This window comes from Lynx rufus, unplaced genomic scaffold (genome assembly GCF_022079265.1).
Source record: "Lynx rufus isolate CCGP_SWC_20201006 ecotype Redwood Valley unplaced genomic scaffold, mLynRuf1.p SCAF_4, whole genome shotgun sequence".
Classification (NCBI taxonomy): domain Eukaryota; kingdom Metazoa; phylum Chordata; class Mammalia; order Carnivora; family Felidae; genus Lynx; species Lynx rufus.
Window position 1 is genome coordinate 31,433,632 of NW_025814856.1, and position 288,358 is coordinate 31,721,989.

General features: G+C 44.2%; 1 protein-coding gene across 2 annotated transcripts; it reads right to left on the reverse strand.

The window, feature by feature from the left end:
* Nucleotides 1–57,100: 57,100 nt before the first annotated feature.
* ADAMTS9 (ADAM metallopeptidase with thrombospondin type 1 motif 9) lies at nt 57,101–217,887 on the reverse strand. 2 transcript variants are annotated; one of them, XM_047096972.1, is made up of 39 exons: nt 217,773–217,887; nt 216,747–217,159; nt 211,443–211,605; nt 189,771–190,060; nt 187,203–187,286; nt 186,989–187,101; nt 186,244–186,284; nt 186,013–186,118; nt 180,769–180,915; nt 179,395–179,536; nt 178,091–178,195; nt 172,121–172,266; nt 163,476–163,657; nt 163,238–163,374; nt 161,576–161,693; nt 161,240–161,335; nt 152,315–152,481; nt 152,093–152,222; nt 151,332–151,458; nt 145,339–145,549; nt 144,676–144,840; nt 142,238–142,402; nt 138,844–138,963; nt 135,617–135,721; nt 135,312–135,479; nt 133,229–133,498; nt 127,815–127,976; nt 125,531–125,707; nt 99,556–99,723; nt 92,220–92,393; nt 79,859–80,032; nt 75,702–75,896; nt 74,506–74,638; nt 73,869–73,963; nt 73,659–73,753; nt 73,433–73,566; nt 71,545–71,636; nt 66,585–66,689; nt 57,101–57,190 (listed from the first exon to the last, which is right to left on the reverse strand). In XM_047096972.1, exons 1-39 carry the CDS (start codon nt 217,885–217,887, stop codon nt 57,101–57,103), a joined length of 5,820 nt encoding a protein of 1,939 aa, XP_046952928.1. The 2 variants fall into 2 exon arrangements, with proteins under 2 accessions (XP_046952928.1, XP_046952929.1); XM_047096973.1 differs by lacking the exon at nt 187,203–187,286.
* Between the last annotated feature and the right edge of the window lie 70,471 nt (nt 217,888–288,358).

Sequence of the window (288,358 nt, forward strand, 5' to 3'; positions counted from 1 at the left end):
GATGAGCAAAGCCTTCTTAATGTGCCCAGTTTTAGCCCTCCCCCACCATATCGGAAACAGGGATTTTTGTCTTTGTTATCAGCTTCTCCTTTTTCCAGTTCCTAGCTTTTTTTTTTTTTTTTTTTTTTTTTTTAATGCAAAATCAGGACATTGAGAAATACAGAAACAGACCCAGGTGGAATGGAAAAAAAGGGAGATAGATTTTTGTAAGGCATTTCCTGTGCTCTCCTTTGTTGTGGGAAGGCTGGGTAGTGAACAAAATAGAGAAAGGGCAGCTAGAGAGGAAAACAGCCAGAGAGATAAACTATACAGTATATTGCTTAGAAATAACAGAGGTAGAAAAGCTCCCCGAAAGCGCATGTGGTCTGCTCGCACAGAGACTTGGGTTTGGGGTGGCGAATGAGAAGCTCTGATATAACAGAGAGGTTTAAGAGTTAAGAAGGGAAGGGGAGACACCTAGATAGCTCAGTTGGTTAAGCGTTCGACTATGGATTTTGGCTTAGGTCATGATCTCGTAGTTCGTGAGTTCGAGCCCTGCGTGGAGCTCTTTGCTGATGGCATAAAGCCTGCTTGGTATCTTCTCTCTCCCTCTCTGCTTCTCCCCCGTTTGTGTTCTCTGTCTCTCAAAATAAATAAATAAAAACTTAAAAAAATACTTTTTAAATAAGGGAAATACTAGAGCTTTAAAAAAAATTTTTTTTAATTTTTTTATGTTTATTTTTTTATTTTTGAGAGAGAGACAGAGCGTGAGCGGGTGAGGAGCAGAGAGACAGAGAGAGAGAGAGAGAGAGAGAGACAGAATCTGAAGTGGACTCCAGGATCTGAGCTGTCAGCACAGAGCCCGACGCGGGGCTCAAACCCATGAACCGTGAGATCATGACCTGAGCTGAAGTCGGACGCTCAACTGACAGACCCACCCAGGCACCCCTAAAAATTTTTTAATGTTTATTTATTTTTAAGAGACAGAGACAGAGCCTGAGCAGAGGAGGTGCAGAGAGAGAGGGAGACACGGAATCCATAGCAGGAGCCCAAAATGGGTCTGGAACTCACACACTGCAAGATCATGACCTGAGCGGAAGTCAGACTCTTAACCAACTGAGCTACCCAGGTGCCCCAAAATGCTAGGTTTTTGAGAAATGCTACCATGAGTTATGAACTGGACCCCTTAGAATATTCTTTGAGTGAATAGTGAAAGCCTTGTTACCACTATAATTATTCCTGCTTTTGAAGATAAGACTCTACACAAAGATTGGGCCACATGGGACCTTGGGATTTTTATTGGGTTACGTGAGCAAAGTGACTCCATTTTTAACCTCTGAACTGGTCAGAGGAATCCAAGTTCTATGCAAAAAAGAATTACAGTAGGCATAGCTCACAAGATAGAAAATTCTACCCTGGAAGTGTTCCTGTAGCCATTTGTAGTGATGTTGCGGGAAGAAACTGATGAGCCATGTAGAGAAAGGGTTCTCCACCTTGGCTGAACATCTCCAACATGGAGCTCGCCCAATCCAAAGTCCCACACTACTTCCATTCCTGTAATGGTGTGGGGGCCTGACCCTTTTCAAAATCTCTCCAGGGGACTGAGAGGTCTGGGAACCAATAATGTCAAGAATTGAGCACGGTGACCAATAACTGACTTCTAAGTATGACATGAGAGCAACATCCCCCACAGACCTCTCTTTCATAAAAGAACACCCTTAGGGATACTTAGCCAATGAGAGCACATTCTATTGAAAAGGAAGTGTCCAGGGGCGCCTGGGTGGCGCAGTCGGTTAAGCGTCCGACTTCAGCCAGGTCACGATCTCGCGGTCCGTGAGTTCGAGCCCCGCGTCGGGCTCTAGGCTGATGGCTCAGAGCCTGGAGCCTGTTTCCGATTCTGTGTCTCCCTCTCTTTCTGCCCCTCCCCCGTTCATGCTCTGTCTCTCTCTGTCCCAAAAATAAATAAACGTTGAAAAGGAAGTGTCCAAAGCATCTCTCAAATAAATAAAGAGAAACAGAATGAACAAAGTCACTATGAAGTTATATCCTGCTTCTTTTTGGGTCTGCTCAGATGATACTTCAGACACATTAAGCTAGCCCACTTACTTATTTTAGTGCCTTTTATCCTTTTTAGTGCCTATGGGGAACCACCCTTTCTCTGAATTTATGCCAAAAGGATTTTTTTTTAATTTTTAAAAATATTTGTTTTTAGTTTTTTATTTTATTTTTCATTTTTTAAAATTTCTATCCAAATTAGTTAGCATATAGTGAAACAACGATTTCAGGAGGAGATTCCTTAATGCCTCTTACCCATGTAGCCCATCCCCTTCCCACAACCCCTCCAGTAACCTTCAGTTTGTTCTCCATATTTATGAATCTCTTCTGTTTTGTCCCCCTCCCTGTTGTTATATTATTTTTGTTTCCCTTCCCTTATGTTCATCTGTTTTGTCTCTTAAAGTCCTCGTATGAGTGAAGTCATAGGATTTTTGTCTTTCTCTGACTAATTTCACTTAGCATAATACCCTTCAGTTCCATCCACGTAGTTGCAAATGGCAAGATTTCCTTCTTTTTGATTGCCGAGTAATACTCCATTGTATATATATACCACATTTTCTTTATTGATTCATCCATCGATGGACATTTGGGCTCTTTCCATACTTTGGCTTTTGTTGATAGCGCTGCTATAAACATGGGGGTGCATGTGTCCCTTCGAAACAGCACACCTGTATCCTCTGGATAAATGCCTACTAGTGCAATTGGTGGGTTGTAGGATAGTTCTACTTTTAGTTTTTTGAGGAATCTCCATACTGTTTTCCAGAGTAGCTGCACCAGCTTGAATTCCCAATATTTATTTATTTTTAAGAGAGAGAGAGAGAGTGCACTAGTGGGGGAAGGTCAGAGAGAGACACACAGAATCTGAAGCAGGCTCCAGGATCTGAGCTGTCAGCCCAGAGCCCAGTGCGGGGCTCAGACTCACGAACCACAAGATCATGACCTGAGCCGAAGTCAGATGCTCAACTGATTGAACCACCCAGGCACCCCCCAAAAATATTTTTCACAGGAAAACAGAGTCAGACAAAAAAGAGAGAAGAGGTTCTCAGCCCTGTCACAAAAATTCTTCTAGAATCCAGATAATTGTGGCTGAAAGATATATCTAGAAAATAGCAAATAAAGTACATTTTTTTATAAATGCAATCCCATGTGAAAAGCTGTACGGGAGATCCTTAGGAAAAAGGCTAAGTTAGGATGGTTTTTCTGTAAACTGAGTGTGTATATTTTTAAAGGGATTATATATTTTTAAAGTTTTCCCTTGCTTGCAAAAATAATATTTATTATCGCAGAAGACATGAAACATTTAGAAAAACAGAAGAAAAAATTTAAATATGTATAATTCTATCACTGAGAGAGAGCTATTTTAAGTATTTTGGAGCATACCTTTCCAGATGAACACACGCACGCACACACACACACACGCGCACACACACACACACACTCATATACACACATATGAACATATATGTACATACAATAATCTGTTTCCAAAAAATTGGAATCAAACTGTGCATAGTCCTGGTAACCATTTTTTTTTTCACTTCATCTATCATGAGAATCTTCTACGTCGCAAACATTTTTGCACGAAATACTTTCCAAAGGCTGCAAAGGATCCTATTAAAACTTTACTGTTGGCCACTGAGGTTGTTTCCAGTGTTTGATGTGATGATGAGTGATGCTATTTGTCCAAATCAATATTATTTTAAATCAAGACACGAAGATACAAGCAGCAATGTCAGGGAAAACAGTGACATTGGTAAACACCTCATGTTTTATTTATTCTCAGACACTGAAGATGTGTCTTGGGAATGGGTTAACTGGTTCAAGTGTACGAAGCTATTCCTCCCACGTCTGGACGGCGGCTGATGAACCGCTGTGTCAGGTGTCTCAGGTTGTAAGAGAAGCGTATCCCCTCAGGTGCCCCAGTGCCCTACCCTGTGCTCTGGTTCCTAGGCTCAGGAAACCTCTTTGTCCCTCCAATATTAATAATACTAAAGAGGCAGAAGAAAATATAATGGATGGCTTCTGTGATGGGCTGAATTGCATCTGCCCCAAATCCATATATTAAAGCTCTAACCCCCAGTACTTCAGAATGTGGCTGTATTTGGAGACAGAATCTTTAAAGAAGCGAGGAAGGTAAAATGAGGTCGTGGGGGGGGGGCACGCTAATCCAACGTGTCTGTGTCCTGATCTCCTTTTCTTACGAGGACACAGTTATATAGGACACACACGAAGACCATATGAAGATGGGGGGGAGAAGACGGTCATCTACAAGCCAGGAAGAAAGACTTCAGAACAAACTGAGCCTGCTGACGCTCTGATCTTGGACTTCTAGCTTCCAGAATCAGGAGAGAATAAATTTCTGTTCTTTGAAGCCACCCAGTTAGTGGTACTTTCTTAGGGCAGTTCTAGCAAAGAAATACAGCTTCCTAACACTTCTACAGAGGAATTCTGTTCAAAGACAGCTATTTTTTCCTAAACAAAAAACAAAAAAACAAAAAAGATACCCCAAAATAAAAAAAGCCCTTTCCCCTTTTATTCCAGGGGAGTCCAGCCCCTCGGAGCAAGGTTTAGTGTCAGAGAGATGGGACTGGAACTCGGGCTCTAGGGCTCAGACTTTGATGCGTGTGAACGTCAGTAGCCTCATCTTTGAAACAGGGATCGTGATTCCTGTGACAAATAAGTCCCACCCCTCGGGAGGATTCTGAGGCACAGCAGATGGGAGGAGCCCCCAGCACAGTATGGAGGAAGCACTGGATGAACCCTTTTAGCTGGTGGCCTGTCCAAGCTCATCGACCTCCCTTCAGATAAAGTGAGTTGTGAGAAGCCATGTCGTTTTTAAAAAGACAACCACATGTTCAGAACTTCTGCTTTAAGGCAGACTTGCTTTTGTGTAGCCCACACAGTATCTTCTAAAACTTGGAATTAGCCGTCAATATTTTAAAAATAGGAGATTCTGCACACAGATGCTGAGTTTCTGGCTTTTTGAAAAACCAGAAGATCTGGCATCACTAGACCCCACACTCCTAGAGCTGTCCTCAGCTGGATCCGCCCAGCAGCTGCCCAGCCTTCTGGCTCACATGGCTTCTGGGCACAGAACTCATCCATGTTGCCTGCCAGGCCCTGTAGCATTGAATTTGTAACCCAAGCCTCAGTGCATAAACTAATTTTTATAAATGAGAAATGCACACACAGGGGTGCTTGGGTGACTCAGTCACCTGACCATCGGACTCCTGATTTTGGCTGAGGTCATGATCCCGGGGTCATGGGGTCGGGCCCCACGTCGGGGTCGGCGCTGAGCCTGGAGCCTGCTTAAGAGTCTCTCCCTTCCTCTCCCTCTTCCCCTGTCCCCAGCTTGTGTGCTCTCTCTCTCTCTAAAATAAAATTTAAAAAATTACACACACACATATATATATATACACATACAGAAATATACATATATATGTATATGTATGGATATGTGTGGGTGTCCCTTAAGTCACATGCCTCTTGACATCATTATTGCAACATCTTTTTCTTTTTAAAAATCTGCTTTGGGGCGCCTGGGTGGCGCAGTCGGTTAAGCGTCCAACTTCAGCCAGGTCACGATCTCGCGGTCCGTGAGTTCGAGCCCCGCGTCGGGCTCTGGGCTGATGGCTCGGAGCCTGGAGCCTGTTTCCGATTCTGTGTCTCCCTCTCTCTCTGCCCCTCCCCCGTTCATGCTCTGTCTCTCTCTGTCCCAAAAATAAATAAACGTTGAAAAAAAAAAAATCTGCTTTGACTCTGAAGCACACCTTTGACTGAATAAAACAGAACTCTAAAAACCCTATCACCACATACATCCTAGCAATGTGGATGAAACTTTACAATTCCCCTAATCTAACCCCTTATTTTACACATGTGGTCAAGCAGCTGGTTTACAGCCAAAAATATAGCTTCGGAAGGGGCCCTCGAAATTATCGAGTCTTTGTAAGTCCTCACTGTTGCCGGGAACCCCCGAGATTGAGGAAAGGTTTTTAGGATCTGATTCAATTTTTATCAGGAAACAAAAAGAAAGAAAGAAACTCACATTTCATTAGTGCCATTAATTTTCTTTCTTTGCCGCCCCACAATCCCCCAGGTATCGTGGAAATGATCCCAGGTATTCCTAAAACAGGCTTACCTCCACCCAGCCTGTGAACCTCTGCGTTGTCTTGTATTAGTTGCTAGGTAACTGAAGAAGATTTATGCACATCTATTGTTAATTTCGAAGACAGTTTCCAGTTCTGCCATAAACAGCACTAGAAGCAGACACCACACTTGCTCAAGAGAGGCTCTTCTCACCCTCCCTGAGATGAGGCATTTCAGGGCACATCTACAAGGTCTAAAATAACCTGGTTAAGAAAAAGAAAAAAAAAAAAAAAGATAATGCTGGTAAATTCCCAGCTGTCTGCAAAACAGTTGAGCAAATGTGAGACATTTGGGCCCATCTCCAGTGCCCTCTTGTGCCAAATCCATTAGAAGTTGTATTCAAAGAGCATCATCTGTCCTCTTAGTTTGCCGGCACGAAATCTAATCTTGTACTTCTCCTTCCCAAGCCTTCCCAGCAGCACCAAAATCCAGTCTTTGAATGGAAAACTCTATATCCCAGAAGCATCTGCAAAATTATTTCTCAGGCCAGTAGCATCATTACCTTTTTAAACGCTCTCGTTAAGCACAAGTACCATTTATACTGGTTTGGACCACATGCACAAATTTTATTGCCACCACCTGGGTAAGCGATGAGGAGACCCAATTTATACGATGGTCCCCCAAACCAAAGTTTTAAAGAGTGATCATAATTATCATGACCCATCGCATTTCGGGAGCAGTTCCTGTTTTACTAGGACCTGCCCTGAGCATCTCACCATCGGATTCTCAGTACAACTTCCTTTTTTTTTTTTTTAATTTTTTTTTTAACGTTTTATTTATTTTTGAGACAGAGAGAGACAGAGCATGAACGGGGGAGGGGCAGAGAGAGAGGGAGACACAGAATCGGAAGCAGGCTCCAGGCTCCGAGCCATCAGCCCAGAGCCCGACGCGGGGCTCGAACTCACGGACCGCGAGATTGTGACCTGAGCTGAAGTCAGACGCTTAACCGACTGAGCCACCCAGGCGCCCCCTCAGTACAACTTCCCAAGAGGCCTGGTCTGTGGTATCACACATTGCTTCTGGCCCGCACGAATTCCTGACTTCCACAGTCTTCCAGATGGTGGTGGTCCAGCTTTGCCTCTTCCTAATTCGTCCTCCACACAGGCTCCAGAGAGTTCGCTTTCACATCGAGACCTGAGCGTGCCAGGCAAATGTTTACATCAGCCACCGCATTTCCTGATTCACAGGACGCACGTTCACGTTCCTTAGCCCGGAAGACGAGGATCTCCATCACCTGGCCTCTGCCTTCTCCGTCTCATCCCCCTCACTGCCCCCTCACATTCTGCACCCCCACCCCCAGCACTGCCCCTGGTGGGGTTCCCTGCACATGTGCTGTTTCTTGCCCTGGGTCTTTGATCGTACCGCTTACCCTGCTCCCACAGCATATATTCCCACCATCCGATTGATGCATCACCTCCTCAAGGCTCCCAGGGTGCTCTCAGTGCGTCTGCGGAATTGCTTTATAATGTTCTGTTCATCTGTCTCCCTCGCTACATGTCTGAGTCTTTTCCAAGGCAGCATCTACATCCATCTCCTTCCTTGAGGTGTCCCCAGAGCCTAGCACAGTGCCTGGCCCCTCGTGAGCGTCACTTTTTTGGCGAGAAGGAGTAGAGGGGAAAGGGAGAGAGACCCTATGAGGGAAGCCATGAACACCAATGCCTGATGGATGAGGCAACCCAGGCTCCGACAGAGGTAGAGTGAGCTGAGGCAACCCACTTAGCAAATGGAAGGGCCAGATACATAGAGGGAGAAAGATGGCTAGAAATAATCTAACCTATCCTTTCATAGAATGGAAAGCGCTTCTGCTTGCTCTCTCCCAGGAATGGGGCACTCACTGCCTCTCCAGGCAGCCATGCCCACTGTCGGTCAGTCACCCCCCACGACAGCTCTTTCTTGATTGGTGCTGAAACCAGTTTCCCTGATTCACATCAGTCTGGTTCTACTTTTGTCTTCTGCTGCGAGACGTTTCCTCTTGTCAGAGCAGAAGTCTCAGACTTCCCCTTCTGTGGATAAATCACCCTCAAGTTGCCCACCCCCTCAATCATCATCAAAAATGCAAAAATAACCAGATTCTCAGCCTGAACAGAAGTGTTTTCCATGCACTATCTAATCCAAACCTCCCTGAAGCACAAGTTAAAAAACACGCCCAAGATCACACAGCGAGAAAGTCACAGATCAGGCTAGACCCCAAGGGGTCTAACTCCAAGTTCATGGATTTAACCACCTCACAATACTCTTGCCTGTCTGAGCCCTTCAGCTATTCGACAGTGAAAAGCTAAGCAGATTAAAGGCACATAATTCGCTCTTTTTTTTTTCTTTCCTCTAAAACCAGCTTTATGGAGACCTAGCAGATTTCTCTCCTCTGAGGATTATTTTAAAAAGTGAGTTTCTTTCTCCTCCCTCCTCCTTCCCCCCAGCCCCATCTGAGGAAGAAAGATGGCTGACTGCAAATACCATGTTATTCAAGGGGTGCCGCACCAGGATGAGCCAACTCATTAGTTTCAAAGCCTCAAATTAATCTTACATTACTGTTCTCAAAGGTTAAAGGTCATTTTTTATCTTCTTAGCTTTATCCACCACCCGGGAAGAAATTGGATCTTTATGCAGGCAGAGACCCCTCTCCCTATGGTACCAGCTGTTCATGCTTCTGTCCTTCCTCGTGAGCAGAAACTGTGCAGAGTGCTGGGATTGTTTTAGAAACCCAGAAGTGGTTGTTTTTTAGGCAGGAGAATCTTGTAAATCATGCAACACAGAAATGATTAAGAGGCCAGTCCTAAAATTGTTGAAAAAAGCTAGAGACTTAAACACACTGCTATGCCAGAAAGAAGCTGGAAGAAGCTGGAAAGAAAAAGTCCCTTCTCTGTCCTCCAGCTTTGCAACTTCCCTCTGGTGCCTCCTAGTGGCAGAACCTAACATGGCACCGGCTGGCTGGGAGAAATGGCAGTCCCAGTCGCAGCATCACAAAATAGGGGCGGCTTCGAGAGGCTGAAAGACAACAGCTTAATACACGGCACCTGCAGTCATACCTATACCAGGGTTATGTGCTGAAAATGTAAGTATTTAATTATGCTGGTGTGTGGAGGCACTGGTGGGGTGCTAGTGATCCACATTCATGGAATGTTCTAAGCTTGGTCCTGATAGCCTTCCCAAATCATCAAAGGAGCCACCCCCACAGAGGGAGGCATGGTTCCCAGATTGGGCTGCCCCAGTTAGACTGAAATTCCTCCTGGGTAGCCCTGGCTGGATCAAAGCTGCATTGAGGAAGGGAAGAAAGCTGCATTGAACCTTGCCTGCTTGCGTTCACAGTAGCTATTGTCTCGCCCGTAACGGTGTAATCAGAGCGAATACATTGAATGGTGTTTGCTTTCCTGACCTGGGCCTTCTCCTACCTTTCCTCCCAGTTCCATAAGGAGGGCTGGCGTATAAAAGAGGGTTGGGGGTGGAGTGTGGCAAGAGTGATGGGTCGCCCCTGGAATAGAGAAAATACAGCCTGCTCTTTACATCTCTAAGTGCTTCTAGAAAATAGGAGCCCTGGAGAAAGCACAGGTTGCCGTGCGGTGTCGGGACACGATACTGTCAAACTGAGAGAGAAATGTGCCCTTTTCCAGGGCACTGTCCATCAAAACCGCTCCGGCTCGATATCCCGGAGCCAAATGGCATTCCTGAAAGATTGCAGCTGCTAAACAGAGCATGGAAAAGGTCAAGGTAGAAAGGTTGGATTTGGCAGAAGAAAGCAAAATACAGCCATCACAGCCTCTAATTCAACTTAATTTTAAATTGTGTTCAGCAGGAAGTTTAATGACCCCATGAAACAGGGCAAAGGTGTTACACGTATTACATACCACGCTTCCAGTTCAGGTCAACTCTGTCTCGAAGACAGAGAGGCAGCGGGGCACGAACCCCACTGGGGATTAAAGCCCCATGAGCACAATTGAGGATGGGAGCTGGTGAGAAAGGACTGTTATAAATCAGGGGCAGGTGGGGACCCAGCAATAATCCCAGTCACTCGTTTTTACTTCCGTGTTGAGCTGGCACTGTGGGGGTAAGGGAGGGCAAGTTGCCAGTTGGCTGAAGCCACCTCACCCACTGTGGCCTAGAAAGAGAGAGGCTAGGGGCTAGGGCTTCTCAGTGTCAGGAGTATGGAAAACACTGTGCACTGGGTCTCCCTGGTGACTGGTCTTAGCTCCCACTGAGTTCCACCCTACCTACACTGTCAGGTGTAGACATGAGCAAGGTTGGTTCCTGACTCTTATGGAGCCATGGGACACAGATGTAATGGGAATCATTCATTCTGCATGCTTGGCATCCCTTCCACTTTCTTCTGGTAAAAGCACCACGATCTTCCTGTAGAGAATGACCTGTCTTTCAGCACCTAATACCTTGGTTCCAGATGCCCCCCCTTTCCCCTGCATCCCAGTACTGGGAGTAGACCTAAGCCTGGCCACTTGAAACCAGTCTTAAAATTTTTGTTGCAATGGTAAGGAAGGAAAAGCTCTCTCTTTGTGCAGGCTATTGGGGAAATGGTTTGTGTATCACTCAATTATGGCCACAATAAGTCTACACAGTGGACCCGCCCCTCACCTCAGTGGCGCACAATAGTAAGCATTGATCATACCGATGGGTCTGCATGTTAGCATCTGTGTTCAGTGGGCAGTTCTGCTCTAAAAGTCTTTTGCTTCTCTGGGACCGGTGGCAGGCTACCTGTAGCGTATTCTCATGGAGATTCCCGAAGCACTACAGAAAGGCAAATGAAGCAGGTAATTCTGAAGGGCTAGGCTTAGAACGGACATACTGTCATTTCCAAACACATTCCTCTGGCCAAAATAGGCCTCACGGCCATGCCCAACATCAATGGGGTGGCAAACGTATTCCCCCTCTGGTGGGAAAAACTACCCCATTACTGGAAACGAGTATGCACGCATGCATATAAGAGAGGTAAAGAATTGGAGACATTCATGTAGTCAATCACGTGGTACAAGCCGCCTTTGCCACCTGATGGGACAAGTCTTCCCGATTAAAGCCAACAAAGAGGAGAGCAAAGGCAAGAGAGGAAGACTGACACATGATAACATTGTGGAAGCCCCTGAATCCTGCTGTGTCCTGACTTTTCAATTATATAATTGTTTAAGGCTGTTTCAATTGGGTTTCTGTCCTTTGCAACAAAGACTCCTGACCTACGGTATCAGTCAGGAAACTCGCAAAGTCTACAGAGTCAAGTCTAAATGAGAAGTGGCAAGATTCAAAGAGCAAACAAGATAGAGTGAGTGAGTTCTGGAGGCTGAGCCTCGATTGGCTGCCAGAGGCCATCACACCTGAGTTATAGAGCCTTTTTCAAGGTGCCCTTAGAAAGCCAATCAGTATAAAGGGAGTATTGAAGGACACTGCCATTGCACTACTCTGGACCAAAGAAATATAAGGGCTCTTGTTTCTCCAGTACTGACAGAAACAGACAAAGGATACCAGAGCGGGCCATGCTGATGTTAGCCACAATGGCCCCCTCCGATGTTAGAACAATGTAAGTTCTGGAAAAGTGCCACAGGGCTTCTGGGATCTTAGGTAGTATAAAAAGTCCTTGATCTTGTGATCCTAAAAAAGAAACCAAAGATCTCACAGGGGGAAAGGAGAATTTTGGCCTCAGAGGGTCCCAAGGACGCTAATATTTGAAGAGCCTTAGCAACAACATTAACTATAGCCATTACCATTTATTGAGAACGAACCACACGCCAAGCACCAGGGTAGGGAATCACCGTATGTTAGAACATCTAATCTTATCAGGAAACCTGGGAGGTCAGTATTTTATCACCATTTTACAAATGAGAAAGACATTAGAGAGTTTCCATCCCCCATCTAGGGTCCTTGGGCTGAACATCTGCCCTGCCCCAGAGCCCTGGTAGTTAACAACAGCTGCGAGCCTCCCTAACTAGAATTCTTTGTTCTTTCTGACCCCGGAGCCCACAAGGACCTTTTAATTAGTACTTCCTTCCTTTCCCCTTTTTATAGCCTCCTGTTCTTTGAAATTGGGGCCCAACATCAGATTGGAGAGAAAAATATCCTCTCTGTAAAAACTTTTCTACAGTCTCGTTGTCGAGGACAGTTGTTTCCCCTGACTGGCACCCAATCTCCCTTCTCCTGGGTAAGAGCACCCAGGGTTTCTTTGAGGAATCAGCTTCCTTTGGGGAATGAGATGCCCTCATTCCAGGCAGCTGAGGTGGAACTGGCCCTGCATGCTTTCTTCCCACTCCAGAGTCTTGGTTGCCAATCCCTATAGTCCGTGACCTTAGTCAGAGAGCCACTTAGTGTGGTGGGGCCAGAGACTACTAGGGTTTGACCTTAAGCCACTTACCTTATCATTTCTGTGCCTCAGTCTTCCCTCCTATAAAATGGAATGATAACAATAGCCCCAACTCTAGAAGGCTGTGATGAGAAAGAGTTAAAGTTATGCATATAAAGAACACTGATTCAGCCGTGACCATCACCAACCAAGGCTTGGGTGTGTGACATATGCAAACCAATGGGCATCTTTCCTAGGATTTTGTTGGAAGTACTAAAAAAAGCAGTACCTTCCTCTCTTTTCTCTCTCTTCACTTAATCCTTTCCTCTCTCTCTGGTGGGGATGTTAGGCTATGGGATATGGGCCCATATCTGATCTGAGTGGTCCATAGACAGGTTTTTATAAGCATTGTTTGAGAACCCGAGTCTGGCTGTGCCTGTAGTTACCCCTTCCCTGGACTTTTCAGTAGTGTGCGCCAATGATTACCTTTCATGGGAAAAATCAGGTTTAGATGGAGTCAGAAGAGGGGATGGGGCAGGCAGAGTGAGTAGGATAAGAATTGTTGGAGTATCTTCAGACTTAAGCATCTTCTGACTTTTCTCTTCTCTCTTAACACACAAGCCACACAGAGGAGATAACTAGGACAGGGGAAGAGAAAAGCAAGTTTTATGCTATTTATTTCCTTCCTCCCTCCTCAGCGAAAGAGCACAGCCACTTTGGAACTATACATTCTGGGTGGGAATCTCAGCTTAGCCGTTCCCCAGTTATAAAAACACACACAATTTTTGTAAACCCACTGATTCAACCGTATGAAATGATCACTTTTATTGGTCAAAAAATGGTTGAATATTAACAATTTCACATTGTTCAAACTAACAGTTCCCACCTTATGGGGTATGGTTAGGATTAAATGAGGTGATGCACGTGTACATCTTATCATAATGCCTGGCACCAAGATAATGGCTGTCAACTGCTGCTACTACTATGATGGTGGTGGAAGTGATGAAGATGGTGATGGTGGTGCTGTTGGAAGTGGTGATGAAGATGGTGGTGATGCTCATGGTGGTGGTGGTAATGAAGGTGATGATGGTGGTGGTGAAGATGGTGATGGTGGTGGTGATGGAGATGGTGATGGAGGTGGTGATGGAGATGATAGTGGTGGTGGTGATGAAGATGGTGATGGTGGTGCTGTTGAAAGTGGTGATGAAGATGGTGGTGATGCTGATGGTGGTGGTGGTGATGAAGATGGTGATGATGGTGTTGATGGAGATGGTGATGGTGGTGCTAATGGAGGTGGTGATGAAGATGGTGATGGTGGTGGTGATGATAGTGGTGGTAGTGATTAAGACAGTGATGGTGGTGCTACTGATGGTGGTGGTGAGGAAGATGGTGGTGGTCGTGATGAAGATGGTGATGGTGGTGCTGATGGAGGTGGTGATGAGATGGTGGTGATGCTGAGGGTGGTGGTGACGAAGATGGTGATAGTGCTGATGGTGGTAGTGGTGATGAAGATGGTGATGATGGTGATGAAGATGGTGATGATGAAGGTGATGATGGTGGTGATGAAGATGGTGATGGTGGTGGTACTGATGAAGATGGTGATGGTGATGGTGGTGGTGATGGAGATGGTGATGCTGATGGAGGTGGTGATGAAGATGGTGATGGAGATGATAGTGGTGGTGGTGATTAAGATGGTGATGGTGGTGCTGTTGGAAGTGGTGATGAAGATGGTGGTGATGCTGATGGAGATGATAGTGGTGGTGGTGATTAAGATGGTGATGGTGGTGCTGTTGGAAGTGGTGATGAAGATGGTGGTGATGCTGATGGTGGTGATGGTGATGAAGATGGTGATGGTGGTGCTGAGGGTGGTGGTGATGAAGGTGATGATGGTGGTGATGAAGATGGTGATGGTGGTGCTGATGGAGGTGGTGATGAAGATGGTGGTGGTGGTGGTGACGATAGTGGTGGTGAGGAAGATGGTGGTGCTCATGATGAAGATGGTGATGGTAGTGCTGATGGAGGTGGTGATGAGATGGTGGTGATGCTGAGGGTGGTGGTGATGAAGATGGTGATGGTGGTGCTGACAGTGGTGGGATTAAGATAAGATGGTGATGGTGGTGGTGATGAAGAAGGTGGTGATAGTGATGATGACGATAGTGATGATGATAATGATGGTGGTCATGGGAATGGTGAAGAAACAGTCACAAATCAAAGGGAATAGAAAGAGCAGCAGTTTTCAGGCTTGACTGACATTTCTGCTTATTTCCCCCTAAATCTTATACGTTGGGGTCTTGGCTGCTTTTGTCTCCACCAACTCAGGGAGGCCAATGGTTCACAAAAGTAAACCAGGAATCTTCAGGCCTCAGTGGCTCCTCTGTGTTGAAAAACTCCTCTGGGGTCCCAGGTTGTACAAAGTTCTGCTCTCCAGAGAGGGAGAGGAGGAGAGGGACGCAGGGTGTGACAGTCCCAGAATTGCTGCTCGTATTTTTAAACATCTTGACGTCAGTAAAACAGTTTCTAATTCAACCGAGGCATTTGTATAGATCATGGTTTCTCCACCCATCAGCCAGTTATTTTGGTTAAAACAGAGCATTTGTTCTCTGAAAGGTGACAAATTGATGCCACCAACTTATTCAGTCTATTCCTCCCTGCCTGGAGCTTCGGGATGCGTTCTTTCCTGAATCCAAACGCTCTCACTTCCTTCCCTACCTGATTTACTCCTACAGAGCTCTCAGCCTCAGTGTGACCTTGTGACATCTTTTAGACACCCAAATCCATCACCCGTTCTATTGTGTGACCTCAGATGACTTGGCACTTTTCTTTCACACCACATATGGCAATGTCACTTGTCCTGTCATCTGTGTAACTCTCTGTTGAACACTGTCTTCCCCATTGGATTCCAAGATCAAGGTAACAGGTACTGACTGGATCTACTTTATTTCCACTATTCCCAAGACCTAGCCTGAGGGAGGGCAAGTGGTTGGTAATGAAAAATACATGTTAAATTAAGAATTGATCACTCGTATGGAAACCAATTTGACAATAAATTTCATATACTTAAATGAAATTAAATGATTGAGCAAAAAAAAAAAAGAATTGATCATTCAATAATTCATAATACTCAATTGAATACATTTATGAATTAGTGACAGAGGCTTGGACCTTTGCCATGGGAAATACTATGAGTTTCAAATTGGGGGGCATAAAGGGATCACAGCCATGATGCAAACCTAGTCCACCAGATGAGGGGACACCAAGACGAAGGACACACCCTTTGACTTTGAGAATATTCTAACTCGTTGTGAAACCTGGGACAGGTGGTCCTCCACATGCTAAGAGAGGCTATAGGAACCAGTCTTGATTTTAGGCGTGACTAGCAGGCTGGAATGAACAATGAAAATGCAGAATGGAAGGAATTCTACGTTAGAATTGGGGTAAGGGACACTTATCCATCACCCTGAGATTGCACACTCAATCACAGGTCCTTGGGTTGGCCGTGGCTAGCGGGAGGGCTGGGGTTCACATCTGAGTTTGCACGAGTGACCAAAGACCACAGCAGTTACAGACAGGGAACATCTCAATTAGTTTTCACTAACCAATCAAACAGCAATTCATCTGCTGGCCATGGCATCTCCCCAGCTCGACAGAGAGGCTTCTAATGTCAGAACCTGAACCTTATTTCACCTTTCAATTTCTGTTACATAGAACAAATGTCTTTGGATGAACAAACGCATGATGTCCATTATTGCCACGTGGCCTCTCTCCCTCAAGAAAACGAAGTACCATCCAAATCCGCCAATCGAGAAAATTTCCACTCCATGAAATCTCCATGATCACGAAACAAATACTTGTTGAGTACTTACAATGTACTAGACGGCATCTCACACTTTGAGAGGCATATAGGGACAATGGCCTCAAAGAGCTTAATTACCCGATTAGGAAGTATCCTAGTAAAAGCTCGTCTAGACCCACATAACAAAAACCTCACTCAATTTAACTCAAGTAAGAAAAAGAAAGAAAGAAAGAAAGAAAGAAAGAAAGAAAGAAAGAAAGAAAAGAAAAGAAAAGAAAAGAAAAGAAAAGAAAGAAAACAAAAGGAAAATAGGTTGTGGAATGAAGAATGGGAGACGGAGTTTAGTGAGGTGTCATGGGCACAGAACTGGAGACACAGGAACAGAGGCCACCACACTGTCCCACTTAGGCTTTTTCATCTGCTTCCTTATCTTGCACGTGACCCAAGCTGGTGGCCAGTCTCAATGTGACATGATGACCTATCTTATCCTAACTGATTCATCATGTCTGGGGAAGGTAAAGGATAGATCACATGATTTGATGCCTACTTGGGTTACATGCAGGTTGCCCAAGAAGGTGTGGCAATGACTGACCTTTCAAATCCAGATTAAAGGGATCCACAGACACAAAAGGGTAACAGAGCAAAGGACAAGCAGCAGAAGGCACAGAAGTCCAGGAAGAAAGTAATAATGGTGGCTGTGCTCTGTAGAAAAGGAAACAAAATAGGGGGGAAGGTCCCGAACTCTAAACCTTAGTAATACTAAAGGATTCCAAACCTTCTCTTCAAAGAGCCAAGGCTCTGCTTGTTCCCACTGCCAGAATGTCCCAGATGGTTTTGTTAGCAAGCCCAAGCCCTCCAGCTTCTTGGAGGTGGTATTTCAGGGAATTTGCTTCAATTTTGTTATTTAATGTTTATTTAATTTTGAGAGAGAGAGTGTGTGTGTGTGAGAGGGAGAGCAGGGGAAAGGCAGAGAGAGAGGGAGACACAGAATCCGAAGCAGGCTCCAGGCTCTGAGCCGCCCGCACAGAGCCTGATGCGGGGCTCAAACTCACGAACCGAGAGATCATGACCTGAGCCGAAGTTGTTCACTTAAGCAACTGAGCCACCCAGGTGCCCCTCAGGGCAGTTGCTTTAGATCGTCTCCGTAGCATCATCGGCCCCCATGACATTGGGCTCCAGACAAGAGATGCCTGGCCTTTGAGGCATCCGCAGAGGCATGAACACAGACACAGCCCCAGAAATTAACAATAACATCTAATACTCATCTTGAACTTGGTAGGTTCCAGATAAACTTCTAGGTCCTTACACATATTAATTGTCTTCAGACCATTTCATTTGAGCTTCAAACATTGAGCTCCTACCACTTACGAGGCAGTTTGCTAGAACTTGTTAAGAGCCACCTACATGTTCTGCCCATTCTACCCTAAATGTTTCTTCTTGCTTATTTCAAAAAGTAACTGAACATGTCTAGGGTTGGATTAAGAGTGTGAGCTTCAGAGTTAAGGAGCAAGTAAAGTTGGATCCTAGTCCTGGCACTTACTGCTGAGAGACTTGGGCTGGGGTTCCTATGCTCTCTGAGCCTTAGTTTTTCTCATCTGTAAAATGGAGCAATAACAGTACCAACTTCATATAGTGTTCGGAGAGGAAAAATTAGAAAACATATGGTGAGCTCTCCATTCGATCCCTTGCAGAATAAGCATAATCAACATTGGCAATTAGCTCTGCTATTAAGAAATTCATGGCGGAAAGTTACTGAATACCGAGATGGATTCAGGAAAGAGAGTGCAACTGAGACGGGTGCCTGACAGGAGCAGGGCAGTATAGAGACAGGGAATGAACATGGGAAATCATTTTTCATTATTATCTGCAGGTGAATACAGGGTAGGGTCAGATACCTTTTATCTTCTGTTGCTTACTTTAAAAGACAAAAGGTGAGTCTTGTGTTCACTGAATATTTAATACACTGCATTATTCCTTCGAGGAGCTTTTTCCTTGGGTATTTGTGACATGCTCCCCACCAACCAAGTTCTAGGACTATGTGAGCGTGGGGTAGGGAAGAGCGTATTGACCAGCACACAGAAGACAGGGGTCCAGTCCTTTCCCTAAGCCTCATGTCCCCTCTTGAGTTTGGACGTAGAAAATGGATGCAATCTAAGATCTTTCTAGCATGAATTCTATGAACATAGCATCCTAGGGAAATTGTTTTCCCTTAATTTTCTCAAGATCAACAAATTACAATGAAAACTTACAGTCCGTAAGTTGAAATGAAATAAATTAGCCTCTACTATATTGAGAAGTAATTTTCAATCATTTATCCTGCAAGGATATCAGTTAATTTCCTACTCCCCAGTAGGAATGAAAGATGAACTATGTCCATTGAGCTATTCAGTTAGTCTTTGTCATCAAGAGCAGGGGGCCCGGAAAAACAGAACTGTGAGGAACCAAGGAGAAAAACACTCAACAATGCTACCTCTTTTTCATGTGTACCTATGTACTCAGAAAAACACAAACGGGAAAGTTCTAGACAGATACCCCCCAAACTTGTAACCTCCAGTAAGGAGGGTCAGGATCATGATGAGGAGTAATGGTCCAAGGGAACCGTAGCTTTGTCTGTGACACGTGAAGTTTTTTAAAGGAGACTCTATTCATATCTGATTTAGGTAATTAAAGTTTAATTGTTTAAATAGGAAACCTGCCTTAGAGCCTGTTTCTCCAGGGAACTGCAAGACAGAACAGGTTTGCAGGCTGATTTCCCTGAGACCAGGCCAGGGTTCAGCACTACCGGCCACTTTGCCCCTATCCCCACCCCGTGATCCCAGAATTTAAGAGGTGGCTGGGTCAATTTAATTAGTAACTGAACTGAAAAGGTAATTTTCTGGAGACTGACTACTGATTTTGACATTGATGTCAATATGTAGATTTCTTTTCTTTCTTTCTTTCTTTTTTTTTTTTTTAAAGAAAGCTTCTGGTTGTGTTTTCCCCAGTATTGTTAAAGCAAAATTCGATGGGAAGACACATGTGCATAACTGCTATTCTGGGGGACTCTTGAGAAAATAAAAGTATGAAATAAACAGAGCATCAAGAAAATGTGTTCGGCAGTGGAGGTGCTATAACTGCATCCTCGACTCTTTCTCTGTGAATTACACACACACACACACACACACACACACACACACACACCCCTCTTAGCTAATCTCTTTCCTCCAATTCTCAGGAGAGTAGAGGTGAAAAATCACATAATCAACACCTAAAAATTGTCAATGGATCAGAAATGTCACGGAGAATGTATAGCCTAAGTCTCGGAGCTAACCGCTGGTCTCCACTGCTTTCTCTACAATCCTGATCAAATCCACTGCAAAACCACAGACACTTACAGAGCCTTCCCGTGTAAAGCGCTTTGTACTTTTCTGTTCTGCCAGCCTCTTAGAACTTGTATCAAATTCTCCCTCCTGCTGGGCCCATCTCCTCTGTAAGAAAAGATTCCCGGCCTCTATGCCTCCCTCTGAGGCACTCTGAATATCCAAGACTTCACAGAAGCTACTAAAAATAATAATACGATTTCAGGCACCTTTTTGCTATTCTTTGCCAGTAACCGTGGGGAAGAAGCAAACTATAAATAAGAATTAGGTAACAATTTGTTCTCAGACCAAACTGGGCCCGTGGAAAGGAAGGATTTCTATAAAGACCAGGAATCAAAAGGTCACCTCAGGATCATGGGTAGTGATGGGGGAGCAGGGACTGACTTATCTGCCATCTGGAAGGGCAAGGAAGAGGGTCTTTAGAAACCTGAGAAACTGGAGGTTATAGGGTGGCCTGGGCATTATAATAGTCACAGTCAGTAGATACAGAGGAGACTCAGACTGCACAGATCTTGTTCTTAAGATTTTGCTTAATTCTGTGACAACTCAACCATTATCCTCATTATACAGAGGAGAAAATGGAGGGTTAGAAAGGTAAAGTCACATAATTGGTAAGTACAGGAGGTGTGATTTTAATCAAGGCAGTTTGACTTCTAGTGTTTACAATCACAGGAAGGAAGGAAGGAAGGAAGGAAGGAAGGAATAGAGAGAAGGAGAACAGACGGATGGTCAGTCTGAAAGAGACTAGAATTGAGAAATTGTGGTTTGGGAACAATTAGCAAACATCTTGAACCCAAGCAATGTTTGGAGGAGGTGGTAAATATCAGTAGTGAGTTTCATGGAGCAACCAGAAATATAAATATAGCAAAGCTAGAATGCCTAAACAGGCCAAAGGAAGGTATGCCAACAGGGACTCAACACACTCAAGTAAGGACAAGTGGAAGAAGGTTTATTTAGAAAGGGGCTATTTTGAGCAGGGCAGGTGCAGAGGAACGGAAGGACTAGTGCAATAACCTAGAGCAAGGAGAAGCTAAGGGTCACATCCCTAGATCTGAAGGGATGAGGGAAGGGACACAGTCTGGCTGAGGTGACCTTGAAAGGAAGGACCCAGGAAATCCCTCCCCCTCCTTCTCTTCCCCCCTCTCTCCAATGTCCTGCAGGGCTCTGCATTGGCAGACCCCCACTGAACGCCAAAAGGCAAAGACACTGTGTGACAGATGGTCAGCCACCAGGCACAGAGGAGTGGGTCTAATGGGGAACCCAGATGCCAAGCCCAGAAGATGGACGCAGCACTTTTACCTAGAGACAGGTGCAGAGAAGTGAGCAGATAAGGGCTGAAGGAGGGGCAGGAGAGAGCCAAGGTTGCAGATTGGCTCTGGGGTGAAGGAGCATTAATGGAGCATGAAAACCCACACTTGGCCACTGCTAAGAACTGCCATCCCCACAGGGGATTGGGTAAGACCTCGGTGAAGCCCTTCATGGCTGCTGCAGGTTGTCTGAGCCCTGCAGATGTTTAACCTAATTGATATAATCTAGCACCGCATCTTGCTTTGGGTTTGCGAATAGTCACTTGGGTTGCTGGAATGTTGAAAATAGCTATTTCAGTAAAGGACACCCAACCATTTGGGGACCTACAAGGACACACAGAGGTGATAAGTGGTGGGTAAGGAGGCACACCCACAGACCCCACCTCCCTTCACTCAAAGGCACAATCAAGGAGGAAGTCTCTCTCTCTTTTTTTAATGTTTCTTTACTTTTGAGAGAGAGGGAGAGTGAGAGAAAGAGAGCAAGAGAGTGTATAGGGGAGGGGCAGAGAGAGAGAGAGGGAGAGAGAGAAAGAATCCCAAGCAGGCTCCAGGCTGTCAGCGCAGAGCCCCACACAGGGCATGAGCTCACAGACTGTGAGGTCATGACCTGAGCCGTGATCTGACCAAGAGTCAGATGCTTAACCAACTCAGCCACCCAGATGCCCTGCCTCTTTATTCATTCTGGACCACATTCCCAGGGGACCAAGGGGCTTTGGTGACGGAGCCGGAACAAGCTATATTCAGAAATAAAAAGTAAAGACAGAAGAAAATAGACACAAGGAAAGAAACCATTGTAAGTGGGACACTCTTACTTACCGTGGTGATCATTTCACAGTGTATACAAATATCGAATCATTATGTTTGTGCACCTTAAACGAATATAATGTTATATGTATATGTCACTCAATTTTTTTAAAAGTTTAAAAAAGGAGGAATATGTTATGTTGGCAAAGAATCCTCTCTGTCCCTTGGGAGCTTTGATGTGTCGTGAAAGGAAATGGTAGGAAAGAAACCTCTTTACACGGGCCACTTGCTGCTAGAACCACAGGTCCTCGAGGGGCTGGGTTATCAAGTTAGAGCGCCCAGAGAGTACCCGTCAGGATGCTAAGAAAGGAGGACAGGACCTGCCAGGCAGCTGAGTACGGCAAGACCAGCCCTGGGAGCAGACAGGGTACCCTGGATGACAGGGGCTTCATATTCTATGAGGTCACAGCCAGCAGCCCAGAGCGCCGGTCCACGCGGAAACACTACATATCTCAGGAATAAGCTGACAACAGGGTACCCATGAATTCTGGTTGACTGGCTACGATGCAAATTGGTCCTAATACTGTCAGAGTAGAAGTCACCCTTGGGCGGAAATAAACGACAGTGTCCACCGACGGGACCTATCTCTGGAAGGAACTAGCCTGGATGGGCTGCGAGTCACCACCACTGAATCTTGGCATTTGCCAATTAACCGCTGCTTAAAGGCACAGGCCACACAGATGAAATTTCAGAGCTGAGAAATGCGTGACACAGTACGGTTTCCCAAGGACCAGGTATTTTAGTTACATTTCGTGCTTTTAAAAAAAAAAAAAACTTTCTAAGAAGTGGTCTGGTTTGTAATATCGCAAAGAAAAATTGAAGAGGGGGCCCAGAAAAGGAAAAAGTATTTTTCTTTAGTCAGGGAATGAAAGAAGGCAGTTTGTTTTGAATGTACACAGTATTAACCAGAACCTAGGTGTTTTCCTTTATCCCCACTAAATACGTCTCGAAGAAATGTTTCAAGAGTTCTGGCTTGACTGGGAGATTTTCCCTGAGGAAGTCTGAGAGTTCAGTCCCCCAGCTGAACAAAATTTGTTCAATGCAGAACACGGCTTTGCTTGCTGATGTCCCTTTCCCTCTTCTCTCATTCTGACAAACTCAAATTCATGGAGCACTTGCTCTTTGCCAGGTTCTAAATGTCGAACATGGCTTATTTTACCTAACGCCCAAGGGGATACACAGACCTTGAGCTTAGATATGTGTTAGACCCGCACTATCCAATACAGTGGCCACCAACCACAAGCGTTTGTTCAGATGCATTGTAATTAAGTAACATTTAAAAGTCAGTTCTTGAATTTTAAGTTAGCAGCCCTATTAATCGCTCAGGAGCACATGTGGCTAGAGACCACCCTGTGTTTCCATCGTAACAGAAAATATTGCTGGACAGCGCCACTCTCGGACCTTCCAGAGCTGTTTCCACCTCCTGTGAAGTCACTGTGGGCAGAAGAGCTGTCATTAACTGACCATCTCCTCTGGGCATCAAGGTCTGAGTCTGCTAGATAACATCACCTCACCCTATTTTAAAGATGAAGAAGGTCCAGCACCGAGAGGCTGAGTACCTTTCCCACCATCACATAGCAAGTGAGTTTCAGAACCATGGAAGTCTGATTTCAAAGGCTTTGCTCATTCAGGTGATGTCACCTTCTTCCAAGGGCATTTCCCCAAGACTCTCAGTAAAAGCGCCACCAGAACTAAGAAAGAGCTGCTGGGGATTCTGGCCCTTCTGACAGAGAAGTGTTCATGTGCCTTTGGGGTCAGACAGGCTAGAAGACGAAGCCCAGTTTCGCCATCGTCTAGCTGTGTGAGACCGGCCAAGTCACATATTCACTGAATGTACATAAAGTGGGGATGTTTACAGGACCCATCTTGCAGAGCTACAAGGAATAAGTGAGACCGTACACGTAAAGCATTTGCACAGTATTAGGTGCATACTAGCTGTTTAGAAATGTAGATATGATTGTTATTTCCAGAGTGGATCCCTTTCTCCCAGTTAAGTTGGAAACCGAGATTCAGCTCACGCCCCGCAAAGCACATTTCCGAGTCTGGCGCGCCCCCTGCTGGTCACTCCTGACTACGTCACTCAGCCGGGCGTTCCCTGCAGCTGCCCATTCACGTGTTCTGGAGCAACTTGGTTATAAAACAGAAACGTCCCACCAGAACATTCAGGAAAAAAGGCGAAGGTTCTTTCACAGTGCACACGTTGCAGCTCCTCTTATCTATCATTCGGGAGAAACTCAGGGCTTGCTAACTTGGCTGTGATCTTTGCCGCCTTAACTGCCAAGCAGATAGAGAAGGTGTCCCTCTTCAGGTGCCTGTTCTCAATGTCCAGCCCGTGTTCCCAGGCTCTTCTAGCTGCAGGCCACCTACCAGCACAGGGTTTTCACTATCATACTGGTGTCACCTAGACTCTGATGCTGAGTTAATTCCCACCCTCTGTCTCCACATCCCACCTGTCTGAAAATCTTATTGGCTTTGTCTCTTACAAATATTAAAATCCTCCTCCTTCTCTCTTACCGGCATATCCTGGGGGCTTTAATGAACTACCCATGCATAGGAGCCAACCCCAGACTAATAAGTCAAAATCTTGGAGCTGGGGTCTCTCAACATTCATAGCTCATTAAAGCTCCTTGATGATGATGATCATTTATTTTAAGTTTATTTATTTTTTGATAGAGAGAGAGCATGAGTGGGGCAGAGGAAGAGGGAGAGGAGACACAGAATCCCAAGCAGACTCCTGGCTGTCGGCACAGAGCCAGATGCGGGGCTCGAACTCACGAGCTGTGAGATCACGACCTGAGCCGAAGTCAAGAGTCGGACACATAACCCATTGAGCCACCTGGGGGCCCCAGCTCCTGGATGATTCTTTTGTGAAGCCAGGACTGAGAACCACTGAGTGTCCAGTCCAGACAGGAAGTATCAGCATCACCTGGAGGGTTTGTTGGAACACAGACTGTTGGGCCTCACCCTGGAGTTTCTGTCCAATAGGTCTGGGGGGGCCCTGAGAATTTCCATTTCTCCCAAGTTCCAAGGTGATGCAGAGACTGCTGGCCTGGGGACCACACTTAGAGAACCAGTACTGTAAAAAATATAACTTGGAGCACAAGCTCCTTTTTCAAATGGCTTCTCATTACACTTACATACATGTTTCAAAATTCCCCTTCCATACCATGGCCTGCCAGGCAGGATGTGGCCCTCAGCTCTCAGGGTCCCCCCACCCCATCTGCTCACACTGGCCTCCTGTCTGCCTCTTGAACACTTATAGACCTTTATACCAGCTGTTCTCTCTGCCCGGAGGGTTCCTCCTTTATTTCATCTTATCTGGTTGCCTCTTAGTCTTTGAGGTTAATAGAAATGCCACCTTCTCACACTAGCCTTCCCTCACTGCCCCAGTCAACATGGACCTCATCTTTTCCTTCCTTCTTTTTTCTTTTATTAATTTTTTTTTAATGTTGATTTATTTTTGAGAGAGAGAGAAAGAAAGAGCACAGGCACGTGAGCGGGAGAGGGGCAGACAACAAGGGAGACACAGAATCCGAAGTGGGCTCCAGGCTCTGAGCTGTCCGCACAGAGCCCAACATGGCACTCGAACCCATGAACCGGGAGATCATGACCTGAGCCGAGGTCGGACGCTCAACCGACCGAGCCACCCAAGCGCCACCCCCCTTCTTCCTTCCTTCTTATTGTCTTTCTCAGCGACCTGTTCATGTCCTTTACAGCCCTTGTTACAATTTGCAATTATCCCATGTGTCTGCTCACTTCTAGTAGATCTACCTCTCTGCCAGGATGCAATGTATGTGAGCAGACTCGGTCATTTTGTTCACTACCTGTTACATAGCAGGTGCTCGATAAACGGTCACTGAGTCAAGGATTGAAGAGAAACACAGATTTAGAGAATGTAAGGTTTAGAAGTAGTAGTCATAATACAAGCAGGAGCCATTTTCCCCCCTGAGGCTGGTCTTTTAACATTGTTATCGCTAATCCACCCAAGGACCGGGCAAGGCGGTGGCATTATCTTCAATTTACAGATGTGGAGATGGAAAACCCCCGGGGAGGTTAGAGAAACTGGGCTGAGGTCCTAGGGCTAAAGGGTGGAGCCAGCTGGGATCCCAGGCTGCCTCCTTCCACAGTCCCCCTACAGGAGAGAGAGAGGGAGGGAGGGAAGGAGGGGCAGGCAGCAAAGGGAGAGCTTGAAGAACTCTTCCCTCTGGGAATTTTTAACTCCAAACTCCCAGCCAAGGCAAAAATAAAAAACTGAGCTGAAATCAAAGAACCCTTGCCCTACTTTCCAGCTCTCTGATTCTCCCAGAATCTCTTTAGAAGAGAATGATCAAGCAATGATGGATATCTCAACTTGAAAGTTTTTTTTTTTGTTTTTTTTTTTTAGTCGCTTGCTCAGAGCTTTTGGAAGAAAAGCATAGGTAGGATGTGGGAAAGGCAGAATCTGAACCCTGCCCCACTTCCTGCATACACAATAAGGGGAGGGGCAGCTGATCAACTTCCTTTTGTGACCATCTGCCTCGTGACCGTATTACTTAAGGTAATACTAGATGCTGTAACAGATAACCACCTCCCTCCCCAAACTCCACGGCTGAACATAATAGAAATTCATCTCTTCGGTAAAGTCCAAAATCAATGCTCTTGATGAGGGGGTGCCCATGGGGGCGGGAGGGGTGGGGGGCTCCCCTCATGACTGGGGAAGAGGACAGTACATGCGAAGTCTGATGGGCCAGGGCTGGAAGTGGGGCACAGCACTGGCCGGAACTCAGTCACAAGTGGTCACGCTCGGCTGCAAGGGAAGCTGGGAAATAGAGCCTAGATGTGGAGGTTAGGGACTAGCCAGCCGGTCTCTCCCTCATTCCCTGAGCTCTGTGAGGAGCTCTCTGCCCAGGCCCGCCTCCTCTTTCTGACGGGAGAGTTTCCATAATCGCAGACTGTGAATATGACCACCTCTGGGAAGAGGGCCACCTTGATACTAAATTCACATCACTAAGGAAATGGTAGGTCTCCAGTGTTCCCCTGAGAGAAGGCTGGAGGTTTGGGGAGAGAGAAGGGAAGGAAGGTGAGGCTGGATGCCCAAACACTTACATTCAATCTTAGCTAAGAGAGGACTACAACTTTGTCCATTTTCGTGTATACCTCGACTTCATTTCAACATTTTTCAAAATTTTACTAATGGAAAAAACATTTATTGAGTACCTACCATTTTGCAAACGCAGTCCTAAGCTTTGGGGATACCAATAAAGAAATAAAGAATATGATATAAACCCTATTCTTCATCTGGTTGAGGATTTGATAACATCTGTCACAAAAGTTGGACACGGGCTCCTGGGGGGGGCTCAGTCGGTTGAGCGTCCGACTCTTGATTTCCACTCAGGTTATGATCTCACAGTTTGTGAGTTTGAGCCCCGCATCAGGCTCTGCTGACAGTGTGGAGTCCGCTTGGGATTCTCTCTCTTTCCCCGCCTCTTCCTGCCTCTCCCCTGCTTGCACTCTCTCTCCCTGTCTCAAAATAATTAAACAAACTTTTTATAAAGTTGGACACAAATAGTATTCAACATTGTATTCGACACATGACACAAAGGGTCTCATTGAATCTGTAAAGATTAAATATAAATTATATCTATAAAGACGTAATAATCCTATAAGGTCAGTATTATTATCCCCATTTTACAGAGGAAGAAACTGAGACCCAAAGAGATGAAATCGTTATCCCCAATCCCCTCCTCTTAAGAGGCAGGAATGAGTGGTTACTCCATTATGCTCTTGCTACTGCAGCATTACTGTTCTGGAAACACACGGACATAAGCACCAGCACCAGGCAGCAGGCTCCCGAGAACAGAAGGTTTGGAGTTCTCAGCAGTTACCAAATCCAAGAACCAGTCAAAACTGAGCTCAAGTAGCTCCTGAGGGCCTTGAGGCCAAGCGAGCTATGTGTCCTGGGGGAAGACATTTTGCCTCCCTGTTTGTCAGTTTCCCCTGGCCTAGAGGATTCCTAAATTTCCTTGTTCCAGTAACAGCACCACTGCTAGGGGCAGGCACAGAGGCTGTCACGGCTAGGTACGGGCTCTTCCCGCCAGTCTGAGACTTTGTTTTCCCACCTGTGACATTGGAATGGGGTCTGACTTGCGAATTTTTCTTTCCCTGGTATGTGGCACAGGGAATATAATAGGAGCTCAATAAATCCTGGCCGTCCCCTTCATCTCGCACCTGACTGCAGAGGGCAGGAACTGTGTGAGCAGGAGGCAGACTTCTAAGCGTTGAGCCGCTTCTGAGAGCACAGTATTTGAATTTCCATCCGGTGGGGGGGAAACAGGGCGTTCTGCGGAGCAGCTGGGGGTCGAGTGTAACGTTACACCAAGTGTTGCCCTGCCCTGTCTTCCCCATACCCCATGCCCTGTCCATCAACAACCAATCCCAGGGAATCTGGATTCCCACCATTCTCTCAGAATCCTCGACAGGCAAGTTCAAGACTCTGGAGTACGGGGTTCGAAGAGATGAATACGAAATATCCCTGCAGGCCTCCCCAGTCAGCCTTATTTCTTAAGGATGACTTTCTGTATGCTCCCAGGAGCCATGCCTGCCTGGCAGGTATTGAACAAGGCAGAAAGAGCGTGGAGGAAAAGCAGCATCTTGGAACGGTTGCCTAGTTACATGGTGATCTGGACCACGTGGTCTCCTCCCCTCAGAGGGCCCAGGGGGAACCGAGGAGGGGAGGAACACGTGTCCCTGCACAGGAGGGGGGCAGAGGCAGCTAAGCCAGTTCCTAGACACTGGGCCTTCCTCCTCCCGCCCCACCACCTGCAAGTCAGGGCAGGACAGGTGGATGAGCTGCCTGGGGGGGGGGGGGGAGCTCGCCTCACCTGCCGGATTTAGGAACTAAGCTTACATTTCCTATTCGCACCTCCCCTTCCCCACCTTTAAAATGAGTCTACTGTGTATTATCGGGTCCGACGTGTGCTAATAGGACATTCCTCACTGGGTTCTCGCAAGCCTTCGGGACAGATAATACACAAAAAGTGCTGAGCACAGGGCCTGGAGCATAGTATCTTGACTATTAAAAAGCTAGCGCTGCCCAGTCAGAGCTGGAGGCCGACGGGAGCAGGGGTCCCGAGTCAGGACCTGTCACCTTATGTCAGGTTCCAGAGCCAAGCGAAACGCGGAGCCCTTGTTCAGAAAGTAGGAAAGACGTGTTGTTAACGGTACTAAAATATAAGCCTTTGGTTCTTTTGCAGACTCCCTCAACAACCACCAAGCGCATGGGGTGATAGGGAAGTAGAGCGAGGCGTCCTCCTTTCCCATAGGCCCTTTACCCCAACCCACAATGCACAGGTGACCCCAAAACTTGCATCCTCCATATCAGGATGCGCTAGCTTCCCGAATCAGGGCGAGGGGAGAGGCTCAGCCCTGCTGGGCTGCCCACTGAAGGCACCTGCCAACCTCAGGCAGAAATCGCTGCGGTTATGCCCTTCCCTGAGACGCTGTAGGGCGTGTGGGCCAGCCCTCCTCATCCACAGGCCCCTGAGGGTGGCCGAGGTAGGGATGGGGCTGGGAGAGTAGGGAGGGGCCGAGGGAGCCAGGCATGGGCCACTGGGGGGCTGAGAACCCACCTGGGGAGGCAGAGAGAGAGAGGCAGGACTTCACACAAATCCAGGCTCCCAGCCCTCAGTGCTTGCTCTGTTGTGCCGCAGACAACACTTAACAAACACAGATTTAGGATAAAATGAGAATTTCAGACACGGGAGCAGAGCATTAAGTCCTAAGGCCAGGTACAGTGGCAACTCTGTCCTGCGTTCTCATCCCAGCTGTCACTACCTCCCCAATTTGGGCCTTGGTTTCCCCTTCTTTAAATGAGGGGGGAGGGCCACATGGTTTTTACACCCTCTTCCAGCTTCTACTTTTTAAGAATCCTGTCCTACTGACACACTATGTGGCCATGGGCAAGTCTCTGCCCTTTCTGGGCATCAGTTTCTCCTTCTGTAAAGTGGGGATTCGATGACCCTGAAGGGCCCTTCCAAGGTTAATACCTAAAGAGTTGCCTCTTCCTCTCCTGTCCCTTGTGTGAGGGGACTTTTTCCTTCCGTGGAAGGCCAGGTAAAATCTTCAACAGGTGCTGGGGGCATAGGGTTGGGCTGGGACATTCCTGGTCTCTTCCTCCTGCCCACACTAGTGAACTTGGGGATCGGGAGGGGAGAAAGGAGGAAAGTACAGTCGGCATGTATTATGGAACCAATGTTTGTGCGCCCTGTGAGGTAATAGAAAATATATATGGGACTCTTCACCCGGCTCCTGGCACAGAGCTCCTGAGACCTTTGCAGCAACTTCCTGGGTGACAGAAGCATCTTTCAATCTAATGAGGTGATTCTAGGTGGACGCCCAGAAGGGGGCTGGTCCCCAGGAAGACCAAGCCATGATAAGAAACGTGGAATTTTCAGCCCTGCGCCCCATTCTTTGGAGAAGGCAGACAGGCTGTAAATGTAGTTACTGATCTAGAATGCCCAGGCGGGGAAGCCGCTATACAAAGCCCCGGAGTACAGCGGTCAGAAAACTTCCAGGTTGGTGAGCACATCCATGTACCAGGAAGGTGACACATCCCAGTTCCATAAGGACAGAAGCTCCCGTGCCTGGGACACACCCAGAGCTCGCCCTATGAACCCTTTCACCTGGCAGTTCATCTCTGCTCCCTACCATGTCCCTTCCTAAATGGGAAAACGTAAGCAAGTATTTTTCTGAGCTCTGTGGGCTTCTCTAGCAACATGATTTAACCCAAGGAGGGGGTTGTGAAAATCTCCAATTTGTAGCCAAGGTGGACAGAAGGCGTGAGTACCTGGGGACCTGCTACTTCAACTAACATCTGAAGGGGGCGGAAGCAGATGGGCTGAACCCTTCGTCTGTGGGATCGACCCTATCTCCAGGTAGACAGTGTCAGAATTGAGTGAAATTATAAGATACTCAGCTGATGTTGCCGAATTGCTTGCTGCAGGGAACACACAAACCCCACCATTTGGTGACCAGAAGTGTCAGAGAAGTTGTCGTAAAGCAAAAATTCAACGCCTCTCCCCATAATTCATATGTTAAAGCCCTAACACCCAATGTATTTGGAGGTGGGGCCTTGAGAGGTAGTTAGGTTTAGATGAGGTTATGAGGTGGGGGCCCCCATGATGAGATGAGGGCCCTTTTAAGAAGAGGAAGAGGGGAGCCCGGGTGGCTCAGTCAATTAGCCATCTGACTTTGGCTCAGGTCATGATCTCGTGGTTCACGAGTTTGAGCCCCGTGTCGGGCTCTGTGCTGACAGCTCGGAGCCTGGAGCCTGCTTCAGATTTTGTGTCTCCCTCTCTCTCTGCCCCTCCCCCACTCGTACCCTATCTCTCTCTATCCTTCTCTCTCAAAAATAAACCTAAAAATCAATCAATCAATCAATCAGTCAAAGAAGAGGAAGAGACATCAGAGCTCACGCTCTCTGCCACGGAGGAACAGGGTATGCACGAAGAATGGAAACTACAGGCACCTTGATCGTAGACTTGTGAGTTTCCAGAACTGTGAGAAATAAATGTTTAAGTCATCCGGTCCGTGGTGTTTAGTTACAGCAGCCCGAGCAGCCTTGATGGAAGGCTGGCTCACTAACTAATGGAGCAGAAAGGCAAAGAGGAACAAATCGTCAGAGAAGGTGAGAAAGCAGGCAGCACTAGGCCATCCATTCATTCATTCATTCATTCATTTATCCATTCATTCATGTGCCTGCCTGAACAGGTACGGCAGACTCTACCCTATCTCCCTGCTTCCAGGCTCTTACTCCTTTTTAGTCCATTCTCCAAACAGTGTCCTAAGGAAGCTCCTTGCATGAGAAACAGAACCATGTCCTTCCCCTCTGAAAACCTCCCTCAGTTAGTGTTAGATTCAGTTGTGACAGACAACGCACACTAACCGTGTCCTAAATAAGGCGGACATTTCCCTTTCCCATAGAAGCATCTGGCGCTAGGCTACCCAAGACTGGTGTGGCCGCTCCATGATGTCAGAATCCGGGCTCCGTCTAGCTCATGGCACCTCCGTCTCTAGCTTCCATTTTTAAGGCTGCTTCCAAGTCCCCGATGGCGTTGGAGCTCCAGCCATTGAGTCTACATTCCACAGAGCAGCGAGGAAGGGGCCATTCCTTTCACAGCTACACCTCAGCCTCCATTGTAGTGACCAGCCTGAGTCACATGACCACATCTGCAAAAGGAGGCTGGCAAAGTTGTGCTTATCCCACGGAGCTGTGTGTTGTATCAGTGAAGGGGAAGGGGAGGGTGGACACGCGGAGACAACTGTGGGTCTTTACCACCCAATCCTTCCATGGCTCCCTCCTCCCTTGGAATAAAACCCATACTCTTTCCTATGCCTCACAAGGCCTGGCCCATTTTCCTACCTTCCTGCCTCTCAGCCTCGCTTCCCTCATCCTGCTTCAGGCCCTCCTTTGGGTCTGTCAAAGGCCAAGGCTCTTTCCACACAGGAATATCCACCCATGCTGTTCCCTGGGCCTGGAACAGCCCATGCTCACTCTCAGTTGGTTAACTGCCTCAGGTCATGGTTCATGAGTTCAAGCCCCACATCCGGGCTCTGTGCTGACAGCCCAGAGCCTGGAGCCCGCTTCGGATTCTGTGTCTCCCTCTCTCTCCGCCCCTCCCCCACTCTCGCTCTGTCTCTCTCTCTCTCTCAACAATGAATAAACATTAAAAAAATTAAAAAAAAAACAAAAAACCCCAAACCAACCATGAACGCCCACACCAAATGCCTGCCTTGGGGTTGATGTCTCCCTTAGAAAGGCAGCCTCCTGAGGGGAAGGTCTGTATCTCGTTCACAACTGGGTCCCCAGAGATACTCTGAGCAACTATTTTTGCTTTCCCACTATGTACCAGGAACTTAAAAGATGGTAAGAATATCCAGTTTTCTTCTGAACCACAGAGAGGCCAAGAGATGAGACGAAGGGTCTATCCGCTGGAGAGAGGCAATATTCAGCCATGGAGGTCAGCAGAGACAGGATGCACCAGTCCGGTCAAATCCCTACCACGACCCTGCAGTGGCCAGAAGGACGGCTCGGTGCCTCTAGACTTTGTTTCTGGCCCCACCCTCCGTCTCCACCCTGGTGTTCAAGCCTTCTTGGTCCCACTTTTCACTTGTATGGCCTATTGTTCATTCCTTATCCTCTTAAGAAGCTTTACATCCTTTCTGGAAGAGGGTGGGGTAGAAACACACAAGATAAAATGTATCAGGTATCTAGGTATGTCCAGTTGCCGGGAAGAGAAACCTCCTTCAACCAATGCCAGATCCCAGCAGGCAGCCAGTCATTTATTCGTCATCTGCTCCTGGGTGTTTTGTTGTTTTTTGTTTTTTTAACAAGAAACACTTATTTCTCACCGTTCTGGGGGCTGAGAAGTCCAAGTTCAAGGTGCCAGTAGATTTACTATGTAGCGAAAGCCTTCCTCCTGGTTCATACACAGTCATCCTCCTGCTGTGTACCTCACAGGGTCCCATCTTGGGCGTCTGTAGGGACTTCAAATGGATGCATCCAGAAAGCAACCCACAGTTCCCCTCAAATTGGTCTTCTCCTGGTCTTGGTAAATGAGTTGTCTAAGGTGTAACCCAGGCAGTACCCACAAGAGGTGGAGGAACACAGTGGTCAGGGCTGGAGCTTCAGACCCTGGCTTCTGTCCTGGGGGTAGCAGCAATCCATTAGCGGCAACCTTGGCTTCCTTCTGTTCTTTAGATGACAATAGCATCCCCCTACCCCGGTGGCGACAGCCATAAATGCCCCCAGATATTGCCAAACGGCCCCTGGGGCAAAATCATCCCCAGGTAAGGACCAATGGCTTATAGCAAGGACAGAAAACTCAGACTCTCAGGCTTGAAATCCCAACTCTGCTGTGGGACGTAGGGCAAGTTATTTAATCTTTCCACACTTCAAGTTCCTCTTCTCTAAAAGGAGACAAAGAATAGTGCCTCCTCCACAGATTAAATCAACATATCAAAGTGTTATGTCAGCTATGATTCTTACCTTTGAAATTACCCCGCATTCCTCAACCCAATCCATTACCATTTCTGGGCAATTTTACTTTATAAATATCTCTAAAATCTGGGGCACCTGCGTGGCTCAGTCGGTTACACTTCCAACTTCGGCTCAGGTCATGATCTCACGAGGGGTGAGTTCAACCCCCGCATCGGGCTCTGTGCTGACAGTTCAGAGCCGGGAGCCTGCTTCGGATTCTGTGTCTCCCTCTCTCTCTGCCCTTCCCCACTCATGCTCTGTCTGTCTCTCCTTCAAAAATAAATAAACATTAAAAAAATTTTTTTAATAAAGAAATAAATAAATATCTCTAAAATCCATTCCTCTTTCTCCAACATCAGCCTTGCCCAAGCCACCAGCATCCCTTGACCCTGATTAAGGCTTCCTACAATTTAGTCTCTACAGAGAAGCTGGATCTGTTTAAATCATTCAATGCTTAAAACAGGTGAGGGGGGAAAAGCCCCTCACCAATGGCCTAGAAATTAAAGAATGACCCCTATCCATCTCTAGAATCTTGTCTCCTAATTTTGTCTCCCTTGTTTGCTAATGTCAGCTGCAACGGTTTTTCTCTCTGTTCCTCAAAAATGTCATTCTCTCTCCTAATCCAAGGCCCTCAAATATTCTAGGCCCTCTGCCTGCAGTCCCAAACGGAAGTATCTCCAAAGCAGTGATCATGGGCTTTTTAAAAACAAAGATAGGTCACTTTTTCAGAGGAGTAGAAAGAGTTTAAGTGATTGAGCCAAGAAGGACTGCCTTGTTCAGTGGGGCAGTGTGTGCACTGCACAATAGCCAAGGCCATGAGTAGAGACTGCAGTGCGTCCCAAGATGCAGTTGCCCAACCATACCCTGATGCAGAGCTACCTGGTCACCAGGCTGTCTGTGGGAACGTGCTCTCTGAAAGAGGGTGCCTTTGGCTAATTTGTAATGAAGATGCCATGCACAGTGACCGCCCTACCATGAGAGCATACTGTAGGTAGATAATAGTGGAGCTGTATATAAAAATGTGTATTTCTTGTCTGTTGCACAGGCATTAATTTGCCAAAGGCCAAGAAAGAGACCAACTCTGCGAAATGACCGGCACTCTCTTTCCTTCCATGGCTAGAAAGTAAGCTATTCTGTATCTCTGGTACGTGTTTAGAAGTGAGGCTGACTTAAGAAAAGCTGTCCCTTACTTTGTGCATGAAGCAGTTGGACAACTTTCAAATCTTGGAGTGATACAATTAGCACTTTCCATAATTAAATTCACAGTAAAATGCCTTGTGGGAATCCAGTATTTTTTTTTTTAATTATCTATTCTTATTAACCTCATTCATCTGTCTCATAAAAGATGTAAACTAAGCCTGGCCATACAGAACACGTATCCTAACAAATATAATTAGCACTAAATATTTAGCCTTGCCGTTACAACCTTTCAGAGGCAGAACAAACCCCAAAGATCACCTCAGTACAAACATTCTCACCGGGGGCTTAGAAGCAAGTGGTTAGAAGCAACGTGCCCGGGATCACTCGGCTCAGGGGTCGCGTTGCGAGAGGGTATCCCCGTCTCCTGTCGGCCACACGACTGCCTCCATAAGCCACAGTCGAAAAAGAAAAGAATTCCCCCTGTCTCACCAAGTAGTAAGTATAAAGGAAAGCCACATTGCTTACTACGTCAGAGTACCACTCTCTCTGTATTGCATTTAATTATAATCAATTACTGGGACTGTTGTTTTTCAGATGCCCACGTGTGGAGGGTTATCACTCTCTATCCAGACACAGAGCCTGGGTTGCCGAGGCTCAGATGTATTTTGTCATTCTCGTGCTCTTTAACAGTCTGAGGGTTCGGAGATGACCAGACCTTAAGGAAACCCAGTGTAATGGAAATGGAAATGCAAATGGAAACACTAATAGTTATTTCCCAGAATTGGTTGGATTAAATGATATAATGTACGTGAGCATACCATGAATTGTCTTAGTGGAGCTGAGTTTTTTGGTTTTTTTGCTGTTTTCTTTTCGTTTATTTTTTGTATCCTGGGTCTCTTACAAGGCCGTGAGGTCTCTGTAAGGTCTTAGCCTATTATCTTGACCTCCGTGTCTGCAAAGACTGGTCTTACAATATACACAGGGCCTTGTCTTATAATCTGCTCAGTAAATATTTGTTGAATTTATGAATCGGTGTTTGAGTGTGTGAAGAGGTTACATCTTTTCCTTTATCCGCAATACTAGAGGAATTTAGTGGATTGACTGATACCCTGACCAAAGTTATGTCCACATCCCAATCCCCAGGAACTGTGAATGTGACCTTATTCGGAAAAAGGGTCTTGGCAGATGGAACTAATTTCAGGACGCCCAGATGAGATCTTCCTGGATTATCTGGATGGAACCCTGTTTTAAAAAAAATTTTTTTTTCAACATTTATTTATTTTTTGGGACAGAGAGAGACAGAGCATGAACGGGGGAGGGGCAGAGAGAGAGGGAGACACAGAATCGGAAACAGGCTCCAGGCTCTGAGCCATCAGCCCAGAGCCCGACGCGGGGCTCAAACTCACGGACCGCGAGATCGTGACCTGGCTGAAGTCGGACGCTTAACCGACTGCGTCACCCAGGCGCCCCGATGGAACCCTGTTTTAATCTATTCGAGTTACTATAGCAAAAACAGCATAAAGGGCACCTGGCTGGCTCAGTCTGTAGAACATGTGACTCGATCATACACATTGTGGGTTCGAGCCCTGCATTGGGTATAGAGATTACTTAAAAATAAAACCTTTAAAAAAAATCACAAAACACCAAAAATTGGGTGACTTATAAACAACGAATATTTGCTTCTGTCAGTTCTGGGGGCTGGGAAGTCCCAGATCAAGGTGCAGCAGATTTGATGTCTGGTGAGAGGCTGCTTCCTGATTCACAGACAGCCATCTCACCACTGTGTCTGCCCTCACATGGTGGAGGGGATAAGGGATCTGTCTGTGGTCCCTTTTATAAGGGCACTCATCCCATGCACTCTCGTGGCCTAATCACCCCTCAAGGGCCCCACCTCCTAATACTGTCATGTTGGGGATTAGGTTCCAACAGGAGTTTCGGGGGGGGGGACATGAGCCCTCAGTCTGTAGCATACCTAAATCCAGTAACAAGGGTCCATATGAGGCCCAGAAAAGAAGTCACAGAAACAGAGGAGGTCATGTGAAGACAGAGGCAGAGAGACTGGGCTGATAAGAGCCAAAGGAAGGCCAGCAGCTATCGGAAGCTAGAATTAAAAAGGAATAGTTGTCCCCTAGAGCATCCAGAGGGAGCATGGCCCTGCTCCCAACTGGATTTCCGACTTCCGGCTTGCAGAACCATGAGAGAATAGATTTCTGGTGTGTGTGTGTGTGTGTGTGTGTGTGTGTGTGTGTGTGTGTGTGTTTTAATATTTACTTATTTTTGAGAGAGAGAAAGCATGAACAGGAAAGGGACAGAGAGAGAGGGGGACAGAGGATCTGAAGCAGGCTCTTTTGCTGACAGCAGAGGGCCCGACGCGGGGCTCGAACTCACCAACTGCAAGATCAGGACCTGAACCAAGACTTAACTGACCAAGCCACCCAGGAGCCCCTGGATTTCTGCTATTTTAAGCCACCCAGTGTGTGGCCATCTGTCACGGCAGCTCTAGGGAACTAACAGGCCTGCGTGCGGGAGGCATCGGGAAGCCCTGGAAGACGTAGTCAAGGGACAGCGACCCGTGTTTTGGCGTCTAACTCTACATACATCCAAACATTTTACCCAGGTTGGATCAGCCCGGAGCTGGAATTTTGGCGGGGGTACATTAGCCTCTGAAGTTGCACTGCAAACGGGACAAGAAATTCTGAAAAGGCACCCAGATTACTTCCTTTTCCTAGGAGAATATACACCGTGTATCTCCTCTTCCCTCCATCGGCCAGACACCCAGGACAGCCAGTACTTACAGATAATAACCATTTTTTGCTGAGAGGCAGAGAGGCCCCTTAGACATCCCGGGAGGAACCAAAGAGCAGGGGGACATTCAGTCTGGAGTTTGGGGGCGGAGATCAGAGGTGACAGCCAGGATGAAACCAGCCGCCGCCTTGCGCTCCGGGTTTATGCGCCCAGTTGGGCCTTGACTTGCCCTCCACTGAGCTGACCGCTGTCACTCTACCTGCTACTTGGCCCATCTCTGAAACCAGCCACTTCATTCTTCCCGTTCCTCCGCTGCTCTCCCAGCCCTCGGCCAATCGTGTGGGCCCTGCCTCGAAAATGGAATCCAGTCACTTGGCCCAATGTCCATTGGTACTACAGGCCGCCATGCTTTCTGGATGGGACTATTTTGCGTGTCTCCCCCGAGCGGGGGTCGCGCTCATCTTCTTCGTACGGCACCAAATTTCAGTAGTCAGTGTGGCTGAAGCCAGCCCTGGGCGGGACCGGTTTAAGAGCTTCTTCCTAACTGGTTTATTTGCTTTAATCCCTGTCGGATTACATTGTGTTTTCCAACTGGTAGCAGCCAGAGAAAGTTTTGGAAACCTTAAGCTAGGTCAAATGACTTCCTCGCTGATTGGAAAGAGAATTGAGGAGCCTTACTCTGTGGATAACGTATAGACTGTCCCCATATCATCCTGCCCCTTCTCCGATTTCATCTCGTCCCACTCCTCCTGCCCCAAGTATATAGCCCAAACCTGGATTCCCTGCTGCTCATTTATTTATTTGTTTATTTATTTAATATTTTTAAAGTTTATTCATTGAGAGAGAGAATGAGAGAGAGAGAGAGAGAGAGAGAGAGAGAGAGAGAGAATCCCAAGCAGGTCTGCACTGTCAGTGTGGAGCCCAATATGGGGCTTGAACTCAGGAACTGAGAGATCATGACCTGAGCCGAAATCGAGTCGCCTGCTTAACCGCCAGAGCTAACCCAAGGGCTCCACTGCTGTTCTTTTAAAATGCCAAGCACACGCCTACCTCAGGGCCTTTGCCTCTACTCTTTTCTCTACCTGAAACACTACCCTGCCAGATACCTTCGTGGCCTTGTCCCTTCCATCATTCAGTCTCTGATCCTGTGTCACCTCCTCCCAGAGACCATCTCAAACCACCCTATAAAACAGCACTCAGTCCTTACTTTCTAACCCTCCTTTTTCTAACCGCTGCCTTACTTTTCTTCCCTTCATAGTGCACTCCATGTCAAAAGAATGGCCTTGGACACTGTGCTTAAAAATTCCTCACCCTTGAGGGCTCCTGGGTGGCTCAGTCGGTTCAGCCTCCGACTTCAGCTCAGGTCATGATCTCGTGGTTTGTGGGTTCGAGCCCCGCATCAGGCACTGGGTTGACAATACAGAGCTTGCTGGGATTCTTTCTCTCGCCTTCTCTCTGCCCCTGCCCTGCTTGCCCGTGCTCTCTTTCTCTCAAAATAAATAAACTTCCAAAAAAATTCCACATCCCTCTGAGAGATATTCACAACATAATTAGAAAGCTGTAAATGTTGTGTGGCTTTAGGACTATGAAGGGAGAAGAAAAAAAATATTCTGGTCAGGTTCACAAGTCTTTTAGATCTAGGAATAGATGTACCTATCTGTAAAGTAAATGAAATATAACACCAAGAATGTGGCCATCTGGGTGAAGAGTCATGAATTACATGGGACTCTAAGAGGAGTGAAGCCACCACTTTCTTCTTTAGACAATGCTTAAAAAGGGGTTGAGGTATCACATGACACTTCAATTACCTAGCAATAGCCTCATGATACTCAATGAACCTGGAAGGCACCCCCCCCACCCCTAACCTGGAGGGGTTGACATCATTGTTCCTTAAAGGTTAAGCATATTACTACCCTTAGGAAAAGTACAATTAATTATAAAACGGTTTAAGATAATTAAATCCATAGATTAATATTTTATTTTATTTTTAAATTCTTTTTTAATGTTTATTTATTCTTGAGATAGAGACAGAGACAGAGTGTGAGTGGGGGACGGGTGGAGAGAGAGGGAGACACAGAATCTGACGCAGGCTCCAGGCTCTGAGCTGTCAGCACAGAGCCCGATGCGGGGCTCGAACCCACAAACCGTGAGACCATGACCTGAGCCGAAGTCGGACGCTCAACCGACTGAGCCACCCAGGCTCCCCTGTATTTTAAATATTTCAATATCAAAATGTAAATTTTATATGCTTAAAAAAAATTTTTTTTAATGATTTATTTTTGAGATAGAGAGAGACAGAGCATGAGCAGGGGAGGGGAAGAGAGACAGGGAGACACAGAATCTGAAGCAGGCTCCAGGCTCTGAGCTGTCAGCACAGAGCCTGACGCAGAGCTTGAACTCAGGAACCGCGGTATCATGACCTGAGCCGAAGTCGGACCTTAACCGACTGAGCAACCCAGGCACCCTTTATGTGCTTATTTTGTTTACAGTAATTTGATCTATTAGAATGAACAGATCAGCCTAGTAGCAGCCATTTAAAATATGTAATTGAGTAAGAATGGATCCTGACTTAGGATTTTAATTTGAAATCTTATGAAGTTTACATATAACGTTAGAACATTAAGATGCTTTAAGGATCACCATATTTATTAGCTTAATTTAATAGCTTTATAAAAATTACTTAAGCACCTGGGAAGATTTGTCAATAACACAAATGAGCTACTAAAAAAATGAAACTGAATACACAAAATTTATAAATGTAGCTTAATTAAGTTTGCAAATGCAATCAGACATTTTCCAAATGGCCTTTAGAAATGATGGCTCACGTGTTTCAGGCTTAAAAGTAAATGTATAAGCTGAGCTTAAACCCTTGCTTTTTTAACAATTTTTTTAAATTGTTAATTTCTTTTTTTTTAATGTTCATTTAATTTATTTTTGAGAGAGAAAGAGAGAGAGCGTGCACATGTGTGAGCAGGGGGTGGGGGCAGAGAGAGAGAGAGAGAGAGAGAGAGAGAGAGAGAATCCCAAGCAGATTCCATGCTGTCAGGGCAGACCCTGATTCAGGGCTTGAACTCATGAACCGTGAAATCATGACCTGAGCAGAAAAGAAAAGTTGGACACTTAACCAACTGAGCCACACAGGCACCCAGATGAATTGTTAATTTCTAAAACCAAGATACACGTCACAATAGTCTTTTCTGTACCCCCAAGCCATCAAGCACTTTAGACATTATTTACCTCTTTTATCTCCCATTAGAACGTAAGCCCAAGAGTGGTAATGTGATGTTAATTTCCTAGGGTGCTTTCCCTCCTCGGGCCCTGTGCTGCATTTAGCAAATGCTCAGGAAAATGTTGAGTGGAGGTGAACACTCTTTGACCCGAGGTCCTGTATGATTCCTGGGCTCTTACTATATCCTAAAAGACAGAAGTTCAGTGACGCTGTGGAACACAGCCAAGATGCTGAACAAAGTCGGACGGAAGGGTTCAGGGACGGCCCTCGGACCCAGACTTCCTGGGTGTTCTGCTCTTCAAGGACCTCTGCCTCCTTCCCAAGGTCTCCAATGCACTCAAAGCACGTGTTACACCTTTTACAGGGCTCACCCTTGTGGGGTTACTTATGTACTCATTTCACGTTCTTCTGAAGGGCCAAAAGGCTCCAACATCCTCACATGCCTTTCAAAAGAAGGAACGACCGAAGAAAAGCCTGGACAAAGAGCACTTTGGTAAAGCACACTCTGTGGACACCCCTGCTGCAGAGGTTAACAGCCCAGGCTTTGCGACGAGGCCGCTGGGATCCGGTCCGAATTCCGTGGCGGGGGCGGTATGCGACTTCAACCCGCCTTTAAGAAACACGGCGAGGGGCGCCTGGGTGGCGCAGTCGGTTAAGCGTCCGACTTCAGCCAGGTCACGATCTCGCGGTCCGGGAGTTCGAGCCCCGCGTCAGGCTCTGGGCTGATGGCTCGGAGCCTGGAGCCTGTTTCCGATTCTGTGTCTCCCTCTCTCTCTGCCCCTCCCCCGTTCATGCTCTGTCTCTCTCTGTCCCAAAAATAAATAAACGTTGAAAAAAAAAATTAAAAAAAAAAAAAAAGAAACACGGCGAAAGCTTCATGCTTTAAAAACACACGCTAGCCTCCATCTGCTTACCAGGCAAGATGAAAGGAAAAACCAAACCCAAGACACGAGCGAAAACATTTAAAACTGTTTGCCTAAGATAGGTCAAGAGATAGCGGCAAATGTAAAAAAGTCTTACCGGGACGGCAGGCCTTTGGGAGAAGGATTTCAACCTGGTTTACATTTCAGCTTCCATATTTATAAACAGAATGAAATCTGGCGGGAAGGAGCACGGGAAGGTAAGCCTTTCGGTAAATAGTTCAGGAGGCACCAGAAGCTGCTTCCGGGGATGGGCCATCAAGGTGTAATTGGGTATAGCTGGAAGGTAGGGTGGGGAGGAGAAACGAACAGACCAGGGCTTCTCAGATTTTAAAATGCACTCACCAGCTGGGCATCTGGTTAAATACTGCTTCTGATTGAGTAGGTTTGCGCTGGGGCTGAAAGATTCTGACTTTTTAACGGGGTTGCAGGTAACGCCAAGACTTCTGGTCTGTGCCGCGCGCGTTGAAGAGCAGCAATGGTCTGTGGTGGGAAAGCATTATACGCCCCAAAACCAAACCCCTGAGCTGCAGAAGTACAGATAGGGACGGGGCTATTTTTACTCTCAGCAGAGCTGTGTCTTAGAGGTTATGTATCTTAACACAAACCGCCTGGTAAGATTGATCTATTTGCTCAGTTGATGGGGCATTGACTAGGTGCTTGGCACTGTGCCAAGGGGTGGGGGTGCGGTAGTAAGTAACCAGGACTCCGTCTCTGACCAGGAGGTGTTTCTATTCCAGTATGGGAAGTCAGACAATAAACTCAGAAACACATACAGAAATAACGCAAGCAAAAAAAAAAAAAAAAAAAAAAAGGTGAAATTGTGATAAATAGCAAAAGAAAATAAAGCAGGGCTATGGATTAGAGAGTGGTTTGGGAAGGAGGGCTGTTGAGAAGGGGTGAGAAGTAACCAGCATGCAAAGCTCTAGGGGAAGAGTGTCCCAAGCAGGTAGTGCAAAGGTCCTAAATTGAGAAACATCTTGGCAAGTGTGAGGTAAGGGAACTCACTGCAGTGGAGGTATAGTGACAAACAGGGGAAGAAGAATTAGCCCAGAGCCAGGTTACGGTAGGGGGCCTGGATTTATCTTGAGCGTAATGAATGGGTTGCCCTTCCAGGGCTTTAGGCAAAGGAGTGACAAAAACATGTTAAAAACACCACTCTGATTAATCCTAAAATCATTAGTAGTGGCAGAAGCAGCCATTGCGTGCCTCCTAGTAAAATAGAAATTGGATGGCATTCTGTCACTGATGAAATAGTTTGCTGAATATAATTCTTTAAATCTAACATCTAGTGGGGCGCCTGGGTGGCGCAGTCGGTTAAGCGTCCGACTTCAGCCAGGTCACGATCTCGCGGTCCGTGAGTTCGAGCCCCGCGTCGGGCTCTGGGCTGATGGCCCAGAGCCTGGAGCCTGTTTCCGATTCTGTGTCTCCCTCTCTTTCTGCCCCTCCCCCGTTCATGCTCTGTCTCTCTCTGTCCCAAAAATAAATAAACATTGAAAAAAAAATTAAAAAAAAAATCTAACATCTAGTTTATAGGAACATAAACATACAGCAGATAAACGAACAAGTTCAAGGACATCACAAGGAAGCACTCAGATAAATCCAGCTGGTGGAACCATTGGCCTCCCTTCTTTGCAACCAATCGATGGCACGAAAAAGGGGAGGAGGGTGTTGGAGATTGAAAGAGAGTTAAAAGATACCACAAATTTATGCAGTGGGTGGATGTTAATGGATCGTCGTTCCAATAAACTATCCAATGTCCCCCATAAGGGACATTGCAGGGATAACTGAAAACATTTTAAGATAGAAACAGGAACTTAGGTGATATAAGGAATTATTTTAGGGGCACCTGGGGGGCTCAGTCGGTCAAGCACCTGACTCTTGATTTCGGCTCAGGTCACGATCTCGCGGTTTGTGAGTGTCAGCCCCGGGTCGGATTCTGTGCTGACGGTGTGGAGCCTGCATAGGTCTCTCTCTCTCTCTCTCTCTCTCTCTCTCTCTCTCTCTCTCTGTCCCTCCCATGCTCCCGCCCTCACTTGTTCTCTCTCACTCTCTCTCAAAATAAACAAATAAATAAACTTTAAAAATACAATAAATAAAGGAATTATTTTAATTAGTTTAGAGGTCATAAGGCATTGTGGTTAAAGAGGAGAATGTCTCTTTTTTAGAAGAATCTAGGAGTAAAAGCTCATGATGTTTGAAATTACCTAAGGATTTGCTTCTTGTGAATAGAATACAGCAAAAGGGATAGGGTCCCTCCTCCTAGATTAGGTTATAAGGACTATGACATCCACCTTGCTGGCACTCTCTTTCTGGCTCTTTCTGCTTGTTCACTCCGATCAGAGATCCACTCTGGATCTACGGAGAGATCCACTGGCAAGAACTGAGGGTAGCATCTGGTCACCAGCCTCCTGGGAACTGAATCCTGCCAACAACCGTGGGCATGAACTTGGAAGCGGATGCCCCCTAGTCAACCTAGAACTGACTTTAGCCCCTGCCAACGTCTTGAGTGGAGCCTGTAGGACACTCGGAAGGGGTCTCAGACCCAGCTAAGTCCTACCTGGGTCACTGATCCGCAGACGCTACTGTGAGATAAACGTGTGCATCGTTTTATGTTGCAAAGTTTTGGGGTGATGTGTTGGATGTGCCACATTGGCATGAGATCAATGCCATGATTGCCCCGACTTACAAACGACGTACAAACCAGGAAGCGGAGGTCTAGAAAAATATGCGAGTTGTCCAGATTTGAGAGACTGTACTCTTCACCGCCACACGCTCGCCAAGACGGTTTTGACGCCCTTCCTCTGGGACCTCGCGCCAACGCAGAGCACTTTGGTCTCTGTGACCGCGGAGCCAAGTCTATTTCTTAGGCGCTGGCGATGACTAGAAGGCATGTTCATTACCAGGGAAACCTTTTATTCCATAGAAAAATGGAGCCATAAATGATTTAGCACACACGAGGAGGCAGAGGTGGAAATTGCTGCTGAAAACCTGCTCCTATCTGGGCACCAGATCGGGACTGGAACAGAAGCTTGCCCTTTCAGAACGGCTCACATCCTATACCAATTAAGTGTTTGGGGAAGCCGACAATGGCTTCCTGATGTGGAAATCGCTTTGAAACATGTAGGCTGGTAGTTAAAGCCATTAGTCCCACTTGGGCTTCAAAGACAACTACAAAGAAAATATTTTGTAAATTGTGCAAGAAGCATGGATTTGCGAACCCCGGGGTTAGCCCAAACTGGCCAAGCAATTGCTTTTAACACTTGAGCTCCTAACTGGTCTAATACCTGGGCAGAGATGGAAAATAAACCTCACTTCAGACAACGCTGGGCCTCTTAAAAGCCACAGGTCTCTGCACCAGACAGCTGTCGAGGGAAGAGCTTGGCTCTTGCCCCAGACAAAGAGGTTTTATTTCAGACACTGTGTCACTGTGTCGAGGGAATGCAAATGAGCCCAGCGTTTCTCTCCCAACCTTTCCCTGTTGGAACCGGGCTGCTGGTCAGGCAGCAAGCTGGATAGGACGCTGAGGCCGCCATCTTTAAGGGCTTCTCAGTCGTATGAAAAGGTGAGCCACAAAGAGAAATGGAAGAGGAGGAAAGTCTTACTAATTAACTGGAAACTGACTTCATCCTGACTTCTCAGGGGCCCTGTGGCTCTTAACTGTTGCTGGTGTCTTGTTCAGGACATAGTCGAACACTCACAGGAAGTGTTCCGGGGGGGGGGGGGGGACCATTTTCTTTCTTTCTCTGCTTGCTCATATGCAGCAAAGTTCGAAATTTCCTCTTCCTTGTGTGGAAACTCAGTGGTTCAGGAGGGAGGAGATGTTGGCTTTGGATCTCGCCTGCCCCAAGTGCTTCAGACCCTGGGAGTCAGGCTGTCAGACTCAACCTTCCATGTCCTCAGCTTTAAAATGGGAATAAAAACAGTGGTTCCCCCAGAGGGCAGTCGTGAGTTTTCCATGAAAGGACACATGCAAAGCACAGGGCTCAGGGTGAACGGGACCCTCTGAAGTTGGGCAACAGAGCAGCTCCGGCCTGTCATACAGTATAATGGTCTCCAGAAAAAAGAGAACCAATAGGAGATATCAACCAGATATAGATATCTGTACAGAATATACAGAGGGGCACCTGGGTGCCTCAGTCCATTAACCATCTGACTTTGATTTCGGCTCAGGTCATGATCACAGGGTGGTGGGATCGAGCCGCACATCAGGCTCTGTGCTGAGCATGAAGCCTGCTTGGGATTCTCTCTCTCTCTCTCTCTCTCTCTCTCTCTCCCTCTGACCCTCCTCCACTAGCGTGCTTCTCTCTCTCTCTCTCAAAATAAATATATACACATTTTAAAAAACAAAAACAAAACTATATATAGAGATAGACAATATATGCTATTATACTATCTAAAGAGAGATTTGTCTTTTTTTTTTTTAATTTTTTTTTTTCAGCGTTTATTTATTTTTGGGACAGAGAGAGACAGAGCATGAACGGGGGAGGGGCAGAGAGAGAGGGAGACACAGAATCGGAAACAGGCTCCAGGCTCTGAGCCATCAGCCCAGAGCCTGACGCGGGGCTTGAACTCCCGGACCGCGAGATCGTGACCTGGCTGAAGTCGGACGCTTAACCGACTGCGCCACCCAGGCGCCCCGAGAGATTTGTCTTGATGGCTTACGCGATTATGTAGGCTGGCAAGTCCAAAATTTGGCAAGCAGACTGGCAGGCTGGAGACCCAGGAAGGAGCTGATGTTGCAGTGTGAAGGCAGTCTAGAGTCTAGAATTCCTTCTTCCTACATTTTGGAAAAGGAAGCAAAGAACTGTAGGATTTTGTGAGCAAATGGAATACACAAGGGGACATACACAAAAACCTAGTTTTCTAACCTATAGGACATGGAGTTGAGTCAATACCTTTGTACCTTCTCCACAGTAGCCCTTCCCAAATTAACGTATAGATTGTACATAGCCTTTATTAATGTTTTACATATATTTTCTAATAGCTAAGAGACACCGAACAGTTACTCCATGCCAGGTAATGTTCTAAATGCTTTAAATGTATTAGCACATTGAATCCTCTCGGCAACCAAATAACACACGAGCCACTATTATCCCTCACGACATGAAGAGGAAAGTGAGGCTGGGTAGTGGAGGCAACATGTCCAAGGTTACCCAGCCGGGAGTGGAGGAACCAAGCAAGCCATCCCACTTGTTCTAGGGCCTGTAGGTACTGACCGTAGACGACAATAGGCAGAGGTTAAGTGCTGGAGTTGGGGGAGTGTGGGAAACGGATGCTGCCCGGAGAGGCTCAGGCTGTGTGGGAAGAAGGAAACTCCAAAAGAGGGTCCCCCTCCTGGGCAGAGAGAGAGAGAGAGAGAGAGACAGGGGCAGGTGGATCAAGGCACACTAACTGAATGTCAGCTTTGGAGTCATTCTGTGGTTTTCTTTTCTTTTTCTTTTTTGAAGTTTATTTATTTATTTATTTATTTAGAGCGAGTGAGAGGGAGAGAGAGAGAGAGCATGCAAGCAGGAGAGGGGCAGAGAGGGATGGAGAGAGAGAATCCCCAGCAGGCTTGGCACTGTTAGTGTGGAGCCCAACACGGGGCTGGATCCCACAAACCATGAGATCATGACGTGAGCCAAAACTGAGCCAGACACTTAAATGACTAAGCCACCCAGGCGCCCCTAGATTTCTGTACATATCATTGTATGTCCTAAAAAGCCATCATAAGGTGGGGGGACCTTTGATTCTCTAGGGCGGTTCAGAGATATCCAAGTATAAGAGAAACCAGAAGTCAGTATGCTATCACCTCTGTATCATAGGAATTCTGTGTCCCAGGAAGTACATGTGAAAACACAGAATTCCTGTCGAGTTCAAAAGCCTTTGGACCAAGACAGAAAGGTATCTGTATATAAGAGCTGTGTGCAAAATCCAACCAAGCCATTTGTTGCAGACTTTGGAATGTGAGTGGAAAAAATTAGGCAGAACATGGAGAATTCAAATCCAGGAACATGGGCTATGGGAACAGTCCTGTCTTTAAGTTAAGGGTCATTGACACAAAGGCCAGTGTGGCCCATTTGGGATTTGGACGATCCAGTCAACATTGGACCAAAACCTCTGGTCCTGAAATGCATGAAGAAGGTATAACAGACAGAACCATGACCCCCAATGATGACCACGTCCCAATCTCCAAACATCTCACGGGGGATTACCTTACACATCACATGGGCTTTGCAGATACGATTAAGTTAAGGATCTCAAGATAAGGAAAATACTCTGGCTTATCTGGTGGGCCCAATGCCATCAAGAAGGAAGCAAGAGAGTCAAAGTCAGAAAAAGCTGTTGTAATGATGGAAGCAGAGATCATAGGGAGAAATTTGGAAATGCTACTTTTCATTTTTTTTTTAAGTTTATTTATTTTGAGGGGGGAGGGGCAGAGAGAGAGAGAATCCTAATCAGGCTCTGCACTGTCAGTGCAGAGCCCAATGTGGGGTTCGATCTCATGACCCTGGGATCATGACCTGAGCTAAAATCAAGAGTCAGACACTTAACTGACTGAGCCACCCAGGCGCCCTGAAGATGCTACTTTTCATGCTACCACTGCTGGGTTCAGAGATGGAGGGAGGGGCCAGGAGCCAAGGAACATAGGTGGCCTCTGGAAGCTGGAAAAGCAAGGAAATGGATGCTCCCCTAGAACCTCCAGAAGGAACACAGCCCTACTGACCCATTTTAGATGTCTTACCTCCAGAGCTCCGGATAATAAATGTGTATTGTTCTAAACCTGGCCTGAGGAAATCTGTTACAGCAGCAACAGGAAATAACTAGATACAGAAGGTTTCCCTAGGTGGAGTGAGAAGAACCATCCCGATTGTCTCCTGCTCCTGATCTGCCAATGGGAATCCCAGGGTCTATAACACGGTGTAGGAGGCACAGCTTTTATTCACGCTAACAGTCGGACTTAAGATATAAAAATGCTTAAGGGAATCAGAACCATTGTGTTAAGATTTTTGTGTTAGGAATTTGTAAACATTTAATAGCTTCTATAATTGCCATGATTTTACACATTTGAACCACGAGCATGGTAGCTTATAATGCCAATTTAAAACATGCCATTGAGTACTTGATTTAAATTAGTAATTTTACATTACAGCCATCCTGGATTAATTTTCTATTTGGGGATATTTAAAAGAACGTTATAAAAATTTTTTTTATTAATGTTTATTTATTTCTGAGAGAGAGAGACACAGAATCCGAAACAGGCTCCAGGCTCTGAGCTGTCAGCACAGAGCCCGACACGGGGATCGAACTCACCTGTGAGATCACGACCTGAGCTGAAGTTGGCACTTGATCGACTGAGCCTCCAGACAACCCTAAAAGAACTCAATGCCACTGATTTATGTAATATTTATATTATATGTTTGCATTTATAAAAAAATATTTAAGTACTCAGAAAGGTTTGCTTTAGTCAGATAATGGAAGGACTTAAGACAAATTTCATGAAACGTATAAATACCATAGAAAGTATTTGAAGGCTTTTAATTGACTGAAGATGAAGCCAACACTATTTAACAGTTTTTAAAAAGTAATTGCTAAAAACTAGACGGATACGTAAAATAATAGGATTTCTAGGCTGAACTCCAAAGCTTAAGAACCAGGTTTTTGCACTTGTAAATGTAATAAATTGACTCTTAGTTGTCTTTTCTACACATAAACGCCATGTTCGACTACTCTGTGATACGTGTACCAACAATGTGTAAGGCATATTTGTTCCTAAGTCCTACCAAAGTGCCATAGTACCAGCCACATAGTGATGTGGATATGTCTATGCAAAGTTGAATTTTATCTTCTTCCCCACTGTAGCTGGATGCCTCTCTTATAAGCGCTTTGAATATTTGCTCCTTTGTCCTGATAGAATATCATTGTGACTAATAATGCTGTAAAACTAGCTGGGTCACCTACTGACCACAAAACACGTACTTAGGGCTACAGAAAAACTGGTCTTCAAATTTCTTAGGAAAAAAAAATCATTATTTGGTTTTTTTAAAAGATAGCCTTCATGAGAAAAACTAAATTGATGGTCCGAGTTATCTTTAATTTTGAGGTACCTATTTTTTTTTTCAACGTTAATTTATTTTTGGGACAGAGAGAGACAGAGCATGAACGGGGGAGGGGCAGAGAGAGAGGGAGACACAGAATCGGAAACAGGCTCCAGGCTCTGAGCCATCAGCCCAGAGCCTGACGCGGGGCTCGAACTCCCGGACCGCGAGATCGTGACCTGGCTGAAGTCGGACGCTTAACCGACTGCGCCACCCAGGCGCCCCTTGAGGTACCTATTTGAGGGGAGTAGCAAAATCTTTGCAGGGTTAGGGGCTCTGCGGGTCTTATGCCCTTCCAGCAAAATCACCTCTAAACTCAGCAGAAAACATTGAAGGCTTCCCAGCGCAATGACCTAGCCTGGAGACCTCTCCCGCCATCTGTTGGTGACAGGTAGAGTTGCCCCGTACCTGCTGGGTCGGTCGGCTGTGGTACCCACAGCTTTGTTTGTAGCTGCAGAAGTTAATCAAGAAGGAATTTCTGACCACTTTATTTAAAACAGCAACACACTCAGGCACCCGGGTGGCTTAGTCAGTTAAGCCTCTGACTTTGGCTTAGGACATGAGCTCAAGGCTCATGGGTCCGAGCCCCGTGCTGTGCTCTGTGCTGACAGCTCAGCGCCTTTAGCCCGTGAAGCCTCCTTTGGATTCTGTGTCCCTGCCCCTCTCCTGCGTGTGCTCTCTCTCTCTCTCTCTCAAAAATAAATACATAAATAAATAAAGTAAATGTAAAATAGCAACACCCTCCCCTCAGGACACAGGGCAGTGCCTGTTCATCTTCTTAGCTTTATTTCTCCCTTTGTTCCCTCTCACCATCCCACACACTAGGTTTCACTTGCTATTTATTACTTTTGTATCAGAAGAGACAGAAAACTGGATGCACAAAGGCAAAGGGGACGGCAGCAGGTGTGAAAGCTCTGGCTACGAGGCTCGCGATGCCGAGGGAGTGATGTGGTGTGGCACGACAATATCTGGATGGCCATTGGGGAAAACAGGGTCAGATTTACTACCGGAAAACGACTGTGGAGTGCTTTGGTCGTGTCTTTGCTTATTTTCTTCTCCATCTGTCCCCACTATAATGCAAGCTCCGAAGGGCAGGTTTTTTTTCACTGCGGCTGGCAGAAGCTGCCATTTTGCCCATCAGCCACCCTTCCCTTCATCCTTTTAGTGACAGAACCCCCACCTCCACGTGGCATTTGCTGGGTGTGCGGTTGACCCACTAGAGAGCACGTTTCTCAGCCTCCCTTGCAGCTAGACAAGGCAATGCATCGAAGCAATTGCCAGTAGGTGGTGAATTAAAGTCCTTTAACTTCCAGATCTTGCCTGGAAATGACTGCCCCCTTCCTGCAGGCTAAACTCAGATGCGGTGAGGACAAGTCACTTCAGAACAACACCTGCGAGAATGGCTAAGATGCAAAACAGAAGGCGCCCAAGTCCTCCGATGACATACAGAACAGACTCCCCAACCGGATCTGACCTCTGCATGGTGAGGAGAGAGCAATAAATATCTGTCTTAACTTGCGATCTCTTCCTTATAGCCTCTGTTAGGAACTGATACGTGTCTCCCCAAAATTCATAGGTTGAAGTCCGAATGCGGCTGTGTTTGGAGACATGATCTGTAAGGGGGTAATCAAAGATGAATGAGGTCATAAGGGTGGGGACCTATCCAATCGGACTGATGTCCTCATCAGGAGAAACAGAGACCCCAAAGATCGCGATCTCTCTTTCTCTCAGTCCTCACACCAAGGAAAACCCATGTGAGGACACAGTAAGAAAAGGGATGTCTATGAGCTAGGAAGAGAGGTCTCACCCAGGTGAGACATCTGGAGCTTGGCCTTCTAGCCTCCAGAACGGTGAGAATAATTTCCATTGGATAAGCCACACGCTCTGCGGTATTGTGTTATGGCTCCCCCTAGTGGACCAATACAGCCTCTAGCCTGTACCCTAGAGCCTAGAACATGCCTGGAAATTCGCATGTGCACCCCTAGAGCCCAGAACACGCCTGGAAATTCGCATGTATGCAATAAATATTACTTAGATAAATAAACGAAAGAATAGAAAGACAATATTTAATTTGTATAGTGCTATAAAAATGTAAAAGATTAACAGACTCTAAAAGATCGTATCTGTCCATTCAGCCATCTACACATTCAGCCTTGTATCACCCTGGGTGTATTTGCAACCTCACCTCTGAACCCTTACCAGTGCCTTCTCTCCCACAGTCCACCCTCAGTCTATCCACTGTCAGCTCCTGTCAATCTCAACACCTAGATCACGCTGTAATTTTCTACTATTATGATGATCGCAGCTTTAGCCCAGATCCTATCATCTCTTGCTTCCTTGGTGATAATTGATTCTAAACCACTCCCTCGAACCCCTCTACTTGAACCTGTCACAGACTTTTAGTTGCGTCTCTCAGACTCATCTTGCGCTCTTTTGGAGGAACAGATCCCTCCTTTTATTCAGTTTGGCAATGTGCTCTGAGAAGCAACCCTTTTCCCCCACTGCTCCTGCAGCCTGGCTGCAGCCACGTGACTAATTTCTGGCTGAGGAGCTAAAAGGGAATTTGTTAAATGCGGTTTCTGGAACACCTTTTTTTAATTTTTCTTTTTTTTTAAACTTTATTTTTGAGACAGAGAGACAGAGCATGAACAGGGGAGGGGCAGAGAGAGGGAGACACAGAATCTGAAACAGGCTCCAGGCTCTGAGCTGTCAGCACAGAGCCTGACGTGGGGCTCGAACTCATGGACTGCGAGATCACGACCTGAGCCGAAGTCGGACGCTTAACCGACAGAGCCACCCCGGCGCCCCTGAAATACACTCTGTAATGTTGTAAGCCATTGCCGTCAGGGCTCTGAAATTAGCAGCGGAACGCAGTTCCTAACTGAAACAGCTCATGTCTCACTGTTGTAAATCAGTTTAAGCTTGCTGATGCAGAGTCTGAGGGCAGCTAGTTTGCCACCATTGATGCAGGGCTGAAAGGGTCTTCAGAAAACCATCTCACAAGTAAGTGGTAGGACTAACAATAGCCTCATTGTACAAATGAAGAAACTAAGGCTCAGGATCAGACAGTTAATATATGTCAGAGAAAGGCCTAGAACCCAAGTCTTAGATGATGCTTAGGGATGATAAGGGGTGGGACTGTGGCTGGTATGAGCTATGGGATTTGAGTTTGCCCGTGCATGCAAACACACACACACACACACACACACACACACACACACACACACACGGACTCTGGAGTGGATTCCTTTGGCTTTTGTCTGTCTTTATTCTATCTACCTTTTTCTGAAAACAAACCTTCCCCTCCAGGAACCATCCCTTCCAGCTGAAGCTGTCAATCACCCGGCCCTAGGTGGTACAGGATGTCAGCTCCCTCAACAATATGACTGGTCCAGAAGTGGATGTGTAACCCCATCAAAGCCAAACAGGGTTCTTTTGGGGATGGCTACTTATTTGCTGTACGTGAACATCTACTGGTGGTTGTCAGGATGAGCTCAACCAATTACATAGAGGGGCTGGCGACCTACTATTTGCTGTTTATTAGACTTCTTTGGAAAGCTCTCATATCCCTGGACACCATTAAGTCCATAGAGTAGAAAATACTGCTATATAAAATCAACAATCAAGCCCCTAAACCCACTGAAATCTCCTGTTTTGTTTGTTCATCTGTTCCCCATCATACAGACTCTTTCAGAAGAGACGAGTGATTTGAAGGGTGAAAACGCAGACCTGAGGGACAGACCCTGTCCCTTATCGACCTCTGGAATGGCAACTGTAATGGATGGGATTAAGAAAATGTGCATTTCTTCTCAATCCGGCAACCTTAAAAAAAAAAAAACAGATATATTTTCATTCCCAGTTGAATCAAGAGTCCAGAAACCAACACAAATGTTTGGATGTGGTCATGGTATTTATTCATAGTATATTTTCACAATGTATTAATAAAGGAGAATAACATTTATTCATACACTGAGTATAACTTCTTATGGAGCACTCTGGAGTTTGGGGTTGGAGGATACTCCCAGGTTCTTTCTAATCTCTTTGGGTTTTGGACGCGGGCAGGATTTCAAACAGTGAAGGTCTGCCACGGGTCATTGGCAATGACTCCCCTTCAATCAGGTTGGAAGGGCTGAGAGACACTGACTTCAGGACTTCCATTTTGGACATAAGTAACAAAGAGTGGGTTAATGGAAGATGGGAAAGACTCAGGTGTCTTCCACTCCACGGTTTACGTCTTCTCACAAATGCTAATTACTGAAGCAGCCATGAACTGGCAGGGTCTCAGGCTCATGGCCTGAAGAAAAGTCATGTCACCAGTCAATGCGTTTAGGCAGAAGGCAGTCCTGATGATGAGGAACTGGTTTTGAACTTCTCCGGGTGTGCTGGGGGTGCTGAAGGTCACCCCATCCTCAGCATCCTCTGTCTTGCAGCTGATAAACGGGGACACCATTATAGAACATCTTGGCAAAATGTCAAGAGGATCTCACTTTCTCAATATCACTCTGTAATGCAGTGGCTTTGGGGTCTCCTCCATTTAACTTCAGAGAGATCTAGGCACCATGAACTGAAGCAAAGTATTAATAACAGTAACAAAAAGAACAGAGTACAATCCTCTTCCAAAACAAGCGTGTCCAAAAATAAGAACAAGTGGTCTTGCTTTTCCAAGTGATTCTGTCCGTCGCATTCTGTCCTTCTATGCCTCCCTTTTATTAAACGTGTTTACATTTCTGAGTCTGGTGATCACTTAAATATATACATTATATAGCACCAAGGCAGCAATTTTTTTTTCCCAGAGATCACATGAAACTGAATAGTTAACATAACTAATGGCTGGTACAATCTGTGACATCGCTAAATTACTTGTTGGCGGATACTTTCCTAGAAATGCCAAAATACACTCACACGACTCTGTAGCACCTTGATGGCAGCTAGGTTGTTTTAAAAAGACAAATTACAATTTCGTAAAGGTCACAATAAAATATTTACAGATAGAAAGTAAACAATAGTGTACCGTGATAATGAAGGATCACTTTTGTCATAGTACTACATATAATGTAGAGTACGTAAAATGCAGTGATTTGACTGCAGGGGACAACATAATGCAAAAAGCAGTCATAATAGAATCATTTTACGTACAAAAATATTACATCACAATAAATAATTTCAAACATAAATATTAAACTTTACATCATTAGGATATTCCACATATATATACACACACACACATATATACAGATATATATGTGTGTGTGTGTATATATATGTATATATGTGCATATGTACACACACACACACACACTCATACAAGTCCTCACACGCCCACACGCACACAAATTTAAGGTGGAGGTATTGCATTACTATCCTTCATCCATCCCATAATGGCTTCCTTTTCAGAGCACCTGGAAATAAACCAAATAAGAAAAGTAAATCTCCTGTATCAACTGTGGTAAGTCAAGAGTAGATAAGTCAAAGATTTTTACGTACAGAATTTAAAAAATGACACTTGTTAACGTCTCTGGATTTTTAAAGTGATGTATGTCTGCTATAGGAACATGGACGTTTCAGGGGAGTATATAGAATAAAATAAACTCCTAGCCTGAAATCCCCCACGTGAGATAATGCTTTTCAAATATTGGCACCGTTCCTTCTAGTCTTTTTCCTAGACATACATGTAAATATTATGTATACACTCACTCAAATTTTACTACACATAAACACACACAATACTATTTTACTAGATATCAAATATGTAAAATACATTTAAAATGGGAATCTCTAGTGGCACCTGCTGACTTTGCCTGTCTCCATCCCATCTCATCTTTCCTGATAACAAACGCCTCTTTCCTCTTCTAAAGGAAGCTGTCAATCACCCAACTCCAGGTGGGTACATGAGTTCAGGACACTGTCCCCTGGACGTGGCGATTGGTTCAGAAGTGCCCATGTGGCAAACAAGAGCCTGCGTTCTTGTGCAGAATGAATGCTGGATGTGAGCGTTTATTTGGGGGCAGCTCATGCTGTTAGGGAAATGGTCTGCCTGAGAATGAAGCAAGCCTTGTTGGCTGATGGGAGAACAAATGAGTCCTGATGACTCCGTTTGAGCCTCTGGATGCAGCTATGCCTGCAGCTAGCCCACTGCCTGGATTTCTCAGTTCTTTAAGATGATAAGTTCCTTTTTTTTCCTGTTGCCTCTTGCAATAAAAACAATCCTAACTGAAGACCATAGTTTTGACTACGGATTTCAATTAAACACTGAAACACTGATACACAAATGTCAAGTAGGTACTCCTGTGTCAGGATCTTGAAGAGCCCTCCAGGAGAATGGACTGCTGAAAGCTTGAAATAAGTTGCAGAAGGGTCACATGAGTTGGCTGAACTCATACCTTGTAGCTGAAGGCGCGGGGACCAGAAAATGAGTGACCCATTCATTCCTCTGCCCAGCAGAGGGAGCACTTGCCAGCATAATGCAGTGAGACCAGGAATTCTCAAACCTTCACACGCATGACTCTCTTGTGGATTTGTTAAACTACAGATTCTGGTTTTGTAAGTCCAGGGGAAGGCCTGAGATTTTGCATTCCAACAAGTTCCCAGGTGATGCTGATCATTCCAGTCCTTGGATGACACGCCGAGTCACAAGCGTGTGGAACAGAGCATTAATTGAGAGCACTGGCTTTGGTGTAGGACACTGATGGGTTCCGCCGAAGGAATCTATTGTGATCGTAAGCAAGCTACTTAATTATGTGGGCCTGAGCTTCTATCTGTGCAATGAGGGTAAGTGGCCCCTCTTGTGGCTTTACTATGAGGTTCAATGAAATAATGCCAGCAAAGTGTTCAGCCTGGTGCCTGGCACAGTCACAGCTCAATGAATGTCATGAATATTATTAACGCAGTACCCTCGGGCAGTATCTCAAAAGTTAATCCGTAAGTCACTTGAATCAGAATTCCCTGTATCAAAAATACAGATTCTTAGATGCGCCAGAGACCTCAGGACCTCTAGAGATGGAGCCTGGCTAAGTTTTTAAAGAAAAACTGCAGAGGAATCTGACGCAGAAAGCCTAGGGACCTCCTATCCAAGGGCGGAGAACAGATGAACAGGGAAGATGAACAGGAAAGAAAAAGTTAGAACAGCCAGTCAGTTTCAAGATGCTTAACAGTAACCTTTCCGGGGGCAAATGACTTGGCTACATTTGCTAATCGTGAGTTTACAAAATAAGAGAGAGAGAGAGAGAGAGAGAAACGTGGGACCTACTTACCTTAACTATAAAATTCGAACCTCCAGGCCAGTGCCAGAGGACGGAGTACATTTCCCACAGTAGCCACCGCATTTTCCCATGACTCGGGTACCGTCCTGCAAGAAAACGCATGCTCTCAGACTCCCTGCCCGACTAGTGTTTCCAAGGCTTGCGCTGGCTTTTTGGACATCTTTCTTGCATGCACGGGAGGTAGGCCTTCTGAATAGAAGCAGACCCCAACGTCCCCACACGGTCTAAAGCAGAGGCTGACAAACTATGGTCTGTGGGTCCAATCCAGCTTGTTTCTGTGTGGCTCGTCAATCATCGATCAGGAATAGTGCTGACATTTTTTCAACGGCGAGAAGCAGCAAACCAAGAACCGAATCTCCTGACATTTGAAAATTATACGAAATTCAAGGCTCAGTATCCATAATAAAGTTTTATTGGAACACAGCCATGTTCATTCATTCATTCACTTAATGTCTGTGCCTGCTTCCGGGCTGTAAGAGCAGGATGGACGGTGGTGACAGCTCTCATTGCTTTGCACTGCGACTCAGCATACTGCAAACCACAGGGACACAGGGGTGACTTAACAGCGTTTGCAATGCTGTGCGTGTTGCCATATCCTAACATTGTATTTTGTTTCATTACCAGCGCATACCATCGTGTCAGAACAAGAAACGGAAAGGGACTGTGTATGTTCCTCTTTTAAGGCACTGTTGTATGTGAGCTATTCTGTTATCAAACTTAGATGGCAAAGCATTGTGTTTCTCATGCAATGACACCACAGCTGTGCCAGGAGAATACAATATACACCATCGTCACCAACCTCAGCCTCAGCACACGTTTCCAACTCACAAGGAAAGCCATGGTCATAAATTTAGAAAATTCAAAACCGAAGATCTCACCGTAGCATTGTTTCTTCCCAACGATAAAAAAGTGAAACCGAGTAGGGGCACCTGGGTTAAGCAACTGACTTCGGCTCAGGTCACGATCTCACGGTTCGTGGGTTTGAGCCCCGCATCGGGCTCAGTGCTGACAGCTCAGAGCCTGGAGCCTGCTTTGGGCTCTGTGTCTCCCTCTCTCTCCCCTCCCCTGCTCATGGTCTGTCTCTCTCTGTCTCTCAAAAAATAAATAAACATTAAGAAATTAAAAAAAAAATGAAACTGAGTAAAAATAATGAAACCAAGTAAGTTTCCAAGTGGCTGATGTATTAGCTAAGCCGGGAAAACAGTTTGCCCCATGGTGAGTTAAAGACATCCTTGTTTCATTGTTAACAGCTGAACAAATGTGTCCAGAGAAAATAAATTGTTCAAGACTACAATCGTTTTCGGGAGGAAAACAGTTGCTTGAAAAATCGATGACACTGACAGTAACATCAATAATCAATTAAAACACGAGGCAAATAATTTGGGGGGGGGTGTTGTTTTTTGTTTTTGGCTCCTGATGAGCTGATAGGTAGGTATTATGGATATCATTCAGTTGTTTATTTGAGATGATGCTGAGCATGAAGTGACTGCAGACTTGGCTTCCGGGAATAGTCTGTGGGAAATGAATTCAGGCAAGACAATTTCAAAGAGGCTGAGAAAACACTAGCACAGAACAGCTGAAGTGGAATCTACCAAGATGTGTTGGCAACTGACAGTGGTAAAAAAAAGTATGTGAATGCAGAGAAAGCTTTAGTTGGTCAAATTTACAAAGCTCATAAAAACGTAAGGTGTCTGAAGCCTATAATCACTTAACGTATTATCCATCAGTAGGTGCCTGGTGGAAAATAGAAGAATCCATCAGGTGTTACAGAGCCAGGATGAACAGCTTTTGCTACCACGACCTTATCCATCATCAGTTTTATAGACTTTCCTTGTCAGAACTAGAAACGGAACGCCCTGACCCATGCTGCCATCTAGCAGTTTGATAACTTAGCAGTGGACAGGTTGGACTGTGAACTTTCGAGCTCAGAGCTGGGATTAACATTTTTTTCTGAACGAGAGCCGCTCTCAGTCGCTGTAATTGGACACCCCCCTGGCTGTGCGCATTAGCTTTTGCTATGGATCTGACAATATTTCTTAGGGAATGGAACCTGAATTTCAAGGCAAAAGTGCATTTACAGGCACAGCTTACCCTGGGGTAAAGTCATTTTAACGTCAATTAACATTGTTCCAATCGTAAGTAGGGTGAAGCCGCTTTACGTGCTCTCCATTCTGCTGAGAATGAAGATAAGAAGCCGTACCTCAGGCCACGTACATTTTTGGTGAATGTACTTTCTGAGCTTGAGTGGCAGCACCCGCCCCATGTTTTGGACTTTGGGCTAAGTGCCGAGCAAATTTCATATCTCAAAATCCATTTAACAAGGCATTTGAGAAGCTTCTATCCTGCCTTCAATGGCAAGGGCTTAATCTGTGATGTAATGACGTACGAAAGGGCGAATACCAAGAGAAAAATCGAACAGGATTCCAGAAATGCTTGCCAAGGTGTGAATATGCTCAATTAAAAGGACATGGTTGTGGACTATATCAGTGGTTGACAATACTTATTTGTGTAAAAGAAAGTTTATAAAGATGAAATGCAGAAAATCTCATCGCTGACCCGCGTTAACAAATACTTATCATCAACTTTGACAACAGAGAATTAAGCAAAATATGCAGCTAGTTTAAGCAAAATATGATCATTTCTGAATATTCCATGGTTCTCACTGCTAAGTATGTTTACAAAAATATGTACTCAATTATTATTTTTAAAATTGAATCAATAAAAATGTTGTGCAAATTTGTTTTCACTCTTGTCAGATAAATACATATACAATAGCACTGATTTTTGCCCCCTGGCCGGCAAAGTCTAAAATATTTATAAGTAAGTATTCATTATTCAGTTTTTCACAGAAAAAGTTTGCTGGCCTGCGGTCGATCCCTTCCTGACTCTCCAGATGCTCTCATTTCCCTCCAGCCCACCCCTGACCTCTGCCTTTCGTTGGGTTGTTCTTCTGACGTGCCCCTTATAACACAGGGCCTTTGCACATGCAATACCATGGCCTATGCCTGGAACTCTCTTCCGTGTCCCTTGCCCATCTGTGTGCACTAGCCCACCCCAGTTTTTGACTGTTAAATTCTTCAGAACCCAGCCTAGCAGCCACTTTCTCTTAAAAATCTTCCTTACCCAGTTACCTACCACATAGCATCCTATAAAACTGGGTAATACTTTCTTTACATCTGTCTTCCTGCTAGAATGTAAGCCCCACGATGGCACGGTCAATGTCTTCTTTTGCTTTTAAAGTTTATCTATTTTAAGAGAAAGAGAGAGAGTGAGAGAGAAAGAGACAGCCAGTGAGCATCCTCATGGGAGGGGCAGAGAGAGAGGGAAAAAGAATCCCAAGCAGTCTCTGCACTGTCAGTGCAGAGCCCAATGTGGGGCTCGAACCCCAAGAATCATGAGATCATTACCTGAGCCGAAACCAGGAGTCGAACGCTTAACCGACGGAGCCACCCAGGTGCTCAAGACCAATGTCTTTTTAAATTTCAAGGTCTCTAGAGCCCAACAGTGTATGGCTCAGGCTGGGACTAAATACAGATTTCTTAAATGAATGAATGAATGAATGAATGAATGAGAGGCTGAAGCTGATATACACTCTTCTTTTTGACCCGCAATTCAGATCGCTTGCTGAATTAATTCCCCTAACACTTTACCATGCTGTGAAGAACTCCTTGTCTAATTGTGACATCATATGTCACTGTGTAAATTTCCCATGTTGTGTTAGCCACCCCCCACCCTTTCATTCCTGCACAATGTTTGGCATCTTGGATGGTTCACATTTTTCACTGTCGAGCGAAACATTGTGATGAACCATATTTGTGCCTGCATTTCAGGATATCTTCGGGCTACATTCCCAGAACTGGGTCAAGGTCATGAAGGTTTGGTTCATATTGCCAAACTGTGAAAGTCTCTTGCAAATAACGGATAATCTTGTTTAAAAACAAAGGGAAGAAAAGCTTTGTCAATTTAACAAAGAGAACAAGATAGTTTCTCTCCCTTTTAAAAATTTGCTTGCCTTTGATTATGAGTGATGTTGAGTTGGAACAGTGATCTATTTCTAAAACTCAAATTGGTTCTGCCTTTTAAACTTTTTTTAAACATTTTTATTTACTTATTTTTTAATGTTTATTCATTTTTGAGGGGGGGAGGAGCCAAGAGAGAGGGAGACACAGAATTGGAAGCAGGCTCCAGGCTCTGAGCTGTCAGCACAGAGCCAGACGTGGGGCTTGAACCCACGAATTGTGAGATCATGATCTGAGCAGAAGTCGGAGGCTTAACCGACTGAGCCACCCAGGCGCCCCTGACTGGTCCTGCTTTTAGGGGCCCGTATTAATTCTGGAGCCAATCTGATACCATCAACTGGATGTGATGCCAGACCAGACAGCCTTCCAACTAGGAACCTTCTCTGGAGGCTAAATCGCTGGCCTGTGGGTCTTCAGAATTGCTGACGTGCTGTGAACGTCTTCTGTCTCACACAAGCTCATGCTTTCTTCACACTCTCTCTGGACCCAGCAGTAGAGAGAACCACAGTCAGACTGCCTGGGGCTTGTACTGCATGTTTAAGCAACTCTCTAAGCCTCAGTTTCCTAGAACATCTGTAAAACGGGGGTAATATTTGTCTGCCCTCAGAGATCTGCTATAAAAGCAAGAATGTATGCAAAGCGCTTAGCAGAGTTCTTGGCCTGATGTGCGTGCTCAAAAAATACTAGCTATTATTATCATAAAGGCAGTTTTTCATGTGTGGATCCCCATCATAGTCTTTTCTCATGAAGAAGAAGAAAAGTCTGGGTAATTATAAAGGTGCCGATAATGGCTTTGCAATGTTCACGCTATTTCACTAATCGGGACTCTGTTAATGTGATTTAGATCAAGTCTGAGCTAAAACTTACCATTTTTACTACAGGACACAAAGAAAAAAACATACTAAGAGAACGATTAGCATAAATATGATTGTCATGGAAACAGTGCCTATTTCAGAGAAAAAGGTATGCTTTCCAGCATCTTAGAAGTACCTACTCACATACAATGAAACACTAATTATAAATCATTTTTATTTTCTTCATTAAAGCAAGTACTCTAAAAATCTCTTTTCAGTGAATATTTTGTTAGCTTAGTTTGAGCTATTACATATAATTAAAATGAGAGATTCTCTGCTCAATTATGAATAATTTGTATTTCATACTTTTCGTAAATTTTTCTGGTTTCCTCCATCAACGTGAGGTAGGCTTTGTGATTTTACTTGTGATTTTCTTGAAGCGTATTGATTTACATTTCTTTCTTTCTTTTTCTTTTTTTTTTTTTTTTTTAGTTTACTTATTTATTTTGAGAGAGAGAGAGAGAACATATAAGCAGGGTAAGGGTAAGGACAGAGAAAGAGGGAGGGAAAGAATTCCAAGCAGTCTCCTCACGGTCAGCACAGAGCCTGACGCGGGGCTCGAAGTCACAAACTGTGAGATCATGACCTGAGCCCAGATCAAGAGTCAGATGCTTAACTGACTGAGCCATCCAGGTGCCCCTGATGTACATTTCTTTGGAGTGTGCTGGTGGTGAACTGCCCATAAAACATGGGAGGTATATATATTTCCCAATATAACCCTACACAGTCACATATATGTGAATATACACATTGTTTAATATTTAGAATATATTTAAATCTCTAACTTCTACAGGAACGTATGGAAGAAAAAGCACACATGTCTAAAATGTCATTTTTCTCTCCTGGCCTGCAGTATGATTTCTATGTTTGTGGACAGTTGGATTTTCACAAGTGAACTACGAGGTAGGAGGCAGTACATGGAAGATGAATGAGCATTGACTCCAGACCACGTATACACTTGCACCCCGCCCCAACACGTTCATCTCGTGTTCCCCTAACTCCACTGGTTGTAAATGAGCTACAAGATATGGGAAGCAAAAACAATTTAAAAACAGGGAGGGGGGCACAACGTAAGAGACTCTTAAATATGGAGAACAAACAGAGGGTTCTGGAGGGGTAGTTGGGGGGGCGGATGGGCTAAATGGGTAAGGGGCCTTAAGGAACGTACTCCTGAAATCACAGTTGCACTACATGCTAACTAACTTGGATGTAAATGAAAAAAATAAATTAAAAACAGATATGAATTGAGGCCATCTCCTCTATGACAATGCAAAATTCATTAATTTTGAATTTCAAAGCAATTCTTCAATCTACAACCCTCCCTCAGCGTAAGGAATGTCTGTTAGGCCTCAGGGCCAGGCAGCCAGGCCTCAGAAACACAGGCCCCGCTCCTCGCCCCTTGCTGACCCCACAAATTCCCCAGGCCTGCAAAGAAGCAAGAAGACTGGTGGGCACCTCTCCCATGTGGCCTGAAGTGAACCTCCCTTCACTCTGCTCAGCTCTCAAGGCTGTTCCAGAACCTCCTCCTGGACGTTCAGATAGCAGCTCTGAGGATGGGCGTGGGGAGCCCCGGGAGACCTCTGGATGGGGCTGAGGGCCTTTTCGTATCCTGAGCACATCTGTGAGCTGAGGGGGCACAGAATGTCACTGGCAGAGGAGCTCCGAATTCCAAATCTCCTTTCTGATCTCACATCCGGGCCATGCTCCCCTTTCTGTGGGTCTCCCCCTCACACACAAGCAGGGTAGAAACTCTAGTTCCTGTGCACAGCAGGTGCAGCTAAAGCACCGCTGGGAAATAGGGCTGTCCCTTGCTCCCAGGTGGGGTGGGGACCCACCTGGTGCTCTGGGGTGCCAGCCACCAGAAGTGATTCTGGTGATTCAGTTTCACCCTGGACAACTGGAGTCTTCCTGTAGTTTTGCTGGGGAAAAACATTTTATTGCCAACCAGGTTTGGAGAATTGAGGTTTTCACCATGGCTTTTTCTTTGTAGCTCTCAGCAGAAGACAGCAGGAAAGTAAGGGAGGATGATCGGAGCCTGAATCAAAGCAGGGCCTCAGTCCCTCAGGGCAACACGCGAGTACGTAATGGGGGGAGCAGGACATTGCAGGGTTTTGCAAAGTGTGTTCTAAGGAACACCAGGTTATTTGGGGGCAACTAAAAAAGTGTAACTTTGAAAAGAAGGTTCTGGGGTTGGTCTAACTCAGGCCAACCGTTCTGGAAACGTGGGCAGAGACCAGGGCCATCAGCACCACCCAGGAAACTGCTGGAAATGTCCATTTGGGGCCCTTCCTGAGGCTGGCTGTGTTTTTAACTAGCACAGCAGGTGATGCACGCTCCAGTTTGAGAACCACTGATTTAGGGCAACACTGGTTTCGATAAAGTCACACAGGCTTCCTTCCTGTATAGTTCATTCCAACCTTTAGTAAGCTCAGGCCTATCGTGCCTCTTCAAGAAGGAAATAAAATATACAATTTTCTTCCAAATGTCATTGGCCAGGGAGGCCTGTGTTCGGGGCGCGTAGTCAGGGGATGCTGCTCTGAGAGCCCCACAAGCAGGTGAGGCACACAGGGCAGCACGTGGCATGGCAACCAGGAGCCACAGATGGCTCCGGCCGGGCTCCCAGGGATTCACAAGGAGTGCTCAGCAGACCCTGGAGATTAATTTTGAGCTCCGGCTCTCTGGGCTGTCACGGAACACCAAGAGTTTTTTTTTTTTCTTTTTTTTTTCTTTTTCTTTTTTTTTTTTTTTCCGGAACACCAAGATTTAAAAAAAGAAAAAAATGCTGGCAGGCAAATGTCAAACCAACCCCCTCCAGGAAAGGCGGAACTTCTCCCCAAACGCTTGGGAAACAGCCAACCCGTCTTTGCAGGGCAGTGATCATTCTCTCCAGAAGGTGGCGCTCTCCGCCGTAATTATTTTTAGGTTCTGGATGCAAACAACAATACTGATAAGGGCTGACGGGATTGAAACTTAGCTAACGGAGTCTACATACACGGTTTCCTACGGAATCCTGCTTCGTGTCTGACCACGTTTTGGGCAGTTAATGTTGTTGTCCCTCGGAGTGACTGAAACATAATATATGGCCCCTGGGGGGTAGTGGTGTGGAAGAACATAATCATTTGGTGGCACATTCTAAAGCAGGCGGGCCGTCTATCAGCTATCTTTATTCCTTTCAGTGCAAAGGAAAACGTTGAATGATTTAGGAGCAATCAATGGGGACTGGCTTTGAGCAAGACGGGAGTCAGATTTTTCTTTTTTCTTTTTTTTTTCCCATAGACAAATTTAACCCTGGAAGCTGAAAACTGGGGCTCTAGAAACTCAGGGATTTCCCTGGGAAGTCACAATTGGATGTTTCGTCCCTTCCTGGGGGGGGGGGGGAGCAGCTTGAATTTCTTCTTTATACTCATTTTGATAAGTTTTAGCAGATAAAAATACAGGGCACTGAGTTAGATGTAAGTTTCAAATAAGCAACAAGTAATCTTTTTAGAATAAATATGTCCCACACAGTGTTTAAGACATGCATGTAGTAAAAAGAAAAAATGTTCCTTTCTTATTTGAAATTCAAATTTAACTGGGCGTCCTCTACTTCATCCGGCAACCCTACTCTGGAATGATAACCCCTTTCCCCGTTCTCTTCCTCTTTGTCCTCCCCCAGCCACATTTCTGAGGAGACCCCGTGCGAGGGTCACGGCTGAAGCAGGACCTGGGACCACAGGCCATACTCTGGTAAATTTCCCCTTTGTCTTTGGGGTCAGGTTCCTGTCGCAGGTTCTCAGAACTGAGGGAAGGCTGGAACACGCAGCAGTTTCTGTCCTGGGTATATACACGGGAGTTAAAAATTCTACCCCTGCCTGGGAGGTTCCCATTCAGTCAGTCTGGCTGGGGTCTGGGCACATGCATTTGAAACTTTTCCAGGGGATTCTGAGAAACACCGCCGAGACCAGGGTTTCTCAAGCTGTGCCTTGCTTATGATCCACCTGGAGACCTTGTTCAGCGGCAGATCCGGACTTAGAAGCCACGGGCCCCCAGAAACTGCATTTGCAACAAGCCTCAGGTGATGTTGATGCTCTATGTGGACCACACCTTGAGTGGCAGGATTTTTGAGCATGAAAACCTGGTAACTGTGAAACCCCTGAGTGTTTCTCGAACGCTCTGCGAACATCACCTGATAACATCCCTACCTTCCAGCCTCTGTTGTATTTCCATTTTTTCTTACAACAACAACAAACAAACATCCTGTGCCCTACGTTCACAAAAGGAATCTAATGTTGGCTAATTGCAAGGTGTTGGAGCTGCACCCTCTCTCAGAGGCTTCTTAACTGCTTTCAGCTTCCCCGTTAGGCATCGTCCAATTACTCGGATGGTTCACAGGTTGAGGACTCAGGGAAGGATTCACCGGAAGTGAAGCAAGGCTCTTTCGGATAAACTCAACTTACACTTGCTTCACCTTCAATTTATGTCCTAAATTTCCTTCCTGACACTTTGCAAAATAGTTTCAGCAAGCGGGAAAGCGCGTTCGTCCCTTTAGCACCACCACAACAGACCCGGCAAGGAAGGAAGGAAAGAGAAAACACCAAAACCCAACGGAAGCCACTAGGTCACCTTACCGGGGACTTCTTAATGTCGGAGACCGCGTAGTTCCCTTGTGATATCCATCTGGCTGAGTCAGTTAAAGACAGGCCGGTCCCGTAAAGGTTGATGCTAAAACGACCCTGGAATAAATAGCCAATGAAAAAGACCTTTAGTCCACGTGATGTCCTAAGCAAAGGCCACACAATGAAGGGCCCTTGGAAAGGAGAAGGACATTAATTAATTACGATAGCTACTAATTAATGAGGGTGGTTTTTTTTTTTTTTTTGGAAGGTGGGGGGAAGTCTGGGCCAGGCACTTTACATGCATGCCTACGAGAGCTCTCTGAAGGCGTTCTCTTTACAGATGGGGAAACTAAGGCCCGGTGGAGGTGACTAGCTTCTGCAGGAGACAGTGCGAGGCCAACTCACATTTTCCTGACTTCAAAGTCCTCGCTCTCAACCAGCGCCATTCTGCCTCCCTAACCCAGCAATCCTGATGTTGCTCACAATTATCAGATTCCTTCAGGAACAAAATGCCACAGTGTAATTTTTCTAACAAGATCTCGCTGCCAAAGCTTCCCGGGCCTCCGCTTCCCCGCCACGCTGAGCACTGCGCGTCCTAAGCACAGCAGGGCGGGACTTCAAAGGACAGGTGCGCTCTCCGGGACGGCCAGCAGAGGGCGCGCGCGGCCCGTTCTACACAGCCTGCAGCGGGACCGCCTCTTCCAGGCCGGGGATCCCGGATCCCAACCCGCTCCAGGATTCCTTTCAAAACCGGGCCTCGGTGTTTCCACGTTTATTTCTAAGGAGACGCCGCCGCAGAGCTCCTCTCCTGCGTTGCCCATCTGTCTCTGTTTCTCCCTCGCTTGCAAAAATGACTCCACAAAGGCACCTGAAATACTTTGCTGAGGCTTCCTCCCCCACAAGGAGCGGTTTCAGATCTGAAAATGTTCTGCACCAACACGCTCGCGGTGAATGTTTCCTCTCGGAACCTGACACGGTCCCGTACTTTGTCAAAGCAGTCTTTAATAAGGCGAGGCGGACTCCGCGCCGGCCAGGCCTATGTTAAAATCGGGCTCTTTCAGGGAGGGAGAGGGGGGATGAAATCTCAGAACCTCACTTTGTCCACCTGTAAAATGGAAGATAGTAACAGTATCTGCCTCAGCCTACTGTAGGGAGGGATAAATGAAATTAGCCATGCAGCACACGGCTGGTACCTGACTTCAGAAATCCTGGTTATTGGTTTTGTGTTGGGTGTCTCGCTCCAAGAGGAACAGTAGACTTAGGGGAGGGACTTGGCATTGCTTTATTTATATCAATAATGGTCTGTAACACATAGGCGGTTGATAGATTGTTAATAAATATTCCATCCTGGCTTGTCCACTATGACCTGGCAGGACTAGAGGTGGCCTGCAGGCTCCCTCTCTGTGTCAGTGCCATCACTATTTCCTAAGCAGAGGTTATCAACCCCTTTGGAGCCTTAGATTCCACACGTATGACATGGGGACAAAATAACATTCCAATTCTCGGAAGTGATGCGAGCATCGAAGTTAGTGGCTCTCTGCAGGGGACGATTTTGCCCCTGGGGGGAAATCTGGTAATTATCTAGAGATCTTTCTGGTTGTCATAACTGTCAGGTGTGTGTGTGTGTGTGTGTGTGTGTGTGTGTGTGTGTTACTAGCATCTGGAGGGCAGAGACCAGAGGTACTGCTAAATAGCCTGCGATGCACAGCACAGTCCCTACAACAGAGATCGATCCAGTCCAAAACACTGATAGTGCTGACGGTGAGAAACTCTGGTTGTGACCGTTTGGATTTTTCCTAGAATCCAGATTCCTCTACTTTTCGTGTAGGCTTAACTTTCCTGAGTCCATGTGTAAAATGGGTTAGTAACGCCTACGATGCAAATAGGAGGGGGGTGAGGTAGAAGGTATAGTGCATGTAACTCATTACCTGGCACAGAGTAGGTGATATTTAAAAAGTATTTTTGGAAATTATGACAGTACCCTACAGGCGTTCGTGGTTGGTAGGCGAAGTGGCCTCAGTAAATGTCCGCGATTGTGGCTGCCCTGAGGCACGAAGCCCAGTGTTGCCCGGCCTCCTCAGATACACACCTCTCCCAGCTCTGCTTTCTCACCTGCCATTTCCTTATTTCACTCTCCTGCCTGTCCTGAGGCCGTGTTCACACCGTTCATTATGACCAGACCCCAGTGCAGCTGAGCATCCCTCTCTTTCTCCCCTTCCCATCCTGCTTCCCATGCGGATGGTCTGTTCCCCCTGCACTGCAGGAGAAGGTAGCGTGATCTGCTTTGACCTCAAGGTTCCTGCAAGGGCCCGGCCCCCGACCTGCCTTCTGGCCCAAGAACTCCCCCCGCTGATCCGGGCGTCCGGTGTCTGAGCACCTTCCATACACACGTCTGGCTAGATCTGCCCTCTCGGAGCGGGTGACAGACCCGATGGAACGGGCAGTCTTCCTCCTCGTTCTCTTTCCACCTTTTCCAGCACAGGGGACCTACGTTTTCAGCGGATAATGACCACCTTAAGTTAAGGGTCCCGTGAGGAGTGAAGACTTACTGTCCTCTGAGCTCCAGGTGAGACATCTTTGCCCCTACAGCCCTCATCTTCGAGGGGTAGAGGGTGTGAACGTTATAGCTACTACCTCCTGTGGCTGATTTAAGAGGGTAAAAGTAATTCCGGGTTATGCATGCACTGGGGGATCCAGAGGGATTTGAGGAAGATGTGCCTGAGGCTAGGAGAGGTTTTGTTCTTTGTTCAGACAAAGGAGAAGGCTGCAAAGTCCTCTCTGCGAGTGGGGTCAGGCAGACCCGTCTGCCATCATGGATTTGCACTCAGACACATTTGGGATCAAATCCCGCCTCTACTGAGCACCAGCTGTGTGGGTTTGGGCAAGCCCCCCACCCCCACCCCCGGCGTCTCTGTGACTCCATTTTCTCATCTGAAAAGGGGGGACATTCTCGCTGGTGGCTGCTGTGGGGTGACATGCCACACCGACCTAGGAATGCTGAGCCAAGTCTAAACTCTAGAAAACACTCAGTAAATGCTACCAATACCAGCATCAGTAACAGTAACGCCGCATTCCCTGTGGTCAGAAGAGGAAAACACATCCTGGCTACATTTCCCGTTGAGGGCCCTTGGGGGACCTGCTCTTACTGCTAAGTAAGTCGCCAAAGCCACAGTGTGAACGAGGAGGAAACAGCACATTCCCTTTGGCTTCTGTGCAATCAGCAGGTCTCAGGAGGGGCCGACCGCTCCAAAGCTCCTCGCACAGGGGTGCTTCTGCGGACCTTTTCCTGGAAAACCCGTCTGCAAAACTCAGGGCTTTCATCAGTATACGGAGCTGGTGCTCAATAAATGTCTAAGGGATTGAGTTCTGAAAAGCCCTGATATGGCTTGAAGAACAGGCTAGGAAAAAATACAAATTAGCTTCTCAAGGGCTTTGGGTTTTCTCATTTAGCAATTGCTTCAGGGTCAGGATTTAGCAAATCAATAAGTTCATTTGTCTCTGAATTATTAAAAGAAATGAATGCAGATTACCTTTCATTTACCTAAACTTCCCCAAAGATGCGCAGAGAGAAACAAGAAAATCCTCAGACTTTTGAAAAAGGCAGGACAGGGCTAATCTATTAGCTGTTAAAATGCAACCCACACCAGTGGGGTGTTTGAAGTCATCTGCTGCTCTAAAGAAACAGCACTTCAAAAGTTTTCAATTCCTGGGTAATAGAGGAGAGGCCCCCTTTTACCATTATGTCCTTTGTTTATTTTCTTTCTCCCTGAGAGCTTCCTTTTCACTTCCCTAAAATGTTTAGCATTGCTTTCTGAAGCTGGGGGCTGAGAAAACACTTTGTTAAAAGAAAATTCAGATGTGTTTGTCTTCGGATGGTCTCTGATTGGGCCTAAACCCATCCTGGGGAGATGGTGTATTCCCCATGCAGCTCCCCGTCCTAGGATTCCCAATGCAGCTCCCCGTCCTGGTCCCCGGACTTTTGAAGGCCCGGGGGGGGGGGGGGCGGAGTGGGAAACTCCTGGCCCAGAGTTTAGCAACGGCCTCGTGAGGACCCCTTTCGAACCAAAGCCAGAACTGGGGCCAAGTTCTCCTGGCCGGAATCACGGAATTCGTCACGCCTTCTCAGGGCCGCAGCTTCTTGCAAAGATGATGCCGATTTTGCAAAAGTGGCGCCAGGCAGATCCTTACGACGGCGCGTTTCAAAATATCCACACCTCCAGGGCGGCAAGGGCGTGTGGCAGTGTGGCTGGGCAATGAGATGGCCGCTGAGCGGCTCTGCTGAACAGCAAATCCAGCAGACGATGATAAACTTGCCCTTCGTCTGGACACTACACGTTTTATACATCTAAGGAGGGATAGCAGTTTTTCTGTCACACAACGTTTACAATTTGTAACGGCTGACCGTGGTGGTGGGTTAGAGCGCGCTCGTCCTGGCTTGTGAGAGCCGATCGTGTGCATTTCTGCCGGACTCCCCATTTGGGGACATAATGCTGGTGGCTTGAAATCAGTTACGGGGCGTGGGGGCGGGGCGGAGCGAGAGTATTGACACCTGGGAGGCTGGCAAAAATGCTACAAAGCAGGACTTGTGATTTTCGTAAAGAGCCAGTCATGAAGGCTATACTGGACTGTCACTGACTGTATAACATTCACTCTGTGAACCAGCACGGTTTGTTTAAGCAAAGCCCCTGCCCTCTGATGCCTAATCTGCTTCCAGATGTTTACCGTTATAGCAGGTGCATTTTGCTGCATGCAGAGGTTTGCCATGTAGCTCTGAGCGGTTCCTTAGGAAACACTCCTAGGAGTGGCATGGCTAGATGAGTAGCTCGGAGCATCTCTGAGACTTCCTGCAGGGGGCCAAACTGCCCTCCAGAGCAGCTGTTCTAACTGTATTCCCGGGAGCAGAAGCAGCCAGGGGTCCCCTGTGGGCACAGTGGGACGTGGGTCCTCGGTGGGGGGAGCCCTTAGCACATACCTGCGGGCACTTGGCAGCACTGTAGCAGTCCCCGGCTGTGGCAAAAGGGACAGGGTGTCCTTCGCTGGTCCGGGCAAACTGTAAGTCAGTGGCTGCGGGGTTTTGCAGAAAGGGAGAGAAGAGAGAAGTCCGAAAAGGTACAGAAGGGAGGACAGTCACAGGGAGGCGGGAGGGAAGAAGGATAGTGAGAGAAAGAGTAAGAGGGAGAGCAGAGAGAAAAAAAAAATACCCGAAGTGTCATTAGTGAGCAAACAGATCCAGATGTGCAACAGATCCAGATGTGCACTGCTTTCCCCCTTGGATCTGTGGTTCAAGAGCCTCGCTCCCTGGGTTTTATCTGCACGGTCTCTCCATGGGAGCGAAGCCAAAAGGGGGGTTTAAGATGACTTTGGAAGCCAAAAGGGGGGTTTAAGATGACTTTGGAATCGATTCTCACATAAATAAATACGTGAATCACGTCCATTAAAGGTAAGCGTCACTGGATGGCTGTGAGTCTCCTGCGTACAGCCTCCCAGCTGTAAGGATGGGAAGAAATCGGCTACAAAAGTATCTCCAGCTACTTAGGAGTTACTTCCTGGGGCTTTAGCTGCCCTCCCATGGCCAATGCACTATGCCTGCCAAAATGTGGCGCAGTTAGAACCCTCATCTTGAAAGTATTAATGGCAGTTTCTCAAGTTTGGGGCTACCTTGGAGTTTCAAAAAAAAAAATCCAATGAAAACAATGCTTGTGTTTTTAACCTCTTCATAGCTCCGGAGAGCAGCGCTACACAGAGCAGGAGGAGTCGAAGCAAGGATCTCGCAAAAGCCATCGCTGGTGGAAGGAGAGGCCACTTTTACCTCTCCGCCTTGCCTTTCGGGAACAGCAAGAGCCCTTCATCTTTTTCTACAGTTAACCGAGCTCCAGTGGGAAGGAAGTCTGAGCTCCCTGTCCCGCAAAGAGAGGGGCCCTTGTGGCCACGGCACACCGAAGCCCCGAGTCTCAGCTGGAGTGTTTTTCTAAGTGGAAAAACTGCAGACTCTCTGCCTTGAGCCCCCATCAGGCTCGCGGAAGGCGATAAAAAGTAGCTTGGTACAAATCAAGTTTCATCCACCTCGAGGGGAAAGCGATGCAATATTACGGGAGCAACGGTAATGAGCAAAAATTAATTATTCATTATTTCTGTTTTTCCTCTATTCGAGGGAACACGTTTGGATCGTTCAGCTGTCTACAACCACGCCTGTGATTAACGTCCCTACGAAAAGGCAGTGTTGGCTGCAGGATGAAATCAGCTCGCGTGGAGGCTGGTTACAAGGGGCAAGCCCGTGGTCCGCTTTTCTTCTGTAAATTGACAACTGGATAAAATTAGCTGTGTCCCCCTGCATGTGTGTGCACTGTGCAGGGGGGAGGCGGTTGGGGGAATGGAAGATTCCATGAGAATCTCTTTAAGGCATGCAGCTGCTCTGTCTTCTCCCTTCAAAGCTTCTGCTACTACCCTTCCTTTCCCCACGCCGATACCCTGTGCCTGGCTAACTGCTACTTGACCTTAAGATGTGAGGTTCAGTGTCATATTTTGGGGGATGCCGTCCTGACTCCCCCCACTGCAGTGGTCCCCTTTTAGTGGCCTTCACCTACTCCACGCGTTCGTTTCTTACAAATCTGACGGGAGCTCCGCCCTGGGCAAGGCACCTTCCAGGGACTCGCTGTACAGCAGTAAAACGGAAAGGAGCCAACCCCGCCCTCACGCAGCTTGGACCCCAGCTGTCGTCGCTGGATGGCAAGGCAACCCATCTCGTTCCCCCGCAGCATCTCAGAGCCTTGCCCCCGGCCAGTGTGCGGAGTGCAGTGCGCTGGCTGAATGGGGAGAGGAATGAGCACGTCCCCTTCTCCGTGACATTCTACCGGACTTACTTATTATCTGCATCGTGGTCAGGTCTATTCTGATTTTCTGGAAGCTGGAAAACCCAGCTGCCGTGTAGTCCTTCCGACACTGGCAGTCATCCCGTCGGCTCCCGTTGTAGGGACATTCGGTTGGGTTGTGCAGCCTACGTCACAGAGAGAATGTTCTGGTGAGGATGGCAGCTACTTCCGGGGCATCTCCAGCTGTCTGTGCCCTTCCGAGCCCGAACGCTCCTACCTGTGCCCGTATACCTCGGAGAAGTTTTCTGAGTCACCATGGACCAGGGTTATGAACTCTTTGGGGTGGTCAGACTGCATCCCTGCACAGAATATCTGAAAGAGAGGCCAGAGATAACCTAGGAAGAGCAGCTCAGAGGTGAGACCATGGGACCCAGGGCGACTCCCTCTCCAATCATTCTAGAAATAATGACTGATATCCATCGTTCACCTTCAGGAGCTTTCCCGTGATGAGCAGAAAGTATTCACCGTCTTCAGTGGCACCTTTCAGTCTCTTTACCTCCTTGCAGTTCTGGGGTAACTCACCTAGAAACCACGAAACGTACAAATGGAGTGTGATGCTCCCGGATCCCCCTGCTGTCTGCCTGGGGAATGGATGATACTGTTCACACTAACACTTTGCAGCTTGAAAAGGCACGGGGTGGGGATAATTTCCTTAGAATAAATTCTTTCCCTTTTTGGGGGTAAATGTTTTTTTTTTTCTTTGAGTTTTATGGAGAGGTAACTGACCTATAGCAGTGTATAGATTTAAGGCATAGAGCATAGTGGCTTGACTCCTACAGATTGTGAATAGTTACACTAAGTTTAGTTAACATCCATCATTTCCAACAGATAGATGTATAAAAATATTTTTTTTTCTTTTTGATGAGAACTTTTAGGATCTACTCTCTCCGCGACTTCCAAACGTAGCATACGGCAGTGTTGACTATGGTTTTCACGCTGTGCATTTCATCCCCAGCACTATATATTTATCTTATAAATTCTCTATTTCCAATGAGGGTGGGCAAACGAACAAGGAAACCCTGGTCTTCGTGCTCCGGAGAAAGGGCTTCAGCTGGCCCACTTACAGTTATAGATATTGTGACAAGTTTTCCTTTCTTCTGGCTTCAGGTCGGAAGGGCATAAGTGGCTGGGCTGGTCCTCGTTGGTTAAACACTGCACAGATCTGTGTGTCACTCCCACACCACAGGACACTGAGCACTGGAAGGCAGACCAGAGTCAGTGATGCAGCCCCGGAACCCGGGAGGCTTGGGGTCTAATGACGCGGGGCTCACAGCTCCACGTCCGAGGTGTCATTTCAGACCCTAGGCTGCTGAAAACAAGTGCTGACGTAGGTGCAACACTTACAGTGGAGCAGTCTCTGTGCTAAGCATTATACATCCACGTTCATATATGCGTGTATCTTACCTGTGTATTTATATTTACATGCATAACATATATACTTATATATATGACATATATATACGATATATAATTTTCTCATTTAAGCCTTACAAAAATTTTCTGAGCTAGTACTCCCATTATTCTATTTTTACAGAGAGGAGATTGGGGCCCAAATGTCAAGAAACTTGTTCAAGGTCACGGTAGAGCCAAGATTCAAACCCTAACCCCTTTCAACGGATCCTGTACTTTGTCTCATCGCTTGGCCACACTGAGAACCTAGTAGGCAGGAGACAGGGGGTGGTGGCAATACTCCAAGGACAGTCGCAATTTTAAATGTTCGCGCTTATTGTACGCCTAATGCAGTGAAATACTCCCGTTGAAGAGGGACTAGAGTCTGCTGACTTCCTAACCGCGGAAGCAACAATGAACTCTTCTGTAACTCTTACTAGGTGACAGAGTTCCGGGAGCTGGTGTGGAAAAACATCGTGGTAAAAAAAGCATAACGTGAAGTGTGCTATTATGATCTATGAGCTGTTTACATATTAACTCGTCCCTTCTTCACCACCACCCATTTTGCAGATGAGGAAACAGAGACACAGAAGCGTTGCACCTCTCATTCAACTGGCAAGTAGGAGGGCCAGGATTCACAGGGCGGGCGTCTGGCTTCGGAGCCCGTGCTCTAAGCTCTGGGTTTGGCCACCCTGCCGAACGAGAAGGGAACCTTCTCTTCCCATCAGCCCACCTCGAGGTGCTAACGCCAGTGTCTTCCCAGCATCCCTCCCGGAAGGAGGATCCCTTGGGACGGCCGAGGCAGGACATGTCTAAGATGAAGTCTGGGATCCCAAAGCTTTCCCATTTGATCACCCAACAGTCTACTTACGCTGCCCCAGTTGCCGACTCTCCAGCTGGCCGACACAGGGCACTCCCTCAGGTAGCACGGATGGACGCTGGGGGGCTGAGTGCCCGGGCAATTGACGGCCGTTTGGTAGCTGTACTCATAATTCTCCTTCCCGGTGTAAATCTCGCTACAGGAGACGAGCCTTTGTCTGTAGCCCTTTCCACAGGTCACTGAGCACTGGGAAAACAGGGGGTGGGAGGAGAAGCTGGAGCAGCGCCTGGGGGCAGCCCACAATAGGCCCCTGACCCCCACATCCAACGTTGACCCCGGACGACGCTGCAGAGAGCTCTCACTTTATTAGCTTGTTTGTGCATTGCAAGCGGCAGGCCCCGAGCGCACCGCGGACAGACAACCCTAAAAGTCGCCTTCGGGGATCTAGTGTGGCCCCCGCTGCGGGACGAGGCGCCCTGAGCCCTTGCTTTGGATTTCAAGGGGAGGAGGGGAGGAGGGGAGGAGGGGAGGAGGGGAGGAGGGGAGGAGGGGAGGAGGCTCCAGCTGTCCCTGGTTCCATTTAGACGCTCCCCATAGCCCCACTGCACATGTTTCTCCAAACTGGAGATGTGGCCACGGGGGATGGGAGGAGGGCGTGTCACAGATCACCTGAGTTACAGGTGAAACCCAAGCACTTAGCCAAAAGGGGACTTGGGCACAGTTTTCCTTTCCTGCTCTGTTCGTTTTCCTTTCCCGTCTGCCCCGCACTCAATCTCCTTCTCTCTTTGCTCTCCCTGCCCATACATCTGGACCGATAATGTCACCCTTCTGCTCTCCTATCTCTTTGCCTATCTAACCAGATCAGGCAGTCACTTTACCTTTTGACCATCATTACACGGCATTTACAAATATGCAAACAACACGCCAAAGGAGAGAGACAGGACGTCTTACTAGTGTCCAAGATCCTTCCTGTGATGAGACACCTAATTGGTTATTGACGCCATGTTGAAGTAGGTTCAACCTCCCACGCTAAGCACTCGATACAATATATTTAGAAAATAAAAGTGCATTGTAGTGAATTTAGTTTTGATGGTGTTTTTTAGACAATGTGGTCAGATAAGCGGCCATCCCCTGGGAAGGTGTCACATAAAATTAAGCGAGAGGATCAGGATTCTCTAGACCAAAGGTTGCCGGAGGCGTCCTGGATGAACCCCCGACCCAGTCCGCAGCAAGTGGTATGGCCTGCTTTCTCCAGGGGGCGCATCCATGAGGTCTCACTAGCTATTAAAAGCCACAGTGTCATTCTTTCCTAACATCTCCTGAGCTGGTGCTTTCAGCCACGTGGCTTTCGTCTCCTATAACTACCTGTTCCAGGGAGAAGATACCTCTTGAAGAGGTCCTGGAGGCAGGAGGGTGACAGGCCCAGCCAGAGGCACACGGAGCATCCCTCGTCCTTCCTTTTCAGATGGCTCGAGACCTGGAAATGTTGTGCATGTTTCTTCCTTCTTCGGCTGCCACTGTTCAAATGCTTGAAGAGCCAGCAGAGGCCAGGCCCGGGGAGGGCGAGGCTGGTCTGGGGTGTTTCGTGTGTGGGCAGATCGCCAGCCAATGCTGGGTCTGTCTAGGCTGGGAGGGAGGAGGGGGACTGGCAGGGAGGAAGGAGGCAGGGAAGCTCTTACTCTTGACTCTCCATGCCCTGGGGGGTCATGTGCTTGCTTCATTATGAGCATATATTACTTTTCTAATGTGAAAATAACAGCAAAGCAGGATGAAATGGTACGAATGTGCGCTCCTTGCATTAATGATGCACTTCAGGCCTAAGCCGAGAAATACATGATGAGCCAGGGGTGATGGGGTGCTCTTTTCCCATCTGGCCCAGGCCTGCTCAAATTCAAGGAGAGCTCAGAGAAAAGCACTCAACTCTCCAGGGGACAGAGGTCCTAGAGAGAAGGCATGGCTTGCTGTGGCTCTTGAACTTTTCCAGAAGCTTTTCTAGAGGGATTTCTGGTCCAGTGGGCCTTGCATCCATGTGAGGTCCTATCTCCAACCCTTCTCCACTTTGCTATAAGTTTCCAGAGTTTTTAATCCACGATACACTTGAGAATTTGCAGAAATACTGAAGACTTTTTTTTTTTTTTTTTTTTGGAGAAGATTTGGATCTTCTCCAAGTCTCATCTGTTGGGGGTTAAGATTAAGGTTAAAATAAAGCTATAGGAGTCACATGACTCAGTCTTAGATCGCAATTCTTTTAGCATAATAATAACAACACACAAAAGACTGGCTAAGATGAAAAGTGAAGAGGCCAATGTTTGCAGCGTGATAAGTGTAGAAACTCCAGAGAGATGAACGACCAAGAAGTAAGCCAGAAACTAATAAGAGGAGGCCTCCAGGAGGCAGAGAGGAGAGCTCAGAGAGCTCAGAGGCCTGAGGAGCAAGAGAGGCTTTTCCCTGCCTGGTGGGGAACCAGGCAGTTACGGACCTGAGAACCAGAAGTTATGGACCACACCTGACGAGGACCAGGGAGAAGTGAGTTGAAGAGAAGAGAGGAGCCCTCTCCAGACGCCTTCCCCCAGACCCTCCTTGGAATCTGGATGGGTTGGAACCTATGCCTCAAACCCAAAGTCAAGGACTATTTTGAGCAAGCATCTGGACTCCCAGGTTCCTGGCTAGCCAATGGTAAATGTACTTCCTAATGATTTGGACCACATCTCCCTTCCACTCTTTAAGAGTCGGAGAACATGCAGAGTCGGGCTAAAGGAGGGTTTCTCAACTTCAGCACCATGGCTATCTGGGCCAGATAGCTCTCTGTTGTGTGTGTGTGTGGGGGGGGGGGCAGGGGTGGCTGGGTGGGGGAGGGCTGTCCCACATACTCTAGGAGATTTAGCAGCATCCCTGACCTCTACCCACTAGATGCCGGTGGCATCCCACTTCCTCCACTTGTGACAACCAAAAGTGTCTCCAGACATTGCCAGATGTCCCCTGGGTGAGGAAGGGGAGGCAAAAGTCAATGGAGCAAAGAGAAGAAGGATGGGGAGACATAGTTAGAAAGGACTCTAGGCCAGCTACAGTGAAGGAAGCATTCACCACCCAACACACATATCATCTGCATGCAAATATTCCTCCTATTGAAAATGTGAGACCATTGCCCTGTGAAACTCTGCTATGAGCCCAGGTAATTCCGAAACCTCTAACTCCTTTTGGGCAAATGACAACTGGTTTGGATGTTAGAGGTCTTTCAGTCCTTGAAAATATTATGAGGTAGAGAAGGAAGTAAACCATAAGAGACTCTTAAATACAGAGAACAAACTGAGGGGCTGCTGGAGGGGAGGTGGGTGGGGGATGGGCTAGATGGGGGACGTGCATTAGGGAGGCCACTTGTTGGGATGAGCCCTGGGGGCCATATGTAAGGGATGAATCACAAATTCTACTCCTGAAATCAAGACTACACTGTACATCAACTAATTTGAATTTAAATAAATAAATTTAAGAAGTGTTATGAGGTTTGAAAACAATGTGATCGTGTTTGGTCTATTAATAATAAAAAGTTTCTAGATTAGGCATTGTGGGCAAAAGAAGAGAAGAAAAAAATTGATCCCTTGAATACTTTGGAAAATCATTTGGTTCCTCTGGATCAGAGGTTGTCAAAGAGGCAGCCCGTATCTGGCCCACGGAAGCATTTGCTTCACCCCACATAACGTTTTCAAATAAAAAATTGGAGTCCACGTTTTAAAGTTAGGAGACCCCACATAAAAGTTCAGATTTTTGTCCTCCTTGAAAACTCAGGTCTGGTAGCACCGGACCCACATTTCTGCATGGCCTCTGCTGGAGAGGGAGGGAGCCTGCTCCCATCACACGGGACGTGCTCGTTTGTCACAGTCTCTGCCATTCCCTGTTGTCTCCCCGACGCGAAGAGCATATTCTTATGTTAACTCTCTTCAGACACCAACAGGCATCACATGAACTAGCAGGCCCTGTGATAATTCCTCTTTTATCATACCAACAGGACATCAAGGGGAATCACAGGACTGAGGGGAACCGAGAGGTCATCTCAGGCATCCTCCTACCTTGCACATGGGGGGAAGTGGTCTAGCCCCAGCAGGTGGAACTGGCAGGTGGGTCCCAGTCTCCCCCGTTCCTACCCAGAGGTCACTCTGTTGCCTTCAGGCCGTCGCTGTCCTGAAGGTGGTTACAGAATCCCTGGGACGTACCTCTGACCATTCTCCTGTGATCCAAACATACTCGCAGGGCTGCAAACTACAGCTCTCCCGGTCTGCAGGCCGCTTGCTCGTGTCGCAGCGTAGGCCGTGAACCTCAGTGCCTTTGTCCACATCCAAACACACCACCTTGCGGTACCTGGAGCCCTCGCCACACGTCTTGGTGCACTGTTCGTGACAGACAGAACAGGTGTTGATAAGGAAAGCTAATAAATAGCTTATTATATGCTGTTTTTGTGGTGACTTATTTTCCTGTCTTGTCTACCCTTTAGGAATGTGAGGCCTCTGAGGGGAGGCATGATCAGAGGACTCATTGTCTTATCCCACTTATTCCCAACACTGTTCCTGGCACAGCGATAAGTGTTTGATAAGTGGCTATTGGAGGGAAGGAATGGAAGCATGAATGAACGAATGTCAGGTTTGGAAAGGACCTTACGGCTTGACGGCTTTACTCACGCAAACATGGACTCTCTTTAAAACTTACAGCTAAATGATTATCGAATGGTGTCTAAATACCTGGAGAGTCAGGGAAGTTGTTACGTGTCCAGGTGGCCCATTTTATCTTACGACTACACACACCAATTTGCAGACTGCAGCCTCGTGTCCTAGTTGTTGACTCCAGGGGAGCATGAAGGACAAATTTCATTTCTCCCAAATCGTCCCCCTTCCGGGACTTGAGAGGCTTTGCTTTACTGTGACACCTTCCCCACCACCCCCCCCTCCCACCCCCAACTGACTGCGTTTTCTCCTCCAGGATGAAGGGCTCTCATCCCTCATTCACTCGGGAAATATTCACCAAGTTCCTAGCATCAGCGCCTGTGATGGGTCCTGGGTCAACAAGAACGGACACGCGCCACACAGCCCTCAGAGAGGAGCTTATATTTTAGCAGCAAAGACAGACGTTGAGGACAGAGACAGCTAAGACTTAAAGATTACTGCAATCTCCATTTTTCAGATGGAGAAACTGGGACGTAGCCAAAATGCCTTGTCCCAGATCAAACAACTCTTTGTGAGGTAGATGGGACACATCTTTTTATTCCCATCCACCAAGTGAGGAAAACAGAGCAAGCAGTACGTGCTGTTCCAGGACCCTCTCTATGCTGTCCGCAAGCTCCCTATCTTTTTCGCTTTAACCAACAGCACACCCACCTTTGAAGTTTAACCTGGTTATCTGTGTGCTAAAGGTTTCCCAAAGCCCGTCCTATCTAAAGCATCTATTGTGTCCCAGCATTTCAAGACTGTAAACCACCTTGGAGATCCACGGTGAGCTAATCTGGGGACTCGTGTTTCCTTCACACCAGGGATTACGCGTCCTTTAGCCCCTGGGCCTTAGCTAACTCATTAACAACAACCGAGAGTTGTGGGTAGCATGGTATCTTTTAAACTTTCTCTTCTCAAAAGTCTATTTAGGGGGCGCCGGGGTGGCTCTGTCGGTTAAGCACCCAACTTCAGCTCAGGTCATTGCCTCGTGGTTCGTGGGTTCAAGCCCCGCGTCGGGCTCTGTGCTGACAACTCCGAGCCTGGAGCTGCTTCCGATTATGTGTCTCCCTCTCTCTCTGCCCCTCCCCCACTAGCTCTCTTGCACTCTCTCTCTCTCTCTCTCTTTCAAAAATAAATAAACATAAAAAAAATTTTTTAAGTCTATTTAGGGAGACCCATGGACCCCCACCTATCTTTTTCTCCTCTCACACCTCTTTCCCTTTGATTACCTGCCTTGTCCCACACGCATTTCAGTTTGGACTCCAGTCTGACTCTGAAAAGTCTTTGCAGATATGTCTTGTGCCTTGCTTTTTTTGCCAGTAAAATACACCTAACCTAACCTAACATTGATCACTTCAATCATTTTAAAGTGTGCAATTCAGTGGCATTTAATCATCTGCAACGTCGTAAGATCGTCATCCCTATGTGCTTCCAGAACATTTTCATCACCCGAAAAGGAAATGCTGTACCCATGAAACAGTCAGTCACTCCTTGCTTCCCCAACCGCCCGCCCACCCCCCCTCCCCCACCCCGGGCCCGTGCAACCACCAAGCTGCTCTCTGTCTATACGGGTTTGCCTGTTCTGGCTGTTTCATATGAATGGCATCATACAATACGCAGCCTTTTGTGACTGGCTTCTTCACTCAGCCCGCTGCTTTCAAGGTCAACCCATGTTGTAGCATGTATCTGTACTTTCTTCCTTTCTGTGGCTGAATAACCATCTGTTGGGTGGCTATACCACACTGTGGTCATTCAAATGACAACGGACATTGGGTTGTTTCCACCTCGTGGCCATTATGAATGGTGCTATGAACACTCACGTCCAAGTTTGAACATGTGATTTCAATTCTTCGGGGTGTACCCCAGGAGTAGAAATGCTGGGTCATCTGGGATACCCCGTGCCTTTTGTGAGCCACTTTGTTCTTTTAGGAAGTAAAAGGGATATGCGATGTGTCCTGCTAGCCCCTTATCATTTGCAAACTTAACTCATAGCTTCTGCTGCTTGGAAGCGAACCTCCGCGTCTAGAATGTGGAGTCATTTGAATTTTTCTGGGGAACAAATATGAATTGAAAGTTCTCTGAGGTGATGAGTGCAGATGAGCAAATCACTTCAAAGGGTCTGGGAGGCTGGTTGAGCCCCGTTCCCTAGGTCAACCCTAGCTTGGGGTTTTCTGTTCCTCTGGAGTGTCCTGGGTACTAGTGTGAAGTAATAACACTTTTGTTTATTCACACACACACACACACACACACACATACAAAATCCCAAATGAGTTACAGAGCCACTGAATGTTCAAAAGCAAAACAAAGCCATGGTTAATCTGTGATGTGTATACAAATGCAGAAGAAACACTTAACTGCCTGGAGAAAAAGTAATTCCTTAGAAAATCAGGACTTAGGCGACTCAGATCCTGATTACTGAGCGGCCCAAACTGGACTAAACCTTCCAGTGTCTTCTTCATTAATCCCTCGGGCTCTAATCTGTGTCAATAAGTAACAGTTTCAATAGAAATGCAAGGACTTCTATGGGGCGCCTGGGTGGCGCAGTCGGTTAAGCGTCCGACTTCAGCCAGGTCACGATCTCGCGGTCCGGGAGTTCGAGCCCCGCGTCGGGCTCTGGGCTGATGGCCCAGGGCCTGGAGCCTGTTTCCGATTCTGTGTCTCCCTCTCTCTCTGCCCCTCCCCCGTTCATGCTCTGTCTCTCTCTGTCCCAAAAATAAATAAACGTTGAAAAAAAAAAAATTAAAAAAAAAAAAAAAAGAAATGCAAGGACTTCTAGACACATATTTGCTTTTTAAGGGCTTCTGCCTTGGTGTCCAGGAAAGGTTAACTACCATGAAAACTCTTTTGCCGACGGTGGAGAAGGGAGTTAGTTGGGAGACCTTATGAACATTGCTTTTAGAAAAATTAAGCTAGGTAAATAAGTGACTCGTCCAGGGCGTTGGAATTAGTCAACAGCAGCTCTGAAAGTCACCTGGCAAGGCTTTTCTCTTGGGGTCCTAACTAGAGCACGGGGGCTGGGGGCACAGAAAGCAAACCCACCCAAGCTCCTGAATTTTATCAGCTTTTGGGAATATCACTGCCCACCAAACCCAGAATTAAGGACTCTTTCTATGTTCTATGTTCTATGTTCTAAAAACAGCCAGAAAGTTCAACTAGCCTCATTTTCACTTCCAAAAGGTTTTCTCGACTCTTGTTACAGCTCTGAGAAATAACTACAATTCATCAAGCCACGGGTCACAGGGCTGCGCTAAACTGGGTAGCTTGCTCATCGCCCCGCAGGCTATATATGCCTTTAAATGTGCTGAGATTAACAGGAGGAAAATAGCTGTCGACATTTGAGAGTGAGGAAGAGCTACCGTAAACTTTTAAGGTACTATTTTGTTTAACCAGGTAGGTTGGCCATAGGGTAATGGTCTAAAGAGGGTCCTTTAACACAGGGAGTAGAAACCGCCTTTCCTTAAACATGGTAATGAAGTTGCTTTACACTTCTTCATGAGATGCCCTAACCATGGGTAGGAAAAAAAAAATCATTTCATATTTACATGCTCTACCTTTTAAGGCTGTCGATTTTGTTCACGGACAAAGTCGTTTCCAATGCAAGACTACCATTGTCAGACAGCGTGTGGACAGACGAGTGACACAAGTGGGGACCTGGATGGCACAGTGTTTTGTGTATACTCTGCAGAGTTTTATGTGATAAGGCACAGTAATTACAAATCAATTTCTAATGATGCTTTAAATTAAAAAAGAAAAAAAGCAGTCTTCAAATTACTAATGGGTTCTTTCTCAAAGCTCATTTTAAAGTCAGGTGTGTGGAGTTGAGACATTCTTGCCCCCAAACAGTATATTTATAAGGGAAAAAGGCAGAAATAGGACTATGGAGATATTTGATAACTTCCAAGTTATTTGAATATTTGCAGGGGGACCGAGTTCTGTGCTGGGCCCTGGGATACAGCCCTGACATCTTCCTACTCATGTTCCCTCTCTGTTATGACACCCAGGTGGCTGCTACTCCCAGCTTGCTGTCCATATGCCAGGACAGCCGGCTACCTGGTGACCATTGGCATTCAACACTTAGGGATGCCTCGTATGGCCAGAGGAGCAGGTGCGGGTTTCATAACAGAGCAGGATGGCGAAAAGAAGCCACCAAAGGTGTCCCACAACTCTGACAGCAAGAGAGGAGTAAGGGCGAGGGTCTAGAATTCCCATGGTGCCGAAAGGGTGCCCAAGCAGTGGATGAAGAGATGGGTTAGCCAGGCAAGGAGGAGAAGGGGACATTCTCAGGACAGGGCTCAGCGTGCATGGAGGCTGGAGGCGAATGTCTGTGGGGAAGCCGGGCTGGGGACAGACCACCGCAGTTTGGGGCTGAGACTCGGTTCGAATGGAGATGGGAATTTCCGAAGGCGGGCAGTGGCCAGGTCACGAAGGCACTTGTTAGCCTCCTACACTGCTTGGGGGAGAACCCAAACCCTGGCCCTGGCCTACGAATCCTAATCGGGGTGCTCCCGCAGGTCCAGTCTTGTTTCAGCCTTCTGGTCCTTCACTTGCTCTGCTCCCACCATGCTGCACTTTTGTCTGGGCTGGACCCTGTCCTCTTCCTTCCACCTGGAGTCATCTTCCCCTGTCCTTCACCTCCGACCACCCTAAAGCAGGTAGGACTGGCCTGTCATTCTTTGTCTGTATCTCAGTGCCTTGCTTCTTTCCGTCACAGCACGGTTCACACTCGGCAACTTCACAGAACATGTTTGTTTGCTCGCTTTCCGTCTCTCCCACCGGTCAGTCAATCCCCCACAGCGATGTCGCTGTCCCTACTGCGTCCCTGATGCCCAGACCCCAGCATTTGGTAGGTGCCGGGTAAAGATTTCTTGAGCAAAGTAACGAGGGAAGGAATTATATAGAGTTAATATCTGGCCCTTGTCCACACACCCTATTGCAAACTTCGTAAAATCTTTGCAACAGGTTGACCAGAGGCCTGCCGTTTTCTAACTTTTCTGGGCTAAGGGGGTAAACTTGGGAATCATTCTGCAGTTGATCTCAATAAAAGCCCGTGGAATCCTAATATGTATGAGAGCACATGGTCCAAGTCTCTGCACTGGGCCAAAGAGCCACGGGGTGGGAAGCTCTGCGAAGGCCAGACATGTCAGAGCATAGCATGTCTGTGGCAGTGTGGCAAGAAAATAAACTATCTGTTCTTACAGGAAAAACACAGTCTGCTTGACTGTTTTAAATGACATTTTAGAATGTCATGATTCTGAGGACTTAGGAAGGTATTGATATATGAATGTCTTCCCTCCCGCCTCTCTCCCTCCTCCTCCCTCCCTCCTCCTTGCCTTCCTTCCTCCCTCCTTCCTTTCTTTCCTTCCTTCCAACTTTTTTTGGTCCCGCTGTCCGCGTTTATTCAAGAAGTGTGTTCAGTGCTGTGGGTACTATGCTCAATGCTGAGGAAAACTCTGGCGAACAAACTCTCTGACCTCAAACGGGCGATACTGTAGACAAGGAAATCAGGCAACCACAATTCAGAGTGCTAACTTCTAGAGCAGAGTATTTTCGGGGTGCCAGGAGAGCTGAGAGGAGGGTAGTCTCACGTAGTTATTGGTGGGGAGGTGTGATCAGTGAGGGCTTCTGAGAAGTAGCCTGAAGAGTGGGCAGAGGTGACCGAGGTGAGCGAAGGAGCAGGGCAGCCTCCTTGTGACGCAGAGGCACTAGGGATGAAGAGAATACTCTGGGTAGAGGTGAACAAAAGAATACTTGCAAGTCCTGGAAAATTTGTTCCTTAATGCTAAGAGATGCATAACCCACACCCAATTCAAACTCGATTGAGACCTCTGCAGCTATAAGGAAATTCATATGTCAGATTATAATACTAGTAAGTAAAATCATTAGGATGCTATTAAGTAACATCATCGTGATAATTTTCAAAACAATGAAAAAGTCATCCCCCCCCCGCCCCCCACAGCCACATGGGCATTATAATTCTAAAGTGAGTAAAACTGAGATTGGAAAGGTCCAATACCTGGCCCCAAGTTGGCAGGTGATATTAAAAACCTGGAGTCGTGTCTGGATACAGCATTTGTCTCTTCTCTAATTGTCTCGCCTTATATCTATTATTATTATTATTATTTTAACCTTTATTTATTTTTGAGACAGGGAGAGACAGCATGAACGGGGGAGGGTCAGAGAGAGAGGGAGACACAGAATCCAAAACAGGCTCCAGGCTCTGAGCTGTCAGCACAGAGCCCGACGCGGGGCCCGAACTCACGGACCGCGAGATCATGACCTGAGCTGAAGTCGGATGCTTAACCGACTGAGCCACCCAGGCGCCCCATCGCCTTATATCTAAAAGTCCAGGCTCTACTCTTATGGTATCCTGAAGGCACACGGGTGCTTCTTCCCTGCTGTGTAGGTACCAGGCCTCCCAACAAAGGAGGCCCAGTGAGACGCTCCATCACCAACAAGACTGACCCCACTGGCTTAGGGGCGGACTGCCAACCCAGTGGACCAAGCATTCCATGTTCTGAAGGAGGTGGGGGGGGGGTGCTCACCCAATAAAGGGAATTGGACTGTATGCCAACTCTGGCTTCCGTGAGAGGCTAGACAAGCCATTAAGAAGGAAATAAAATAATTTGCCTCAGATGAATGCTGGCACGGGAGGGAGGAGAATATAAAGATTCAGAGCGCGTGTTCCAGAAGTCAGGCTTCCAAGCTTCAAATCCCAGCCTTATTACTTACTGAATGCATGAACTTGGATGAATTAATCTATCTGAGCCTCAAGTTTCCTCATCTTTAAGTGAGGATAAAAACTTAATTACTTCGTTAGAGAGTTATGGAAAGGTTAAGTGAGGTCTTCCATAAAAAACACTCAATATAGAGCTTGGTCCCTAGCTTAATAAACAAAAAGATGTATTATTTTTATCATCAGTATCGACCACTGAACTGTGTAAGTCTGGGGGATGCCCCTCGTATTGTAACCTATGGGAATGGTACCCACAGAGTTGTGCAGTGTGCAACCTGTATGACTGAGAAAAGCGTACCCGATGATCCTGCTGTTGTGGTTATGCAGAACCTGTCCTCAAGGTGGACACCTGGATTATTTGTCAAAACGAGGGGGCTGCCGTTCCCTATGTGCCTAGCATGACACACATCTTGCCCCCAAACAAGTGGGCTTTGACAATCCACAAGGGGGAGGCAAAAGGGAAAAATGCACACTCAGCAGGCAAACAAGAGCTCTGAGGTGGGTGCCAAGGACGGCTCTGAGGTGGGTGCCAAGGGTCTCGGCTGTGAGGCTGGACCTTGGCATCCTCACTGACATCAGGTCGAGGTGTCACTCGTGGATGGGAACCAAGTCAAAGCAGGTCTGAGGGAAGATGGTGGAAGAGGGAGTAGGTGGGAAGGGAAGTAGGCATGAGAGAGGGGTGAGGGCCGTGACTGAGGGGAGTCTGAAGGGTGGTGTGCTGTCCGATCTGCTGTTTAACAAGGATAACTTTGATCATGAAACTAGGGACAATGAATGATTACAGCAGAACTTTCCTAGGCACGCACAAGGACTGCGGGCACTCAATCAGGAAGGGAGATCTGGCCTATTAAGGTGGTTGCTCAGTTGCTATGAACACTCACTCTAAGTGTTGTGGCTGTGAGGACATTCTAAGAGGGCCACCAGCATGCTGTGCGTAGGAGGAACAAAGGCTTTGGACGGGTCTTCTCTCTCCTCCAGCTGCCCCAAGCCTCGCTCTGCCAATTCACTGTCACGTGAGGGCAGCCCCCCTAGGCCTCTATCCTCTCTTACCACCCAGGTCCACCTTTCTCAAACTTTCCGCTTTGGGTTCAGACGGGTGAGAAAGCACGGTTGCAGGTGGGTAACTGTAAGCATCTGCTTTTCCCACTGCTTAAAGATTCTGTTCTCTTTGTGAGAATGGTTAATCTCTAACTTTTAAATACGGCCACAGGTCAGGCTAGCTCCTTAGGTGTTCTGTTTTTACGTGGAGCTTGACAGCAGTATTTAAAGCAGGATGTTAAAAGATCCGTCTGCAGAGCGCAGGCAAAGATGTACATTTCTAAGCATATTTTGTACGATCAGAGGCAGGACTTCCTCAGTGCATATTTGGCGAGGTTTCTATTCTTTGGAATTCAGAAGGAATTGTAAATGGAGCTTGCATTTCCCTGATTGGCTGGAGCATTTCTGAAAGTTGGCTAAAGCGTGAGCAGTCAGCTTAGATTCATTTCAGCACACTCTCTTACTTTCTGTTCCTTGGAACAGTTACACAGGGTCGAGTCTGGCGCGAGATGAAGAGGGAGAAGGAGAAAGCAGGCAGGGGTGGGTCTGAAACAAGACCAAAAGAGAATCAAGAGGTAACACTGAGGGGGCGAGAGGTCAGGAAGCCCTTTCTTCCTTCCATATCTGATAGTGTCAACCCCCAAACCACTCTATTATCTCTCATTTTCTCACAACTCTGTGTAGTTGTTATTATCCCCATTCTACAGGTGGCAAACCCAAGAATCAGAGAAATCAAGCATCCTTGTTCGAAGTCACATGGCTGAACAGTAGTAGTGTTGAGATATGAACTGGACTGCAGAATTCCGTAGTCTCTGGGGATCCCAATAACCTGTGTGGCTCCAGTGCAATTAACTTGAAATTTAACTGCCTTAGCCATTCCTCCCCACCATCCTCTGGTGAAAGAAAAAAAATACGGAAGGAAAACAAGCAAAAAAACCTGAGTAGACAGAGAGAATGAGAGTCCTAAAGAAAAGGCACGATGGCAGACGATGGAAGCAGTCCATCAGGAGGGTGAGGGAGAGGGAAGGACCGGGAGGAAGGCTGATCTCCACATGGGTTAAACATGCAGCTGTAAGAAAACAGTCCCATTCAAGACCGCATCAAAAAGAAAAAAAAAAAAAAAACACCACTCAGGGAGAAATTAAACCATGGAGGTGTAAGACCTGTACATTGAAAGCTATAAGACACTGATAAAAGAAATAAAAAATGACACCAATAAATGAAAAGATCTTCTGTGCTCACCAGCTCTAAGTATTAGTACCCTGAAAATGTCCGCACTATGCAAAGCAATCTAGAGATTTTAAGGCAATCCTTATCAAAATTCCAAAAGGTGGAAGAAACAATCCTAAACTGTGTATGGACCCACAAAAGACCCTGAAAAACTAAAGCCATCTTGAGAAAGGAGAACACAGCTCAAGCATCACCCTCTTTGATTTCAAACTATATTACAAAATTACAATAATTAAAGCAACATGGTGCTGGCATTAAAAGAAACACACAGATCAATGAAACAGAATAGAGAGCCCAGAAGTAAAGTCACACATATACAGTCAATTAATTTACGACAAAGGAGCCAAGAGTATGCAATGGAGAAAAGACCGTCTCTTCAACAAATGGTGTTGGGGAAACTGGACAGACACGTGCAAAACAATGAAACTGAACTCCTATCTTACAGCAGACCCAAAAGTTAGGGCAAAATGGATTAAAGACTTGACCCTGAAAGCCCTAAACACATAAAATTCCTGGAAGAAGACATAGGAGGTAAGATCCCTGACACTGGTCATGGCCATACTTGTTTTGAACATGACACCAAAAGCAAAGATGTCAAAAGCAAAAATAAACAGGTGGGAAAAAAAAAAAAAAGGACGTTAGAGTGGGAGAGAGCCAAAGCATAAGAGACTGTTAAAAACTGAGAACAAACTGAGGGTTGATGGGGGGTGGGAGGGAGGGGCGGGTGGGTGATGGGTATTGAGGAGGGCACCTTTTGGGATGAGCACTGGGTGTTGTATGGAAACCAATTTGTCAATAAACTTCATATAAAAAAAAAAATAAAAAAAATAAACAGGTGGGAATGCATCAAACTAAAAATGGGCAAAGGACCCGAACAGACATTTCTCAAAAGAAAACATGCAGATGGCCAAAACATACATGAAAAGGTGCTCAACATCGCTAATCATTGGGGAAATGCAAATCAAAACCGCAAGGAGGTATCGCCTCACAATGGCTATTAGCAAAAAGACAAAACATAGCAGGTGTTGGTGAGGATCTGGAGGAGAGGGAACCCCTGGGCATTGTTGGTGGGAAAGCAGATCAGTGCAGACTCTATGGAAAACAGTATGGAGGTTCCTCAAAAAAGTAAAAGGAGAACTACCCTATGATCCTGCAATTCCACTTCTGGGTATTCATCTGAAGCAAATAAAACCCCTAACTTGAAAACCTATCTGCTCCCCCCAGCAGCATTATTTACAACAGCCAAGGCATGGAAGCAACTGAGGTGTCCATCGATGGGTGAATGAATAAAAAAAAAAAAATGTGTATACATACAAAGGAATATAATAGCCATAAAAAGGAAGGAAATCCTGCCATCTGACAATATGGGATGGACCTTGAGAGCATTATGCTGAGTGCTACAAGTCAGAAAGGGAAAGAGACATATCGTACGACCTCAGTTGTGTATGGAATCTTACAAAAACCAAACTTCTAGATACAGAGAACAGATGGATGGTGCCAGAGGTGATGGGAAAGGTGTAGGTGAGCAGGGATAAACTTCCGGCTACAAAATGAGTAAGTCCTGGGGATATAATACACAGCATGGTGACTGAAGTTAACAATACTGTATCATATACTTGAAAGCTAAGAGAATAGATCTTGAAAGTTCTCAACACCAGAAAACATTTTGGAACCGTGTGAGCTGACGGATGTTAAGTATAACATAGTTACTGTTAATAACAACTTATAATACATACATACGTCAAATCATCATGTCTTCACCTAACACAAATACAATGTTATATGCCAATGATAGCTCAATATAACTGGAAAAAATGTACATCAGCATTGCCATGAGTGCTTGTGTAAAATTATTTTTAAATGCAGCTGTAGTATCAGGTAATGGTTTCAGTTTAGAATCAGGTCTTGCTCCTTCTGGGCACGTGACGCTTGGACAAATGACGGTGGCTCTCTGAGCCTCAGTTTTCTTGACTGCAAAATGGGATGATAATAGTGATGCCCACTGTGCCCAGTGCTTAAAAAGATTAAGCGAGGGGAAGAATATAAAGCACGTAGCACACACCAGGCGCTGTTTCTCCCTGTTCTAAAAATCATTCCTGGTGGGAAATTCCTATCTTATCATTCATATCTCTGAACCCTTTACAGCATGTGCTTTTTATTTCGTTCCAAAGTCAATGGACACAGTTTTGCTTTCTTACATTCTTTCTCCCCTTTCTACAACGTATTCTGTTCTGGAAACAGGAGATCATCTCCTGTCCAAGTGTTACCTTCCTTAGCCAGGCTCTTCTCCAGGGACGCATAGTGTTTTCTTTAACTAAACATTAACTTGGTGAGGGAGAAAACAAGTCTATTTCTGCATCAACTGAGCTGTTCTTCAGATTCCATCATTTTTTTTTTTAATGTTGGAAATGCTTCACTAATTAACTGGGGCTTCAAGCGACCGCCTGTCTTCTCCTTGACAGCCCAAGTCACGGAAAGGAGACAAACACAGAGTAGGTCCTACCTGGAGTCTGCCCTGTGGCTGTCTGAGCTGACACAGAATGACCAACTTTGGATATACATATTTAAAATATCTCTTCCATCTCCCCCTCCTTTTGTGAAAGATAGCTGTATGCATTTGGCCCAAGGCCTGTTACAGCTTTTCTGGAGGCAGCCAGACTTGGAACATTCAAGAACACAGACGTAGGAACTGCATAAAAAGGAGGAGCTCTCCCACCCTCGTCGGAGTGAACCGCTTGCCGTCTGACAGCAAACCTTTTGGGAAACAGCCAGCCTTGTCACCGTGCTTGAAGGCTTTTCAGGGTAACGGATGTGATGGTTGCAAGGGGGTTGAGCGAAATGCCTGGCAGGTGCCCACTTCATGGCTCTACTTACTTCTTGCCATTCCTCTGCCCTCCAGGCATAGAGAGGACACGGTGCGGCTTGGCAGGCGCGTTCCGACTCCGGTCTGGTGTAGGGGTTGCACTCAGTCTCTCTGGCTGTTTTGTGTGTTCCCGTCTGACAGCTCACACTTCTCCGCCGTGTGCCTTGGCCGCAGGACACAGAGCACTAAGAAGAAAGACTGTGTAAGTGGGAGCTTTGGGTCATTTGGTGGGGAGGGTGTGTGTGTGTGTGTGTGTGTGTGTGTGTGTGGCAGGAGTGGCGAGGGTCACAGTCATGGGGAATGCGCTCCTAATCCAATGACTTTCCCTGCGATTACAAAGCTTTCTAATTTCCAATGAAGGGGACCCAAGATAATGTACTTAAATCTGCAAACTCACTGCCTGTCGATGCCGGTGAGAGAGCAAAGTATCTCTACCTTTCTTGGGGAATCTCTAAAGATACCAAAAGTCTTGGAGATGGGAGAGGTTGGGAGAGATCGTTATGAAATGATACGATCGAGAAATAAATAGTGCTGCCATGTGAAATGAAAATCCCCAATGATTACTATCCCGGAGGATTGCAGTTTCTTGAAAATTGGAGATAAGTGCTGTACAAGAAGAATTTCTTGGCAGATTAAAAGCATAACCCAACGAGAGTAAATTACTGAAGCTTTTAGGGCCTTATAAGCAGAATTATTTTCTCCAGTCTCTTTCTTTCCTTGCTCTTATTCCTGGAGATAGAGGAAAGAAGAATTTTTTTTAAACTACTGAATTCACTAAAGTGTTAGTGTCTATTTACAACCTCAAATGAATACACGAAGAATAAAAACTGACAAGGAAAAACCATTTCTTCAGGCGGGCGTCATGTTTCCAGCCCCTGAAAAATACTGTGAATCAGGCTGAAGCATTTTGTTGACCAAGTTGCAAAACGCCATATTAAATCTGCAATTAACTTTCCTTTAAATTAACTTTTTAATGGTTTCCTCACTGCTGGGTTTCATAATCTCACTTATGGGCAGGTCAAGAATTATAGTCTTTATTAAGGTTTTGACAGTTAAAAACCAAAGGCAACGTTTGCTTGGAAAGAACAGCATATTACTGCGTTTATTTAAAATCGTTCCTGAGTTTTTGCGATAGCTCAGCCTCCGCTAATTTGTCTGGCATCGAGAAAACAAGTTTAGCATACATTAAAGCCGTATTTCTAAGAGGAAGTCTTAAAGAATAGAATCATGATCCTTTCAATTAGAAAGGTATCCGTGCCCAATCATTTCATATTTTAAGAAAATAGTTGGTGCTCTTCAGAGGGCAGCTCGGGAAATCATATCATTTCAGATGAGTCTATGCCAGGGAGGGGCTCAAAGGTTCACATCAAAGCTAGCTAAAGAGAAGGAAATATTTTGAGGCAACACAGCTGCTATTGTTTGGGTTTAATTGTATTAATTGGATTGAATGAGTCTGTGACCCAGAAGGAGCCAGACTTTTTTTTTTTTTTTTAATTTTTTTTTTTTCAACGTTCACCCATCCTTGGGACAGAGAGAGACAGAGCATGAACGGGGGAGGGGCAGAGAGAGAGGGAGACACAGAATCGGAAACAGGCTCCAGGCTCCGAGCCATCAGCCCAGAGCCCGACGCGGGGCTCGAACTCACGGACCGCGAGATCGTGACCTGGCTGAAGTCGGACGCTTAACCGACTGCGCCACCCAGGCGCCCCGGAGCCAGACTTTTAAAGTCATTGTGTCCTGGGTGGAATAGGAGGGCCCCTGAAGACAAGTAATGCTCTTGTCTACAGAGAATGACCCTTTAAGGCTCACGGGAGCTACACGTATGTTTCCCATTGATTACCCTGGAAATGAAGGAACTGTAACTTGGGAGCGTCATCCCATGAATGACAGAAATGTTCCAACGGCGTCATCACTGACAACAAACAATGACGACTACAAACCCTGCCGCCATTTGAATTTGGGGTCTTAAATATAAAAGAGTACATTTCCAGAACAGTGTATCGAAATGGAAATACAGAGAAAGACTAAGAACCATTAGGTAAACAAATTTGAACATGGCATAGGGCTGATATATATTCAAAGTCTCCTAACGTTTTAATAACCTAAAGAAAAAGGAAAAAAAAAAACCATGAAAGACTTTCAGAGTGTCTCCTATTCAAGCTCTAAATAAATGAAACCTCTTTTTGATGCTATTGTTATTGAATAAATTACTTATGGTTCAACGAAGGTAAGGTATTAAGGGCCATAAGTATCCAAAACTAAAAAAAAAAATCACTTCCTCCAGCACTGAATACTTTTTCAAAAGGCAAAGACATAGGAAAGTTCAATTATATAACATGCCGTCATGGCTTCTGATGTTTATAATGTCAAAGCCAGGTGTGAAATAAAAAATAAAAGTTTTGACACGACTTAAAGGCATGTGAGGGATGAGCTCTGCCTTTCCGAATCCTGCATCTACGGTCATCTTTATTCTGAATGTAATAGGCTGCATCCGAGTGAACTCTCTGGGTTGCACTTTTCTGCCCGCACTGTGTCTCAAGGGAGGCAATGAGTTGCATACACAGCCAGTCAGGCTTGCTCGGAGAATTCTGAGCGATGTGTATGGAAACCTCGTGAATAAAACACCAACCGAAAGACCTCTGCGTGACCCTGGAGGTGGTGAGGGTTGTGCTGTGTGCACATGTGTGTGCTTAATGCTTCTGGTTCCATTTGGAACAGGCTTTCATTAGTTTGTAAAAGAAAAAGGTCGGGCAGTCTCTGCTAATGTGCTCCCTCTGCCATCATTCCGGCACAGGATGCGCAGGTCTGAAAGGAGGTGTTTTTCGTTCCGAACTACTGAGCCGGGAGCTATGTTTCATCTGTCTCCTCTCGGTACTGTGCATTGCTAGCTGGTGTGCAGGCCTCACCAACTTGACCGGGGGCCTTGACACTTATTTCCACGGATCAAAAGAATCTCTGTGCACCCTCTGGTGTGTGGGGAATCCTATATACTTCAAAACTGGAAAGTGTTTACATACTTTCTTCCAGAATTACTGCTGAAATTATGGTGGTGATGTTATTTAGAGGAGGGACTAGCTTGAAAAAGAACTCTCGGAACCAACTTTAACACATAAGAACAGTCCCAATGATAATAGCCACCTTTTACCAAGCACTTACTATGTTCCTGGCTCTGTACTAGGGTTTCTCAACCTAATAATTCTTTCTTGTGGGGAGCTGTTTCATCCACTGTAGGAAGTGTGACAGCATCTGTGGACTCTAACCATTAGATGCCAGGTGTATTCCCCGCCCTCCACCAAGTTGTGACAACCAACGCTGTCTCTAGAAATTGCCTAATGTCCCAAAGGACAAAATCACCCCCTAGTTGAGGGCTTAGCTCCATGCCGAGCACGGCACACGACATATCTTTGTACTTCCTAATAAACCTTTTAGGGAGATCGTGCACAAATACGGCAAGGAACAGAGATAATCACTCCAACTCCAGCAAAAACAAAACCCAAAAGCAGCCAAAGTGAATTCTGCCCTAGGCAATGTACCACGGTCACTGTGGATTAGAATTTGGCTTCCAGTTTTAAAATATGGTGCTAATATGATGCAGTCTTCCGTACTACGTCAGCAAGAGTGTGGGTGAGAAGCCTGTGTTCAAACAAATCAACATCAGTGCTCACAGTTCAAATGCAAACAAAACAATGGAGAGCTCGAAGCACGAAAGCGACCCTTTCTCATGACCGACTCTGTGCACATGGTTTCCTTGATTTCTCAAAGGACACGAGCTACACGTTTGCCATGTTTCTGCATTAAATACTTGCAAAATACTTCAGAATCAAACACCAAAACCAAGCTGCTCTCACTGGAATCACAAGGAAAGTCCTCACCAAAAATGGCTGGTGGATTCACAAGGCAACTTGCCAGTTTCCATTTTGGCATGAACGGTGGAGAGCTTTTAAAAATTAGTTATTTTCCCTTAACCTAAGGCACCGCTGATTGCAAGACAAAGCATAATGTTTTGTATCGCTACAAAAAAGGTCTATTTTAATTAAATCATGGCATTCTGTCGGCTCTTAGGCCCATTCTGAGAACAGAGAGGTTACAGTGTGAGAGACACATGCATCTCAGGACTGATGAATGACTCCACTGCGGGATTCATGACTGATGAGTGACGATAAAGTGTTACTTTTACTCTAATCTGCTCATTTAATCTTTTTATTTCTGACCTTCATTTTTTTTGAAAGCCTTTCTAGAAGAATAGGGTAGATTAAACGATTTTTTCTCAGGAATGCTTCTATTTCATGGGATTACCGAGCCTTCACATTTCTCAAACTGAGTAAGAATTCGAGGCTGATTTTTGTCTTAAAATTTCATGTGCATCCCTTACCTCTTGATCAAAAACATCTACACAAATTGAACATGAGCTTCTAAAAGTGCTTTACAGTTTTAGTGAGGATGTTTTCCTTTTTTTTAAGTATATAATTTATTGTCCAGTTGGTCTCCGTTCAACACCCAGTGCCCATCCCAACAGGTGCTCTCCTCAATGCCCATCACCCACCCTCCCCTCCTTCCCACCCCCCATCAGCCCTCAGTTTGTTTTTATTGGATGTCTTCCAGTAAAAGCTCTCCTTTTACTGGAAAAATTTCCTTGACAAATTCAAGATTTTCAAAAGATGGAGAAATGAAACATTCCCCTTTAAATCTCAAAGCACCAATTTTGAGGGCAAGACTATGAAGATTAACACAGCATACCCGTTGCCAACCCCAACATTCTACACGTCTTGTCATCATCAGACATTTCAACATGATGAGAAGTTGCACTCATTCTTCTTCCTACCTTCAACAAGAGATGACTAGGATATAGCTACCGGCAGAAAACAGAAGAACCAGATATAAAATCTTCCAACCATTGTTGCAAATGGGTAATCATTACTCTTGCTTCGGTATCCCTGCCTTAGGGACATTTCTGTTTACCACTGGATCATTAGTAAGCCAGTAGTCTTTAACCACGCAGACCGTCTTTCTCCGTCAACCACTGCGTCTGATTATTTTCAGCTACACTTCGAAACTGCACAAGTCAGATTTTACTCACGCAGCACCTTGTCCTGCCCGCTTTTATAATTCATTTCTACAGACCAAATCAGGGCATTTCAAAGCTGGCCACAGACCATTACATAACTGTGTTTACTTGCGTTTTTCTACAAAGGTGACTAGACTTTTCCAAGCAATCATTTTGAACAGGTGCAGTCTTTTCTGGGGAGGCAGTCTGATAATCCTATTACATTATGTTCAAAAAACCCCACAGGGTTCAAACCTAATCATCCCAGCTTTGTAAGCAATTTTGGACTTCTCCAAAAGACCACAGAATGCTGGGCTAAAACTCACTCTGTGTTTACCAGTAGAGAGTGAAAGATTCTTTTAATTGTCTCTATGTCAAATACATAGCCCTATAAAATGAGCATCATCTCCATGCTCTAAACTTAATATTCAGGGCATGATGCAAATAGATAAGTAGAGGCCAAGCAACATAAAGAAAAGCAACAGAGCATGAAAGTCTACAAGAGGACAAGCTAATTAGTGCAATATCTTAAATAATGTTAGCTGCAGGCTTTTACATGAATTGAATAGCTCCCCAAATAAAAGGGCTGGAAGTTACAGAGGACAGCAGTCACTCAGACAAACTGTTAAGGAAGACCAATATGAAACGCTGCCTTGAAATCTGATCCTGTAGGGAAGCCAGAGGGGAAACTAGCTCTGGTTGGGCACCGATGCTTGGATTGTTGAATTAAAACACAAACACAAACACAAACACACGCGATCATTCCGATAAAGGCCTCGAGAAGGATGAGGCTACTCTTCTAGGGAATGATGCAGGTCATGTTTCACATTTCTGTGAAGTGGCTATGGTGGGGGGAGGGCGTGCATGTGGGGCAATGATGATAGCTCAGAGCCTTTAGGAAAAATTCACATTGCTAGAGGAACTTTCCGTTAGTCACATCGAAATGGAGGGCTCCCAACTCCTCCCCATGTTAACACAACTGTCCAAAGCTTCTTTGAGGCTTTAGGGAATCAAGATCAAGGCTCTGAAAGAACCAAATCTAGAGGGTGCCAACCTGGAACCTACCTTTCTATTGATTCCTAGGGGCAGCTGTGTGATTCTCCACTGCACGGGAGAACCACAAAGTCAGTAAAACCTCACTGAGGCACATCAGTGGAGGGGAAGAGCAACATTATATACAGAATATATTAAACTGCACCTTTTTTTAAAGTTTATTTATTTATTTTGAGAGAGAGAGAGACAGAGACAGACAGAGACAGCAACAGAGAGAAAGAATCCCAAGCAGGCTCCACACTGTCAGCGAGGAGCCCAACGTGGGGCTCGAACTCATGAACCGTGAGATCATGACCTGAGCTGAAGTCAGACATTTAACCGACTGAGCCACCCAGTCTCCCCTGCACCTTATTACTATTAGGTAAGTACCTTCAACTGAGCTGAGAAAATGTACAAGTACAGAGTAAAGAGATCAGCTTCAAGGATTACGTGTGGGAGACTTTAGCTCACACAACAATTATTTATAGATAAATAGAAGCTTCTGGAGTTCTTTGTTGAATCCAACAGGGAAACACTCTCACCCAGCTCCTGGCTAGATTATCAATGTTTAGAATTAGCGGAGTCTGACTGCAGTTTCTTGGGTACTTACCCCTTCCCCATCTGACACACGCATCACATTCATTCACACAAAATACTACTCTTGAGAGCCTCTTAGATTTAAGACCTCTGAACTAAGTACTTGGCATTCATTATTGCATTAAATCCTCATAAGAGCTAAATGCAGTAGGCTCAGGAAGGTGAAAACAGATCACCCAAGGTCACATAGCTAGCAAATGAGAGAGAACTTCTGTCTCCCACTTCTGCTGTATCTAAGAACATTCGCTATAATACCTCACACTGACAGCCCTTTCTTTAAGAACCTCAAAGGTAAATTCAGACCCAGTCCCTGCGAGGTGACCAGAGTCAACCTTACTGCCATCTGAGTTAGTGTTTTTTTAAGTGGCGAGTGATGATAAAAATGCCATCAGCGAAGTATTAAAGGGCTACTCCGTGCTAGATGTCTGACATCAATATCTACTACTACTTAGAATTAATTCTCACAACCATCCTACTGTAGGTGTTACCCAAGGCCCCGAAGGTGGAATCCACTCCACCAGGTAACAACTATCCTGACGGAAAGAGTCGTCCCTCCCCGTCCCCAAGCTCCCCTCTGAAAAACCAAACCTGTGCAGACAAACACAACCAACACGCCGGTGTCAGCCACGTGGCCCAAGGTAAGGAAGCAGTCGTAGAGGAGAAGCATTGCTCACCTGACTCCAGGCGCCAGCTTTCCATTTGGGGCATCTTCCTCCTCTGCACTTTCTGTGCCCACTTGGCTTAGCAAGGTGTTTACAGTAATCACTCTCTAAATGGTTTCCATCTTTTGCCATGCAGTAAACATTTCGTTGTTTATGCCCTCGACCACAAGAGACAGAACACTGAAATATAAAGCAATGGCAAGGTTGTTGTTGTGTGGTTTTTTTTTTTTAAATCACATGGAGTTTGATAAAAACCCGTGTCGTGAGATGTTAAGATCATACCTGACAAGAGTCACCATCTCCCCCCTTTTCCAACACCATTTAAGGTAATATCTCAACGCTCTACACGGCAAGAAGATAGCATTCGGGGAAAAAAAATGTCCGTAGTATTTCAGCAGCAATCCTGCCTAGTATTTTGGGTTCTTCAAGAGTGTGGGTAAATCCTGACAATTTTGGCCAAAAAATAAAGCCAATGAACCTGAAATTACCATGACATCCTGAGTTTCTAAAAAATCTTCCTATGAATTAGAAAGGATGCCTTTCGCACAACTCACTTGAGGCAGGATCAGGATACTTCTTCAACCAAATGCCTTGCGATTCACTGATTTGGATAAACGTGCATTTCCAAAATACAACTGTGTCCAATTTCCTAATGAAACGATTTAAGGAAACTCTCCTACCATTTTTCAGAGGATAAACTCTCATTTTCCCAGTCCGTTGGGAAGGAGGTGAAAAAGCCACATTAGAAACCGAAAGGTAAGCTGGCAGGTAAGTCTGTGCCAATTCTGGGAGGGGGGCATTACCTTTCAACTTTGATCTGCAAGTTCACTGAACTGTTTTAAATGTGACCTTGTCTGACCACATCTGAGGAACTTGACTTTGATTTCAGATTAGGTTTCTCAGAAAGGTCTAGGAATCAAAGCGCCCATGGAGTCAGGACAAAAATTTGATATGACAGCTTCTTGTGGAACAGGCAAGAGGCTGGCCCCAATGAGTGCACTGAGATATTCAACGTCCATTGCCTCATTAGCGATTACAGAAGTCATTACCACTTGGATCATAAGCTTGCTGGCTCAGATTTTCAAGACACATTACTTCCCAATACAACGTTCTTGACTTTTAGAGGGAAATGAGTTTAAGAATGAAGAACAAAATGTGAAACTGCAATGGGAATAGATTTCGTGTCATCGCCCCCTATTCAATAGTTCTTATTGCCCTCACTAACTTTGTGATTTTGTTAACTTAAATTACCAAAGTGCCCTTTCATGCCTAATAGATAAATAGCATCACGTAAAACACGTAGCCTAGTATTAATTCAACCGCTGTTACCAAGCATGTCCAAAGTTATATCATTCATAAATGTGCCAGACCTCTTTCTCTAGTAAACACAAATCATTGTAAAGATTTCAATAGTAGCGAATAGATTATTTTGAAATATGTATATTAATAGGTTTGGCCCTGACTTTTTACTTTAGGAAAGGGAAACATTGCTGGTTTCATTTGGGCTTCATCTTATGACAGTATTATGATTTGGAGAGGTCAATCTGGAAATCTTAACAGAGCATACGGTGAGGAAGAAAGGAGCCCAATTTGAATATTCAGATCAAAACAAAAATACCCATCTTTCAACCTATGGTGCTTTGACATAAATAAAGACTTGGGACATAATTCTGGAAGGTTTTTAAAATGAAGCTCCTAGAAATATTCCTACAAACCACCAGTCTAATGACTTGCATACGGAATAATCTCTATTGTTAGTGACTAATTTTGGTCCTTAGAAACTTTCCTTGGACGAATAAATAACAAAGGGGCACAAGTGGAATTTGGGATGAGTTCCTCTGTGTTTATTCAACAAACATGTGAGCAACTACTAAGTTTCAAAAATTATGCGAAGGGCTGGAAATATAGTGATGAACGAAGTTGACTACTCCCCGCCCTCACGGAGCTTACAGGCCAGTGTTAATCAAAACACTGCAATGTTGACAAAAAACAAATGCATGCTTATTAACAGAAATGAGTGCTCTGAAAGACACAGAGCCATGGTGCAAGAGGGCTCCTGAGGCTTCCCCCAGGGCCAGACCGTGCAGAGCTCATAGGTCGTCATAATGCATTTGGATTTGGAAAAATCACAGAAGAGTTTTAAATCAGGGCAAAACACGGTCTGATTTTTGCTTCAGAAATTCTACCCTGGCTACTGAGAGGACAATGGATGGGCATACAGCATGAAGGGAAATAGTAAAACTGCTCAGGAAGAGTTAGTGCACTGGTCCAGGCAAGAGGTGATGGTGATACTAAATAGGGTGCAGAGGTATTGGGGTGGGGGAAGTTGGTGGACTTATGACCTATTTTTTTTAAGGTAGAAATGACAGTTTGTGGTGGATCAGCCATGGGGTGCAGGGCAGAAGGCAGACTCAGGAGGGACTCCTAGGTTTGCAGTATGGGCAACCGGACAGTGATGACGTTTACAGGGATGGGAAAACAGCCCTGGGCGTCAAGGATGTATTTATCTGTAGGAAAAAGACTGAACTTGAAAGATACAGATTCCTGGGTGGGAAAATGTGCTTAATGAAGAAAGAGGCATAATGGTGATGAACATGGATGAACTTAAAACAAATCCACCTATAGGGATAATCATTTCAACATACAAATCATCCAAGCAAGCTGTCCTTTACTATGAAGCGGGGGGGGGGGGGGGAGAGAGTTGATGAAAATGCTAATTCAGTAATCTGCATGGCATTGGAGGGACAGTCTAAAAGTAGACAGCAACCTACAGAGGCAGAATGAGAAAAGGCACAGTATTCTGGCATTCATTTATGTGCCACCCACTCCTCTAAGACCGTGCGTGCAACATCTCATTTAATCATCCTAACAACCATTGAGATAGGTACTGTTATTGGAGATAACTAGTGTTTCCAACCTGGTGTAAGTAACCACAAAGCTTTCTAGATACCTCTCCCCACATGATTCCAACACAGATAGACGTCTGTTGAGGGCAATGCCAACACAAGGGAAACAGTTAAATTATCACTAACATCACTGATACTAATTCATCTGAGGGGCACTACTGGTGTGACCCATGCCTATTGCCCTTCAAATGAAAGGGAACAAAGGAGTTCCCAAATACGATGCCTTAAACATCCTGTTAACATCTAGATTAGCTACATCCCACCCATTCCTACGTGCGTTTTTCTTATCTGGGGATTTGAATGGAACCGACTTGGAAAAAAAGAATGCAATAGTTCAGCATGACTCACATATTATTTGCCTAAAATGAAGATCTAAAAGTGATAAGGACATTCTCGAGGTAACTAATCAGAAAAAAAAAAAAAAAAAAACACTTTTCATCTCATGCTTTCTAACTTACCAGTGAAGAAAAGAAGCTGCCTATGGAAATTTTCATATCTAACAGGTTCATGAGTGGGTCTATTATGATTTCTCTAAAGAAGCTGTCATTTTGATAATCAAATAAACAAACGTTTCAGCTCTTCTACTCTGAGGGAAATTTCCATCTGATCATTTCCAGTCCTTTTCCAGACACTGACTTTTGAGTCGATGTGCATCACTGAGATTGAAGAGTAAAGTTCAGTGCATCACCTACTATGTGCTATCTGTTGGCTACATGTCTCAGGGTTCTTGCTCTGGGGAATGTTTAAGTCCTTAAATGGGCAGTGGATATAGCCTCCTAAATTGCCAGTTGGAGTCCCACATTTGCTCCTCTGGAGAAACAACCGAACATGTTTACGAGCATGCTTTCTCCCCAGCTTTGCACAACACTCCCAAACAATGGTATAGTCTCTCCTTGTGACTTAGAAACGTCAAGGTCAGGTGTGCCTGGGTGGCTCAGTCAATTGAGTGACTTCGGCTCAGGTCATGATCTCGCATTTCGTGAGTTCGAGCCCCTTGTGGGGCTCTGTGCTGACAGCTTGGAGCCTGGAACCTACTTCAGATTTTGTGTCTCCCTCTCTCTCTGCCCCTCCCCTGCTCACACTCTGTCTCTCTTTCTCTCAAAAATAAATCAAAACATTTAAAAAATTAAAAAAAAAAAGAAAGAAACATCAAGGTCAGTATCCCAAATGCCTGGGCTTTGAGGCTTTTGTTTCTGTGAGGCCATTCAAAGGGGATGTTTAACGTGAAGCTTTGTTCAGCTCTTGCCTTAACACGGTCTACTCGCCTAACGTCTTAAGAGTTTGACATCCTTGCATTTCAACTCATCTGGCTGGAGACAATGTACTCAAGGCATGGGCAGTCTGCTCATCATCTCTCCTCTGGGCTTGTCCTCTCTCAGTGGTAGCCCTGGTTATGGTGCCGGTTAGGGTCCGGCGTGCTACCGCTGGCGTTCGCGATGCCCTGCTTCTGCCCTTTCACTTTTGTAGACGTGTGTGGTCTCTCAGACATCAAGGAGCCAGCAAACAACCCCAGTGTGTCTGCCAGGATGAGAAGGGCTGAGGACCTAGAGAGAGGGAGATTCCTGCGTTGCCAAGGCAGCCGTGAACCTGAACATGTGTGCAAAGACAGAGGAGAGAGCGGAATTGGTAAGGCCACCGTAAGGAACTAAGAAGGAATAAGAAGTGGAGGCTGGAGGTCAGGGGTGCTCAGAGAATCTGGCCGGATGGAGGCTTCTTGATGGGGCTGGGAGATGCCGGGGCTTAGAGGAAGCACCAGCGGGGCCGAGGTATAGACCTGGACCGCATGGTTATAGCAGGTGCTCACTACACAGGGGTTAATGGATGGTCTAGGAGAACAGCTGGCGGAATTCTGGCACTGCTCTGTATATCTAGGTGATTTCCACCTCCAAGGGATCTAGAAAACATGAGAAACATGTTTATTACTTTCTTCATAACACCTTTAGGACCCTGGGAAGAAAGACACTTACACTGCAAATACACAGTCACATAAACGGAAACATTCTGTTTATGTGTAATGTGTGATGGAGGATACTGATCAACTAGCCCATATTTCCAACCACGGGACTGGCTGCCAGCAGGTAAGGAAGAGCTCGGAGGCCGAGAGGAAGGACAGAGGCCGCAAGCCATGACCAAGTGAAGTCACGATTCTCCTGATGGAAGGAGTTTTGCCAATCAGGGAGCGAACCATCCCTCTGAGACCGACGAACAGAACTCAGTTTGGGGGCAGGACCCTGAACTAATCATGATGTGCCTTGCCCTTGTGCGTCCCTAAAATGTGAAAGTAACATCCAAATCCCTCCATTTAAAAGAATGTTCCGTTGTGTCTTTCACGGACAGCAGGCTCTTTCTGATTCTAGTCTCCTTTGGACTTGGTTGAACAAAACACAAAGTCAAGCCTCACCTGCAGAATGTACTGTCAGAAAGGACGTGAGGCTCACACCCGAGGTTCGCATCTGCCTTTGCCAGTTACGGGGAGTAACGAAGGGCATATACAGGAGCATGGCACCAGTGGGGAAGGCAAAACCAGCCTGCGCATGCCGTTTCCGGGGAAGCCAGGACGTGAGCACAAGGATCTGGACTTAGGGATCAGAGTTTCAAACACAGCTCAGTGTGGGGCCTGGAACACCACGTGGGCTTGCCACCGAGGAAAAAGAAAGCAGCCATCACTCACATGTGCTTATAGACTGCCTTCCACGCCGTAGGCAGCCAGCAAATAATTGCGGGAACGAACGGCCACGTGAAATCTGTAGGCATCACAGAAGTGTGCTCTAAACGAAACGTCATGTTTGCCTAAATGTCACAAAGAAAGAACCACTCGGAATCTGACCCACAGTGTGAGGGCTGAACCGATTTGGCACAAGTTATTGAGATGCAAAAAGGCCACCCCAGGACCCCTCTTTCAGTCAGAGCAGAGCTATTGGAAATCACACCAGCTACCTTTTATTGAACTCTTAACTGTGAATGGGAAAACTGGGCTGAAGGACACTGGCTTCTGTCATTAATCCCAACAGCCTGTGTGACTCAGATACTATGAGGATTCCTTTTATTTTTTAATTTTTTTTTTAACTTTTATTTATTTTTGAGACAGAGAGAGACAGAGCATGAGCGGGGGGAGGGTCAGAGAGAGAGGGAGACACAGAATCCGAAACAGGCTCCGGGCCCTGAGCTGTCAGCACAGAGCCCGACGTGGGGCTCGAACTCACGGACCGCGAGATCATGACCTGAGCCGAAGTCGGACGCTCCACCGACTGAGCCACCCGGGCGCCCCTGAGGATTCCTTTTTTACAGATAAAGAGAAACAAGGAGGTGCTGTCACTTAGCCAGGGACACAAAGCCAGGAAGCAACAGAGTTGGTCTTCAAACAGGTCCTCTCCAGAATCACCACTTTCTCCCTTAAGCTATACTGAAGAAAGGGACCAGAGAGGAAAACAAGGTGCTCACCCCTGCTCACTCAAGTCAACAACAGAGAGCAAGGACCTCAAAGGAACGTCTCTTGAGCCTATTTTTGAAGCCTCTGATTCCTCGAGTCTCTCAGGGAGACAGTACCTATACAGAGTTAGTATGTCTGACTTTATTACTTTTTTCCTAACATCTTTAGGACCCTGGGAAGAAAGACGCTTCGTGTGCAAATAAACAGCCACAAACATAAAGGGCCAGATTTCCCTTGGGCCGAAGCCACACCCTGATTTTCTCTTGGCCATTTTTCAGGGTTTATTCACCCTTTGGGGCCCGCCTGATGTCATGGGGCAAATGATTATTTCCGTTCACTGATGAATGGCTCTTTGCACGGTCATGAATGGAAATGTGGGCCTGTCCATTCACCGAGGGCTAATCTCTCAACTGTCTGAGCTGTAAGGGCATCTCGAAGATTATCCAGTCCGTCTGTTTATCTCACAAATGGAACACAAGAGGAAAGGAGACACGGCATGCTGACAGTGACACAGCGAGGAAGGAGTACATGCACGCCTAGGACTAGGAGTTCCCGTGCCCCGCACAGAACGCCGTCGCCCCGGGGATTTGTAGCCAAGTACGGGCGTTCTTCGTGTTGTTCAGCAGCCACGGCTAACCAGCCACCCTGACTCTTTCTATTCCAAAGGGATAGTCCCAACAGGGACTAGCAAGGGAGGCACAGATTCTCCCGCCTCTGGCTTTGACGGACAGCAGACACGAGTATGAACAAGAGTGAGTGTAACAAGCTCCTGTTTGGGGACACCAGCTAAGAACAAATTCCAACGGGTAGAGGGGCACGAGTGCCAGCACAGGAAACAAAAGCTCACTACTTGTCTTCACCTTGTTCTAAAACGCAGCATTTCAGGGCGCAGGGCATTTGGGCATCAGGCAGTGCTAGGCTGGCACGCCACCTGCCATTTCACCTCGGGGCCATCTGGGGCAAATTACCGAACCTCTCTCAGCTCTGTAAAGCGGGGACAACAGCACAGTCTACACTCAACAGAGTTATGTTACAATTAAGCGGAACAACTGTATACATGTACGACTGTATTGCATATAGACGGAGCTCCTGGGGCTTTGGCCAAGCGGTGTAGAAATCGACGCACGTTCACTCGCATCACTACCACTATTTCTACTCAGCAGAGTCTTTTAGAATACCCCCCAGCATGTGGTTAAAAAGGTATTTAAAAAAAAATGTACGTCAACTAATGGAGTCTCAGATTAACGTTCTAACACAGGCACTGCTGAGTAAGGGAGGGACTTAGGCAACATCTCACCCAAGTAAAAGGGCGAAGACTTTTCCTTTCCAAAGGTCACAGAGCAATCCACAGAACAGACATAAATGTCGAAGATTCCTCTGCTTCTGCGGTGCCCTTTTCACTTTTATCGACTATTATTAATACGGTCTCTCTGACCAGAGAAGACAGGAAGACGAGGAAGACAAGGACCCCACATCTGAATGCCACATCTTTCTCCTACTCCACCATTTCCTGCTCATACTTATTATCTGAGGGACTACTTATGTTTCTCATTTGTTTCTTGTTATGTTATTTCTTTAATGTCTAGAGACACAGAATCCACACCAGGGATCGCCATTACTGCACGCCCATTCACTCACTTCCTGGCTCTGTTCGGCTCTGCCGTGGCAGTGGTCACAGTTATTTGTTAACTGGTGGGTGTGCACACAGTTAGGGCTTCTCACAACCCATGAATGGCTCTGGTCGGGGGGCATCGGGGAAGCCGAGTGACTGAGGAGCGAGAGAAAGCTTTGCCAGGAAACAAGGGCTGTGACTTCAGGGCGTAAAGCCAATGTTGACAGGCCTGCCTGATGGCTGTTTATGTCCAGGACCACCATGGCACTTATTACCATGAAAAGGAGCCGAGAAAGCAGGAGATTGGCAGGGAACACCATGGAAGAAAGCAGATGCGCAAGTCACGGTCATCCCAGCCGGATGGGGCACGAGGCCATCCTTCCATCTCCGTTGCCCCCAACACCGGCAGTCTTTGCAGTACTCCAAAGGTCTAAGACCGTGGGAGAAAAGGAACTAAGGATCACATGTCAACCCTTGGGGCACACTCGAAGGCTGCTCTCAATACTACAGCCAAGTAGGTGGCCCCACAGATGGCTCACAAGGGGGATGGGAGGGCCAAGCCAATAAGGGGAGACAGTAAGAAGGGCTCATGCCCTCCACCTCCCGTTACCCCCAAGAATTAGGAGGCACAGGGCTCTCCAGCTGTCTCCTCCTAACCTCTTAATGTGACAACATCTTATGGGGGGAGAACAAATATTCACATTAAACAGAACAGCATATGAAATTAGCTACATGAGTCATGAAACCCGAATTGAGGTTCTTGTTGTTCTGCCAGAATGTAAATATGACAGTTTTCCTCCTCATCAAGACAAAGAATAACAACCAACAAAATCTGCAAAAGCTGAATTTTCTCATGGCTACGTACAGTGGTGCCCCCAGGAATCTGAGGCATAGTACATGCCCAGGCTCTGTTGTCCCTAACATGCCCTTTGACTCCCCATTCCTAAGCACACTGACTAATTTTACACAACTTCTTTTGCCTCTCGAGGTTATAGGTGATGATTATTTGTAATCTGACATCAGCAGAATAATCTTGCAGGAAAGAGGTGGAGATGACAGAAGGACGCATGCCCTGTGCTTACCCCGGGATTATTCATGAAGGCAGTCTGGAACATAGGGGATAGGAGGTGAGATATTTGTGCCAGGTCTCAGCTGTTGCAAAGGTAAGTGAAGAAGTGTCTCAGTGATTTCTGGCAAAGCTACAGCTGAGGGAACAGTGACCAGAATTTCTTGGCACTCTGCAGGCAGACTGTGACTGGAGGTTACCTGGAGATGTCATTCTTCTAGAAGATGACAATGCTCAGGAACACCCACTCATGATACTACAGGGCAGTCAGGAACTTCTTCCTCCTCCAAAAGAACTAGTCTATCTGCCATTCAGTCATTTAAAAGACACCAGGACCAAGTTTATTCCATTGCCTCTTCCACAGTTTTGCTTTCTCTGTGTATCTAGACCTTCCTCTGTTGGCGTGGCACGAAAGGAACATCTTTACATGCCAACATGTCCAACATCTTATACTGGAAAACTTAAAACTTTTTTTGTTTTTTTTTTTTTGGCAGGGGTGGGGGATGCCACCCCAAAACTGAAATGTGCATACATATTTGAGTCTGCATCCAGAGAAACATATCTCAGCAGGAAGGAAAAAAGATTATCTTAACCATTGGTGAATTAGACGCTCATCCTCCAACTTTGCTTTGCTCTATTGGGAGTTCAGATCAGACCAAGGTGCTGTTAACAGGCACTATTCATTCGTGTTTCTTTTCTTAATTTTTAATGTTTTTAAAAATTTTTTATTTTTTGAGAGACAAAGACAGAGTGCTAGTTGGGGAGGGGCAGAGAGAGAGGGAGACACAGAATCCGAAGCAGGCTCCAGGCTCTGAGCTGTCAGCATAGAGCCCAACATGGGGCTCGAACCCACGAACTGTGAGATCATGACCTGAGTTGAAGTGGGACGCTTAACTGACTGAGCCACCCAGGCGCCCCTCGTCCATGTTTCTTTTCTTGCTTCTCCTCCTGCTTATCAGTTGGTAAAGAAATGGCTCCAAAGCACCATTATGAAAGGATCAGACAAGAAGAAATAAAAACCAGCTAAAACATAAATGGCTATTACGTGAATGACGTGGCATTTGAAGTGGCTAACATTAGGTCAATGGTTCTATGTGAATTTACATTATTCCTACACCACTCTGAGATTTACTCAAACAGACATCCAAGGGTTGAGTCAAAGAGGGTGGTAGGTATGAATTTGGTTTTGGAATCATTCAGACCTGGTTTGACCAGGGCTGTCTCTTCCTTTGTGATATTATGCAAGATGCTTAACCACGGCAAGCATCTCTTTCCAGTTCTGCTCAACAGAGCCATGAAACGACGGTGAATAAGCAAGCATCTCAGTCTTAACATGTCCAAAGCATAAGCCCTGGTCCGCCTCCAAAAACCACTCCTTCCTGGAGTTCTCCCCATCTCAGTCAATGGAAATTCCATCCAACTTCTGCTTATTCTCTGCCCAATATTTGGGCTCATTCCACCACCTCTCTTTCTCTCATAGCCTGTATCGAAACTCTCAGCTAATCCTTAGGTACTACTTTAAAAATACATCAGAATCCCACCAATTCTCACCGCTTCCACTGTGAACATCTGAGCCACTCACTGATGGGCTTCTCCCATGTGATTTACTGCAATGGTTTCCTAATATTCTCCCTGCTTCCAGAACTCTGTTCCTCGAGGAGCTTCCTCTAAATTCAGAAGCCAGCATCCGTCTTTGAAAACAAATTCACGTTCCCACTCAACTCCTCTCCCCACAATGGTTTCCTACTTCACCGAGTGTAAGCAAAAATCATTCCAATAGCCTAACCCCTCGATCCCCATCCCATGGTTTACCTGTATGTTATACTGCCTCAATCGTATCTCTTATTTCATATCCTACCACCACCACCTCTAATCTAGCCACAGTGGCCTCCTTACTATTGCTAAGATGTGCCTGAAATACACCTGTCTCTAGGTCTTAACCCAGAATACTCTTCTTGATATCCACACAGTTTATCTCTGTTTAAATCTCACCTTCTTAATGGATACCTGCCTGACTCCTTAAATGTACAGTTCTCATCCCCCCTTCCAAGCTATTTTCCTCTTCTCTAAGAATTTTTGTCTTTTTTGTTCACTGCTATATCCCCAGTAGCTAGAGAAGTGCCTGGCTTATAAAAAAAACATTCAAATACTTATGGAATATGCAAGTGAATGCATGAATGAGTGAATGAATAGCATCTCAAAGAACCTAGGGCCACTTATGTCTCAAGAATTTTTAAGGATTAAGTCAGTATCCTACACAATGCTCAGTTCATTGTAAGGACCAAGTAAATAACTATTGTGCTCTCCTATCTCCTGTGTCTACTCAGTCCAACACTGGGGTACCTCGGTGGCTCAGTCAGGTAAGCATCCGATTCTCAGTTTTGGCTCAGGTCATGATCTCATGGTTCATGAGATCGAGTCCCACATCTGTCAGCACGGAGCCTGCTTGGGATTCTCTCTCTCCTCCTCTCCCCCACTTGCTCTCTCTCTCTCTCTCTCTCTAAATAAATAAATAAATAAACTTTTTAAAAAAGAACTAAATACTGCACAGGGGACACCTAAGAGGGAGGTTATGTGAGAATATAACACAAGACCAACGGCAAATGGCAGAAGCTAGGAACTCAGAATACTACTCTGCCCCTGCAAGGGCAAGACTGTTGTTGAAAGTCAGCTCTAAGCCTTTGAGACCGTCTTGTACCCCAAGCGTCACATAATGTTGTTTCTCACCCCCAAAGATGTCACCTCAGAATGATACTTCTCCCATGTGGAAAAAGGTAAATATACAGACTGAAAGCAACCTATGAAGAAATGTATGAACACAAAGGGGTTCTATGTAGGTTGGGCATTTTCTATCTCCATGCTGGCTGGAAAGATGTAAAAGCAAAAAACAAACCAAAACCAAAAAACCTCCGAAAACTCACACTTGCTATTCCCAGTAATTAATTAATTAATTAACTAATTTTAGAGAGAGACGGCATGCACAAGCGGTGGGGGCTGAGAAAGAATCTTAAGCAGGCGCCAAATTCAGAGCAGAGTCCAGCACAGGGCTCCGTCTCACAACCATGAGATCACGACCTGAGCCAAAATCAAGACTTGGATGCTTAACCAACTGAGCCACCCCGGTGCCCACGGACTTTTTTTTTTTTTTTTAAGTTCCCTTCCGTTGAAGAAAAGGCCCTCAAAATATACGATATACAGGGCTGCCAAAGCAACACGGAGTCCTGAGATTTCATAACCGTAGGGCGAATTCGATAGAAATCAATCACTGCCAACGTCCTGCACACCTTCCATAAACCAGCCACCACAGACCGATTAAGTGGTGTAGCTGTGACCCAAATATTAGGATCAGGTTGTGTTCAGAAAGCCCTACTTCTCTTAGTCCAGCAGAAGTTTCCTTAAAAATGTATCAGTTCCCATCATCCTAGGGTGCCATAAATGTTCAGGGGGAAGCCAGGCCCTGAAGTGGCTGGGGAATTCTGGGTGCACTGGCTGGGGAATTCTGGGTGACCAAGCCTAATTCCGGAGTTTTGTTTTGTTTTGTTTTGTTTTTGAAAACCATTCAACACCAAGTGAACTGTCAAAATTTTTCTGTTTAAAAATGCAAATATTCAGCTCCCTCCCGCTTTCGATAAGTAAGGTAAACAAAACTAGGAACCTGGCTGAAAATCCTTGGGAAACATTCCAAGACTAAGGACGCAGCTTCAGTGGATTTTTTTAAAAGCAGAGGAGAGCTACACTGGTTTCCATTTGTGCAGAAGCTAGTTTCTTGCGTGTGTCACAAATCGAAAATCACTAGTTCTAGAAATTTTGAAAGCCCTATCAGAGAGGAAACAGGAAAGCGTGGGGCCTGGGAGTCAGTCAGGTGGGGCTTCAAGAATTACTGATCATATGATGTTGGGAAAATTGCTTACCTCCGGAAGCTTTTTCCCACCTGCAGAATGGACCTTATTACATCCATTATTACGTAATAAGGTCCATTCTGCAAGGATTTTATGATAATTAGTAATAACGCACAAAAAAGCACCAGGCCCAGGGCTTGGCTCACTGCAAATGCTCCGTAAATGGGGGTTGTTGCTATTAGGTCTCCACTTCCAGTTAAATTACATAAATATAATTAGGTTTATAATTTGGATTATAATTAGGTAAAAGGCAAAAGTCAATTTCTAATTTTAAAGTCATTTTTACATAGTCCATTGGTAATTTAAGGTTCTAGATAATTCTGGAAGGTGGCACTCACTTGTCTTATGGAGATCTCTCTTCTACATCGGGCACCAGTGTCCAGATCTTCTAATAAAATTTTCTGTGGCATTCCATCAAAAATACATTAAACATTGTGGGTCAAAAACAGTATCTCATTAGGACTTAGATCCTACCAGAAAACTTCTGAGGTTGATAACAGTATCTTGGGGCTTGTTGTGCTTGTCTTCTCCTCTACTGACAGATTTCTTCGGTCTAAAAGTTTTGGAGTCAAAATAGTGTTTTGTGTTTAGTGTTTATGTGGCCACTGTTTTGTGACCTTTTTGAAGGAGAAGTACTGAGATTGATTTTCATTCTAGGACCAGGAGAGGCATCATCTAAAATGTTCTCTGACCCACCACGCTCAGAGTTAAGCCTGCTCTTCGGAAGGTATATTCATATGGGTGGTGTGGAGGTTGGAGACACTGCATTTGCTTTCTGCTAGAGCACGGAAGATTTGCAAAGTGGCAAAGGGAAGAGGAGAGGTAGAGCTTCAGAAACTTTCTTCCTCAGAGGTTCATGCGCTGAAAAGCCAACTTAATGCCACACATCTGGAAAAGCTGATCACCTACGTATGGCTTCCTCTTAAGGATTTAAAAAAAACTGGTGGGAAATAATTGAAGGCATTGATGGTGAAAACCTGCTGATCTCTACAACGTAACAATTTATCTTTCCAGAAAGGAGGAAGGAATTTTATAACTTTTTATTTTTAATTTTATAACTTTAAGGACTTCTCTGACTCAAAAAAATAGGAATTTTGTATCAGACACATTTGGGAAATGCTGCAGTCTATACATAGCCCACCTAATGCCCATGAGAATATGGAAAGAAAAGTTTTACTGTCAGAAATCCATAGAAATGCAGGGAGGAGGCGATATCACCGCCCAGGGGATGTGGCAACGTTTGAAGACATTTTTGGCTATTACAACCAAGAGGATGGTTGGCATCCAGTGGGTAGAAACAAGGATGCTGTGTGACATCTTACAATGCACAGACCAGCTCCCCAACAACGAAACTACCTGGTCCCACACGTCAACAGTGCTGAGACGGGGGTATCCTGATTCACTCCTATTTACAACCCATACAATACTTTCTGCACCTCTGCCTTAGTCTCTAATCAGAAATACAATCTGCTACTTCTCTGATCAAATGCAAATGAGGAATGAATCCTACTTTTAAAAAGTATCCAAAAGAAAACCCAAAATGTTCAACTCTGACACACCAATTCCTAGATACAGCCGGACTATTACATATGTGCAAATTCTATCGTGGATGAGGGAAATACTGAGGCCGTAAACACGAAGTTAAAAGCAACTTATAAGTATGAACTATCAGTGCTACCAGAACAATCCAAAGGTGTGAACATGGCAGAGTAGCCCTTTTTAGAAATGCCCATCCTCGTGCGTGCCTTTGTTTCCAAAGTTGGTCACTCCTGCCAAAATTGTCATGCAGAATGTCTACGCATTACATTGGACACATTCGTAGACATTTATAACAATTCTCCCTCCCGACTTCAAAAAAAGAAGGAGGGACTCTACTCATTGGTTTGCAAATTCAGTCTGGTAAGACAACGTTGAGGCCTCATATTTTCAGCTCATCCTTGAAAGTTTTTGACTGACCTTGATGGCTTCCCGCAATCCCACATAACATATAATGGAAAATTCAACTCTCTGGAGAGAACTGTTTTCTGATAGCTAGCCAGCGACATTCCTTGGGGCTTGCATCTGTGACCTTGAGTTTGACTTTTGCTGAGGAGTCCTCCCTCTCCTCACCAGATGTCTCTTTAGGGTTTCACAACCTTGGTACTATGTCAACATCTTGGGTGAGATAATTCTTTGCTGTTGGGGGCTATGCTGTGCCTCGTAGGATGCTTATCAACATCCCTGGCTTCCATTTATTAGATACAAGTAGCACCCCCAACCCATTTGAGACAGTCCCCAGACATTGCCCAATGTCCCCAGGGGGTAAAAATCACCCCCAGTTGAAAACCACTGACTTATCCTAAGGTTTTCAGAAAGTCCTTCAACAAAACCTCAAAACGGAATTGATTGTAACTGATTTAATAGCCATGGTGGGGCACAGAGAGCTTTTTCATGGAAGGAAGTGGTAAAGGGCCTGCTGAACATCAATCCAAGATCAAGGTCTTAGGCTAAAAGAGTTGGGAAGTCCTGGTCTCCAGAGAACGTGACATGGACAACGTGAAACCAATTCCCACACACAGCAATGACTACAATGAACAAACACGCTCTTCGGGACAGCACTTCCTCCCTGACATCATGTCCCTGGCCTGCCACCGCTAAGAGTTCCCGGATATTTCACATATGATTAAAAAGACAACCAATGAGAAGGAAATAATGATTTCAACAAGAAAGGGCACATTGTAATGCAGAAATAGGTGAGTTGGTTGGGTGAGGGCTTTTTATTAAGTGCAAGGAAAATAAACACGCGTTTTTAGAGGAAAAAAAACAAACAAAAGAACCACAATCCTTAGTTTTCAATGGAATCTGGGCTTTACTGGGGAGTAGTAGATCTAAAAAAAAAAAAAAAGGTGAATCTGCGTACAACCAAGTATTTTACTGGAATTTACTGGTACGACTTGCTATGAAAGTCTGGGTTTCCCTGGGAAAAAGAGGAATAAAAACCACACCATTCCCAGGGGCCTTTCATTTTAGTTGCATGGGTACGAGGGGGCCAAGGGAAGAAGGGAGATAGAGACAAGGGGAAGAGAAAGTCATGGGACATAAACCAGTGAAAAACTGAGAAAGATTTTTACTGAGCCCTGGCTACAGAACTCACTTTTGTTATGATGTGCTAGTGGAAATCTGAGAATAAAAATAGCTTTCTAATATATGTCAGAATTCTTATAAGTCCTGGAATAAATCCAGAGACCTACCCTTCACTTCCTTGTGAAGTAAAATACACACTCTGAACCTATTTATGTTTAAGTAATTTTAACAATAGCTTATTTTGAAATACATCAAACTTAAAGATTGCAAGACCATCATGAAGACCTCCCTTATCCCCCTCATCTAGGTTTTCCAACTGCGAACTATTACAACACCCCCCTCTATTTAATAATGGTGTATATATATATATATACACACACACATACATATATATACATACACGTGTGTATATATGTATGTATATATATGTATGTATATGTATGTGTGTATATATACATATATATGTGTATATATGTATGTATGTGTATATATATATATATATATATACACACATATATGTATATATATATACGTATATATTGCTTATACACATAATGTCCCATCAATGCAAGGACACTCTCCTACATAAATGCCATACAACTCCCCAAGTCAGGAAATCACTGTTGATACACCACCAACATCCAATCCTATGTGTTTCTTTTTAATTATTCCCTCATACAGATTAGCTCCTAATTTTCATATTTCTAGGCCAATGCCATAGGATTTCAGCTCCTGAGTAGCGGGCTCATTCATTCATTCATCCATTTCAAAATTGCTTATGGTATGCCCACTTGGAGTAAGGCAACAAGCTTCAATGGCAGGCCTTTTCAGCCCAAAGGAAATTAAGGTTCGGGGAAAGTAAATAAATGATTTGGTTAAAAGGTTTTTCACTTGAAATGTGGTGACTGTATCTGTTCCTTTGTCTTACTAAAAAGAAGCAAACGAGCCCACTGTTTTTTTTTCTGCTACATCTTCCCTCTCTTCATCCCACACAGCTCCCAAACCATAACCAAGTCTTATCATCCAGCAGCCACGTGGACAGAGGAATACAGTGGTTGGGACGATGGGGGGGTGAAGAAAGGAACAGAATGTAAGGCCAGAACTCAGAGCTGATGACTGTCCTACCAATGGGAACAGAGGAAACTCAGCGTTGCTCAAGGAAGAGCTTAGATTTAGCCCAAGAACCAGCTGGGAAGGTATCTCAGTGCATTTGATGTGTTTTATTTCAACCAGAGAGCTGTTAGTGTGAAATCACTTTTTAATACATTTTAATTTCATCATTTTTTCATAATTCCCTTGTAGGGAAGCAGCAGATTACATTCGACAACAAACCACATCACCACACGCATCTGCAAATCCCCCAACTGGCTTTAACAAAACCTGATCTATTGTCCTGTTACCTATACATCCACTGAACACAGAAAACACTTAGATTGACTACCCCAAGTTATTTCATTGCTCTTTGCATATTAAAATGTCAGAAATATCACCCAATGCATGTTTAATAAATAAATGAGGATGCTTTTTTTCCTCAACATCTTCTAAACCCAAATTTTACTTTTTACTTGGTTTAATTTTAAGAGGAACAATTTTCTCATATTCCTCCCTTCAGAACTCTGAGCAAAATTTGTTAATAGCTCAGGAATTCCAGAATGTGTCAAATCGTTACAATTTGGGGGAACAGAAAATCTTAAACTTCCTCTTTCCACAGAGGTTGCATTTTACCACTTCACCAACTAAAGAGTAAGATGAGGGAATTATATCTTGGTTAAAACCTGGGGCTTGAAAGGCAGAACGCCCCAGGGTCAAGTCCTGACTCAGCCCCTTCTCAACAGTGCGACCTAGACCCAACATGATGCTAACTTCATCAAGTACAGAGGATTAAATTAGACTATATGGGTGAATTGCTTTGTAGAACTCCTAGCAAAAAGTAAAGACTCCAAAATACAAGTGATTGTTATAAAAAAAAAATCAAAGCCCTTCCTATAATTATGGCAAGAAATACATGGCACAAAATTAAGTGAAGGGAGAAACAGCTCTTTTGTGGATACCTGAAGCTATCAGTTCATCCACTTTCTGAGATCCTGAGAATTATTTTACTTATTTCCCATTTCCCATGTATGCCGCCAAGCTGCGAGCATAAGTTAATAAGTGCTTCTTAAAAAGATTTCACCTGAGTGGTTTATAGTTTAATTCAGATGTCACTCTAAAGGAAAAAACAAACAAACAGCTATCTGGCCACTGGGAGAGAGAATTGATGACATCATCATTCAATCTGCAGCCAACGCTGTTGCACACATTTTAATTTCAAAGCGGGGGTGTGTGTCAGTATGGTGTACGAATGTGAATGAATCCATAAGGGTTTTCTTATCACTGGGGAGGCTAAGTTTTGCCAAGTTAAATGATGAGAGCCACAGTGGTGGAGAAGACATTGCCTCAGCTCTGATTCTTCAGAAGTATCTTTCAAACACAGCCCCTTAAAGCTAATCTGCTCAACCTTTACCTACAGGGCTCAGTGAATATGAAAAGCTGCCTTCCGGAGACTTCCTTCAAAGAGGGAATGATCTCTTGGAATTCAAGCTTCTACAAGGTGACTACCTGGTGTTTTCCATTTTTGTCTTCTCCTAAAAAGCATCAATCAAGCCTTGCCCTTTCGGCCCACTGAACACATAAACACTCTTTTTCCCTAACTGAACTTACTGCCACGATGAACTTGAACTCTAAGACGCACAAGAGGAGAGTTGTTTTAACAGCTGCTTTTACACTGAGGCTCTGGAGTTACTACCCTCAAGACAGCTGGTTCTGATAAGCCTCTCTTCCCACTGTCCTGTTTTTTCTAATGCCCAGCTGTCAGGGAACACCCACTGAAGTGTTCCAAAACAAAGGCACAAAACAGAAGAAAGGCAAGAGAATGGTACTCATTTGCATGCAAGGGCATCCTACATAGGGACCCTTTACGAGCCCAAACACAGGGTTTTTCTCTCCAACTTGCTTTTGTAAGTTTACGGATTTCTCGGCTAGTTGCGGATTAATTGCTAAAGACGTTGCCTGAGGTTGCCCTGTCCAATATGGTAGCCACCAGCAACAGGTGGCTGTTTAGATTTAGAGTAATTAAAACGAAATACAATTTAAAGTGCAGTATCCCTGTCGCACATTTCAAGTGCTCCATATAAGCCACATGCAGCTAGCAGATTCCATGCTGGAAAGCAAAAAGAGAGAACATTTCCCTCATTGTAGAGAGTTATTGGACCGCACTGGCCAAGACATACGCTCTTTCTAAGAGGGGAAAGGGGATGCAGATCTGGTAAGAAAGACGGTTTTGTCCGTTGGGCCTGTATCAATTATCTTCCATACTACTTCCCGTACACTCTTTTCTTGGCTGCCAACGTTCCATTTTCTACATTTTTGGAAGGGGAGGTTGTGGTCTTTAAAACAATCCATGAAAAGGATCCCACTTCAGAGGAAACAAAACAACAGGAAGCAAAGGTGGTGGTGTGGCAATCCCCACGTTCTAGATGTTTTTATTGGTGATCATCAAATAACAAAGGGGAAAATGTACCTCGGCCAGGGCTTCCCACGTTTGGGTGGAGGCTGAGGACCCTGACAGAGAGAGATGGAAAGCCAGGATCTCTGCCTATCCTGGCTCTCAGACCACGGACCTCATGCCTGGGTTATAATGTAGCGGTGAATAGAAGAACACTCTCTGATAAGAGGTTTTTAAAGGTTCCGTGTCATTAGCCAGGGAGCGTTTATCACTGAAAATGATTGTGTAATTGTACATTTAAAAGGAAAGGTAGGATGGATAATTTTTATTTAATGACCAAAGATCATTAGCAGCTGTGTGCTAATGTACAATTACACAATACACACAGACACACACACACACAGTAAGAGCAGTCTGTATTTTTATATTGATGGTTGTAATGAGGCTGCCAGGAAAAAAAAAATTGTCAGTTCTTTAATTACACGTATAATTGGTTTGATTCGTTTAACAACACATTTTTCTTTCTCCGCTAGAATAGCTCCGACTTGTTCACTGCTGTATCCTTAGCACCTAGAACAGTGCCTGGCTCACAGCAGGCACATAAAAAAGTATTCGCTGAAAAATAAATGGTGACCCGCCTCCCCCTCCCCTTTTGAAAGGAATGACCTAGAACTGTTTACTCCCTCTTCGTAAAATCAATCTACCTCAACTGCCTTTACTAATCAGGATTCCCTCCTAAACAATTAGACGTGGACTCAATCTCTCGCTCCCACTGTACATTCCAAAGTTTTCATTCCTTTCTGTTCCAGAAGGACAACTCGCTGACGTGAGTCAGTAAAAGGACCTACACTCCTCCTCATGGTCTAATAACTCTCCTACCCCTGTCTCCCCCATCTTCGGACTTTTTAAAACTGTAAAAATAGAAATCTGTCAAGCTATCAGGACATATCAGCTGTCAACAATGGGGGGAGAAAAAGCTAGTTAAGTTTTATCTCCAACGAGCTAGATGCAGGCCAGTGTTTTGCTTGTTTTGAACACATCTGAGATGAGTGGGTTATTGAGTCTTAATCTACACTGAATTCGGGTATTTTGTAATTTCATATGTTACAATGTTTTGTTTAAAAAAGCCTTATTTTCCACTACTTCCTATGGATAGAGCCAAATAATGTGTTTCTTATTTATTTTTTAAAAGGCACCAGCAGTGTATTGAAGATGTGTCCTCACTAGTGAAAAATCTTTTTCTTTATAAAAAATGCATATGCATTTAATGTGACATTCCTGATGACCAAAATCTTTATACTGTCCTCCTAATCTGGCTGATGTGATAACTTTAAAATGAAAGAGAGATGTTCTGCCATTCCTGAAACATAACCAGTTGAAGTGTTTACAAGTGCTGGTTATGGGAATTTACCAATAATCGTAATAAATGTGGATTATTCTGTTGCTGGAGTCAAATGGATGATGTTGCTATTAGCTAAATAACATGGAGGTTGATGGAGTCTGACTTTTAGGCATCTCTTTTATTGAATATAAGTGGGAGTTTAAAAAACTCATTCTGGGGGCACCTGGGTGGCTCAGTTGGTTAAGCGGCCGACTTTGGCTCAGGCCATGATCTCGCGGTCTGTGGGTTCGAGCCCCGCGTTGGGCTCTGTGCTGAAGGTTCAGAGCCTGGAGCCTGTTTCAGATCCTCTGTCTCCCTCTCTCTCTGCCCCTTCCCCACTCTCCTGTGCTCGATCTCTCTCAAATAAACATTTGAAAAATAAATAAATAAACTGGGGCGCCTGGGTGGCTCAGTCGGTTAAGCGGCCGACTTCGGCTCAGGTCATGATCTCACAGTTCGTGGGTTCGAGCCCCGCATCGGGCTCTGTGCTGACAGCTCAGAGCCTGAAGCCTGTTTCAGATTCTGTGTCACCCTCTCTCTGACCCTCCCCCGTTCATGCTCTGTCTCTCTCTGTCTCAAAAATAAATAAAAAAACGTTAAAAAAAAAACTCATTCTGAATACGGGCTATTTCTGTCGGACTAGGCAGGATTAGTACAGTCAGTATACTGTTAGTGAAGTCTTAACACTATAGTAGATGATCAGGTACTCAAATGGATTCATAAAAACACCACCCTCCTGGGGTAACATGGGGGATAAATATGATGTATATTTGCTTAACTTGGCTTGGTACACAGAAAATACTCAGGAAAAGTTAGCTATCATCATCTGCTTTGGAGAAGTTATCTTATTTGGCACCTTACAGAAACCCCAAACTCACATACATCTGATTTTGGTCCTTTTAACTCTCAGTTACCATACTAAATTACACATAAAGAGGAGACTCAGGGGATGTGGAACCAATAGGTATCAGGGACCATCTTTATGATGCATAATTTTTTGAAAACCGCAGGCTCTCTTAAAACTTCCAAGATTATTTTGATCATATTTTCTTTATTTAATAAGAAAGAAATTCCTTCTGAAATGTATTGCAGGTGAACCAATAACAAAATTGACAAATGCTCAAGTCTTTTATAGTTATCTGAACACAAAGAATAAAGTGTGATCAAATTTATGCACATTAGGTTAGTGTTTTCCTGTACCTAGCTCTTTTTACATGTTCAGGACCATTTCTTTTAATCGCTTGTTTTGTCTTCTGGCTATATTTTATCATTATCTACAAATTCAATAAATGGAACATTCATATTTCATAGCTGAGACTCAATGAATCAGGACAACAGTATTAGAAAAGAAAAAAAAACAAAAATATTAAGCCTCATATATTTTTGTTTATATCACTAGGCATCATTTCCAATTCAGAATTCTTTTTTAAGTATCCTTTTAAAATACACATTTTAAACTATCCAATTACATAGAGTTTACCAGTTGGCCGCTCAGATTGGGGAGAGGGATGGGACACTGGGGAGAGGGATGGGACACGTTGGAAGGGATTTACAAAGTTAGAATGTATCTTTTTAAAACCCAAAGAAACATACACATGAATTTCTAATTCACATAGCCTATTTGCCTTTACAATCTGCTGATAAACACTGATTTTTAAACATTGTATATAAAATTAAATAACATGGAAAAAATAAATATGCTTTATTATATAAACACATAGAAATCTGTACTGCTCAAAATATTCAGACAATACTAGGCTTGGCTGCATAAAACCGTATTCAGAAAGTTTGGTAGTGACATTTACAATCTTTATTTTTGCTAGAGATAGATGCAGCGAGGTGATAAAATACTGATGTCAGACATTTTCTCTTCCTACCTAAGGAAGCTGCAAACTTTAATATGAAAATGAGGTAGACACAAATTCATAAGTTGGCCAGGCAGAAACAAAAGCACAGTTCCTTCATGAGCTCATAAATTCTCATTATTCGGGTCGACAAGCGTTGTTCCAGAGCACCTAAAGCAAGGCTCAGAGAACACTTTTAGGTTTGTCACGAAAAAACCCAAACAAGCAGTTTCTCCTAAGGAGAAGCACAGGGTCCAAGATGATGAGCAAGCAGATACACGGGGCAACGCAGAAAGGAATGCGACAAGACCAGCTGGGAGAGCTGACATCACCTGCAACCTTTGTTACTTGAATTCTCTCCATGGATCTGCTGACTGGAGAAAGCTGCGGATTTTTAAACTACCTTCTGCCGTGGTTTGACAGTATAGAGCTCTCTTTCTAATTTATCCGCTAGTCATGGGACGTGTGCGTTCAACCCCTCAGCCCGCTCCCACAAGCGGCAGGAGCAGACTGGAAGGCATTAGCAGGGTGCGAACCTGATTTAGAAATCAGAACGTTACCAAGTAAGAGTGGAAGGACACATTTAAAAGAGGACAGAAAAGGCTGAGCTTTTGGAGGATGTTTTTCAAAATCACGATTCCGAATCTCCAATGACAGGAGCCAGAACTGAGGGTCTAAGACAGGTACTTAAGCCTACGTTCACCGAAGCTTCATTTTAAGAGACACTGGCAGGCCACGCTAACATGATGTGGCTTTTCTTTCCTAAATATTGTTCCTTAGTAACAAATGTTGAATGAGGCTATCTCCATTTTGACCTCGGAAAAGGCCTACTCCACACGGCCGCAGCTGATTCTGGACACTATCGCCAGTGTGTGAAAATCTGGGGAGAGAAAGCAATCCTACTGAAGGACTAATTGCTACTCTTGGTCTCTAATAAATGGAGTGTGCTTTCTCTTGAAAGCAACATGTTAGCACCTCAAATATACTTTTTGCTGTTGTTAATTTCACTGTCTGTTACAATGATGAAGCACCATGGGAGTGGTTTTATGGCTATTAACACGATTCTCTGAGGTATGCTTAAATTTAGAATTGCTCAGAAATTGTACCAAAGCATCCATGAAAATCGACATAAAAGTGAAATCAAAGTCCTACAGTAAGAATCTGAAAGACGGCCCTCACACACATGTATTTAAGTAATATATTACAAACGTTATCTATTTAAACAGAATGCTTTTGATTTCACTTTTTTTTTAAAATCACAGCTAGAAGCCTTACACAACTGGCCTTACTCCTAGATTATAGAGGCATTTAAATATATGCTTGAACAACGATCACTTTATAAAGGAAGCACTAAAATCATAGAGGCAGCAAAAATATTTTAAAAATCCATGTATTCTTTTCTGTGAATGACACAGCACTAGGAATCTCTCTTCTTTCTTTTTCTCTCTGTGTTTCAGAAAATCGTGGGCAGGCCTAAGAAGAGTAACTACAATAAAAATCTTAAAATTTTCAGCTAAAGTAGCAAATCATAGTTTAAAATTTAAGCATTGAACTCTTAAAATATCTGTGGGGGAGGGTGGTGATCTTGTGTAAAAAAAATTTGAGGTGTATTTAGAAAGCATTCAAGGAGAACAGCAATGGAAACCAATATAACATATATTATATATTGTATATAATGTGTATCCATACACGTATACTATGTATACAGTATATAATATATTATTATATTACTATACATTATATATATTATATATTAAATATCTCCTGACCTCTGAAGGTCAGGAGATTTTTTTTTTTTTTTTTGGTCAAAATTAAAGAAAAAGAACTTTTTTGGAGGGCTAGAGGTTTTGAGACACAACTCTGGGGTGGTGTTGCTGTTGGCTGAGCGAACAAGGTAAAAATATAATGGGCCCGAGAGGGGAAATTTCATGAAAAATAATACGTCAAAGGTGAGTTAGGGAAGTTGGGAGTGCCAGAGGATGTTCCTGACATTCTATAGCCATTTCTGATCTTTTTCAAAATGTTCATTTTGGGAGGGTGCCAGTATTGCAGACAAAATGCTTCGGGTGAAGATACATCTGACTCAGAGTGGCATTTCTTAAGCTCCTGAAGGAAAGCCTTGCAGCCCAGCTAAATAGTACCAGTAGAGAGGATACTCTAAAGTTTTCTGGCTTTCTACTTCATACTAAGTACAGTGCTTATGTAGCTAGGTTCTACCTGCAGACATGATCTCAGACCCTGAAACCCCTGATTCTAAGAGGCATCGACAGGTATTAGACATTTCACTTCTGTTAATCTGTTCTTCATCTGGTTTCAGGAATGGTTAAGACTTTCCCTCAGAACCCTATGCAGCCAAAAAGGCTTCTGGATATGACTTCATATAATACTAAATTCCGATTCAGTGCAATCAATGTATTTACAGAAACGTTTACTCTATTTACATTAAACAGCCCTAACGGCTCCAAAGATTATGACACAACTCAGCCAAAGAATTGTTTTGACGTAGCCAGCCGACCTTCTGTTTGCCAAGAGCCGCCCCAGAAGTTTGCATAGTTTTTACAGTGGAAAACCTGTCTCACAATGTCAGCGAGCCCATAGCAAGGGAAGCCTCGGACTGATGCAAAAAAGCGCCTCAAACGGGCTTTGTGTCTTGGGGAGAGGGAGGGAACATTTCAGATGCCTTGAAAGGCACCAAGTCATGGAGTCCACTGTCGCTGGTCTTTTGCGTTGTCAGAATGATTTCAGTCTTTTTTTGTGGGCACAGGCTTTACGGTGATTGCGTCGAGAGTCGTACCCGAGTCATACAGAGGCAAATTACAGTCATTGAAGAAAAAAAAAAATTGGTTTGGCCTCAATATGCAGGTATCTTCCCCACAAAGTCAAAACTCTCGTAGCTTAGGAAAGGAAAGAATGTCTGCTATTGAGTTGTCTGTTTAAATCACTTTGGAGCTTAATAACTACATGAACGTATTTCATTTCTTAAAAAAAAAAAAAATCTATCTATCTATCTATCTATCTATCTATCCAGTCTTGCTTTTCTCAAAAAGGAAGCTACTTCTTGACATCGGCCCCAGGCCAATATGAGGTACATGTATTCTGTAAAGTCACTTCGGCAATACCACAAAAAAATTAATTCTCCTGTTTGTCAGTATGAGGACAATCACAGACCACAGCACAGTCCCGGGGATGCCCTTGGGAGCAAGACCACTGGCTGTCGCAGAGGAGTGCGACCCAGAACACCTTGGAATCAGGCATGTTAGTCAAATAGTTTGGTTAACGAACATTAAGAGTTAGGGCCGTACCGAACTCCAAGGGCCGTGATTCCAGGCAGCGTCTTGCGGACAAGCGTGTGTGTTACACTGCTCGCGATCTGGAGGCTTATCAAGGATTTCACAGCTCAGATCTGGAAACCGCTCACCGCTGGGCCGCTGGCAGACCACCAGTCTCGTGCGCAAGCCCCCACCGCATAGCTTCGTGCACTGCAAGAGGGGAAAATGATGCTGTGGTCACTCGGTCTGAACAGCCAGCGACAAATTTTCCTTTCTTTCCCTTAAGAACAATTTCTTAACCAAATTCTATCACGGCACTGGGCAAGGTAAGTCTCTAGGCAGGACCGAGCTGAGTTACCAAAATTATTATATACGATAGACTGGAGTTCCCTGACTTAACGGTAGGCATCGTCTCTTGAGTGCTTCCCTTCCCCTGTACTAAGCGCTGGTGTGGGCATTGTCTCATCAGGAGGAGACTATAATTATTTGCCCCATTTTACAAATGGGACAACGGAGCTTAAAAGAGGTTAATTAACTTGATCATAGCCAATTCGACAGTAAGTGACTAGGATAAGATGACAGCCTTTTCTTTGAGGTATACAGAGGCAAAAATCAAACCAATAAAAATCCCGAAACCACCCACTACCAAATAAAGGGAATAATGACTGAGCCAGTTTTATTTTCTGGCAGCTTGTAAGAAGCTGTTACCAACTTGTGGCTATTATGTGACTCCAACCTCCCCAGACCTTTATGACGTTAAGATATTTTACGCTATCTCCGCATCTCAGGATAATGATGATTTTCCCCAGGGTGAATAAACAATGTGGTGGGGGAGACCCGAACTTCTGAGGCAGGAACGAGCTGTGTTTCTTGGACGGCACTGCTGTGCTCACATCCAGGAACACTGACATCTGGCTTTCCTGCTGTGTCGAGGCCAGATCTCCCACAGAATTTGGAATGATCTGGTCTGCGCTGACAGCAAGCATCCCAGTGAATGCGTGTACTCTCCTGGCTTTGGTCCAATTACAGAAGCTTAATCACAAGCCCCACAGGACAGAACTCTGTGAGGAGTTTTGGGAAACCCACAACGCATGAGTCTCAAAGCCTGACTCCCCCTTCCTGCCTTTCGGCAAAGCCCTCCAGAACAGCGCACCGTCAACGAAAGTTAACAGAACGCTCCATTATGACTGCCTATTACTACTGGGTTATGTGAAACCGGGGACACGTGATTTGGGTTCGCCAGGAGCGTGGACTAACACGCCCATCCTTCTCATTTGTCTTTCTCCCCCTCTTGGCACTGGGGTCTGCAAGACGTTAACCTTCACGTTTTATTGTATAAAGTTGACAGTCAAGACAGAGCAATTCCACAAGCTTTAAGTATGCGCTCTCTCCGAGGATTCAAGAGTAGAGGGATGCATTCTTGGTCAATGAAACACAAAACAATAAGCATGTAAGCCCTCCACAAAAGAGTGGCTCAAAACCCTATTTGATACTAGTAGTCATCCTAATGATAAAGGGTAGTCGTAGTGAGGATAATGATGATGATTGTAATAGCAGCGAACTTTGGAGACTATATATGCTAGGTATTGGTTGTGCACTATCTCATGCAATAGGTCATGAGTTGGTGCCATGATTATTCCCACTTATAGACAAGGCTACAGACATTTGGTAAAGTTATATAATTTTCCCAGGCGACAAAGCTTGGAAGAGTCAGCATCGGGAATGGAATCCAGTTTTCTCTGCTCCAAATACTCTATTGCTCCTCATTGGTCATTACTCTTAAAAGGTAACAGCTCAAGAATTTTATTACTTGAGATTATAGAGCTAATTATTCCCGTCCACCATTAGAACGCATCACCTCCGGTAGGAATAACAGCACCTATTCATTCTGGTTTCATCAAGGATTTGGAACACCAGAATGATTATGCCATGGGAACAAGCATAAATTATAAACAGCCCCAAACTATGAAAAGGATGGTAATGTTTTCATGGACCAATTTAACACATATGTCCAATTACCTTAAAAGTGTCCCATTTTTAATCAGCAGAGGTTAACAAACAATCTAGCCTAGCATTTATCTGTATTCTTTCCTAATTTTCCTCTCCTATGTGTTTAAGCTGTTTCCCATTGGTAATGACTGTACTTTTAAGATGGTCTGGAATTAAGACAGGTCTCGTGGTTAATCCTAAATCAAGAAGCTCTCACCAGAATTCATTCTTCTCCCTTAAAATAGATCATGAACAACAGCACAGTGTGGTCAGCAAAATTACTCTGTGTTCTTTCCAAAGGAGGTACAAAAGGATGGCTCACTCTCACCTCTCCCCAGTGGCCATAAGCCCATTGAGGACAAGGGCCAGATTCACAGGCTCTTTGCTCATCGGGTTTTATCCTCTCCACGCAGTCATTTGCAGTGTATCCATTTTCGTCCTGACATACCACAACACGTCGCTGGGACCCACCAGCACAGGTACTGGAACACTGAACACATCAGACATCAGTCAACAGGTTAATCCCTACCTCGATCGACATCTCAGTGACCCAAAAAGCAGTTGGTTGGAAAGTCAGAGACAAATGTGACAGAATCCGTTCTCAAGTTTCCCACCGTGGTCAAAAAGCCGTTATGAGAACTTCCACTCTGTGGGGTTGTTTAATGGGCATGCCTTATAAAAACCTGGAGGGCAGAAAAAGGGCCTCTCCCTTGCACACTTTCGGCACAAACGAAGTGTTCAAAAGATGCCCCATGTGTGATAATGTCTTCCAAAGCAATTCCATTTACTGTCTTCTTTTAACCTCTCTGCAGCTCTGAGAAGTACAGAGGTGTTAACAGATACCATAGCCTATTGAGAAACTCTTTTCTTTTCAAAATCCAAATGCTCGTTTGGATAGAACCAACATTTGACTTCAACACAGAGGTCAAAGTACATGCTTAACGAGACACCACTGTTGAAAGTGAACTTCCGTATTAATTCATTCGGTTACCCAAAGCGTAGCGGAACGTCACTAAGACATCATTTCCTTGCAGGGAATGTTCTCGTCTCTCTCTTCAGAATAGCCTTGACTTTAGCGGCTGATGGCAGCAAGATTTGCTTTTTAATTTATTTTTTACTTCCCCAAGGACCTTAATTGGATTCCACATTGACAAGCCTCTCTTCAGGGGCACTTTCTAACGCTCCCTCTCTTGGTTGTCGCAGAATTATGTTTGCAGTTCAGCTAATTTCCCACACAAGCTTCTCAGAGTTCTCTTATTTATCTACATCTTGAGTGGTTTTGTTCTTTCCATAATGTCCTTATCTTTTGAAAACCGATGTGTTTGCTAGTATCCTTCACTGTGACCCCTAAGTTGTAAAATCAGTTTGCCTATAAAATAACAACTTGTCCTCAAAGCAATGCAATTCCCATGAATTATTAAGCTTCCAACTGCACTGGACAATTTTTTTTTGTTAGTGCTGGGTTCTTTAAAAAAATTTTTTTTAATTTTTATTTATTTTTGAGAGAGAGAGAGAGAGAGAGAGAGAGAGAGCAGGGTAAGGGCAGAGAGAGACAGAAACACAGAATCCAAAGCAGATTCTAGGCTCCAAGCTGGAGGCAAAGAGAGGCTTGGACTCACAAATGGTGAGATCCTGGTCTGAGCCGAAGTCAGATGCTTCACCAACTGAGCTATCCCAGGGCCCCATTTGTTCTGGGTTCTGATGGCTGATCTGTGCTTTCTGTCGAATCCTAGCTCAAACCAGGGTTATTTCAAAATACTTGCAAACAATGCATCTTGCTGGTCAGCTTGTTCCAAATAAAGCTCTGAATATATTTTTTGGCTTATTGTTGGACCGAATTTCAATTTCTCTGCCCATCTCAGACAAATTACGGGTGACTTTAAAATACATCGGGTATAATTTTAAGATGTGGAGCAGGAAAAAAGATTTATGACTTCTGCCTGAGAAAAAAATTAGGCAATTTTTGGGGTGCCTGGGTGGCTCAGTCAGTTGAGCCTCCAACTGCGGCTCAGGTCATGATCTCACAAGTTCGTGAGTTCGAGCCCGGCGTCGGGCTCTGTGCTGACAGCTCAGAGCCTGGAGCCTGCTTCGGATTCTGTGTCTCCCTCTCTCTCTGACACTCCCCTGTTCATGCTCTGTCTGTGTCTCAAAAATAAATAAACGTTAAAAAAAATTTAGGCAATTTTTGATTTACTAAAATGCCATTTCTATTCTCGGAGGATTCTGGTATAATGACTCTAAACTTGAAAATACTTGTTTTCTATTTCTAATTTTTTTTAATGTTTATTTTATTTATTGTGAGAGAGACCAAGCGAGCAGAGGAAGGGCAGAGAGAGAGGAAGAATCCCAGGCAGGCTCTATCCTGTCAGCACAGAGCCTAACGTGGGGCTCAAACCCATGAAACTGTGAGATCATGACCTAAGCCTAAATCAAGAGTTGGACACTCAACTGACTCAGCCACCTAACCACCCCTGTTTTCTATTTTTAAACAGCTTAGGACGTAACAGGAAACACAAAATCATTATTTTAATTGGCTTTGTTTGGGAACCAAAATATATAATGTGAGGAAGGAACTTCCATATTGTAAGTGCATTTGTAATATATATTTTGGCCCCTGAGTTCTTCCCTTGAAAATACAATCTTGTCTCATTCTTTTGTCACCTGTGAACATTATTGCCTCAATGAAGTGTGGTAAGCTCCTTGAGAGGGTTCAGTGCCATAACTTGTGTCCCTGTTAGCTCACATAGCACCAGTCACAGGATATTCAGCCTGGTTCAATTAAAGTTACTGGAAACAACAGCTCTATAAACCACATGCTACCCTGCCTCCAATATGCTTGAATGGAGCAAGGCTGGTCACCTGACCTATGGCCAACCACTCCAGTGGCTGTCCAGTGACCAATAAGATGTTTCCTACTGAAAATCTGACCAAAGAGATGGAGACAGTGCTCAGCTGGGGCCAAGGAACTACATAGCACAGTCTTGAACCATCTGAACCCAGGGCCTGTCTGGGGCTTTATAATCCCATAGACAAGTAAAGGCCTCTACATAATTTTTCTCCAGGTTCAATATGGCCATTTAAAAAATGTTTATTTGTATTAACAGGGATTCTTAGTTCTCTTCCATGTTGCAGCATTTCACTCTGGACTTCTTTTGGTAACAATCTTCCTGTCCTTTTAAGATGACATATTTTCTTAGGTAAACATTTCTTTGAAAAAACCCTGTACCTATCATCCACACTGGCCAAAATGAGAAGGAATGGTCTCTGCAGGGGTAGGAGGTGGTGGTCATCTGTCGTTCTTACTTGCCTAGCACACTTCCCCTTATATCTGGCAGCCCAATTCTCCTTTAAGGAACCTTTCTTCCCCCAAGGGATGTCATCTTGGGGGAGAATATGTATTAAGATACTCTGCCCCTCCCTGATCATTGAGTGGGCAAGAGGAACAAGCACGGCCAGTGAGACTTGCCTGAGAATTTAGATCCTAAGCAGGGTAGATGAGCGTTCAGAGGGATCTATTAAGACAGAAACTCCCTACAAAAATTACCCTCTAATTACTGTTCCATCTAGATAGGGGCTGGCAAGACACAGCATGAGGGCCAAATATGACCTGCTCCCTCTTTTATAAATAAAGTTTTATTGGAACATAGGCATGCCCACTCATTTATGTATTGTCTACACCTGCTTTTGTGCTACAACGACAGAGCTGATTAGTTGTGACAAAGACTAGATGGTCCGCCTCACACAAGATATTTACTATCTGGTCCTTTGCCAAAAAAGATTTGCCAACCCCTGAGCTAGATCCCTGAAGGTGCTCTGGTCTCTGCCTCTACTGGGGCCAAACGAAAAGTTTTGTTTGCTGGTTTTGTTTTCACTTGAAAGAGTCAGTTTCTTTTGTTCACAACCAGAGACCCCTAATTGGTAACAGGGGGCAAACCTCACACAGGGTCCAGGTTTATACAGGAATGTGCTAGAAATTGAGGTATTTACTCCAGAATCCACTGAAAACATTAGATTCCCATTCTCTAGTGGTGAAAATTCTTTGCTGCCTTTCCTGCCATGGAAAGCAGGAAGAATCCCATGGTTTGTGTACTGCACCAAGCAAACATGCACCTTCTGGAAGCAGGTCAGGCTAGAGCTGCAAAAAAATCACATTGTCCATTTTCGGCCTCACTTAACTTAGGGGGGAAAAAAGTCCTCAAACAAAAACACGATGAGGAAAAGAATGGCATTGCCCATTGCTGCAAAAAGGTTACCTAATCCTCCCTAATTTGGAACACTGCCCAAGGGCAGAATCATTCAGTTTTAAAAGAATGCATCATCTCCAAATGTAGTCGTAAGTAAGAATAGCTTTAAAATTTTGTTTTAAAGAGTTCTAGTGCTATCATTAGAACGCACATGAGTTTGGAAATCTTCCAATCCGAAAAATTGCGGGACACTCAGTGATTACCTCCTGTGATCACCTGTTAACTTCTCTGAACCCAAATCTCTTCTAACCCAGGCCCAGGAAGCCTGGAAGGGGTAAGCCAGCAAGGAGAATGAGATGGCGAAGGTCCTGGGCAATATGGCAGACGTTCTGCGGACAACCAATACTTGTACTGGGTGGAAATGGCTGACGGCTCATCAGTAGTCACAGGAAAAGAAAAACTCACTTACTGAAACATAACCACAGTGGGAAGCACACAGCTTCCTTCTAATGCGTTTTAGTTCAGAAATAATTAAACACAATTAGTGGTACGCGAAGGAAACTGAGAGTAAACAATTAGAACGAAGACCCCGGGGTGATTACTAGACACCTTCCGACTTCCCACACCTATGCGGGGTCCCTTGCTCTCTTACCCCTCCTGCAGTCCCATTAGACATGCCCAGTATTGCACAATATAATTACTTTGTGAAAAATATTTAGTGAAAAACCTAAAATTCAATATTTTTCAAGATCTTCATCACGTGAAGGGCAATGCTAAGAATACTGAGAAAATTCTCACTCTGGGGCAGGCAGCGTGCAAAGCACTTTATTTCCATCGTCACATTTGTTCCTTACAACCACCCAGGAGAGCTGGAATTGTTGTTCACTTTGTTTTACAAAGGAGGAAACTGAGGCTCCTTGAGACTAGGGGGCATGCTAAATATCTCAAAATCTGAAAGTGTAGGTCGTTGGTTCACACAGAGGCACCTTCACTCGGAGCCTGTGCTGTTCACTGTTAGATTCTGGTACTGCTCCCCTAAGCACAGAATTATCTGGACCAGTGATTCCCCTCAGTCCAGGACAATGATCTACTACTACAAACTATGCATGGACCATGCCACTTTGAGACTGCACTCGTCTAGAAAACAGCAGGAAGGAAAACCACTTTCATTAAGAGCTCCCTATCAGAAAACTTCCTCTGTCCTTTTGATTTCCTTACAGGTAAGAGCTGCCTGCAGCCTCTGCCTCCGGGATCAATCATCCTGGCCCTCACGGTACCTCCTAGGAAGCCACCTGATGCTGTTGTCCAGCTGTGATACGCACCCCCCCCTCCACCCAGTTAAGGCAGCTTCTAGGTGGCCTGCAGGCACTATCGGGGGACAACTTTTCAGGGACTGTGATGAACCCGTTAGGGTTCACCCAAAACAAATGGGAATGTACAAGGCCAAGCCCTTGCGAGAAAAAAGGGCTTCAGAGGTGTTTCTAGTTTGTCTGCCCCCAAAGCTGCAAGGACGAAGGAGAAGAAAGCAAAGTAGAGAAGGACTTCAGGGAATACTCACTGCTCCCCAGGGGCCAGTCCTCCACTGGTTTCCACCAAGCACATGGGTGCGGCTGGGGCCCGCGCTTCTGGGGCGGAAATCCTCGCTTTGGAAGGGGTGCTGAGCGAGACCGCTGTCTGGGGTCCGCTGAGGGCATGGTGAGGTGGAACAGTCCTGGTCGGTTTCTGGGATGTAGTCTGGATCGCACTCACTCCGATCAATCACGTGGTCACTGTAGTTGACACACACCACTTCCCGGGTCGCCCTGCCTTGCCCACATGTCACGGAGCACTACGTCGAACACCCAGAAAGAGAAAGGGTCGGTCATTGGCAGGCACAAACCCATCAGTGTGCGTTTTCTGTGAGTGGCTCAGCGCCCGCTCGGTTGCCCAGACCCCAAACTCTGGCATCATCCGTGTCTGCTCCCTTGTCTTCCCACCCTGCAGCCATCTCACTGAGACACCCTGTCAGCTCAGTCCTCACAGATACCCCAATCCATCCATTCCCCACCGTCTCTGCTGTCACCTTCCCCTGCCAGGAGCACCACAATGGCTTTTCAGCTGGGCTCCTGTTTACAACGTCGAACCCCTCCCTGCAGCCCTAGTCTGTGGTCCACGTATCAGCAACTATGACACTTACAAATAAAAGATCATGCCATTTCCTCCAGTGACTTCCCAACTCACTTTGAAAAATGTCCAAAGTCCGTACCTTGGCCTGGGAGGCCCTCTGTGATATGGCCACTGGCGACCTCCTTGACCCATCTCCTAGCACATATTGCACTCCAGCCAAACTGGTCTTATGGATGTTTCTTGACCATGCCAAGAACACTCTCTACTCAGGGTCTTTGTAACTGCTGCTATCTTTCCCCGAACAACATGGATGCCCACATGGCTCACTCTCTCACTTCATTCAACTCTTGCTCAGCGTGCTATCGGGCCTTCTCTGACCGCGCTGTCTAAAAGCATACTCCATTTTTCCCTATGCTATTATGCTGCTTGACTTGTTTCTAGTACTTGTCAGTGTCTGTTGCTAAATCTCTCTCTTTATTTGTTGACTGACTGGAACCTCCATCAGAATGATCTTCATGAAGGCTAAGACTTTCTTATTTGCTGTTCATTGCTTTTTCTACACTAAGCTTTTACAAATATCTGGTGCACAGACAGGTGTATTTAATGGATGGATGGATGGATGGATGGATGGATGGATGGACGGACGGATGGACTGGAAGCTCAAGGCATCAGAGTGAGATTATCTATCATTTATTGAGCACCTACTTTGTCCTAAGCAGTTAACATAGGCAATCTCAAATAATACAACATCTTTGTAAGATAGGTACTCTTTTGGGTCTTTTAAAAAGAAGAAATTGAGGTTCAAAGGCTTTAACCAGACTGCTCAAGGTTATGCAGCCAGTATGTGTCAAGATCTGGATTTTTACACACCTCTCTTTGAATCTATTGCTCAAATTTCGTACTTATGTTATGATACTTATGGAGATATTACTTCTCTATTTTCCTGATGCCCTCTCCTCACCTATCCTAAGCTTTATATTTCCCTATTGCTGGGAGTTTTGCAAGGCAGAAGGCAGGTGCCACCTGAAAATGAAGGTTTTTCTACTTTTACACAAGCCCATAGATGGTGCCTGGTGTGCACAGGAGGCTGAGCCCATAGCATTGGATGAGGATTCCCACTTCCCACTCTTGACAGAGAAGCCAAGAACCTCTGAACTTCAAGAGTCTGGGTTCTAGGAGGCACCCAGACTCAAGGTAAGAGGCTCTTTCCTGACTCCCCCTCTTCTCCCTGGCACTTGTGGTGCTCCACAAGCCTATTACATTCCGATGTGACCCAATCAACACCGGGTTTTCCAGTCAACCCAACAGGATGGGGCATCAGTCAACTGCACGTTGACTTACACATTTTAACAACATCCATTTCTTGCACATCCAGCCAAGATTCATACCAGCCACACACATATGAGGCAAAATAATTTAAATCATAAACTAAGTCCAATTATAAAACAGTACCCATTGACATTTGTGACCTGTCGTTAGTCATCCTCTATGGTTCCCCCAGTCATTTCCCAATTCCCAAGAATCCACTCGCTTACAGGGCTCCAGTCCAAAGCTTTCCACTGCCCACAGGGAGTCACAGAGCATTCTTCCTTTGCCACTGGTCTAGGCAGAGTCACACAGGCACTCTCGTCAGCCACAGAGCCGTCTTCGTCCCGACAGCTGACATATCTCATCCGAGTACCTTTTCCACAAGTGGCTGAGCACTGGGTGTTGAAGTAAGATAATGCAGGGATGTTATTGAACACGATGGTTCATTGGACAGCAACCCACTTCCTACAGTCAAGTCAGAGAACCTCTTCCTCCCCTTCCACCCTCTCTGTGTCTGCCATCTATTTCTTACTGGTGTCCAAGACCCAAATCGCCACTGGGTTCTTGGTGCACTCTGTGTGCTTCTTCTTCCTTCCGGGGCAGCTGGGGGAGGGTGACAAGATGGTAATTCACAGTCCTAGATGGAAGAGGGGGAAGAAAGTCAAAGTTACCTTGAAGTCAATGCACACTTTAAGGGTCAAGGTGAATAAAAATATAAGAGTGAAGAATTCTAAGACCTCAGAATTCTGGGAAAATCACATGGCATCTCTCGGCCCCAGTTTTTTTCAACTGTAAAATGGGGTATAATCTGAGTCACCTCATGAATGCACTGATATAGGGCAGGGATTTACTTGGTGATTGTTAATATCATATTTATTTGCCTGTTCATGTGGAAAGAAAAAAAGCGATTGCAAAATGGCACATAAGTTAAGAAAGAAAAGGATATCCTTTCAAAATTATCAATTGTTGGGGTGCCTGGGTGGCTCAGTCTGTTGAGCGTCCAACTCTTGATTTTGGTTCAAGTCAGATCCCAGGGTCATGGGATCGAGCCCCACATTGGGCTCCTCGCTGAGCATGGGGCCTGCTTAAATTCTTTTTCTCTCTCCCTCTGCCCCTCTCCCCGACTTGCTCTCTCTCTGTCTCTCTCACCCAAAATAAAAAATATATATCAGTTGTTAATTTTTAAAAATTCCAAAGACCAGGGCGCCTGGGTGGCGCAGTCGGTTAAGCGTCCGACTTCAGCCAGGTCACGATCTCGCGGTCCGGGAGTTCGAGCCCCGCGTCAGGCTCTGGGCTGATGGCTCAGAGCCTGGAGCCCGTTTCCGATTCTGTGTCTCCCTCTCTCTCTGCCCCTCCCCCGTTCATGCTCTGTCTCTCTCTGTCCCAAAAATAAATAAACGTTGAAAAAAAAAATTAAAAAAAAAAATTCCAAAGACCAAATTCTGTTTTCACATTTCAATTAATTTCCTAATCAGAATTTGCTAATCATGAACTGGCTTTCTAGGTTTACCCAAAGAGAACTCCCGAGGTTCTGATGGCCAAATCTAGATAAGAGGTCTATTCAATATGCCAATGCCTGGAATGTATATAAATAACACTCTTCAGTCACTCAGAGGAAATCCCTATAATGAATTGAGGTTATTTGTGTGTAGATAATACTTTCAGGTTTACAGATGGGAAAACAGAAGTACGTACTTGCTCACAATTTAGCAAATACTCTTTGATTAAATACATACCCATTAAATTACTGAATGTGCCAGGCATGGTGCAAAGTGTGGTGAGCTCGGGACCGAGCCTGACATTAGGGAGCTTACAAACTGAATGGGGAAATTCCATTACTTGGTTCCAGACCCTGCCTATTCTTCTGCCGGTGGTCCAAAGAAAACCACAGGAAACTTTTCCCACAGTGAAGAAATGGTCCATATGCTTCAACTGTGGGAGCCGCCCTGTACTCCACTGAATATTACAGAATAATGTAGAGAGAAACGAGTATTCTGAACCTCTAAGGGAGTTGCTAAATCCTCAGCTCATGCCTATTCAGATGGAATGGCTAACATTTCGCAGGCATTTAGTCTGTGGTGGTTTAGAGCATTTCAATAAAGTAAAAATAATAATAATAATAATAAAGGGGACACAAGTCACAAGTGGTATTTTATCATTGATCAGTGACAACATGAACAACACTGCCATATTCCTGTACTTTTTGGCACTTTTCATCCATTCACAATACATGTGGAAGTGCAGACAGAATGAGGGCCCTCAGAATGGAATCAGTGCATTGGCCAAAGGGGGCCTTAGAGCGTGAGCTCTGGGCACGGTCAGGGTTCAAATCCTGTCTTTGGCAATTAGCAAAACTGATGTAGAAACCCAAGTCTTCTCTTTACATAGTCTCTTCCCATAAATGATGCTAAAATCATGGCCCATAAAGAGGAAGTAGTGGCAGCAATGGTCAGCTGGCTCTCTTGAGAAAAAAGGAGTGTGTGTGTGTGTTTGTAGAAATGCATTTACATGTATACACACACGTATTACATGCCCATATACACCTATAGATGTATACATATGTTTGTTTGGTTATCACAAAGTTTACTGATACAAAGGCTGTATAGTACACAATTTACAGATAGTAATAAAATATACAATGCTCTCTTTTAAATTCCACGTAGCCAGTTGAGCCTCACAGAATCCTGTCGCTGATTTTTGTTGAATTCTTGAATCTGTTGCCAAAATATGGTTGTAATTGCTGAATGAGTGCACTTCAGACATGAATGAGAGCTGCTATTTTGTTTATGTTGAAGAGTAAGGAGAAAGTGGAACAAACAAGATCTATGTCAGAACTTCATCTACCAACGACGTGAATGACTTCTACGCCGAATCAGACAATAATGTCCAAATACGGAAGAATATTTCCTTGAAATTTGTATGTGTTATTTCCAATGTAACAGCTGAAGACAGAAGACTCTTTTAAACATAATGTAGATTGCATATGAGTATCATTTTCTCCATCACTTTCTTAAGTCTAAAAACAATCAATTAACCCTCAATTATAGCATTTGCTGATTCCTGTGGTGTAAATACTCTCACCATAGCCAATTTCAAACTACCAGCTTGATGTCGCTGAACACAGACTTGGGAAGAGATGTGCAATAGCTTACCATTATGTAATATTCCCACCACATGGACACACCTGTAAATGTAAATAACCTCAAGGGCACAGATAATAGTAAAATGTAGTAAAGCAATGGAAAAATGTGAGTTTTGAGTATTTATCTGCTTTGTTGAAATACCATCTACTTAATTATAGGCTTATATTTTCAATTTTTACTAGTGTCTACATTTAGCAACTAGCTCGCAACATTCCTGAACATTCACCAATCCGCTCCTGTGAGATGGTACGAGCCAGCTCTAGCACGTTGCTGCCTGAACATATAACACTATTTGCTCAGCCCTACGTTAAAATCACTAAAAAAAACCCCTCTGAGCTCAAGAAAACAAGACCAAACAATCAACATTTGCTAGCCAATAAAAAATCAGAATCAGACCTACCTACACTTCAAATAACCAGAGAAGAATGAAACTCGTATGTCCAAATATTAGATTCAAAATGTAGCCAACAGGTACATCTGGACCATTTACTTAATCATCTGGTTACTCTACCTACACACTTACCCATTAGAGCACTTCCATTCTGACTGAACCACTGGGAAATTCTGGCATCCTACTGCCCAAAGCCAATCACTGGGCTGGACAAAGGAGACTCACCTGGGTATCAGTCGGTCTAGTGGCTGCGTTGCAGTCATTGTCATCGACCACTGACATGTAAGTCCCAATGATGCACTTCACTGCCCTCAGCTGGTATCCTTGTCCACAAGTGACACTGCACTGAGGGAAAGAAATACAACAAAAGGGATGCACACGTTAGCAAATTTTCTCTTTCCCTAACTTTCCTCATAACGTCCTATAAGAAAAAAAGTAGTTCCATCATAGTGGAGCAGAAGGCTAGCACCCAAAGAACCTAGGTTAACGTGGGCAGTCCTGCTCTGCACAAATTATATTCAACGATTATCACTTTGATGGTTGGAATTCTTTCCATCTCCCATTGAAATTCTATGTGTAGGGGTTCAACCCCTTGCCTGTGACTCAATATACCCCTATTTCAACACTCACTACAAAGCTACAGTGACCAAAACAGTGTGGTACTAACATAAGGATAGTTATATACACTCATGGAATAGAATTGACTCCAGAGATAAACCTGGACATCTATGGCCAAGTGATTTTTAACCAAGATGCCAAGACCCTTCAGTAGGGGGAAAGAATAGTCTCTTTAACAAATACCTTGGGGGCAACTGGCTGTCTATATGAAAAAGCATAAAGCTGGACTCCTACCTCATGCTATTTATAAAAATCAACCCTAAATAGATCAAAGACCTAAACCTAAGAGGTAAAACTATAAAACTCTTAGAAGAAAAGGTAATAGAAAAGCTCCACGACACGGAACTTTCTTGGATAATGATTTCTTGGATATTCTACCACAAGCACAGGGAACAAAAGAAAAAACAAGACAAGTTGTATTTTATCACAGTTAAAAATTTCTGTACCACTGGGCACCACCAGCGGAGTGGAAAAGCAACCCACCATGGGATTGGGGAAATTATTTGTAAATCATATGTCTGATGAAGGGTTAAAATCCACACTATAAGGAGCAACTACAATTCAACAACAAAAAGCCAACCTCATTAAAAAATGGGAAAAGAAGAACGATTAAACTGTACATTTAAAAATGGCTAAGATGGTAAATTTGATGTTATGTGGTTTTTTAATTTTTTTTTTAACATTTATTTATTTTTGAGACAGAGAGAGACAGAGCATGAACGGGGGAGGGGCAGAGAGAGAGGGAGACACAGAATCGGAAACAAGCTCCAGGCTCTGAGCAGTCAGCACAGAGCCCGACGCGGGGCTTGAACTCACGGACCGCGAGATCGTGACCTGAGCCGAAGTCGGATGCTTAACCGACTGAGCCACCCAGGCGCCCATGTTATGTGGTTTTTTTAACCATAATTACAAACTTTTAAAAAATGGGCAAAGGACGTGAATAGACATTTCTCCAAAGATACACAAATGTCCAAAAAGCACACGAAAAGACTCTCAATATCATTTGTTATTAGGGAAATGCCAAATCAAAATTATAACGAGATGCTACTTTACTCCCACCAAGAGCCATAATGTAAAAGGGGGAATATAATAAGCATAATTAAAAACGGATGGAGTAGAGAAAATGGAACCTTTGTGTATTATTGGTAGGAATGTAATATGGTACGGGTTTTGTGCAAAACTGGCAGTTAAAGAGAGCAAAACAGGCTTCCCATACGATCCAGCAATACCATTCCTGGGATACACCCAAAAGAACCGAAATCAGGTACTAAAACAAATACTCGTACGTGAATATTCATCTCAGCACTATTCATAATAGCCAAAAGGTACAAACAACCCAAATGTCCAGCTTGGTATGAATGGATACGCAAATACGGTACATCTGCATAAAGGAAAATTAAGTAGCCACAGAAAGGAAAGAAGCACAGAAACGTGGCTTGGTGTGCTGATGGTTTGGTGTAGACATGGATAAAAAAGACGCCCATCAGTTGTAAAAGATGTTATACTCAAATCTTCTCAGTGACTCTGAGCTAGCTTCTCTTTCTCCCTCTCTCTTTCTCTCGTTCCCTGAGAGCTACGCAGATGTTGACAAAAAGGAGGCTGGATTTAGGAGTGTAAGAGACTCTCCTTGTTAGTGTAATCAGATATGATCAGCCATTCCGACTAGCGATGCTGTACCACAGGAGGGTTCAGAAGAACATCAGGTTCATAAAAATTGTAAGGGGGTAGTAATAAAGCTGCTCTCATTTATTGCATGCATCTTGGAAATGAAGACATAAACGAGAAGACTGGTTGCGGCTGGGCAGGGGGGCGGGGAGGGAGAGTTATTCTTCAGGAGACTGCATAAGTGACAGCAGACAGCTGTTTCGCTTCTCTCGGGAACTTGGAGTGCTACTTAAATAGTACCCAGAATGCTTTTGCTTCTATATTGGGAAGGACTTCATTTCAAGAGCAGTGGCTTCTCAGATGTGAACCCAAGGGAGACTTCCACTCTCTCCTTTAAGAATAGCTCAGGTTCTGGGGCGCCTGGGTGGCGCAGTCGGTTAAGCGTCCGACTTCAGCCAGGTCACGATCTCGCGGTCCGTGGGTTCGAGCCCCGCGTCGGGCTCTGGGCTGATGGCTCAGAGCCTGGAGCCTGTTTCCGATTCTGTGTCTCCCTCTCTCTCTGCCCCTCCCCCGTTCATGCTCTGTCTCTCTCTGTCCCAAAAATAAATAAACGTTGAAAAAAAAATTAAAAAAAAAAAAAAAAAGAATAGCTCAGGTTCAGACTGTGGAACCGACACACTAGGGGATGGGAAAGATTCTTTCACAGCGAGATGATTCTGCAACTTTTGATCACGCTCATTCTGTATGAAGTGTCTGACTGGTTTATGAGAGGTGAGCTTTGGAACCGTGACACGGGAGCCAAAACATCCCTTCCAAATCCCAGTCCAGAACCCCCTGCCAAAGGCACTGGACCCCATTCCGTAGCAACCCACAGTCGCATGCCGGACGGTAGCATCAGGGGGCACCTGGGTGGCTCAGTCACCCACCCAGCTCTTGGTTTCAGCTCAGGTCATGACCTCACAGTTCGTGGGTTCCAGCCCCGCATCGGGCTCCGTGCCGACAGCACGGAGCCTGCTTGAGATTCTCTCTTTCCCTCTCTCTCTCTCTGCCCCTACGCTGCCGACACGTGCTCTCTCTCTCTCAAAAGTAAATAAATAAACATTAAAAAAAAAAAAAGATTAACATCAGCCAGACAGGAGATCTGGTGGGACTCTGTGCACGAAGACTTGCACGCGTATCTACAAAGGGAATAACCAGCTCCAGCGGGGAAAGCAGCAATCCCCAGACCTGGGGCAGAATGGCTGCAGTGCGTCTTGCGCTCGATCTGGCGCCATGGAGGTCCAGTGCAAGTCACGAGACACAGCAGTTAAATCCCCACCACCGGAATGCCCCTCTGCAAGCCCTCTCCAGATAAGAAGGAAAGAATGTAGTTAAGAACTTTTATCGTTCAAAATACCTGTCCCCAGGGACCCGCCTGCCAGGACGCACATTCTGGCTGCTGACAAGTCAGTATGGAGGCTGGCTTGGTCTCAGGGTCACAGCTTCTATCGTTTAATCGATCTTCCCCAAACTGACACCAGACCTGGCGGTGCTTATGTCCTTTTCCGCAGGTGACCAGGCACTGTAATAAAAAGCACAGACAATCGGGGGTGTTTCTGAACAATGTGTTGTGGTTCCCAGGGATTATTCACGGGTAATCAGGAGGAACAGATGCGCTCTCTCCCACAGCAATTTGTAAATACGGCACGGCTCATTTTTCTTTCGTTCATGCGTTCATTCATTCACTCATTCATTCACTCCTTCTGTATTGATAAAGGCTCTGGACGGTATCAAGCACAGAATGAACTCGGCACAGCACTACGCCACGAGATACAGAACTTCCCCAACCTACGATGGGCTTACATCCAGGTAAACCCATCGTAAGTTGAAAATATCCTAAGTTGAAAATGCACTTAATACACCCAACCTACAGAACATCATAGCGTAGCCCAGCCTGCCTTAAACGTACTCAGAACACTTACATGAGCCTACGGTTCCGCAAAATCATCTAACACAAAGCCTCTTTTATAATAACGTGTTGGCTATCTCATGTAATTTGCTGAATACTGTCCTGAAAGTGAAAAATAAAGCTGTTGTGCGGGGACAGAATGGTTGTGGATATATCCACTGTTGACCCTCATATGGTTTTGATTGCACGACTGCCCAGTTTCACCAGAGAGTATGGACCACAGACAGCCAGCCCGGGGAGAGATCCACATTCAAAATTCAAAGAACAATTTTGACGAAATGTGTATTGCTTTCACACCATTGTAAAGTTAAAAAAAAAAAAATTGCGAAGTTGAACCATTGTAAGTTGGGGACCATCTGTACTGAAAAACAACATTCATGGTTTCCTAGCACAGGAGTTAGGTGTGGGGCTCAGCCTGGGTTTTAATTCCAACACAAACAGCTATAGGTACCAATGCAAGTGATGTCTCCGTACCTCAGTTTTCTCATTTGCACAATGGGGATAACAGTAGTGTCCAATGCAAAGAATTGTGAAAACTAACCGAAAAAATCCAAATAAAGTGCTTACCATATGTTCATTTAATAAATGTTAAGTATCATCCTTATCAAATGCTCATTGTAGAACATTTGAAAAATACAGAAAAACAGAAGAGAGAAAACTATAATGATTAAAAAAAAGATCTCCCTACCCAGGGATAATCATTATTAACATTTTGCTGTTTTCTTCCCAGTTTTTTAAGCTAAGGAATGTTGCATCATACTGAATATATAGTTAGCATCCCCTCACCTCCATTTTACCAAGTATTCTTGCAAAGGTTGGTTACTCGATTTGAAGTGGTCCTTTAGCTATCATTAGCTATCTAAGTAAAACTTTAACCCACTACCTTCTTTCATCTTTTTAAAACCAAACACTGGAGTTTAAGCTAAGGCAGCTTGTTAACAGAACAAAAACAGTGGGTTTGTTGTTAACTTGTGCAGGAATCAGACACTGTTAATCGTATGCGTTCACTCTCAGCCATTTCAGGGGCATCTATAATATCCTTTTAAGATTCGTATTTTATTTGCCGTTGAAAGGAAACAGTTAATACTGTGCTTACATGGTTGAGATAAGGAAATGGGCACAGAAGTTGTTCAGGGAAACCTCTTTCCCCACATTCCTGACTTGGCCCCCAAGTAAGGGAACTTCTGCTCTCCTTTCCCCTTGCTCCCATAAAGGAAGACGGAGGCAGTCACCTGCTTGGTGAGACTCTCACTGGTCTGGGTTAATAGTGAGTGTTAATACCGCACCATAAAAGCAAGAAAAAGGCTCTTCCTTCTTTCTCTTGCTGTCCTGGGGCCACCTGTGCTAAGCAATGAGGCTTTGCCTTTTGCTTCATCAGGTAAGGGATGAGACAGGCAAAAGTCTGGAACCCTCAACTAGTCCTTTCTTTTCTAAGTTTTCCACTAGCAACTGGATGGGTGAGTCCAATAGGTTACTTACTGGGGTCGAATGATCTTATTTCACCGACAAGAACGTAGAAAACCTCTTTTGTTTCTTTTTCTTTTTAACTTCAGTTCTAAGCCAGCACAGATTTCGGATTAACAAAGCCCTTGTTTTCTTTTACAATGATTTAGCAGGGGCTCAAAGAGGAGGAAAGGTAAGACGCAGGAACTTCAAAATCACCAACAGAAGCTATCACAGTGGGTGATCCAGCCAAACCCACCATGCCTCTGAGGTCACCAGTGGACCAGTCACATCCTGTACGGCAGCCATGGGGCAGATGGGGAACCACAGTTGCTTCCTCCGGGGTAGGGGGCAGAAAGGTGCAGCAGGTTTAGGTTGCACTGAGCTGCAGAGACTCAAAGTACCACAGATGACCTGAGGAAATAAGAGTCCTCTTATCTTACCTCTGACCAGTCTGCTGACTTCCACTGTGGACAAGAGAACTCATTGCATCTCTGAATGGTGACTTTCTCTTGATGTGCGCATTTGCGATCGTCCAGTACATCATTGCGGGTGTTGACGCAAATCGCCCTTCTTCTCTGGCTGCCACCATCACAGCTTTTGGAGCACTGAAAGGAAAATGAGCGAAATAAAACCGCTGCTAAGTTTCCTATCCAGCATGGTCAAGATCCTGGCTCTGCCGTGTGTCTCCTCTGGCCCTTAAGAAACACCCACCCACCCAACCCAATTCTAGTGGTGATTTGGGGAGCATATGTTCATGTTATCAATTTATTTACCAAGTTCATACCGAAGTCAGTATTAGTAAATGGACACAGGGAAAGAAATTTGGAAACGGTTTGTGGGGTATGGAAAAGGGGATTGGATGAGTTGTTCCACTGCCCCCGGTTTTCCACATGCCATGGTCAATGTCATATAATCAAACATTACAAATTGATCATGGTACTCTTTTCTGCAGAATGAGGTCAGGCATTATAAATCAATGTAGATAGAAAGTCTAAATGGGGGTTTCTCAATGCAGCCCTCACTAATCCATTAGTTGATCAGCCATCATTAACTACTCAGACTTAGCATCCAAGAAGACGCTCATCGAGTGAGAACCGACTTACTTCAGTCCAGGCAGAATAGCGCCAGCCACCCGTGTTACATTCTCCTGAGCACTTTTCCCGGTTGCTTGGTTTGGGGTGACTGTTGCAAAAACTGTCGTCAACCTTCTCGGTCTTCCCATCTAGCCTGCTATATTTGGCACAGTAGATGTCTAGTGTGCGGTAACCCAAGCCACACTGGGCGCTACATTCACTCCTGCTGGCAATGTGCCACCTATGCATAAATAATGGGGAGAAACCAACATTTCTGTTAAATATGTATGTCCCATTTATAGTCAGCCGGCGGAAAAATTGAGTTCTTTTTTCTTCCTTAACTCAAATACCGCGAAACCCAAAGCCACAGTCAGCTACTGAAATCCAATTTTAAACCAACATATCCATGTATTTTTCATGGCTGCCAATGTACATGGAAGTCAGAGTGGAAGTCAGAGGTGCCATCTTTGTGAAGATTCTCCCTTCAGTCAATCTGAAGTTCAAGCAACCAAAAAGAGGAAGACATTGGAATTCAGCAGAGCAAAAAAAAGCAATTTTGTATTTAAAAGGCTCATGCAACTCAGCATTTCATTTCTCAAGAAGGCTGCTTCTAATAGACAACCACTGTTGGAAACTCTCCCGAGAAAGCCTCCTTCATAGGGGCCAGGCTGAAAAGTGTTTAGTGAATATCCTGTGACTTAATAAAGGCACGGATAGTTGGAGGGTAACTGTGAATTTCAAGTGTGCTGAACTCTGTATACGTTACTGTGAATAAAGACTAAGCTCCTTTTAGACATGGACCATAGTCTACACAGTTTAATTATACAATTTTTTTTTTAAAGACTTACTTTTTTAGAGCAGCTTTAAGGTCCATGGCAAAACAGAGAGGGAGGTACAGAGGTTTCCCATATGCACCAGCCCCCACACACGCATACCCTCCCCAGTATCAACATTCTACCCACAGAGGGTGCATGTGTTATAATCAATTACACTGACATATCAGCACCACCCCAAATCCATACTTTACACGAGTGCTTACTCTTGGTGTTACACGTTCCATAGGTTTAGGCAAATGTAAAATCACATGTATCCATCACTATCATATCATAGAATATTTTCACAAAAAAACTAAAAATTCTGTTCTTCATCTATTCATCCCTCCTGGCCCCATGATTATATACTTTTAAATTTAGAATTGAATCGACAAATCTTTATCATCTTTGTATCCCTAATACCTCTAATGAGCCTTTCTTGGGACGCAAGATGTACTCTGTGTGTGCTGAGGAATTGAGTTATTCTTAAATGCCCCCCAAACACAGTCAGTGCTTAAATTAAAAAAAAAAAAAATCCTAAACTGAATAGAAGAGCATGAATAAATAAGCTTAAAAGGTAGGCTGTTGGTTCAATTTAGTAATCAAAAAAGGATAATTTCTTTACATTCTTCATTTGAATTAACTCTTGTTAATTGTCTCCTCAGAAATTGGGTGGTTTGCCAAATACAGGGAGCCTGAAGAATTCTTCCATCCACACCTGTCCAGGGGCAGGGCTGGAAAACAATGAGCACTGGCCACACGCTTATCTTGGAGTTTCTCACAAATGCTTAAAAGTAGGTCAGAGTTGACCAACTTTTACGTTTGGCATATAAAGTGGGCTACTGAGATTTTCCGTTAGAGTGACACAGTATTTTGGGATTTTGTTCTCACCGGAACATGTTAAATGAGGGATTGTAAAACAAAGCTTTATCTCATCCTGTCAAAGTTTAATCTGGGCAAACTCTCACTTCCCTGAGGAAGTGAGGCAAAAATGTGGTCCAATTCAACAGAGGCATCTGGAACTTTCATCTGCTCTTTGATTCTTGGCTACCTTCTCTCTGCCTTCATCACCATTTTCTCGTAGAAAGCTTATTCCGGGTAAGGGAGGTAGGAGTCCTGCCCCTACCCCCAGCCCCCCACAAAAAACAATACACCCGTAGGTCAAGTGTAGTAAGTCTCACTGATATTCACACAATCCCTGGAATTTGAACAGAGAAGCTGGAAGAGACTGCGGAAATGTTACAGCATGGCCTTAGGAAAGTTCTTTTCAAAATGCGGTCATCCGCTTCATATTCTCTCCCTGGAAGGTGGTCTCAGCTTGAGTGTTTTGAATTCATTTGGGTCATTTCATGTGACAAATCATTTTATGACTATATTTCAGAGAGGCAAAGTGTTTATTATAAGTGGAAACAAAAAAATGTATATGCCTCCGTGGGTGTGCCGGCGGCTGTGAAGTAAATAAAACTAGGAATCAATTTGGGAACTACTGATTTAAGTAGGTTTCTGTATTTCAGGGCTTTCTCAGGGCCTTCCAAGTGCTAACTGACATGATGCATTTCCACACGGGAGGAGACAGTTGGTAAGGCTCCTCACGCATACTGGTTCTCCACAAATCACCTCGTGGAACTCGTGTTCCACAAACATGCTTCGGGAAAAACTATTTAGAGTTTGATCCATCAGTAACAGTCCTCTCTCCAGTCTTTCAGTGTTTTCCACAGACATTCAGCAATAATTAGTATGAACCACAATGAAATGACAGGTTCACAGAGAGAAGAAAGACAGAACACCTTTGCTGGGGCTTGGTATATATTTTTGTACATTTTTCAGCAAACAACTTTATTTTTCCGACAGTCTATAACATTCAGGAAGGAATGAGTCTGAGTGCTGACAAGGAAGCACGATCTATTTAATTTCAGATGCGAGAATGCACCTGTATAGTGGCAAGGGGAGGCAGGACTGCAGTTCCTTCACTTTCTTTTCTTTGATCAGCCAGAGGTCCTATTATCACCCAAGCCTGTTCCCAGAGCTGCTATCCCTCCTCCTCTACTTCTGTAGAATTAAGTACTTTTTTTTTTTGAAGTATTAAAACAAGGTGGCTTACTCCAAATGGGGAATTTACAATAGCACCTTTGACACACCTACTTTATGAAATGAAGAGACTTTAAGCTCTGGTTTGACCTGGGTATTATGAAGTTATACCTGGGTGTGAACGTGAGCTCCAACACCCAGGTGTTTCCAACACCCAGACAGGTGACTCAACCTCACCAAGCTTCAGTTTCTTCATCTGCAAAATGGGGGGAAATTGGGTCCGATTTACAGGACTACTCGAAACGATAAATAAGCTACAACATGAATAGCATTTAATAAACAAGCCAGGCCTTCAAGAAGAGTAGCTGTTATCATTATAACTACCACCCTTGGTATTTTATTCTGCAGCCAAGTTCTAAGTTCATGTAGCTCCGCAGAAGCCAATAACACAAAGTTTGAGGAGAAACCCAGTTGAGATCTTTGGTATCATTCTACATAAAAGTCTCATGGACTTGAGGCTACCTGTAATCGCATTCACTCTGTAAAATTTGCTTTAATTTTTGTTTTACATCTGAAAGCTTCCAATGCAGGAGAAACTCTGGAGAACAGTGATTCGCTAGCAACACCACAAACTAAATCGTGGCTTGCTTTAAATCTATTTGAAGTTAAGAATATTCATTTCTGGAAGTAATTGCTCAAACATCTCCACCCTCGCGTTGGTCCTTACGTAGGCTTTCAGCAGGGTTCTTAAAGAATTTATTTACTTAAGGTCACATTCTAGGACTTGAAATGCTTTGTACAAACTTGCCTTCCTTGCCACAGAAGAGCGTGCTTACAGCGCTGTGGGCAGGAGTCTCACAGCATGGGCTGTCATCATCTGAGACTCTACCAGTCCCAGTGTGATTCTGCTCGTGGAGAAGTGACAGCAGGTGCCTTACTTATCCAAGTAAGGGGACAGGGATGAGGCACAGAAGTCCTGGGAGCCGTTTCTATGCGCAAAGGTAGAAAAGCTTCACAGAACGGGATCAATGAGTAACCCTTATCATTGTGACTGAATTAAAATGGCTTTCTCCTAGGGTTTAAGAGTATAGAATCCAGGTTGTGAAAGACCACGTTTGACTCCTGCCACTTCAACTAATAGTTGTATGACCTCAGGCACTTTGTTTAACTTCTCTCAGCCCGTTTCCTTATTTGTAAAGTGGAGGCTAACTGTAATTCTTAGGTCATTATGTTGTTTGGGGGAATTAATAAAATATTAATTGCATAGGACATATATTAATGTCGGCCCTATATTAATTTAATAGGATAGTAATAGAGCCTTAATTATTTTAATAGGATATGATTATATGTAGCACATAAAATATTAATTATATTCTATTAATAGGAAAATATATCTTAGTAAATGGTTGACGATTATGTTCAGAGTAGTTACCACCCCAAATAATATTAATATCAATTACTATTAATAATTATTAGTATTATTAATTAACCAACAATCAACACTAATATCCTTACTTATATTAATTAATTATTAATACTAATAATGTTAATATTATTAATCAATAGTAATTCGTAATAGCAATTGATATTAATATTATTTGGGGTGGTAACTACTCTGAACATAATAATCATCAACCATTTACTAAAAACTATTTTAACAGTTATATATTTTCCTATTAGAATATAATTAATATTCTTATATGCTACATATAATATTATGCTATATAGAATATTCTTATATGCTACATATAATACTATTAATTAATATTAATTAATTATTAATTATAGAACATCATTATTTCCAGTGACAATTTGATATAGGACTAATCTGAAAATGTCACCTTTCTCAATTTATTGAAGCTCTACCTCAGGGAATCTACTTACTAATTCATAGTTTTTCCCCTAAACTTTGGTGATTCAGTTCAGCAAATAGCTAACTAATTATTTTTCTGAAAAGACCTTAACTCTAATTCAACTAAATCAACTCAACTGGCTGAAGCAATGGGTTTATAAGTACATTACCTATAACAAGAATTAATATCGCAGAGTGCCAATGTCTGCCTTTTAATGTCTTGGGTTTTCTCTTTCTATAATGGTTTGTCAATGCTTTGCAACAAGCTCATTGAACAAGCAGGTAACTGTTGCTGGGTAGACATAAGTATAGCGGGGGTGGAGAGAGTCTGGGTTTTGAAGTCAAAGCCACCAGGTCAGGCCTGGCAAAGATGTGGCACTCACGCCATGGCACCCGCACCTACTCTCGTGACAGACATTACTAATTGATCGCAGCACTCCTCTTTTCTCTCAGAGCCTCAAGAGGGCCTTATAGTCTTCACTCCAGCACTATAGGCTGCCAATATCATTTGATCAGATTTGGCACCATGGCAAAGAAGCTGCAAAATGCTTAGATATTCACTTTGCCACTTCCAAATGGTAAGATCCTAACAATTTCCCACACCACTCCACACTGATAATTTCTGTTCTGTAAAAGGAGAATTAAAGCATCAACTTCTGTTACCTGCATTTAACTGACATGCAGATTACACAACACAATACCCAGGCTATTTTAATATTCCAAACTTGACACTGTCAACCTAGCGGGTCAATGAGAAAGCTTTAGAATTCTGTACCCATTCACTATTTCTTGCCTCAGGTTTCCTATTTTCTTAAATACAATACAGAGTATTTGCAATATCTAGATATCTTCTAGCTATAGTTCCTTCTAGTTGCTTCCATGACGTTCTTGTTAGTGCCTTGCAACTTTCATATGCATACGATTTTTTCTACTGGGTGATACACACTCTGGGTGTATAGAGAACATCATACGGGTGCTCTGAGAAATGACATTTCCCCCTTTTCTGTTGACGTTCATACCAAACTTTTACGTAAGATGTGATTCTATCATAACAATACCCACGCACTGAGTTGTGAAAGTCAAATGAGAACTTCTTTTGGCAAGTGCCATACTCTATTAGCTATTTTTAATTCTTAGGAGAAGAACAGGAAATCCACAGGCATATGTCTTGGATAATTGGTTTCAGAGGGATGGAAAATTGGCTGAAGCTTATTTCACAGAAACACAAGGAAGGGAAGAGGAACTAAACACCACTGTCTCTTCCTTCCGTTCCTTCCCCTACAAGACCCTCACTGCTCATAGTAAAGACCATAAGCAAACACCAGCCTCACCTCAGGTCACAGTCTGTGCCGCAAGGTTCAGTAATGGGTCCTGGCTGGGGCAGCCGGTCACATCTTTGATCAGAAACCGTAAGCTGATCAGATTCCCGGGTGCAAACGGGTTTGCGCTTCCGCTCCCCTAGGCAAGGAAGAAAACAATCAGAGAAAAGCACCCATTCTATAAACTAGTTAGCCCAGGGACTGACAAACATTTTCTGTACTGGGTTAATTAGTTAATATTTTTGGTTTTGTGGGCCTTATGACCTATGTGACAACTACTCCACTCTGCCATTATAGGACAAAAGCAACCATTCATAAACAATATGTACACATAGGTGTGGCTGCATTCCAATAAAACTTTATTTATAAAAGCAGGTAGCAGGCTGGATTTGGCCCACTGGCTGTAATCTGCTAACCCCCAATTTAGGCAACAGGAAACAAGATAAATGACACGTAATATGACTACTAACTCCATGTCTCTGGAAAATCAAAGTGGCAGAACTGACTTTCTTGGCTTCACAATGTATGTGAATCGCTTAAAAAGATGAAAGCCAACAAATCCCGAATCGCTTAAAAAGAGGAAAGCCAACACTTAAAAAGCTCAACTTGCCAGCTAAAAATAACCAGAAAGATGCAGGGAAAGGAGATTTGAGAATGCGTGCAGATAGAGTTTTATAGATCACATGTGTTTGGCTGCCTCCAAAAAACAAACAATAAATAAAAAGAAACAAAAAACAGCTCAAATCCCCAAAACACAACCGAAAAGTAGATACCTTGGCAGGGTTTGCTGCAGGGTTGCCAGGGCCCGTGACTGTTCCAGTAAAACTGCTGGGGTTTGTCTTCAATTGGAATATTGAACGAATAGCGCACATCAGGGTTGTATAACTTTCCCACCGACAACACCTGGGACAAGTGGACAAAATGGAGACGATGTTTGCAGGTCTGGTGATTCCAAGTGGAAGGAAAGGGTGGTGGGCTCATGGCCAAGTTTTTACCTGAAGCAAAAGTTCTTGTTCGATGCGGTCTGTGGAGTTAATTCTTTCCACTACATTGTCGGACCCGCTGTACTCTATCACAGCGTTCCCAATGCGGATTTCCCTTTTAGACATTGTGACCACGAAGTCTCCATTTAGCAAGAATTCACCTTTACTGCTTGATAAAGCTGTAGATGAAAAACGAGAATTCACTGATTTTCTGCCAATGACTCACTGTCTGAATTATGAAATAACACTCTGATAGGCAGAGAGTCAGAGTGCAAAGAATATAGACTTTTCGGCCAGACAGGATGAACTCAAAACTTAGTTTTGCCATTTGCCAGCTCCATGCCTTGGGAACTCACTTTCCCTCTCTCAGTATCCATTTCCTTATCTCTAAAATGGAGATTAAAACACCTGACCCTGTAATTATATTACTGAAATATAATATATGGGTCTTAATTAGCATGGCATTTGATATACAAGCCCTACATTATAGGATTACTGGTGGAAGCAAAAGTCTCATGATTTGAAAATATGTACTAATGAACTGAACATTACAAAATCGATTCCCATGCAAATATCCCTATTTTCTGTTAGGATTAGTTGAGTCTGATTAGTTGAATCTTTGTTAGTCTTCTTTCACAGATATTGAAATCTGAAAATTCACAGCCAACATGATGCTTAAATGTCACTTTTTTCACTGAGGTCTAGTAGAGTAGCCAACCTCCATTATGGCCCCAATGATCCCTCCCTCCTGATATTCACACCCTGTGTCGTCCTCTCCCACATGGAATAACACTGACTGTGTAATCACTGCGATTATGAGGAAATGACAGACTGTGACTTCCAAGGCCAGGTCTTAGGCATTGGGGAACTCTTCCTTGATTCTCTGGCTTTGGAGAAGCCAGCTGAACCTCCATGTTGTGAGAATATCCAAGCAGCCCCACTGAGAGAGTTCCTGTAAAGAACTAGAGCCTTCTCTGTCAAAAAGAGTGAAATCTTGTCATTTGCAACAACGTGGATGGAACTGGAGGGTAATATGCTAAGTGAAATTAGTCACTCAGAGAAAGACAAATATCACATGACTTCACTAATATGAGGACTTTAAGAGACAAAACAGATGAACATAAGGGAAGGGAAACAAAAATAATATAAAAACAGGGAGGGGAACAAAACATAAGAGACTCATAAATATGAAGAACAAACAGAGGGTTAAGGGGAGGGGTTGTGGGAGGAGGGATGGGCTAAGTGGGTAAGGGGCACTAAGGAATCTACTCCTGAACTCACTGTTGCACTATATGCTAACTAATTTGGATGTAAATTAAAAAAAAAAGAAAAAAAAAAAGAAAAAAAAACAACTAGAGCCTTCTATCAACAGCATCTGAATGAGGCATTTTGGAATGGAGCCATCAGCCCCAGTCAAGCTTTTGGATGTGATCACAGCCCTAAATGAAGTCTTAACTGCCACCTCATGAGAGACCAAGCCAGAAACACCCAGCTCTGCTGCTTTCAATTTCCTGACACACAGATACTGGCATATAGTAGACAGTTGCTTTCTAAGCCGCAAAGTCTTGAGATAATTTGTTATGCAATAAAAGATAAGTAATATACCTTTCTGGACCATTCTTTTTAAAACTGCAACCCCCTCCCACTACCACACAGATTCCATACTTCCCATACCTTTCCCCTGCCCTTAATTTTCTTCCATAACACTTTATCCTCTCTCTCCCCAAACAAGAATGTAAGCCCCATGAGGGCAAGGATTTCTGGACCCCTTTATGCACTGCTATATCTAGTTTCAAAAAGAGGACATGGTACCCCATCAATAAATACTTTGTTTTTGGAAAGAATGACTGGATCTACTGCACATCTTGAAAAAGATGAAAAAATCAGAAAAGCATGAAAAGTCATATTGTCCAAAATATTAGCCAATTGAGAGCTTGATGGAGTTAGACCACTTACAAACTTAGGGAAAGTAAATACAGTGGACAGAGAAGATAAGATGACAGCTGCTTCAGAAGAAATCATTTACCTAAGTCCAAGTGCAAGAGAGACTATTGAGAAAGTGAATAAAGCCCCAGAAAGCTTTAAAAATCTTTTTTAAATGTTCATGCATTTTGAGAGAGAGAAAGAGAGGGAGGGACAGAGAGAAAGGGAGATACAGAATCCAAAGCAGACTCTCGGCTATAAGCTATCAGTGCAGAGCCCAAGGTGGGGCTCCAACTCACAAACCGTGAGATCATGACCTGAGCCGAAGTCAGATGTGTAACTGACTGAGCCACCTAGGTTCCCCAGTTCCAGAAAGCTTTTATAAAAATAACTCCTTGGGGCGCCTGGGTGGCGCAGTCGGTTAAGCGTCCGACTTCAGCCAGGTCACGATCTCGCGGTCCGTGAGTTCGAGCCCCGCATCGGGCTCTGGGCTGATGGCTCAGAGCCTGGAGGCTGTTTCCGATTCTGTGTCTCCCTCTCTCTCTGCCCCTCCCCCGTTCATGCTCTGTCTCTCTCTGTCCCAAAAATAAATAAAAACATTGAAAAAAAAATTTTAAAAATAACTCCTTTTCAGATTTTTCAGTGAAATTCAAACAAATTTAAGCAAAGAATGTACTACTCTGCTAGCACATAATTTAACTGGAAAACTTAGGTAGGAATATTTATCAATTGCTTTATCTTATCATCTAAAAACCTGGGCATGATTGACATGAAAATATAATTTTATTGAACGTAAGAAAAAACAAACTTATCTTCATCCTACTTGATTAATTTCTCAAGAGAAAATCCCAATCGTATCTTTCCCCCTTAGTATTTATTATACAATTTTGGTTTTATTTTAAGTACCACTTAATTTTTTTTTCAGTTCTACTACTCCTGGAATAATGAATCCTTCTGAGTATTGGGCTTGACATAAAACAGGCACTCAATAAATCAGAGCTATTAAATATTTCGCCCTGAACAAAATATCAGAAAAAGGCCCTCTTACCTTTTATAAGTGGTGCACAATTAGTAAATCTCAGTAGAGAGAGAATCGAAATGCACAGGCCGTGTATTTAAGTGAATAAAAGGCATGTGGAAATTTAACTTGGGCAGCAGGTAGGTTTCATCCCAGGTGCCAATGTCAACCAATTTATCCCAGCTGCTCCAGAAACTATGCAGCGCACGATTCATGAGGTCATGCCTCAGCATCACGTTAGTGACATTGATCTTGGTTGTGGGATGGAGAGCCGAGCTGTCTTAGGCATTTGCCAGATTCTAACCTCTCTTTCACCGATGCAGGTGATATCTTGTCTCCTACCAGGCAGGCCAGAAGCAGCGTGTACGTAGGAGAGGTGTAGAGGGTTTAGGGAAAGTTGGCCTTGCAGAGACGCCTGAGGGCTAAGATGAGGCTCTGAACATTCTTGGTGGCTCAGTGGCACCAGGGTCCTTGTTTTCTTGGACATGGAAACCCCACAGAGTTCAGTCATTTGGACACTACACTGATGCAAGAACTACTCTTTCTAGGGTCACTGATCAAGTGCATTGAATTCTGTCCCTAATCTAGCACTTTACTTACCCACTCATATAAGCCCTACGTTGGTCCTGAGGGAAGAACGAGATACCTTCATATGAAATGGTTGGGAAGAATGTGGTGACAGGGAAAAAAGCTTTTAAAAACACAAACCCTCCAAAATCTTGGCTTCTTCTTGACCCCAAATCCTTTGATAATCCTCCCTACCTATACAACGCAGTTCAAACTCAGCATAACCTGCCTGGGTCTTTGCCAATCTTATCTTAACCTATCTTTCCAGCCACACTATTCACTGCCAACAATAAACCTCAATTTCCATTCATATCCCTAAGTCAGCCATACGTTTTTCTACACTGAGGTAGGAAAATGAAGTGGGTTAAGGGTGTAGGGTCTGAAGTCAGACCAGTAACGATTCCAACTCTTTCCACTTTCTGAGAAGTTTACGTGACCTTGGGTAAGTTACATAACCTCTCTAAGCCTCAACTTCTTCCTCTGTTTAATGGGTTTCTTATTGGATTGTTACAAACATTAAACAAGATAGTGCACACTGGCTGCAGCTGCTGTCCGATCAGGATGCCTTCATATGCGCTGTCTTCTTACCATATCTTTACGGATGCCTAATTTAGGGATGGGAAAAGCATGACGTAAATATTATTAAAATACCTTCCCAAGGGAAGGTGATTTCTAATCATGGGAAGTCTGTCTCCAGAGCCTGTGAACCACTAAAATTTTCTAACGACGAGGTCAATGAACGTCTGTTAAATGAGGGAATGAATTCATGCATGCTTTCTCTAACATACAAGTTGAAATCAAATATGGTGAGCCCCAGATTTGAAAAAATTTAAGTCATTGTTTTTGCCAGTCAAGTGACCATGGAACAATGCACTTTTATAACCCCAGGAAAGGTCCTGGCCCATAGTAGGTGCTCAATCAGTGACGTTGAAAAGAAGGAATGATGGATCGGACCTGACATTTATGGCAAGGAGAACAGAGTGCTTCCAGGCAAATGACCGTTTCCCTGTCAGTGTAAACCTCTGACAGCCTTGTCTCCCCTGCAGCTTCTGCAACGTGACATCCACAGGCCATGCAAGACGCAAGAGTTGCAATGGGTCACTGATTGGAGGCGAGGTTGTTTCCGTGGTCCCTCAGACATCCCGAGGCTGCCTCCTAATGTGGGTCATTTACACAGTGATGGCAGGACGTGCTGCCAGCAAAATCACCCAGTCCTTTCAAGGGAAGTCGCCTGCTGGTTACCCAGCTGATGTTTCACCAGAAGGGGGGAAATGAGATGTCACAAGGCCTGTTCTGTAAATTAAGCGATAATCCAGTTTTGGTCGTACTCAAAGAGCAACCGTCTACCGCAGGTCCATTCTGGGGCTCCTCCCCAAAGTCTCCTGCCTTCCTCTCCGGCTTGTGCCAACTCGGGCCATGTTCCCCTTCCCTGTGTGCTCCTTCTCTCAGTAGATGGTGAGGAGGGAAAGAGATAGGAGTCGTCAGGTGAACTGAACTTCGTGCTTTATCTCCAACTGAATTGATTCCTGTCTTCCCGTTGCCATAATTAATCAAGAGCTAAGTGAACTGGAGACAACACGTATCATGGCAATGGCCCCTTTTTCTCCTAAAGAAACTCGAACATGGTGGCACTGGGTGCAGCTTGGCTCCAACCCAACCGGAGGGAGCGGGCTGTGTGAAAGGATGACCTTTGACAGGGAGACTTTCTGCTTCGGTACCTTGTGAAACAAATAGCTTCCTGCAAACAACAGTCTCCTGCCCAACCTTCCACTAATGCGATTAGGGGAGCTAATTTCCTGGGTTGGTTTCCCCCCCATTTCACCCATCAGAGCTAGGTTGCTACAAAGGCCCTCTCCCCTGGAAACGGCTCCCTCACCAACGCATGCGGAAAGAGCGTGGTTTGACTGGCCTTTAAAAAAATGTGAGGGAGAAGGATGAAGATACCTCAGCGATGGAAACAGCTGTGGGTTTTAAAACCTTCTTGGAGCATTTGCTCTACCTTCCTTCGGGCCGAGCGTAAATTTGTACACACCTCAGATTGGACGACATCATGTTCTTCCTCACTTGTTAAGAAGCCACTGCAATGTTCAAAGGCCCTGAGGTCTTGACTTTCACACTCAGTGAACTGTGACTGGCCATCTACGCCTGCATACTTCTCATTTGCTTCCAGAAAGTTCTTTGGTCAACAGGTGACTTTACCACAATATTCCACTAAAGAGCCACGAATGCCTCAGCCTGCATGTCCCAGATGACAAATCTTCATGAATTTTGCTTTCATTCTTTACAAGGAGATTGAGAAACCTCCAATGAGGAATACAAGGTTATCAGGAAGGCCTCCCCAATTCAGGTGCCTGGCCTGGTTCATGAAGTTCAATTGAACTAAGGCTACTACTTGGAAGATCTTTCCAAGAAGGGAAAGAAGAGAGAAGAATCCTTCTCCTTTTCAAGGAAAAGAAAGAAGCAGGTCAACATGGCTTTTGGCTTTCAGGAAATGAATTAATAAAGGAGGTTGCACGCGATGCTGCAGGATTTAATTAGGAAGTACCAGGGCCATAGCAGCCACATGTTCAAGTTTATAACGCAGGGCACGAAAAACAAAAACAAAAACAAAAACAAAAACAAAAACAAAAATGCTTGACCTATTTTGCTTGGTGCTGAAATGAGAAATGTGGATCCTCCCCAAAAGTAAATTGAAAAGCATCCCCAAGAACTTTGTTAATTGTTTTATAAAGTCACCATTCATTTGGATATCTAGGGTGGGAAAAAGTTGACGCAGTTACTGAGTGAATGATTCCAAGTGACACTCCGTGGTCTTTAAAAGAAGGGATGGTTCTGTATATTTACATGATAATCTCATCCCCCCGTTAAGCACATAGGAAGCACCCAGTAAAGACAGCATAAGTTGGGGCGCCTGGGTGGCTCAGTCGGTTGGGCGGCCAACTTCGGCTGAGGTCATGATCTCACACCTTGTGAGTTCGAGCCCCGTGTCAGGTCAGGTCTGTGCTGACAGCTCCGAGCCTGGAGCCTGCTTCAGATTCTGTGTCTCCTTCTCTCTCTGCCCCTCCCCCGCTCACGTTCTGTCTCTGTCTCTGTCTATCTCAAAAATAAATAAGCATTTAAAAAAAATTTTTTAAAAAAGCATGAGCATTGACCGTCTAACAACTGAACAATCATTTACTTAGCATGTATATGCATCGTCTTTACATCAAGGACTAATGATATAAAGACACACCCTCTGGGGGCGCCTGGGTGGCGCAGTCGGTTAAGCGTCCGACTTCAGCCAGGTCACGATCTCGCGGTCCGTGAGTTCGAGCCCCGTGTCAGGCTCTGTGGGCTGATGGCTCAGAGCCTGGAGCCTGTTTCTGATTCTGTGTCTCCCTCTCTCTCTGCCCCTCCCCCGTTCATGCTCTGTCTCTCTCTGTCCCAAAAATAAATAAACGTTGAAAAAAAAAAAAAAAAGACACAGCCTCTGACCTTAAGACCCTAGTGGTCATATGGATAAATAACAAATTGTCTCGTCTCAGCTAATGGCAACTCTGTCTTCTCAGCTGCTCAGGTAGAAATCCTGGCATCACCCTGACTTCTCTTTTTCTCTCTCATATACCATATTCAATCTACCAACAAATCATGATGATTCTGCCTTCAAAAAATATCCACATTTCAACCAGGTACTGTCACCTCCAGTGCTCCTAATGGGGACCAAACCACTAGCATCTCTCTCTTGGACTACTGCAATAATTCCCAACCAGTCTTCTTTGCATTTACTCTGTGCCCTTCTTCCAGCCTAAGTGCTCCTCTGAAAACACAAATGTGATTATATCAAGTTATTCCTCAGCTCCCAACCTTCACTAGCTCCCCATGTCTCCCAGAGTATGAGCAAGTCCTTTCAATGGTTATATGGCCCTATATTATCTAGTCCTGGTAAATGGTTAGCCTCATCTAGAACTCTCCTCTGTGCTGCAGCTACAGCCACACGGGCCTCCCTCTATTCTCGGAGCAATCTAGACATGCTCCCATTTCAAGGATTTTGCACTGGCTGTTCCCTCTGCCTGGAATGCTCTTCCCCCAATCAACCTGTTTTCTCCTGCTACAATGCAAACATTTCAGCTCCATTGTTCCCAACTCATCCTCAGTATCCCAATTTCCCTTCTGTTGTTCTATTTTCTAATAGCACTTCCCACCTTCTAACAGTATACAGTTTGCTTATCTGTTAAGTTATTGCTTATTGTTTCTCTTCTCTCACTAAAAAGCTCCAAGGAGACAGTGATTTTTACTTACTTATTCTTTTATTTTGGCTTATTGTACCCAGAAGAGTGCCTGGCACATATTAAATAAGGGAATGAATGAATGAATGAATGAATGAATATACACTGCAGAAAATACTATGATGAAGTTGTGTATACATATCATACTGGATTAGCATGCGTGGCCAAAGGATCATTGTCTACTTATGAAGAATTTCATGTAGATATTCCAAAATACAGATAGGGATTCTAATTTGATTCAACAAATACTCACTGACTAGCTCATGATGCCCAAATGTGTGGAAAAAGCCTCTACAGAGGCTAAATTCAGATAGATTAAATAGAGTTTCTGCCTGGACATTGTAAGAGAACAAGTACATTCATTTCTTTTAAAACGTGACTGCCCAGCCAGACTGCTGTGATTTCTTCTAGATCAGAGGGCAAGCCACGCTGCCTTCCGTGGCTCGGAGGAGTCTGGTTGTGCAAGGTGACCAGCTGAATCCCTTCAGTCATGACCTCACTCCCCTTGTCCTTCTCTTAATTAAAAGTGGTTGGGAAAATTTCATAATCACAGCGGTTTACAGAAGGACAAGTTGACGTGGGATTGGGCTGAGCAAACTGTTGAAATGAACACAGGGTTGTTGGCACGTTGTGGTTTAAACAGAAGGCACAGACATGAATTAGTCATGTGCCTGGACATGAGAGAAGGATGAAGAATCTATAAAGGAACAAGGCGGGCCATTCTAGTCATGACATGAGAAAAATGTACCACTCTAGAACCTTTTGGAATAACAGGGCGTAACGAAATGTCGAATAGGTCCACACCAGTGGTCTATAACTGGTTAGAGCTGACACCACAAAAATTAGGGAAAGTGGTACCTTTACATTTTTATGCTGAACTTACAAGGTAAGCGCTTTCAAAATCTGATGTAGGGCCTTCCTATTTACTGCGATCCAGAATAAAGCCCTGATATTGACTAGGGTAACTACACGACTCTTCATTCCATACTTCGAGGGTATACACATGAGGGAGAAACAAAATAAGGAATTTCAAGATCAACTTCTTGTATGAAAACACACGACATCTGAAAGCTCTCTGTGCGCAGAAGGGGGAAGGAGGGAGCACCTGCCAACGGCTCCAGAGAACCAGAATTCCCGCCCATGGCAGGGGACAGGCCATCTTACCCAAGTAGTTATCATCCTCTGATTTCCCTGAGAAACTGTGCTGCCGCACGTCGATATTGGTAGCACCGGCTGGAATTCGGACCACAGTATTGTAACCTGAAAAGAATTTAGCCAAAACTCAGTATTCCACAGCACAAGTCACTTTCTCTAGGTATGGAATAAAAGGTGGGCCACGCAGGGGAGTAATACAATTCTCACTCTTGAGTGTCTTCTAGCCGGACAGCTAAAGTACCCTAACAAGACTGACTTTACGCCTGACATGAATACTTTTACATACTACATGCGGTTAACAATTTTTAAACTTCCCTCTCACAGTTCTTAGGGACAGGTTCTTACCATAATGCACTGTGTTAAATGTTCCTGCCACTGTTTTGCACGAAGAATTATCACCACCACAAACTCCACATTTATCTCTCCGGGCTTTTGAGTTTAAAACGTGGTCGCATCCAGCTTGCTTTTAAGAAGAAATGTTTGAAATGAATGGTAAGTATTATAAACTTATACAAATCATAAAACATTATGAAACGGCAGGTAGCATGTTTGTTTGAATGACGCATTCCAAAAATGACAAGAACGTCCCTTTAAAGTTGAAACGGCTGAGAACTCAAATTGTCTTTAGCCCTGGTGTGGAAAATGTGGTCCTTGGACCGGCAGCCATGGGCATCTCTGAGGCTGTTAGTAATGTATTACCTTGGGCTCCACCCAGATCCACTGGGTGGAATTCGGACATGCTGGAGGACACTTAGGTGCTTCATCTACAGATTAAAGTTTGAGAAGTACAGGGGCGCCTGGCTGGCTCAGTCGGTAGAGTACGTGACCTTTGACCTAAGGGTTGCAGGTACGAGCTCCACAATGGGTGGAGAGATTAGTTAAAAATAAAATATTTAAAAAAAAATAAAGTTTGAGAAGTCTGTCTACAAATAAGTGGAATAAATGAGAAAAACCGCTCAAGAATGAAGACATAGGAATGCTGGCGGGGGTGACTGTATCCAATTAAAGATCTGCTATCTCAGGGCACCTAGGTGGCTCAGTCAGTCAAAGCAACTGACTTCGGCTCCGGTCATGATCTCGTGGTTAGGGAGTTCGAGCCCCACGTGAGGCTCTGTGCTGACAGCTCAGACCCTGGAGCCTGCTTCAGATTCTGTGTCTCCCTCTCTCTCTGCCCCTCCTCTGCTCAGGTCTCTCTCTCTTTCAAAACTAAACATTAAAGAAAAAAATGCCTCTGAGGAGAAGCTCAGTGTTTTACTACGAACGGACTGACAAGCAAACATGGACTGTGCAGTTCTGAGTTGGGAAATGGGTGAAGCTCTCAGGGGCTCATTGCATCAGATCCGACTGACTAGAATCCCCATTTTCCTGGACCACACGCAAGGAACAAATAAATTATCTCAAAGCCTGGCGACGCTAAGAATGTTTTCTGATTGGTAAGAACAGTGAAATGGTATCAAGCCCTCTAGGAATCACTGCACTCGTGCTTCATGATCTTCCAGAAGTTTCTCCATGTCCCATCCAAGACTAACAAACAAGTAGGTCTCAGGTAGAAGCTATGGTGTTTGAAATCAGAATGAGAAATCTGATGGAGGCCTGGCTGAAGTCTGATTCCTTACGACGTCTTTCTGGAACAGAGCTATTCAGTCTAGAAAACTCGCTGTGTGGGAAGCATTTGGTTTAACCTTAACCAAATGGTTAAGGGTTAGCCCTGAGGTTACAGTAAAGGAAGGTGTGTGTGTACAAATTATTGTAATAAATTTTCGCGGGGAGGTTTCGCACAGATCCTCACAGAGGTTGAGAGTGCCGGAAAAATGCAGGACGCCGGTTCTCGAACTTCGGCATCACAATCAAGCGATGCCACTGCTGATGCTGCCCTGGGAAACACGCTCGGAAAACCACTTCCCTGGAGACAGCGCACAGATATTCGCCGCTGGTCTCTCGAGGAAGCCACAAATCACGGCTTAGCAGCAAGACAACACGGTGAAGGAAACGCGATGTGGGACTCACCCGGCAGAGGCCTTGGACACAGATATCGCTGGTGTCTTGGCCACAGGGCGTCCCATCTATCACTCTGTCTCGGAGCTGGTAGTAGGCCGTGTTACCTGCCACCCTGCAGAACAACTTGCAACGGTCCTTCATCAAAACTAGAGAGGAAACACACGACGCAATGTGAGTTTCGGACCTGGACACCCAGGCCGGCCTGCCGACCAACCACGGCACCCCCCCCCCCCCCGGTTGCACTTACTTCCACTGTACTTAGGGACCCAACGCACAGTGGGAAGCAGACCGTTGATGTTGAAATGCTTCCCGTCAAACTGAGCACACTGTTCATCTCGGAAGTCTCGCTTCTGCTTGAGACATGGCTCTGTGTTGCAGGACTTAAACTTCATCCTACGTCCTACACAGTACTTCCCACCATTTTTCGGCCTGGGGAAAGAGAAAGAACACACGCGCTGTATTGCCAGGGATTTCTCCCCACATCGCTCTCTCATCCGTGGTTTCCTGTCTCCCAGGGAAGCATGTCTAAAAGGGGCTGATGACAGAGGACAGGACTGAGGCTCTGAAATCTGCGTGTGCATTCTGCTTTCATTACCATGAAGTGTATGACCTTGGGCAAGTCACTTAGCTTAGCTTCTGAGTCCAGAAGCCTCAGCCCCTCCATCTATAAAAATGGGAAGGGGTTATTGAGTAAGGCAGTGCTGAAGATGAAACGTTAGAGCACATAACTTCGAGTTTGAAATACAAAGCCTGGGACCTGCTGGGCAATAACCTGTCCTCTCTCTCCTGAAAATGCAGTCCTTTGGTTTTCAAAATGTGGAAGGTAAAAGGCCCAGAGGAGTCATTGGAATGCTCCCTGTCTACTTTTTGTAACATGACAGTCTCACAGGAGACCAGCCTAAAACCTGTGCTATTCTAGTTACATTCATTCTCTCCCTCCCTCCCTCCTTCTCTCCACCCTCACAACCATTGTTTTTCTTTGTTTTGTCTTACAAGTGAGACGGAGTAAAAGGAACATCCCCATATTGTGACTAACTTAATAGGAAGAGCAGACTCGTTTCATTAACTTTTGTGTGACGAGAGGACGGAGGGTGCCTTGCACAGCACCAGAGTGTAAATTTCATCTCGACATGCAACCCCGAATTAGATGAAATTCAAATGTACATGTATTTTCCAGATGTGACCCAATGACTAAATTATACAACGTTTCTCCTAGCAGTCCACAGCTTGCCAAGTTCATCATGGAAACGGGAAGATCAGAGAATCGTAGGAAGTTGGGCTCGCCCACCCAGGGCTGGAGGAGGTCGGATTTCGCAGCTACTCTACGGACATCTCTGAAACGGAAAGAAAGTTTTCCACTTTTCTTCTTTAAAATGAATCTTTCAGGGCAATTTGGAGCATACAAAGGGGTTTTTGTTTTGTTTTGTTAAGCTGGGACCTGGGTGAATGGGAAAGACATCCGTGCCCATTTATACAACAAGAGCCGGTCCAACAGAATAGGTAAGGCTCTGGAGGTAGAGCTGGGTTCCAGTCCCGACCCTACCCTCGGTGCATGACTTTAGATGAAGTTCTGAAGTTCTCAGCCCCGGAGTATCAGTTGCCCCCTTGTCTAAAATGAGCACAAATAGTAGATGCTGAAAACGTTAGCTACTGTGCTAATATGTCAGCACCCCCAACCTAATCTGATCCAACCGTGCACTTTGAGTACCGAATCTGCGCTAAGACATGGTATGCAGCGTGAAGGCAGGACTCAGTGCTCCTGCAGAGCACCAAGCGTCAGGAAGGGCCACCCGCCATGAAACTGTCGCAACGTGCTCCCTAGATCAAACATGCGGAGACTAAGGGAGGAGCATGGGCTTTGCAGCCACACACTGGACACCTTTGTGGGCGCTACCTGGCCTCTCTGAGCTCCATCCTGCATGTAGAACAGAGGTGATATTGTACACCTGCCATGAAAAGCTCAGAATCTGGGAAGCTTAGTAAGGAGGCAGATAAATATTCAGTTATTTATCACAAAGAAAACTGTATCTAGGGATACAACATGGCACCTAACCCAACAATAACTGTGTCTCATTGTTTCTCCATGAAACACAATTAAGCCCATATGCTTTCTAGCTCCACTGTGCACTTGACTCCCTAAAATACACTCCTATCTTGCCCAAGGGTAAGGCAGAGGCAGTATTTTTATATCGAGCAACAGGAAGTTCAGAGAAGTCAAGTACTTTGTCATGATCACACAGATAAAAAAAGAGAAGAGATAGGACTAGAATTCTAAATTCCCTGGGTTCTTCTCTGTGCTCTTTCTGCTACATTATCCAGGAACTATGGTCAAGACTTTTTTTTTTTTTCTTCCTTTTTTGGTGCCATTTAGAGATAGAGCCTTGGCTTCCTGAATTCCCAGCTCTTCTCTAAGTACCAAGACGTCCTAGTCCCATGCACACAATATCACAGATGATACATGAGTAACAGATCAGGCCCATATACCTGTTCAGGTGAAACGCATTTTAAATGTGCTACATGTAAGGCCTCTTGCAATTTTTCCTCAGATTGAAATGATCTTTGCGGAATCTTCTTAAAAGGCCCACTAACTATGCAGGATTAATCGTTTATTTATCGCCTGACAGTAGCTCATTTTTCTTTTTGAAATTAAATTTTCAAAAGTTGGTTCTTTTCTTTTGGGTGTCTTATACAACAAGTCTTAATGCACCCCAGAAACGGCCCACATGTAACAGTTTTTTGGGCTGTGAATAATAAATACTTACAGGTAGTTTCCCTTCAGAGGAAAGGGACGTTTGCTTTTGACCACTATCGAGTGGCAAACAGCATTCACTGACTTACTTTTATAAATGACATTTTGAAAAAACAACACACAGAAAACCCTCCATGGGAGAGGCAGTGTTGCTGAGGGTCATAGGTTGGGACTGTGCAAACAGAGGGTTTGAATCCCAGGCCTGCCTCTTAATAATGGTGCAGTCTTGGGCAAGTTGCTTAATCTTTTGAAGGATCAGTTTCCCTATCTGTAAAAGGGAGATGATCCTAATATCTACTTCATCAGGGTAAGCGAGGGTCAGCTGGGTTAATACATTCAAAGCACTTGAACAAGGCCTGCCACACTGTAAATGTTTAGCTATTACAAGAGCCTGCCAACCACAGCCTGTGGACCAAATCCTGTCCACTTCCTGTCCTTCCCTGGCTGTGAGATAAGAATGGCTTTTCTATTTTAAAAAATTAAGGAAAAGGTGCTTAGGTGGCTCAGTCGGTTAAGGTTCTGACTTCGGCTCAGGTCGTGATCTCACCGTTTGTGGGTTCGAGCCCCACACCAGGCTCTGTGCTCACAGCTCGGAGCCTGGAGCCTGTTTTGGATTCTGGGTCTTCCTGTCCCTGCCCCTCCCCTGCTGAATCTCTCTCTCTCTCTCTCTCTCTCTCTCTCTCTCTCAAAAATAAACATGAAAAAATTTGATTAAATGAATAAAAAATAAAAATTTAAGAAAATATAAAACATATTTTGAGACACATAAGAGTTAGATGAAATTCAAAGAGTAATATCCATAAATAAGGTTTAATTGGAGTGCAGCCACACTCAACCCTTCACATGTCGCGGGTGTCTGTCTCTCACTGTATCAGCAAGGTTGAATAGCTGGGTCACAGACGCTCTGATCCTCAAGTCTGAAACACTCACTGAGTGCTCTGTGGCAAACACGTTCCTTTACGGTAAAGCTCTACCCACCCGTGAGCCACTCTTGCGTGCAAGGCACCATGCCACTTTCTGTGACCGTGTCCAGCCGTGCTGTAAGGCAGGTAGTGGCAGCCTTGCTCCTGAAGGCTTGTTTGAAATTGTTTCAGAAGTGTTAGGTAACCTGGCAAGGTGACATGTCCATCAGGTGAGACCTGCTGGTTGACAGACCAACGCAGGTCTCCCGGATTCAAAGCTCATGATCTGGTGTCTTTCCTCGGCTTCGTCTCTTGAGACAGGCCTCTTTCCATATCAAGACTCATTCTGTGACTCTGCTATTTTTTATGTAAAGACAGATTATATTTTGTCAACAAACATAAATTTGCCCTCTCAGAACATGTGCCTTTTCTCTTATCCCAGAGTACCTCTGCCTGATTTGCAGTGACTGCGTAACAGGGAAGGCTGTAGCCAACCTAACTTACCTTTCAGCATGGAAAAAATTCATGCTGTAATTTAATAATTTCGCTGGATGGGAGTATTTTTTTTTTCCATGTAGACAAATAATAAAAATTAGAGGAAATGCAGCTTTAAAAAATAGTATTAACCACGGGGCGCCTGGGTGGCTCGGTCGGTTGAGCCTCTGACTTCAGCTCAGGTCATGAGCTCACGGTTTGTGGGTTCGAGCCCCACGTCAGGCTCTGTGCTGACAGCTGACAGCTCAGAGCCTGGACCTGATTCGGATTCTGTGTCTCCCCTTCTCTCTCTGCCCCTCCCCCAATCATGCTCTGTCTCTCTCTGTCTCTCAAAAATAAATAAAAATGTTAAAAAAATTAATTAATTAAAAAAAATAATATTAACCACATTTTCCTGCTATTAAGATCCTTTAAAACATTGCAGGTCAAATACAGATGGAAAGGACTTAATGAAACTGCTAGGTTAATTACTATGAAAGTAACTATATTCAGCTCAGCTGAGCTGAATCTTTCTTTCAGGCACATATCACCCAACCATGCCTATTCATATACAAAGAAAATTCATGATACTGCATGGCCAAAGCTACGAAGGAATTTTTGCAAAGATCACCACACGTGTGTTCATCCTCCAGGAAAGCTAAATTTTGGTCGGCAAATGGGTTTGAACAGAAATCTCGGCTTCTGTGAACACTCAAAATGAATTGCAGCAGGCAGATTAGGGTTAGCACAGGGAAGGAATTTCTAACGATTCGACAGGCAGCCCCAGAAGGTAGTGTGTTTCCTATGCTGGGAGGGTTTTGGGAAGAGGTCTAATGGACAACTGCAGTGGATGCTGAAAGGCTATTCAGGGATTAGATGGGATGGGCCAGAGAGCTATACTTGCAATCATTAATGATCCTTCCGAACAGAGCAGTCTAAAGGCCTGGATATCTTTATTCATTCATTAGTTAATAGCTTTCCCACAGCAACTAATTCTTGAATTTTGAAATATGCTCACCCAACTCAGTGCCTGAAGAAAAAAAAAAAAAAACGTTGCTGCAACCCTTTCCAGCCAAATGAGCGATTCGTTTCCTTAGATGAAACAGACATCTATTACCTTGCTCGTATGCCAGATTTCATAAGCAGTTACTATGGTGAAAGCCTAAATGGGAAAATATCTAGTTCACAATCTTTTCCTCACACCTATGAGTTTCTTAGTTTTTAATTTAACTCACCTCCTAACTTAAAAACAAAACAGAAGCACCAGAATAGGGAAGGGAAGCACCAGTTCTTTCCCAAAGAACTGGGACAATTTTTTTTTTGATGGACTGTAAAAACTGTATACATTTTTTTTTCTAGCTACTAGGAAGCTCAGAGTCAATTCAGAGCACGAAATAACAAGTGTAGGGCCCAACGGCCTGATAAATGTGACTTCTAGTTCCAACGGTGGCCTTGTTTTGGTACCCTAAGTTATGCTTTTGGCAGTTATGATTTTAGGTTTTACTGTATTACATGTTTCTTACAGCTATGACTGGGTGATCATGTAGTTAATTGTTCAATTCAGGACACTTAGAGAATGTGAAGGGTAGCTAAGAATAACTTCTCCTGGACAACAGTAAACTGGGACTGTGTTTACAAATCAGAACATAAGCTCTTATCTACAGGGCATGAGTCAAAGATGGGATTAAAAAATAAATAAAACATTTAAAGACAAAATATTACGGCCCTATTCTCATGATGGCAACTCAGCAGGACCGCCTACTAGCTGAGAACAAACACCTTTTGACCAAAATCAGAAAGCATCTGGTTTCTACAGCTTGTTCACGAGTATGCCGTTATCCCATGTGCAGGACAAGGCTATTTCTCTTTTGTAACTTTTACGCTTTCAAGGGAAACAACCGTAAAAATACAGCGCAAAGTATGGATGTTAAATACGTTCTTGAATCGCATGAATACTGTGGAAAAAAAAAATAAAAACAACTCAGGGTCTTAATAGAGACATACCTGGAACTAAAAATGGGGCTCTACATTATATTCAAAGGGCTCCTCAACCCGGGAAGAGGCAGGTTGCCAGCTCCAGGGGCACCACTTCCCTCAAACGCCTTGAGAGTCAGAAGCAACTACTAGTGATTCCTGCATAATGAACCATCTGCTCTGTGAGTTTCTCTGAACGAGCTTTCAAACTGAGATTTGGATCTGATTTTCCCTGTTCTGTGTCCCTTTCTCTCGTCAAACTGACTTCCTCAAAGTTTTCGGAGGCAGACTCCTTCCTCAATTCACAGGGACATCCCAAAGTGCAAATAACTTGGAAGCGCTTTCATGAAATGGTGTCAGGGCTGACAGTCAACTGGGGGGATTGTATTCTTTTAAAACCTCCCATAGCAAACAGCAAGGACAAGGACCTCTAATTGAAGTCTTTAATGATCAGCCCCTAACTTGTGAATGCACGGATCTTTGCTTCACTTGGAGGCTCGAGATCCTTTCCTGCTGAGATCTTTACGCTGGGTGATTTTCTTTGTCTGGCTCGTTCCAATTATGAAGTGATTTATCTCTCTCCACTTTCTACATTACCTCTAGAATTGCTCGAAGACTTAAAAAAAAAAAAAAAGACCAAACACTTCTTTTCAACGACATATTCTTGAGTCACCATTTCAAAAATGCCTACTGTTGGCAACAGTCATATCCTCACGACAATGACAGCTCACTAAGATGGTAATAATGTGGCTCCATGTAGCTACTGCATAGTTCTTAATTTTTTTAAAAAAATGTGTCATATTTGCTATTAGCTTCAAATGCTTTATTCTAAAGCTTCAATAATACCAACAGCTAAGATTTGTAATTGACTTGAAAGAAGCAAGTAGTGGAACACTATATACAACATGATCCTTATTTTATATCTACGGAATACTTATTTCATATAATACATATTACATGACAAATCTTTTTTAAAAGTCCAAAGTGATGCACGTCAAATCATTTTTCCCCGGTGATTTCTTGTGGGGAGTAGGTGGGAGGGAGGAATGATGATGACAGATTTTTTTTATTTCATATCGTTCTGTGTCTGAATTTTTTGAAAGCATGTACTAGGTTTAAGCTATTACTTAAATAACTAACAGAAACTATAGACTCTATTGATCATCTACTGTTTACTCTTTATACCCATAGCTACAGACTACAGTCTGTGTCTTAGAGCTCTTTAGTTGTCTTTACAGAGGCTAATATCACATGGACATGAAATAAAGGTTGGACTGTGGACAAAAATAAAGGGAAACAAATGGATTGTCATTTGTGACTTGCACGAATGAGTATTTATTAGGCCACGGCTGGCAACAGTGGCCTAAAGGTACGTTCTTTACTGGTGAACACAATTCAGATTTTCCTTTTTTTAAAAAATTTTTTTTAATGTTTATTTATTTTGAGGGAGAGAGAGAGAGACAGAGCATGAGCAGGGAAGGGGCAGAGAGGGACAGAAGGAGACACAGAATCGGAAGCAGGCTCCAGGCTCCGAGCCGTCAGCACAGAGCCCGACGCGGGGCTCGAACTCACAGACTGCGAGATCGTGACCTGAGCCGAAGCTGGATGCTCAACCGACTGAGCCACCCAGGCGCCCCGATTCAGAATTTTCTTATGAAAAAACTGGAAGCTTTGCCAACACGAGGCCCCTTTCCTACCTGTGAACTCCAGCTAAGTCTGAGGAGCACCTGTATGTGGTTTCTACCACCTTCTTATACAACCAAATCATACCATCCCAGTATATACATACATTAATATACTCATCGTGCTACGCTACCCTAATATACGGCACCCATGTCACTGTTGTACCTGTGTGCTTCTGTCTACAATTCAGGTGGCTACCCCAACACAGTCTGTGAAAAAGAAATGAATACTACCGGATGAAATCACTTTACCTAATCCCAAGACAGCTGGTTTTTAAATATGGTTATCGGTGCATACATCTAAAAACTATTACTAGTCTACGAAGACTTCTTGGCCCCCTAGCCTATACAGGTTTGATGGCAATAACGTGATGCATTAGCTTCTAGTTGATGCATCTTGGAGTCACACAAAATTTGATGTCATTCCTTATCATCAAAATCTGATTTTTTAAAATCTACTTATAAATACGCACGCCTCCTGGGCTAGATGCCAGGGGAAAAAAAAAAACAACTTCATTTGAACAAGTGCTACAAGGCTAGGCTGGTCACATAAGGAGAATTATCCTGAAAGGCAGGATACTCCCAGGCTGTATACTGTCTAGTTGTAGGATGGGCCTTAGGTGTCTTCCCCGTAAAACAACTAACTTGATTCTAAAAGTAATTCCTGACTTGAGGTTCTCAGTCCCTTAGAGTCTGCTATCACCATGGGGCTCCGTGTGCCCTGTCCCACATCTCAGTAGCTAACAGGAAAGGGTACAAGTTACCTACAATCTGGATGGAAATTTCCAATTCCTTCATTGGCCAGCTATACCAAGCTCTGGAGGCAGGGAGATATGCCTGACTGTCAAACTGTTAAACAGACCAACCAACACAAAAAGCATCTACTGGGGTAGACCGAAGTCTTAATGGAGGATGGTGGGAGAAACTAATGCTACAGAAGACAGTGCCTGGGAATAAACTGATTGGATGCCACCAGTCTAAGCAGCCCTAGAAAGGCACTTACTCTCTACCAGGGAAAGAGTTTTCCATCTGCTTCCAGCCGAACGATTCCCTTCCGGAGGGCTCCCATCGGGCCGTCCCAATAATGACAGCAAGGAGTTCTAGGACTTACTCTGGTCTGTTGCACTCACGAATGGCAGTTTTGATGCCCCCTCCACACGTTCTTGAGCAGGTTCCAAAGTGACTCCAACTTCCCCAGGATCCATCAGTCACAGGGACCTCCATTTCTTTGGGAACACAAAATCCAAACTTGCAGTGCTGTGTTTAATAAGGGGAACAGTGAGGGAGAGCTCGGTGCTGGAGACGTGATAGGACCCACTGTCCTTTTGATTATATGGCATACTTCATCCCCCCCCACCCCACCTCTCCCGCCACATGCTAGTTTGCAATGCTGCCATTTCATCATCTATGTGAATAATGAAAACTGTAGGGATTTTAGTCTCGTCCTTATTGATTTTAGGCCATGTCTTCATTTACCACTTGCTTGAATAAAACTAACCAATGAGTGGTTGGTTCCAGGCTCTCAGGGTAACTCCAGTGGCCAGGCTCAAAGCGCTCAATTAGTCTATTTGGAAAAGTGAGGAGAGGAAGCGGGCAGACTGGCTGCAGACGGGGCCAAAGTGAGTTACTGGATTTGCAGAGCAAATGTCCATTAAGAAGGCCCAAAGATGCTGTGAGCCTGGTAAAATATGTTTTATTGCTCCCCGCAGATTTGAAAAGCCAATTTTAATTAAGTGGCAGAGAAAAAAAAAAAGCACGTTAGAGGATTCCTATAAACTCCCTCCACCAAAGCACACAGGATGAGACTAGAGCAAAATGGACATATTCCAGAGAGCCCTAAACTTTATTGCTTTTTTTGTTACTAATGGTTTCAGACTCTCCAGCCTGCAGCAGGAAGAAGGCCATGATGCTTAAAACAAAACCAAACAGAATAAAACTCCTCAGCAGGACAAGGGATTCGAGAAGCCCATTTCAACCCTCTGCCATTGTTGGGGTGTGAGGCCCTGACACAAAGCGAGGTCACGGAGCAGCGGACAAAGCGCTGGCTGCAGTGGCGGCAGGAGGGTGATGCCCCGCAGCTTGCTCAGATCTCTGAAGTGAAGCTGGTGGTGGCTGGCTGCCGTGATTTATCTGCAGGGAGGGCAGAGGCAGAGACAGAGGCCCACCGAGGCCGGGGCCGGGGGTGGGGTGGGGGCGGGGGGGAGCGTGCTGGGAAAATGGACGACAAATAAGATGCAGGGGAAGGTCCCAGACTGAACGGGGCGGCCACACAGAAGGCTCAGCCAACAATGACTCAAAGGGTGCACTTAGGCTTTCTCTACTTTGCAGCGCCTTCTCCCTCGTAATTATTCTCTTAGGGCATCTGAGGATGGCTCCCTTTCCCTGGGCTGTGAGGCAGAGGCTTAAAACGTTGTGCAGAGAACTCTGGGCAACTCTGGACCCGAGAAAGGCGGGCGGAGGAAGAGGGACAACGGCACTTCCCGAAATCATTTTGGATTTGTCTCCACAAGGGTCTTGAACGTATACTGCAACGTACACACATACGAATAAAGGAGAGAGGTAGTAGCTTGGTCTAGAGCACCACCATCCAATGAGAATGTACCAGAAGCCACACACTTAAGGAAAGGTTTTTAATATCTAGAAGCCACCTTAAAGCAAGTAAAAAGAAAACTGAATTTTAACATGTTTTTTCTTAGCTCCAAGTATCTGAATAGTATCACTTCTGTGTGCGATCAATGCACAATTTGTTTTTTTGCACTCTTTTTCTCATACTCGGTCTTCAACACCTGCTGTATGTTTTCTCTTAAGCACATCTCAGGTTAGGACTGACATGTGAAGGGCTCATTAGCCATGTGCGGCTACTGGCTGCCATGCCAGACGGTGCAGGTCTTAGAAAGACAAAGCTTGGAAGGCCAATGGTCTCGTGATGAGCGGGGGCTCTGCCACAAACTCACTCTGAGACCCTAGGTGAGTCCCTGACTCTGTTTCCACAGCTGAAAACGGACACCAACCTGCAAAGCTGTCGTGAGTATAACACTAGAGACAGTGTATCTAAAGCACCCAGTACACAGCTATGTAAGTCAGGGGACCTGACTAAATAAAGTTAGTAACATAATGACAAACATTTATACAACTCTTAGCTGTGACACATATGCTGCCTTCCCGATGGCGAGCAAATGGAAATAATTTTTGACATTAAATAGAGAAAAAAAAATTATAAAAAGGCAAGATTAATGACATAGTTAAGTGAGGCCGAGACCCCAAGCTGCCTACCCAATATCCATTCTCTCCTATATCCTTGGTTAAAGAATCTGTATTTCCGCAGATTCTTGCACAGATCAGAGAAGTCAGCAGACTTCATTGGGTGACATTCCTGGGAAGGTCTTTCTGCCCCTTTGTCCCCTGCCCCTTGGCTTCATTCTGCCTGGAACTCCCACTTGATGGCTGGAGTCACTGCAGCTATTCTGTGATCTTGAGGAGGAAATTCATTTGCATATGAGAGCAGAACAGGAAGACGTTAGGAACCTACGTCTCTGCCTGATGATTTGTGGAGCTGCCACAACTAGTTCGGGACTAATTTTTTTGTATGTGCCAGAAAAAAGGGCCAATTTGCTTACATTACTATAATTGGATCTGACCTAAACAAAATCTTAATTAATATACAAATGGGGTCATAGCTGATGACTCTCAAATCCAGCCCTCAAGGCCAGCTGCTAAAAACAGGTTTTACAAATTCTACAAAATAATGAGAAATTCCTATACTTACAATTAAAAACTGATCTGCAAATCAAATATTCCTTACTGATGTGATCACTGATGCGCAGGAAGGGAAGGAGAAGAAGAACCTTAGAATAACAGGAGAAGTGGGGCACCTGGCTGGCTCAATCCAAAGAGCATGTGACTCTCGATCTCAGGGGTCTTGAGTTCAAATCCCACATTGGGTACAGAGCTTATTGAAAACAACAACAACAACAACAACAAGAATAGGAGAAGTGCCTGGAAATAAGAGCTGTTTGGCAGATATGTCCCAAGAGACTCTATTTCACCAGGAAAATTCGACAAATAATTACATAGTGGAAGAGCCATTACTTCATAACAAAGTGCTAAGCGGCTGGTGGAATCCAAGCCAAAATATAGTCAGCCTTTTTTAAAGGTATCCAGGACCACTTAAACGATAGTTTATATAAATGCATCTTTTTTGAGAGGTTGGAAGAGGTAGGTTTTGTCCCAAGGAGACTTAAAACCAGAGTTTCATACCTCAGACTCACAAAAAGGGTTAAAATGAAATGTTAATGGACTTAACAAGAGAATGGAGAAAATAAAGACAATTAGAGTCATTCATCAAAATAACATCGTGTCAGCAGCTCAAGACAGATCACTGCTGAGGGAGCAGGGCAGAAAGAAGAGAAAGAAACAAGAAATTAACCCCACCGCAAAGGGAGTCCGAATCGGCTGGAGAAAAGGCATATGGTTTTACTGCTAATTCTAAGAAAACAAAACAAAATGGAGGAAAAAAGAACACCAAGGATTTCTACGCCAACAATTCCACCATCTTGGGCATATGCAAAATGCATAAAGGCTCTTCAGGGAAATAAACACACACGTGCCCGCATCTTTATTTATTTTTTTTTTTTAAATTTTTTTTTTTTTCAACATTTATTTATTTTTGGGACAGACAGAGACAGAGCATGAACGGGGGAGGGGCAGAGAGAGAGGGAGACACAGAACCCGAAGCAGGCTCCAGGCTCCGAGCCGTCAGCACAGAGCCCGACGCGGGGCTCGAACTCACGGACCGCGAGATCGTGACCTGGCTGAAGTCGGACGCTTAACCGACTGCGCCACCCAGGCGCCCCGTGCCCGCATCTTTAATAAAAGCTGCTAGACTTGGATACTTTTTCTAAAACAGAACCAACAGCTACCTATCGTGTTCTCCGCATAGTTGCTTCTCTGAGAGTGTTCTGAGCCTGCCCTCTGGAATGCCTTGAAGTCTTTTGCTCTTGCTAAACATAAGCACACAGAGAAAAAGACTTCTGAAAGATCTACCAAATTTCCCCATCCCTCAGGTATAAGATTACCCTGCAACCCCTTATCTTCTGCTTCTGTTACGAAAACAGAAGATCAGAAAAAGATACGACAAATGTCCTCCCAACTTCCTTTGTGTTTCAGGGTTGACTGGGATGCCACAATGCTACGTTGACGTTGGTAGCCCATTCGCGGCACTATCACTAAATACAATGCATGTCATCCTATTACTGAAAATTCTTTGTTACGGTTTTTCCAGCGATAACGTGCATGAGAAATGGACATAGCAGGTGGGTACGTCAGATTGACTAAGGACCACCACGGGATAACACCAGTGATTTTTCTGGGATCAAACAGAATCAATTTAGGCAACATAGTCAGCTGGCTCTAACTCAAGCCAACCAACCAAGGCGTCAGCTAGGTCCAATCTAGGAACCACTTGCATCAATGGTCTGTCTGGATCAATGGAAACCTGAGAACCATATTCTCACTCAAACCTGTGATCTTCCAGCCATCAACACGTTGAGATAAACGTCCTGCAAAAAGTGAAGAATTCTCTCTGGCCAAGGAGAGCAATGTCTTTTGAAGTTAACGAAAGGTGCAAAAGCTACTGTGCCCATGTCCATGTATAGTTTTGGTTAGGTTGTTATTGAGGAAAGCTGTATTCTTAAGTGCTGAGGTCCTTAGCCATCAAGAAGTGACAACATGAGCTGACAGAGTCACCAAGTAAGTCAGGTATAAAATCAGCTTCAGTGTAATTTTTAATTTTTTGTACTGAACTTTGTAATTTTTCAAATAACTTTCATACTTGCCAGCTCGTGTAACTTTACAACCACCCTGACACATGAGTAAAGAAGCCACCGGTCTTCCTGCTTGACCACTGGGACCAAAGGAGCTCAGTGGGCCTGAGGTATGGCCACCATAGTAGACGCTCCAGACAAAGCAGAGGAGGAAAAGAGGGTGGGGAGGGGCTTGGGTGTATGGGGACACTGCCCTGATGAGCTGAGTGACCGTGGGCAAGTCACTTCTTTTTTAAATTCCCTATCTAGAAGATCAGGGAAGGGAGAGTTCAAGTCTGTCATTTCTGAGGACCTCTTCTATGGACACATCCTGAGGGCTACTAATTCCTCAAGGGAAACTAGAGGCAAATGAAATGAGCCAAGAACAGAATATTCAAAGTGAGGAAAGTGGACAGAGGGAAGAAGAGAGAAGACAGGAAAAATCTATGTAAGGATGACAAGAGACTCAGAAAATAGTTCCAGGACTGCATCACTGGTGAGTGCAAGGACACCATTTCCAAAGGGATAAAATCAGGTTTAGATCTAAAACTTCTTGTAGCCAACTTTTTTGTGATGATGATGATGATGGTATCACTGATACACTAACTTTTTATTCTTGCAGTGGAAAGCAAGTGCAGAAGGTGGCATTGATCATATTCCTAGGGGTGTGGACGCATCGTTATTTCCGGGCTGTACGAGTAGCAGATTTTGTTTGGTCATTAACAGATAAGTGGGAATAAGTGCAAATTCAGAATTTGCATTTGGATATATCCCAAGCGACCTCACAGTTCCTTTAAGGGACCAACACAGGCTGGGACAATCGTGGTATCCCACTAGTGAACAAAATAAGTTCACGGTATATCTGCGTTTCTTTGATTTTAAGACCCTCCATCAATTTAAAAACAGCCTTCCATTGCCCCCCACCCCCCACCTGCCACCTCCTGCAAAAGAGAGAAAAGAAAAAGGAACACCGTCTCGCATTAAATGTACCCATACCCTGAAAAGCACATTGGGATTTGAGGGAGGCTAAAATGAGAGAAGGGGGGTTTTCAAATTGAGGCAATAATGATGGCTCGGTGTCTTGCAGCATTATTGCACTGTAATGTAAGTCTTCCCAATTTTCAAATGTAAAGTTGAACCTCCTGGCCCCAAAAGGTATTACGCATGCTAAAACACACTGCATCAACTTCTATTCTAAACGATGGTGACCAAGCTGACAGCTACAGTTTTGCCCGTTTCTGCCGCCCCGAGACAAAAGAACGGATTGGGGTGCTACTTGCCTTTCCAGGCTCACACTCTGTCCCGTCTGCCCAGGGCGTGTGCTGAGTCCGGCAGCCTTTGTGCGCTCCATCCACATTATGGCACCAGAGCCGTCTACACTGCATCTGCTCAATTGCGTTAAACAAAAATTCAGCGATTAGACGTTATGGGACCAGGCAAGAACTGCTTTCAACTAATGTTTGGCCGGCGAGAGAGCGTGGGTTGGAAGGGGACTGGTTTTTTTTCCTTCCTATGATGAATGATAAAATATTCCAAAGGCTCAGAGGGCAGCCCGTGAGACACATTTTGACGTCTGGTAGGACTTCAGATGGTGTAAAGGGGGAATCTTTGCCATCATGAGTAACGCAGAAAGGAATATAATCATGGACAAATTTTACTAAAAATGTTTACTATCTCCCTGGAATCCCTGTGTTTCCCAATTCACCATGCTATCTCGGAAGTCTCTCCCTCCAAAACAGCCAAACAGACTCCCACAGGAAGGAAAGGGGGTACCTTTTGGAAGCACACTTGCACCCTGATAACCAATGGATAGCATTGGTCCAAGTGCCCACAGCACAGAGATTAAAATATCCCACACCCATCACTTGAGCTACCGCCAGAAATGATCTCAAGCCCCACATGGTCACGGGACACGGCCCTGACAAGCTGAAACCGGGGAACAGGTTTGCCTCATGAACCGCCTTCGCCGAATCTAGAAGATTCTGTGTGGTAAAGGTCACCCCGGCAAGTCAGGGGAGAGAGAGAAAAGGGCTGAGCTGTGCCATCACCAGCTCTGTGACCCCTTCCTCTCTGAGCTCACTTTCCCACGTGAAAAATGAAAATGATAATGGGGATCTCTCTTTTGGGCTGCCACGACAGGGTAATGAGAATGTGTAGGTGAAGTACCACCCAGCGGCAAGCACTATTTCTACTTGATCACCAACATCACTATTACTATTGTCTTAAACAGCCAGTGGACCCTTCTCAAGTTTACCATGAATGGCTGATGTTAGACTAAGAAGCCAGTGGGAAACTGTGAATTAAAAATGCCAGAATCAGGGCGCCTGGGTGGCTCAGTCGATCAGGCATCCGACTCGTGGTTTCGGCTCAGGTCATGATCTCGTGGTTTCGCGAGTTCGAGCCCCGCATTGGGCTCTGCACTGGTGGCACAGGGCCTGCGTGGGATTCTCTCTGTCCCCTTCTCTCTGCACCTCCCCCACTAGGACTGTCTCTGCCTCTCTCAAAATAAGTAACTAAAATGTAAAAGTGTTAGAAAACTGTCCAGAACCAAGGGATGAGGGCAGAGATGGCCCCACACACTTACCATATACGGGCACACCTGAGAACCTGGTCCAAAAATCAATTCACATTGTTTATTCACGTTGTAAAGGAGGCCCGGCAGTTGGGGAGGCAGAGGGTAGCGTCTGGCTTCAGGTTCATTAAGCAAACACTCACCGTAACCAGTGCTGTGGAAAGCAGAAAAACACAGATGGTGAGAGCATTGGATGAGATGTGGCTGTCAAAGGCTCCAGATGAAAGTGAAGGCCATCCCGCCTTTTAAAGGTAGAGCGGATAGTTTATTTTTCAAACGTGCTTTACTCTGTATATCCCAGGCTAAACTCCAGGAGCTGAAGTTCTATTTTTGGCATATACTTGTTTGTGGATCTGCTGGCTATCCATACAATATAGTCAGTAGGAAATATGTAGTTTTCCTAGCATTTATCACATTTTGGGGCAATTACCTATTATTATTTGCTATCGTCTCCAATAGACCGCAAGCTTCTTAGGGGCAAAGATACTATCTTTTTCATGTGCGCATGGGGCTCTAAACATTATAGCAACAGGTCTTTAGTAACTGTTTGCTGACTAGATGAGTGAGTGAACCTACAACCATAGTAAACAACCCTTCAGATCATCTGGTTAAAAAGAAAAAACAGCAATCCTCCGGTTCTTTGACTTTTCTGCAAACACCTCTTCTGGAAAATTCACACCTGGTGAGTTCTGATTAATAAGCCCCCTCTTCCCTGTGGCTGAAGAAATATACACCCAGTGACCTTGGACAATCACTTAACCTTTCGTACATCTGGGAGAGAACAGCAATAAATCTGTGACACAGGGATATTGTATAATGTAATTGGATCTCTGAACTGCCTGGCAGGAAGCTTAAAAAACAAAACAAGAAAAGAGAGGAAAGAAGGAGAGAGAGAGGGAGACAGAGACAGAGACAGAGACAGAGACAGAATGTTCTCAATTCAACAACATGGAGGTCTGTGTAATTTTCATCCACCCACATTACCCTCTTTGGGGTCGTCTCACCACCCTCCCCCTTTCCAAGCCAAAATTACTAAGTTGCAACCACATAAATATTTGTGGCCTTCCTTCATCGTGTAATCACAATCATGGTCCCTCCCCGAAGACCTGAACAGATTTCATATCTTTACCAAGAATGAAGCAACATTTACATATTCTCTTTAAGATCCTGACCTTTTCTTTAGCTCAGTCTGTAATCTTCAAAACTCTGGCAAGGATAGAACTGCACAGATGTCACAGAGTATTTTTTTTACCTCCTCCCAGGAATGTCAACAAAAATAACAACTCAAAAGGAATGCTTGACTCTACATTTTCTTTCCCACAATGAGTTCACTACATGGAGGCCAGACACTAGAAGCTCGTGCTTAAAAGAAAGTTTAAGTCTTACTCTAAAAACTCAGTGATATATTTTCGACTACATTTTGACCACATCCAGGGGTTGGTGTAGAAGTTCAATGTGGGAGCCATGACATGCTGGGGACTCTTCACTCCTTCCTCTTTGCACTTGTTGTTGTCATCGTGAGGCATGTTGAACCTAAGGCCAAAGAGACAAAGATGGGAACATCAACAAACACCAAAGGATTGAGCTCTCATCATTGTTACAAGAATGCATCTAAGAGCAAAAAGTTAACTGACGTCTTCATTGTGGCTAAGAACCTACATCCTGGTGATCACAAGAAAACCTACTGGATGGTTCGAGGCAGAGTGAAGCATAAAACAGAATTCTCCCCCAATTTAATACAAAGGGCCTTTAATGTATAAAAAAAAACAAAACAAAACAAAAAAAAAGGACAGTGGGCCATGATCTGGGTCAAGTGTACTTTTTGGTATTGCAGAGGCTGTGAACGTGCCATAGTTGGTGCTAGAAAACAGTAGTTGGAATTCCTAATAAGCTGTTAAAGGCCAATATATAGAGTCAAGAATTTGGCCAAGTTATGATAGCATCGTGAATACAAAGAGTCAGTCAAGTGTCAAAACTTGAGGCCAAAAGCTTTCTAATAAGAGGCTCACTATGGGTCTTGGCATCCCTCCTTTTGGGTCCGGCTGACGAATGATATAACCGCATAGGTATATCATTATAAAGGAATGTGAAGTTCGTGCACAATAAAACCCATTAAGGAAAGCGGCAGGCGTGGAAGCCGGACACATGCCAATTCAATTGGCTTAACGCAGACATGGCAAATAGTTTCATGCTTCCTGCCAACGCCAATTGATTGGTACTGGCTTCCTAAAAAGTTGGGCACAAAAAGATTCTAAAACTAATCCAGGTTCTACCCAAGAAAAGGCGATGATGGAGTGTCAATGTCCTCTGGGGCTTGGGAGGGAACTCAGCAGCAGCATTAACACATACTTGCCATTCTTGGCTTTGCCAGAGAAAATGGGGCCTGGGGGGGGGGGGGCGTGGGGAGGGAAGGACAGGAAGCATTTCTCAATCTAGAAACATCAATTCTATGACCCACATGCCATTCACAGCTCAGGTAACAAACCCCCAGGGACTGTCCTCTCTGAATGATGCTGCAGTCACAAAATTGATGCATGTGATTAATTTTGCATTTGGGGAAGAATTTGCATCATGAGTTCATCCTGAAATAGGGAAAGCAGCGAGCTAGGCAGAAGTGTGTGGACTTGTTTCACATTCAAAGCCCAGATAAAAGCCTATAAAATGCATTTCATTCATTTTCCTTGGGTTTGGTTTTCTTCTACGTTGGAAAAAAAAAAAAAAACAAAACAAAACTTGGGCTCCTCAATAATTACTGCCTGATGGAGTAAATTCCGAGTGGAAATTATGAGATAGAAAACCTTTATCTGTCTAAGTTCAAATTAATAGTTCTTCAGGCTTCCAAGTCCATTTTCTGCAAAGAATGACTGTCCCAGTTGTCAGTTCCCTGATGCAAAGTCACTGTCATTCTTATACCAACAAACCCAACACAAACAACACCCTCAAATCTTAGTTTTTTGTTTCCTTGTGGTGCAGAGGATCTGATGTTTGTGGTTAAATTGCTTGATTAAGGCCCCACAGCTGATGGGGTGGGGGAGCTGGGATTGGAAAGCACTTCAGTCTGACTCTAAAACCTCTGTGTTTTGGAATACATACAAAGCATATTCTCTCCTGTTAGACAAATTGTACAAGATTTGTCAGAAATACTGCGTAAAGATCTCTGTATCTTTACAGAGTAGAGACTCAGTGACCTCCCAAATTCTTCCTACCTCAGAGCTGGTATGAGAATGTAGGAACTATTTTTGAAGCATCCAATGATGCTCGACGCACATAAGATCAATTGCTGTTTCCTCTCCAACAGGGTTTTATGTTGTCAGACAGTCATGACTGTAACAACTTAACATTTAATCTTTAAAAAGGTCATTAGAGGGGCGCCTGGGTGGCGCAGTCGGTTAAGCGTCCGACTTCAGCCAGGTCACGATCTCACGGTCCGTGAGTTCGAGCCCCGCGTCAGGCTCTGGGCTGATGGCTCAGAGCCTGGAGCCTGTTTCCGATTCTGTGTCTCCCTCTCTCTCTGCCCCTCGCCCGTTCATGCTCTGTCTCTCTCTGTCCCAAAAATAAATAAACGTTGAAAAAAAAAAAATTTAAAAAAATATAAAAAGGTCATTAGAAAATTTGCTGAAAAGTACTGTAGCAAATTAAAATATATATATACATATGTATATATGTATATATATTCATTATATATTATTATATTCATTATATAATTATATACTCATTATATATTCATATATATTATATATAATTATATATAATATATAATTACATAATATATATTCATTATATATTCATTATATATTCATATATATTATATATATAATTATATATAATATATAATTATATAATATATATATTCATTATATATTCAATATATATTCATTATATATTATATATATTCATTATATATATATATATATATATTCATTATAGTCATTTTCCTTAAAATATAAGCAAACCTAACTATATGAAACAAAGCACCAAAACAGAAAGAATTCACTAAAGGGCTAGAGCTCTACCTTTTGTTTCGCTAATACCTCACATCATTCACCAATTACTTCATTTTTGTTTTTTTTTTAAACTTCTTAACACTTCAGAGATGTGGTGCATATGTTTTAGCCCTATCTAATAGTTAGGGAAACAGCATACATTTTTCTCAAGTCAAAGAATTAGTCCAGAACTTGCGTATCTGGCTCCCAGCTCCCTAGTTCCAATGTCACAAGTTGGTACCTCAACATTAGCAACTAAACTTGAGGCAATTTAATATTGCCAAAGTCAAACACAGGGAAACAACACTATCCACCATGTGGGGATTATGAAGTTTAAGGGAGACCATGTCAAAAGCTCCTAGGCCAACGCCAACAACATGGTTCTTGTTGGGGGAGATGTGTGTTGACTACAGTTGACACAGCTGAGGCTCCTCTGTAGCTGAAAGTATTCAGGTTTTGCTGATCAAAATTCTTACTTTCCTTAAAATACAAACTTAGTAAACTGACTGTCTAAAAGGAGTTTGTAAGCTCTTGTGAGGAAGGAATTAACAGGAAACTAATTATATTTCTTTAAATAGTATACGCCTCTTGACCATACATTGTGGGGAATTGTTAATCTGTTAATCACAAAAACTCTTGCCTTTTTTTGAATGCATTCCTGTCTCTATAATTTCCCCCATTGTGGTCTGCCTTGTTGAAACGCCACCCTACTCTTCATGGCCAAACCTATACCTCCTATTTAAAGGTCTAAAGCAATCACTAGACTTTATGCAAAAGAAACAAAATCCCCAAAAGATTCTATTAAAATAAGTTTGGGAAAAGAGAGTTAAACAAAACTAAGCAGTTTACTTTAATACAGGACTTGTCAGAGCCTTGACTTTATGTCACTCAGCCTTGTGACTCCAAGCAGGGCTCTACTGGGAAGAAAAAAAATGTTTTAAATCGCTTGAATATAAAAATCCTTCCCCCCTTCACAGAGCATTCTCCTGGAATTATTGTTGGAGCGCTTGTATTGGGAAATGTTGGTAGGACCAGTTTTTAAATTTTTTTTTTTCAACGTTTATTTATTTTTGGGACAGAGAGAGACAGAGCATGAACGGGGGAGGGGCAGAGAGAGAGGGAGACACAGAATCGGAAACAGGCTCCAGGCTCTGAGCCATCAGCCCAGAGCCTGACGCGGGGCTCGAACTCACGGACCTCGAGATCGTGACCTGGCTGAAGTCGGACGCTTAACCGACTGCGCCACCCAGGCACCCCGGTAGGACCAGTTTTTAAACTGAGTTCCAAGAAATCCTTGAGTTTCACAAAAATATCTCAGAAACCAAAAAGACAAAGAGGAAGCAGACTAAGAAGGACTCTGGCTCACCATATCTGCTTAAGTGAAAGCCATTTCTCTTTTGTGCTATAAATATTGAGCATCTGACAATATTTCCTTTGGAGAAAAGAAAACAGGCATGCTCTAAAAATATGCTTCAAAGTTTTAAAATATACCTATTATATGCTGAACTAAATTGGAGATGGCTTTACATATGCATCTTGCTTTCCTTCTAGAATATCACATTGTGCATACATGCCTTCAAAACTCATTTGTTGAGAGGCACCTGGGTGACTCAGTCAGTTGAATGTCCAACTTCGGCTCAGATCATGATCTCATAGTTTGTGGGTTCAAGACCCGTGTCAGGCTCTGTGCTGACAGCTCGGAGCCTAGAGTCTGCTTTGGATTCTGTGTCTCCCTCTCTCTCTGCCCCTCCCCAACTCATGCTCTCTCTCTTTCTCAAAAATAATTTTTTTTTAATTAAAAAAGTTTTAAATTAAAAATTAAAAAAAATTGTTGAATGAAAAAGCTTGCTTGATAGATTATTTTTCCTCTAAACAAAGTTAACAATGACATGCAAACTGATACACAACTACATTAGTGACATCTTTTGAAAAAATTATTTTTAAAAGATATAGCATAAGTAACTCATCCTAGAAAGAAAACAATGCAGATCAAAAATCAGAAGAATTTCTCGTAAATTTACACTCTTTCACCCATGTTCTAACTATCCTTTGTCTCTAAAGAACAAAAAGGAAAGGCCAATTTCATAATAACCACTAAGTGACCATAGTTAGGAAATGTTTTCTTCTCTGTATCTTTGTTTAACCTCTTCCCTGAAAAAAGGGATGTCATTGTGCCTAGAGGCTAAACGTCTGAAAGACAGCCTTGTATATCTACGATCAGGAATGATCTGGATTTGCGAAAACTCGTGAACCAGGGGAAGAGAGACCGACCCTTCCAGATAAAGATGTTACGTCACAAAAGTTTCCTAAGCTAATACACCCTCAGCTTCAGTGGATGGGCTGGAAAGGCCTCATTCCTCCAATTCCCAGTAGGAAAGGAGAATATCAGATTGTGCACAGAAAACATGCGCATTTGAACCCAGGATACACGTCAGCCATGGCTGAAGAGGGTTCACCGCATTACTCAACTTTCTAAAGTCTACGTTGTTTCTCCCAGTTAGGTCCAAGGCTCTTCAATCCTAAAATCTCTATTATGACTCTAAGAGTACGTTCCACTCTCTGAAGTCAAGTGAATACTCACTGATGCCAAGGAAGAAAAAGGGTTAGGTCACTGTGAATTAAATGGAAACACGGAAAGGAAACGTACACATGGCCCAGCTCGTGGGCTATTGTGAAAGCCGTGCTCAGTCCACTGTCTTCACTAATAGAACAGCTTCGGTAGGGATCACAGATGGTACCCAGTTCAGCAAGACCTATTCAAAGGGGGAAAAAAAGAAGGAAAGAAGGACTGAGAATTGCTTTGAAAAGCAACTGCGGCTTGGAATAAAAACATGCGGTAGACTGTTGAAGCCACGGAGGACACACAGAGCACACTCACCTAAGGTGTCACATTTGTCATGAGCTCTGCAGATATCCTGTCTGAAAGCAAAGCAGACTTAGGGCCAGGATAATAGCAAAGAGTAAATGTCAACACAAGTAAAACACTTCCCAATCCCCTAGACATTCACAACAGCACCCACCTTGCGGGGCAGGAGGTTACAAAACGCCAACAAGGCCGAGGGTTTGCAACTCAAAAAAGCTTGGGAGCCAGTGACTTCCGGATTAAAAGCTACATCTAGCGGTCTTCTTCTGCCGCAGGGGTAGCCACAGAGCAAGTGAAAACCTCTCCAACTGGGACTTTCCCGCCCACAGCGGCGTGAGTGCTTCTAGTTCCTTTGGGAGCATTCCTGAGAAGGCTCTGGATGCCTTTCGTTTCAGTTCTTGTAAAAGTAAGCGTTTGTGACTATACCCAAGGTGGCCAACAAGAAATACAGATAGGACAGCGCCCCTCTTGGTTGCCCTGCATGGCGCTTCAAACATTTTTGAGTTAGTAGCTGCCATTTACAAATTGGAAAATTTAAGGGGCGCCTGGGTGGCGTGGTCGGTTAAGCGTCCGACTCTTGATCTCGGCTCAGGTCACAATCTCACAGTTTGTGAGTTTGAACCCTGCATCAGGCTCTGTGCTGATGGTGCGGAGCCTGCTTGGGATTCTGTCTCTCCTTCTCTCTGGCCCTCCCCTGCTTGTGCGCTCTCTCTCTCTCTCTCTCTCAAAATAAATAAACTTAAAAAAAAAATCCATATACCTCGTTACAAGAACAGCGGTGTCATGCTGGATTCCACCTGGATAGTTGGAGTGCTGCCACTGGCAAAAATTTCTTAATGTTGTCTGGGCGTTAAAAGATATGGAAGGTCCTTCCTAAATGCGGAAGAGAATTATGATTGGCCCATTGTGCCGACACCAATTAGATATGCCATTTCGGATACATATACAAGAAAGAAGAAAAAAAACTTTATTACCTGTTCATTATGAATCACAACTAAGTTCACAATAACAATATTAATTAAATTTCCAATACTTGGGTCTTTATAGATAGAGGCTACCTGCAACCGAGATAAATTTTTCAAGGTTAATTGTGAACTCTGTGTAAGCAATAAGCAATACACTTCTTACGCTGGGCTCCACCTCTTGCCACGTTTTCACGTAACATATGCATTTGGTAGTTCTGAATTTGCATTCATTCAACAAACATGTATTAAAACTCTCTTTGAAAAATTCACAGACAGCAGTTTCAGATGATAATGAAACCTAACAAGTCTAAATTTCAAAGTGTTTTCCTTGGAAACTGCATTGCTACGCAACTTAAAAGTTTTCTGTGCCAAAGCACTGGATATTAATTTTCGATCACTCTTTCATCCCAGTTGAAGCCCCAGATTGCCCAATTATGGAATCTCACAGTGACCACGCGTTTGCTAATATTGACATTCTTCATGTTTACCTCCCATTTGTGTTCCTCACAAGCTGGTAACCTGTTTTTTTTTTTCCCCCAGTATTATCATTAATTATGAGAGCTAACATTCATTGAATGCCTGTTGTGTACCAGATCATTGCTGAAAACTGCACACACATTTGCATTTAGTCCCCACAGCAAAACTCTGAGCTGGGTATCATAATCTCTGTGCAACAAGTAAGGAAACTGAGGCTCAGAGAAATTAAGTAACTGTTCCAAGACTAGACAGCGGTGAGGAGCAGAGCCAGGCTCCATTTGACCCAGAGTCTGGGCTCAAAACTGAAATTCTTCTGAAAGGTCTGAACGTATAGGTTGGAAATGGACTTGACTCAGTGCGAAGGCTGTTTAGGTTCTCCTTTCCTTCCTCCAAGACAGGAGGGGTCTGGGGCACATGGGATTGAGTGTGGGGAAGGGGTGAGAGGGGAGAGGAGAGGGGAGGCTGGTTGAGGTGTGGGGTGGGGAGGACAAAGGAGTGGTTCACAGCAGTGAGGGGAAGGACAAAGAGAACCATAGGTGAGGGCGAGAGAGGAAGAAATCCTAAAGCATAGTTCCCAAACATGGCTGCTTTTCTTATTCTTTTGAGGAATTTATTAAAAGTACATTCTTGTTTATATAACTTAGGGTCAATCCATTGGAAGAAAAGCTATGTTGAGTCTTAAAATGAATGAGGGGAGATTATATGGGCTGCTAAAGAACAATTCCCAGTATTTTTAAAAGAAAAGAATAATACGTATAACACCGTATATTAATACTCCATTCTGGTTTGAAAAAAAGATACATATGCATACATATTCATCTAAGAAATACCTAGAGTTGTGTTGTCCAATATGGTAGCCATTTGCTACATGTGACCACTAAATACTAGAAATGTGGCTCATCGAAAATGACATGCGGGGTGCCCGGGTGGCACAGTCAGTTCAGGGTCCAACTCTTGATCTCAGCTCTGGTCATGATCTCATGGTTCCTGAGTTCGAGTCCTGCATCAGGCTCTGCGCTGACATTGCTGAGCCCGCTTGGGATTCTGTCTCCCTCCCCTCTCTACCCTTCCCTGCTTGCAGGCACACACACACACTCTCTGTCTCAAAATAAACAAACATAAAAAAATAAAATGATACGTGCTGTTGAGTGTAAAACACGTATTGAATTTTGAAGACTTAGTATGAAATAAAAGTAAAGTATTGCATTAGCAAGTTTTGAAACGGTAATATTTTGATAGAAAATAAAATATATTATTAAAACTAATTTTACTTTTTTCTTTCCTCACAGAGTGGCTAGAAAATTTAAAAATACATACATGGCTTGCATTATATTTCTACTGGGCAGTGCTGGTTAGAAACATATGCAAAAAAACCTTTTAATAGTTGTCGCCTCTAGGAAGGAACCAGGGTAGGGAAGGACACTTACTTTTCATTAATAGTCTTTGGTTCTGTTGGATTTTTTTTTTTTTTTTTATAATGCAAACCTATTGATTTCTTGATTCAAACCAAGAGTAGGAAAATACAGAGGAGAGATTTGAGGGCCTCATCTCAGGGCTATTTCATTCGAATCTTGGGGAAGGGGACAGAGGCACATAGCTGCAGGTCAAAAAGCTCCAAGGTGATTCTGATTCATAAGAAGCACTCAAAAGTCTTACGAGAGACCCGAACCCGCTTGTGCAAGTTTATATGTCACACAAAGAGCACTGGGTTTGGGACGTGGATACTCTACAGGTCACATGCAGTCTCTAAGCCCCTGATCAGCTTTACTTGACCACGGGCAAGTGACCTAAGTCCTCTGAGGCTCAGTTTCTCTGCAAAATGGGGGTGATAAGCTTACCTAGGAGAGTTGCCAGGAGGATTAGAAATGCCACCTTGTCACAATGAAGCACACTGTCTAGCAGAATGAACATTCAGGATGGTAGCCCTTATTGTTCTGACAGAAAGGCAACCAATACATAATCTTAGGTTCTCTTCAGTCACTTGCCTGAATCGTTGAAATGCCAGCCCTGAGAAGGCTCTTCCACAGCACTGGGTGGAAACCCATTTCCCAATGGCACATTTAAGGACCTCACAAACCACCTTCTTTTGAATGTACTTACAATTGACATTAAAGTTAAAATATAGTGCTGAAGGTTTGCTCCGTGGTATAAAACCATTTTGTTGTCTGCCACCACCATCACTTCTACAAACCGTGGGTAGGATAAAAAACGTTTTGTTCTTCTGTGGGTCCTCTTTTCCCTCGTGCTGTCCGTCTTGTTACCAGAGGCAGGCAGAGCCTTTGTTGCTAAGCTGCTTTTTAATACCGCCACATCGTCAGCCAGGCTATGCTTCTCTCCCCATTTTCTTGTTCTCATTTTCCTCTTGTCTTCACTGTGACTATTTTTGCGTTCTGTAACAAATCAGATGGCACATATTATGTTTCGAGCCACATCTATTTCATATTAAGAATGTAATTCGCCACGTCTTAAAATGATGCCTCTGTTGTCAAATTACATACAAAACCGGGTTCTACACCCTGTGGACTCCAGGGGAGAAACTCAATCCGCACTCTCATCTAAATGACGAAGGACCTGAAATGAGCCTCCCCGGAAGCTTCCATAAATGCTCACTTAGGGTATTAGAAAATCAGGCATGGGTCTAAGGGAAACAATTGCCTATGACTCTTTTCATTTAGTAACAAAGTCCTGCTGGGATTTAAGTGGTTGCCATTCATTGTTCTTTGCCACAGACAAAGGAAGGGCCAACACAGGTACTGAGCTTTAGAGAATGGAAATGGAGATGTCTCATACACACCACTTTTGATATTCAAGGAGCTACAAAATAAAGAGGCCTGAGAGGTGGCGAGGCTAACAGACAATACAAATGAACTCTAGAAAACGCACGACAAGGTTATTTTTCTATTACTGTCTTAAATAACTGTAATACGTGGAAGGTAAGAATAGAATCACGGCTCTTCGTCATCATTGAATTTTTAATTAATTTACTTCAGGGCTCAGCTAAGGAAGTGGATTAAATTCAGAGAGTATGAACGGGCCATTGGGGCCGTGATGGATAGTATCAGAATAGCTCTACTCATTTCTGACTCTTGCCTAGGTACCCCGTCAGTTCTACACAGTCTTGCTGCTCAGAGTGTGGTCCATGGACCAGCACCATTGGCTGCTCCCACAAGCTTGTTAGAAATGTAGACTCTGGCCCCACTCTACACCTGATACATCAGAATCTCCATTTTAACAAGATCTCCAGGTGATGCATATTCATATGCATGTTTTGAGAAGCACGAGTCTGGAACATGGCTTGAAGCTTGTATTGCTGGTGGAAATAATTCAATTTTAAAGTCATCAACCACACAATAAACAGAATAAGCATAAATGTGCCTGCCCAAACAGGTTTGGAGTAAAAACAGAACTTGATCAGTGATGTTGCCTCTCATCTCATAAATGTACTCCCAGGTTTTAATGCCACCATCTTGTAGCCTGAAACAGGCAACAGAATTGTACAATGGACAAGTATGCTTACCTAAGACACGAGTGCTAGAATTTATTACGCCAATAACAAAGATTAAACTATAAGTGGTTTCACATTTGAAGGGTTCACATATTTGACCATGAAAACCATTGCTAAAGCAACTGATGGAGGCCAGGATGTGTATTTGGCCCATGATGAGTGCTTTAGCAGTTGTTACAATAGTGAAATTAGTTCATACTGTCAAACAAGTTATATGCGATTCGGCCATAGATCACATAACTAGCCCAAAGTCTGGTTCATAGTACAATTCAATATGACATCCTTTTGTTCGGGTCTCCTTCAAGTACATTCATATACGTTATACCCATGCCATATGGGTCATTGGGCTGTCCCTTTTTAAGTCATCAAATGACTATGGAATAGATATTAATCAAGTACCTACTATGGGCCAGGCATTGAACTAGGCTCTTTGGTGTATGTTACCTCACGCTTCCTTTTAGAATGAGAAAATTAACCTCTACTGAGGAAAATAAATCTCAATGAGATTGAGCAACTCATCCAATGTTACATGCAGGAAGTGGCCATACAAGGTATGAGATGTGAGTTTGATCACTGCCCTGAAAACCGCTTTATCGGGGCAAGATTTCTCAAGACCTGGGGATTGAAATGGGCTCATGGTTTGGTTGCATCTCAACTGAAAAAAAGAGAGCACCTGGATATTTTCACAAAGACTAGCTCTTTACGGAAGCCATGTTGAAAATGGAATGCTTTTTAATATTAAGAAACTGTCATTTACTTTATGAGAAACAAATAATCCTGGTTAATGTCTTCTGTAAAAGCTTAAGACAATTATTGAAATCAGTAAAGTTTCAAAGGTTTTAGAGTCTCTTTCTTTTCTACTATTTCATGAATTTGTACTCTACTCTTTACTATTTTCTTCCATCTACATACAGCGGTTTCGTGTTCTTTTCCTTTTCCAGTGTCTTAAGGAGAAGGTACGATTACTGATCTGAGATATTCTTTCTGAATAGAGCCCTCGATGGTGCTAAAGTTCCCTCTAGCTCTGCTTTACCTGTAACCCAGACATTCTGATATGTTCTATCTTCACTCTCGTTCACCTCCAAGTATTTTCCAACCTCCCTTTTGACCTATTGGTTATTTCAGCGTGGGCCGTTTACTTTCCACATTGCTTTGAGTTTCCCACTTTTGAAATGGTTTGGATTTCTACTTTCATTCCACTGTAGTCAGAGAAGGTGCTATGTATTACCTCTATCCTTTAAAATTTATTGAGTTTTTTTTATGGCCTAGCATATGATCTATTCTGGAGAATGTTCCTTGTGCACATGAGAAGAATTTGTGTTCTGCTGTTGCTGGGTAAAGTATCGTATGGGTATCTGTTGGGTGTAGTTGGTTTACACTGTTGTTCAAGTTTTCTGTTTCCTGTTGATATTCTGCTTCCCTGGTCTAACCATTATAGAATATGGGGTACTGAAGTTCCAAGAGTTACTGGTGAATTGTCCATTTCCCCCTTTATTTCTGTCGGTTTTTGCTTCATGTGTCTTGGTGCTTTGTTACGAAGTGCATCTATATTCATTATGGTTAAATCTTCATAGTGAATTGGCCCTTTTTTAAAATTATAAAACACTCTGACAAGCTTTACTGTATCAATAAAGTAATGTGAAAGCGGCCAGTCAGTATATGATTCCAGTCATATGAAATGTGACAACAGGCAGAGCGAAAGAGACAGAAAGTAGATTAGTTGCTGGAGGTGGGGCAGGGGTGTGAGTGGTTCATGGCTAAAGGGTATGCTGTCTCTCTTTCAAGTGATAAAGATGTTCTAAAAGTGACTGTGATGATGGTCGCACATATCTGTGAATACGCCAGAAGCCATTAAATTGTATACTTTAAATGGATGGATGGGATGGTAGGTGAATTAGATCTCAATAAAGCCGTTTCAGAAAGAAAATATGTCAGTTTGTGAAAAATAAATAATATTTACTTCAGGTCTTCCTTAAGTATTTTGATTTATCAGGTTTAGTTAGAGAAAAGTATACCTGCAGTGAGAAAACCACTCAGGAAATGCTGTAAAGAATTCACTCTTTTTGACCACTGAGCAGGGAAAATATACTCTCAGAGAATCAACCATCAGGGGACTGGCACATGGAAAATGTGAGGAGGAACTGAGTCGGAGGAGGCACTAACTGGAAACAAAGTACACTTATTTAAATAACAAAGCTGAAGAAATCAGGCATTTAGTCACAAAGAGACTACAGTATATAACAGAACACACGAAAATTCTAATATTCCTGGAAGACATTTCATTCACAAGTAATCTGTATATCAAAGAAATAATTCAGTAGGCTTTATGTGGCATGAACAAGCAGGAATAAAATGACTTCTTCAGAATCAAAAATAACATCTTCTCATAGATAATACTTCCCAGCCTTTGACCCATCTGATCTTTTACCCTAATCAGTTAGAATCCTATTTGATGACCTAATTGGCTCAACTAATTCCAACCACATTATCCATTTTAACAGGCAAATTTTAATTTAACATTAAAAAATAGTATGAGCTTTAAAGATTCAGGTATTCATAATGACTAAAATGCATGGACGTTGTTTTACTGAGAACTGAAAACACAGGAACTGTAACGTGCATACCTACAAATAGAATTTGTAATAACAGCCAAGGATTTCCGCCAAGGGACATACAGGATAAAAAGAAAGTTGTCCACATTTCTCTTTTATGACCTGGTCGCATCATAGAACTGAGGCTAGTGTTTCCAATTTGCAATGTTACTTTCCTACCAGTTTTATCAGAATGGGCTCCATAGTGAAATTTCACCCCGGTGGAAAGCACAGGACAAAAGGCACATTTTTGCTCTTCTGTCTCCTCCTCCCATCACTCCCCCCAAGAAGCTTTACATGTATTAGTACTTTATGTTGGGATATAATTTGTTTACCATAGAATCCACCCTTTCAAAGGGTATAATTCAGTGGTTTTCTTGAACATATTCATAAAGTTGTGCAACCATCACCATTATCTGATTTTAGAACATTTTCATTGCCCCATAAAGAAGTTCTGTACCCATTAGTGGGCACTCCCCACTGCCCTTCTCCCTCTAGCCCCTGGAAATCACTAACTTATGTATCTATGGATTTGCCTATTCTCTCATGTCATACGGACGGAGTCATACACGACGTGGCCTTTTGTGACTGGCTTCTTTCACATTTTATTTCTTCGTTTCTTAATTGGCGGCATTTGGGTCTAACAATCCAATTGGGTAATTCTACTAGGACCATGCGCGTACAAGTTTTTGTGTGACCATGCTTACGTCTCTCTTCGGTATGTACCTAGAAGGAGAACTGTTGTGTTTACCAATTGGAAGAACTGCCAGCTTGTTTTCCAAAGTGGCTGTACCATTCTCTTGCCTCTTCTTGAAGTTCAAATACGACACTCAGAAATAGGAGATCATTTTTTCAAGATGGTTCTCCGAGGATTCCTCAAAAACTCATCACATTCACTTAACGAAATAACTTAGGAGCGACCCGTACGCATTCAAATCTTAAAACAGTGCGTTGAGCAGAAGAAGATACACCGTTGTCAAATAAGCACGCGAAACTACGCTCAGCATCGCACATTATCAAGGAAATGCAAATTAAAACAACATTAAGATATCGCCACACGTCATTTACAACGGCCAAAATCTGGAAGACGGACAACGCCAAATGCTGGCAAGGATGTTAACAACGGGAACTCTCATTCATTGATGGTGGGAACGTAAAATGGTACAGCCACTTTGGAAGACAGTTTGTCAGTTTCTTACAAAATGAACCATACCACATTATGTACCAATCAAGCTCCTGGGTATTTACCCAGAGGATTTGTTCACAGAAAAACCTGCACATGGAGGTCTATGGCTCCTATTCATAATTGCTAAACTTGGAAGCAACCGAGATGTCCTTCAGTAGCTGAATGGATAAATAAACTGTGACACAGCCAGACAATGGAACAGTATTTAGCGCTAAAAAGAAATGAGCTAGCAAGCCATGTAAAGACATGAAGGAACCTTGAATGCATACTGCTAAGTGAAAAAAGCCAATCTAAAAAGGTTATACACTGTACTGATTCCAACTATGTGACATTCTGGAAAAGGAAAACTATGGCGAAAGTAAAATATCAGTGGTTGCCAGAGGCTGGGGCACGAAGGGATGGGTGGGCAAAGCACAGAGGATATTTAGAACAGTGAGAGTACTGTGTATGAAATCATAATGATAGATACACGTCATTTTATGCATTTGTCCAAATACAGAGAATATAAAACACCAAGAAGAGATTATAATATAAATATGGACTTGACGTGATTAAGATATAATCATTATGGTATATCAATGTAAATTCATCAACTGTAACAAATGTACCCGCTGGTGAGAGATGTTGATGGTAGGGGAGGCTATACAGGCCCGAGGGTAGGGGATGTACGGGAAACTTCTGTACCTTCCTCTCATTTTGCTATTAAAACTGCTCTATAAAATAGACTTAAGACAAAAACAAAAAAAACCACGAAAAAGCATAATGAAATGCACATTGGCATTCAGAGAAAAGTGCAATATTTTGCAGTCTGCACCCTTGCATGCACACGGAAACAATGAGGCACGTTAAACAGCTGGAGGGGGCAGGGGTGTGTTTCCTAAGGCCACATCATAAGTACTCAAGTTGTAACATTTTGTAACAAGAAGATGAGTTAATATTGGCTCTTCCAACTGCTTTGCGTTGCTGACCACTAAGCGGAACCAGTGATGCTTACACCAGCACAGTGTTCCAAGATCTCATGTGCTGAAGGGAGCACGCTTCAAGCCCTATTTGACTTTGGGCAAGTATCCCACCCTCCCGCCAATGCCCACCTTTCACTCTCTATTCTCTCACTTATAAAGCTCAGTAAGAACAGTACCCATTTCATAGACTTGTCTGAGGAATAGTTGGAGGTCATGCATATAAAGTGCCTAGCACATAGGAAGCAACCAGTAAGTAGAGTTATTCTATTCTTTTTTACAAGTCATAAAGGACTTAAAGGAACCATTTAAGGGAGAGTGACTACATAAAAACAATTATCTGGGGTACAGTAACAATTCCAAAGATATAAGCTATTTGTACCCTTAAATGATCTTTTCTAAGTCACTTCTCTGGACCTCAGTTTCCTGACCTCTTAAATGGGCATGTCAGGGCATGCTCCTATGTTAAGGTGGTCTTGAGAATTAAATAACAAAGTATATAGAACATTCCTTATATGTTACATGTGGAATTTTAACAAATTACTTCTTGAACACCTAATTTGTGAAGGTATTGAGCTAGGTAAGTTGAAATAAACAATATCAACGACAAAACAAAAATAAAACTTGGGGCCAATCCTTAAAAAAATTATATTATAAAAATTCAAGATGGCGGGATGCCTGGGGGGCTCAGTCAGTGAAGCATCTTGGTTTCGGCTTAGGTCATGATCTCATGGCTCATGGGTTCAAGCCCTGCTTGAGGTTCCGGGCTGACAGCAAGGGGCCTGCTTGGGATTCTTTCTCTCACCCTCCCCCTATGCCCCTCCCCTGCCTGTGCTCTCTCTCTCTCTCAAAATAAATAAATAAACTTAAAAAAAAAATAAGATGGTTTCATTATTTAAAACCTCACAGTAAAAAAAAAAAAAAAACAAAAAACTGTAACATTTGGCTATTTTTGGTAAAAAATATTTTAAAGGCGCTTCATGTCACATTGCCATACAATAGAACGCATATGGCATTACAAAAAAACTGGAATCATTTTAGAAACTAACATTCAAGCCTTGTTATTCAGCAGTCACTCAATGAGAGTTTCATGTCCGCCGGGGTTGGGCTACGGAGACTCAAACGTTAACTTGAACAGTTGGGAAGTTAATTATTGCTCTCTATTTTCAGAAGGTTTATCAAAATTTAACTGAACTTCCTTAAGGCACTGAGCCACCTTGTGACCTCATGGTCTAAGTGGGCAGAGAAATCATAGCACAGAACCAAAGGGAAGACTATGCCTCCCTTCTGCTCCACCCTGGTCTGGCAGCCAAAGGAAACGGACAGGAATCTGTGGGTCCTGCTCCTGGCTTCTGGAGGCAGACCAGCCCCGGTTTGTGGCCTTGCCCGAGCACTCTTATAACTGCCCTTTGTGCCTCAAAGCCTCAGTTCCCTCATCTGAAAAATGAGGATAATAACAGAAATGAGGATTATAACAACAATTGGAATAGCAATGACAGCACATTGAAGGGTAACTGTGAGGAGAGAAAGAGAGGGTGTCCAAAACGTCCTCAGTGCAAAGCACAGCACGCAGGAAAGATCCACTAAGTATTTAAGGTGATAATAATGATGAGTGATGTCTTTACTAGTCGTTTGCAACAGATCTCCTCTTTAGGAATTCGTGTGCTGATACTAAGGTTTCTCAAGGAAAACAGTTCTATTTCAGAAAGACTCTTCTACAGGAAAGAAGGGAGGGTGGGGGAGGGGACCAAAGGGTGAAGGGCCGGTCCCTGCTCCAGTGGGACATCCGGTCCAGTGACAAGCACACGCGCACTGATAGGGGGAAGACAGTCTGAGATGTCACGGGATGGAAACAAAGGCCACAAACGCTTCCATCTCTCCACTGACTCCAAGAGCTGATAACATACCGGGAAGAAAAAGGAGAGGCCAGTGGCATTGCCCAGACTGTCTTTGTTCTCGTCAGATCTAAGATCTGCATTACTCCCGTCTGTTCAAAGGGTTCATGAAGCCTTCAGACAGAGATTCGGCTGGAGAGAAAAAAGTCTATTGGGACCAGAGGACGATGGATAAACAAGACCCGTGGGGGAGGGGGGGGAAGGTAAAACATAAAAAGAAAAACGGCCATAAAACCAATCAATGTTCTAATAATAAAGAACGATGAGTTTCCAGCAACTGGGTATGGAAGGAGCTGGGGGCATGGAGGGAAGACTGTCCTGGATGAATGAAAACTCACCAATGTTTAATTTTTTTAAAGGTCCTCAACTTGCTGGCTTTAAAAGCAAGAGTGAATCCCCAGATACTCACTGGGATATGTCAAACCCATTTCTCTGTACAAACGGTGAGCTTTGGGGAAAACACAAATGGCGCGCACAGTGTCTTGTGATGCTCTGTGCTCAGTGCCTGCCGGCAGGGAAATACGTGCAAAGGGCAGTGGTGGGAGACAGTTTGCTAAAACTCCTTTTGGCTGGCCAGAACCTTTGTGAGCTATGTTTCCCTGAGAGTGGTTCATGGGACATTAGTCCCAGAACATATTTCCAGAACCGAATAATGTAGGTTTGCAAAACATTACATGCAGCATTTCCATCTGGGACTTTCTCCATGCTCCTTAGCATTTTAAGAAAGTCAAGTCTTGCAGGGAAGAACCCAGTTTACATTTGTTGAACCACATAAGAGGGTAACTTATGGGCTCTTGGAGAGGTTACAGGGCAGGTGAGGGGGACTGACCCAGTCTTGGAAAGATAATGGAAAGAAGTGTATTGAGGAACTTTCCTCTGGGGGGGGGGGCGGGTGGGGGGGAGGGCGGTGGCAGAGAAGGGGATGCCATTGGAAGAAAACACTTGAGAAGCTTTCTTGCAGAGTTCAAGGGGCTCGGGTGGGTTGTGGGCTGTGGGTGGTGGGAGGCACGTCTGAGGGTCCTCACAGTATCTTCCAGCGGGTGGGTGCCTCCAGCCAAATGGGGAGACTCGGGGCACTACACCCAAAGGCCCGGCTTCCGCATTCAACAGCCTGCACCTCATTCAACAAAAGCAGTAACAAGGGGCTCCTGGCACAGTAACACCGGCTGACGTTTGTTGAGTGGGTTTCTCTGTGTCAGGGGCTCTTCTAAGCACTTCATATCGATTAACTAGATCATTCCTCCAAGCAACCAGATATGGGAGGGACTAGTCTATCCGTTTCAATATGAGGAAACTGAGTCATACTTGAAATAACTTGAGAAAATATTTAAAGAATATCTATTTGACGTAGTATAACATGCTGAACATACCCAGGCCTGCATTTCACTAAGAGACTGTTTGGTTTTACTATTAATATCCTGCAAAATACTCTTCTGGAAATGTTGGTGTTGACTCATTCCATTCTCTCCGCAGTAAGGGGAGCCTGGCCTTTCTGGCGGTGGGGTGCCAGCCGCCCACAGCCACCCTGTGCTATCTGCAGCCTGCTTTGGATGGCCGCCTCCCAGGCCCCTTTGTGACACAGCTTGGGACCTTCTAGGCCAGCACTTTCCAGAAGAAATAAAATGTGAGCCACACATGGAAGTTAAAATTTTCTAGTAGCACATTTTAAAAGCACCAAAAGGAACAGATGAAATTAATTTTGATATTTTCTATTTAACCCCATATATCTAGAATATTATCATTTCAACATGTGGCACTAGGCCACATTTCAAAGGCTCAGGAGCCACATGGGGCTGCTGGCTGCCATTATAGGACGGTCCTTTCAAGGTGCTCGCAGAGTGAATACCGGATCCGACATGCTGTGCCAGGGAAGTGTGGGCTTGGGACTCAGAAGGACCTGCGTTTAAATCCCGGTTTCTCCACATTCAGGCTGTGTGACTGTAGGCAAGTCATTTAAGGTCTTTGTGCCTCCGTCTTGTCATCTGTGAAATGGGGATAAGAAGAGTTCCTCCCTAACGGGGCAATGGGGAGGATTCAATGACTTCATACACACAGAGGAACGACACAGGGCCAGGCTGTGTAAAGGCTCTGAGGGCCTTGGTTCTGGGGTGCCTCGTGACTAAAGATGAGCAGCCCCCGAAAGCTGCAGAAAAGAGGTGGCCCCAGGGCTTGCTGCTATCTGACCTTTCACTGCAGCGGCAGTGGCTCTCCAGCTGAATGTGGTGCCTGTGGGGGGTCGAGGTATCCCTCCCCTGTCAGAGATTAAAGAGCAGTTGGCCCTGCAACTCTTTAAAAAGGCTTCTAGGCAACTCCTCGGGGGCATATCTCCCACATTCCTTTGATACACATCTCCCAGTTTACACACGACTGAGGACTAGCTTCCACACCACAGCCCGGACTACACATCCTTTCTCCTCCTCATGTCCACGTCCCAGCCACCACGGAAATGAGTGGTCACAGGGACACAGTCTAATCTGATTACAAGTAGAACCACCTGGAACCCTCCGCAGTCACAAGCCACCCTCCTGCAGCACCCTGGCCCAGCTCAGATGTTCTGTTGCTTTAAATTCAGCTGTTGCTTTAATCCCCTACATGAATTAAGAGCCTGCTATCTCTCCCTATAGCCTTGAGATAGCTTCCTAAAGGATCTCAGTAGTTTATTCCTCATTATCCTTACGCATCAAATAAATCCAGTGATATTCCCAAATCTCATTTGAGGTGCACTTTGGAACATCGTCTTTCCAAGCGCGGCTTCCACCAACGGCCTTCCCTTGACCTGCAGCTTGGAAAGTACACAGGACGCAAAAGTAAGAGGCCTGTGATCAGGGCCCGGTTTTTCATTCGCCCTACTTCCAAGATTACGAATCCCTTCAAAATGCTGAGCCTTGATCCTCTCTGATCCAGAAAAAGAAGGAATGGAAAAGAAGTTCTCTCTAAAGTTCCTTCCAGTATTAAAAAATTGTGAGTTCTAATCTTTTATAAGATAAAAGCAAATAATGCTGAAAAATGAACTCCTAGGATTCAACACAGGCTAAACCCACCAGAGTGTCCTCTCCTGGTCAACTGACACTTGGAAAGAGGGTGTCAAACAGACAGCCAAACAGGGGGCAGAGTGGGAGGGTGGAAGGAGCCAGAGTAAATCCAGAGCAGAGAGACACCCACCCAGAGAAGTGGGTGACACCTTATGTTCAAGGGAAGTGCAGTGTGTGTGTGTGTGTGTGTGTGTGTGTGTGTGTGTGCGTGTGCGTGTCTCCATTATTCACTGCACATTTTCTATTTGGCACCTGCTAAAACAGATAATAGTTGCTGAAAACCATTTCCATTCTCTCTAATCTAACTTGTTAGAGTGGAAAGGCATCAAATGTGAGAATTAGGAAATTGGCTTACAAGAAAAAAAAAAAAAAAAAACAGCACATCATCAGGAAACTTTGGAAAAGGCTTAAACTGTCCCCGGAGCAACTTGAGACTAATGGAGTCCTCTCATTCCACACACCACAGGCCAACTGCTATCTTCAACCCTCTGCTCTGATTCTAACGTCCCACGAGAGATGAAGAGTAATAAATCAGCAAGCATTGCACCAACATTTACCCCTTGCTTTTGCTCCTTCTCAGAGCCCACCACCTGCAGGTACACAAAGCATCGTATCTTGCTTTTCCTTATGCTCCTTTTTGGGGTATTCAGAATGCTTCATATTTATTGATTCGCAACTGTACAGAATGCCCATGCAGAAGTCTGGCCCAGACAGGAGCCAACTTTGGCTACTCACAAATGGCTACAGTAACGATTCTGTAATGATCTGAGTATCAAAGAGAGCCTAACTTTGGCAGATACAAAGTTAAACCGTTTAAATCTCAACTGCATGATAAAATAGCCCTTCATTGAACAAGTGGGTTTATTCCCTCATACGAAGAGAACTAACAGATTCTACAGCATCTTACTTCAAAAAGACGGCCCATTCAGGTCAGATGAAGAGTCTGAGCTCCGCCCCGATGAACCCCAAATACTTCTTCCCTCTGTTAGTCTGCACGCCTGACCAATTTCCCTCTGGCCCTGACCAAAGCCTTCTGAAGTTTCTTACATCTCTTCTTGAGAAGGAGGCGTGCATCTAAACTTGTCTCAGGGGCTTACCCGGAAGATAAACACATTGGCCAGGTACTCTACGACCCTTTTTTCCTCCACCGACAATGGGTTTCTGAAGCAAAGTGATAGGAACAACCAGGAATGATGACAGGTGACAAGGAAATCAATCTGGGGCTCAAAGTAAAGCAGGGAGCCCTCATGCTATCTCTGGTTCCAGAAGCTTACCAAAAGTGCCAAGACAGGAGGCAGGAAAGCAGGTCATACATCACGGGGTCCTAATTTCAGGCCCAAACCTAACGTGCCACTTGACAATTCCCAATTGCAAACTGACTCTCGCAGGCTTCCAACACAGGTGAGTACAATCCTTGAATGGCAGACAAGGGAGTCTTAGTAAATACTGTAAATCGAGGATCTTTCTATTGGCAGGTTTAAAAAAAGAAGAAAGAGGGTTATCAAGGTACTCCAGATAAAGGGGCAAAAATCAACCCAACCAAACTGCCTTTTGTGCTCAATGAAATTACTCTGATAAGTGGCTTATTCCTGGTAGCTTTGTTCTTGGTACCTGCTCTGGGTTTGGGGCTGACCCAGGTCTTTCAAATGGCTGCAAATGCAGACCGACCTTAGGACGACAAAGAGGAATCAGTGAATAAAAGAACTGGAAAGGGGGGAAAAGACCTCGGGGAGCAAATCTAACCTAGAAGGAAAATAGTAATTTAGTAAGGATGACACTGGCAACGAAGTGAAAAGTTATTTAAGAGATAGAACAACCAACCGCGACAGGGGGAGCTGATTCAGATCACAGCCTAAACGAGGGGACTTGAAGGAGGCATTTCAGGGACAATTAGGAACATTTTATAAACAGGCACTGTTCAGGTTATATGGAGCGATTATTGTTGATTTTGCTCAGCATGGTATATTTACATTACAGTTACGGAAGAAAGTATCCTCGTTTTTCAGAGATGTCCACGGGAGTATTCAGATAGGAAATGTCATGGTACCTGGGTTTCCTTTAAAATAGTCCAGCAGAGAGAAAAAATAAAAAGCACACATGGAAAAAATCTTTGCTATCATTACGGGTAGATGGGTTCATTTACAATAGCCTCCACCTGTTTATGTGTGCTTATACGTTTCTTAATAACGTGCTTTTTAAAAGACACTAGGGAGGGTCGAGGGCCGGGGGGCATCTGGGTGGCTCAGTCAGTCAAGCATCTGACTTCAGCTCAGGTCATGATCTCGCAGTTCATGAGTTAAAGCCCCGCGTCAGGCTCTGTGCTGACAGCTCAGAGCCTGGAGCCTGCTTCGGATTCTGTGTCTCCCTCTCTCTCTGACCCTCCCTCCCCTCTCTCAAAAATAAATAAATAAATAAATAAATAAATAAATAAATAAATAATAAAAAAAGACATGATGGAAAAATTTCAAATGAAAGAAAAAAAAACACTGCCTGTATTAGAAGTTTCTTTTTTATTATCCTTTCATTTTGTTGTATAGCACTATTAACACTGATGTTTTTATTTATTTTTTTTTAATTTTTTTTTTTTTAGTGTTTATTTATTTTTTTTGAGACAGAGAGAGACAGAGCATGAACGGGGAAGGGTCAGAGAGAGGGAGACACAGAATCTGAGCTGTCAGCACAGTGCCCGATGCGGGGCTCAAACTCACAGACCGCGAGATCATGACCTGAGCCGAAGTCGGCCGCTTAACCGACTGAGCCACCCAGGCGCCCCAACACTGATGTTTTTAAAAAGCTGCCACAAAGAAGATAAAGCTGAGGGAAGAGGCTCAAGAATTCAATTATTTAAAACAGTAATTTTCTGGGGCGCCTGGGTGGCGCAGTCGGTTAAGCGTCCGACTTCAGCCAGGTCACGATCTCACGGTCCGTGAGTTCGAGCCCCGCGTCGGGCTCTGGGCTGATGGCTCAGAGCCTGGAGCCTGCTTCCGATTCTGTGTCTCCCTCTCTCTCTGCCCCTCCCCCATTCATGCTCTGTCTCTCTCTGTCCCAAAAATAAATAAACGTTGAAAAAAAAAATTAAAAAAAAAAATAAAATAAAATAAAACAGTAATTTTCTAGTAGTTTGCAAAGAGAGAGGCCATCGCTTACTGCCTAATGCATCTGACTATGTATTAGATATAGTCATTGGAGAATATATCAAAGAGAAAAAAAGGTATACAGACTGACGAGGAACAAAAAGGTGTAAGTGACAGGAAATTAAACCAAAACAATAAATCCCAAATGGTGGAAACTATCTTTAAAGATTCAAACAGCCCTGTGTTTGAGGGCTGTTTCCCTTACACAGTGCGCACAAGTTCATTGACTGCTTGGAGTTCAGCTTTCTTATTTGTAAAAGGGAATAACTGAGGCATTTTCCTTGCAGGGAGCTGTTGTTGTAGGACTCACTGAAAGAACCCACGGTGTGCCCAGCACAAGGCTCCTTGACTGTTGCCCATTCTTACATTCACAGGCCGAACAGCCCAAAGAAAGGATGTGAAGATACAGAGAGTGTGTGGGAAGACGAAGGCAGGCCGGCTTCTCACAGAAGTAACTAATTAGCCAACAACCACTGACCTGCTTGAGCCCGGGCAGGAGCGTGAGGTCAGCTAACGTGAGGTCAGCCAACGCTTCTGTCTCATCCTGGAACCCTCAAGCTGTCCCAGAATTGTTTACCTAAAGCCCCCCTCGGAGGTCTGCCCTTAGCTCTGTCTCTCACTCCATTTGGGCCCAACTCTCAGGGCAGCTAATCTAATCAGCTAATCTATGCTAAATTATTAATGGGATCCCAGAGGTTAATGAGTAACAAGGATACTCTCCAACAGAGGCAAGCTGCAGACCAAGGCCTCAGCGAGTCATTAGAGTCTCGGTGGGAATTCCGGGCATCAGGCAGCCCTCCTCCAATCCTATCAAATTATAGGCAAGCATGTTAAAAATCCTGCCAGCAAAAGTAATCCATATCCGAATGCAAACGAATCAACAAAGGACAGAGCAAAAAACCCTCCAAGTACACCAGCACAAAATGGTTGCAGGCATTGGTGTGTTTTCAAGTTTTGTGTCCTTGGGCGAGCCCACTGGATGCACTTCTCTGTGTCCCCATCGTGCCAGGTGCACCATGGAGGTCGAGGTAAGGATTAAATTACACAATCCATGTAAAGCACTTGGAACAGTGCCTGCCACACAATACATGCTCAACAAATGTCAGCCGTTGTTGATATCATTTGGACTTGTATATTCAATGGAGTTAGGCCCACAGTGCAGCACACTGGAATTAGATCTGGGTTCAAATGTCAGGCCCACTTCCCACTAGCTGTGTGACTTTGCACAAGCGGTTCGGCCTCTCTGAGCTGTAATTTTCTCAAATGTAAAATAAAGATAATAATACCTACCCTATAGGGTTGATGAACAGATTTCAAGTGCTAACATATGGAATGTGGGTAGCACACATAAAGCCCTAACAAAGGATGTCTTGAATCATCATCTTGTATTTTCCAGCGTTTTTGACTGCACCCTTGGGAGTCAAACCAACAGGTGACCAGACATTCTAGGGGACAGAGTCTCCAGTGCCTCATGGACACTAAGCCATGGTAATCCCTGGGTATGTCCAACAGGCGCAAGGCAGTTTAGCTGGGTTGAGATGGAGCCTCAGCTTTGATTGGTCCCGATGTCCCAAGGAAGTAGACACAAGGCAGGATTTTCATCTGTCTGGCTACTAAGACTGTCTCATTCAAAAAAAAAAAAAAATGCATGGGATCATGGCTTGGCTGTTGATATCTGGTGACAAATGCCACGGGGCTACAAAATAATTACATGCCAGTATCCTCATTTCTCTTTTAACTGTATCTTCTGATTATAAAATGACTATAGAATTATGTCAGAAATACAGGCATTTAAAATAAAAAGACAAATGTTGCCTATGTTCCTGTCAACCACAAACAATCCCTTTTTAATGTTTCGGTGCATACCGAGGGCACCTGGGTGGCTCAGTCAGTTAAGCATCCCACTTCAGCTCAGGTCCTGATCTCATGGTGAGTTCAAGCCCTGCGTTGGGCTCTGTGCTGACAGCTCAGAGCCTGGAGCCTGCTTCGGATTCTGTGTCTCCCTCTCTCTCTGTCTCTTCCCCACTCACACACTGTCTCTCTCTCTCTCTCTCTCTCTCTCTCAAAGATAAGTAAACATTAAAAAAAAATTTCTGTGCATACTGCTTCAGATTTTTCTCAATACACACATACACCATCACACTGCTGCTGTTTTAAAAAAACGAGATCATACCATACCTACTAACTTATCATCTGCTTGTTCACTATATGTATATACGTATATATATACACATATACATATACACATATATATACACACATATATATACATATATACATACATATACATACATATATACACCTATACACATACATATATATATGTGTGTGTGTGTGTGTATTTGTTAACATAAATCTGTATGCTTATTTTTGATGGCTGCATAGGAATCCATGAAATGTATACCTCATAAATATTTGATCTATCCTCCGACTGAGAGGCACTTAGGGTTTTCCATCCTGCTGCTATAATAAACAACACCATACTAAGTATTCTCCCACAAACATCCATACGCAATTGTCCAATTGTTTCCTTAGAAGTGGCATCGATGGGTCAACGAGTATATAATTCTTAAATGCCTTAAATAAAACAAAACAAAAGCAGGCTTGCCGAGATAGGAGGGCGAGAGAGGTATTCTAATAACGGAAAAACACTGTCGTTTAGGCCCAGGCAAACAAAACGGCCTTGTGTCGGCCTTCTCCCCCGCCTTTCTCTCTCTCTCATCTACCAGGAAGCACGTCTGTCTCACTGATAAGAGCAACTAAATCCTCTTGTGCAAAATTCAGAGTCAAACGCAGAGTGTCCGTGAGACAGAACTTGGGGTTTCATCTGGAAAAGCCACGTGAAGGATCAGCAGGAAGCGGCTTGTAAAAGGCAATAAGCTCCTGAATGGCTCCCCTGAGCTTGCCACTTGGTCCCCCTGGTGTGTGGGGGCACACAGGCCGTCAGCTCGATGAACCCTACTGAGGACCCGCTGCATAGGGGACCCTGATATGACAAGGGCATGCCACAGGAGGGAGAAGATGCCCACAGCCCATTCGGAAGCCTGAGCAACTTACAAACAGGATGACAATCACAGATAAATGCAGACACACTCAACTGGCCCAAACGTATACACACAGACATAACCAATGATGCCAAAACAGAGACACTCTCGCGAGGGCAGCCACCGGGCCAAGAGGAACTTGCAAGAGATGAGTTTTTACAATGCTGCATTAGGTACAGAAAAAAAAGAAGCTGAGACAAAGGGCTCTCGGCCCCGCCACTTGCTGGCAGGGTGACCTTGGGCAAGTCCCATAAGCCCTTTATGACCTGGTTACCAAGAAGCTCTAAGCTTAATCACGGGAACCCGATTAGCTCTGGGTTTTGGTATTTTGAGTTTTCCTTTCCTTGCTGTGTTGTTTCAATTTCTATTTTCATGATTCTTCTTTCTAGCCCACCATTCAGTGATTGCCTACCATCTGCTAAACACTGTCCTGGGAGCTTTCATTATTTCATACTCATTTAGTCCTAACTACACCCTTGAAAGGTATGTGTTATTCTTACTTTATGCTCTAAATATGCTGGAGGTCACACGGCTGACTGGAATAAAGATGGTTCCTGGTTTTATCCTCATGGCACAGAGGGGTTAGTAAATACGTTAAGGCTGAATGCACACATGAATGAATAAATTAAGTTGTTGACTCCCATCTGAACCCATGAAATTTTCACTACATAAGACTCCCTTCTTTCTGCACGTGTCTTTTCAACATAATTTATCTCAGAATCTGTTCCTTGAAAATCAGATATACATCAAGAATCAGAAATGAACAGGACTCACAATCCATCTGTAGGGAGCAGTGTGACAGTCACAATGCCTGGCCCTGGGCAGACTCCCAGCAGCCAGCAACTAAAGGGTTAACGCCCAGCTCAGCAGGGGACTCCCAGGAGCCTGCTCCAAGGCTAGGGCTATCTTAAATTCTGAGGGGCTGGTGTTGAATGTATAGAGTATCACTCCTAGAAATAAGTAACTTAACATCCCAGGACTACAGTTTACTCATCTGTATAGAATATTCGTTTGTTGGCCTAGAACTAACAATTTAAATTTTCCTCCAGAAAATCTTCTGTCATCCCAAGAGAAGAACTAGAAAGCAGTGATGAAGAACACCAAGGGTGCCTGGGGGGCTCAGTTGGTTGAGCATCCGACTTCAGCTCAGGTCATGAGCTCAAGGTTCATGAGTTTGAGCCCCATGTCCGGCTCTCTGCTGTCACAGAGCCTGCTTCAGATCCTGTCTCTGTCTTTCTCTCTGCCCCTCCCTGGCTTGCACGCACCTCTCCCCAACCGGCCTGAGCGCTCTCTCTCCCCTTCTCAAAAATAAACACTAAAGTGGGTCACCATGAAAACAAAACAGAACAAAAGAACCCCAAGTCCAAAAGTAAGTGGCAAGCAATGGATAGTGGTTATTGCCTTAAATCCCACGTTAGCACGAACTCTCACGTTTATCTGAACTTCTGGGTCCCGGAGAGCACTCAGTAAATCCCAGGTTTCTTGCTCCTTCTCACCAGCCCGAGACAGAGGTTGGTTTTATTGTTGCTGCTGTTGTTTTAAAGAATCTGCGTTTGTTTGAGGTTCCCAGGATACTTCTAAAGTTTACTCTGGGCTACCAACCACCGCTCTGGGGAGAAATCCCTACAGGTGAATGGATTGATACTGGTAGAGGATATTTTCTGCTCCGACCAGAGAGGCTTCTCCCACCCCCCACCTACTTTCACTCCCTGTGCACAGGCTACCTGGTTTTGAAGGTTTCCAAGACCTGCCACTCTGTTCCTCTAATGGCTGCTGGTGAATTGTGCCATATTCCAAAGTTCTCTCCAACTGTTCTGAGCCTCATGCATCTGTATTCAAACAAGGGTTGCAGAAGCAGCTGGAAGAGAGAAACCAGAATGGCAGCAACCAGTCCAGCAGCAACATTTGGAAGAGCCGATCAAACTGCTGGGCTCCTGATTCATCAGGAGTGAAGGAAAGGCAGCCATACTGGTCCCTGGCAAGGACAAACCAGAAGGAACACTAAGTTGGCACCAGTGATTTGGATGGTGGCACACAGAGGCCGCCAAACCAATAATGACTAGAACGCAAATAACTCCTGTGAAAACTTGAGGCATCTTCTCTTGTCCTCCATCTGCACCTTTCGAGAGTCCCCTGTTCTTTCTGTTTTCAACAGGATTTGACAATGACTCGTCCTCTAGCCCAGGAAACCAAATGTCCGTTGACTCAGGTAATTAACTTTTAAAAAACGAACTTTGAAGGTTTTCTGAATGAGAGCGTCAAGTAAGACTTCTCTCTCTTTCTGTCACAGCCAACACGCGCACGCGCACACACACACACACACACATGTGCACAGACAAAATGGGTCACGGGATAAGACAGACATGGGCTGTCATGATGAAGTAGCTGTGAGACCTGACCCAAGTTGCCTCGTCTCTGCTTCTCTGCCAGGTACAATGGGGGTAAGAATGGCACCCGCCTCATAGGGTTGTGGTAAGGATTCAGGGAAGTCGTGAAGGGAAAGGGCTTTGCACAATGCCAGTGCAGAATAGGACCTTCATAGCTGGAAGGTTTTTGTTTGTTGGTTTTGTTTTGTTTTAAATCTTGGTTTGCTGCCACTTTAGGGCAGAAGAATGTCACCAGGTGCCACTGTTCAATAAACTGATCAATGAACATACCAGTTGGGTATCTTGCGAATATATATTAGTAAGATAAAAGGGGAGGAATCACATCTTTCCTCTCTATCACACGCTATATATAGGTTTGTACACATATATAAGATGAACACTTGTTAATTCTGATACGGGAAGTCAAGAAGCAAAGGACACTGTTCTTACAAGCGTGGTCCAAACAACGGGACAACGTCTTGCCGCTAAAGTTAATGGCAGCCAGGAAGGGCGCAAGTTGCTGGCACTATTGTTTCTGAGCACACCGCTCCTTCCACCGGCTCTCCCTCGCCCTGGCTCTCCAGTGAGTCTAACTGACACGATATTTCACTTATATTCCATTTAGCCCTGGCAGTGGGAACACGGTGCGACATGAGCTACCACACCACACAACTTATGACTTGACTACTCCAGGTCATAAGGAGCCAATGTTATCTTTCACTGAAAGATTTCACTTTAGAAATCACAATTCCAGGACGCAATAGGATACCACCGTGTCACAGCAGAAGAACCTGATACAGATAATAGGATGAGATAAGGACTCACTTGGGAAGCATTTTGGGAACCCCCTGCCGGTTTTGAGCTCTATTTCGGAGATGCCAGAAAGACCCTGGGAAGTTCTATGATTTGGAGAAGCAACTTTTAAAAAATAAAGAAGAGGAAGAAGGATAAAGTTTCAGAAACAGAAAGTCGGAAGAACAACAACAACAAAAAGAGTATTTTAACAAACATCCTAAAACAGGATCAAACTGAAGGATGATCTTTTTAAAATTTTTTTTTAAAGTTTATTTATTTTTGAGACAGAGAGAGACAGAGTATGAACAGGGGAGGGTCAGAGAGAGGGAGACACAGAATCTGAAACAGGCTTCAGGCTCTGAGCTGTCAGCACAGAGCCCGACACGGGGCTCGAACTCACGGACTGCGAGATCATGACCTGAGCCAAAGTCGGATGCTTAACTGATGAGCCACCCAGGTGCCCCTGAAGGACGATCTTTAGTGATAAGCTGAGAAAGTGACCAGGCTTCAAAGAGGGTGAAGAGTTGCCTCATGGCTAGAGACTGAGCAACACACACAGCATAAGTTTTTCAAGGTGCCCAGAATGACACATGTCTGACAATGGCCAGGCACATTAGCGCAAAGCCTCAAGGAAACTGTCCAGCATGGGCAGGAGTCTAGGGGTGGGCATATACGCATTTGACGCAAACCCAGAAATGCCATCTACACTTCCATTTGCTTATTTCCCAAAGTTACAGAGCAACGGCGAAAACGGAAGTTGATGGGAAAAATTCCTATAAACACACAGAGGTTTTCTGGAGTTCCATTTGTGAGACTTTTTCACTTTTTCATAACTCTACATGGTTAAAAAAAAAAAAACAAACAAAACCAAATCCCTCATGAACAGAAAACACCAGAACACCCGGGAAACACGAGCGATGGCTGATTGAGGATATGGCCGCAAGAGCCTGAAGACGTTACTAACGCTTGATCCTAAAAATCAGCAACTTCAACGAGAGGCAGCTTTGCCCACAGAGAGCTTGAAGCTAGTTGAGCTTGTACCTGAACTTGGTGAGTTCCCAGCTGTCCTACCTTGGACAACTTACTAAACCTCTTTTCAGCTTCCACAGCTGTGCCATGGGGCTATACGTACCTCGCTTGAAGACTGAATCCAAGACAACGTACGTGGTAGCACTTTGCAGCCTGTCAAAGAGCTACGTGTTTGTAGTGTGGCCACTAACCCATCTCGCAGAGCTGGGATCTCTGCTTAAGTGAGAAGGAAATACCTGAGGTGTCACACGCCTGCCTTCCTGTTGAGGGCTCTCTGTGCAGGATGCTGTGCCTATAGATAATGTGGGGTTTGTTTTGTTCCTCTTCATCTTCTTGTTCATCAATGGACAGCAGTGGTTCAATAAAATAATCCCCATCATGGGACCGGAATGTGCCCAGCTGCAAATGAAGAGAGGGGAGAGGCTGATTTAATATAACTCAACCACAAGGAGGGAAAGAAAAGGAACACTGTCAAGTAGACAAGGTGCCGTTTCACCCAATCCCTTCCCCATGAGGGCTGCTTGAATGGAACTTGCTGCCGACATATTTGGAGAAGCAGTTTATTTTCAATCCGCCAGGCCAGGTCCGTACCTTCTTGATTTGACTCTATTGCAACTGCTATCCAAATCTGTTTCTAAGAAATCCTTCCCTGGTGCTCAAATTCTCATCACACTCACTTTTAAAGGAAAGAGAGCATTCTTCTTTGTGTTAAGATAGCCCGGAAACTTAGGGAAAAGTGTGAGCTTCCCAGGGAAAAGCTGACCTGTGGAGGCCTTATCATTAATTCAAATTCAGAGAGCATATACTGATCACAGGCACTCCACGTGGCGCTGCCTGTGACAATGGCACATGAGCGTCTCTGCACCCCCTCCCTGTGCAATAGGGAGTGATGCCTGGAGTCAGGATGCCTTAGGTTCCCAACGCTGCCACTCACCCATCCACCCTGGGCAAGTTCCTTAATCGCTCTGAGTTTCAGCTTCCTTGTTCATCAATTGGTGATAAAAATACATACTGTAAAGCCTTACTGTGCAGAATAAATGGGATAATGCATGGAAAGTGCTTAGCAAAAGGACCCTTTGTAAGGGTCCACCTTAGTGGACCACCTTAGTGGCTTTTTGTGTTGCTGTGTTAGCCTCTAACCGCCAGGACAGAATGTGTGTGGGGCACCTGGGTGGCTCAGTCCCTTGCGCGTCTGACTCTTGGTTTCAGCTCAGGTCATGATCTCTCAGTTCAGGAGTTCAAGCCTTGTGTGAGGCTCTGTGCTAACAGCTCAGAGTCTCGAGCCGGCTTCGGATTCTGTGTCTCCCTCTCTCTCTCTCCCTGTTCCCCACTCATTCTCTCTCTCTCTCTCTCTCTCTCCCTCTCTCAAAAAAATAAATAAACATTAAAAATATATATAAACAACTCTTGTGTTCTTTGAGCACACAGCAGGAAGCTTACTATAACACGTGAAACCTACCAGAGACAGGTCATAAAGACTAGGAAAGAACTTGGGAGCTCATGTGATCTGACACCTTTGATTAGAAAAGAGGAGATGAAGGCCCAGAGGGAGGAAGTGACTTGTCTAAAGTCCCTCTTCAGTGATACAGAAGCAGCTGAATCGTGCTTCAGGTTGAATCTTAATAGTGTCCAGTGCTGAATCTAGAACTCAGGAATTTGGATTTTAGTCCAGCACCTTTTTGGAAAGAACTTTGAGGGGCGTCTGGGTGGCTCAGTCAGTTAAGTGTCCGACTCTTGATTTTGGCTCAGGTCACAGTCTCACATGATCTTGTGAGATTGAGCCCTGCCTTGGACTTTGCGCTGACAGCACGGAGCCTGCTTGGGATTCTCTCTCTCTCTCTCTCTCTCTCTCTCTCTCTCTGTCTCTCTCTACTCCTCACCCACTTGTACCTTGTCTCTCTTAAAATAAATAAACTTTAGTAAAAAAAAAAAAAAGAATTGGGGCGCCTGGGTGGCGCAGTCGGTTAAGCGTCCGACTTCAGCCAGGTCACGATCTCGCGGTCCGGGAGTTCGAGCCCCGCGTCAGGCTCTGGGCTGATGGCTCGGAGCCTGGAGCCTGTTTCCGATTCTGTGTCTCCCTCTCTCTCTGCCCCTCCCCCGTTCACGCTCTGTCTCTCTCTGTCCCAAAAATAAATAAATGTTGAAAAAAAAAAAAATTTAAAAAAAAAAAAAAAAGAATTTTGAAAGTCTTTTTAGGAACAGAGATTCAGTCTCTGGCCCATGGTTAGGAGCATGGGTCAGAAAGATAAGGTGGGAACCCCAACTCTGTCACTTAGTAGGTAGGAGACCTCGGGCAAGCCTCCAACTCTCAAAGCCTCAGTGTCCTTCCTCATCTGTAAAATTGGTTGTTTTCAGAACTGGGCTGTTATGAGGATTTGGATGGGATGAGATGATGCATACAAAAAGTACTTATTACAGTGCAAGACACATAAGAGTCCAATAAATGTCATCCTTACGAGGTCAAATTAATTTTGTTGTCGATTCAGAGAAGAATGTTTGATCAAAGAGTAGTCCTTTCTTGGTTAAAGTGACCATTTATTCAAACATAGGTACTACGTACCTACAATATACAAGGCTCCAACAGGGGAGAGAAAGGCACCGATGTTGTCCCTGCTGCGAAGGAGGAAGGGATAGATCATGTGCACCAAGAACCACAACACAAGAGAGAGCAGACTCAGCATCATAAGAGAGGTACAGGTAAGTGTGTGTGCAGGTGAAGAGGGAAAGAGAACAGTGGCTGAAGAACAAGGTTTCCCGGGGAAGAAGCTATGTAAGTTACTTTAAAAGAAGGGTAGGATTTGAGCATGTGATGCTGGGGGACATGACCGAGTAAACCCAGAGACCCAAAGGCAATGACATAGGACTGGGGTGGGAGAGAAACTCTGAGAAAATCTGCAAAAGCAGATTGCCCGATACCCAGAATTTGTGGAGGAAAGCCTGAGAGATGAGCCTGGCGGGTAGATGTGCAAGGCATGAGGAGGGATGCCCTAAATGGTCTCAAGTGTCAGATGATGAAATCAGTAGTTGTTCACTAAGCAATGGGGAGCTATGCAGAGTGAGTGAACAGAGGAGTAATGTGATCTTATACCTAGTCACCCTTAATCTGTTAGCGGTGTTTGGCAGGGATTAGAGAGGGAAGACTGGAGGAGGACAGACCACATGGAAATATTTCTGAGACAACAGTCCTAAATGAGCGAGGGGCAGAGAAGTGAAGGAGGTCTAGAATTAGGGTAGGGCCTGTTCAGACCAGTGAGAGACACATCTGAGATGGAATTCAGGAAAACTGATAACCGACTGGTAGGGTGTGTGTGTGTGTGTGTGTGTGTGTGTGTGTGTGTGTGTGTGTTCCGGGTTGAGGGGAGGGGGAATAGATTGGTGTGGTTCATTCTAAAGAGTGAAAGAATTCCCGGGTGGAAATATTTCCACTAGGAACGCCATGATACTTCCGGTGCAGAAACGGTAATGGGAAGTCTTGGGAGGAAAGATAAATTCGAGAAGGGAGACAGAGGGATGAGGTTTTTGGAGCTAGGTTAATCACTGAAAGAAACAGCCAGTGCACCTATCCTTAAGATGTGTTCTGGACCTTTCCCTCCCCAGAGAGGCAGATTGCAAATTAAATGCAATATACATGGGTTTGTCACGGTCTATACAATCATTCTAAAGTCCCGGCCGGCCCTCAGTTCCCTAAGAGAGTTACCAGTTGCTGTTCTACGTGGGAGATACCACCTAAAATTGGCAACAGAAATTAAGGTCCTGCGCAGCAAAGTATTTATACAACTGCTGGGGCCACTCCGCGGGGTGTGGAGGCGGAGAGGGAGGAGGAGTGAAGGTTGTTTACAAACTTTACGTACATACTCAGCACCATTCGTAAAGTTCTGGAATTGGTGTTTACGACCTTCGGATCTAGGGGTGTTCTGATGACCTGGGTTCCAGTGCCTGGTTTATGCCCACCCCAGCCATAACCTTCGGCAGAATGGAGGGATTCCTGCGCTTTGGCCCTAGGTCTTGGGGCGGCGATGACTCACGGCAGCACCCCCTTACCCCCCCGCGCGTCAAACTGCCGTCTCCGCCCACCCCCAAACAATCTCAACAACGAGCCGAGCCTCAGCTCCTGGCGCTTTGCTGGGGGCTGGAGGGGCTCATCGCTGTGCTCGTATCCCAGCAGGCTAAAACCTTCCCAGTCCTACTCTTCAAGCTTGCCTCGTTCCCCCACCGGACCCTTCCGTTGAGCAGTGGAGACAGATGCGACATCCCAACCGGGGACGCAGGATCCACCAACGACAGCGCTCGGCAGGGGCAGTCAAGTGGCCCGGTAAGTTATCCGTGCTCCCCTTAGAAAAGGTGATGGGGAATGTGGGTCCTCAGGGGAAGAGTAAACGCATCATGGGGGGGAGCAGTGCGCACAACGCCGTGCGCTGGGAGAGCCTGACCCGGGAAAGTTTCTGCGTCACACGCGCGTGTTAGGAACGCACATCGTTTGGGAAAGTCAAGGATCACTTTCGCTGGGGTCAGAACTTTAGAGCATGTCTTCAAATGTGCTGGGGAAGAAAGCGAATGCCTTATAGGACCAACTGGAGAGCAAGTGGGGAGGGGAGGGGAGGTCAAAAGGGGGTCGAGGAACCCTTTCGGAAACCCTGCTAAGTGCGTATTTTGCAGCGCAGGGAGGTGGCCGCCTCGCGCCTTCTCGCTCTCCTTCTGTAGGGGAAACGTGCGTTGTAGGCTCCGTCTCTCGACTCTCTGGAACCCGTATGGGTGGCAGAAAACCCAAAAGAACCTAACTCTCGTCCGGGCAGCCTCTGCGGGCTCTCTCCCACTATTTCTGTTTCTTAGGGGCTACCCCGCCAGCAGGGTGCAGAGTCGGACTGCGCCACACCCCCACTCCGAGTTTTACCCTAATTCAAAGCGTCCGGGGCAGGCTCCGCCCTCTTCCCCGCCTCCGGAGTCCTTGGCCCACCCTTCCGTTCCTGGGACGGACCTGTTCCCTGTCAATCCTGTTCAGCCTCAGGGTTCCTGGCGCGTGAAAAGAGGCCCAGAGAGATCGCGGGGACTCTAGATTACGCACCGCCCTCCACGACACACAGAAGGAACTCCCCATACCCGAGGCTGGGGATCCTCAGCCCACACCCCTGACTCGAGACGCGCCAATAAGGAGTCGGGTCCTGCCTGCGCTCAGCTGCTCCGCTCCTGGGCGGCTGTGTTTGCTACAAGGAAGGGCAGGCAACTCTGGAGTTTGGAAACCGACTTCCAAGCCGCCTGCTAGCGCTGGGCAAGGAGCAGCGGAGCTCGGTTCGGACTCTAGAAAGCTCCAAAACACACGGAACCCCTGGGAGCGGATGCGTGCGCTCCTCTCCAGTGTAAGCGCACGCACTGGGCTAGTCATCCAAACCGCTGGATGCAAACTAGCTTCCAGCGAGCATTTAGAGCCAGACTGGAAACTCGGCGCAGTGAGGGTCTTAGAAGGGAGAGCAATGAAGTCTTCCAGAAACTTGTGAAGAGGCGGGGGGGGGGGGGGGGGGGGAGAGGAGCGGGCACCAACTCACCATTCCTGAGCAGAGGCTGATGACCGCCGTGTGCTGGGACTTGGTAGACTTGGTATTGACATGGCCTTTGTAGAAGCAGTGCTTGAGTTCCGCTTCCTCCTCAGAATAAAACTTTGTCTGGTTCTCCCCGGGCGTCCCGAGAAGGGTGACAGTGAACAGTGGAGCGATAAATCCGGAATGGGCGGAGAGATTAAATAGAAATTGCTGGCCGAAGGCAGAGAGGCGGTAATGCTCCTGGTCGGAGGTAGAGGAGGAGGAGGAAGACGAGGCAGAGGCCGGCCAGGGGTCAGAGGCAGCGTTAATGCTCCGGCGCCTCCTTTTGAAGTGCACGTTCGTAGAAACGGGTTCTCCGAGAGCGTTCACTCGGATGGGAGACGCGATTTCGTATTCGCTCAGGGTCTCTAATAATTTCACTGCAGGGAGAAGCAGAGACACATGAAGCAATAATTCAATTTTCCGCAAACCAATTTCCCGCAAGTTTTAGTTTAAACATGAAGGGGGCTTTGTCCCTGGTTATTTTCCAGCAGTTATTTTTTTTTTGCCCATTTGAGCCCACGCCTTCACCCTCAGCCAGTGCACAAATATTTGCTGAGCACCTACTATGTGCCAGGAATAGCCAGGAACTGTGCTCGACGCTGAGGCTACACCATTTGGAATCAGACAGTGAACAAGTCAAAATACATGAGATACATTTCGTATTCTGACAAATAATCTGAATAAAATAAAACAAGTCAGTATCTGCTACCCCCAGTTACTAAGTAACTATAGTTTGGGCCCTGGAGGTGGGGAAGGGGAAAGATCAAACTACCAGCAAAGCGGGGTGGGGGAGACCAAGTCTACTCTACAGTGGCTCTCTCTAGAAATTGGCTGGGAATGACCTAAAGAAGGGAGAGGCGGCAAAGCCGGAGATAATTCTTTCTAGGAAAAAGAGAGAGGCCCTCCGCTGCGGGGTGCCCGCTGTTGGGCGCAGACGCTGGGGAGGTGGCGACTGGGGCGGAGGGGTCGCGATGGCCGGAGTCTCATTACCTTGCCTCGGGTGCAGCCTGTCCTTGCGCACGGCCGCCGCGGCGTCTGGGCTCCCCATCTCGGCCAGGTCCCGCACCAGGAACGTTAGCAGTGTGGCCCAGGATACAAACTGCATGGTGCTTCCCACCCCTCCCCTGTTGCTCCCACCCCCCTCCCTCCTGCCCTCCCTGGCTGCGGCGGCGACGCGAGGCAGCGGCCGCGGTGAGCCCGCGGAGCCTGGCGCCCGCCGCCAACTTTTGACTTTAGGAGTCGCTGAGGTCTCGCCGCGAGGGTCCCGTCTGCGCTCGGCTGAGCAACGCCGCCGCCTGCCGAGAGCTGAGCCGCTCGGGCCGCAGGAGGAGCCGGAGGAGCAGCAAGAGGAGGAGGACTGGGGCTCGACTGCTCGGCCGCATAATGTCCAAGGAGCGGGCAGGAGAAGGCGCGGAACGTGCGCTCCGAGGCGCGCCGGGCGCCTTTTGCTGGCGGGGATAGCGGAGCTGCTTCTTGAATGGGGGGCTGGGGGGGGCGGGGGCGGGGGGGGCCGCGGGTCCTCCGCCGCTCAAGTACCCCGGGTGCCCGCCTCTAAGAGGAGAGGGGAGGGGAAAGCGCAGCGAGCGGGGACCGCCTCCTTCCAGACGGAGGAGTCCCCTCCTCGGCCGGCCCGTGCGAGTCTCGCGGCCGGCCTCGGGCTGCAGGAGGCGGAGGCCGGAGGCGCCGGGAGCTCGCGGCCAGCGGCTCGCGCTCCCCGCCGCCTCGCGGGCATCAGCTTTGCTGAGACTCCCTGCCCTGGGGCCGGAGAGCACAGAAAGTTCTCTCCCTTTCCAGGCGCTCTCGGTTTCTCGACCCCTCTCCTGTCTCTGCTCCATTTCTGCCTTCAGAAGCTCTGTTTTCTCTTCCTCGCCCTTGCCTTTCTGCCGCGCCGGCTCTGCGCCCGGTTCTCCCGCGGTGCCGCAGTTTCCCCTATTTCTCCCTTCCCTTGGCTCCCTTCTGCCTCCGTGTCTTTACAACAGCCGTCTCCCTCTTCTCTCTTCCCCTCCTTGGGAATTTCTGTCCCCCATCTAGCCCATTCTTTGGGTTTCTTACAAGTGAAAGTGGCCGCGAGCAGGAGCGCCCGGCCCTCCTACAGTCTCTCACTAGGGACTAAATGTGGCATCTGAGCTCCACTCTCGGTTTAATCGCCCTAAGTCAACAGTTTCAGAGATTCTTAAGATTCAGGGGTTCTTAATCTGGCAGTTGGGGGTGTGCTTCAGATCCCCGTCCTTTCGAAAGTTTTGCAAAGCTTTCAAGCCCTTTCCGCGCCCCCCGCCCCCAATCTCTGCCCCCATCCGGAGAGGGTCCACCGTGTTTTGTAGGTCCCCGGCCCAAAAAAGGTTAAGAATTGCTCTTGGCCGCGAGAGGGGCGGGGACTTTGGTGCCCAGACTGCTCCTAGGTTTAGAGATACAGGGGAGAGGACAGTAGGGGGTGGAGTGCCCGGGGAGAGTCCTGGACCCGCGCGGGGGACGGGGCACGGGGCGGGGAGTGGGAAGCACCAGTCTGGGGAGGGATTTCTCAATCATTTCTCCTTCACTTTGGCCAAAGACAAGGAGGAGATGCTTACCTTTGCCTTGGGAGGCAAATTTGGCGTTAGACAAGCCAGACCCCAGGGAGGGTGTGTGTGAGCATGTGAGCGCGTGAGGGGACAAGCAGGGTGGGGGGAGAGACAGAGGGAATTGTTTAATCCTGGCTGGTTCAGAAGTACGTGTTTCTTCACCAGCCCTCAGGAAGAAGCCAGCTAGAGTGTGCTAATTTCAAGAGAAAGGAAATGGCAATTTCAGTAAAAGATACAATAAATGTATATTTGCCCAAGTGTCCCAGAAGTGGAGATTTCTGTTGCTTGCTGGGCTGGCACTCTGGATGGGAAATACAAAAGCTACCAATACCAGGGACCAAATAGCAAAATGCTACAAGTATCAACTACTCTTGAAATATTAATGCAAATATTTCTCTTGTAGAGGGAAAAATGACTTGGTAAGACTGGAATTTCCTAAAAAAGTTGTTGACCCGAATGGACCAATGGTGCCATTCTCCAACTGTATTACCGGAATTCATAAGAAGTATAAACAGTATAAAGATGGGAAAACAGAAACACCTGTAAAATGCTCAGTTTTAAAGGATGACATTTAGATCTTTTTCTTAAACCTTCAAAATAATTTACTAAAACATAAGTCTCCTAATACACAACCTTTCTTTTCATCATGTAAGAAAATTCCTCGCAATCCCAGTGTCTGGGAGTTGCTGTAAATTTAGCAAGGAATGGAAAAAAATACCACAAAATCAAATTATTAGCTCATTCCAATGGAAAATATTCTAGAACTTTTACTTTAAAATGACGCAAAAATATAGTACTTTTACAGATACATAAATGAAAAGAAATGAAACCCATGTTCATAGTCAATTCACTTAGGGCAAAGAGCCAAGAATATACAGTGGAGAAAGGATGATCTCTTCAATACATGATATTGGGAAAACTGGACAGCCGCACACAAAAGAATGAAGGTGAATCCTTATCTTGCATTACACACAAAAATCAACACAAAGGGATTAAAGGCTTGAGTATTAAGACCTGACATCATAAATGTCCTAGAAGAAACAGGGAGTAAGCTCCTTGATGTTGGTCTTGATGATGACTTTTTGGATTTGATACCAAAAGCAAAAGCAAGAAAAGCAAAAATAAACAAGTAAGACTCCATCAAACTAAAAAGGTTCTGCAAGCAAAGGACACCATCAACGTGAACAGGCAACCTATGTAATGGGAGAAAATATTTGCAAATCATATATATTTGATATGGGGTTAATATCCAAAAAAATATAAAGAGCTCCTACAACTCAAAAGCAAAAAGAAAAAAAAATCAATGAAAAAATGGTCAGAGTGTCTGGGGTGCCTGGGTGGCTCAGTCAGTTAAGCATCTGGCTCTTGGTTTCTGCTCAGGTCGTGATCTCATCATGATCGGGTCATGATCTCAGAAAAGGTTTGTGAGTTCGAGCCCTGAATCAGGCCCTGCACTGACAGTGTGGGGCCTGCTTGGAATTCTCTCTGACTCTCTCTGCCCCTTCCCCACTCACATGCTCTATCTCTCTCTCTCTCTCAAAATAAATAAACAAGCGTAAAAAAATGGTTAGAGGATCTGAAAAAACACTTTTCCAAAGAGGATACACAGATGGCCAGCAGGTACATGAAAATGTGCTCAACATCACTAATCATCAGGGAAATGCAAATCAAAACCACAATGAGGTATCACCTTACACATGTTAAAATGGCTTTTATTAAAAAGATAAATAACAAGTTTGGGGAGGATATGGAAAAATGGGAACCTTTGTGCGCTGTTACCATGGGAGTATAAATTGGTGTAGCCATGAAGCACCATAGGAAAGTTTAAAAATTAAAAATTAGAAACAGGGGCTCCTGGGTGGCTCAGTCACTTAAGCCTCTGACTTCAGCTCAGGTCATGATCTCACAGTTTGTGAGTCTGAGGCCTGCATCAGGCTCTCCGCTCTCAGCACAGAGCCTACTTTGGATCCTCTGTTACCCACTGTCTCTGCCCCTCTCCTGCTCTCTCTCTCTCTCTCTCTCTCTCTCTGAAAAATAAACATTAAAAAGTAAATAAATAAAAATAGAAGTAGGGATCGAGCAATTCCACTTCTGGGTATTCATCTGAAGGACCTGAAAACACTAACCCGAAAAGTTACCTGCACCCCCATGCTCCTTGCAGTATTACCACTAATGGCCATGATATGGAAGCAACCTGTGTCCATTGATAGATGAATGCCTAAAGAGGCCGTGGTACACATACAATGGAATACTGTTCAGCCATAAAAAAGAAGGAAAGCTTGTGGCAACGTGAACAGACCTTGAGGGCATTTTGCGAAGCGAGATAAGTCGGACAAAGGAAGACAAATCCCAGACGGTCTCACTTATGGGTGGAATCTAAAAAAAAAAAAAAAAACCACAAAACTGAACTCATAGATACAGAGAACAGACTGGTGGTTGCCAGAGGTGGGGGAGGGAGGTGGGCAAAATGAGTAAAGGTGGGCAAAAGATACAAAGCTCCAGTTGTAAGATAAGTAAGTCTTGGGATGTGATGTCGCTTGGTGACTACAGTTAGTACATTTGAAACTTGCTGAGAGTAGGTGTTAAAGGTCATCGCAAGGGGGAAAAATGTAACTCTGAGTGGGGATGGATGTTAACTAGGCTTAGTGTGTTGATCATTTCATAATATATACATACAATAAAGCATTCTGTTGAATACCTGAAACTAATATGTTATTATATGTAAATTATACATCAGTAAGAGGAATAAAGTTTACAAAGGATAAAAGAAAACAATGGCACTTTTCAAAATTTCCTAGTAAACAAATATTCTCCCTTTTAATTTGAACCTTTCTCATAAAGATAAGCTGACAGCGTAGAAATTATTTTATGTAGGGATACAAGTCTCCTCTGTGTCTTCTCCCTCCTTACCTTTCTTTCTAGGACTTGATTTTATTTTTTATTTTTATTTATTTTTAATTTTATTTAATGTTTCTTTATTTTTGAGAGACAGAGAGACAGCATGAGCGGGGAGGGGCAGAGAGAAGGAGACAGAGAACACGAAGTAGGCTCTGAGCTGTCAGGACAGAGCCCCACGAGGGGCTTGAACTCACAGACCATGAGATCATGACCTGAGCTGAAGTCAGACGCTTAACCAGCTGAGCCACCCAGGCACCCCTAGGACTTGATTTTAAAAGATGAACTCTGTTTACTGTTCTTCACAATTGCTGGTGACACAAACAAGAGCTGATAAGGAAGGAAAATACAAAGTATCTCTTGGTGACCTTGGCACGTGATCAGGAGCCTGGGTTTCTGAATTTCTTATCCTCAGCAAGTCTGCTCAACCTTTCTCAAGTGTACTGTCTTGCCTCTGAATTTATATCTATAAACAAGGCTTAAAAAATTTAGGAAGATGTTTGAAATCTTACCTTAGGACAATGAGCTATTTATCTAAATAATTCAGGTCCAAATCATCATCACCAGTCATCATCATCATTTATTGAGTACTTATCACGTGCCAGACCATGTAAAATTATACAGTACTTAATTCTTACAACAGCTATATGAGGCTGTAATTTCATTTTACACATAAGGATATTGAGGAGTAAAAGGTTAAATAATTTGACAAAGGACAAAGGTCCCTCAACTAGTGAGAGATAGGATTGAGATTCTGTTCCAGTATTTTAGTCCAAGTTCATAATCACTATCATATATAACGAATGAAGCGTTGATCAAAAGTGTGGCTGGGTTTTTGGGGGTTTGGTTTGGGAGACGTCAGCTAATACCACGTAGAGAGTTTCCTCAAATGTATCTTGATTGTATAATTTTTCTTTGCCTGTCTAACTTCCTATTCTAATGCTGAGTATTTCATAATAATCATCTTAGCTGATTTTTTCATTTCACTGATATTTCACAACTTTTTTCTTGGGACATAGAACAAATCTGGCACATAGTAGGTGCTCAAGAAGTATTTATTAAATGAATGAATATATTCTTTATTTTATAACAGCACACACATGTGCAGTTAGAGGATAGTTTTATTAATAGGAATATAGAATGACTTGAGCTCAGGGAGAAAAGTGAATTCTTTGGTAAACTGGCCCATCGCAAAAGTTTGCTTGAAAAGAAGCAGAGTTTTGGGAGGTCACCTAGAGTTAATGGAGAAACAATTTTTAGTCCATTTTCTTCTCCCAGGCTTTACTGGAATTGAACATTATTGTAGGTTAAGAGGCAGACCTCTTTGGCTGATTCTTCATGAAAATTGTATCCCAGGGGAGTGATGATTGACATTAATCACTAGGGAGAGAGAAGCTGGCCAACGGAAATACGAGACATGACATCACAAGTGACTGTGTTTGCAGAACATCACTGGAAACAGCAGGAAGGAGATATGAGGTACAGCCATCTATTTCCACAGAAAGGGAAAACCCACACCCGAATAATAGGGAGAGACCAGGAGCCAGAATTAAAGTGAATAGTTTCCTGACTGGTCAGCAGTGGTGGTTTCTGGAATAGATAAGCCAAGGTACTCAATTACACCGGACTGTCCCACAAAGCAGAGAACTGGTAGTGGCCCAGCTCTGTGACCTCGAGCAGTAACCTCTCTGATCCGGTCTCATGCTTGCTTAGTGGAGGTGGGGAGAAACGGTCCTCTTTTCTTGTCACATGGGTGAAGGACGCTACTGTATTGTTTGAAGTCTTCCAAATACTGACTTCAAGTAAACGATAATGTAGAGAAAGTTATAATTGTATACCAATAGTATACCAAAAGTTAGAGGAGTTTAGCTGTTAGTAATAATAGCACAAGATTCTCTTGAGTCCCTACTTTGTGCTAATGAATCCTTATCGCCAGTCCTGCCAGCTGGGTTTGACTCTCCCCATTTTACATGTGATGAAAGTAAGAGTCAGGAAAGTGAAGTGACTCACCCAGCGTTAAAGAGCTAGAGTGAGCTGCACAGGGATTTGAACTGCGGTCATTTTACCTCCAAAGCCTGTGATCTCCATTAACCGGAGAAGTCTACTAATATGAAGATGTTTGCCTAATTGTTCTTGATCATTCAGCCTTTATACTTGGCCTGATGAATATGATCTTTTAGAACTTTTCTCTTTAGTGTCTCTCTCTCTCTCCCTCCGTCTCTCTCTTTCTCTCTCTTTTATTTTGAGAGATGGAGAGCACACAGGGGAGGGGGAGAGAGAGGGAGAAACAGAATCCCAAGCAGGCTGCACAGTTGGACTACTGAGCCACCCAGGCATCCCCTAAATAACTTTTCTTAAGCCTACTTTTAAAGTCATAGTTCCAATTTTTAATGTGGCTCTAGATACAGCTAGCTCATGGCAATTCTACAAAGTTGTTCACTCATCAAGTGTGCCTTGCTTACTTGTCATTCCAGAAGACCATACTTTTGCTCCTGTTCAGGCTTTAGAGCCTGAAATGAATCCCATTGATATTCACTGGAGAGTCTGTGGACCTCAAATCCTTATTTCATTCCCTCTAACACCCTATAGAAGAGGCCATCATACTTGGGTTCAACTGATTGGGTTGGCCATCATAACCTGGCCATCATATCTGGGTTCAACTACAAATGATTCAGAAGTAACTGGACTTCTAGCTCAGATCCAGACCACTTTTAAACTGAAGTCCAATCAAAAAGCAATACAGTGGGTGCAAATACAATGTCACCATCTTGTGAAAGAGCACATTCAACGTAAACAGGTGTTATATATGTGCGAGCATGGAACCTGATAACTCTTACAGCATTTTGAGATGCACCAGGACACTGTATGCCCCCAGAGCCTTGACATTCTCCTGTCCTACTTTGTTTCACGCTTTCTTTCATTGTTGTTGCTTGGTATACTCCGTATTCTTTCAACTATCTGAGGGCAAGGAGCAGATCAGTCTCTCTTATCACGGTATCCCCTTGGTGGTATGCAACAGACACTTAATAAATATTTCTTAAATGAATGAATGAACTATTTCTGCAAAATTATTTCCAGCTTTCAGAGCCACTGTTTCTCTTAATTAACGAAAGTCATTCTTTCATACACAGTGCGTGCACACACACACACACACACACCTGGGAATGACTGACATAATCTCTGGTTTTTTATGGTATCATTACTCGTGAGAGGCAAGTCTTGCTTTAATTAGAATCTTATCGTGATTTCTTTTTTCCGGAGTAGAAATTTTCAGAGCTAGACTCTCCCCGATGGCAACTTCAGGATCATGAACGTGACAAGAGACCAATGCTGTGGCAATTTCCATATTCTTTTTGTATCCTAAAAACAGGGTCATTACAGTTACCTGCCTTGTAGGGATGGTGTGACAGTGAATTGACCAATGAAAGTCTTGGCTTATTGGCTGGCATAGAGTAAGTGATCTCTGTTCAAATCGGTGGCCTCACTGATTAACTGATAACCCTTCTGCTAGTTAGAAAGAGTGATTTCTGATTCAGTTAGACAGAAAACAGTCGTGGTAACCTAGCACGCCTTTCCCTGTTAACTGCCCTTCACCGGGTCATGAGCCTTTCTCCTCCTGGGAAAGAAAATCAGTCACACGTGTGCTATAATATTTCTTTGACTATGTATTTTTTTTCACACTTATCCTTGCTGTTAGCCCCCTTGCTCTTTTAAAATTATTTTCATTTTTGGGGTGCCTGGGTGGCTCATTCGGTTGAGCGTCTGATCTGGCCTCAGGTCATGATCTCACAGTTCGTGGGTTCAAGTCCCATGTCAGGCTCTGTGCTGACAGCTTGGAGCCTGGAGCCTCTTACAGATTCTGTGTCTCCCTCTCTCTCTCTGTCCTGTCTCCTGCTTGCACTCTCTCTATATCTGAAAAAAAATTTTTTTTAAGTTTAAAATTATTTTCATTTTTTAAAACAGCTTACTCTCTCTTTCTCATACTCTGCTTAAAATTAGCAGTTCTAGCGTATAAGTCCGATTTAACATTTTTTTGAACCCTGGGCCTTGTGTTTTTCTGGCAGAATGTTGACATAATCAAAACACAATTTTCCCTCTAAACATTGAAAAAAACCTGTTTTTCTGTGGCAAGCGATTTTTACACATGCAAAAAAGTAATTTCCTCTGCAGATAATGCTTAATGTCCTGTCTGTCCTAATGTTATTTATTATAATAAGGGTAAACCTTACCAATTGCTTTCTATGTCTAGGTACGGTAGGTAATACTGTATTCAGTTCTCCTGACAACCCAATGAAACAGGAGGGCCGTCAGGCCCCCTTTTCTGAGGAGGAAATGAAGGCACAGAGGGGATACGTAACCTACCCAAGGTTGCACAGCTAGTGAGCAGCTGAGTAGAGATTTAAAGCCAGGCTTTCTGATCTCAAGGCCTGAACTCTTATGTATGTATGTCATATGTATTTATGATCTATGTATAGATATGTATATGTATGTCATATCATACATATGTCATATGTATTTATGATCTAGTAAGCTTAATGCAGAATACATTTTTATGTATCCACTGAAGGAGTGGAAATATTGATATTAGTAGAAATTCAGGTATCAGGCCAATTAGGGAAGGAGGCCAATGGTGGGGGTCTGGTTCAGGGATTCAGAAGTGATGAAATTCTGAACATCAAGCCAAAGTGATATTGAGGAGAAGATCCTTCCAGTACCCTAAACCACTCATTCATCTAAATGTAAGACTGGCCCATGACAACTCTAGTCTTCTTCAATAGCCTTGCTGCTACAACCACTTTTATAAACTCTGGTGACCCTCAGTGTAGCCCCGCATCTTAGTGTTCAGGCTACGCCCTGGTTCTTGCTATAAAAACATTGTACGGCCAAGCTTACCTTGGAATTTTATAAGTGGGATAGGATTTGAATTCCCCATGATGAGTTTCTGTGGGGGGCCAGTACAAAGGTTTTCCAAGAACTTTTCAAAATATCTCAGCTACTGTGACCACCAAAGACAATGGAGAGAGGCTGGGCGGGAGGGGGGTGGGGAAGCTGGGAGGAATACCTTCATTTTCCCAATTAATGTGTGAAAACCTAAACGTGTCCCATGTCCCAGCCTGACCTGGCACGGAGATTATGTGACATCAGATCGATGCCAGTTGTAAGTGGCATATTCACCATGCACTGCCCTTGTATTCCTTGGCACCAGTAACACAAAATAGGTTGCTTCCTGAAATGTAAGCCTAGCAATTAGTGCCTTGTCGCGTCCCTATCAGATGTTGGCAAAATGACTGCCTTTGCACTTTTCTTTTCCCCCACTCAAAAACAGTACCTATCAGTGGCACTCACGGCAAGCATAACTGGAATAAGCTTCAGCTACTGTTGGGCTCTGTGCAAGAGGTACGGTTACAACAAGTGGGGGTTTGGAGGTAGAATTTTCTTTTGGGCAATCTTCTCACAGTGACAGTGGTGCCTGAATTCTAGTTAGAGCAGGCCACACAAAATCACCTGCGTATCCTTTCTTTTCTTTTTTTAATGTTTGTTTATTTTTGAGAGATAGAGAGCACAAGTGGGGGAGGGGCAGAGAGAGAGGGAGACACAGAATCTGAAGCAGGTTCTAGGCTCTGAGCCGTCAGCACAGAGCCTGACGCGGGGCTCGAACTCACGGACTGAGAGATCATGACCTGGATCGAAGTCGGATGCTTAAATGACTGAGCCACCCGGGGGTCCCTGCATATACGTTTTAAATCAGCACTTCATACAGTAGATTATTCAGTTCATTAATTATGAAAGCAAATCTGTACCTCACAAAATTCATATTTGCTCTAAGGTACCTTTTCTGGCAAAACGGGGGTCGTAGTAGAGAAAGGACTCCCTGAGCAGTGACTTTGGTCTGTAGGTCCCGGTGTGGCAGAGGTCCTAGAAATAGAAAAAGGGACAATTCAAGACCATCCCCTCCCCACCTTACCAGTCAGGTGAGAAGGGAAAGGCACAGTCAAGAGACCACAAGTGCCATGAAATATTAGACAATGATCGAAGAGGACGGAAGAACTGGGTGTTGTAGCACATAAACATGTCCAAGGTGTTTTATGAAGCAAGTTACAGAATTGTTTGTATAACTGGGTCCTAGAACGGTAAAAAGAAAAAAATAACAAAATCTCAGCCGGTACTAAAACAGGGTATGCATAGAAAAAAAAAATCTAGAAAGGTGGCTATTACATCAAAGCATGGCCACAGGGCTGTGCTTTCTGGGACTGGGGATTGTGGAAATCTTTCATACTTTCTACATTTCTGATACCCATCTCCATATTTTTAATAACCTTTACAACAAGAATATACGTTTCTTGATGAGAAAAGTTGATTTTTTTAAAGTAAAAAAGATAATATATAAAGAAAATATGGTTTCACCATCCTTAGAGAAATTTTTCTCATGAATTATGCATGACTTCAGCTTTTTCTCTACCATTCAGTATGTGTTTCATTATTTGAAAATAACCTCATATATATTGTGTATATATGAACAAGCACTAGGAAGAGATTTATGATAGGCAAGTCAGGCTTTAGAGAGGAGACTGTGACTTAGGAACATAAGCATTTCAGGGGCGCCTGGGTGGCTCAGTCAGTTAAGGGTCCGACTTGGGCTCAGGTCATGATCTCGTGCTCTGTGAGTTCAAGCTCCACATTAGGCTCTGTGCTGACAGCTCAGAGCCTGGAGACTGCTTCAGATTTTATGCTTCCCTCCCTCTCTGCCCCTCCCCTACTCACACTCTGTCTCTGTCTCTCAAAAATAAGATACGACATTAAAAAAAATTTAATAAAAATAAAGAAAAGAAACACAAGCATCTGATACACAGTAACTGTACATTTAAAATGTGAATGCAGAATAATAGCTGAGTAACAGGACAAAAGTAAAAGCATTCTCAGCCCCTCACTGTACAAAGTGAGAAGCCATTTGTTCATTCATTCAGTACATATTCTTGACTGTCTACTACAGGCCATGTACTTTGCAGATAGCATTGGAGTTCACACTCTAGTGGGAAAGACAAACACAAAATGAGTGAAGAGATGAACAGGTATATAATTCAACACTGTTCTAAGTATTTCGGAGGAGATTAAAAGGGTGAACAGAGAAGGCCTCTTCGAGAAGTGGTAGGTAAACTGAGATCTGGTGAATAAGAAGGAGCCCGCCCCCTAAGGAATGGAAAGAAAAAATATTCGTGGCAGAGAGAACAACGGGGCAGGGTCTGGGATAGGAAATTGGTGGGAGTGTTTCTGAACCCAAAGGACGCCTTGTGGCTGGAGTTCTGTGAACAGAGATGGTTTCCAGGGGGTGGGGGGCAGGGAGGGAGCCGGGAGCCAGGTGATAGAGGGCATTGGGGTGCATTTGATTCTGGGTGCAAGGGAAGCCATGGAAATGGTTTAGGCAGGGGGATTACCAGATGCTCTTGTTGTTTGAAAAGATCCCTCTGGCTGCTTTGTTTAGGGTCAAGGAGGGGGTATTGTGTTGTTCCTGAGGGGCATCATGGGTTGAACTGGGGTGGTGGTAGTGGAGGTGGCAGGATTTAGACACGTGCAGAGTGTATTTTGAAGGTTAGTTCAACATGACATGGTGAAGGATGTTACAGCAGGGATGAGAGAGGAGGGACATCAAGAATGAGTCCCATAGTTATTATTTTTTTTCCTGTTGTTTTTTAAATTTTTCTTATTTTTTAAAATGTAGTGTTTTTAATTTCCATCAAGTCCCATAGTTCTGATTGCAGCCATTGCTATCTTTTATGTACACAAATAACAACCAGACAGAGAATATACAAGAATAGAAGCCACACATACAATAGCAACAAAATCACTGGGAAGAAATAACGAGAAATCTGTACTGCCTATGTGAACAATATTTTAAAAACACTAATGAAGTCCTCAGAGGAGATATGAGTATATGGAAAGACAGCCAATTCTCAGGATGCCTGACTATCACAGAGGTGCCCATCCATTCTCCCTGAGACAGTTTACAAATGATTAGAACCCCAATACAAATACCCACAATTTGTTTCTGTTATTTTTTGTTTTGTTTGAATGAGATAAATTGAGCCAAAGTATATTTGGGAAGATAAACACAAAAGAGCAGCTCAGAAAACACTGGATCTCCACATTGGTAGTATTAATACTAGATGTTAATATATAATATAAAGTCTCAATAAGTAAATAGTGGGATATTGATCTGTGAATTAGGAGAACATTCAATGGAAGAGACTAGAAAAATCTAGAAACAGGGCTAACTGTGAGAATTTAGTTTCTGAAACAGACGACGTTAGAAACTTTCTGGGAAAACATGGTTCACAACACAATGAAAGAATGACGTGGTGGCCATGTGGTTTCAAAACAAACTAACTAAAAATAGTTCAGTTGAATCTTATCTCACACTTTCAATACATGCTTCATCCATATTGAATAAATCAAGAGTTGAATATAAGAATTAAATCAAGACAGATTTAGAAGAAAATAGGAGGAAATACTTGGTATCTGTGGCATAAGGAAGGATTCCTAATCATGATTCAAAAATCTACAAGCCACATGAGAAAAAAAGTTGAGGCATTTAACTTCTTCACAAAACAAAAACAAATTCTGCGTGAGAAGAAACATCCTAATCCAAATCCAAAAGTCAAATAAATGACAGACTGAGAAATGATATTTTCAGCTCAAAACACAGAGAGAGATCTTTCCTTCAAGCCAAAAGAAAAATCTACAAAACCTATCAATTGATATCTTACGAGAAAAGAAATGCAAATGATGTGTACCTGTAAAAAGATACTCGGTTTTACACATAATAAAAAAAAATTCAAATTAAAACTATGCCAATACTAGTTTTTGTAGCTATCAGGTAAAATCTTGATAAATACGGTGCTTTTTTGTGTGTGCCTGTGTGTGTGTGTGAAAAACACTGGGGATCTATTCTTAGTCTGCTAAGGCTGCATTGGGTCCTCCAGAAAAGCTGATCCAGAAGGTGTGTGTGTGTGTGTGTGTGTGTGTGTGTGTGTGTGTGTGTGTATACATGTTTGTGTTTATTATATACATATTAACACTATATACCTATTAGTATCTATATAAAGAGACTTCTTGGGGCGCCTGGGTGGCGCAGTCGGTTAAGCGTCCGACTTCAGCCAGGTCACGATCTCGCGGTCTGTGAGTTCGAGCCCCACATCAGGCTCTGGGCTGATGGCTCAGAGCCTGGAGCCTGTTTCCGATTCTGTGTCTCCCTCTCTCTCTGCCCCTCCCCCATTCATGCTCTGTCTCTCTCTGTCCCAAAAATAAATAAACGTTGAAAAAAAAAAAAAAAGAGACTTCTTAAAGGGAATTTATTATATGGAATTGGCTTATGTGATTATGGAGGCTGTCAGGTCCCCAGACCTGCGGAGTGAGTTCAGTGCAAGCTAGGAGAGGTGATGGGTTACTTCTAGTCCAAGTCTAAAGGCCTGAGAACCAAGAGTCAATGGTTTAGTTCCACTGGAAGGCCAGCAGCCTCAAGCCCCAAGAGGAGCCTGTGTTTCAGTTAGAGTCTGAAGGCACAAGTAGATGTCCCAGTTGGACGGCAGTTAGGCAGGAAGAATTCTCTCTTACTTGAGGAAGGGTCAGCCTTTTTGTTCCATTCAGGCCTTTGACGGATGGATGAGGCCCACTCTCATCCTGGAGGGCAAGCTGCTTTACTCAGTGTACCAATTTAAACATTAATCTCATCCTAAAACACCCTCACAGAAACACCCAGAATAACAGTGCCTGATCAAGTACCTCGCCACCCTGTGTGCGACGCGTAAAATGAAACCTCACAGGCTGCGATAACAAAATACCACAGGCTTGGGGGGCTTAAGCAGCAGAAATGTATTTCCTGACAGGTTTGGAGGCTGGAAATGCAAGAGTCAGGTGCTGGCGGGGTTATTTTCCGGTGAGACTTCCCTCCTTGGCTTGCAGATGGCCACCTTCTTGCTGTGTTCTCACCTGGCCTTTCCTGTGTGCTCATGCACTCCTGGTGTCTCTTCCTCCTCTTCTAAGGGAAAAGGACACCTCTCTTAATTGGATTTGGGCCCCACACTTATCTCATTTAACTTTACCTCCTTAAAGGTGCTGTCTCTAAATATAGCCACATTGTGGGTCAGGACTTCATCAATATGAATTTGGGGTGGGGGCATATTCAGTCTATAATTGGAGATGAGGGCAGGAGGGAGACTTTCATTGTTTGCTTTTTGGTACCTTCTGGGTTTTAAGCTACCTGAGCATGTTACCTATTTTCAAAAAGTTAAAGAGTGGTTTCCACATTTCTGCCTCCAGCAACTTGGAGGATAAGGGTGTCATTTGCTAAGATGGAGAAGGCTTCAGGGAAGTGGGAGTGGGGTCAGGAGCACTGGGCATGCTGGTGAGGCACTCTAGTGGAACGTCCCCTAGGCAGGTGGTGTTCAGGAGTTTAGGTGGAAGATGAGAAAAAAAGCAAGTCTTCTACATGTTTCCAAAATGAGGGAAATGCATGGGCTCACCCAGGGCAGTGGTTCTCAAAATTTGGTTAACATAATTTAGAATCATCTAGAGGGCTTGCTAAAACAGCTGCCTCCAGTTTCTGATTCTGTAGTTCTTCAGTCAGACCCAAGAACTTAAACTTCTTCTTTTTTTATTAGTAAATATTTACTTATTTTGGGGAGAGTGCAAGCAGGGTCGGGGCAGAGAGAGGGGGACAGTGGATCCAAGATGGGCTCTGCGCTGACAGGTTGACAGCAGTGAGCCCAACATGGGGCTCAAAGTCACAAACGGCGAGATCACGACCTGAACTGCAGTCGAACGCTCAACCGACTGAGGAACCCAGGAACCCCTAGAACTTACACTTCTAACAAATCCAGGGGATGCTGGTACTACTGACTGGAGTCCCCACTTGGACAACCACTAGCCCAGGGCAGTGATTTTCCATTCTAACCTCATATTGGTATCAGATGGAAAGCCAGGAGAAAAAACACAATTACCTGGGACCCACTCCACTGCAGGCCAATTAAGTCAGAACCTCTGGAAAGTGGGCATGGACACCGGTAAATTTTAAAAGCTCCCCTTTCTGGGGCGCCTGGGTGGTTCAGCTGGGTAAGCATGCGACTTCGGCTCAGGTCATGATCTCGCAGTCCATGAGTTCGAGCCCGGTGTTGGGCTCTGTGCTGACAGCTGAGAGCCTAGAGCCTATTTCGGAATCTGTAACTCCCTCTCTCTCTGCCCCTCCCTCACTCCTGCCCTGTCTCTCTCTGTCTCTCAAAAAAAAAAAAAAAAAAAGTTAAAAAAATTTAAAAGCTCCCCTTTTAATTCTGATGTGCAGCCAGGGAAGAGAGCTGCTGACCAGAGACTCTGGAGAAACCAGAGAAAGCCAAGAATAAGGACCTAGGATTCTACCTTTTAAATGGCTGGTAGGCAAAGAAGAGCCAACCAAAACATAGCGAAGTAAAGAGATGAAATGGCAGGACCTCCACTTGCGTTGTGGAAGGCAGTTACTAGCTAGCAGGCTCTGTGATGGGTTCTGGCGATACAGATACAGTTAAGCCCTACCCAGCCTTCAGGGAGCCTCCTTACCATTAAGGACCCAAAAAACACTGCCTTACAGAAGCAATGGCATGATCTATTCCCTTCCTGGTGTGTTCCCTGGAGAAACACTTGCTCACTTACATAAGAATGCATGTCAAAGATGTTCATGACAGTGTTGCTTGTAATGGTGAGAAACAAGACCACGTGTCCTCAGAAGGATGGCCACATTATAGAAAATGGCATGTTCATATGGCAGAATATTGACAAAGGAGTGAACCAGGAGACCTCCATTGGCAAGATCTAAAAAAACATCGTTGGAAGGACAAAGCAAGTTGCAGCATGATGTGCGTGTGCTTTAGGTGAAGAACAGCTCATATAGGTGTTTGTGCATAAAGATATAAAAAGAGGTCTAGAAAGATGCACTCTAAATTTGTACCTGTGGAACAGGAGAGGGGACACATTGGAGGATGGTGGGCAAAGGGATTTGATTTCTAATGCTCTTCATATTTTCAAAGCTTTTGATAAATGCATGTATTTAATTACTGCAATATTGTACTCACTAAATTGTGTTAAAGTCTTTTACAAATGTCAATAATCACCATCAAGTCTGAAGTTAATATATGCATGTTCTAGAATATCTGTCTTTCTGTGAGGTCTTGAAATAACATTCTCCTGATTTGGGGGGTTAACTGAAAATCTCTCCTGACCACAAGAAGTATTTCTCCCAGCCCATTTCTTAAACTGAGAAAGGGGCAGAAACTATAACTTAATAGAAAAAAAAAACCCATTGTGTGGCCGTTACTGTATGAGTTTTTCTGCAAAACAAACATGTTTGAAATAGCGTTTCAAAGCTATAGACAGCTTCCTTCCCCAGAGTCTTGCCTGGCAGACATACTACAGTTACTCAGTCAAGGAGCTGTTCTGGAATGCAACTCTGAAAGCAACTGAGATTTTTATTCTGCAAGCCTCTGTCTCTTATGTAGTGAGTAAATGATGCTAGGAGGTCCCATGGATGAACATGCAGGAATCCACTGGAACACGCTTTAGCCTGACCATCCCTATGACTTTCTAGATAAATGGATGCCTTTGAGGTACTGTGCTGTCTTCCTGAAAAGCAGTGACTTTTGAATCCTCAGATGTTCATTTTCAGAGGCAGAAGTTATGGAAGTTCTAGGAGACCAAGGTCTTGTCTGTATCATCGTCGTCACTTGCCCAGTACCTAGCATAGTGCCTAACTATGGTAGATGCTTAGTAAATATTTGTGGACACACACACAAAATTAAAAATAACATCATGGATGAATTCTGTATGACGTCGAGCAGAAGAAACCAGACGCAGAAAACTGAATCCTACATTTTCCATTTATAATGATGTTAAAAAATAGACAAAATTAATTGACAGTGATTGAAAATGGTCACTTTGGGGGGACAGTGATTTTGAAGGACACAATGGGGGCTTCTGGGATGCTGGTCACATTCTTTTGCTTGATCTTGGCGGTGGTTACAGGGATGTGTTTACTCCGTGAAGCTTCATTAAGCTATATAATTATGATTTGCACACCGTGCTGTTTGCACGTTAATTTTTTAAGTTTACTTAAAATAAATGAAAAAGACTTTTTCAAAAAAAAAACCTCACTGTTAAATAAAGGCACATTGACTGGGGTTTTAAAGTTTTAATCCTTTATGTTGTAGATGATCTCATCTGTGGAAAATTATTTTCCAATACAAAACGTATTTTCATTTTGTATTTCTGAAGAGATGTGTAACATCACCTCCAGGGCTTAAAGGCTTAGTCTTCCTTGTTCGAAGGCATTTGTTCCTCCTTATCGGAATTCAGCGGACGGTAAAACAGCCGCTGTATGATGAGAAGCAGTTCTGCTGTTGGGTTTTTAGCACCCATTCTTTATCCTGCCCCTACTCTTTTGAAATGTCTAACCCCTTTCACCGATGAGGGAGACTACTGAAAAAAAACCCAGAAACTTCAGAGATGTGCAGTCTGGGAAAAATATGTGACATTCCCCACTATTTAATAAACACCAGACTCACTAAATTTTCTAATTTTTTTCTTTTTTCTCCCACATTCCTTTTTCTTGTTTTTCTTCTTGACAATAGCCAAAAACATTAAAAAACTCCTTGAACCCAGTAACCTAGAAGCTGAACTTGCACACACACACGTGTGCATGTACAAAGTGATAGATTTACAAGGTAATTCGCAGACACATGGTCTGTGGTAGCAATAGCTGAAAAGCAACCTAAATGTCCAGCAAAAGGGGACTTTTAAGGGTGTTACATTCAACAGTAGAAAAGTATGTGACCATAAAAAAAGAATGAAGAGGCTGTGTTCAGAATATAGAGATAAGTGCAAAGTACCGTATATTTAGATTCCTACCATTTGCTAACACATGGGTTCCTTCTGGAAGGGATACACAAGAAACCGTTAACATGGGTTGCCCCCAGAGGGGGATGGTGTACGTAGGCACGACACTGACTCTCCCTGTACACCCTTGGGTTCCTTTGATATTTAAACTGTATTGTATGTTGTCTAATCAAAAATAAATTTTAAAAAACATGTAAAATAATACTGTTGGCAGCAGTTATTAGAGAGAACCCCGATTTTGCCAAGAATGTAGAACAGCAGCACAATCTTACGCCCATACTTGGAAGGGGAAATTGGGATCACCTAACATGAAGTTTGTCAAAACATATTAAAGACTTCCAGATTTTCCTTTGGACTAGATATATCCAGTTGCAGGAATTTGGTTTTTTTTTTTTTTAATTTTTTTTTCAACGTTTATTTATTTTTGGGACAGAGAGAGACAGAGCATGAACGGGGGAGGGGCAGAGAGAGAGGGAGACACAAAATCGGAAATAGGCTCCAGGCTCTGAGCCATCAGCCCAGAGCCTGACGCGGGGCTCGAACTCACGGACCGCGAGATCGTGACCTGGCTGAAGTCGGACGCTTAACCGACTGCGCCACCCAGGCGCCCCAGGAATTTGTTTTTTTAAGAATATAACTGTAACTAGAAGACACTGATGAAAGAAATTGAAGAAGACATAAATCAATGGAAGGATACTCCATGCCCATGGACTGGAGGCATTAGCGTTGTTAAAATGTCCACACTACCCAAAGCCATCTACAGATTCAACACAATGTCTATCAAAATTCCAATGGTGTTTTCACAGAAATTAAAAAAAAAATCCTAACATCTGTGTGGAATCACAAACAACCCCAAATAGTCAAAGCAATTGGGGGGAGGGGGCGGGGAAGCAGAAGAACAAACCTGAAGGTATCGCACTTCCTGATTTCAAACTATGCTATAAAGCTGTGGTAATCAAGATAGTATGATCCTGGCATAAAAACAGACACAGAGATCAACGGAACAGAATGGAAGGCCCTGAAATAAACCCATGAATATATGGCCAATTAATTTACAATAAAGCAGCCAAGAATATACCATGGGGAAAGGATAGTCTCTTTAATAAATGGTGCTGGGAAAACTGAACAGCCATATGCAAAAGAATGAAACTGGACCCCTATTCTACACCCCCCCACACACAAACTCAAAATGGATGAAGAATAGAAGACTTGAAAGCATAAAATTCCTAGAAGAAAACATAGGCAGTAAGCTCCTTGACCTAGGTCTTGGCAATGATTTCTTTTGGATTGGACACCAAACGCAAAGTCAACAAAAGCAAACATAAACAAGTAAACCACATCAAACTAAAAAGCTTCTGCACAGCAGAGGATACTGTCAATAACGAACAGGCAACCTATGGGATGGGAGAATATTTGCCAAACATATAATTAATTAGGGGTTAATATCCAAAATGTATAAAGAACCCATTCAACTCAATGGCAAAAGATAATCTGACTAAAAATGGTTAGAGGATCTAAAAACATATATATTTTTTTTTATACCAAAGAAGACATACAGATGGCTATCAGGTACTTGCAAAAGTGCTCAACATCACTAATCATCAGGGAAATGCAAATCAAAACCACAATGAAATGATCTCTCACACCTCTTAGAATATTTTTTTTTTTAATCAAAAAGACAATAAATAGGAAATGTTGGAGAGGATATAGAGAAAAGACAAACTGTTGGTGGGAATGCAGACTGGTGCAGGTACTATGGAAAACAGTATGGGGATGCCTCAGAAAATGAAAAACAAAACTACCATCTGATCCAGTAATTCCGCTTGTGGGTATTTATCCAAAGGAAATGAAACACTAACTCAGAAAGCTACATGCATCCCCGTGTTCATTGCAGCTTTACGTATAATAGCTAAGACATGGAAGCAACTCAAGGGTCTGGTGATGGCTAGATGGGTGAATAAAGAATTTGAGATTATCTAGGTCTATCTATCTATCTATAGTGAATGTGTAAATACACACAATGGAATATTATTCATCCATATAAAAGAAGGAAATCTTTGCTACTTGCGACAACATGGATGGACCTTGAGGGCATTACACTAAGTGAAATAAAACAGAAAAAGAAACATAAATACAATATGATATCACTTATAAGTGGAATCTGATGGCAACAAACAAGCAAACAAACAAAAATACTGAACTCTTAGATACAGATAATAGACTGGTGGTGGCCAGAGGGGAAAGGAGATTGGGCAAAATGAATAAATGTACAAACTTCCAGTTTTAAAAGACATAAGTCCAGGGGATGTAATGTGCAGCGTGGTGACTATAGTTCATAACACTGTATTGTATATTCGAAAGTTGCTAAGAGAGTAGATCTTAAAAGTTCTCATCACCAGAACAAAAATTATAACTATGGGGGCGCTTGGGTGGCTCAGTCAGTTAGGCGTCCGGCTTCAGCTTGGGTCATGATCTTGAGGTTCATGAGTTCGAGCCCCATGTTGGGCACTGTGCTGACAGCTCAGAGCCTGGAGTCTGCTTCAGATTCTATGCCTCCCTCTCTCTCTGCCTCCCCACCTCGCGCTTGGTCTCTCAAAAATGAATAAATGTTAAAAAATTTTTTAAAAATTTTAACTATGTGTGGTGAAGGATTTCAACTAGATTTCACAATATACACAAATAAGGAATTATTATGTTGTACACCTGAAACTAACATAATGTTATATATCAATTATATCTCAACCAAAAAGGTTGTCTGGAGAAAACAATGATACACAAAAAGGCTTAAATACAAGGAATTCCATCCCACTGTTCTTTGTAGTGAAATTGGAAATATTTTAGTAAAAACTGGGAGCTACCTCCCACCACCAAAGAATGTATGTATGAAAGAAAGAATGGTTATAACAGAGCACAATGACAGGCGCCTGGGTGGCTCAGTCAGTTGAGTGTCCAACTTCAGCTCAGGTCATGATCTCACAGTTCGTGGGTTCGAGCCCCATGTCGGGCTCGCTGCTGTCAGCACAGAGTCCACTTCAAATCCTCTGTCCCCCTCTCTCTTTGCCCCTCCTCACCCCCCCCCATAATAAACAAACATTAAAAAAATAATGGGGCACAATGAAAGACTAGATTGCAGAAATACTGGGGAAGAAACCTTACACGTCTGAAAGAGATAATCAGTTTCATATGTTATGGTACAGCTATACATTAAAAATGCTATTTTAGAAGAATAATGACAGAGAAAATTGCTCATGATAGAAAGTGAAAAATAATACAGCATATACAGCATAATACTATTTATTTGTTGCCCAAAACGCACGTGTGTAACTGTATATACGTGTAGGTGTGTACACATACGTGTAAAACCAAACTTTAATCCTTCCATTCTAGGTCATCGGATGATGGCTATTTTTATTTCCTGTCTCCATTTTTATATGAGTGTTCAGAAGGAACCATATTATGCTTATGTTTTATACTAGCAAATGTACAACAAAAGACTTAATGAGAACATTTTTCAAAGGTGCTACAGATAAAGCCTGCCAATATAACGTAAGTGAGGTCCAAGATATTCACCTGCTAACAACGAAACACTGCATTAAACTGAGCTTAATTAAATGACAGGATGGACACTTCTGTGAAGGACGAGAGCCGGCTACCAAGCACTTGATAGCCAAGGCAATATTGTTGAGGGATGTGTTATCATGGGGCGTTCTCTCCACAGGAAGCATGCTGATCACGCAGACTCTATTACTTCTCCCATACTAACCTATTATAATTCGTTTAGGAGGCAAGTAATTGTTTACCCCAAAGCAAAAAGAGTTTGCTGATAGGCATATGGCATGGTGATATATTTTTGAAAATCACTTCTCATCAAATGACTCCCACACTGTTATCTTTTATCTTTATTACCTTTTTAAAAATCAAGGTGAGATTCGCATTTTCACTGTCTTAAAGTGAACAGTTCAGTGGCGATGAGTGCACTTACAATATCACGCGACCACCAATTCTATCTAGTTGCAAAAGGAAGTCCCACACACATGCACACAGGAAGCAGGTCCATTTCCCCTTTCCCCTTGTTGCCTGGCAACCACCAATCTACATTCCATCTCAATGGACTTACCTATTCTGGGCATTTCAGAAAAAAGGAACCCTACAGCATGCGGCCTTTTGTGTCTGTCTTTCATAGAGCGTAACGTTTTCGAAGTCTGCACCATGGACCAATACTTCATCCCTTTTTATGGCCGAATGATATTCCAAAGTACGGATCTACCACCATCTGTTTATCTGTTCCTCTGTGATGGACATTTGGACTGTTTCCGCCTTTTACCTATTGTGAACAGAGCTACTGCGCGTACCTGTGCTTGACTCTCTGACTTCAGTTGTTTTATGCATATACCTATGAATGGAATTGCTCTGCATGGTAATTTTTTTATGGTAAGTTTAACTCTTCAAGGAACCACCAAACTATTTTCCACAGTGGCTGAACCATTTTAAATCCCCACCCAAAATATCCAAGGGTTTCACTTTCTTTTTTTATTTTTTTAATATTTATTTTTGAGAGAGAGACAGAGAGAGAATGAGAGTATGTGAGCAGGGGTGGGGAGGGGCACAGAGAGAGGGACACACAGAACTCGAAGCGGGATCCAGGCTCTGTGCTGTTAGCACGGAGCCCGATGTGGGGCTCGAACTCACGAAACCATGAGATCATGAACTGAGCCAAAGTCAGGTCCTTAACCGACTGAGTCGCCCAGGCACCCCCGAAGGGTTTCTGAATGTATTTGCCAACTCTTGTGATTTCCAGTTCTTGTTTGTTTTTGTTTGTTTTTTTTTTTTTTTGAAAATAGCAATCCTAATAGATGTGAAGTGTTATCTCACTGTGGTTTCAATATACATTTGCCTCATGGTTAATGACATTGAGCATCTCTGGCCATTTGTATATCTTCTTTGGAGAAAGGCCTATTCAAGTCCTTTCCCCAATTTTCAATTGTCTTTTTTTGTTGTTGAGCTGTTGAAAGTTCTTAAAAGATTCTAGATCCTAGGCCTTTATTAGATATATGATTTATAAATACTTTCTCTCATTCTGTAGGTTGTCTGTTCACTTTTTTGATAGTGTCGTTGACTGCACTTACTTACTAATGTTTACATAGAGAAATATTACTTCCTGTTTTGTTAGTTTCACCTAAAATTACATTTGGACACACTTTTGTGTTTGACATTATTTAAAACATTACATTATTATTTTGACGGCTGCATAATCCGTCATATTCATAATAATCTGAGGATTGCTGGCAAAGTACTTAACGTTTTCTTGGTATCAGAAACAAATGAAATCCAATGAACCATTGAACAACCAGGCACAGAGAAGGGAGGGGACCACGTGGTTTTGAGAATCACATGAGTTTGTGGACTTTGCCTCAAATACTGTAGTAATATTGCCTCCCCGTTTCTGGTTTCCTTGTCTCCCATTTCAAACTCTTAGACAACAGCATCTTACCAGCTCAGCATGGGTCAGTGTTGACCCTTGTAGAGGACACTGATCGACACAGTCCAGATCCCCCCTTCAGGCTTGACATGCCCCTTCCCCCGAATGCTGGGAGCATTGGCTGCTTCACGCTCTCAGTTGAACCCCTCCTCAGGACTTGGCCTTGACTGAAGATTGCCTTTTCATCCAAATTCATGTCTCTTTCCCACAGGCAGCCCACGTGTAATGACAGGTGATGCAGGACAACTCTGAAGGGTCATTCCAGCTCCAGGCTCCTGGGTTTGGCTGATGCCTTGTTATGACTGCATCACAGTTCATTTTCCCTCTGCCCAGTGTCAATTTGCCTCACTTCCCCACAGGTACTGATCACAGGTATCGTTCCTGCACACCAATAACTGACTAAGACTCATTTCCCAGGAATGTAGCCTGATGAAATCATTAATCCAAGCAGTAGAAGAACATCATCGTATCTAGGAAAATACCTGAGGGTTTCAAAACTGGTTTCAGAAATGGAAGGAGTGGCTATGGCCTATTGCTATGGAGTACTGAAATAATTTCCAGTTGTGCTCTTTCAGGAATACTGGAATGAACAGCTTTTACTTTTGTATTGTTTCATTTGAATAGACCCCTAAGAGTTGGCTTGTCCTGACTCTGGTACATTTTTAGGCTGCTTTCAAAAAGGATTTTGCTAATTTAACAGTTGTCAACAATGAACAAAAACTATGCACAATTTTTAATACACCTGTGACCATAAAGGGGATGGAAAAAATAGTATCAGATGTATCAGAAAATCTGCCAGGTGGCTTAAGTAAATCCAATGTTGTTCCCTAGTATTTTCCCCTTTATCTATAATAATAATGATAATTTTTATTAGATACAGAGTCCTAGGACATTTTGAAATAAAAAAGGCTCACCCTCTTTTGAAGCTAAGAAAGCTTTAGAAATTTGGTGACCTTTGAAAGAACCCATAATTATGAGTAGGGTTTGTATAATGGAGACGTTTGGGTTTTTGGTTTTTAGTGACAGAAGCCCAACTCTAGTTTAAGCTCAACTCTAGTTAAAGCAAAAATGGACTTAGCTAACTTAAAAAAATCTGGGGGTATCCTGCCTCAGGGGCATTTGGATCCAGGATATCCAAATGATGCTCTAAGAGAACAGTCTCTCCAACTCTTGACTGTTATACTTTGCACTGGCTTTGTTTTCAGACAGGTTTCTTCCTTGTGGAGCTAAGAATAGACACCAGCTCTCTCATACACCCCCCTCCCCGCCCCCTGCCCTGTTAGCAGCTCTTATCACTCCAGCAAAAAGAAAATGCCTCTCTCTCCTGATAAATCCAGCAAAATATACCAGCAGCTCTGTTTGACCAGGTCTAGATCACGTGCCCAGTTCTAGAATCGAAAATAGGTTCAGCCCCAGGAACCCATGAACTGAGCCTGGGCAAGAGCGGTACTCCAAAATAATAAAGGGTGCTTCAAACTGCAAAAGAGGAGAGAGGTGTCCATTACAAGTTCACAAGTGGAGATGAAGAATGGGGAAGCATCGGCCTGAATAAAGGCATGGAGGCAAGAGAGGAAGGTCCAAGTTGACAAGAAGATTGGAGAGCAGAGAAAAAGGTGACTGGAGATGTGTTGGAGAAAGCCTTGACTGCCAAGATAAGGTTTCGTGCCCAACTGTAAAGGCATTGTGGGGGTGGGTGGTGGCAAAGAGGTGTCCAAAAAAATCATCACATTTTACAAATATAATCCATCATCAGGCGTAATTGAAAACAGGTGAGCTTTCTGTGTTGTCTTCAAGACTCTGGTATGTAGTTGTAGGCTTCATTTCCAAGGAATTTGTTTTCAGTTAAACTGCATAAGCCTGCTTGACCTACCCCTGGAAAAAAGTTTTTAGTATGTTCGTTGAATGCATCTGTCTCTCCCACCTTATTCAATTTCTTCTTGCCTATCACTTTGAGATTTGGCTAAACTGAAAAATACATATTAGGATGAGCAATCCCAGGTGGAAGACCAGGAACTCTTGGAGATAAATAGAAAGAAGGCAGCCAACCATGAATCCTCAGACCTGATGGGCAATTTACAACCTCACCACTTGAAGGCACCTCATTTATTCCTCAGTTAAAGTTGCTCTCTCAACCTTAGCACAGACTTTGGAGAAAGACATATTTTGTTACAATAATGATCAGAAAGTCCCTCTGGAGGAAATAACTTGCTGATGAAGATTAATTTCTCTCTCCCTTCCTCTTCTGCCTTCTGTGTGTCTTCTCCATAAACAGAAGTGAAAATAGTTCACTGGAGCCCAGAGTAACAGACCACAAAGTTCCCAATAGATGGTCAACCTGGGTTGACTATAACTTAGTTTTAATGGCATCCCTTCACTATAGAGTGAAACCAGAAAGGGCTTTGCAAATAGCCACATGCTACACTTGAATTCATCACCATCATTTCAATCACCACGTTAAGATCCAGGAGGTGGGGTTCCTAAAGTTCCCCTTTTTTGGATATGAAGCAGTATAGATTCATGCTGACCAGTCCTCAGCCTCTGGAATATGACAGTCCTGAATTTTTTTTTTTTTAATTTTTAAAACAATGTTTATTTTTGAGAGACAGAGACAGAGTCAGAATCTGAAGCAGGCTCCAGGCTCTGAGCTGTCAGTACAGAGCCCAATGCAGGGCTTAAACCCACAAACCATGAGATCGTGGCCTGAGCCAAAGTCGGACACTTAACTGACTGAGCCACCCAGGCGCCCTGACAGTTCTGTTTTTGTTACTTAGCATGCCTGAGCCTTCATAGCCTCATCTGTGAAATGGAGTAATTAAAGTATCTACTGGTCTGATACAGCTTTGGTGGGGATTAAGGAGATCAAAATGAATAAAAAACAACTTGTTCATTGTCATAACATGACTCACTCATCCTGGCGTTGCCAGAATTTCTTCGTTTTAGGACCAAAAGTTCCATGTCCTGGGGACCTTGTCAGTCCCATGCAAACTGGGACTGTTGGTCATCCAAGGATGAGGAACTCCAAACAACTTTCAGAAAGTATTAGCTATTTTTATTTCAGGGAAGAAAAGTGAGGATTAAAATTCTCAGCATGGTATAAGGAACACAGGCATTTTGTTTAAAAAATTAGGATTACAGAATTAAACCTCCTAGGATTCATACATAAGGCTTCCAAATGCAAATCCTGTACTTTTCCTGGGGTGCTCTGATTCCTTCTTTCATTCAATTCTTCATTCCTTTAATCAATGCTTGCCTTCATAGGACTTAGAGTAGAAGACACAGACAGTTAGAAAATAGAAACCTTACAAATGATTCACACTGCCACCCTGCTAAGTGTATTGGCAGGTAATTGCTCATCGTGGGTTTTCTAGGGATTTTCCTGAAGCCATCTGCTCTCCAGTGTTTCCTCTTGTGTCCAAATTTTCCTGCAAAGTGACCCTCGTAGGACTGCAGTCCAACCTTTGGCCACAGAGGAGCAGAAAGTTAATTAGCCTGAAGTGACCACATTTGGTTTACTCAGAGGTGTTCCTCTTCTTCCATTTTGATAGACAGCAGATGTAAGGAGTACAACATCATCCCCTGTATCACATGGAATAATCCATGGCTGATAGGTTCCTAACTGGAGGAGAGGCCTTCATTTATCTGTGCAGGTGATGTGGATCTACATTTGCCTAAGTTCATGAAACATGAAAAGACCCAAGAGTCTTACATTTCAACCCATAATCTCACCATCCATAGGAAAGGAAAAGTGGTCTGTCCAGATGTGTTCCCATTACAATATTGTGTGGTCTTTTATTTTCATTCCAGTAGAGCCAGGAAATTCAGAATCAGTCACCTAGTCCAAAATATAATAATCTTTCGGTATTATATTTACAATAACATATCATAGGGAAAGTGGATATTTCATCTGGGAGCCAGGACAGCCACTGGGGGACTGACTTGCCTCAGCAGTACCGTGTTAATAAACTTGAGAAAGCCCTATGCTGGGTTAAAATGCAACTTTTCACCCCCCTGGCATGGCAAACTGAACAGGGAAGGAAACCTCTAGCAAAACAGGATTAGATTTCACAAAAAGATATGGAAGGGGATACAAAATCCCTCACCGTGTCTCCTGCAAAAATAAAAGAACAAAAGAGCCAGTGGCCATTTCTTCAAAGAAGAGCCTTCCCTGGACTGTTTGCATTTAAAGTCGACTTCTTTCTTGCATTTAAGTTTTAGGTGGCTGGTATTTAACAAAATCTTTACAAAATCGAGTTGTTGTTGTTTTTTTTAATTTATTATTTTTAAATTTAGTATCATTTCAGGGGGAGATGTTTAGGTGTTTGGATTTGGTAGGAAATTCCCTGATCGGGTTCTGAGAACAAAACAGGGTTTGTTTTTGGTTTGGGTCTCAGTTGGGACAAGCAGTTAGGGGACTGTGGAAGAAAAGTGCTTCTGTGGCATCAAGGACCAGGAAGGTGGTCTCGAGGATATGTCAGCGACAGCAACTGTTTTAACGTTTTTTTTTTTCTTTTTTTCTTTTTTTTTCAAAATTGCAGCAAGTCTGGGGCTATTTCTTAAAGGAATTTAGTGCAAAAGTTGTGCCCCTTGCTATCCTGAGATCTTGCCCAAGATTTGAAAACATGCCCAATGCAAACATGATAGGAGACTTTGAATGAAGAAAATAAGCTCAAGAAAAATGTTTTAATTGGTGGTGGTGAAGGGTGGGGGGTGTTAGAGAGGAGTTACATCTGTTTTTCGTTTTTCTCCTCTCCTTTTCCTTTCTTTTCTTTTAAGAAGGAATATTCTTTGTTAATCAGATATCCTAGTAGGAAAGAAAAAAGGAGAGCCCTCACGGCTGCTCTTGCTTAGTGTTCTAGGCTGAGTTGTATTCTCCACCCATCCCCAAATTCACATGTTGAAGTCCTAATCCCCAGGAACTCAGAATATTTGGAGATAGGACCTTGAAAGAGGTAATTAACATAAAATGAAGTCATATGGCCGGGGGTGGGGGGGGGTGTTTGCCCAATGTGACTGATGTTCTTATAAAAAGAGGGAATCTGGACTCGGACATGTGCACATAGAGGAAAGGCCATGTGAAGACACAGTGAGACGGTATGCCAAGAGAGGCTTCCAAAGAAATCAGCGCCGCCAGCACCTTGATCTTAGACTTCTGGCCTCCAGAACTGTGAGAAAATAAATTTGTGTTGTTTAAGCCACCCACTCTGTGGGATTTTGTTATGGCGGCCCTAGGAAACGAATACATTCAGTCTAATGACTGTTTCCACCAAAGGATGTTGCCAGTGGAAGATAACTCCTTGTTAGAAACAGTAGCTTGTTTTCCATATTCCTCTGCCACACATGTTTAGCTATGTTTTAAAAGTACATACAGAACTCAGGGCATTTGTGTTCCAGTAGAGTTATTTTTTGAGGTGAGGGAGGACATGAGAACATATTTCAGTCACATTTATTAACTGGAATGCCTTTTAATATGCTTAATAAAATTCTGAATCATGCATGCCCTCTGAAATAATTTTAAAATAAAAGAATATTAATGTATATTTAAGGTTCTGATTTCTTTGCATAGCTTAATTTAGATTTCTTCTCTTTGACTTAAAATGACAGTGTAAGGTTTTTTTTTTTTTTCTGACCTTTGTAAGTTGCTTTAAATGCCCATGCTCAACTTCACAGTGATTAAGGCAAATATGATACAGCCATAAAGGGAATATAATGCAGCTGTTTAAAAAAAAGTGGAACCCCAGCATATCAAAAAGAAGTTTTAGTGTTAACTGAAAAACAATTTTAAATCATTGCGTGTATGTTATTACTGTGATGATGCATAGTTATATACAGATTATGTATATTATACATATTATATCATTACAGCTAGGTTTTCTTTTTTAAGCCAAATCTTATAAAAATTATTGTGGAGAAATACACTGAACAGTCATTACTTTTGGGGAATGGGGTTATGACTGCTCCCTTCCCCCCCCCCCCAGCTTATTTTCACTTTGCCTACATTTCTTAAATAAGCATGTATTACTTTAATGATTAAAGATAATTATCCACCACCAGTGTAAAAATGCATATGAGTTCATTATCCATTAATAATTAAATGAGCTAACCACCAGGTATAAACATCTGGCATGGTGCCTGGTCCAGACTGTGAGCTCAGTCAAGGTTAGCTTTCATTCTCTACGCGATTCAAACTCGTTTCCCACCATACAATGGATTACAGGTGTCCTGGAGGCAGCTAATGATGTTCAGTCGTGAGACCACAGGCCCAAAACCCAGAGTTGACACAATTTAAAAATCAGGGTAGGAGGTAAAAGGAGAGGGAATTTGGTAGAATTTCATCTTTTTAGTGAATTAGTGTATTATATTCCTCAATGGTAAAACTGCATATTTTTTATTAAGAATTCAATTATGTATTTTGGGGGAATTGCAAATATCATTGGATGTCCCCCCCCCCCCAGCCCAAAAGGGATATTCTCTTCAGAAAGATGGATGGAAAAGTAAAAAAAAAAGGTTGCAAGTAGAAAAGCACCCTCCCTTGAAGTTTCCATCAAAAAACATTCCATTGGCTATATAGTCTTCATATATACTGTTTGGGGGACTACTGAGGATAAGAGCCATTTCTCTGATCAGGGTGCTCTTGTGGATTGACACGAGATACTGAGGGGGAATAACCAGGTGGTATGAAATTGTTCAGCACATGTGGCTAATTTCAGTAGAGGGACGCACGTTAGGGCCAGCACTCCCAGACTGTGCTTTTGTTTTTTTTTTTTGTTTTTTTTTTTTAATTTTTTTTAATGTTTATTTATTTTTGAGACAGAGAGAGACACAGCATGAGCAGGGAAGGGGCAGAGAGAGAGAGGGAGACACAGAATGTGAAGCAGGCTCCAGGCTCGGAGCTGTCAGCACAGAGCCCGACGCGGGGCTCGAACTCACGGACTGCGAGATCATGACCCGAGCCGAAGTCGGATGCTTAACCGACTGAGCCACCCAGGCGCCCCACCAGACTGTGCTTTTGTATCTTGCTACTCAGCTTCCTGACCCTCCTCTTTCCCCAGGGGAAAAAAAAAATCCCTAAGCCGCTTTTAGAACAGCTGAGGAAGTTGTGTAATGAGGGGCAGGAAACGGCGTGGACTGTAAAACAGGGATTTTTCAATAGGCCCTAGCCAGCCACAGAATTTAGAAATTCTAGATTTTTTTTTTCCTGTAGGTATCTAGAAACCCAGAACCCCAACAAAATAGAAAGCAGACTGCGGTGTGCCATGTGAAACCTTATTTGTCCCTGTAGATGGATGGGTACCTTCAATAATGACAGGAAGGATGCAGGCTTACCAGCCCTTTTTTCTCACCTGATAGAAATCTGTCAGGTTCTGGGTGGAGGAGAGAGAGGTGGAGAAGAAACTGGAAAAAAATCTCTGCAAGACTGCCCCAAGACATATGAGAATCACGAATCCTTTGTATTCGTAGATTCTGAGCTGAGCAGTTCGTCTCACCTGAACAAAGTACTTTATTTTCTACTTTAATGTGAGTTGACCTGAAACTTTAGCCCTGGGGCAAATTACAAATATACCCTACCAGAAGTTGGCGTTGGTAACAAATTCCTAACTGGAGTCCCACTTTTAGTGAGGTCTGGCTGAACCTCAACACTGCGACCAGGCTCATTGTAACAATATGAGCTTTCATAGCCTTGCTATTTAAGATTCTTTCTCTCAGACTAAATAAGCAAAAGTGCTCCCAGACATCCATCCTGGGTATCACAGAGTGACTTACATATCATGTAACTTAGAATGGAGTGGTTCCATTCCTTCAGGCTTCCTGACTTGAGTTAGCTGCATCTGCTAATGTTGGAAATGTGTTTTGAAGACATTGTATCATTTGGCCAGGAAAATGGAGGGCCAGATGGCTTTGGAAGAATATTAAATGGCAGAAGGCTCTCCTGGAATGTTAAACTGCTTCTAGAGATCATGCTTCTATTTCCTAAGGGTAGTGTCCTTTTTGGGGTAAAATTTTGCTATTTTATCCGAATCAGAGGCAATAAAGAAGATAAATACTTGCAGGATATTTTCTAAAATAAAGATGATGAAAGCTTTTGGAGTAATGACAAATATAATTTTGGATATCTTTGATGGCACAGTGGTTAGGATGTTTTATCTTACTGACACATTCTGTTTTATTAGGGAAGGCATAATATTTACTGTTAGCTTTCAACAGTGTGTTTCCTATGCTGAAGGAAAATTTTTGAGGAGTAGGATGATATCTGTCGCTCATAATTTGGAAACTTAAGAATTTATCAAGAGGATTCAGAGAATGAATGTTGATCCTTACTGTCAGTAGGATTAATAAAATAATGTAAAAACAATTTCTTAGAATGAAGCCTGATACGTTATAACTGCTCAGTAATTTAATTACTATAATGACGATGATTAAGTTGTAGACTCAGAAAGTCAACTTATTTCACATCTCCTCTTGGCTATCTCCCAGGCACCTCAAACATGACATATTCAAAGAGGAGTTATTTATTTCTTCCCTGTTGCAATCTGGCTCCTACCATGGGCCTTTCCATCTTAGTAAATGACAACCCACATTTGTTCAAGCCAGGGTCCTGGGAGTCTCACCTGATACGTCCCTCTCCCTCACCACTCTACATCCATCCATCACTTAGTCCCATACATTCCACAGTTTAAACATTTTAAAAATTTGTCTACTCCTATCTATCACTTTTGCTAAACCTCTACCCTAGGGTTTATGGCCTCTATACTACTGACATTTGGGGCCAGAAAATTATTTGCTGTGGGAAGCTATCCTGGGCACTGTAGGTCTGTTGGTGGTTTCTCTGTTCTCTACACACTGGACGCCCACGGGAACTCCCACTTTGATACAGCTGAAAATGTCTCCAGGCGTTGCCAAATGTCTGCTGGGGGCAACGTCTCCCCCATTTGAGAATCCCTGATCCAACACGCATTACTGTCATCTCCTACATCAGCTCCTACAAAGCCTCCTTACTGCCCCTTACTCCCTCCCCAGTAAGGAGCAGACCCTCTCGCATTCGCCTTGAGCGTCTTTCAGGTCACAGAGGTCTTCATAGCATATGGATCTCACCAGCTCCAAGCCAGTCTGAACTTTCAACCGTTTCCTTCACACTTAGAACAAATACTCCCAACCACGTCCATCTTCATCGAGTCCTTCCTGTCTCTCTCTCTCTCCCTCCCAATGCTCCAGCCACAGCGGGGTTCCCCCAAGCACCAAACCTCTGTGGCCCTCGGCACCTTCACGCATGCTCTCGCTGCCCAGAGAGCTCTGCAGCCCGACTTCATGTTTATCCCTGAAGAGACCCCCTCTTACTTTCTATCACAGGACCCGACGTGTTTCCATCCACGCCTTCATCACAATTTGCAACTGTGCAGTTTTCTTCTTCCTTTAGGTGTCTTAGATGAGACTATGAGTTTCTAGAAGGCAGGAGCAGGTCTATTTTATCCCCTATTCAATACCAGCACCATCATGGTGTCTTGCTTACAACAAGGAAACCATACATATTCATGGAATGAAAGAATGACAAATGAATGAAATTAAAACCAGTTTTGACTGGGAATTGCTTTCCCCATTCTTCACACTAGGGGGTGCTAAATCAAATCATTTTTAATTTATTTATTATTTTTTACGGTGTTTGGGAGGTTTGGATATTCCTTTCCCATGATGCCGTTTAAGTTAGTTGCTCAACAAGCTTTTCTTTTCACTTCATCGCAGTTATCAAGTTCAAAGTGTTGTGTTCATTAAATGAGATATGCCTGTAAAGTGCTTATGAGCACAACACTGCCAGGCAATCAGAAGTACTCAGTAAGTGTGCTAATTGTCACTTTAACTAAGTAAATTATTTTAAAATTTGACTTTTATCAAATTTCCCACCAAAATAGTTCCAGGAAGTAGTTTAAAGCAGAGAACCATCACTAAGTTTCCCTCAAGCGAATCAATTTCCATGTCTCAGGGCTTTCATTATTTGCACTGAAACCTGTATCTTCCAGCTCTTAACAAAAGGGGATCATGTTTAAAATACAAAATGGCTAAAATCTGAAGAATAACACGTTCAGTAAAAATACTCGGTTGACTTCATTGTAGGTCCATCCTCAGTGTTCTAATTCCTAAATAAAAATGTCGTATGACGAGATATTTATCTGACAATTCAGGTTTGGCTCTCATTTAAAATTTGTGAGGGTTTTGGGGTGCCTGGGTGGCGCAGTCGGTTAAGCGTCCGACTTCAGCCAGGTCACGATCTCGCGGTCCGGGAGATCGAGCCCCGCGTCAGGCTCTAGGCTGATGGCTCAGAGCCTGGAGCCTGTTTCCGATTCTGTGTCTCCCTCTCTCTCTGCTCCTCCCCCGTTCATGCTCTGTCTCTCTCTGTCCCAAAAATAAATAAACGTTGAAAAAAAAATTTTTAAATTTGTGAGGGTTTCAAAAGCCCCATAGCCAAGCAAGAGAGGATTTTACAACCTGTATCACTAGATTGGATTAGCTGCAGGTGAAAGGTCTTCATGGTGTCAAAGCTCATATGTTGCTTGGCTCTTCTCAGCATATTTTTTTAAGTTTGTTTATTTATTTATTTATTTTGAGAGAGTGTAAGCATGCATGAACAGGAGAGGGGCAGAGAGAGAGAGGGAGAGAGAATCCCAAGCAGGCTCTGCGCTGTCAGCACAGAGCCTTACCCAGGATTCAGTCCCGTGAACCATGAGATCATGCCCTGAGCCGAAATCAAGAGTCTGACGCTCAACCGACTGAGCCACTCGGTCCCAGCATATTTTAAGTCACACGCTATTCACAGCCTTCGTTTTATCCAGGCTGCCAAAATTCTACTATCTAAGGGCATTAAAACCTCTTAGGTAGAAAGAGCATGTGAAAAAATAGTGTCTTTCAGATATCTCTGTCATATATAGAGTAATGGATATATATATTTTTTTTTCACACTGCAGCAGAGATGTAGTTGCAACGTAAAGTTGTAATGTCCCTGTTTTCTGCTGTCCTTTTAGGCTTTCACAGCGCCCTGATTTATTCGTGTTTCCGTGACATGTAATTTTGTGCCTATTAGATCCTCACAATGAAACGGAGTGGTTGTTCTTATGTCTCAGGAAATGCAGGCCGGCTCCGTCCCAGGCCTTCTCCCAAGGAGTCACCATAATCTGGAGAAAATTATCCCAAAGGAAAATCTGCTGAGGATAGAAAAGGAGCCCGACAATAAAAATATTTTCTGCAGACAGTTCTGTTGTAGAGCCAAGGAAAAAACCTCAGGGACTGGTTTGGGATTTCATGCTTCCTTCATGTCAGACTAGTTAGCTCTGTTGGTTATGAGTATGGTGCTAGTAAGAGCGAGACGTGATCCAAGGTGAATCCCCGCCTGGGCCTGTCAGCTCTGTGAAAGCAAACAACCATCTTACGAGCATAAGCTCCTGCTCACAGGAGGGCCTGGCCGGAGGACTCGGGAGGAATAATTTCAAGTTTGTCCGTAGAAGGAGGAACACAGTTCAAAGAATTTAGCCCTGTTATGCTACAGAGTTCTTTTTTTTTTTTTTTTTTTTGATCTAGTATAGTGTATATCTAACCTTGGCCTTTAGAATAGCATCATGGGGAAGGTAAAAGTTAGGTTAGGTGGGAGAGGGAAAGAATCACTGAGCTCATCAATGTCATGGTTATCATCCCTCCCCCCCCCCCATCTTGGTTGTCTTCTGCTTCATCATCATCATCATCATCATCAATATAAACATCATCACTGCTATCATGTTCTTATTATAAGCCAGGGCTTGGGCTAAGCGCTTTATCTACATTATTTAATCTTTGCAACCATTTCTGGAGGTAATCTTGGTTAAATCCATTCTAGAGTTAACAAAGCCACCCACCTAAGAGACTCCCCAGCTCATGCATGAATACCCAGTCAGTGCATTTCAGAGCCCAGATTCAAATCCAGGCCTCTGCGATTCCCATGTTCATGATCTTAGCATCTACACACGTAGGCTAACCTCAGAGCAATGAGGCTGCCCGCTTTTGATCTATGCTAACCTTATGTTCAAAGGCTGGGTTCTCTTTTTCTAACAAAAATGTTATTGTGGGAAAGTTTAAAACTCTTTTGAGGAAAAGCTTTACAGTGACCCAATTTCTTGTGACCTAGATTTTCCCAGTTAGCTTACAGTCGATACCCTTTGAAAAATTACATTATAAAACATACTTGTGTCCAACTCCCCTAAAGAGTACGGCCTGCTCAGTATATGACCACGTACAAATAAAATGAAAGCCTCGTAGACATCAGATGCCCAGGAATGCTGCGGAGATAAATTCTACTGTTCTACCACAAAGACACTGTAAAGAGGGGTGCCTGGGTGGCTTAGTCGGTTAAGCGTCTGACTTCGGCTCAGGTCATGATCGCATGGTTTGTGGGTTCGAGCCCCGCGTCGGGCTCTGTGCTGACAGCTCAGAGCCTGGAGCCTGCTTCGGATTCTGTGTCTCCCGCTCTCTCTGCCCCTCCCCTGCTTGTGCGCGCTCTCTCTCTCTCTCTCTAAATAAAAAAAAAAATGTTTAAAAAATAATAACAGGAGCTAACATTAGCAAGCATTTCTCCATTTTTATGTGGAATCCTAAGGACAAGAATGGGATTTTATCTTTGTAGCCACTACAGTCCTTTGTACATAGTAACATTACCAGATGACACTGGCTTATTACTATAGGAATTACTATAGGAATCGATTATAGGAATATACTCTAGTTTCTAGTTTGTAAGCTCCACAATATCTTCCCTGATTATCGCCATATCTTCCCTGATTATCCCCACAGCACACAGCATAGTGCCAGGAACAGAGTAGGGACTCCTTATTTAGTTGCTTAACACTAAATTAGTATTAAAGTTTACTTTGTAACCATTCACCCTATCCTACACTATATTGGACATCCAGTATGTACTCAGATACATACTAGAAATTTCACAGCGGCTATCGGTGGCAGGCTATGGGTGGCAAGAGTGCAGGTTTGGATATTTGCTGCTTAGCCCCCTGGTAATGGATTTGCACCAATCCATCCACCCAGTTGCACTCTGTAACTTGAAATGGCGCTGCCCGTGGAATGGGGCCAATCATAGCAACAACATCTTGGAGCCTGAATAAAAGGAACTGACCCCTCGACGGGTCCAAACCATGGTGTTCACCTCCTTAGTTATTGCTATAGTAATAGACAAAAGCAGTCTCACGATCACAGAAGGATAAGTTTAGGAGCACGTGAATACCATCTGGTCAGAAACACCATATTAAAATGCTGGATGCACCCTGAGCTTGCTTCCTAGCACCCCATTAAATTAAGTTGTGTTTCCTAAAGTGAGGTCTGAGCTGCCAGGTGGCATGTAGGGCCACTTTGTGAGGGAAGGTGCTTTTTATTGCTAAGAAGCTAGACTAGAAAATTCATGGGCTGAGCTAAAAAAAAACCCCGAAAACCCACCACCTTTTTATATGACTGCTGATGGAACAAATTTCAGTTCAGTATAGAATGACTCTGAATAGCAAAGTAGATAATAAAAGGAGATGGAAAAGCAAGGCTTTTAGATTTAGGAAAGTCATTTCACAGCCTGGTATAGCAGAAAGACTCAGAACTTTCTGTTAGAAGGCCTGACGTGAGTATCAGCTTTGCTATTCATTGTGTTGACCTTGAACAAGTGATAACTTTTCCGAGGGCTCACTTTCCCCATCTGTAAATTAGGGATGCATCCCTTAGCCTAGCACCGTGGGGTCACAAGGGCCATTTGACCAAGTCTCATGTTTGTGAAGTTTCAAATGTAGATGTTTAACATAATCACTAAACAAGGTTCCTGAGATACACTGACAAGATGGGAAGAAGTTAATTATATTGCTTTAAATGATGTTCCATTACCAGACCACACTACTTATGATGAATTATTTATTAATTTTTTTTGGTAAATTCTATAATTATCTTGCCTCAGTACAAGTACATAGCAATGCATTTTCCTTCTATTTTAAAAATTTTCATCTGTTTAATGTAAATATTTAAGACTGTAGCACAAGTTTTTGTGGACTGGGTAAGTCTTTCAGTGATGTAGAAGCAGTACATTAGGAAGGCTGAATTTTGGCCCTTTGAAGCCCCAAGTCCAAAAATGTGTGCCGGTTAGACATTTAAAAATGGCTAAGATGGTAAATGTTGTGTGTGTTTATGACAATATTTTTTTTAAAAATGGGACTATTATTTATCACTTTACTCAGTTAATTGCCCAAGGTAAGCCAGTTAATTAGAATACCTTAAAACCATGCTGCCTATTTGGAATATCAGATGAAAAAAAAATGAAACATTTTTTTTCCTTCTTCTCTCCCTCCTTCCTCTCTACAAATATTTATTGAGCTCCCACTTATTTGCTGATACTCTTTGAAAAGTTGGAAAATAGGAAGATAGCAAAGTTCCAGCACTCATGGATCTTACATTCTAGCGAGGGCGGGAACAATAAACAGGAAAACAAATAATGTCAGATAGAGATAAATGCTATGAAAAAAAAAATAGGAAAGATCATAGAGTGAAGGGATAGGCAGGTACTGCTTAGGGACCCAAGAAAGCCTTCTTGCAGAAGGGCCATTTCACTGGAGGCTTGAAAGAGAGGAGAGGGTGAACCCACAAAAATCTGAAGGAAGAGCTGTTTCTAGGCAAAGTGCACGTGCAAAGGCCCTGAGGCAGTAATGTGTTTGGCATGTCCAGGAGACATGTAGGCTGTCCTTGTGGCAGAGGATGAGTGAGGAAGGAAAAGAATGGCAAGAGGTATGGTTGGAGACAGAGCCAGGGGCCAGAATTAGGGTCTTGTAGGCCATTTTACAATGAAGTAACTGAAGTCTAAAGATACTGCTTCTTCCACTCTGGAAGCTGCTTAAGATGGTAAACAGCCTTTCTGTCCACCTGCCCCCCCCCCCCGCCCGCGGGGAATTTCTCTTAACTGTGCAGAGTCATATTACAAACCTGATTCATTCCTTTTTTTGTCTCTTCCTGATAAAACCTGAAGTTCATGAATGATATTTGATGATGTCTCTCCCTAAATTGTGATGGTATGTATACTTTGAAGGAAATGCAAAAAGGTGTGTACAGAATGAAGGCCATTCTCTTGTAATTCAAAGAACATACGTGACAATAGTCATTTCAGAATTGCTTTTAAGTGAAATCCAGCATGGTTTGATAAAGGTTGTAATGTGCATAATTAGGCAAGCTCAAATTCTCTATCTGTGCACATGTACAAGCTATGCATATTAGATGCGCAAAACTATAATACTTTCCATCAAGTGTTTCTTACTTTTGCAAAGCAGATCCCCAGCTAGCAGCCTTCTGTTTTCAGGTATGTTGGCGTGGGTCTTGGTGCTAGTTACTCATTCTTTGTTTTCGAAATCAATACTTCTTAGATTACTACCTAACACTAATTTCTACTTATGAGCATCAGCAGTTGGTTTTTTTTTGTTTTTTTTTTCCTTGTAGCGTTTTAGACATGCTTCATTTTCTAGCCACGCATGTCAAATTCCAGCCTTAAATAGGGCACAGCTAGAATGCATTTGCTCTGACTGGGAATTGTTCTGTGGTCCTGAAGTTACTTAGAGATACTTCCCCATCTGTGAATGGGGATAATTCTACTTGGCTCACCTCCTCGGATTGTTGTTTGGTGAACTGAAAGGCAGAGTTTTAGACGTAAAAGGGTCTGTGCACCTGCCAGGCATGGCTACATTCAGTAGAGGAAGTCCCCTGTTTTAAAAAGCTCTTTGTTGCTGCCAGAAGCACTGAGACCGTGGTCTTTAAACACTGGAGTAGGAGAGACTTCTTTCTCTTTGCCACAGCACTGCCACACTAATCTTTTGAAAATCTTGACCCTGACACTTCTGTTTTAAAATTTCTTCATTGATTCTCCAGCACATAGAGGACAAGAGCCAAGCTCTCCTTAGTATGGCTGAAATGGTTCTTGGTTATCTCTTGCCTGTTCCCACCAGGCACACCCCAGCCGTACCTAATGAATACACGCAGTGGCCTTTGCATAGCTCGGTTCTTTGTTGGGACAGCTCTTGTCGCCTTGGTGGGTACTTTGAAAAGGACTGGACCGACACGTAAAATGTCTTTCCCAGCTCCATATTCTGCCTCCAATTTAAATCATCCCCCTAGCACCACTGCCAACTCCAAACTATCTATGCTACTGCAGAGAGTAATTGATGTTGAACAAATGCCTGTTTTGGCAACTGAGTTTGGAATGTACAGATCTTCCTAGACTTCCAATGGGGTTAGGTCCTGATAAAACCATCCTAAGTTAAAAATATCCTAAGTTAAAAATGTGCCCCTCCTCTCTCCAAATACATATATATATATATGGAATATTACTGAGCCATCAGAAAGAAATGAAACCTTGCCATTTGTACTCATGTGGATGGAGCTAGAATGTGTTACGCTAAGAAAAATAAGTCAAAAAGAAAGAATACCATATGATTTCACTCACATGTGGCATTTAAGAAACAACACAGATAAACACATGGGAAGGGGAGGGGAAAAAAGAGAGGGAAATGAACCACAAGAGACTCTTAACAATAGAGAACAAACTGAGGGTTGGTGGAGGGCGGTGGGTGGGAGATGGGCTAGATGGGTGAGGAGTTAATTAAGGAGGGCACTTGTGATGAGCACTGGGTGTTGTATGTAAGTGATGAGTCACTGAATTCTACTCCTGAAACCAATATTGCACTGTCTGTTAAATAAATTGGAATTTTAAAAAATGCATCCCCAATACACCGAACCTATCCAACATCATAGCGTAGCCCAGCCTGCCTTAAACGTGTTCAGAACACTTACATTAGCCTATAACTTGGGCAAAGTAATCTAACACAAAGCCTAGTCTGTTGAATAACTCATGTAACTCAGCGAATACTGTACTGAAAGTGACAAACAGCACGGTTGTATGGGTACAGAATGGCTGTATGTGTTTCAGGTGTTGATTCTTGTGATCAGAGGGCTGCATGGTAGCTGAGGCTTGTTGCCCAGGTTGAATGATCATTCATAGTTAACTTCTGTACGTTAGGGTTTCCAAATCCTTTTCTTTCTTGCTGGTCCTTCCATAGCATATGTCTCCAGTAATGTTTGTGTTCATTCTGCCTCTACAGGATAGTTTAAAAGGACCGATGACACGGCATGGGGAAAGCCCTTGGCAAAGTGAAAATCCCTATGTACCTGGGAGGGTTTCCAGTTGCTGCATCATCACTGCGGGTACTTTTAGCCTTCTGCTGGTTAAACTGTTTCCTAATTGTGATGGACCAAGGAAGTGACTTATTATTAATCTACTGACAGCTCAGCACTTCCCAGCTTCTTTACAATTTTCCTGGGACAGGAAGGAAATCCTTGCAAGAAGTCTGCTTTCCGCAAATCCTGTCTCCTTGCTCTATTATGCCCTGCCAGTCGGGGCATCCCTAAAGTGTGGGCTTCAACAGAGATCAAACTTGAGACTCCTATTTATTTCTCACCGGGTTGGGTTCAAACCCCCCACACGTCACATACCAGAGGGTGATCATGAGAGTGGTACTTAACCTCATTGAGCTTTGAGCATCTCATCTGTAAATTGGGGCTAGTAAGAGTACCCTCCCTCCTTGTATCCAAAAAAGTAACACAGGGAAAGCTGATGAGAATCAAATAAAAAGCACGTGTTCAAATGTAGGTAATGCACATAGCATGAATAAGCAGTGAATGTTATCCACCATCGTATTATCATTATTTATCACTATCATTAACGCAAGGTTTTAGGCAATCTGAAGGGTAGCTAGCTGTAAGTTCACCTTAGTATCCTACTGAAAATGACTTAAGATACAAGTAAATGAAAGCATGGTTGGTCGGGATAAGTTTGTTTCCAGATCAGTGTATTATTTTTAACAGAAGCCTTTATATACGTGGATAATATAAATGAACTTTATAACAAATTTCTGTTGTGAAGCTTCAGCCAGCTTACTGGGACCCATCAGAGTGTTATGACACTGAGTTCATACAGGTAAACTGATTTGATACTCTGTACTGTCCTGCAGTGACCCTAACGGCTACCAAGAACCTGCTACATGATTTACAATCCACATTCCGAGGCATGAAACAACACTGGCTTCCAATAGCAATCGTTTACAAATAATTATGATACTAATGGGAGCAACTGTCCTCTACCAGTAACTACTACATTCTGGATTTTTTGCTGCATTTCTATGAACTGTCTCATTTAATCCTGTGGAAGTCTACTGAGGGGAGTCCTTATACTGTAGTACAGTTAGGAAGAGTGAGGCAGGGAACAATGAAGTGAACTGTCCATGGTCATACTTCAAGAAGATGGCAAAGCTAATATTTGGACCCATGTAGTCTAATTCCAGAGCCAATGCTCACCCAATAGCCTGTGTTTGATTTCCCACTCTTTTTTTCTCTTTTTCTTACAAGTTGAAGAACCTCAAAAGATACTTTAATGACAGGAACTCATATTCCCTAAGCACGTATTTTTGTTGCTGTTGCACCTTTTGTCCTTTTACATTTCTTAATTTTTTTTTCAACGTTTATTTATTTTTGGGACAGAGAGAGACAGAGCATGAACGGGGGAGGGGCAGAGAGAGAGGGAGACACAGAATCGGAAGCAGGCTCCAGGCTCTGAGCCATCAGCCCAGAGCCTGACACGGGGCTCGAACTCCCGGACCGCGAGATCGTGACCTGGCTGAAGTCGGACGCTTAACCGACTGCACCACCCAGGCGCCCCTGTCCTTTTACATTTCTAAAAGTCCTGGGAGGGAGGGAGGAAGCTCACAGATAAAGAAACAGAGGCTCTGAGAGCCTGCATGATCTAACATCATATAGCCACAAAGAGATCTCTGGGGCCATACCCAAGCACATCCTATTTTCCAATGCAGTTATCCTCAAGCGTCTAATTATTACAAGACCTCGAATGAGATGCTGTGGGTTGTGCAAAGATACATCGCAAAGACTTTACACTCTGTGACTAGAAAGTACATGGCCACAACCTATCCTAAACATGGTGACCCAACAACCACTAGAATGAAAATATTTTCTTCTGAAAGAGAAAGGATAGCATTTTCAGTCAAAGTCAAGGCTTAGAAGCCATGGTGCCTTTTTTAAACTTCTCCAAGGGGCTGCACAGATCCCTTGATGGTTTTCTGGTAGGAAATGTTCCCGACACTGACATCCTATCGCATGACAAGAAGACAACAGTAAAAGGGGCTTTCCCAAACGGGACTCCAAGATGCTGCTGAGATGTTTTCAGGTTCTAAAATAGTCACTTCCATCCAAAGTCCTACAAGGTAATTATAGCCTTGCCATTATTCCCAGCCTGGCGGTGATCCAGAACTCTGCTGTCACTACCGCTGCTGCCTAACTCGGGGGTGTGATGGAACCCTTCCATTATTGATCTCAGGACCGGCTGAGCATTCTGTTCTTGCTCTGCCTTCCAGTTACCTCCTAAACATTCCTGAATGTCTTGGCTTTGGCAGGTCTTGAGGGAGGAGAATTAAGGAATCAGCAGATGAAAGAGAGAACAGAGCAAAGGAACGTGTTTCCTAGTCTGCGAGGTGGGAAGGGTGCGCTTAATTTTTTCTCCAGGTTTGGGCATGTATTTATAGGCCGTTAGGAGGAGTGGAGGGTGTTAGGTGGACTGGCTTCTCTCTTAAGGCAGAAAAGAAAAACATCCTTCCCCACCCCGTTTCTTTTTAAGGCCACAGTTGAAGTCATGCTCACCTTCCACTGTGAGGCACGTTGATGTTTTTCTAATTGTCTGGAGTCAGGTCTGCCACACTTCCTTGACTACACTTCTCCTTCCTGTCGGAGACAGGTTCCTGGGGTCAGGCACGCAGCAGGCTCCAGCCCAGGGCGTCAACTCACAATTCAGGAACCACAGTGTCGTCCAAAGATGGAGGCGCAGGGCCCAGACTTCGGCACTGGGATGTGACGGAAAGCCAGAATCAGCCCCCACACACTGTGACGAATTCGGGCGGGTTTTGCCTCTCTACACTGGGTATTTCAGAGCCGTTCAATAGTAGCCTAGATTATTAGAGGGTGTTGGCCAATCACCAGAGCTCTGTGCATGGCCAGATTGGTGTTGGCCAATCACCAGAGCCCATGCGGAAAGGAGGTGGGGCTAGTTCAGGCGCCGAGTCCTACTACGAGGCAGCGCCGGGTGCTTGAGCAACACGTTCTTAAAATAGTCCTCACGGCCGTCGCCCGTGATACAAATGCGCTTGTAACCCTCATTTTACAGACAAGGAAACAAAGATTCAGAGAGAGAAAGAAACAGCTGAGGTTACCCAGTGCCTTGTGGTTTGTATTCTGACTTGAAGCAGAACCTGTGACAACGAGTTGAGTGGAAATAGCTCGTTTGGGATGTTCAGGAGATACGCGGAGAGTCATGGGAAAAATAGACACAAAAAGGCTGGCTGCTAATAAGGAGTGTGATGCTAAGCCAGTGGGAGATTAGAGGGTTAGTCCGCAGGGAAACTCTGAAAAAACACTGCAGAACATATACATCAGAGTTCTCGCTTCCAGAGGGTGAGGGAACTGCAGTGTATTCCCACACCAGCTTCTGTGGATCATCGGTTGAGGGTGGGTGGGGCGCACATGGAGTGTTAATTTCGCAGCTGGGATCGAGCCCTGGCCAGGACTTTGCAGAAAGCCCCTCAGCAGGGAGTTTCAGATACTGGTAGTTGGAGTCACCCAGCCTGCGATGGAGGTGGTGAGACACCCGCGCCCCCCCCCCCCCAAATAGGAGCTAGAAACTGCTACATACATGAAGTGGCACATCGCTAAGTGCCACTCTCAATGATTTCTTGTTGCAGAACAGACCAGCCCAAAACTTAGTGGCTTAACACAACCACCATTATATTTGTTCACAAGTCTATGGATCTGCAATTTGGGCTGAGTTCAGCTGGACTGTTCTGCTGGTCTCACCTGCGGTTATTCATGTGGTTGCCCTCCTTTGGTCACTTAAATGGGAGGCGCTTGTTCTAAGGAGACATCAGTTGGGACACTTCCTCTCTGTTGTATGTACTCTCATCCTGTAGCAGCCAAAGGTACAGCAAACTTTTTCGACAGAAAGTCAGATGGTAAGAATTTTTGGTTTTGCGGGGCATCCAGTCACGGATGTATCTACTCAACTTTACTGGTGTAGTTATAAACCGGTCATGGGCAATATGGAAACAAGTGGACACAGCTGTGTTCCAATAAATCTTAATTTACAAAAACGGTGGTGGGGTGGATTTGGCCCATGGGCCATACCTGGCCAATCCTTGTCTTCAACCAGACTTCATCACATGGGACTGCACCTTTCCAAACAGTTAAGGCAGAAGCTACAAGGCCTCTTGAGACCGAGGCTCAGAAGTCACAGGGTCTTTTCTGCTGCATCCTACTGCTCAAATCAAGTCACCAGCTGATACTCTACACGAGTGGTGGGGCTGTAGACGTGACCTCCTGAAGGAAAGCTCTGAAGCATCATAGCACAAAGGAAAATGCATTCAAGGATGGGAGGAAACGTTGGTGTCCATCTCTGCCGACAATTTACCCTCCAACCCAAACCTGTTTCGTTTTGGAGTCCTCTACACTGAGGTCCCACACTGTACTCCTCTCTTTATTTCCATATGTAACTGGTTCAGGGATGAGGTCAGGAGGGTAGGTATTGGCAGCCTTAGGTCATCTTCAGCCCAAAACTGGAACAAGGTCTTTGTGGCCCTAGGTAATGAGATTTCCATGTGTTAGAGCTCACCTTAGAAATGGAGGTTTAGAGACCTAGAGAATCCTCTAGTCCACTCAGTTACTCAGTCCACTTAGTCCTTTCAGTTGGAAAGAATTCTTTCTCCAAACTACCCAACAAATGACCACTGAGCTTCTGCTTGATGAACCCTTGAGATAGGAAGGTCACTACTCCAGTCTTTCTTCCTTCAGTTATTTGTATGTTTCATCCATCCTTCCATTCGTTGAATCATTCAGCCACGTGTTCAGTGAACACCTCCTGTGTACCAGTTCCTGAGTTAAATGACATACAAATAGACCCAGGAGCTTCTTTCATTGAGCTTATGATCAGTTAATGTTCAGCGAGGTACCTGTTTTCAATTTCTTTTTGGTCATATACTTTCTTTTATCTTTATCGTCTTTGTTCTGAGATCTAGGGTAGTGTCTTTTTTATTTTTTTTAAGTTTATTTATTTTGAGCGGGGGTGGGGGGGAAGCAGACAGTGAGGGAGAGAGACAATCCCAAGCAGGCCCCACTCTGTCAGCATGGAGCCCAGCACAGGGCTTGAACTCATGAACCGTGACATCATGACCTGAGCTGATATCAAGAGTTGGATGCTCAAGGGGAACCTGGGTGGCTCAGTCAGTTAAGCATGCAACTTTAGCTCAGGTCATGATCTCATGGCTTGTGCGATTGAGCCCTGAGTCTGTCTCAGTATGTATTGGTAGCTCAGAGCCTGGAGCCTGCTTTGGATCCTGTGTCTCCCTCTTTCTCTGCCCCTCCCCCATTCTGTCTGTCTGTCTCGCTCTCTCAAAAATAAATAAACATTAAAAAAAATTTTTTTTAAGTGTTGGTTGCTCGACCGAGCAACCCAGGTGCCCCTAGAGTAGTTGTTCTTAACTCTCTTGAGAATATTTAGAAATACTTCTCCCTCTGTACTGAAATGAATTCCGTTTCTTTCCTGAAATGAACTTCACAGATTCATAGCTATCTACACAAATGCAAAAGAATCTACCCAATGCATTAACTATAATGAATAGAACTTAAAGGGAGAGCAACATAATAAAATCATGCGTATTTCAACAGGTAAATATACCAGAAATCAACTAGATTAGGTACTGAAGAGTAACTGAATGTTATTCTAGACACAGAATCAGGTTTATACCTAGGATTGGCAAACATTTCTGTAAAAGGTCAGAAAGCAAATGTTTTAGGCTTTGGGAGCCATTCTCATCTCTGCTGTTGTGCTACAAAAGCAGCCACAGACAATATGTAAACAAAAGAGCATGACTGTGTTCCAACAAAACTTTATTTACAGAAACAGGCGGTGGCCTGGATTTGACTAGCTAATGGTAGTGTGCTGGCTCTTGGCATATTACAACATCTGTGAATGGAGACTGATAAGGATATGTTGTGTGTACAATGGTGTTCAAACATCATGAGCATGACTGTCAATGATTTTCCAAAATGGTCGTGAGTATACTTTTGGCAAAGTTCTGAGGAAAACAAAGTACAATCCTCCCATAATCTACTAAGCAGTTACTCTCCCAGAAAATTCAGTATATAATACTACCTGGCAAAAAAAAAAAACCAAAAACAAAAACAAAAAATAAACCCCACACATTTTTCTGCATTTTTATGTAGCTTTAGATTGTCATATATAGGTATCGTCTCTATGTGAATGTCCTGTGGGACATTTTAAAGGCATTTGGGATGCACGATATTTTGTATTGTGAGGACTGAGCTGGGCGCTGAAAAAGGTGTTCATTTTTCAAGTGTCACTGCCCATGAAACGGCTCTTGTGCTCCTTGGGCTTAGCAACCACCAAAATTACCCGCCCCACCCCCAATCTCTCGAATGCCCCGCATTATGCAGTGCCATTCACTGCTGAGGACCACATTTCTAGACATACTCTCTGTATTAGTCTGCTCAGGCTGTCAGAACAGAATACCACAGACCAGGTGACTTAAACAACAGCAATTTATTTTCCCACCGTTCTGGAGGCTGGAAGCCAAGATCAAGGTGTCGGCAGATCTGGTTTCTCCTGGGGCCTTGCAGATGGCCATCTTTTTTCTGTGCCACCACATGGCTTCTTTTTTTTCCCCCTGTGTTGTTCTGCTCCTGGTGTCTCCTCGTCTTCTGATACGGACACCAGCCTTCTTGAATCAGGGCCCTACTCTTATGACCCCATTTGACCTTAATTACCCCCTTAGAGGCCCCGTCTCCAAATACACTATATTGGGGGTTAGGGTTTCAACCTACGAATTTTGAGGAGACACAATTCACTCCAAAACACAACTTCATGTCCACCGCCTAAATCTTCTAATTCTACACTTTTTTTCAGGGCTCGTGGGAAGCTCACTCCTCAACATAGCCTTCCTGGTCCATGGCAATGATAATTATGACGCGTACTGCTTTCATATCACCTTACATTTGGCAGTTTACTTTTATGTAAATGCCCAACGATTTTTTTTAACAGTCTCTTTCCTTTTTTTTTTTTGAATCCAACTTTTTAAAAAGTGGAAAGCATTTTAAATTTATCAAAAAGATACAAAGGATTGTGTAGCAAATATCCATGGATCCCCCACTCAACTTTAACAAATGTTCAGATTTTTTGCCATATTTGATTCAGATTAGTTTTATGGAATAAAACACTACGGGGTCAGGTGAAGTGCTTTCTACACACACCTTCCAATATCATCCCTTCCCCCCCCGTCTCTGAAGTTGGTGTGTTTCCTTCATATCCATGTTTTTTTTTTTTGTCTTTTTTAAAAAATTTTTTAATGTTTTATTTATTTTTGAGACCGGGAGAGACAGAGCATGAACAGGGGAGGGTCAGAGAGAGGGAGACACAGAATCCGAAACAGGTTCCAGGCTCTGAGCTGTCAGCACAGAGCCCGACACGGGGCTCGAACTCACGGACCTCGAGATCATGACCTGAGCCGAAGTAGGCCGCTTAACCGACTGAGCCACCCAGGCGCCCCTATCCATGTTTTTTTTTTTGTTTACTTCTAGTAGATGTGCATAGATCCATAAAATAGAGTTGTCCTCTACTTTCAAAATACACTGAAGTGGTATTGTACTGAACACCCGCCATCCAGAAATTTCTCTTTTTCACACTACACTTTGGTTTCAAGAAGTGTCTGTGTTGATATGTGCAGATCGAGTTCACTCCTTTTTCATTGCTGTGTGGGGTCTCACAGGTTATTTATCCATTTCCCTTTTGATGGCCACTAAGCTTTGTAATTTTCCACATTACATACTTCTGTGTATGTCATCTTCTGCGCATGTGTGAGTTTCTCGAGAAACCTATCAAAAGTAACCGAACTAACAGTGAATTAATGGCACAGGAGGCTACCGTTCCTAACAGAACAGTAGGCATGCTAGGACAACCGTGGCCATCGAATGATGCCAAGGGGATCCAGGATTGTTCCATTTCTCTGCCCTGCCATCCTTAGAAGGTGCACTTGAATCCTCAGATTTGCTCTTTCACAGCCACAAAATAGAGCGACCTAGGCACGGTGTCAAGTTCCAGTCAGAGGGAAAGGAAAGGAGCGAAAGTCTAATAAAGCAGTCCAGCCAGTGTGTCCGTCCTGGTAAGCACGATTTCCTAGAGGCCCCCTCAGTAATTTTCACTTACACTCTTTTAGCAGAACAGGATCTTGTGGTTCATTCCTCAGCCAATTAGAGGAGGGTTTCTGGATGGTGTGGGGCTGTGGAAAAGGGTTGACTCATGTGACCAGTTGTATCTGGCATAATGCCCAGGGCATCATGGCTGGCCCCTAGAATATGCGCATCTTCAACACTCCTAGATGTTGCCAAACTGACCTCCAAGGTGGTTTAACCAATTCATAGTCTTGCGAACAAAGTACGCAAGCCCCTGCTTCCTCATGTCCCAAATCAAAGAATGATTACGAAGCTACTGTGTGCATAATGCTGGATCAGGTCATTTACAAAAAAAAAAAAAAAAACTAACAAAACCTCAAAATCAGTGCATTGAGAGCTTTAAGCAATGCGTCCAGAGCTTAGTGGAGACTGTCAAATAGGTGTGCCGGACTCCCCACCCTGCCACCTACTGGTGGGTGATTCCATATAAGTTTTTCTGAGCCTCAATTTCCTCATCTATATAATGGGGATACAAGTATCATTTATCTCATAAAGTTGTTTTCATGATTGAAAGACAAAATGCCAACGAATGACTACCACAGCACCAACTACAGAGGCAGGCTGTAATCAGTGTTTCATACTGATGTTAATATCATTATCTAAACATATGTCATACATAGATCGACCATGTGTCTGAACCCCAAATTAGGAAATAGACATGGCACTTACGAGTTCTACTCATGGAAAAATGGACTCAAATATTTGAAATGGGACCACTCTGGAAAATGTGGAATGATTTCTTTTTTTTTTTTTTTTTTTAATTTTTTTTTTTCAACGTTTATTTATTTTTGGGACAGAGAGAGACAGAGCATGAATGGGGGAGGGGCAGAGAGAGAGGGAGACACAGAATCAGAAACAGGCTCCAGGCTCTGAGCCATCAGCCCAGAGCCTGACGCGGGGCTCGAACTCACGGACCGCGAGATCGTGACCTGGCTGAAGTCGGACGCTTAACCGACTGCGCCACCCAGGCGCCCCTGGAATGATTTCTAATGTCTTAATGTATTCACTTACACTCAACCGTGGATTTCACATCATCTGACTCTGGAACTTTGTATAAAGTGGAGCATATTTCAAAATATGAACCTCAAAAAGATGGTACACTGAGATCAAATCACCATTCACTAAACCCATATCTTACTCCTCACCCCGTGGATATGTTTGTTGAGTTTTCCTTTTTTTGTCTTTAAGCTCTCAGAGAACAAAAGTAGGAATATGAACCTCCAACTTCCATTATGAGATTTAACAATAAGAGCTAGGATACGAGTGATATGGGGAGGTGGGATAGCAGTGGAAATTATTAGATTTTTTTTTTACAGGGATAAGGTTAGGAAGCTGAGGTTATTAAATCTAGAAAAGAGAAAGCTGAGGGGAAATGTCATAATCATCATTAAGCCCCTGAGCATTACCTTTGCAGGGAACCAAATGAAGGGAAGGAGTTTAAATGACGGGAAGGTCCCTTTAGGAAAGAATGTTCCAGCAGTAAGTACTATTAAACCTTCTCTGGGTTTCCAAATTATTGAGTGGCCTAAGAAAACAGACGGGCTGATACTTTCCTGCAAATGTTTATATCCCTACTAGGTCACAAAAAGTCTGATCTTTAAGCATTTTATTACACAATGCTGAGGCTTAAAAGAACTAGCATGTTTTGGAGTTCTCAAAGGTACCATTCAGCATGGTTACTAGGTGTGTAATTACATATCAGGCACGAGGCTAGCTGCTGAGGATCTAGAAGACGGCCTGCTGGAGCCTGCCCTCATGGAGCTTATAGGCCACTTGCTGCAGAAGTCCCAGAGGGACCAGTTAATCCTGCTAGAGTGGGCTAGGCAAAGGGATCCAGGAAGGCCTTCTGGAGGAGGGGAGGTCTGAGCTGGAATCTGATGGAGAAGTAGGAATCAGGGTGCAACTCGAGTCCTGCAGGAGGTTGGTGATTAAAGCTGAGGAGGGGTAGGGAGAGGACAGCAGGCTCCCTTACGGGGACAGTGAGTCTGAGGGATGGGCTGAACTGGTGAAATGCAGGGACTGAGCCACCGTGTGTTGTCTGTTGTATGTAGCACTCTTGCTTTCCTAGTGCTCCTCTATTGTTTTTCCTTGTTGTCTCAACATCCGTGACATTATCATTGTATCTTAAAAATCATTGAGAGGCTCCACTTGAGAATGAGCCCTGGTGGAAGAAAACCACCTCGCCTCCCTTTTCTCCTTAGCTACACGTTGGCTGAAAAAAACCAAATGGTGGTGTAGGGGAAGGGAGAAAGAGTGGGCAAGCAGGGACTTGGAGGGCAAATTAACTCATCTCTTCTGTTCCAGGAGTTCATGTAGTTCAGCCACTGGATTTGGGGCTGTGTAACCACTTCCCGTGTAGCGTCAAGGTTAAGAGACTGTGCTCTGGAGCTAAAGTGCCTGCTTCCAATGGAGAATGACTGGCTTGTGACCTTGGGCAAATGAGTGGACATCTCTGGATCTCAACATCCCCATCTGTAAAATGGGAATACAACAGTCATTCCCTACAGAAGTCAGAGGAAGCATTAAATGAGATAAGGTATGTGAGGTGCTTAGAACTAAACGGCTAGCAGTGATCGGCATCGAGCCTAAGGTAGGGACCAGTAACCGTGATGGTTCTCACTGATTGAGTATTCGTTCTTTAACAGCTACTGTGTGGCTTGCTTTGCCTTCATGATCTCTCTTAATATTCGCAATCAACCCTTTTTGTGGACAAAGTTGCTAAGGATCAGAGAGGGTAATGAACCTGTCCGAGAAGAGTGGTAGTTTGGTGATTCTACCAAACACAATCTGGTATGAATTTGCTGAGGAAGACTGGGATTCTAGCTCCTAGCCTTTCACTCAGAGTGCCTTGGTTTTTTTTACAGCTCTGTTGGTGGACTCTTTTTAGAACCATGTGGTCACTCTAGAGGTATGACTGGCTCTTTAAAAACCTCCTAGCCGTTATATTAATAAACATGGTTGAAATAAGTGCCAGAGAATTGGCCACCATAGCTCAAGAACAGCCAAAGGAAAGTTACCAACGTAATTTGTGTTCTATCAACAAATGTGTCTGGGGCCCACGAGGAGCTTAACTTCCCCACCAGGGACATAGATGGTGACGGCATTCAGGACGAAAGTTTATTCTCAGTCTTCCATTGCTCAGCTGGGGTCCAGGAGCCCTATTTCAGAGATGCATAACTGACAGGGTCAAGTCACGTGAGGTCACGTGGTCCAAGAGCAAAGCGCAGAGACTTGCCATACTCCAGGCTGTGACGCCTGCTCTCCTCACCTCTGGCTGGGTGAGCAAGGCTAACAATTTCAGTTCCCGGTTCCACGTCCCTGTGAGCTGAGGATGTGAATGTTCACATCTCAAACTCTTTGCAGGATTTTGTGAACACCCATGGAGATAAAGAGCACAACACAAATAGTACACCACACTACACCCGGTCTTGAGGCCTAGATATCAGCATGTAATTAATGTTTTGTTTTTGGAAAGAGTGCGTTGCTTCCTGAAAGGTTTTTGGAGAATGTGCCTTGATGCAAAAGAAAGGTGTAAGAAAGGAGAAGAAGTTCTAAGGGGGCAGAGATGTTGTTCAGGGGGCTGATGCGGGAAGCAGCAGGCTGGGCGTGGGACGCAGCTTCTGGGAGCACTCCCTGGTCCTGTGGTATCTTGGTCCCTTTCCAAGCTTTAAAGCAAAGTGAAAATCTGGGAGGGGGATCATAATACTGGGAAGTGAGACAAGATGGCTTCTTGGATGCAGAATAGGGCGGTCCTGTCCCTCCTTTCAGTCATAGATTAACAATGATTTAATTCTAGAAATATTGTCAGCAAGTAAAATAAATAGACTAATCACTGTGGGCAAATTGTATGTTAATACATCTAGGCATTGTTTCCAGGCTGACCCTTAAATATACGTTTAATCAATCTAGATGGATGAGTCATCCTGTTCTTAATTAATCTTTTTGGACATTTATAGAGAAAAGCCAGTCTTTACAAAGACCTTATAAATGTGTTTAAGTTTAGCATGGATTTTATTTATGTGCATAGCACGAGCGGCCGTTACTTCTAAATGATGGCTTATTTTGAATGTTCTCAGACCTTCAAAATGTTTTATTTCCACCCTTGGGGAGAGAATCAGGGGTAGGTTGAAAGGAAACACATGATGGCCATTTTCCATGGCATGAGCTGCCTGACCTTTCTGGAGCGTACACGTTTGTTTGGATTTTCCAGCATTGTAAGCAGAGGATAGGAGAGTGAGAGAGAGACGGGCGCACTCATTCTTTTGGAGGCCTTTGTTGGGAAATGGTGTCACACGCAGAGATTTGTCTCCATCGGGCTGACCCTAGGCTTCGTCTCCTCTGCCACCCAAGTCATCACTATCACAAAGGCGTTTCCCTGGAGCCTAAAGCCTGACTCTTACAACCAACACTGAGGAACGTCCAACTGCACTTGTTGGCATGACTTTTGATGCTGTCTGCCACTGCTGTGACCCACCATCTGGTGGGACATTGGAAGTGTGGTTCTGGTGCTGTGTGCTGTAGGGACGTGACTTAAACTGGAGCCAGTTCTCCTAGGACACTAGGCTATGGGTGTGCGAGAATGGTGTCACTCAGTCCCCCAGCTTCTCTTATCCGCCAGAATTCTGTGCGCCAGGTCAATTATTTTTGCTACTTTTGTGGTCCAGCTTTTAGCTGTTGGTGTTCGTATGTGTTGAGTGCGGTGAGGATATTATTTTGGTGTGCACTGTGAGAATACGGTGGTGCCTGGTGTAGACTAAGTTCTGGCAGCTTATATTCTGCAGGTTTGGAATAAGTCGGAATCCCAGATACAGATAAGTGTCATTTAAACAATGAAGAAAAGGTGCTGGGAGAAGAATGGCATATTGGAGAGGCAGAAAGAAGACCAGGGTGGCTGGTGGAGAGTGGACAAGGCAAGAAGAATGTTGAGCCTTGGCCAGCAATGGGAGCAGGGGCTAGAGTATGGTAGGTCTCAAAGACACACAAGGACTTGGGATTTTACTCTAACTGCAGGGGGAAGCCACTGGAGGGTTTTAGGCAGGAGGCTGAGACAATCTGATTTAGGTTTTAGAGATCTCTTTGGCAGTTGTGTAGAGTCTTTGTGCTTAAAGCGTGGTCTGTAGGTAGACCGGTCTCATGAGCACCACTTGGACACGGGCTAGCAAGCAGAACCTTGGGCCTCCTCACCCAGGTCTTCTGACACACCATATGCACTTTTTTTTTAAGTTTATTTGCTTATTTGTCTATCTGTTTTTGAGAGAGAGAGCGCGCAAGCAGGGGAGGAGAAGAGAGAGGGGGAGAGAGAATCCCAAGCAGGCTCCTCACTGTCAGTGCAGAGCCTGACGTGGGGCTCAAACTCACAAACCACAAGAGCATGACCTGAGCCAACATCAAGAGTCAGATGCTTAATCAGCTGGGCCACCTAGGTGCCCTGCAGCATGTGCACGTTTAATAAGATCCCCAGTGTGACAAGTGCTTTTGCAGGGGCGCTTGGGTGGCTCAGTTGGTTGAGTGGCCGATTTCGGCTCAGGTCATGATCTTGCCTGACATGGGTTTGAGTCCCACATGGGTTCTGTGCTGACAGCTCAGAGCCTGGAGCCTGCTGCGAATTCTGTGTCTCCCTCTCTCTCTGCCCGTCTGCTGCTTGCATTCTGTCTCTCTCTCTCAAAAATAAGTAAATGTTAAAAAAAATTAAAAAAAAAAGAAGAAAAGTGCTCTTGCAGAGAATGAATGGGGCAAGGAAGAGTCATTATACAAGCCCTCCAATCTCGCTCTCTTCTCAGGTATAGGAGATGAGCTGTTCTAGACAGATGTCGAAAGGCCAACTCAAGCTTGCGTTCCCAGGCCAATTATGATTGAATCACTTAACATAAAGTTTTATTTGTTCACTGATTTCTCTAGTTTTTACGTAACTCTCTGTCTTGCCTTTTACCCAGCAGTTGCACTAGCTTTTGGATGTTTCACTCAACCTCTAAGTCCTTACTCGCCAAGAAATGACCACCATTTCCAGTATGATTCCTAGTGGTAGTTACATAAAATTCCCATCTCCTAATAGGCTAACCGGATCCTGTGACAAGGTTTGTATATTTATCGTCTAGCCATCGTTACTATCATGTTACTCTCAGGGTCTTAGGGAATGCTGTTGGCACGTACGTCAGGTCGGATTTGATTTGCCATAAATGAATAAACTTATAATGGTGTATAAATAGAAGTTTATTCTCTCTCATGTCAAGACCTGGAGGAAGACAGTGTGAGGTTATCATGAGGTTCTGTTCCATGAAGATCATGAGAGCCAGGCTTGTTCTGTCTTTATGACCTACTGTGTATGGCCTCTATTTTCAAGGTCACCTCACGCTCCAGTGTAGATGCAAACACATTAAATTCCGACCACCAGGAAAGAAGGAATAAAGAAGATGGAGCTAAGGAAGCATAGCCACAGATTTTTCAGGAAGATTCTAAGGGCTGCCACATGATACTCCCACTGACAGAGTACTAGCCAGAATTTAGACACACAGCCCCAACTCTGATAAACTGGGTAGCCAGATACCTCGCTAAAAATCAGAAGTCTCTTTCTACAGACAAAGGGGGGAGTATTAGGGGAAGAACTAACAGTTCCTAACACAGCATGTTTCAGTGATTTGACATATCTAAATACACAATGGTACCTCCCCACGAATTTAATCTAGGCTGAATATTTTGCACCATCATCTCATTAGGGTGTCTTGTAATTCTTTCCACTTTCCTTTCCAGAGAAAAGGAGGTGTCTGATTTAGCAAGAATGCATTTCTGCATTCAAAGTTGAATTATGAAGATAAACCTCACCACCTGAAATAAGATAAAAGAAAATCCCCTGGATAGAAAAAAAAATATATGCAAACAGTTCTGTTACCATGTGTATCTTTTCCTGAACTAAGTCTTTATGCAACACAGGAATTGGAGGTAAACCACTCCTTACCCTAGAGTATTCCTGAGCCAGCAATTCCAGATGCCATCGTTAACTACCAAAGGATTGGAAAAGGGTGCAAGCACTAGAATTTCAGAAGACTCTGTTCCTTAATTTCAAAATTTAGGTCTGCAAAGGTCATGTTTAAAATGTTTCAATGGACTGGCCAGGAGGACAGGCTATGGAGTCATGTAGGCCAGAGCCAAGAAATGGTGTTTCTTTTTAGAAGCAAATAACTGCCGATCTCTCTCTATATGCTAGTTAAGCGGAGAAAACATACTATCAACTGAGGGCTCATTTGAAAATTAAATGAAACACTGCATGTAAAAGCTCATAGCCCAGAGCCTGGCATGGTAAATACTTAAGAAATGACAAATTCAGCCCAAATTGCAAATTAAAAAGATTTTTCTCCCAAGGGAACCTTAGGGGTATCGTTGAATCATTTACATGATATTACTTGTTTATTCAACGATTGGTTCATCCATTAATACAACAAATACTGACTCCTACTGTGGGCCAGGTCCTAGTAGCTGCTATTTGTTAGACAGGGCGGGAAATGTACTAAGATAAATAACATAGTTTCTGTCCTTAATGGAGCTCAATGCTTAGTGGAAGAGAAAATGACTAAAGGTGTAATCATGTTCCAGGGAGAAAAACACAAAGAATAAGGTGTTACTAACTTAAGAAGAGACCATTACAATCAAGAGCATCACATCTGTGACATTTCCTTGGTGTATCAAGACATCATAGTGCATCCTTTAACATCAGCTGTGTTACAGGGGCAGAGGGGAAAAAAAAGAAAACATATTAAATGTATATAATGATTCTGAGACCTACCTTCGTCTCAGAAACGTGAATATGTCAAGAAACGTGAACGCTTGTTTAACAATTGAGGAAGGTCATCATTACAAGTAGTAAATTACTTTGGTCTTGTTAGATGACATACCAGTGGGTTGGTAAGCTAGCCGCATGCCTGTGGACTAGAGTCTCAAGAGGAAATTCCAGGTGGAAAAGTGTTTTCCATCACATGGGGAACAGCTCATGCCCGCCCAGGGCAGGATCTGGGAGCGAAGGAGGACTAGCACCCTATCTTGGAGTGCCCAGTTGTGTTTTGGGGCTTCCCGCACCTTGGAGACTAAGTTTGTCTCCTGCTTCCCTCAGCTGGCCTATAGAATCATTATTAACCATGGCAGGAACTCTTTGACTCTGCCAAGAGTATGGCATGTAATAAAGTCTTCACTCTTTCTCTAATAGGCGGTAATTGAGAAGTACGGATTTGACTCACCTCCCTGCAAAATGTGTCACGATACCACACGCACCCTTTACTTATAGTTTCCCAGCACTCCTCAGATGGAGACCACAACTTGTATCATGGCCTGAAAGACCTGTGTCCTGTATCTTCAACTACCACCCTTCAATCCATGATAGCAATTCCGCAAACAGTTTAATGTCTGTGAACCTGTCTTATACCATGTTTCCTTCTGATCTGTTTCAGTCACTCTGGCTTTTTTTCTCTAGTCCATACACTCTGTGTGTTTCCACTTGCGTTGCAGACTCTGCATGTATCTAGAAGAGTCTTTCCTTCTACTCTTTGTCTAGATTAGGTGGGACCCCCCCCTCAAGAGCTACATATCGTCCTGAAGCCTTACCTGCTTCTTCTCTTTCCGGGGGGATGGAGGAACTTACTTTGCACTTAACACATCAAGGTGTTTTATTTTTATGCTTTTCACTCCAAGGCCTATAGCTAGTCACTTCCTGCTTATTTTTCTTCTTGATTTTTTTCCTTGGAAACTCTTGAGTATTTCTATATCTTTGGTCTCTGCTGCAAGTTATTTCTTCCTTCTAGGCTGCCCTGTTCAGAACTCCTTATTCTTTTCCAGAATTGAGCAGGGGAGGAGAGGAAGGATGATGCTGATGATGATGACAACTGACATTTATTATGGGTCAGCCTTGTGTGCGGGTGACTGTCCTGCATGGTGGCAAATGGCTCCCCACCGCATATACTGTTAACAAGGAGTTTCTGTAGCCTAACAAAAATTCCCCTGCTTTGACTTCACTGATCCCTCTTGCCAGAGAAATGCCTGTTCCAACTAGCCAGGCAGGGATACCTAGTCAATCTCTACGATAAGGGGGAGAGGATTATCCTGCATTTGGTTCAAATGGGGCCCATCCTTGGATCTAGGAGTGGAGCAAATCTGACTCTATGGCTGCTACTCCGTGGGAAATGGGTGGGATTGAAGTTAAGGACATAAGAACCATGTCTATCACAGCTATGCTTCTTCTTGGGTATGCTGTCAATCATGACACTTTGCTCGTGACATGGGGTGCTTCTACGGGGTGCTTATCTCGGACTTTGAAAGTAAGCAGATTCACAGCTTGTACTGCAGGATCTTCTATTCTTGGCTACAGTGTTTGTGGGGACTAAACGCCTATACACTGCTAACTCCTAGCGCTAAGCTCTGATAGTGTAGGGATACCATAGGGTGAGCAAACATACTCTTGAGTTTGTTGAACTGCATTTAGCCCCCATATCTCGAAGCCCTTTCTCAATACGATGACCAGTCAGCTTTTTAGCTTATTTTAAGATCCAGTCACTTCTAGGATACAGACATATAAAACCTTGCTTACGTACACCTATGCTAAAGCTTCCTTCCAAGGATGGCTCAATCTCATCCCACCAACTATAGGATTATGAAAGTGGGGTGGTTTTGTATTTGCTTTGTTTGTACAGGTAAGGTTACCAGTGAAAAAGATCCATATGGGGAGAGGAGAAGGTAAGAGCTCTCTACCATGCATCCCAACCACCAGGACTTGTTACAACACAAATTCCCCATCATGTCTGATTTATCAGGTTAGGAACAGGGCCTAGGAATTTGCATTTCTGGCATGATCCTAAGTGCTCCTGCTGCTGCTGGTCCCAGGCTTTGACAATCACCTAACTATCATGACCCCATTTGACCAGTTGGAAGTGGAGAACAGGATTTCGCCAAAGCTTATCATGTTCCCTTTGGGAAATCTGGCCCTAAATTTGTAAATACCACTACTGGTTCAACAGAGGAGAGCAATTCCATGATGACGTTTATGTCTAGGCACCCAATGGTTTTCCGAATCATGCCTGTATTAGAACCTAAAAATGGCCTCTCTTTCCTGGAACAGTTGGAAACTCTTCTCTGCCCTCCTCCTCACATCCTGTCATCCATGGCTGGATTGAGGAGCTCACAGTGGGAGCTGACCAAACTCCCCAAGGATCCTAATACGCATCCTGGCAGTGGTCTACGGTGGCTGGCACTTGGCTAATGTTCTTCCAGCATTATCGCTTTCAAATCTCACGCCACCCCTATGGATAGGTGTTAACATTACTCCTAACATCTGGTGAGGGAACGGAGAAGAGGTTAAGTGGTGTTCCTTCTTTGCCAAGCAAGAAGTGGGGTCAGCTCAGTCTGACCCAAAGCCCAAGCTCTCAACTGCCCAGTTGTACTATTAGCTGAACATGCAAAAGGAAAGTGAACTGGGGCGACTCTTTCCACCATAATCGGAAAAGCCCTCTTCTTGCTTCTCAGACTCCAACCCTGTGCATCAAGTTTCCCCCCTAATCTAAAGAAAACAGTAAAAGGGCTGTGAGTCTGGAATACCTATTAATCACAGAGAAGCCAAAAAACCCCTACCACAGCACGTTACTACTTATATCAGTGCCACTAGAGAGAAGTTACACCATCCATTATTTTGATGGTTACTGGAGGGAGGCTGAGGGTGAGATCAGCCCCAGACAGATCCAGAAGTTATTGGCAAATACAGCTGCGGAGGATGTGCTTTTGTACGTTTTTCAACCTTTCACTGAGGATAAATAGCATAGGACCATAAGCAGCTATCTGTCTGAATATGCATCCCCAAATAAAAAGTCTTACAAAGGGAAAAATTAAGACAATCAGAAACAAAGAAGATAAGAAAGGATGAGTACATGTCTCTCCTGCTCAGAGCCATATTATGCTGTATTTCTAGCGCATTCAGTGACTCCCACTCAAATTATTTCTAAACTTCTAGGCAGTGAAAAAATGACCCCAGGTTGTTGGTCTGTGCACTGATGTCTATCAATGTCTATGCATTGGTAAGAGGTAATTTATTTTTTGGTTTTTATTTCCAGAAAACTGTAGACCTCAGCATGAGAGTGAGCTAAAACTGAACCTTGGCTGAAAGAGTGTTTATAAATAGTTGGGCTGGGATGCCAAGAGGTTGGTGGTTTTTCTCTACATTTGCTATTATAGAAGCTTGTGTGTTTAGATTTGCTCTGCAACCTGTCAGACGGTTTTGTGTGGGTTTGGACTTGACTCTCATGTCTTTTTTATTTATTATTCTAGAATCAATGGCCCCCATAAGTCTTCCCATTCAACATGGGTTTCCAGTAAATGGCAAAGGCCCCTTAAATCTGTCTTCAGTTTTAGTGGAGGCTGATCCAAAGCCTTTACAATAATCATGGGTGGGCATTTGTTGAAGGGCTCACTGTCACGTTTATTTATTCAGTTCAAAGGTAGGAGGTTTGCCTGACAACTCCAGCAAGGAATGTAGATGCTAAGATGATCAATGGTTAAAAGCTAGTGCAACCTAAATGGTTGGGCTTGGAGGAAGCTGACTGGAACCACAACCCCCCAGCCTTGTCCAAGTGGAGAGCTATTATTATGGCATTAGCATTATCATCACCACGATTATTGCCCAAACGACCCTTTAATGGGGCCACTGTACCTTCAAGTCTGTGACTAAGGCACAGATCACTTATATCTTCTGTTCAGCAGCCATTAGAAATGTCCCAGGCAGATTTCAGCCCTACCAACTCTAATTCTAATCTTCATCTCCTCCAGTGGTTGTTCTGTTTATTTCTGTTATTCATGTTATTTACGTGTGTGCTTAGGATTTGCCTTTAAATTTTGACTCCTACATGGAGTGTCAAGCCGCAGTTGGTGTTCTTATGTATTCAGGGTACTTACAGCTTTCATGTTCATGGATGGAGGTTTAAAAAAATATTTTTCAGAGTCATTTTGATATAGGTTGTCCCACTATGCTGAGCTGTAAAACTCAATGAAATTCCTCATAATTCCACTGCTGAGGAGTTGGATTGTCTTCTCTCTTGTCTTTTGCTCTTGGATTTGGTTTTTCCCAAATTCTGCCTGGAATACTTTTGACTATCAGAGAAGGATGGAAGTAAAGTAGGCGATTTATAACCAGTGATCAATACATTTTAGTCCCCTTCCCACTTGTACAGTTTAGTGACATTTTCATTCTGATCTCAAAAGGCTTAGAATCCTTCCCAATTCATGAATTGAGTTTAAAGTATGAAGGAGAGCTAATATACATCCAGTTTCCACAATAAATAGGTTAACTTTCTCTTATTTGCCAATTTGAAATCTGACACCTAAAGTCCATGAAACTAGGAGCTTCCTTGAAGTCAAGTGCTGTTCTGAACCCATTTCTAGGTTCCCATCACCTAGCAGAGTGTTTAGCTCCTGGGTGTGCATTAAATGACTGTCGAATTAAGTTGGTTTTCTAAAAATGTTTATTTATGTTTGAGAGAGCACAAGTGGGAGAGGGGCAGAGAGAAAGGGACAGAAGATCCGAAGGGGGTTCTGTGCTTACAGCAGTGAGCCTGCTGTGGGGCTCGAACTCACGAACCTCAAGGTCATGACCTGAGCTGAAGTCAGACACTCAACCGCCTGAGCCACCCAGGTGTCCCTCGAACTAAGTTGTTTTATTTCTGCATGGGTCTAAGTACCTTAGTAAGTGTAGGATGACAGAATAAGATAAAATATTATAAAAAAGTAATGATAAAAAGGAGGAAACAGGTATGGAGAGGTGATGTGACCTGTCCAAGGTCACAGAACCGGAACTATGGGGACTGGCTTCAGGGCACACCATCCCAATGAGTCTCTGCCTACCACAACCTTCATTTATACCTACAAATATTTTTAAGGATAGCACATTACCCTTAAAAGTCATATTACCTAAAATTCATATGTTGAAATTCTAACCCCAGTACCTTAGAATATGACCATATTTGGAGATAAGGACTTTTCAGAGGTACCCATGTTAAAATGAGATCATTAGGGTTGGCCCTCATCCATTTGACTTGTATTCTTAAAATTGGGGGAGGGAATTTGGACGCAGAGACATGCAAAGAGGGAAAATGATGTGACTAGACATAGGAAGAAGATGGCCATCTACAAACCAAGGAAGGAGACCTGGAACAGATTTTTCCTTCACAGCCCTCAGAAGGAACCAAGCCCACCAATACCTTGATCTTAGACTTGTAGTCTTTACGACTGTGAGTACATTTGTGTTCTGTGAGCCACACAGTCTGTGGTGCTTTGATAACTCAGTCCTAGCAAACTAAAACAGGTTTTGGTATTAGTTTCCTATGGCTGCCATTAAAAAATGCCACAGACTGTGTTTCAATTATTTCTGCCATTCTGCTGTTCCTATTCTCTTACCAGGTGACACATAAACAAGAAAATAAGATGGAGGTGACCAGTGGTGGCATTCAGAACTGTGGGTGGAACTGGTGGAAACTGGGTAGGCGGAAGCATGGTCTGAGAATTATTTGCAAGATCGAATCCAGTGACATCCAGCAGAACTTTCCACGATGAAAGGAATGTCCTAGACCTGTACTGCCCAGTATGGTAGCCAGGGGCCACATAGGACTATTGAGCACTTTCAATATGACTACGGTGATTGAAGAACTGAATTTTAATTATATTTAATTTTAAGTAAACATAGTTACATGTGGCCAGTGGCTCTTGGGTCAGACAGGGCAGAAAAACGTACACTTATCTGAAGCTCTTCATTGCACCAATTGTTTACAAGCCTTTCCTGCTCTCCTACTCCTTAAGTTCTAAATGTATTTTATCCAATATCTGAGTTATTTCCATGTAAATTAATCTTCAGAGATTAGTTTTGATGGTAATGTAAACATAACTGCCCGGCAAATAATTTTTAGAGGTGGAATCGCAAGGCAAAACAATATACTTTAAAACAAGGTAGAAGAGGTTATCAGCCAAAGGAGCATACAGGGGAGTGAAAAACAATTAGGTGGATCACGTTATTTTAATCCTGTGTCTGGGCGTTCTAAGCAAACTCATCTGCTATTTAAAGAAAATTGCCAACATTTGCCCTCCTGTCCTTTGAGGAAACATGCCATATATGCTTTCATTTCCTCCTGTTTAGACAGTTGTTTTAATGCCCTTTTCCGATGTTATCCCTGAACACACAATTAACAGATTTCTACTTAGATGCCAGCTGCTGTGAGAATTGTCTGTCTGTCACTCGCATGTTGCCTCAGCCCTGGCTCACTCACACTGCTTGGCAATGAGATTCTATAATAACTTTAAGCTGCTCTGTCCGAACAATAAACTCTATGGAATTTCAGTCTAACCATTAATTTCTTTTTAGGGCAAGTTTACCTCCTCTGTTTTTAGACTCCTCCAAGCCTGCCATGCCACTCTTAATAGGCTATGAAAGTTTTATGGGTTTTTGACCATTTTGCCTCTCTCAGGGTATTCTGATGCCAAAGATAGCAGAGATATATCCCCATTTCCTTCAGCCAACGGCTTGTCTTTGCCGGCTGCTTTATTAAATGGGTGTGCAACGCTGGGAAGGAGCCCTGCGATTTTCTGGCACGATAAAATGGACTATACATTGAGGCTGTTGTTTCAGATTCCAGCCATGGGCTTCCCAGATTTGGCAACCTATTCAGAACATGTCCTGTAGGCACGGTACCATAATAAGTCCAGCACGTGGCCCTTTCTTTCCCAAGGTCGAATGAACAAGAGCAGAGCTTAATGAAGATTTTTGAAAGAGCTGTTGACTCTCCAGCGCTATTTTAAATTTTTTTTTTTCAACGTTTATTTATTTTTGGGACAGAGAGAGACAGAGCATGAACGGGGGAGGGGCAGAGAGAGAGGGAGACACAGAATCGGAAACAGGCTCCAGGCTCTGAGCCATCAGCCCAGAGCCCGACGCGGGGCTCGAACTCACGGACCGCGAGATGGTGACCTGGCTGAAGTCGGAAGCTTAACCGACTGCGCCACCCAGGCGCCCCTCCAGCGCTATTTTAAAGTAACTTGCTTTACGAAAGTACTCAGGTAACATGCAACTTTACAAAATATTAAATGGAGGTACGTGCCATGAAGATAATAATGTATATATTCTTTGGCCTAGCAATTCTGGTTTTGGGTATCAGAAAAATATTTGCAGATGTGCCCAACAAGGCACATTAAAGAACAATAATGCCAGCATTTGAGATTAGCAAGAGTCAAGACCATCTAAATGTTCATTTGTAGGGGGATTGATTAAATGAAGCTTGGGACATCCCTATAATGGAATAATTTGCAGTCATTTGAGAAGATGCACAGATTTACGTGTAAGTGCTGATAGTGAATGATATTTAAGATGAATTAAGGAGGGAAATGCAAGGTGTAGTTCAGTGTTATTTAGTTTGCTTCTACTTGTGTTCTCAAAAGGCTTATTTATACTAAGAAAAACCCACACACCCACAGATGTGCTTGCGTAGGCAAAAAAAAAAAAAAAAATTTTTTTGGAAGAATACCCAAGAGCTTGTAAACAAAGTGGTTATTTGAAGGAGATAGACATGTTTTATTTTGTATTCCATTTGCACTGCGATTTTTTTGGAATTGGGAGTGTGTTTTAATTTTCTCGTAAAAAAATTACTTAATACGAAGACGGTAAGATTCATCTAAGCCCACTACTCAAGAAACGTTTTACTATTTTAGTATATATTCTGCCAGACTTTACTTTTGCTCATATATGGCATATGTTAGATGATGTAGTCCATCCATTTTGTGATTCATTTTTTTTACCCAATAAAAATCTCTCGTGTTAACAAATACACTTTTTTTTGTTTTAATAAACTTTATTGACAACAAAATGCAAAGATAATAAAATGCACCTGTTTTAAGTGCGTACTGTTTCCACAAATACAGACGGGTTTGTACAGTGTTATTTTTAATGGCTGCATAGAACGGCTTCTTACTAAACAGATTTCTGTCTTCCTGATCAGAGCAACTAGTTCAGGGATAGGTCCATGAATCAAGTCAGCCCAAACTGAACCATTCCTGGAATTTCTGGTGGAAATACCATAATTTATTGCTAATTCCACACAGAATGGATGTTTACGATGTTTCACATTTTGAACTGTTATAAATAATGCCGGGATAAATGAACATTTTTGTAGCCAAGTCATTGCACGTATCCTTAATTAGATTATTTTCTTCGCCTGAGTACCTAGACGCAGAAATTCTGGGTGGAAGGATATAAATGACATGTTGCTACATTTCTCTCTATGGAGAGTATGATGGTTTATATTCCCTCATCCTTCACTTCGCTCTTTTTGTTCACTCTACCTGTTAGTTTTTATAACCTTGCTAAGTGCCATCAGATAGATATTTGAGCACAGCTTCCTAGCTGACTGAGTAGATAGAAGAGGGTGGGGTGCGTTGGGTGAAACTGTGACTTTACAGAAGGAAGATCTGCTCCCCAGCTCCCACCTCCAGGCTCAATTATTTCTTCTGGCTGGAGTTCACTTCTCCCATTTGCAGGATTGGGTCTTTCTTCTCCCTTAGGTGGCTGGTGCTCAGCTATCACCTTCTCAGTCAGGTCTCCCTGCCTGGGCAGGTTACGTGTGGCCCCCTAGCACTCCTTCCAGGCTTCAGTTTTCTCTTCTTCCCTCTGACTTGCCCAATATTTTTCTGTGTTGTTTATTGTCTCCCTCTGCTGACATATAAGCTTCACGTGAGCATGGATTCACGTTGTGTTAACTATTACACGTGTACCGAGCACAGGGTAGGCTTCCAATAACTGGTTGAGGGAATGAATCATACTCTACAGTAGACAAAGCACTTTTGCTCTAAGCACGTCCTCGCAGGCTCTCTCTTCAAGGAAATCGGCCTGTTCGTTCATCAGTGCCCGAGTTACAGCAGTTGGGCCAGGGAGCCCATGGACTAAAGGGGTGAGAGCCAGGAGGCCTGGATGCTAACACAACTTCACTGAGCGTTCTCACGTTCCACGTTCTACCGTCCACTCACCCTAAAGGGAGATACCCACCAATGAACTGATACACAGAGGCTGTCCAGCAGGGAGGCCAACCCTCCTGCCTTTAAATATATCACCTCTAAAACTGGCTCTAAAAAATGTCCCTCCCAGTTCAACAAAGTGGGCCATCACTCACACGTGTGCTTCTCCTCAGAGGAGATGTCGGGAGGAAGTACCGGCTAAGCTGATGGCAGAAAATCCTTTTCCAGGAATGGGGAATCCCGACCCTTTGTAAGTTGTAACACTCTGTCCTAGGGGCTTTGTCGGGGTGTGTAAACACTCCTTCCATTAGTCAGGATTCTTTTGGTCACGAGAGCTGGAAACCTGACTTTGATTTAAACAAAAATGGGAGTTCATTGGCTCACAAGGCTAAAAACTTCAGGCAGAAGGCAGATGTTAAGCTCAAGCAAAGTCATTAGAACTCTGTCTCTCAGCTCTGTGCTCCTCTCTGTTGACACACTGGATGCCTGACTTAAGTATTATCCTCTCAGATCACCTAATGCCTTCCCAGGGTTTCCATCAGAAGTGGTTCCGGTTGGCCTGACCTCAGTCAGAGACCCATCCCTCAGAGACGGTCTCTACAGCTGGGGAGATGGAACATACAGACGGGCAAAACCTGGATCATGCATCCATCTCTAGGTCATAGCACATGGTCTTATCTCATCCAGACCCTATGGACTGAGAGCTAAAGGCATGAAAACAAAGGTACTAACCCTAGAAGTAAGGGTGGACCAGGCCGGAAGTGAGAACAAAAGTTCACTGTCTTTTTGCCAACCCCTCATCTCTTTCCCTCTCCCTCTCCAAACAGCTGCAGGACATGCATTTTGTTCTTGTGCTGATTGTTGTGGTTGTTGAAGAATTAGAGCATTTAAAAATCCATTTGGTTGTGAACTACTGGGGGAGGGAAGGGAATTCCCTCACTCCCCAGAAGGTCCCTGGAGATACCCTGGGCTGGCCAAACCCCACAGTGAGTTGTCCCTGCTTTGGAGGAACGGCCAGAAATTCTTGCCTAGGAGCTGCCCTAGCGTGCCGGAAGTGTGGCAGGATGCAATCGACAGAGAAATGTGTCTCAGCACGAGATTCAAAGGGTCATACTGCTGATGGCCCTAGTGTGCAGGCTCAAGGAATGATGTTCAGCAGATCCTGCCAGCATTCTGGGAGTTGGAAGGCTTACCAGTTATCATCCGGAATTTTTAGAAGAGCCAGATATTCAGGGCCTAAAGATTTGAAAGGAAGACATTTCCTGTGTCCTTGTTTCCCCTTCAGCGGACACAAAAAGACAAGCTTCTTCTTAAGTAATCCATTCTCCCCAGGCCCCACCCCCAACATGGTCCAAAGCAACTTTAGTGTTTTAGAATACATTTTAGAGAAAGGACTGATGGTAGAAGAGTGAAGTAGCCAAGAAGGTTGACTGGCTGAACCCTCTTCGCTCCTCTGTCTACAGATGCATGTTCTCAACTGCCACTGCACAACATGTGTGCCTCAGGTTCTGTGTCATGCACTGGGAATGCAGAGATGAAAGACTGTCCTTGTCCCCAGGGTGCTCAGAGTCTCTGATGAGGGTCTTGAGAGATGGAAGCTTGAGGAACTATGGGAATATGAATCAGGGGTGGCAAACTACCATAACCCCCGGGCCAAATCTAGCTCACCATCTGTTGTGGCCAATCAAGTTTTAGTGCAACGCGGACTTGCTCATTTGTGTAGGCTTTCATGCTCCAATGGTAGAAATGGGTAGCCCGGAATACTCACTGTCTGGATCTTTAGGGAAAATTTTCCAATCCCTGATGTAGACCCTAGAGACAAGCGTAGTGGTGGGGTCTGGGAGGTAGCCCAGTAGAAGCAATACCCGAACTCGGACACAAGGGTTACGGAGGAGTTAACCAAATGAGGCTGAGAAGTCGGAGGAGGCCAAGGTAAAAAGACTCCTTTTGCCAAGAAAGGGAGATAAGAGAGAGCACAGTTAGTACTGGCACCGCTGGGGTATGCAGAACTAACTGCAAAAATGGCCAGACCAGAGATGTCACCCACATCGCGAATATTCAGAAGTCAAGGGGAGCCTGGAAGGTTTTTAAGCAGGGGAGGGGCTGATCAGATGTGTTTTCTGAGAAGATCACCCAGCAGGTGTAGGGAATGGGTTGAAATAGAACTGCTTCCATTGCCTTCCATTCTGTCTTCCTCTACCTCTTAAAATATTTAGCTTCTTGGCAACAAGCCAGCATAAATATCTGAAACCATCTATCTTTGCCCTGTATCCTTGGGATACCCATGTGACCTCATGGCCTCTCTGCTCTGTGGTGTCCTGGTCCTTTTCCACTCAGGGCTGCCTTCTTCTGCACTGTATCGTGGGAAGGAGTGGGGTAAGTGGGTGGCTTAAGGGGCCATTTCTCCCCTTGGTGTTTGCAGCCCCCTCAGCCTCCAGATGGAAATTTCAACGACAGTAATTGGATAAACAGTTTAATAGTAACAGAAGAACAGGCCCAGCATGAGGAATCTCAATGCCCTTTCCTCAAAGTGACTTTCCTTTCTATGCATTATGATGTAGCCAGGTCATCGGGGATGCAGAGAAATACAACGGATTGACTTCACCTGGCAATAAGGTCAGACAGTAAGAGGCAATTTTAATAGTCATGTTATGAAAGGTACATGAAAAACGGTATGGATCAGCGTGAGGTGGGAGAAATCAGAGGGAGGCAGAAGGGGAAAAAAGTTGTCTTTCCTATTTATTTCTGAAAGTGAGATACACCTTTACAAAAGCATTAACAGCCATCTCCTATTTTCTAGTCGGAATGGATTAATTCTTTAATGTATTTCGGGCTTTATTTTCTCTTCTTTACTCAAAAGAAGAAAACATTCTTGCCAGAGGCATATTTTCAGTCCCTTCACTTATAAAGTTACAAAATCTAAATTCTGCTCAAAGATTTCCAAGCTTAGGTTCACAAAAATGTATTCTTTGAGACTTTCAGAATCCTCATTCCCCCGCCCGGACACAGACCTCAGACACCTGAGCGGCTCATTCCGTGCACGCCTGGGCCGCAAAGTCTGGTGCAGGCAGACAGCACCTTCCAGTCTCTCCTCCTTTCCCTCTTAGTTCCAAGCCGGCCCTTCCATCCAGCTGTCTGGTTCTGATATAATCCCGGTCGAGCATTCAGTGATAAGTTAGGTATTAGCTGATATGAACTGGAACCCTCTCCTGAAGACAGAAAATGGTCCAGGTTCCAAGAAATAGGCACGAAGAGGAGACAGAATCCTAGCTGGCTGTGTACCTGGCTGACACTGGAGGCCAACAGTTGTTACTCACGAAGTCTGCTTTCACATCACCGTGGGGAGTATGCGCGCCCTCTCTGAAGCGGCGACGTGGGAGGCGGTTCTCATATGCTCACAAGTTGGCAAGCAGTGGCAGAAATAACGACCCACAGCCGATGAGCAAAAGTCCTTTAGAGATGACTCTATCACACATGCCCTAGCAGCTTGGGCCTCCCCATTTAGGCTTCACTTAATAAACTGGCTTTTGCTGTTTTATCCACTAAGCAGCTGGAAGTGGAAGGAAGCAATGCAAATAGGAATGAGATGGTCCAGAGAAAATGTACGTCCACGAGAGCCACTTTCAGCCTTTAATTGAGACTCGCTCTCTGTTCCCCCCTTTCCCTCTACCTTCTTTCTTCGGCTCCTCTGTTCTCTGCACGACATGAGAACTGGGAGGTATCTCTACAGGCAGGTCCAGCCAGTTCTTCGTTGTCTGCTATGGGAGGAAATGGTGGTTCCCTTGTTGAATGGCAGGAAGAACCCAGGGTCTGAAGTGGGATGCGCAGAAGTGCAACTCAGAATCCCCTTGCGCATGATCTCGGCGAATGGAGGGCAAGGTGATTTCCCCTCTCTGAACCTTGTTTTCAGCACCTATAGCGTGCGAAGGTCGTGACTTCATCGTGTTGTTGAGAAGATTCAATCAGATGACACAGGGGTGGGGTTCAGCCCTGGGCCTGTGTTATAATCCTATTCTAAGAGTCAAATATCTGCGTATAGCAATACTTGATGTAACAAGGTGGACATGTTTACGGAGTCACCAAGTTGCTCCCTCCATCCCTCCATCCCTCCATCAAATGTTTGTGGACCACTTCTCATGTATAAGCTATGGTGAACGACAGCAGGTCTGAAGGCAAACATGGATAGGCTGTAGGGTGAGGATGGAAAGGAAAGGAAGGGAAGAGAAGTAGACTATGAACCAAAAGTTAATTCAGTCATAATTCATGAACCTCGTACTGTATTCCGGGCACAAGGGTAGTGTGCAAAAAGTCATGGAGGACACAAACGCAAGAAC

Bases quoted from the DNA above. Each gene is read 5' to 3' on its own strand.
- ADAMTS9 (XM_047096972.1), bottom strand. From the start codon at position 217,887: ATGCAGTTTGTATCCTGGGCCACACTGCTAACGTTCCTGGTGCGGGAC. The intron at 217,160-217,772 runs GTAATGAGACTC...TTCTCCCTGCAG, and splicing joins CAGGCTGCACCCGAGGCAAG to TGAAATTATTAGAGACCCTG. The intron at 138,964-142,237 runs GTATTTTGAACG...TCTTTCCCTCAG, and splicing joins AGGCGGGTCCCTGGGGACAG to TGCAGTGTCACTTGTGGACA.